Source organism: Rana temporaria, chromosome 4, assembly GCF_905171775.1.
Source record: "Rana temporaria chromosome 4, aRanTem1.1, whole genome shotgun sequence".
NCBI lineage: Eukaryota > Metazoa > Chordata > Amphibia > Anura > Ranidae > Rana > Rana temporaria.
In genome coordinates, this window is record NC_053492.1 from 148,006,303 (window position 1) to 148,267,900 (window position 261,598).

Here is a 261,598-nt window from a genome sequence, read left to right on the forward strand (position 1 = left end):
ACCAACGGCCACCACCAGATGGCGCCAGCTTACACATCTGGTGGTAATAACTTGTAATACCAACGGCTCACCACCAGATGGTGCCAGCTTTTTTTGCCCCCCTTCCAAGCCAAGTCGACAGGACCCTATTTCTAGTCGCCATGGCGACCTGGCGCCCGGGATTTGTCGAGCCCTGTATATATATATATATATATATATATAGCCCAAACTCTTTTTTTATTTTTAGATGTTAAAACAAGGGGTTAGAACCTCTTTTAGGAGTTTATTACTGTCTGCATTCCCTGTAGGTAGAATTACCCTGTTTTTGCTCCGGTGACCATTTTGACTGGAAGAGAAAGAGATGGGAAATCCCATATTTTAGAGCTTTTACCAAAACAAGAGGTTGGGGATAAATCTTTCAATGGGAATATCTAAGAAGGGAATTCCTATTACTTTGTAGAAATTTCACAAATTTCTTGTTTCCGCTCTTTGACTGCAAGTATAGGGATACAGGGCATAAAAAAGAAATTGACAGGGGTTTTATTAAAAAAATGTTTTACCCAGTCCAAAAAAAAACATTTTTGGATCTATGAATAGAAGGTACAGCTTTGATACTGTTGGAATATTCATTATACGGTACATACAGTTGCCACAAAAAGTATGTGAACCCTTTTGGAATTATATGGATTTCTGCACAAATTGGTCATGAAATGTGATCTGATCTTCATCTAAGTCACAACAATAGACAACCACAGTCTGCTTTAACTAATAACATACAAAGAATTAAATGTTACCATGTTTTTATCGAACACACCATGTAAACATTTACAGTGCACATGGAAAAAGTATGTGAACCCCTAGACTAATGACATCTCCAAGAGCTAATTGGGGTGAGGTGTCGGCCAACTGGAGTCTAATCAATGAGATGAGATTGGAGGTTACAGCTGCCCTGCCCTATAAAAAACACACACCAGTTCTGGGTTTGCTTTTCACAAGAAGCATTGCCTGATGTGAATGATGCCTCGCACAAAAGAGCTCTCAGAAGACCTACAATTAAGAATTGTTGACTTGCATAAAGCTGGAAAGGGTTATAAAAGTATCTCCAAAAGCCTTGCTGTTCATCAGTCCACGGTAAGACAAATTGTCTATAAATGGAGAAAGTTCAGCACTGCTGCTACTCTCCCTAGGAGCGGCTATCCTTTAAAGATGACTGCAAGAGCACAGCATAGACTGCTCAATGAGGTGAAGAAGAATCCTAGAGTGTCAGCTAAAGACTTACAAAAGTCTCTGGCATATGCTAACATCCCTGTTAGCGAATCTACGATGTGTAAAACACTAAACAAGAATGGATTTCATGGGAGGATACCACAGAGGAAGCCACTGCTGTCCAAAAAAAAACATTGCTGCACGTTTACAGTTTGTACAAGAGCACCTGGATGTTCCACAGCAGTACTAACAAAATGTTCTGTGGACAGATGAAACCAAAATTGAGTTGTTTGGAAGAAACCCACAACACTATGTGTGGAGAAAAAGAGGCACAACACACCAACATCAAAACCTCATCCCAACTGTGAGGTATGGTGGTGGGGGCATCATGGTTTGGGGCTGCTTTGCTGCGTCAGGGCCTGGACGGATTGCTATCATCGAAGGAAAAATTAATTCCCAAGTTTATAAAGACATTTTACAGGAGAACTTAAGACCATCTGTCCACCAGCTGAAATTCAACAGAAGATGGGTGTTGCAACAGGACAACGACCCAAAGCATAGAAGTGAATCAACAACTGAATGGCTTAAACAGAAGAAAATATGCCATCTGGAGTGGCCTAGTCCTGACCTCAACCTGATTGAGATGCTGTGGCATGACCTCAAGAAAGCGATTCACCAGACATCCCAAGAATATTGCTGAACTGAAAAAGAGGAATGGTCAAGAATTACTCCTGACCGTTGTGCACGTCTGATCTGCAACTACAGGAAACGTTTGGTTGAAGTTATTGCTGCCAAAAGAGGGTTAAACCAGTTATTAAATCCAAGGGTTCACATACTTTTTCCACCTGCACTGTGAATGTTTACATGTGTGTTCAATAAAAGCATGGTAACATTTAATTCTTTGTGTGTTATTAGTTTAAGCAGACTGTGATTGTCTATTGTTGTGACTTAGATGAAGATCAGATCACATTTTATGACCAATTTGTGCAGAAATCCATATCATTCCAAAAGGGTTCACATACTTTTTATTGCAACTGTACATGAATTGATGAGTTCTGAGAGAGTAGGGAGTGCAGTGGCTGACAAACACTACTCATCAGTGTTTCTACAGAATTTACTGAAATAACACCCAAACCCAACTGTTTACAGGCCATGCTACAGTAACAATTTTGTAGCTATGACTTGCAGCAGCTACAGAATTTTTCTCAGGGTATGTCTTCTATGAGAACAAAAATTGCACTGAGGGCCGTTTCACATGAATACCCTCCATTCCATCTCAGCAGGGTATCCTTGACCAGTGGTTCTCAAACCTGTCCTCATTTACCCCCAAGAGGCCCTGTTTGCAGGTTTTCCTTCATCTTGCATAGGTGCTTTAAATCAGAGTCAATGGCTTGAGAAATTCCCAAACATGGCCTGTTGAGGGTACTTGAGGACAGGGCTGAGAACCACTGTTCTAGAAAGATTTTCAGCTGAGTCAGATCAGGTCAGATTCAATAAACAAGAAAAATATACTGAGCTAAGAAGAAAAACTTGATAAATAAAAATAGAATTTTAAACAGAAAGATGCACCCCTAAAAAACATGTGATATTCATGTAAACAAATTCTAGAAAAAACAGGGGGGGGGGGGTTTAGGTAACGCTAAAAATCCACACCACTTGGGTTTAGTATAGAAATAAGTGTAAGTTAAACACAACATAGTGCAAATAAATATGAATTAATGTGTAAACTCAATACCCCTCTCAAGGGATAAGGTCAGAAACAGATGTCACATACTCCATATTTTATATAATTTTGTGATGTTGGGATACAGCCCCAATTAAATCCGATGGCCAACTAGACAGGTGTCCATCTATTTCTGCCCACATATGGTGAGGTCTGAAAACTTCTTGCGTTCAGTCTGATGAACCTAGCCGTACCCAAATGAAAATGACGCACATCTCTCTACATACGGCTGCCTTTAGGGATATGTTGCAGCCTGTTTTCATTCATTAATCAGAGGTCAGAAATGGGCTGACAGAACACCGGTGTGTTAGGCTCCGTACACATGACCGGATCTGTCCGCTGATATTTGTCAGACGGACAGTTTCAGCGGTCAGATCCGGTCGTTTGTAGGCCCGACCGGACAATTGTCCGGCGGATCGGACAGTTTCCAGGGGACAAAAATTTCTTAGCATGCTAAGAAATCTGTCCACTGGAAACCTGTCCGTCGGACGTGTTCGGTCGTCTGTACAGACTCACCGGACACGTCCGATCCGCCGCCATCCCTCGCATGCGTCGTACTGATTCGACGCATGCGTGGAAGCTTTGAACTTCAAGGCCGCCCACGTCGCCGCGTCATCGTCACGGCTACGGCGTGGCCACGTCCCCGCGTATTGTTTACGCGCGGATTTCTGTCTGATGGTGTGTACAACCATCAGACAGAAATCTCCGGGCGGACATGTCCGCTGAAAAAGGTCCGGCGGACCGTTTTCAGCGGACTGTCCATCCGTGTGTACGGGGCCTAAGGAATCTAAATGAAATGGCTGTGTTACAACAATTCCAGCAATTTGTAGCTTAGCCACTTAACAATTGACTTGCAGCAATGTAGAATGCAGAATTTTCAACTTCTGTAGCTACTCATGTCATTATTAAGTATGGCTGATTCTTATGGCGTACCAGCAATTTGAAGCAATTTCATTTATCGAGAAAGCACCGAGTATTGTGGGCTTTATAATATGCATTATATGCATGTAGTAACTTGACAGCCAACAGTCAAAGGGCTGTTAATTATAGAGTTTAGCATTAAACCTTTCAGGTCTTACACATATGGGTGTTTATAAGTTTTACTTAACTATACAAATGTAATATGATTTTTAGTTATTCAGCTGCGTGACTAGAATCTCATACATCTGATAGGTTTATTTGCAACATATTAGCTATAATCAGACCTGTTACACAAGGTGTTTGCAGTCACATGGTTGAGTGATGAATCTCCCATGACTGCACAAAGAAACAATTTATTTTATATTGTAGAAAGCATTAGTGAATAGTCTCTTCTCCTACATTAACTTGAAAAGAGAGATTATTACTCATTAATTGCCCAACTATGAAAATCATTCTTCATTTTATGTATACCGCTGACAGATAAATTTCACAACACTAATCTCTACCCAAAAACTTGTAATAGTGTTACACAGCAACCTTTTTTCTGGAATGTATTCACACATTATACAGAAGAGCAACCATACATTAACAGTACAGTAATGATTCTGAATGGGAGCTGCTGTATTTTTAAACCGGGTTTGGCAAGCATTGTAATTGACAGGGTTGAAGTTCAATGGAACGCTGAGGCTGGGTTCACACCTGAGGCCCCGTACACACGACCGAGAAACTCGACGGGCGAAACACATCGAGTTCCTCGTCGAGTTCCTTGTGAAGCCGCCGAGGATCTCGCCGAGCCAACTTTTCCCATTGACTAACGAGGAAATAGAGAACATGTTCTCCTTTTGGCCCGACGAGATCCTCGTCGGTTTCCTCGGCGAAAAGTGTACACACGATCGGTTTTCTCGGCAGAATACGTCTGCCATCGAGTTTCTGGCTGAATTCTGCTGAGAAACTCGGTCGTGTGTACGGGGCCTTAGACGAATCCATCGCACAGCAGGGGTCTGGTGCGTCCTGGTTCACCATTTCAGGTCTGATTTCAGCCAGAATTTTGGGCTGAATTTGGACCTGAAATGGACCAAAAAAGGCACACGTTTTGCCTGCAAAATGCACCAGACCTGCTGCGGAGATATGTGAACCAGCTCCATAGAGAGACAGTCACATTCTCCTGCTATGCGAATTGGATGCAGGGAAAGCCACATCCAATTCGCATAGGTGTGAACCCAGCCTGAATAGCATGCAGTGTCATTGTTCTGTACAGTATTCCATAGTACAGTATTTCTGATTGGTTGTACATTATTGCTTCTTATAAATTACCTTTGTCATAATAAATGCAGCCATGGCAGTGTCATACGTTGCCCCAGTGAACCATGTTCATGAGTACTAAAGCACAATTCAGTTCCATAACTTTCCACGTATGAATTGTGGACTGTGTTCATACTCCATTTTCCCCTCTGTGGAATAAAATCGAATTCCCCGCACAATAAATTGCAATAATTATCTCAGTTATTATATGCTATACTGAAAGAGTTCCAATTGTTATCATGTATAAGTTTGGTGTAGTTTTGTGTTTTAGGTATAATTTTATAAGCTGAGAGATGCTGTTTGAATTTGAGAGTCCGCATGTGAGAACTTAGGGAGGCAGCTTGTTTCCTAAGGAGGGAAAATACTGGCTTGGGTTGTGTCTAAGATTAGATCCAGAAGGCAGGAAGGCAGAGGAGAAATCACTGCTCCAGGTGAGCCGAGGAGATCCCACAGTAGGTAACCCCACAGGTGCTGGCCTGGCTCATCACCACGACTAACAAGGATGCTTGGAAAAGGCAGATGCACACCGCAGCAGGATACCAATAAAACTTTTGTAATGCAGACAGATGCAGGTACAGGAATGAATGGAAGGTTAACATGTTTCACACATCTTGTGTTAGTCATATCCAAAATCAGGTTATGACTAAGCACAAGATTTGTGAAACATGTTAACCTTCTGTTCATTCCTGTACCTGTACCTGTATTATTTTAATACAGACTGCATCTGTCTGTATTAAAATAAAGAAGTTTTATTGGTATCCTATTGCGGTGTGCGACTGCCTTTTCTAAGATTATATCCAGTAAAAGAAATAAAGAATATTGGATTAAAAAAAAAAAAAAAAGATTAGATCCAGGTACTTTATACAGTGTGAGGGCTAAAGGGCAGACTTTAAAAAGTTGATGATCTAGCCAAAAGTTTTAAGAAACAGATTATTGTCCTATAGATGTTGGCAGACACGGCTGTGGCTGGGGATTCCTTCGAGCAAGAGGTCTTCCAAGTAACCTGTGACATGAATGCTCTGGATCCATGGAAAATCCAGAAGCAGGGCAAACACTTTTGTAAACATTTGAGGTGCAGATGAGAGCCCAAATGATAGTGCTTTAGAACACAGAAAAACAAATACTCCTGCGCACGAGTGGATTGTCCAACAGCCAGTGTTCCATAGAAAAAATTCCAAAAATGGTAACAAAGGCCTTGCTGCCCTTCATGGATGGGGAATATCCTGGTAGTAAGAGAGAGAGAAGAAAAGAAGAAAAGAAAAAGGCGTACCAGCCTAGTGTGTTACCGTTATAACAATTTAATAGAATAAAAATGTAATAAAAAACTACTCACAAAGAAAGCAGCATAATAGGCTTGTCAACAACGCTGTAGTAGATACCCCTCAAACCACACTCCAAATGGCAGGATGAAGGTGTGTCACTGCCGGCTGATGCGTTTTGAGGCTCAAAGGACCTCTTCATCAGAGCCCAGACTGCTGGGCTCTGATGAAGAGGTCCTTTGAGCCTCAAAACGCGTCAGCCGGCACCCCTCCCACTTCACATTCCTCACCAGTCAGCTGACGTCTAGTCTCTGCCCCCAGCTATGCCATGAACTTTATGTGCAGTTTCGAAGAGGCAGGGAGAGTGGGCTTCAGCCCAGGATTCGGTGACCCCTGGAAAATCATCATTCGACCCCCAAGTTGAGAACCACTGCTCTAGAGCATCAACACAAAACAATAAGGCAGGGTGCATCAGCTATACTTTTTCTAAGAGAGTAGGGTCATCAAAGACAGGTTCCTGTTCATTGTTCTTGTCCAGTTGGCAATAGCCTGGCAAATAGACATGATAGCAATTGCTAACTGCAGGGCTGGAGCTGCAAGGGCAAAGTCAGCCTTCCAAATGCCTATCAACAGAATCCTTAAAAGAGGAAACATCCTCAATAGGCACTGTAAGGTGTTTATTGAGAATTAAAATAGCAGAAAACACTACAGAAATAGTCAATTTCTTCCTATAACCCCCTTCATTTGCAAAATCTTAGCAAACGTTTAGGATAAGTGGACACCCTATCCAAATTGCTCCAGTCGATATATAGTGCACAATAAAACTGTGCGTGTATGGAATCAAAGTATTTTTTGACTTAGCCAGCCTCTTAGTGCCCATTTTGGATGTGAAGAGGCAGTGCTGCTAGGCAATGCATCATATCAATTAGTATACACACAGTAGAGAGCATTTGCTTTAAAGCAAATCTGTAAATGCAGGGGAAGGTAAATCCTTTGCAGTCTCCGCTACAAATTCAGGATCATCAATACTTTCCTCCATAATATCCTCAAGTAAAGGGGGTTTGGCACTGATTTCTTATCAGAGCCAGGGATAATAGAGGATGTCTGCAAAGTGCATATTTGTTTTAATGTCCTCCATTGCTATATGAGGGGATCCTCAATGGGGTACTCACAGACCTGTATAACACCTTGCAGTTTACTTCCCATGTCTGTGCCAAGGAGAGCCCCTAATGCATTATTCAGTTCCAGAACTGGGGCACAGATTAGGAAACTGCTAGATGGCCCAGGTCAATAAGCAAGGTTTAAAAAAAAAAATGCTTCTACATAGGAGGACGGGTTCATCAGCTAAGGACACTAGCATAAAACTGGAGTCTCACAGAGTGGGTGGGAGGTGACCATAGTACGTTTACACTGGTGGCCACTATATTTAAACATTTACGAGTTGTAGCCAGGCAGTTTGAACTGGGTGATGGCACGGCTGTTTTCAAGCTCAGTTTCCCCTTTATGAGTTTCTGCAGTGTTAAACTTTTGTTGTGTACCAAAGGAAAGAAAGACCTTTGCAGTGAGCTGAAACTGATCAGGTGGATCTATGTGTGACTGATAGGAAGAAAAGACTATACAATCACCCTTCGGACATGGGGCTTTTCACAGCAGTTACATGCCCTTGGCCTTGATTTCCAATAAAGTGCTACCATTCTATTTCTCTCCACCTGCTGCATCTATAAATTATATTATTGTGTGATCCTAGAGTGATCAAAGATAGGAAGGTGCCAGATGGCAAATTCCAATAACCTTTCAGCTCTGCAAATCACAAGAGCTACCATCATAGATGTAACATTATATAAATTTATGTAAGTAGTTTCTGCATAGTTAAGGTGACTGAAGAACTTCTCAGCTCTTTTTAATCTACACATGTTAATAAACGAGGCAGTTATGACATTATTCAAAGAAGTGCAATAATCATGAGTAACCAATCTGATTACAGATTACTAAAGCTAGAACATTTAAAGTTGAATTGTGATTGGTTACCATAATCTACTGCATAGAAGTACTGTCCTATGTTTAATTTCATATTTACAGATTTAGCACTGTGTTTAGAATTTTCAGATTATTTTCATATTACAATCCTTAATACTGGTGTGTCAAAGTCAGTTAAACAAATTATAATTTAGGATGCCATTACATGACAAAAATTTAGAGTCACTGCTTTAGAAAGATGACATCAGTACATGAAGTCAATTGCTCCTGGACCAGAATCCATCTCTTTTGATTTTGAGAATGGGAAATCATAACCTGCTAGTCGAATGAGAAACATATTAAAAAAATGTATGAGTGTGCAGATCAGGACAATCCAAAATGACTTTCCAAAATATTCAGTCTGAGTTTTAAATAGAAAGCCTCCTTCTTTGTAATTTGCTATCTTCTCTGACAGATTGTGCAATTTGACTTCTGAAGAGAAGAGAATCAGTACGAGACAGCCACAGGAACCTACAGAGAAAAACGATATACACATATAAGCACCATAAATGACATCATACAGTGAGCTAACTTTGGCATGTTAATTACTTGCAAGTTTTGTTCATCTAAGTGTACGCTTGGGTTTTTGTCATGCCATGTCAATTTCTACTCAGTTTTTCTTTCTCTTTAGTATTATTAGAAACAATAAGAAAAATTGAAAGTTACTTAGCATTTATGAGCAGAGCAAAGTCAATACCCATAATAGTCTCTAAAGCTCTCAAGGAGCTTGGCTGGAATATGGATAGACATCTAGCTTCAGTTCTAGGTTATGTCTGACTGTGATCTGAACTTTATGGATAGTCTTTCTGGAATGCATTCTTTATAAAATCCTTCCGGAGAATATACTAGATATTTTTTTCCTCTGACAAGGTCCCAGCTGCCTCCTCTGTGCTGCAGCTCCATTTGTTCCTTTGGATAAGCTGTATTCATAGTCTCCAGCCATCCCTTTGAGTAATGCCGCGTACACACGATCGGTTAAACCGTTGAGAATGGTTTGATGGACCGTTTTCATTGGTCAAAACCGATCGTGTGTGGGCGCCATCGATTATCGGTTAAAAATCCACGCATGCTCAGAATCAAGTCGACGCATGCTTGGAAGCATTGAACTTCATTTTTTCCAGCACGTCGTTGTGTTTTACGTCACCGCGTTCTGACATGATCGTTTTTTTAACCAATGGTGTGTAGGCGCGATGGACCATCAGTCAGCTTCATCGGTTAACCGATGAAAATGGTCCATCGGTCCGTTCTCATCGGATGGACTGATCGTGTGTACGCGGCATATGTCTTACCCATAGGAATAGTGTAAAAAATAGTGCAGCGCAAATAAAATCTAAGACAATATAATAATAATTTAAATATTGAAGAAAGTCCATATAGTGCACAAGTGAAAAATCCAAATAGTGCTCCAATGTAAAGTGATTGAGTGCAGTAAATCAGAAATTCTGTGATCCACAGGTAAAGAATCCTCCACCGATTAACTAAATAGATAGTTGGCCTCTCACCTCAGCCATTCGACCATGGCTAGGTCACAAAGCGTTTTACACCTCCCAGGTGTGAGCAAGAAACCTTTAAATATATCGGTGTGTGAACAGATCATAGAATAGGGTGTGTGAACAGATCATAGAATCGGAAGCCTGCAGCTCTGATACACGCTTCACACTCGGCTTTGAGTGCCACTAATTGTAAGTTGTTACCTGTTTTTCAATAAATATCTAGTTATATCAGACAGAGAGCACTAGTCTGTTTCCTCTCTCATTCACATATACCCTCCTGCTGACCTGGATATTGGCTGAGCTGAGTTGCTGGTAGCTGTCTGCCTATTGGGATTTAAAGGTTTCTTGCTCACACCTGGGAGGTGTAAAACGCTTTGTGACCTAGCCATGGTCGAATGGCTGAGGTGAGAGGCCAACTATCTATTTAGTTAATCGGTGGAGGATTCTTTACCTGTGGATCACAGAATTTCTGATTTACTGCACTCAATCACTTTACATTGGAGCACTATTTGGATTTTTCACTTGTGCACTATATGGACTTTCTTCAATATTTAAATTATTATTATATTGTCTTAGATTTTATTTGCGCTGCACTATTTTTTACACTATTTGACTCTGGGACTTTTTATTTGAATTTATCCTGAGTGCTGGCTTGCAATCTTTTGTTTTTTGTGTTTATTATTCCAGCGCTGAATTTTTCTTTATATCACAGTATCTTTCATTACCCATAGGAATGAATGGATCTGTGGCACAGGTGCACAGTATGAAGAAGAGACAGATAGAACCTTGTTGGAGGAAAGATCACTGAGCGGAGGAAGGGAAAGTATTATCCCAGTTTTACTGCAACTAGTAAGTTAGGAGGATTGATTACTGGGCAACTTAAATAAAGGTGGAGTTGCCCTTTGTTGTAAACCTGTCACAATTCTGGCCAATTCAAAATGAGCATGTGATGACAAAATGGAAAAACAGAGGTTACATTTAATGAAAAAAACACATAATATAAAATGATCAGTTGATCAAGAGATTTAGACAGATGAACTCAAATGAAATCTCAACTCCCAAGGCTCCTGATCAATCAGTGAGGTAGCCCATCACATTAAGGGAGCATTAAGACTCAAACTCAACCTGTCAACCTGTCAAAAACCAAGCTCATAACATTTCCTCCCCCACGTGCCTCTTCCCCTGACTTCTCTGTCAAGAGCAGTGGCACAACCATCAACCCACCCCGCATGCCAGGGTGCTAGGTGTTATCCTGGACTATGAACTCTCCTTTCGGCCCCACATCCAATCACTTTCCAAAGCTTGCTGCCTCAACCTCTGCAACATCTCCAAAATACGTCCCTTCCTAACCAATGAAATCACAAAGCTCCTGATTCGCTCCCTGGTTATCTCTCCCCTCCTGCAACTCCCTCCTCATTGGTTATCCCCCCTTCAGTCCATCATGAATGCTGCTGCCAGACTCATTCACCTTACAAACCGCTCCGTGTCTGCTTCCCCTTTCTGCCAATTCTTCCAATGGCTGCACTCCTCCACAAGCCACCCACAACTCTGCCTCCAGCTACATCACTAGTCTAGTCTCAAAATACCAACCAAATTGTCCTCTTCGTTCATACCAAGACCTCCTGCTCTCTAGCTCCCTCATCACCTCCTCCCATACTCGCCTCCAGGACTTGTCCCGAGACTTTCCCATCCTTTGCAATTCCCTACCGCAATCTGTCCAACTCTATCCACTTTTAGGCAAGACAACTTTTTTCTCTTCAGAGAAGCCTATCCTGCCTCCACCCAACAACTGTATTTTAATTTTCTTCATCGGCTCATCCCCCACAGTTATTACCCTTTCTATCACTTGACCCTCTCTTCTAGATTGTAAGTTCTAAGGAGCAGGGCCCTCTGACTCCTCCTGTCTTGAATTGTATTGTAACTGTACTGTTTGCCCTAACATTATAAAGTGCTGTGCAAACTTTTGGCACTATATAAATCTTATATACAGTGCCTTGCGAAAGTATTCGGCCCCCTTGAACTTTGCGACCTTTTGCCACATTTCAGGCTTCAAACATAAAGATATAAAACAATTTTTTTTTGAAGAATCAACAACAAGTGGGACACAATCATGAAGTGGAACGAAATTTATTGGATATTTAAAACTTTTTTAACAAATAAAAAACTGAAAAATTGGGCGTGCAAAAATTATTCAGCCCCTTTACTTTCAGTGCAGCAAACTCTCTCCTGAAGTTCAGTGAGGATCTCTGAATGATCCAATGTTGACCTAAATGACTAATGATGATAAATAGAATCCACCTGTGTGTAATCAAGTCTCCGTATAAATGCACCTGCACTGTGATAGTCTCAGAGGTCCATTTAAAGCGCAGAGAGCATCATGAAGAACAAGGAACACACCAGGCAGGTCCGAGATACTGTTGTGGAGAAGTTTAAAGCCAGATTTGGATACAAAAAGATTTCCCAAGCTTTAAACATCCCAAGAAGCACTGTGCAAGCGATTAATATTGAAATGGAGGGAGTATCAGACCACTGCAAATCTACGAAGACCTGGCCGTCCCTCTAAACTTTCAGCTCATACAGCGGAGTGGCTATGGGAGCTAGATACGCTCCCAGTGTAGCCAATGTAGTTCTCAATAAATGGGAACACGAAAGTATTTTTTCCAACCGCAATCAGTCTCTGTATTTCTACCGGAGATATATAGACGACGTGATCCTGTTTTGGGAAGGTTCAGAAAGTAGTCTAAAAGTTTTTCTTGCCCAGATGAATGCTAACAAGTATAGCCTCAAATTTACAGCTGAGACAAGTATGGAGACAGTGAACTACCTAGATCTTACCATCACAAAAAATGCAACCTTATTCGAAACAAAAACATACTTCAAAGCAACCGATAGGAATGGCTTCGTGCCAACTACCAGTTGCCACCACCCCCAGTGGGTAGGAGCCATTCCAAAAGGCCAATACATGCGCCTAAGACGCAATTGTGCTACACAAAGGGATTTTGAAGCACAAGCAAAAGTATTGACCAATACATTTCTAGAAAAAGGCTACTCGGAAGTAAATCTAAATAAAGTATTGACCCAAGTGTCTGCAATGGAAAGAGAATCTTTACTTACCACCAAACCGAAAAAGATATTTGAGAGGCAAGTTCCTTTCATCTCAGGATTTCATCGACAATATCGTCAGGTGGAGACTATATTTAAGAGGCACTGGCCATTACTTCTAAAAGATCCTGATTTGATGAAATCAATCACATCAAAACCAAAATTCATATACAGAAGAGCACCGGGGCTTAGAAATCGGATAGCCCAGAATGTACCAGATCCCCCCAAAAAATTGAGTACCTTCTTAGATGGCTCTGGTTTCCACCATTGTACACGCTGTAAGGCCTGCCAGATTACAAGAAAACCTGGAGCCACAAAGAAACGAACACATTTCCAGTCTAATGTAACCAAAGACAAGTTCAAAATCAAACCATTGATCACTTGCAATTCTGATCATGTTACCTACGTCCTGGAGTGCCCCTGCTCGCTCCAGTACGTAGGCCGTACCACTCGTAAACTCAGAGTGAGGATAAATGAACATTTAGCAAATATTAAAAAGAAATTTCCGAACCACAGTGTTTCCAGACACTTTGAAAAATATCATCAAAGTGATCCATCTCTTTGCCAGTTCTACGGAATTGACAAGATATCGAACCACTGGCGGGGCACCAATATGAGAAGAGCCATCTCTCAGAATGAGACCATGTGGATACACAAGCTCAGAAGTATGCAGCCCCTGGGCCTGAACATCGAACTTGATCTTAACTGTTTTTTATCCAACGACTGAGCTTTGTGTATGCCCCTTCCCTGACATATATACAGTCCATTAGGTCCGTCTTTTTTCATTTAACCTTTTGATTTGTGCCACCAGATTTACCACATATCATTTGTGAGTTAGTCTATAGGCCATAATTAGCCTTGGGTGGGTCCCCTTAATATATTTCTATATATATATAATATATTCATATAGGCACTATCACTTATATATCATATTTTTTTCCTTTTTGGATCAAATTAGCCACTATATATAATTCTTCTGTCTGACATTAAAATCTATTGAGATTTGGTTGTCCCCTTTTTTTTTAAATTTAATACTAATTTTCCCGTCTATTTGATGCTTTTCTTCTAATTAATTATAGGGTGCCATCTTGTGGTTTTTTATTAGAAGACAGCTTTATAACATTCATATATATCTCACTATTTATATTATTTTAATTTATTGCTTTTTATATTTAAAGCTGCATTTCTTTCTTAAGAAGTTATTTAGAAATTAATGTAGTCACCATCAGGAACCTATATTTTTTTTTGATGATTAGAGAATGATGCTACAAATAACTAATTCCTATATGTAAGTGCCGAAGCCAACACTGGGACTGCGCTGTGATTGGCTAGAACCTGTGTCTATCACTCTTTCTCTCTTTCCGGCCCCCAGTGTCCTGATGCCGCGCTGTAACTGGCTGCAGCATCTGTCAATTAGCTTTGGCCACTTCCGGGTCTCTTCTAGACCGCAACTGGGCTGTAATTGGCCAGATCGTTTGTCAATCAAGCGGAGCATTTCCGATTGCTCCCAAATAAATAAACGTGACCCCAGTGACCAGGCACGCCCCCCTGAAGACGTTTACACGAAACGATCGTCGGCAGCGTAGCCTGGTCACGTTTTTTATCTTCCCCCATCATCCGACTCATGTGAGCTGGCGAGGCGAGAGGAGACACACACCGCACGCAAATTGAGGTTCCACCTCCTCATTTAAAGGCCCGCAGACCCAGTGTCGGGATGGGCACCTTTTAATGTAAGTGGCCACTTGGCCCATGCTTTGTTTTATTATTTTATATTAAAAACCGGTTGCACTATGGAGTTTTTCTGTTTTTCATTCCATTTCTGAGAATATTGGGAGAAGATTTGCCTGTGTCAACTACTGGAGAACGCACTATATGTTTGCAGACATTCAGAACTGCACAAGCGTGTTTGACTTTCTTTTTAGTTAAAGAAGTCAAAGCGCTGTGGTAAGCGCATATATTTATTCACTTTTGGGTGTCGTCTTTGCGGAATTGGTGGAAGGATTTTGAAGCACTGCAGTATATGAGAAGATTGCATGTTTTTCTTCTGGTCCATTGCAAGATTCACTCCGTTATTTTTTAAGTGGCTCACTACCACTACAGAAATTTATGGACATTATTATTATCACTTAAGAATTCTTTTCTTATTCTAAGGTTTTTGGGAGCACATCACTTTTTTAAGTAGAGGTTCCCTTGTGAATCTAATTCCTTCACTATTGATTCAACTGGATCTTTGCTATTTAGCTCTGATTAATTAGTTGTTGTATTTATAATTGATATCACATGTATTTTGTAATTGCTCATACCTTTAATTAAATTTATTACTAGCGCCCCCTACCTATTACACATTCACTAAATTTATTGAGGTTTTGTCCTCTTATATTTTTAGGGGAGCAGCTTTTCAATATATATCTTTATATATTTATTTATATAATTTTTATTTTATTTAATAATTTTATATGTTCCACACACATTTTATTGGCGCGAAAATCTACTCTCAAACATACAAGGAGAAGACTGATCAGAGATGCAGCCAAGAGGCCCATGATCACTCTGGATGAACTGCAGAGTTCTACAGCTGAGGTGGGAGACTCTGTCCATAGGACAACAATCCGTCGTATACTGCACAAATCTGCCCTTTATGGAAGAGTGGCAAGAAGAAAGCCATTTCTTAAAGATATCCATAAAAAGTGTTGTTTAAAGTTTGCCACAAGCCACCTGGGAGACACACCAAACATGTGGAAGAAGGTGCTCTGGTCAGATGAAACCAAAATCAAACTTTTTGGCAACAATGCAAAATGTTATGTTTGGCATAAAAGCAACACAGCTCATCACCCTGAACACACTTATCCCCACTGTCAAACATGGTGGTGGCAGCATCATGGTTTGGGCCTGCTTTTCTTCAGCAGGGACAGGGAAGATGGTTAAAATTGATGGGAAGATGGATGGAGCCAAATCCTGGAAGAAAACCTGATGGAGTCTGCAAAAGACCTGAGACTGGGACGGAGATTTGTCTTCCAACAAGACAATGATCCAAAACATAAAGCAAAATCTACAATGGAATGGTTCACAAATAAACATATCCAGGTGTTAGAATGGCCAAGTCAAAGTCCAGACCTGAATCCAATCGAGAATCTGTGGAAAGAACTAAAAACTGCTGTTCACAAACGCTCTCCATCCAACCTCACTGAGCTTGAGCTGTTTTTCAAGGAGGAATGGGCAACAAATTCAGTCTCTCGATGTGTAAAACTGATAAAGACATACCCCAAGCGACTTACAGCTGTAATTGCAGCAAAAGGTGGCACTATAAAGTATTAACTTAAGGGGGCTGAATAATTTTGCACGCCAAATTTTTCAGTTTTTTATTTGTTAACCACTTAAGGACCAGCCCATGTACATATACGTCCACAATATGGCACGTACAGGCACATGGGCGTATGGGTACGTCCTCGCCTATTAGCGGGTGGGGGGTCCGATCGGGACCCCCCCCGCTACATGCGGCGGTCGGGTCCGCTCGGGGAGCGATCCGGGACCACGGCGCGGCTATTTGTTTATAGCCGCTCCGTCGCGATCGCTCCCCGGAGCTGAAGAACGAGGAGAGCCGTGTGTAAACACGGCTTCCCCGTCCTTCACTATGGCGGCGCATCGATCGCGTCATTCCCTTTATAGGGAAGACACGATCGATGACGTCATTCCTACAGCCACACCCCCAAACAGTTGTAAACACATACTAGGTGCACCCTAACTCCTACAGCGCCACCTGTGGTTAACTCCCAAACTGCAACTGTCATTTTCACAATAAAGAATGCAATTTAAATGCATTTTTTGCTGTGAAAATGACAATGGTCCCAAAAATGTGTCAAAATTGTCCGAAGTGTCCGCCATAATGTCGCAGTCACGAAAAAAATTGCTGATCGCCGCCATTAGTAGTAAAAAAAAAATAAAAAATAAAAATGCAATAAAACTATCCCCTATTTTGTAAACACTATAAATTTTGCGCAAACCAATCGATAAACGCTTATTGCGATTTTTTTTACTAAAAATAGGTAGAAGAATACGTATCGGCCTAAACTGAGGAAAAAAAATGTTTTTATATATGTTTTTGGGGGATATTTATTACAGCAAAAAGTAAAAAATATTGCTTTTTTTTCAAAATTGTCGCTCTATTTTTGTTTATAGCGCAAAAACTAAAAACCGCAGATGTGATCAAATACCACCAAAAGAAAGCTCTATTTGTGGGGAAAAAAGGACGCCAATTTTGTTTGGGAGCCACGTCGCACGACCGCGCAATTGTCTGTTAAAGCGACGCAGTCCCGAACTGTAAAAACACCTTGGGTCTTTAGGCTGCATATTGGTCCGGGGCTTAAGTGGTTAAAAAAGTTTGAAATATCCAATAAACTTCGTTCCACTTCATGATTGTGTCCCACTTGTTGATTCTTAAAAAAAAATTACAGTTTTAAATCTTTATGTTTGAAGCCTGAAATGTGGCAAAAGGTCACAAAGTTCAAGGGGGCCAAATACTTTCTCAAGGCACTGTAATATAATAATAAATAATAATAATTAAAAGGCTCAAAAGGCTGTTGGAGTTGAGCCAAGCTTTCACTTTTCATCATATAATCGGGTTTTCTTGCTTTTAGACAGGTTTTCTAAATAGAGCTTTAATTACCACAATCCTAGTCTTAAATTTAGTTTTTGTACATTCTGCTCACCCAATACCCTTGGTATGCTTATCTAGACAAATGACCTGATATGCAGATCCCAACTCCCAAGCACCCTGATTATTCATTGAATAAACCTATCACATTAAGGCCTGAATCGCATCTATGCGGGTTGCGGTTGATACGCTTTTCAGGCGTTCGCTGATCCCCTCCCTTTTCTGACCTGCTGGGCTGCATGCTCGCATAGGGGTCTGGTATGGATTTTGGGGGGGATAACACACCATTTTTTTTTAATTTTTCCGTGGGTGTTCCCTCCAAATCCATACTGGACACAAAGTACCTGGTATAGATTTGGGAGGAGACCCCACGTTGTTTTTTCACGTTTTTTTTTTTCGTCTGGCATTTTTTTTTTTACATTCAGCTGTCAACGGGGAATCCCACTGACAGCTGATGACTCATCAGTTGCTAAGAAAACGGTGACTGGCTTTCTGGTCAGCTTCTTAGCAACCAGCTATACAAAGTGTGTTAAAGAGAAATATAAAACACATCAAAAAAAGTATCAAAAACGCAAAATCTGCTGCTGCGGGAAAAAAAGTCCATGACCCTTTCCAAAAAATGCAGTGCCGCAAAACACACATATGGGAACTACATCCATAAGAAACCATGTTAAATGGACTGCAGTGCGATTCTGAAAAACGCACCAAAAAATGCATAGGTGTGAACATGGAGTAAAGGAGCCTTAAAAGGCTAGATGGGCCGAAGGAGCAGAGCCAAGCATCACTTTTTTTCCCGCTCAAATATTTTATTGAAGATTGTACAATATAATACATATTGGTTATACAAATTTTAAATTAAGTTAGTTGTATATATATAACTTTTATCTACTCTACAATTGTGTAGAAGTAAATATAAAACAAGTATAAGACAAGAACTTTTTGCCAAAGATAATTAAATATAATATATAAAATAGAGTAACAATAAAATAAGATAAAATGAGCATCACTTTTTTCATATGCTCAGGCTTTCCTCCTATTTGACATAATTTTTAAAAACACATTCTTTACTACATTATTAAATTCTTTTTTTTTTTTTATTAAATTCATGTTTTGTACACTCTGCTTATCCAACACTTGTCTAGCATGCTTATCTCTGACTATTCAGATGAGCATAATACTATCAGTCAAGTACTTACATGAAATGAAGCACCACAGGTATAATCCCACTGGACCATGTAGCGTTTCAAATGGATTACCAAATGCATTGAACATAAAGAAGCCAGTTCCTACCAGGGCAAATGCGACGAGGGTTGTCGTAAATATAACCACACTGACATGCATGCTGGCTGGAATCACGTTCAGCAAATCTGGAAAGACTATTAGAAAAAGAATATTTAATTTTACTAGATAACTTTTTCTGGAACTCCTAATACAGTTTGACTGAGGGGCACGTGTGGGGGATAAAGTTACAAAAAAGTGAACCTAATGCCGCGTACACACGATCATTTTTCGGCATGAAAAAAACCCGACATTTTTCGGCATTTAGAAAAAACTATGTTTTTCCAACTTCATCATTAAAACGACGTTGCCCACACACCATCGTTTTAAAAAAATGCTCTATCAAAGCGCGGTGACGTACAACACGTACGACAGCACTATAAAGGGGAAGTTCCATGCGGATGACGCCAACCTTGGGGCTGCTTTAGCTGATTCCGTGTTAGTAAAAGATGATTCGCGCTTTTCTGTCTGTTACAGCGTGATGAGTGTGCTTACTCCTTTACAAATGGTAGTTTTACCAGAACGAGCGCTCCCGTCTCATAACTTGCTTCTGAGCATGCGTGGGTTTTTAACGTCGTTTTAGCCCACACATGATCATTTTTTACAACCCGAATAAAGACATAGTTTAAAACGTTGTTAAAAAATGCAGCGTGTTCGAAAAAAAAATTGCTGTTTTTCAGCCCCCGAAAAATTATGTGAAGCCCACACACGATCATTTTAAATTACATTTTTTAACCACTTCCCGACCGCCGCATGTAGATATACATCGGCAGAATGGCACGGACAGGCACATCAACGTACCTGTATGTGCCTGCCTAGACGTGGGTCGGGGGTCCAATCGGGACCCCCCCCGCTACACGCGGCGGTCGGGTTCCCTCGGGGAGCGATCCGGGACGACGGCGCGGCTATTTGTTTATAGCCGCTCCGTCGCGATCGCTCCCCGGGGCTGAAGAACGGGGAGAGCCGTATGTAAACACGGCTTCCCCGTGCTTCACTATGGCGCTGCATCGATCGAGTGATCCCCTTTATAGGGGAGACTCGATCGATGACGTCATTCCTACAGCCACACCCCCCTACAGTTGTAAACACACACTAAGTGTACACTAAATCCTACAGCGCCACCTGTGGTTAACTCCCAAACTGCAACTGTCATTTTCACAATAAAGAATGCAATTTAAATGCATTTTTTGCTGTGAAAATGACAATGGTCCCAAAAATGTGTCCGCCATAATGTCGCAGTCACGAAAAAAATCGCTGATCGCCGCCATTAGTAGTAAAAAAAAAAAAATTAATAAAAATGCAATAAAACTATCCCCTATTTTGTAAACGCTATAAATTTTGCGCAAACCAACCGATAAACGCTTATTGCGATTTTTTTTACCAAAAATAGGTAGAAGAATACGTATCGGCCTAAACTGAGGAAAAAACATTTTTTATATGTTTTTGGGGGATATTTATTATAGCAAAAAGTAAAAAATATTGCATTTTTTTCAAAATTGTCGCTCTATTTTTGTTTATAGCGCAAAAAATAAAAACCGCAGAGGTGATCAAATACCACCAAAAGAAAGCTCTATTTGTGGGGAAAAAAGGACGCCAATTTTGTTTGGGAGCCACGTCGCACGACCGCGCAATTGTCTGTTAAAGCGACGCAGTCCCGAACTGTAAAAACACCTTGGGTCTTTAGGAAGCATATTGGTCCGGGGCTTAAGTGGTTAAAAACAATGTTTTTTTCATGCCGAAAAATTATCGTGTGTACGCGGCATTAGATTTGCAAATGCAAAGCAACACTTAGCATTTTTTACTGATCTAAAATGCAGCCGATTTCATTTTTTTTTTACAAAAAGGTTAATTAACAAGTTTCACATCATACAAAGATACAAACACACGCCATTCCAGTAGAAACAATTTACATAGTGAATAATGAATGTAATAAAGGCAAAGTACAGGTGGATACACTAATGGTAGTGTCGCATTTATCTGAAGTGTACACATATTCGCCAGCACACCAAGGATCATTGAAAAAACGTCCAAAAATGTAATGCATAATAGCGATCCAAAAAGCAACGTTTCGAGGTCACGCAGGACCTCTTCGTCTTTTGCCTGACGAAGAGGTCCTGCGTGACCTCGAAACGTTGCTTTTTGGATCGCTATTATGCATTAAATTTTTGGACGTTTTTTCAATGATCCTTGGTGTGCTGGCGAATATATGTATACATGATTTGCTTTCCGGTTCCCAGCTGGTGATCGTTTCAGCACCCTTTTACTTATTGGCCATTTTCCTGGAAGGTGTGCAGTTGGAATATTTTATGACTGCATTTATCTGAAGGACACAAAGTACAGTGGAACCTCAGATTGCGACTAATGCAGTTAACGAGCGTTTCGCAATACAAGCTATTTTTTTTTTTTTAATCCTGACTCGGTTTGCGAGTGTTGTCTCGCAAAACGAGCAGGATTCAAGCCTCTGCAGTGTGCAGTACCGGATTTGGCCAGAGGTGCGGGGGTGCCGTTGACACTCGTTTGGAGCTGTTCGGAATTACTCGAAAATACTCGTAAACACTCAGAAATACTCCGCTCCTGATATGCGAGTGCTTTGGATTACAAGCATTCTCCTGGAACGAATTATGCTCATAATCCAAGGTTCTACGGTACTGTTTACCAAGAGTAAAAAGCCTCAGCAGAGTTTAGATAAAAAAAGGGAGTAGTTAATGTATAGATTAAGTAATTATTCACTATGCCCTGTCTGCTGTGTCACACATCTTACAGAGCTTGTCTTCTGAACAATAGTGGTACTGAGAGGAAGAGTTTCAGACTCTTACCTGTCCAGGGCGCCCGCGATGTTCGGCACCCAAAGCCTATTTGTCCCTCGAGTCTCGGGTGCTGTCGCTGCCATCTTCGATTAGGAAATCAGAAAGTGAAGCCTTGTGGTTTCACTTCCTGGTTCACTACTGCGCATGCGCGAGTGGCGCTGCGCTATCTCACTGGTCCCTGCTGTCTTCTGGGACATTTGTGTCTCCCAGGAGGGGGCAGAGGAGGGGCCTGGCATGGCGTAGATTGTCGCGGATACTGCTGCGATCTATGCCCGGAAGTGGGAGCAAATACCTGTATTACACAGGTATCTACTCCCTCCTCCTCCCTGAAAGGTGCCACTGGAGGGGGATTCCATTTTCGGGTGAAACTCTGCTTTAATTATTGTTTGTATTGATATTGCAATGTTGAGGTTATACAATAAAAAAATGTATGTTAATGGCAGACCTACCAGCTGGTTATACTTACTTTCACTTTCTGCTGCCACTCCCTCCAGCTGTGAAGACCAAAGGGTAGGAGAAGCATGTAACTCCCCTTTCCTGCCATGTGACTGTGATCATACTATTTCATTGCTCATGCACGTAGAATTGTTTTTTTTTTAATAACAAACATGTTATACTTAACGGCTCTGTGCAATGATTTTGCACAAAGCAGCCTCAATCCTCCTCTTCTCAGGTCTGCTGCCAGCACTCCTGGTTCCTCCCCCCTGCCAACTGCCCACCTTAGCAAGCTGCTTGCTATGGGGGCACTTGTGCAGGCTCTGTGTCCATTGACAGAACGTAGCTCCTCCTTGTCCCTCGCTCCTTCCTCACTAACTGTAATTGACAACAATGGGAGCCAATGGCTCCCACTGCTATCTATCTGCCCTGTGAAGAGGGAGTAAGCGAAGAGAACCACTGCTCTTGTACACAGCATTCAATCAAGATCAGGCTCAAGAAAGTATAAGTGGGGGGGGCTGAAGTTTTTTTCTGAAATTTCAGAATGTGTTAAGGTAAAACACCTTCAGATCCTTGTTAACATGGGGCTGTGCAAGCACACATTATTGTACCCCACGCAAGACTAACAGGGTTAAAGTGTTACTAAACCCACAACAGTAAAATCAGTCTGTATATGTAGAATAGCATGCTTGTTATACTCATTGTAGAACTTAAGGGGTTAATCCTCTGCATTGTGTAAAAAGTTTTATCATGTATGCACAGATCCTCCCCCTCATGCACTGTCTATCTGTGGAAGGCCAGCTAACACAGGCAGAGTAGCCAACCTGCACATGCTCAGATGTGTCTTTTATGCTGGAGAGAATAATTACTTGTTGATCAGAGCTAGCCAGGTCACATGTGGGTGTGTATACAGGCTGCAGTGGAAATCTCCACCTTCTTGAACTCTCAGCAATGGAGAAACTCTGCAGTTTATCACTGACTGTGGTATACAGATCAGCCAAAATAGTGGCAGTATTTTAATTTAAAAAGAAGATTTATAATCTGTGGGCACTGTGGGGGGGGGGGGTACAATTTTCATATTATTGGGTTTAGTAGCACTTTAACTCTCTTTCCTCAAGCTAAATGAAGCAGTGGAGGAGCAAAGGAAATGTATGGCTAAAGCTGTTGCTAGAGCTGCAATTGAAGTGAGATTGCAAAGCATGGGTTCACTTTAATAGAATCTTTCAAGTAGACACAAAGACAATGTGCATCATCATGGTATGTGCTAAAACACATTAGCACTCAAGCATGTGAGAAAAAAAATGCAGTCATTTACTAATGCATTCACTTAGTTATCTTAAAGAGAATCTGTCAGGATAGAAATACTGTATGCAAACTGTTTTTGATGGATTGCTTTAACATATGCGTACTCTAAAGTTGTCATATTTATTCCTGCCTTACTGCTGAATAAGTTACAGACCTGACACAAGGATGTCATATTGAGTACTGGCACCTGAAATACTTGTTCCTGATCAGTAGTGACATTAATCCCTAAAGCTTCCATGGCCCAGCCATTGTAAGAGCTCCATCCTCTCCCCTGCAGCAGCGTGCAATGACACAGGGGAGTCAGAGCTGCAGGATCACAATAATGACCCATTGCTTTCACAGGTGCATAAACAAGTGCTGTGAAATAGGAGTGGTATAAAAATAGGTAAGTAGGTAAGCACACAGATCTTTTTTTTTTACTGGGTAGGCATGATAGGCAGGAGAGGGAGGGAGGTAGGGGGGATTTAAGAATAGGTATAGTTAGGCTATTATTCCACTTTAATACTTACCTGCCATGCTGCTTGTGCCACTGGCCTTCACTCTTTACAAGTGCCGAAGAATCTTCTACATCCAAGACACCTTTGGGTGTGTCTGTTGCCTGGTTCCATCCGCTGGATCCTATATCACTACTATACCCTTTAGAAATGTAGGGGCCTTCTGAAAAAGCAACAGCACATAGCCGGTATAGCGCTACCCCCTCAGGAGCCGCTGGTAAATAAGGGATCCCCCACTCTGCACAGCCAGGCACACAGAATTTTCCACAGCTCTCTGGAGTCAAGAAACAGTCATTGCAGCTTTGTTTTTTGTATTTTATTAGGGATATTGAACTTGGATGGGTTTAAGGGTATTATGGGATGCCCACTTGACTTTAGCAGAATATTTCCAGGGACAACTTCTTCTGTACAGACTCCCCAGCTCCTCCAGCACGACACTTGCTTGAAGCACTACAATTCCCAGGACAAGCTGGCACACTGTTAGGTGATCTCACAATAAGATCAGTAGCAAATGCCCTTTACAGGCAGGGACCATGGGCCTCTTAATTGTGTAGCAAAGTCCTTGTGCCCAGCTGTCTTCCTCTGGCTACTGATCCCAACACCACCTCTTCAGGCACTGCCATCCCATCTGGCTGCAGCTGCCCCTTTCTCTAGCCCTCTTGGCTAAGCTTCCACAGTCACCAGTTCTCCACAGCCTGAAGACTGTTAGGTGATCACTGTTAGGTGATCTCACAATATGATCAGTAGCAAATGCCCTTTACAGGCAGGGACCATGGGCCTCTTAATTGTGTAGCAAAGTCCTTGTGCCCAGCTGTCTTCCTCTGGCTACTGATTTGTGAAACCTATACTTCTCTTTTAACAGAGTTTCTAACCCTTACCCCCTCTATAAACAAAAATGTGTTGGCTGAATTTTCACTTTAAAGTAAACCCACAAATACTTAAAGCGGAGTTCCGGCCACAATTTCACTTTTTAAATATAAATACCCCTGTAATACACAAGCTTAATGTATTCTAGTAAAGTTATTCTGTAAACTAAGGTCCGTTTTGTTAGGTTGTTACAGCATTTAGACACGTTATAAAATAGAAATTGACTGGGGCCATCTTAAGTGTGGGCATCATGAAGCCAGACTGTATGACTTCCTGGATTTCATCCTTGCAGATCTCGCACATGCTCAATGCTGCACAAGCAGTGTAAGATCAGGTTTCAGCACCTGTGCTGTCCAAGTCACATGATTCTTTGAGACTGGGGAGTGCACAGACTCCTGGAAAGTTACACCCACTACATTCCCAGGAGTCTGTGCGGTGTAGGTTAGGAAGCATTAAGCACCTAGGTGCAGGAAGTGGGAAGATTAACTATTCTGCCTAGCAACAACACTTTGAAGGCATCTAAACATTTTTTTTTTTTCCGTAAAGGACTAATGACATTTTTTTAAAACTACTGATGTAATGTTATATTTATGGGTGGAACTCCACTTTAAATAGTTTGCTCGTAGCTTCATATTGTATCAATGTGTTAGTAATACCTAGTACAATAGGGATAGGTATGAAAAGGCTTAATAGCTGGCTGCTCTTACTCAGAGCAAGTTGTAAATTCAATCCCTTTTATGTAAGTGGCCTGACGTGACATTTTATTGGCAAAGCAGCACAGACATCATTAAAATTTTACATGTGATTCAAACAGCTCACTTCCCTGTAATGCTTGAATGAAAATGAAAAAGTGCCACGCAAAATAATGAACACTTGTGCTTTGTGTATAGATGTTGGTGACCTTTGTGAAAATAAGCTGATGACCCAGAAATTGATGGGAATTAGCCGTGGTAGCTGAATCAGATGGGTTTACCCATAACAAGCACATTTACAGGCCAAGCAAATTCCTGTATAATTAAATGTGATATACTGGCCAGCGGAGGACAACTCTGATCTTTCCCTGTACTATAAATAATGTATGATATGTAATTTTAATACAAGTGAATGCCTTGACATGTTTATCTGTATTATTAACCTACTTTGGATTTCCATAGCAATGCCGGAAAGGGCTTAGTATTGACTGTTTACAATGACTAAAGCTAGCCATACAATGTTACAATTCCTTTATTTATCCTGCAGGATTCCTTCACCCACATTAAACAGGGCAAATTGACAAATCCTCCTGCTAGGCTATTGTATTCGGACCATTGGCAGCAGCTGCCAGAATACCTGTACATTTTCTACTGGGCGCCTCGCTAAACGTTGAACGAATTATCGTCTTTTGTTTAACCACTTCAGCTTCAGAGGGTTTACCCTCCCTTCATGACCAGGCTATTTTTTGCGATACGGCCCTGCGTTACTTTAACTGACAAGGCGTTAGATGCTGTACCCAAATTCAACTAATGTCCTTTTTTACCCACAAACAGAGGTTTCTTTTGGTGGTATTTGATCACCTCTGCAGTTTTTATTTTTTGCGCCTACAGTATATACAGTACAAAAAAAGACCGACAATTTTGAAAAGAAAAAAAATATTTTTTTTTACTTTCTGCTATAAAACACACACACACATCTAATTTCTTCATCAATTTAGGCTGCTACATATTTTCGGTAAAAAAAAAAAAAAAATCCCCCAAAAAAATCCCAATATGTGTAGTTACAGCGTCTACAAACTATGGAATAGATTTATTTATTTATTTTTTTATTGGATTTTTTACTAGTAATGGTGGCAATCAGCAACATCGTGGCGGGCAAATCTTGCACCTAACTCACACTTTTTGGGGACCAGTGACACGAATACAGTGATCAGTGCTAAAAAATATGTACTGTTACTGTACGAAGGGCACTGGCAGGGAAGGGGTTAACATCAGGGACCATCAAAGGGATAAATGTGTTCCCTGGGAGTGATTTCTAACTGTGGGGGGGGGGGGTGCTTTGACTGGGGGAATGTAAAGATCCGTGTTCCTGCTTAGCAGGAACACAAGATCAGCACATTGCCCTCCACAGAACAGTGACCTGCCTTGTTTATATAGGCAGACCACCATTCTGCCTTTTTCCTGAACGATCGGCGGGTCCTGGCAGACGTTTCGTCTGCCGGACCCGCTGATTGGCTCCCGCTGTGTCCAATCACACTGTCAGATACGAGGTACATGATCTTCCATGGTAAATCTAAAGTGGGCGGTCGCTAAGTGGTTAAAAGAGAAGTATGTATGTAAGTATGTCCTCTGGTGTAAAGGGGAACTCTGATGTAAGAGGTGCTCTGAGAACCCTGATTTGCCTTAGTGTACTTACTCAGAGGCAGGAGAGATAAGGGGGAGACTTCAGTCACAGGCAGGGATGGGTGGTGAGCTCACTCACCCCTTGGCAGTCAGCACCTTTCATCCAGATCTATCTAAGGCTGCCGGACTTCAAATTTCCAGCCCCAACTTTCCTTTTCTGAGGCATAGCACCGGGCATTGGAGTGCGGGCAGACACAGAGGGGTTAGGGGTGAGGGGAAGAGGTGCAGATTGAGCCCTCTCTCCTCTCCCGTCTGTGTGTGTGTTGGGGGGGGGGGGTTTGTTAGTACTGGCTTTGGGCACTGTGAAACAGTAACAGACACTCTCAGCTTAGACAACTTCAGCCAGCAACCCTGCTGGGAAGCCATAGTCCAGTCTAAATAATGTGTCCGGGTTTCAGGCAGTCTGAAACCCGGACACATGATTCCAAACCCAAATTGTCCGGGTGAATCCTGGACAGCAACCCTACTTGCATGGGGAATGTGTAATAATTGACAGCCTTGATTTTATGTGTAATATTTATTTTTACATTTTTTTATTTTTCAATATAATAAACAATTTGTGTCAAGCCTCGTACACACACTCGGTTTACTCGGCAAGAACCAGCAAGAAAACTGCTGGCAGAGCTTTCTTGCGCGTAAACCGTGCGTGTGTACGAGGCTTTCAGGTTTCTCGACAAGAAAACTGCCCAGAATCTAGACGATAAAAATAGAGAACATGTTCTCTATTTTCTCGTCGTAAGATTCTCGACAGTTTTCTTGTCGAGAAACCTGAGAGTGTGTATACTTACCTGGTCGCCGTGGAAACTGGCACATGCTCAAAATGACTTTGACGCATGCGCGGTAGCTTCCTAGGCATAGGTAGGGTGCAGCAAGATGGCGGCGACGGCGTGGGATGTGACGAGCGCATGCTCGTCCTACGCTATGACGTCACCGCGTTCTTTCCTTTTGAAAGGAAAGTCTGTACACTCGGGTGGCAAGAGATTCTTGCCAAGAATCTCGTCTCATCGGGAAAAACAACATGTGCAGGGCTTCAGACGTTTTGGCATACATTGGTGCCTAAAAAGTCCCACCACAAAAATGTAGTTCCTAAAAAAAAAAGTCTGAGCCTTACAAGGAAAATTGTGATCTGGCAGATTATTTTTGCTCTGTTATTCACATCATACACATGTGCAGAAAATTGCAGCTCAACAGGCATGTCGTGAACAAGCCCTTAAAAGCCACTAGAGGTCTTCAATGCACCTCTCCTGCTGTGTTTTACAAGTTAAATACAGACAGTGGGGTAGATTCAGGTACATTTGCGCTTTTTTTGCGGAGGCGCAGGGCAACGTTTTTGCCCTGCGCCCCCGCAAATTTTCTGCGCTACCCGCGATTCACGGAGCAGTAGCTCCGTAAATTGCGTGTGCGCTCCGGCAAAATGCCCGGCGTAAGCGCGCGCAATTTAAATGATCCCGTAGGGGGCGGGAATCATTTAAATTAGGCGCGTTCCCGTGCCGATCGTAGAGCGCATGCTCCGTCGGGAAACTTTCCCGACGTGCATTGCGGCAAATGACGTCGCAAGGACGTCATTTGCTTCAAAGTGAACGTGAATGGCGTCCAGCGCCATTCACGAATCACTCACGCAAACTACGTAAATTTTACATTTCGCGACGTGGGAACGACGGGTATACGTAACATTGGCTGCCCCTGCTAATAGCAGGGGCAGCCTTACGCGAAAACCGCCGTACGCAAACGCCGTAAACTGCGTACGCAGGGCTCGCGTAACGTTGTAAATCGGCGTTACTATGCAATTTGCATACTATACGCAGAGCACAACGGGAACGCCACCTAGCGGCCATCGCAAGAATGCAGCCTAAGATATGCGGGCATAAGAGCCTTATGCCACGCATATCTTAGGCTGCAGTCGGCGTAACGAGGTTCCTGAATCAGGAGCATTCATTACGCCGGTGCAAGTAAGCAATTGCGCTGCGTAACTATGGTTACTCTTACACATTGCTGTCTTTATTACCTTTATTTTTTGTTAATTTGGCATTTATAGGTTCTACAATTCACTGCCATCACTAAACTGGACATAAACATTTGTTGGCTTTTATTTGGACAACAGTACAACCTTTGAATGCTCCTCTGTACACCTAAACACATGTAACTTTTCAGTTCATGCTGCATGATCAAAACTTTGGCAATGAATATCTTTCTCTAAGGCCCCGTACACACGGTCGGCTTGGTCCGATGAGAATGAACCGAAGTTCAATTTCATCGGACCAAACCGACCGTGTGTATAGGCTATCGGTCTGGTTTCCTTCGGTCCAAAATGTCTAAACGTGCTTCAAAACCGAACCGATGGACCGCTTCCCCATCGGACCAAACCGATGGTTAGTACAGAAAAGCATCGGTTCAAAACCCGCGCATGCTCAGGATAAAGTCGACGCATGCTTGGAAGCATTGAACTTCATTTTATTCAGCACGTCGTGTGTTTTACGTCACCGCGTTCTGACCCGATCGGATTTTGAACTGATGGTGTGTACGCACATCAGACCATCAGGCCACTTCAGCGGTGAACCGATGAAAACGGTCCGTCGGACCATTCTCATCGGTTTTGTCCGACCGTGTGTACGGGGCCTTAGGGTGATACAATATTTGCAATTACTCAAGTTTCTCAAGCTGCCTAATTTCAATGGATTGCTTAGATATTTCTAAAGCTGTCTATACATTGTAAATTGTGGCTTGTACCTGATGGACTGAACAGAATTTACCTCATGGGTAGAACTGTCACCGTCTTCTCATCCAACATCCTTTGATTGATAAATCAATCAAAAGAGCCAAACAGAATTTTTTTGGCCATACAGTGGCTGCATCTAATCAGATAAAGGCACAGTTTTGGTTTTCTGACAGATGCCAGTACTGTCAGAATACACTTCACTTGATGTAAGCTTGGTTTGTTGGCCGGTAGGCTGTCTATCAGGTCCGGCAGATAGGTAGCCCCAGGGCCAACTGAAGGAACTCATGTGGCAGGGTCACAATGAAGCTGCTAGTTGTAAAACAGTGGCTGCAAAAGGAAGGTTCTCCATGTAAAAAAAACTTTGCACCAGATTCACCAAAAAAAATGTAAAATTTGCTTACAAAAACTGTATACAGTGAGGTATGATGTCAAACATACTGAAAAACGATTGTTTTACAGCTAAATACACAGCTACATTTAGGGGGTGTTGGAGGGGTGTTATTTTGGTATTACATATAGATTTTTTCTGTTATGCCGCGTACACACGATCGGTCAAACCGTTGAGAACGGTCTGATGGACTGTTTTCATCGGACCAAACCGATCGTGTGTAGGCCCCATCGGTTATTTATCCATAGGTTAAAAAAAAGCAATCTTGTTTTAAATTTAACCGATGGATACCTAACCGATAGAAAAAAAACGATTGTTTTTTAGGCACGTCCATCGGTTAAAAATCCACGCATGCTCAGAATCAAGTCGACGCATGCTTGGAAGCATTGAACTTAGTTTTTTTCAGCACGTCGTTGTGTTTTACGTCACCGCGTTCTGACACGATCGTTTTTTTAGGCACGACTGACCATCAGTCAGCTTCATCGGTTAACCGATGAAAATGGTCATCAGACCGTTCTCATCGGATGGACCGATCGTGTGTACAGGGCTTCTGGGTTAGAACAGGTCTTTTGTTTCTTATTAACTGTATCTCTGATAGTATCTATCTTACATATCCCCTGAGACAGCTGCCTTTGTTCTGACTGTCTTTTTATTAATGAAGGACATGAAACTGTTCCCTTGTTTTACTTAATGTAATAGATTGTAGAGATGTATGCTTTATTATACTGTGCTTACAAACTCAATCAAAAGCAAACAAAAAAATAAATAAAGAATTACCGCATAGGGCCAGCGTAGCCCAAGTCAAACAATTGTTTTTTTTACTTTTTTATGTGTGTAAATTTGAGCTGCTGATTGAGGTAAGTGGCCGTCATACTAACCTGCGGGATGGAACTCTCATAGATAACATAATACAGTGTGTATTGCAGGCTGCAGAATGTCCATGTACTGATCTTATGATTAGGCTTGCAGAACAGTATATAATTACATTAAGTGTTGCATAAGAGAAGGAAGGTTGTCAATAAATAATGAAGTAAGAACTAGTGCCAAGGAAGGAGAATCTGATCTTTATTATATGTTGTGAATGGGCATAACATATTGTTTTGTGATGACCACAGATCACAAATACAGTGAGCATGCAATAAAGAAAGAACAAATATATGATAATCGAATTTGTCTCTGATGTTTTAAAATCTGCTGGGCATTGAATTTATCAGTTTAAAAGGGGTTCAGTTGGAGGTTTATGTTTAGACTGGACACAGTGAATAATGGCAGAAATAGACCTTTCTATACCTTAAAGAAACCTTGTTGCCAATTTTAAGATACATTAAAAACACAAACAAATCAAGTATTTGCAGTTGCAGAATTTTTATATATACACAGTTGTTCTCATAAGTTTACATACCCTGGCAGAATTTATGATTTCTTGCCCATTTTTCAGGGACTATGAATGATAACACAAAAATATAATGGCAACAGAAACTACCCAAAAGACCCTGATCAAAAGTTTACATACCCCAGTTCTTACATACCCCAGTTCTTCAGCTATGACTAAGCACTAGTTTCAGTGCGAAACGCGTCAGGGGTTGGGTTTTATTTTACTTTGCTGTGACTTGTTGTGCTGTCCTTCTTTTAATAAAGGCTACAATTTGTTCAGAGTGTGGCTGTCCAGAGACAAATTTTGTTCCTGCTTCCTGAGTTGTCTGCAGCGGTGGATGTTCGTTTGGGTTCCCACCTGGAGCGGCTATTCCCTTTCCCCCAGTTCTTAATACCGTGTATTTCCCCATTTAACATTAATGACAGCTTAAAGTCTTTTGTGGTATTTGTGGATGAGGCTCTTTATCTTCTCAGATGGTAAAGTCATTCCTCTTGGCAAAAAGCCTCCAAGTTCCTGTAAATTCTTGGGCTGTCTTGTATGAACTGCACATTTGAGATCTCCCCAGAGTGACTCAATGATATTGACATCAGGAGACTAGGGATGAGCCGAACACCCCCCCATTCAGTTCGCACCAGAACCTGCGAACAGACCAAAAGTTTGTGTGAACTTTAGAACCCCGTTAAAGCCTATGGGACTTAAACGTTTGAAATCTAAAGTGCTAATTTTAAAGGCTAATATGCAAGTAATTGTCCTAAAAAGTGTTTGGGGACCTGGGTCCTGCCCCAGGGGACATGTATTAATGCAATTTTTTTTTAAAAACTGAAGTTTTTTCGTGAGCAGTGAATTTAATAATGCTTAAAGTGAAACAATAAAAGTTTTTTTCTTTTTTAATAAAGCACTTTTTCCACGGTGTGTGTGTTTTTTTACTATTATTTACACTTCCTTAGTGAATTGGTAGAGGTACAATGTACCCCATTACCAATTCACATAGGGGGGGCGGGATCTGGGGGTCCCCTTTGTTAAAGGAGTCTTCCAGATTCTGATAAGCCCCCCGCCTGCAGACCCCCACAACCACCGGGCAAGGGTTGTGGAGATGAGGCCCTTGTCCCCATCAACATGGGGACATGGGGACAACCTGAGGGTTCAGGAGGGGGGTGTCGCTCTCTCTCGTCCCCCCCTCTTTTCCTGCGGACGGCCAGGTTGCGTGCTCGGATAAGGGGTCTGGTGTGGATTTTTGGGGGAACTCCACGCCATTTTTTTTTAAAGTGCATTTTGTGCGTGTGCTCGAGAGAGGAGCCAGACTGCAGGAGTTGGGAGTAGGCAGGCCTCCCCCAGAGGCAATCTGCCACCATTCTCCATGCCCCGGGTGGCAATGGCGGGTGTGTGAGGAGGTCCTCCCACACAGCACGCCCTACCTGCTCCGCTTTGAAGCCCAACGGGGCAGAGGGACTCCCTACAAGGGAGTGAGAGGATCTAGCCCGCTCAACCAGCCACGTTAGTCCTTCGCCTCTCTTTTTAGAGACCGCGTGGTCAAAGAGCGTGGATGTTAACTCAATTTTGAGTGCGTGTAAGTGTGGTGGTTTTTGTGGGAGGGGGGTGGGCGTACTAAGCGCAGGCTTACCTTGCATAGCACACCCACCGGGAGCCGGGCTGAGACCACCAAACTCAATTCACATGTAGCCGAGACCGGGATCCGAACCCCTGGCTGCAGAGGTGAATGGCTTGTCAGCGCAGTGCCAATCGCGTTGAGCCACCACAGCTCCCCATTTTTTTTTATTTGAGGTGGAGTTCCCCTTAAAATCAAAGGTCTGGAATGGTTATTTGGGGGGAACCCCACGTCATTTTTTTTTAAATCGACGGCGGGGTTCCCCTTAATATCCATACCAGACCTGAAGGGCCTGGTTATTGAATTTGGGGAGACCCCCACGCTTTTTTTTTTTTTAATGAATGAATTTTCTCTGAATTGCCGGGAGCCGACAATTCATTATAGCCATGAGTGATTTTTAAATTACTTTTTTTCCTTTAGAAATGACACTTTGTGCAGAGACAGTTCTAAGCACAGGAAACAAGCGTTATTTCACAGGCATACTATACACCCCCCCTAGGTACCACATTTAAAGGAATATTTCACTTTTATTGTTTCACTTTAAGCATTATTAAATTCACTGCTCCCGAAAAAACTTCAGTTTTTAAAACTTTTGCATTGATACATGTCCCCTGGGGCAGGACCCAGGTCCCCAAACACTTTTTAGGACAATAACTTGCATATTAGCCTTTAAAATTAGCACTTTCGATTTCTCCCATAGACTTTAACAGGGTGTTCCACAGCTTTTCGACTTTGCCGCGAACACCCCAAACTGTTCGCTGTTCGCCAAACAGGCAATGTTCGAGTAGAACATGAGTTTGACTCGAACTCGAAGCTCATCCCCACAGGAGACTGAGATGGCCACTCCAGGACCTTCACTCTATTCTGTAGCGAATGACAGGTCGACTTGGCCTTGTGTTTTGGATCATTGTCATGTTGGAATGTCCAAGTATGTCCCATGCGCAACTTCCTGGATGATGAATGCAAATGTTTCTCCAGTATTTTTTGATAACATACTGCATGTATCTTGCCAACAATTTTGACCAAATTTCCTGTACCTTTGTAGCTCACACATCCCCAAAACATCAGAGATCCACCTCCGTGTTTTACAGTAGGAATGGTGTACCTTTCATCATAGGCATTGTTTACTCCTCCAGATGTAGCGTTTATGGTTGTGGCCAAAAAGCTACATTTTGGTCTCATCACTCCAAATGAGTTTGTGGCACAAGGTTGAGGCTTGTTTGGTGTATTGTAAGAGGGATACTTTGTAGCATTTGCGTAGTAATGGCTTTCTTCTGGCGACTCAACCATGCAGCCCATCTTTCTTCAAGTGCCTCCTTATTGTGCATCTTCAAACAGCCACATCACATTTTCAGAAAGTCCTGTATTTCACCTGAAGTTATTTGTGGGTTATTCTTAGCATCCTGAACAATTTTCATGGCTGTTGTGAAACTTAAGTTGGTCTACCTGACCGTGGTTTGGGTTTAACAGAACTGCTCATTTTCCACTTCTTAATTAGAGTTTGAACACTGCTGATTGGCATTTTCAATTCCTTGGATATCTTTTTATATCCCTTTTCTGTTTTATACAGTTCAACTAACTTTTCCCACTGATCCTTTGACAATTATTTTGCTTTCCCCATGACTCAGAAACCAGAAACGTCAGTGCAGCACTGGATGAAAGATGCAAGGGTCTGTCAGGGGTCTAGAAACTCATTGACCTTTATACACACACTAATTACAAGCAAACAGATCACAGGTGAGGTTGGTTACCTTTAATAGCCATTCAAACCCCTTTGTGCCAACTTTTGTGCATGTTAGCAGGCCAAAATCACCAGGGTATGTAAACTTTTGATCAGGGTCATTTGGGTAGTTTCTGTTGCCATTATGATTTAAAAACAGTAAACACAGTTGATTGATAATAAATGGCTTCAGCCAAACACTAACCGTAAGTGAAATAAATGATTTTATATTACCATTCCTATTCTCTGAAAAATGGGCAAGAAATCATAAATTCTGCCAGGGTATGTAAACTTATGAGCACAACTGTGTGTGTGTATATATATATATATATATATATATATATATATATATATATATATACTCACTTACAAAGTGCTTTTAAACTTTCTAGGGAATGTTATCACTCTGGGAAGAGTTGATTCACTAAAAAGGCCACAGTCCCCCCCTTCTCCCTGTCACACCATAGCTCTCTCCTCTCCTCTTCTGGAAGTGTCTTCTTACTGTCTGTGCTGGCCCAGTTGCTCCAATCCTCTCCTTACCTTCTATGTAACATTTTATGTAGCTGTGGGGGCATGAATGAACTCATGAAGTTCATTTATGCACAAAACTATCAAAAACAATTAGCAAATATACTTTCTCCTGGCTTGCACCTAGAGGTTGATGACATAATCCTGGCGAAATCTCTGGAAATGCACTGTGCTGGAATGTCTCCTTGTGGGATTTGGGGCATTAAGCATTTCCTGGCATCTTACTGTGGGAAGGTCAAACATAACTAGTTATTAAAAATACTCCCACTCTTGATTCTTAATCATTTTATAGTACCTATAGCTGAAGGGGGGGGGGGGCTCTGTTGGGAGTATTATTATCTTTTCTAACAGGAAAAGTCCCCCATGGCGGACAGCTAATTTTGTACCTATTCACAAGAAGGGCAGCAAGGTAGAAGCTGGCAATTACAGGCCAACGCAGCATGGCTTTACTGAGGGCAGATCACGTCAGACTAATCAGATTACATTTTTTGACTATATTACCAATGTGGACATAGCATATCTTGATTTCAGCAAGGCATTTGATACAATTCCACATAGTAATCGAATACAAAAGTTTTACCCTTCAGTGGGCTAAAGCAGTGGTCATCAACCCTATCCTCAGGGCCCACTAACAGGCCAGGTTTTATGCATTACCTTGGGGAGATGCAAACTAGAATACTGCAATCACTGAGCAGCAAATTATATGATGTATTTCAGTTATCTTGCAAACCTGACCTGTAAGTGGGCCCTGAGGACAGGGTTGATGACCACTGGGCTAAAGGATAGATACCAAAGTGTGGTTGTAAATGGGGTTCACTCAGAACAGATGCAGTCACTAGTGGAGCACCACAAGACTCTGTACTGGGTCCTGTTCTATTTAATCTATATGTAAGTCTTTTTGTTAATGATACAAAGGTGTGTAATAGGGTTGACATCCCTGGAGGTGTCTGTAACATGGAACATGATTTGGTATTGCTGGAAGATTGATCAAAGCAGTGAAAACAGCTGTTCAATATTTCTAAATCTAAAATAATGCACCTATGGGAAAAAAAACCCCAGAGGAAGTACAAGATTTGGGATACAGTGTTAGCCAGCACTACAGAAAAAAATTAGGGGTGCTTATTTCATATGATTGCAAAATGAGCCAACAGTGTGACCAGGCAGTGGGAAAAGCGAATATAATTCTAGGATGCATCACTTGAGGGACCACCAGCAGGAGAAAGGAGGTCCTGATTCCCCTATACAGTGGAACCTTTGATTACAAGCATATTCCATTCCAGGAAAATGCTTCTAATCCAAAGCACTCGCCTATCAAAGCGAGATTCCCCATAGAAGTCAATGGAAACTAAGATAATTTGTTTCGGGTTGACTTCTATGGCATGCAATACCGCATGTGGTCAGAGGTGGGGGGCACCAGAGAGCCTCGGAAATACTCGTGGACAGCTCAGCTGATCTCAGAAACCCTCAGAAAGGCTCGGAAACACTAGGGAACGAAGTATTTCTGCTTGTTTTTCTGAGTATTTCCAAGCGGCTCTGAACCTTTAAGGCCCGGTACACACGGGCAAACATGTACGATGAGACCGGTCCGTCGGACCGTTTTCACCGTACATGCATGCCAGAGGGCTTCTGTACGATGGCTGTACTAACCATCGTACAGAAGTCCGCGCGTAAACAATACGCGGGGCGTGTCCGCGTCGTCGCCTCGAGGATGACGCGGCGATGACACGGAGACGTGGGCGGGCCTGCCATTTAAAGGCTTCCACGCATGCGTCAAAGTCATTCGACGCATGCGAGGGACGGCGGGCGCTCGGACATGTACGGTAGGTCTGTACTGACGACCGTACATGTTCGAGCGGGCAGGATTCCAGCGGATGGTTTTAAAACACGTCCAGGAATATTTGTCTGCTGGGAAAAGGCCCGGCGGGCAAATGTTTGCTGGAATTCGGCCCGCTCGCGCCTACACACGACCGAACATGTATGCTGAAACTGGTCCGCGGCTAAATGCGGTAATGCACACCCCATGAGCTTGAATTCTGCTTGTTTTGCGAGACAACACTGGCAAACCCCAGGCAAATTCCACGCATGCGTCGAATCATTACGACGCATGCGAGAGATGGGAGCGAACGGATTGATCCGGTGAGTCTGTACAGACGACCGGACCAATCCGCTGGACACGATTCAAGCGGATAGATTTCTTAGCATGCTAAGAAATTTCTATCCGCTTGAAATCGATCGGCTGGACGAATCTCCGCGGATAAATATCCGCTAGGCCGTACAGACGACCGGATTTGTCCGCTGGAACTGATCCGCGGATCAATCCCAGCGGATAGATCCGGTCGTCTGTACGAGGCCTAGGAGATCTGGAAGGACTATTTACAGGTTGTTGATTCTGAACTCAACAGGTTAATTGAAAGAGTGACTTATTCAATGTGGGAACACATACTGTTAGGTGTTAATGTCATCTGCTTCTGTGATGTAAATTAATCTAGGATGGCTTCTAAGACCCTTTCATTGTGTGGTGCTAATTGACCCTGTATTGTGTGAAGGGCTATTGATGATAAATGTGTATTGTGAGTTAGCAAACAGCCTGAAGGTCAGATGTCTGACTTATCAGCTGTAGTTAATTAGCTCATGTAAATTATGTCTACTAAAAGAATGTGTATTGTATAGCAGGTGAGAGGATCCGGGATGTCTACCTTGGAAAGGTCATATCTCGGAGTCACCTTGTCTGGGTAAATTATTAGTTAATTAGCTCATGTTAATTTATGTTTTGGTTACCTCCTCTAACTGTATATAAGAGCCTGATTTTCTCATTAAAGGTCTATTCATTTTGAACCTTAAACAGAGCGGTGTCTCGTTATTGGGGTTCGTTTGCCTGACTGTGGAGTGTCGATAGCTGTCTTGGGTTCGGAATGGAATATCTTAAACGGCTTTAACCCCTGTCCCATTTGGGGTTTCGTTACAATTGTTGGCAAGCAGTGCTATGATTCCCACCGCCAGAAGAACATCTACAAGAGGACAACAGCCAGAAACACAGGCAGACTGTCTGGGTCAATGGAAAGGTAGCCAATGGCCTACGTGATACTGGTGCCACCATGACCCTGCTACAGAAGAACCTCATCCCAGAGAGCCAGCACACCAGAGACACTGTAGCCGTAAGAGTAGCGGGAGGCACCGTCTTCTGGCTACCCGTTGCCTGTCTTCACCTGGATTGGGGGGTTGGTTCGGGACACGTGAATGTGGGGGTGATGAAGGATTTGCCAGCGGATGTACTACTGGGGAATGATTTGGCCCCCCTCGTTTCTGCTTACGCCCGATGTGCACCGCTGAAGCCAACCCAGTGACTACCTGTGCCCAGACCTGTGTTGCTGGAACCAACCCGCTTGCTGCTGAGACCCGGGTAAGACTATCTTCCTCGACATGTACCTTAGATCAGGCACAATATCACAGTCTAAAATTGGAATGTGACAAGTTGGCCAGTGAGAAATCGGAGATGCAACGACACTACATCATGTATTATGAGATGTCCCGTGGCTTGAACATTGAAATGCACAAACAGGCTGAAATTGTCAAAAGTTTAAATGGGATTTGCATCCAGGTTGTGCCTTATCTCTCCCAAGAGCATCAGCAACAAGTTTTGTGAGCCATTGAGAGAGCAAAGCAAGTGACTGTTTCCAGAACTGAATTCCATTATTCACCCTGCAACCTTACAACTTCACCATCAGCTACCGACCCGGTAAGCAAAATGGCAATGCTGATGGGTTGTCCAGGCATTAGAGGAATGGAACTATGGACTAACTTTGGAGTCAACCCGTCTGGGGTCTCCTCCTGTGTTAGTCTCCTGCCAAAAGGGGAGACATGTAACGGGAGGGCCCGTGGAATCCAGAAGCTCTTACAAAGTATGAGCCAGGAAATAATGGACATATCTTGGATTACTTTAACATGGGTCTGTAATTCACAATATATTCTAGGAGATCTGGAAGAACTATTTACAGGTTGTTGATTCTGAACTCAACAGGTTAATTGAAAGAGTGACTTATTCAATGTGGGAACACATAATGTTAGGTGTTAATGTCGTCTGCTACTGTGATGTAAATTAATCTATGATGGCTCCTAAGACCTTTTCATTGTGTGGTGCTAATTGACCCTGTATTGTGTGAAGGGCTATTGCTGATAAATGTGTATTGTGAGTTAGCAGACAGCCTGAAGGTCAGATGTCTGACTTATCAGCTGTAGTTAATTAGCTCATGTAAATTATGTCTACTAAAAGAATGTGTATTGTATAGCAGGTGAGAGGAGTCGGGATATCTACCTTGGAAAGGTCATATCTCGATCCTATACCTGAAAAATTATTTTCTGCACATCCATATTGTATTAATATCACTTTATTCTATACAGGATGAGGCTATTTACTATATTTCACCTTCAGACAGTCTGGCAAGAAATATGGGCCAGTTAACACCAGAGCGCCTGCTTAAATGGACGGTCATAAGTAATCATAAGATAATTAACCTACCTACAATGTAACCCCCATATTAAAGTGTTTCTAAAGTCTCCCGGATTTTTACCTTTGTGCATACTTTACATCAAGGTAAAAAACATTCTCCCTCCTCATCAGCTGAGACAGCAGCGGGAGCCAATCACAGCCAGTGAGCCAATGAGGAGAGAGAGGGGGCGGGGCCAATCCATGGCTTTATGTGTGAATGGATATAGGGGCAGGAGGGAGGGGCCAGGAGCGGGTAAGTAGAACATGTTTTTTAAACCACTTCCCACCCGGTCAATAGTAAATTGACGTCCAGGAAGTGGTTTCGTTATCCTGACTGGACGTCCTGCAGGATAACAGCCGCCAAAGTTCTAACCTTCCCATGCTCCACATGTTTTTTTGCAGAAAAAATACCTGATGCTTGTACATGCTTTTAGGGGCTTTTACATGCTTCAAGCTCTGGGGCACTAATTCATTTCATTGGCTAGAATAAATAATTTATTCTGGCCATTGAAATGAATTAATGTTTAACCACTTCCTTACTAAGTCATAGTAATATAACGTCGGCAGGAACCCTCCCTCCCTCCGGGTGGACGTCATATGACGTCCTGAGCTTCTTGGGCCGCTAGGGGGTGCGCATGCAGGTGCCCGGAAGCTGTGATGTCCTCCGGGCACCCGCGATTGCCCGCAGGATCTGTGTGTGCAAACACACAGATCCATGTCCTTTCAGAGGAGAGAAGACTGATGTGTGTTCCCAGTACAGAGGAACACACATCGGTCTCCTCCCCTTGTGAGTCCCCTACAGTAAGAATCACTCCCAGGGAACATATTTAACCCCTTGTTCGCCCCCTAGTGTTAACTCCTTCCCTGCCAGTCACATTTACACAGTAAAAGCAGTTTTATAGCACTAATCACTGTATAAATGTGAATGGTCCCAAAAATGTGTCAAAAGTGTCCGATCTGACCGTCGCAATGTCATGGTCACAATAAAAATCACAGATCGCCACCATTACTAGTAAAAAATAAAAATGCCATTAGGCCCTTTCACACGGGGCGGATCAGTAATGCTCAGCGGGGATCGCTCCATTGATCCCCGCTGAGCCGGCGGATGACAGGGCGCTCCCCACACACTGTGCAGGGACCGCCCTGTCTTTTCTCCGCTCTCCCCTATGGGGAGATCGGATGAACACGGACTGTCTGTCCGTGTTCACCCGATCCGATCCGCCAGATGGACGGAAAAGTAGGTTTTACCTCCGTCACACTTTGGCAGATCGGAGCGGGTCGGATGTCACCGGGCATGTCACTGCTGACATCTGCGGCTCCATAGAGGAGCACAGAGCGCCAGTTCAGGTCCGCCTAAAAAACTGGCATGCGGACCTGAACGGGCCGCCCGTGTGAAAGAGCCCTAAGTCTATCCCCTATTTTGTAGATGCTAGAACTTTTGCGCAAACCGATCAATAAACGCTTATTGTGATTTTTGTTTAACAAAAATATGTAGAAGAACACGTATCGGTCTAAACTGAGGAAACATTTTTTTTTTTTTTAAGTTGTGATATTTATTAAATCAAAAAGTAAAAAATATTGTGATTTTTTCATAATTGACCCTCTTCTTTTGTTTATAGCACAAAAAATAAAAACCGCAGAGGTGATCAAATACCACCAAAAGAAAGCTCTATTTGTGGGGAAAAAAAACATAAAGATTTCATTTGGGTACAGTGTTGTGTGACCGCACAATTGTCATTCAAATTGCGACAGCGCTGAAAACAAAAAATTAGTCTGGGCAGAAAGGGGGTGAAAATGCCCGGTATTAAAGTGGTTAAGCACTAAATGCACCTAGTGTTTAGGCACATTTAGCAGCTTTTAGAAGCATCATGCTATTTATTTATTTTTTTTGCTCAAACTGTGCTACTCCTGGACGCACTGGCGGTGTTTTTTTTTCCCCCCTGCCTCTAAACTCTCCTGCCACTAAACGCTGCTTAACCACTTAACGTCCGCCGCATGTACATATACGTCCACAGAATGGCACGTACAGGCAGATGGGCGTACATGTACGTCCCTGCCTAGACGTGGGTCGGGGGTCCGATTGGGACCCCCCCTCCCCGGTACATGCGGCGGTCGGAAATCGGCTAGGAGCGATCCGGGATGAGGGGGCGGCTGTTCGTTTCTAGCCACCCCCTCGGATCTCCCCTGGAGCTGAAGAACGGGGAGAGCCGTATGTAAACACGGCTTCTCCGTGCTTCACTGTGGCGGCTGCATCGATCGTGTGATCCCTTTTATAGGGAAACACAATCGATGACGTCAGACCTACAGCCACACCCCCCTACAGTTATAAACACACACTAGGTGAAACATAACTCCTTCAGCGCCCCCTGTGGTTAACTCCCAAACTGCAACTGTCATTTTCACAATAAACAATGCAATATAAATGCATTTTTTGCTGTGAAAATTACAATGGTCCCAAAAATGTGTCAAAATTGTCCGAAGTGTCCGCCATAATGTCACAGTCACGAAAAAATCGCTGATCGCCACCATTAGTAGTAAAAAAAATTTTTTTTATAAAAATGCAATAAAACTATCCCCTAACGCTATACATTTTGTGCAAACCAACCGATAAACGCTTATTGTGTTTTTTTTAACCAAAAATATGTAGAAGAATATTTACCGGCCTAAACTGAGGAAAAAAATTTTTTTTTATATATTTTTGGGGGATATTTATTATAGAAAAAAGTAAAAAATATTGAATTTTTTTCAAAACTGTCGCTCTATTTTTGTTTATAGCGCAAAAAATAAAAACCGCAGAGGTGATCAAATACCACCAAAAGAAAGCTCTATTTGTGGGAAAAAAAGGACGTCAATTTTGTTTGGGAGCCACGTCGCACGACCGCGCAATTGTCTGTTAAAGCGACGCAGTGCCGAATCGCAAAACCTAGCCTGGGCCTTTAGCTGCATTTTGGTCCGGGGCTTAAGTGGTTAAAGCCTAATGCCGCGTACACACGATCAAGTTTTTGCCCAGCCAAATCTCATCGGAATTCCATCGGAGAAAAATAGAACATGTTCTATATCTAAACTCAGACAGACTTTTTCGATCGGATATTTCATTTGTGCGTAGCCCCGTCTGTGTTTTTATCAGAAATTCTGTGTACGCCGAATAAGTGTTTGCTTATTGAAGGTGATCAGTTTCACTGAAACTATTTAATAACTTGTTTGCAGTATTGTCATATTGGGCTTTCTATAAAAAAAACACAAATGATGGCTGTTGTTTGTAATCACGAGACAAAACTTTATCTTTTATGCCTCGTACACACGACGGGACATGTCCGATGAAAGCGGTCCGCGGACCGTTTTTATCGGACATGTCCGCTGGCGGATTTTGGTCTGATGGCTGTACACACCATCAGACCAAATTTCCTGCGGACAGCGAACGCGGTGACGTGGCCGCGCCATCGATGCGGCGACGTGCGCGACCCTGGAATGTCAATGCTTCCACGCATGCGGTGAATCACTTTGACGCATGCGAGGGCTTTCGGCCGAGCGGACATGTCCGGTGAGTCGTACAGACGACCGAACATGTCCGACGGACAGGCTTCCAGCGGACATGTTTCTTAGCATGCTAAGAAACATTTGTCCGCTGTAAACCTGTCCGATCCGCCGGAAAATTGTCCGGTCGGCCGTACAGACGACCGAACATGTCCGCGGAAACTGGTCCGCGGACCAGTTTCAGCAGACATGTTCGGTCGTGTGTACGAGGCCTTAGACCTAGAACCTTAAATAACTTGTCTCATCCTATGTTCAAATATTACCTTTGAATCTTGTATTGTTTTTGTATTTTATTATATTCACATGATACACAAGCTAATTTTCTGTAATTAAAAACTGTTGATGTAATGGATGTTTTAGCAAGGTAAGATAAACTGAAGTAAGCTATGAAACGTATGCTCATACATAATGTATTTATCGGACATTATAGCAGTCGGTGACAATGTTCTAGATAGTAAACTGATCTGTTGCTTATGTGTTTCAGTAAATGAATGCAGTAAGAACCAGGCCTGATGCAGGCCAACATTGTATTTGTAAAAGTCAATAGTTATTTATTTTGGTGTAAAATTTGTGTCAATTTTAAATCACGCTACTTTTGTAACAGGGTTTATGTGTATACGGCTGGACTCACACCTATGCATTTTTTGTGCGGTTTGCAGATTTGCAATACAGAAAGTGTTCCATAACCATATTAAATGGACTGTAGTGCAAATCTGCAAAATGCAAGAGTGTCCGTTTTTGGATTTGGCGCCTTTGCCGAGCCAAGAGGAGCCGGATTTCCTGTGTGTTCGGCTTCTCTCGCGTGGCTGCGGGCGGAGCCGAGCGTGACCGAGCCTAGTGCGCAGTACACTAAGGCTCGGCTCAGCTTGGCTCTAGGCTGCGACACTCGGCTCCTCTCGGCTTGTCTCGGCTCCTGTCACGTGTCTGGGGGCGGAGCCAAGCGTGGCTGAGCCTAGCCAAGTGCGCAGTACACTCGGCTCGGTCTATTTCGGCGGCGCTTCGGGAACAACAGTATCGGCGTATATCGCGCACCCATAATTTTACCCTGATTTTATGGGGGAAAAAGTGCGTGGTATACGCCGATAAATACGGTACATAAAAAATTACCCAGGGATTACAGTCTTATTTTACGCAAGCTTGAAGAAATGGAACCTGTCTAAATTAGCCCCAGTATATGAATGTGAGTTAGAGATCTTAGATTGTAAGCTCCTTGAGGGTAGGGACTGATGTGAATGTACAATGTATACGTAAAAGCGCTGCGTAAATAAGTACCTTAAATAATAATACTAATATAATAAGAACGATCAAAGTGGCAGTTCACGGAAGTAAACAAAGCCGCGATTGCGGCTAGTAAGCATGAGATTGGTGATTTATTTTTCCCGATCTCATGCTTTCCAGCCTGGAGGAGAGATGTGGGGTCTTATTGACCCAGAATTTCTCCATAAAGAGGACCTGTCACACACCATTCCTATTACATGGGATGTTTACATTCCTTGTAATAGGAATAAAAGTGATCAAAAAAATTAAAATGTAAAAAAAAAAGTGTAAAAATAATAATATAAACATATAGGGGCAGATCCACAAAGATCTGCCCTGGCGCAGCGTATCAAAGATACGCTACACCGCCGTAACTTACTTGTGTTATCTTCGAATCCTTAAAGATTTTGCGCTGTAAGTTACGGCGGCGTAGTCTATCTCTGGCGGCGGAATTCAAATCGATGATTAGGGGGCGTGTTTCACTTAAATGAAGCGCGTCCCAGCGCCGAATGAACTGCCCATGCGCCGTCCCTAAATTTCCCGCCATGCATTGCGCTAAATGATGTAGTTTTTTTTAACATAGACGTGAATTACGTCCGTCCTGATTCACGGACGACTTACGCAAAAAAAAAAAAAAATCAAATTAAACACGGGAACGACGGCCATACTTAACATGGCAAGTCTAACTATACACCGCAAAACACCAGCTTTAACTATACGCCGGAAAAAGCCGACTAGAGACGATGTAAAAGAATGCGACGGCCGCGCGTACGTTCGTGGATCGTCGGAAATAGCTAATTTGCATACCCGACGCGGAAAACGACGCAAACTCCACCCAGCGGACGCCGAAGTATTGCATCTAAGATCCGAAGGCGTACGAAGCCGTACGCCTGTCGGATCTAACCCAGATGCCGTCGTATCTTGGTTTGAGGATTCAAACTAAAGATACGACGCGGGAAATTTGAAAGTACGCCGGCGTATCGATACGCCGGCGTACTCTCTCTGTGGATCTGCCCCATAGAATGTCCGAGTTCAAAATAAAATGTTGGTGCATATTTCTGCATTTGGTTTGTTTCCTCCCATACATGTATGTGGACATACATGGTCCATCTCTTGCATAATATGAAAATAATTGACAATCAATGGCTTATAATTTTACAGTAAATAATTTAAATATTTAGACTTTGGACTTATTTCCCTTAACGCCTTAACTCTGTTGCTAGGGGCTTTTACTGTTCAAACAAATAGATAGAATCATTTAGGCATTAAAATAATTGTGAAAAACAAGCGTTTGGTTCTGGATGTTAAGTGATGTAAAATATAATCTCATAATAAAAACATTCATTTACTTACATGAAAATTCAGTAGGTCTTCCTCCGAGCCCACAGTGCTTCACCCTCTGCCCATAGAAAAGACCATACTGGATCTCTCCAATGAATTTCTGCAGCTCATCTCCTGTAGCATTAACTAGTAGGGCTCCAGTCTTGCACAGGACTGTTCCTTGGACCCACAGCTGAATTCCTAAAGCTGCAGCAATTGCCAGAGCACAGGAGAAGCTCAATACTCCAGCTAGGCAAAACAGAACTTTTTGTTGCAATTTAGGCATGACAGATCCTTTAGAACAAAGGCAGACTGACTATAATATTCCCACTGTCATATCATACAGCAGATCCCAAGCTGAATCTTTCAGGGGCATTACGCTTGCCATTTGCTTTATCTTGCATACAAAAATCCCATTTGATAATTGTAGCAGTTTGCATAATTAAGCTGTACAAACGAGTATATCAGCAGAAAAGAGGCGGATGAGATGCTTCTATTCCTTGTTCCTTTGTGAGGACTTGAGACAAAACCTCAGGACAGCAGATGGGAGCTTTCTGTAACCTAATAGATGCTTCCTCTAGAACACGAACTACATTCTGTCTGATTGGCTGAGATGAAATTCCAGAAATGGGCAATGTTCCCAATTTAATTGGATGTCTATTGGAAAATGCACAAAGCGTTCTTGGGATCTCTCAGGAGATCCATAAATCCCAATGTGCATTGCTCCGTGTCCATTTTCCGTTTTACAGCAGGTTATATTGATCCTTTATGTAGGCACTTACAGAGTACACGACACCTTGTTATTTGCGTTTCAACGCCAACCTCCATTATATATTATTTATTTTGTGTATGTAATTTAGAACGTCAGGTGGTTATAATACAAACTTGGGCGAAACTTGCACAATTTAAAAATTTCAGTTCAACGAGTAATCTTAACGATTGGCAAATATTTGGTCGCCTTTTGCTGTAAGTAAGATTTTGTATAAGAATTTCCATCCAGCCCAATAATGAGTTGATAGGTGCTAACAAGGTTAATTACCATGTTTAGAATTTGTACATTTTAAATGACAGTGATTTTACAAATATTTTACTGAAAAGTATGTTAATTAGAATTTTTTTTTATGAAGTGGGGTTGTAGTGTAATGTAATGTAAAGGTACATTATTAAAGTGATTGTAAAGTCTAGTTTAAAAATAAATAAAAAATAACAAAGATGTCATATTTACCTGGTCTGTGCAGTGGATTTGCACAGAGCAGCCTGGATCCTCCTCTTCTCAGAACCCTCTTCGCTGCTCTTGGCCCCTCCCTCCTGTCAAGTGCCCCCACATAAAGCTATGGGGGCACCTGAGCTGAACTGCAACTCTGTGTCTCCATTCAGACACGGATCTTTGGTCGAGCCCCGCCCACCTCTCTCCTGATTGGCTAACTGAGGGATAGTCCCGGACGGCCGAGGGACTTGTGGACATATCTGGATACGGATGGGCTCAGGTAAGTATGAGGGGGGGGGGGGGCAGCTGCACACAGAAGGCTTTTTATCTTTATCTTTTTATCCTCTGGAACGCACTACCCCAATCTGTCCGCCTATCTCCTACTTTGTACACTTTTAGGCGATCCTTTAAAACTCATCTCTTCAGCGTGGCCTATCCTGCCTTCAACTAACAACCAAATCTTCTACTCCCCTCATCAGTTCATCCCCCACAGTCCCTACCTTTTGTTTCACCAGCCCCTCCTTTTTAGATTGTAAGCTCATAGGAGCAGAACTTCTCTAACCCTCTTGTTTTGAATTGTACTGTTGGTGTAGTGTCTCCCTGCATTGTAAAGCGCTGCGCAAACTGTAGGCGCTATATAAATCCTGTATAATAATAATGTATAATAATGATCTTAATGCATAGAATGCAATAGACCCCTTTCACACTGAGCTGCCCATAGCGTCAGCGGTAAAACTCTGCTATTTTTACTGCCGACGCTATGGGTGGATTTGCAGTGCATTTCGCCCGCAAGCAGGGGGGGGGGGGGGGCGCAAGCAAGCAGCACATTGCGGGCGTTATAGCTGTGCTGTCCCATTGATTTCAATGGGCAGCAGCGGTGGAGGAGCGATAAACACACCGATCCTTCACCGCTACAAAGATGTGGCTAGCAGGACTTTTTTACCGTCCTGCTAGTGCAACGCTCCAGTGTGAAAGCCCCTGGGGCTTTCACACTGGAGACAATGGAGCAGCTGTTTGAGGGCGGATTGCAGGCGCTATTTTTAACGCTATAGCGCCTTCAATACGCCCTCAGTGTGAAAGGGGTCTTAAGATAAAATAACTTCTGCCTTAACAACCCCTTTAAAGCTCAACCCAAAAGGCTAAATACACACATAAAATACATACATAAAATATAATAATTCTGACAAAGTACTTGTATCTTTGTGCATCTAGTCCTGAGAGTTGCACAGCACTGCTACACTGCACAGCCCCCCCCCAGGTAGGCAAGGTGATCTGCATTTTTTCTGCTGCAGTTTAAGCTTAACCACTTCTGGACCGCCACACGACTATATACATCTGCACTTTGAAGCGGGATATCTCTGTTATGGCAGCAGCTAGGTGCCATAACCCAGATATCTTCGTCTTCAGGAGGCGGTCCTGTTTCCAATAATGGTGGTCTCTGCATTGAATTCGCTGCAAGATCACCGTTATCAAGGGCCCCCCTCTTTTCCCAGGCCCTCTGCTGCTTACCGGAGCCTTTGGTAGCGGCGGAGGTGATCGTGTCCTCTCTGTGGCTGGCTATGGAGACGAGTGAAGGTAAGATGGCCCCTTAATTTTTTTTTTTAAAGCGCCCTGCCCTGATGAGCTCACGCGCAGAAGTGAATGCATACGTGAGCAGCGCCAGCATATTAAAAGGGTATTCAAACCACACATGTGAGGTGTCGCTGCGATCGTTAGAGCAAGAGCAAGAGCAATAATTCTAGCCCTTTACCTCCTCTGTAACTCAAAACATACAACCTGTAGAATTTTTTAAATGTCAACTATGGAGATTTTTAAGGGTAAAAGTTTGTCGCCATTCCACGAGTGGGTGCAATTTTGAAGTGTGACATGTTGGGTATCACTTTACTCGGTGTAACATTATTTTGAAAAAAATTGTGCTAACTTTACTGTTCAAAAAAGTGTATTTTTTTCCAAAAAAAAGTGCGCTTGTAAGACCGCTGCATAAATATGGTATGACAAAAAGTATTTCAATGACCGCCATTTTATTCTCTATGTTGTTAGAATTTTTTTTATAATGTTTGGGGGTTCTAAGTAATTTTCTAGCAAAAAAAATTGTTTTTAACTTAACACCACATTTAAAAAAGAGGCTCGGTCCTTAAGTAGTTAATTGAATCCTCTTGATTTATTATTAGATATGTGCAGTTCATTTCCTTCCGAATCGAAATTCGGACACATTTCTTGGGATAGATTTATGGCATTTTTATGATTATTTTTTTTTTACCAGTAATGGCGGTGATCAGCGATTTTTAGTGGGACTGCAACATTCCGGTGGACAGATCGGACACTTTTGACACTTTTTTGGGACCATTGACATTTATACAGCGACCAGTGCTAAAAATAGCCACTGATTACTGTATAAATGTCACTGGCAGGGAAGGGGTTAACACTAGGGGCGATCAAGGGGTTAAGTGTCCCCAGTTTTTAACTGTGGGGGCAGTGTAGTGACTGAAGGAGGAAACAGATTGCTGTTCCTTATCACTAGGAACAGCAGATCTGTCTATCCTCCTCTGACAGAACGGGGATCTGTCTGTTTACATTGAAAATAATTGATGCTGTTTTGAAGCCAAAGGATATTCAAATATTCTCAATTTTAAAAAAAATTGTGTTCACTCACATGCATTTTTTAAATTGATAAAAATAAAAAAGTACATTTATATTTTTGAGAATTCTTACTTTACATTATATCTTCATGCCTGTCTAAAACAGACACAGACAGCATAACATTGAAGTCAGATATTTATTTTATAACTTATATTCTAAAAAAATCGTATTAATACAAAGAAGATTAACGTGTCAAAAATCAAACTGTCAATATTTCTGGTAAATGAGGTAATTTTTTCATAATTTGCATCATTTGCATCATTTGTATCAACATACTGTATATCCCTTTTATAACCTAGGACCCTTGCATTTTATTTAGTTTCAATCCTTTTATTACAGGTTTAAGCCGGCCATAGATTGCCTGCCATGGGTTGCAGGTTGCAGTTTTGATGGAGGAATCCCTCCCATTAAGCTATTGTGTTCTCCCAGGGTGTGGGGGGACAATACATACCAAAAAAAACTCACAGTGATTATTGCTAGCAACTATTAGCGCTGACAATAATCACATGAAAAATCTGTCATGCTGGTTGTACCAAAGTCGAAGAATGGATCAACTTGGGTGCAATCATCCTGTCCATAGATGGTTTGAATCTCGGCTGGTCCCGGCTGAACAGGACAAGATTCAAGGCTGAACAGGACAAGATTCAAACAACATGCTTGTAATGACTATAATCAACTTAACCACTTCTGCCCCAGAAGATTTGGCTACTCAATGACCAGGCCATTTCAAGGGGTTAACTGTGTTCCCTAGGTGTGTTCTAACTGTGGGGGGGATGGGACTGACTAGTGGTCAAAAGGCAAACCGACATACAGTTAAGTCGGTTTGCTCAGGGGATTCAACCTGCCACAGTACAACTGTGGCGGCTGGTCAGGAAGGGGTTAGATGTTATGCATTTGTGTCTTACGGAAAAAAAAAAATCTTCGATCATGTGAGTTTCATGTTATAGTAATTATAATTTCATGTTACATATACTGTTGGTCCCATAATGGAGGCTTTATGTTGTAAAAATTTACCTTTATCTGATAAAATCACAAATATTTAAACAGTCTATAAACAAGTAGTACCTAACAAATTTTTGGATATTCGATTCGGACCGATTTCAATTTTAATTCAATTTGAAAACAGATGAATTTTTTTTATCGAAAATGAAAGGAAAAATAAATCATTCTAACATAAAAAATGTTACTAAACTAAATTTTTAACTTAATAAATTCATCCTAAATGAAAAAAAAAACAACAATTCCGTTATGCACATGTCTACTTATTGTAATGCAAACAGGTTGCGTATAAGGTAATACATTTGCTTTTCTTTTACTTTTTTTACATTGATAAGCACTGCAGCAAGAGTTAAAGCGGAGGTTCTGCGGCGATTCATTTTTTTTTGGATCATTATGCCGCATACACACGATCATTTTTCGGGTTCTGAAAAACGGGCAAAACAAAATTCGAACATGCTCTATTTTTTTATGGACATTTTTAACATTGTCGTTTTTCAGGTTGTAAAAAATTGTCGTGTGTGGGCTTTAACAACGTGAAAAATCCACGCATGCTCAGGAGCAAGTTATGAGACGGGAGCGCTCGTTCTGGTATAACTACCGTTCGTAATGGAGTAAGCAAATTCATCACACTGTAACAGACTTAAAAGCGCGAATCGTCTTTTACTAACACTAAATCAGCTAAAGCAGCCCAAAGGGTGGCGCCATCCGAATGGAACTTCCCCTTTATAGTGCCGTCGTACGTGTTGTACCTCACCGCGCTTTGCTAGAGCATTTTTTTTTTCACGATCGTGTGTAGGCAAGGCTGTTTTAATGATCGGGTTGAAAAAAACGTATTTTTTTCTAGGGCCTGAAAAACTTTGTTTTTTACAACCCGAAAAAATTATCGTGTGTGCGCGGCATTAGGCCCTTTTCACACTGGGGCAGTATGTGCGGTGGCGGTATAGCGCTGCTATTTTTAGCAGTGCTATACCGTAATTGCGGTGGAATTGTGGCCGTAGTCGGCCGCTAGCGATGCGGTATTAACCCCCGCTATTGGCCCGAAAATGCAGAGGCGCATTGCCGGCGGTATTACCGAGGTGTCCTATTGTTTTCAATGTGAAGGAGTGGTAAAGGAGCGGTATACACACCGCTCCTCTTACCGCTCCTAAGATGCTGCTTGCAGGAGATTTTTTTTTCTCCCACCAGCGCATCGCCTCAGTGTGAAAGCCCTCTGGCTTTCACATTGAAAATGCTGGGGCAGGAGTATTTCAGGCGCTATTTTTAGCGCTAAAACGCCTGAAATACTCCTCAGTGTGAAAGGGGCCTTAGATTAAGCACCCCATTAGAAATCGTTACTCACTTTTTCTGTTTTGTTCAACCTCCGCAGTCCGGTATCGTTCTAAACGATCAGTTATAAAAATTCCTGCGGGACTTTTCCATTTTGCTTGTGGGCACTAGAGGCCACAAGCACCTATTTCCTGTATGCGGTAAATGCTTCTTTCCCAGCATTCACCGCTTGATCCCACACATGCTCATTGTGCCATCACAACGGGCGGCGTCGTTGAAAGTTTCCGCCCCCGTTGTGATGGCAACGCTAGTACATCTCACGGGATTTCGAAGGACGGCGTTCCGCATTGTCTCTTGGGAAGCATGACACTGTGCTCCCTGGAGACATTGCGGAGAGATCCCAGACAACACTGCGGCGCCGGAGAAAAGGAGTAGAGACACCTACTCCTTGCGGGAGGCAAAAACCGGAAGTCGGAATTCTTATGGCAATTGTATATGTATGTTGTGGGATGATGTGGATAGAATAGTTTTGTTATTGTGGGTGAACCTCCGCTTTAAGAAAACTCATTGAGCCCTGGTTCACACTGGGTACGATTTGGAACGATTTGATCAGTGCGACGCCGTGCGACGCCGCATCTGCGATTTCAAAAAGTAGTTCCTGTACTACTTTTTGCGATTTGGCCACTCACACGCCTCCCTAAAGGTATGGCATGATGCATAAGTATCTCTGCCTGCATTTTCTCAGCATTGAGGATACCATTGATCCTGACCAAATCTTCAACTCAATTTGCAGAAGTGCAACATCAAACTTAGGGCTCATGCACACAGGATGTTTTTACAGCTGCTGCTAGGGGCGTCTGAGTTTTTTTTAACTGCCTCTAAACGCCCCTCCATGTTAGCCTATGTGTCCAGGCACACATAAACTGTCAGAGGCGTTTAGAGGCATAAGCGTTTAGGGACAGTAGAAAAAATCGACAGCCTGTGCTTCCAGGAGCAGTAAAAATGAGCTGTAAAAATGCCCAAAAACACCCCTAAACGCTGTAATAAGCTGCGTTTGGCGTTTTTAGCATTTTTTCATTATAGGGAGTGTTTTACTGACAAAAGGCCAATAATCACTAATGCAAAAAAGCCCATAAACGTTATTTAAACAACGCGTTTTTAATGTTGTTTTTCCTGGCAGCAGCGCTGGCACGTGCATGAGCCCTCCACCATGCTTCACTGTTGCCTGCAGACACTCATTATTGTAATGCTCTCTAGCTCTTCAGCAAACAAACTACCTCCTACTACAGCAAAATATTTCAAATATTGACTCATCAGTCCAGACCACCTACTGCCCTTTTTCTGGGCCCTAGAGCCTATGTTTTCATGCATAGTTGAGTCACTTAGCCTTGTTTTCACTTCAGAGGTATGGCTTTTTCTTCTATTCTTCCATTAAGACCACTTCTGGCCAGCCTTTTTAGACAATAGATGGGTATACATGGGTCCCACTGTTTTTTGACGATTCTGTGCTGATGGCACTGCTGGATATCTTCCGATGTTGAAGGGATATGAGTATGATGGGCCAGATCCACAGACATTTACACTTGCGCCACGTATCAGCGATACGCTATGCCGCCGTACCATACCTGGCGTACTTTCAAATCCTCAAAGATTTTGCGCCGTAAGTTACGGCGGCATAGTGTATTTCTGGCGGCGGAATTCAAATCGGCGGGTAGGGGGCGTGATTCATTTAAATGAAGCGCGTCCCCACGCCGATTGAACTGCGCATGCTCCGTTTTGAAATTTCCCGCCGTGCTTTGTGCGAAATGACGTGGCTACTACGTCATTTTTTGAACTTAGACGTGACTTACGTCCATCCCTATTCACGGACGACTTACGCAAAAAAAAAAAAAAAATCAAATTTTGACGCGGGAACGAAGGCCAGACTTAACATGGCAAGTCTATCTATACGCCGAAAAATACCAGCTTTAACTATACGCCGGAAAAAGCCGACTACAGACGACGTTAGAAAATGCGACGGCCGCGCGTACGTTCGTGGATCGTCGTAAATCGCTAATTTGCATATCCGAAAACGACGCAAACTCCACCCAGCGGGCGCCGAAGTATGCACCTACGATCCGAAGGCGTACGAAGCCGTACGCCTGTCGGATCGAACCCAGAAGCCGTTGTATCTTGGTTTGAGGATTCAAACTAAAGATACGACGTGGGTAATTTGAAAGTAAGCCGGCGTATCAGTAGATATGCCGGCGTACTACCTATGTGGATCTGGCCCTATGGGACTCGAACGGTCGAAATCAAAGCTCATTTTGAAGGCTAATATGCAAGTTATTTGTCCTAAAAAGGGTCTGGGGACCCGTGTCCTGCCCCTGGGGTCCCTTTCGGGAGCAGTGATTTTAATAATGCTTAAAGTGAAAAAAAGTAAAATATTCCTTTAAATATCGTACCTGCTGGGTGTCTATAGTATGCCTGTGAAGTGGCACGTGTTTCCCGTGCTTAGAACTGTTCCTGCACAAAATGACATTTCTATAGGAAATATGTAGGAACCAAAATTGTTCTTACAAGCTATCAGCATGATCATTGAGGAGGAAGAGGATACTCACTCAGCATAATTGCGCGTACACACGGTCCTTTTTATGTCTTGTAAAAAAACGTTGTTTTTTCTCATGAAAAAAACTAAGTTTTTCAAACTTCATTTTAAAAAACGACGTTGCCTACACGCCATCGTTTTTTTCAAAATGCTCTAGCAAAGCGCGGTTACGTTCAGCATGTACGGCGGCACTCTGTTCCATTCAAGCTTGCGTCATAACTTGCTTCTGAGCATGCGCGGGTTTAAAAACGTTGTTTTAAATGTCGTTTTAGCCCACACACGATCATTTTTTATGACACAAAAAACAACGTTTTGAAAAACGACATATTTTTTTTTAGCATGTTCAAATTTTTTTTGGTCATTTTTCAGAAGACATAAAACAACTTTTTCCCCACACACGGTCATTTTAAATGACGTTTTTAAAAATGTAATTTTTTTTCATCACAAAAAACGACCGTGTGTACGCGGCATAACAGGATAGTCACTCAGCATCAGCATAGGCAGTCTTGAAGGGATCTGACATTTTTAAAAAAAAATATTCGGTTACATCAGCATCAGGTGCTTGGTAGCTGGTGGTGATCCAAGACTGATTCATTTTTATGAAGGTCAGTCGATCAACCAGGTCGGTGGACAGGCACACCCTGTGATCGGTTACAAAGCCTCCAGCAGCACTGAATGTGCGTTGCGAAAGAACGCTGGATGCAGGACAGGCCAGTAGCTCAATTGCATACTGTGTAAGCTCTGGCCAGTGATCCATCCTCAAGATCCAGTAACCCAGAGGATTTTCGGTGGGAAAGGTGTCCAAGTCTGATCTTGCCCCTAGGTATTCCTGCACCATGTAAAACAGACGCTGGCGATGGTTGCTGGAACTGATCATACCTTGGGGCTGCGGACTAAAAAATTGTCTGAACGCTTCGGTCAGACGGCCACCTTCTCCACCGCTCCTTCTTTGACTGACCGAAGCCTCAGCAACACATTGTCCAGGACAGGGGTCAAGTCCTGGGGAAAACAATGTGGGAACTCCCACCCAAAATCCACTCCCCCACAAAAAAAAAAAAAAATGATACGCTCATATGCATAATTACTAAACCGCACGTTTTTTTTTCGTTTTTTTTTTGTAATCCTTTATGTTAGCAAGTTCTTTCTAAATCCCGCGATAACTTGTGGCAGACCTCCGCAATGTCTCCTGGGAACAATGACAAAAGCTCCCAAGAGACATTGCAGCATCGAGGAAGTGACGGAATACTCGCACACTACCCGATGAATCAATATACAGGAAGCGGCCAGTAACATAAAGGATTACTAAGGTTCACCTGCCCCTGACAGTGACTCGAGCTCTGGCATCGCCGCTTAGCAGCTCGGCTGCTCTCGGCTGCTCTAGCCCTGCAAAGGGAACCGAGTTCCTGCTGTGATTAAAAAAGGGCAGGAACTCCGTACCTACGCATTCCCGCAGGACTTGAGCCCTGGTCCAGGACCAGGATTTTGTAACCTCCCAGTCTCTGGAAACGCATTGAACAGACCTTTCTGCAAGGCCTCCCGAAGATGTTTCACCCTCTGCGACGGCAAGATAAGGTCCGCAACCTTACCCTTGTAACGTGGATCAAGGAGGGTTGCCAGCCAGTAATGATCCCTCTCCTTGATATCACGAATACGAGGATCCTTCTGCAGGCTTTGCAGGATCGGGGAGGCCATGCAGCGTAGGTTTGCTGAGGCATTTGGTTCGGAGTCCTCTGGGTCACTCAGGACGACATGATCCACAGCCACCTCCTCCCAGCCAAGTACAAGTCCATGGGTTTCTTGGGACTGTAATTGATCCCTTGAAGACTGCTGCTGATGCTGAGTGCTAGGCGCCACCTCCATGCTGACACAATCCTCCTCCTCCTCCTCCTCCTCCTCTTCCTCTGTGATAGGCGGGCCAGCAGGAACACTGTCTGGATAAAGGGGGCCTTGAGAGGTAAAGAAGTCCTCCTCTTCTTCCCTCTGTTCTGCCTCAAGTGCACTGTCCATTATTTCATGCAGCATGTGCTCCAATAGGTAGATAAGAGGGACAGTGTCATTGATGCATGCACTGTCACTGCTCACCATTCCCGTGGACTCCTCAAATGGTGACAGGACAGTGCATGCATCCCTGATCATGGCCCACTGGCGTGGGGAAAAAAAACAAGCTCCCCTGACCCTGTCCTGGTGCCATATTGGCACAGATACTCATTGATGGCCCTCTGCTGCATGTGCAGCCGCTGCAGCATGGTCAACGTAAAGTTCCACCTGGTGGGCATGTCACAGATTAGGCGGTTCTTGGGCAGGTTGCATTCCTTTTGGAGGTCAGCCAGCCGAGCACCATTGGAAATGCACACAGAGTTTCCTATCCTGCTTCAGGACATCCTGTAAGCCTGGGTACCTGCCCAAGAACCGCTGCACCACCAAGTTAAGGATGTGAGCTAAACAGGGCACATGGGTCAGTTGTCCCTGTTGGATGGCGGAGAGGAGGTTGGTGCCATTGTCGCAAACCACCATTCCTGGCTTAAGCTGGCGTGGTGTCAACCACCTCTGAGCCTGCCCCTGCAGAGTTGACAGAACCTCTGCCCCAGTGTGGCTCCTGTCTCCCAAGCACACCTGCTCAAGCACCGCATGGCATCTTTTTGCCTGCGTACTTGCGTAGCCCCTTGAACGCCTATGGAGCACTGCTGGTTCCCAGGACAAAGCACAAGAAGAGGCAATGGAGGAAGAAGAAGAAAAGGGGGTGGAGGAGAGATGTGTGTCACATTCACCAGTAGTAGCATTTTGGAGGCGTGGTGGCGGAACTACCTCCAACACTACTGTACCTTGTCCTGCATCCTTCCCAGCTGCCAGCCGAGTCACCCAATGTGCCGTGAAAGATAGGTAACGTCCCTGTCCATGCCTTCTGGACCATGAGTCAGCGGTAATATGCACCTTGCCGCTGACCACTGACCGCCCTGTCCAGCGAGGCATGGACATTGCCTTCCACATGCCCTCCACATGCCGGTAGAGAGCCGGAAGGGGGCAGAGTCTATCAACTGAAAAGGCATCAGTTGAAGTGTTAGCAATTTAGCTGAACTAGTATTCAACCGCTGGGCATGTGGATGGCTGGGAGTGAACTTCTTTCGGCGCTGCAACAGCTGGGGCAGGGAAATTTGCCTGGTACAATCTGACGTCTGTGTACCGATAGCAGATTGTCCGCAAGTACTTGGCTGTGACACACCTAATTATACACCTTCATTCCTCTCAGTAGAGGTTTCAGAGAGGACTGAAGGTATAGTGGGGTTGGAGATCCCAGCTGATGAGGAGCAAGGAGAGGTCCGCTTTGTTCTTTGGTGTGAGTCTTTTAGGTACGCTTGCCAACGAACTGCATGGCAGGTCGACATATGTCTGGTCAAGCATGTGGTGCCCAAGCGGGTGATGTTTTAGCCACACGAGATACGCTTGAGACATATGTTGCAAATAGCAGCGGTGCAATCTGATGCACTCGTCTCAAAAAATGCCCACACCAAAGAACTTTTGGAATAACGCGAAAAGACAGCAGCGCCCTGCACTTGCGGAGCTCTGCGGTGTGATGCAGTCAGTGTGCTGCCCTTAAGCTGGCCCCTGGAGGGCATCCTGCCTGTTGGAGATGTGCCTCCTCCTCCTCTCTCCTATCAGGCACCCACGTGGAGTCAGTAACCTCATCATCCCCTCCCTCCTCATCACTGTAGCAAACCTGGCAGTATGCTGCAGCTGGGGGAACATGACTGCCATATTGCTGTCCTTCTTGGGCACCCCCTCTCTCTGGGCTCACATTACTGCCTTCCTCTAGCTGGGTACCATCATTGGAGCCTTCAAAACGCTGCGCATCCTCCTGCAGCATGTACCCAACACTGTGGTCAAACAGTTCTGGGGACTCCTCAGGACATGGTGGGGCTAGGGAAGGAGTGACTGATGCCATTGAACCGAGGGAAGAGGCCGCGTTGGCAGACAAAGTATCCTGAGCCTGGGTGAGAGGATGAGGAGGATGAAGACGGCTTGGTCATCAACTCTACCAAGTCTTCGGGATTTTTTGCGGCTCAACATGGCCAGCTGCCGGAAAAAAGGACAAGCGTGTCCCACGGCCATGTTCTGATGAGGATACACCGTGTCCACGACCAGCACTGTTGCCTCTAGACGCAGAGCCTGCTTGCTCTCTTTTACCGGCTTGTGACTAGTGTTGCTCACGAATATTCGCATTGCGAATATTCGTTACGAATATGGCATATTCGAATATTCGCGAATAACTCGAATTTCGCAGCCAATATTCAATATTTATATTTTTTCAATTTTATTTTTAAAACAGATCACATCCTAGTGATCTCCATCGATGTCTAAAAGCATTGCTGGTATGATTAGAGACCCTGGGCCTAGTAGCTAAGCTGAGGCGATCCTTTTATGTTGCCGAATATTCGCAATCGCGAATATTCGATTTGCGAATATTCGCGAATACTTTCTCCGCCCTTCTTTTGCATCAGAGCAAACCAGAGTTCTCCTACCACAGTTGTCATAGGAGAGAGTGGAGTGTTTCTGTGCGTTTTTCCAGTGTATCACATCTTCAAAGAATTTTCCATCTTTTGTCCCGTGTCATCATCATTTGCATTTCACCTCTTTAATGAGAATAATAACTGTTTAACATAAAGACATTTACGAGATGTCAACGTAAACGGTTTACTTGGCTTTTCCAAATCTATGGTTATTCAATATTTATTAAACTAATCAATATACAAATTGGTCAAAGTAGCCCACTCAGCATCAGCATAGGCAGTCTTGAAGGGATCTGACATTTTTAAAAAAAAATATTCGGTTACATCAGCATCAGGTGCTTGGTAGCTGGTGGTGATCCAAGACTGATTCATTTTTATGAAGGTCAGTCGATCAACCAGGTCGGTGGACAGGCACACCCTGTGATCGGTTACAAAGCCTCCAGCAGCACTGAATGTGCGTTGCGAAAGAACGCTGGATGCAGGACAGGCCAGTAGCTCAATTGCATACTGTGTAAGCTCTGGCCAGTGATCCATCCTCAAGATCCAGTAACCCAGAGGATTTTCGGTGGGAAAGGTGTCCAAGTCTGATCTTGCCCCTAGGTATTCCTGCACCATGTAAAACAGACGCTGGCGATGGTTGCTGGAACTGATCATACCTTGGGGCTGCGGACTAAAAAATTGTCTGAACGCTTCGGTCAGACGGCCACCTTCTCCACCGCTCCTTCTTTGACTGACCGAAGCCTCAGCAACACATTGTCCAGGACAGGGGTCAAGTCCTGGGGAAAACAATGTGGGAACTCCCACCCAAAATCCACTCCCCCACAAAAAAAAAAAAAAATGATACGCTCATATGCATAATTACTAAACCGCACGTTTTTTTTTCGTTTTTTTTTTGTAATCCTTTATGTTAGCAAGTTCTTTCTAAATCCCGCGATAACTTGTGGCAGACCTCCGCAATGTCTCCTGGGAACAATGACAAAAGCTCCCAAGAGACATTGCAGCATCGAGGAAGTGACGGAATACTCGCACACTACCCGATGAATCAATATACAGGAAGCGGCCAGTAACATAAAGGATTACTAAGGTTCACCTGCCCCTGACAGTGACTCGAGCTCTGGCATCGCCGCTTAGCAGCTCGGCTGCTCTCGGCTGCTCTAGCCCTGCAAAGGGAACCGAGTTCCTGCTGTGATTAAAAAAGGGCAGGAACTCCGTACCTACGCATTCCCGCAGGACTTGAGCCCTGGTCCAGGACCAGGATTTTGTAACCTCCCAGTCTCTGGAAACGCATTGAACAGACCTTTCTGCAAGGCCTCCCGAAGATGTTTCACCCTCTGCGACGGCAAGATAAGGTCCGCAACCTTACCCTTGTAACGTGGATCAAGGAGGGTTGCCAGCCAGTAATGATCCCTCTCCTTGATATCACGAATACGAGGATCCTTCTGCAGGCTTTGCAGGATCGGGGAGGCCATGCAGCGTAGGTTTGCTGAGGCATTTGGTTCGGAGTCCTCTGGGTCACTCAGGACGACATGATCCACAGCCACCTCCTCCCAGCCAAGTACAAGTCCATGGGTTTCTTGGGACTGTAATTGATCCCTTGAAGACTGCTGCTGATGCTGAGTGCTAGGCGCCACCTCCATGCTGACACAATCCTCCTCCTCCTCCTCCTCCTCCTCTTCCTCTGTGATAGGCGGGCCAGCAGGAACACTGTCTGGATAAAGGGGGCCTTGAGAGGTAAAGAAGTCCTCCTCTTCTTCCCTCTGTTCTGCCTCAAGTGCACTGTCCATTATTTCATGCAGCATGTGCTCCAATAGGTAGATAAGAGGGACAGTGTCATTGATGCATGCACTGTCACTGCTCACCATTCCCGTGGACTCCTCAAATGGTGACAGGACAGTGCATGCATCCCTGATCATGGCCCACTGGCGTGGGGAAAAAAAACAAGCTCCCCTGACCCTGTCCTGGTGCCATATTGGCACAGATACTCATTGATGGCCCTCTGCTGCATGTGCAGCCGCTGCAGCATGGTCAACGTAAAGTTCCACCTGGTGGGCATGTCACAGATTAGGCGGTTCTTGGGCAGGTTGCATTCCTTTTGGAGGTCAGCCAGCCGAGCACCATTGGAAATGCACACAGAGTTTCCTATCCTGCTTCAGGACATCCTGTAAGCCTGGGTACCTGCCCAAGAACCGCTGCACCACCAAGTTAAGGATGTGAGCTAAACAGGGCACATGGGTCAGTTGTCCCTGTTGGATGGCGGAGAGGAGGTTGGTGCCATTGTCGCAAACCACCATTCCTGGCTTAAGCTGGCGTGGTGTCAACCACCTCTGAGCCTGCCCCTGCAGAGTTGACAGAACCTCTGCCCCAGTGTGGCTCCTGTCTCCCAAGCACACCTGCTCAAGCACCGCATGGCATCTTTTTGCCTGCGTACTTGCGTAGCCCCTTGAACGCCTATGGAGCACTGCTGGTTCCCAGGACAAAGCACAAGAAGAGGCAATGGAGGAAGAAGAAGAAAAGGGGGTGGAGGAGAGATGTGTGTCACATTCACCAGTAGTAGCATTTTGGAGGCGTGGTGGCGGAACTACCTCCAACACTACTGTACCTTGTCCTGCATCCTTCCCAGCTGCCAGCCGAGTCACCCAATGTGCCGTGAAAGATAGGTAACGTCCCTGTCCATGCCTTCTGGACCATGAGTCAGCGGTAATATGCACCTTGCCGCTGACCACTGACCGCCCTGTCCAGCGAGGCATGGACATTGCCTTCCACATGCCCTCCACATGCCGGTAGAGAGCCGGAAGGGGGCAGAGTCTATCAACTGAAAAGGCATCAGTTGAAGTGTTAGCAATTTAGCTGAACTAGTATTCAACCGCTGGGCATGTGGATGGCTGGGAGTGAACTTCTTTCGGCGCTGCAACAGCTGGGGCAGGGAAATTTGCCTGGTACAATCTGACGTCTGTGTACCGATAGCAGATTGTCCGCAAGTACTTGGCTGTGACACACCTAATTATACACCTTCATTCCTCTCAGTAGAGGTTTCAGAGAGGACTGAAGGTATAGTGGGGTTGGAGATCCCAGCTGATGAGGAGCAAGGAGAGGTCCGCTTTGTTCTTTGGTGTGAGTCTTTTAGGTACGCTTGCCAACGAACTGCATGGCAGGTCGACATATGTCTGGTCAAGCATGTGGTGCCCAAGCGGGTGATGTTTTAGCCACACGAGATACGCTTGAGACATATGTTGCAAATAGCAGCGGTGCAATCTGATGCACTCGTCTCAAAAAATGCCCACACCAAAGAACTTTTGGAATAACGCGAAAAGACAGCAGCGCCCTGCACTTGCGGAGCTCTGCGGTGTGATGCAGTCAGTGTGCTGCCCTTAAGCTGGCCCCTGGAGGGCATCCTGCCTGTTGGAGATGTGCCTCCTCCTCCTCTCTCCTATCAGGCACCCACGTGGAGTCAGTAACCTCATCATCCCCTCCCTCCTCATCACTGTAGCAAACCTGGCAGTATGCTGCAGCTGGGGGAACATGACTGCCATATTGCTGTCCTTCTTGGGCACCCCCTCTCTCTGGGCTCACATTACTGCCTTCCTCTAGCTGGGTACCATCATTGGAGCCTTCAAAACGCTGCGCATCCTCCTGCAGCATGTACCCAACACTGTGGTCAAACAGTTCTGGGGACTCCTCAGGACATGGTGGGGCTAGGGAAGGAGTGACTGATGCCATTGAACCGAGGGAAGAGGCCGCGTTGGCAGACAAAGTATCCTGAGCCTGGGTGAGAGGATGAGGAGGATGAAGACGGCTTGGTCATCAACTCTACCAAGTCTTCGGGATTTTTTGCGGCTCAACATGGCCAGCTGCCGGAAAAAAGGACAAGCGTGTCCCACGGCCATGTTCTGATGAGGATACACCGTGTCCACGACCAGCACTGTTGCCTCTAGACGCAGAGCCTGCTTGCTCTCTTTTACCGGCTTGTGACTAGTGTTGCTCACGAATATTCGCATTGCGAATATTCGTTACGAATATGGCATATTCGAATATTCGCGAATAACTCGAATTTCGCAGCCAATATTCAATATTTATATTTTTTCAATTTTATTTTTAAAACAGATCACATCCTAGTGATCTCCATCGATGTCTAAAAGCATTGCTGGTATGATTAGAGACCCTGGGCCTAGTAGCTAAGCTGAGGCGATCCTTTTATGTTGCCGAATATTCGCAATCGCGAATATTCGATTTGCGAATATTCGCGAATACTTTCTCCGCCCTTCTTTTGCATCAGAGCAAACCAGAGTTCTCCTACCACAGTTGTCATAGGAGAGAGTGGAGTGTTTCTGTGCGTTTTTCCAGTGTATCACATCTTCAAAGAATTTTCCATCTTTTGTCCCGTGTCATCATCATTTGCATTTCACCTCTTTAATGAGAATAATAACTGTTTAACATAAAGACATTTACGAGATGTCAACGTAAACGGTTTACTTGGCTTTTCCAAATCTATGGTTATTCAATATTTATTAAACTAATCAATATACAAATTGGTCAAAGTAAACCCTCAAATCTATATAATAATGTATTTATTTTATTAATACCTTGTTAGTTGCAGGGTCCATTACGTAAAACCACACTTTTTCCAAAGGGCAGGTGAAATTGAATGTTTCAAAATTTCGCAATCAATTTCGCATTCGCATTAGCGAAATTTCGCAATCAGTTTCGCATTCGCATTAGCGAAATTTCGCAAAAATTTTTTTTTGATAAAATATCACGAATATTCGATTTTAGCGAATATTTCACGAATATTCGGCTATATATTCGTGATATATCGCAAAATCGAATATGGCGTATTCCGCTACTTGTGACTGTCTGCCTCTTCTTGTTGTCCTTCCAGACATACTAATGGCCTGCAGGGATATGTAGCTGCACACAGCTGGGATGTATATATATACTGATTATACTGCAGATAGCAGACTCAACTGCCTGCCTGTAGTATTATTAGTAAGAGAACACCAGCAATTGTCTTCAGTTAGCTTTAGTTGAACACTATGCAAAGGACACAGTACACTAACTAAAATACTTGCAGATTCCTGCCTGTGGTATTAGTATGAGAACACCAGCCATTGTATTCAGGTAGCTTAAGGTGCATACTGTGCAAAGGACACAGTACACTAAGTGAATATACTTGCAGATCCCTGCCTGTGGTATTAGTATGAGAACACCAGCAATTGTATTCAGGTAGCTTTAGGTGCACACTATGCAAAGGACACAGTACACTAACTGACAATACTAACAGATGCCTGCCTGTGGTATTAGTATGAGAACACCAGCAATTGTATTCAGGTAGCTTTTAGGTTCACACTGTGCAAAGGACACAGTACACTAAGTAAAAACACTTGCAGATCCCTGCCTGTTGTATTAGTATGAGAACACCAGCAATTGTATTTAGGTAGCTTTTAGGTGCACACTGTGCAAAGGACACAGTACACTAAGTGAAAATACTTGCAGATCCCTGCCTGTGGTATTAGTCTGAGAACACCAGCAATTGTATTCAGATAGCTTTAGGTGCACACTGTGCAAAGGACACAGTACACTAAGTGAAAATACTGCAGCTAGCACAATCACCTGCCTGCCTGTCAGTATATTAGGAAGAGAATACTGGTACGGATCTAACTAAACTGAATACAGTGTATAAATATATATACAACACCTGGGATGCATATATATATATCCTCTACACACTGTAACTGCAGCTAACTGACTCGCCTGCCTGCTCTATCTAACTAAATTGAAATGACACTGTCTCTCTCTCTCTCTCTCTCTGTCTGTCTTTCACCACCACCGTAACACACTACACAAGGCCGCCACGCAGGCGGCCTTATATAATGTGGGGCATGTACTAAACCCCCTGAGACATAATTGGCCAAAGCCACCCTGGCTTTGGCCAATTATGGCTCTCTTTGCTTACGGCACTGTGATTGGCCAAGCCATAGTGCATAATGTTCTGCGAACGGCCGAACAGACGATGTTTGAGTCGAACATGGGTTGGACTCGAAACTCGAAGCTTATCCCTAGAGGGGACTAACTATAGGAGATAAGAGATCGTGGTTCCTAGCCATTAGGAACTCACAATCTCTCTCTCCTCACAGAACAGAACAGGGATTTGTGTGTTTACACACACATGTCCCTGTTCTGCCTCTCATGCCCACGATCACTCGTGGCCTGCGGTCATCACGACCACCGGTAAATGCGCATCGGCACCCCCTGCAGAGCAGCGGGCACACGTGTGCCTGCTATCCTGCTTAAAGGGACCAACGTACAGCTACGACGGTTCGTGTGATCATGCCGACCTACCACAGTATAAAGACGGCTTCTGGTCAGCAAGCAGTTAAAGATGTTGTAACCCTAAAAAAAAAAAAATATATATATATATATATATATATATATATATATATATATATATATATCCTGATCCTTTAAGCATGATAGACAGCACAGTGCTTGTGCTATGTCATTTACCTCTCTCTATGTTCTACAAAACCTGGCATAGAACAATAAAATGTTTTTATGTCTTGACATTCTGTAATCCCAAAAATAAACCTTGGCTAAAGGCATTGTATAATTATGTAATTCGTTTTGTAAAAATATTATATAATGTGCAGTGTGTCTCCTTTTGTAACTTTATTGTGAAAAATACCTTATATACAGTGCCGCTGGGTGCTCACATGACTCGCCGCAGATCTTCTTCCCTGCTCTGAGCACTGCAGAGGGAGGGGTCGCTGACGTTAGACGGGAGGAGAGGAGAAGATCTCCGGCAGGTCACGTGAGCTGCCAGCAGCACTGTTAATAAGAAGTTACAAAATGAGACACACTGCACATTATATAATCTTTTTACAAAATGGATTACATGTTTTTACAACAACTTTAACTAGGGCTTATTTTTGGGGTAGGGCTTACATTGCAGCCATCCCTGAAAATAAGGCTAGGCCTTATTTTTAGGGTAGAGCTTATTCTCTGGAAAACTTCAGTCCATTTTCATCGGTTTGGACTGATCGTGTGTACGAGGCCTAACTGTACTAATGACACTGACAGGAAAGGGGTTAACATCTAGGGCTATCATGGGGTTAAATGTGTGCCCAAGATGTTTTACTTTGTACTGTGTGAGGTGTTTTTACTAAGCAATATGCTGTTTTTACTGCAAATATGGCTACCTGGAGTTGTTCTGTACACAGAGTGTGCACTGACCACTCCCCAGAAATATAATTTCCTGCTTGTTTGAATGGCTCACTAATTTTCCCAGAAGTCTGCCTAAGATACAAGTCAGATTTCAGGTATCCCCTGAAACAAAAATGTAATTTTTGGAGAGATACTTTCAATAAGAGCATGTCTAAAGGGATGCAGGCCCAGCAGATTTCCTCATTAGTGCCCTGCAGCTGCACACCTGACAGGTAATTATGAAATCACTCCCATTAGACCCACTTAGTACAGAGGCACAGACAATCACACATGGATTTCTTCATAACAAAAGTTAGGAATCTGCAACAAAGGTTGTTATAATCCCTGCAATGTACATAGATCACCCAGGGGGGAATGTTTTTGTTTTTTGGAGTTAAGCTTTAAGGCCGCGTACACACGATCGGTCAAAACCGATGAAAACGGACTCAAGGACCGTTTCATCGGTCCAAACTGATCGTGTGGGGGCCCCATCGGTCAGTTATCCTTCGGTCAAAAAAAAGAGAACTTGCTTTAAAATTGAACCGATGGATGCCTAACCGATATGTCAAAACCAATCGTTAGTTACATAGTTAGTCAGGTTGAAAAAAGACACAAGTCCATCCAGTTCAACCACAAAAAACAAAATAAAAAAACACAGTAAAATCCTATACACCCAACTCCATACCCACAGTTGATCCAGAGGAAGGCAAAAAAACCCCAGCGGAGCATGATCCAATTTGCTACAGCAGGGGAAAAAAATTCCTTCCTGATCCCCCGAGAGGCAATCGGATTTACCCTGGATCAACTATACCTACAAATCTTAGTACTCAGTTATATTCTGTACATTTAGGAAAGAATCCAGACCTTTCTTAAAGCAATCTACTGAGCTGGCCAGAACCACCTCTGGAGGGAGTCTGTTCCACATTTTCACAGCTCTTACTGTGAAAAAACCTTTCCGTATTTGGAGGTGAAATCTCTTTTCCTCTAGACGTAAAGAGTGCCCCCTTGTCCTCAGTGATGACCGTAAAGTGAATAACTCAACACCAAGTTCACTGTATGGACCTCTTATATATTTGTACATGTTGATCATATCCCCCCTTATTCTCCTCTTCTCAAGAGTGAATAAATTTAGTTCCTCTAATCTTTCCTCATAGCTGAGCTCCTCCATGCCTCTTATCAGTTTGGTTGCTCTTCTCTGCACTTTCTCCAGTTCTCCTATATCCTTTTTGAGAACTGGTGCCCAAAACTGAACTGCATATTCCAGATGAGGTCTTACTAATGATTTGTACAGGGGCAAAATTATATCTCTGTCTCTGGAGTCCATACCTCTCTTAATACAAGAAAGGACTTTGCTCGCTTTGGAAACCGCAGCTTGGCATTGCATGCCATTATTGAGCTTATGATCAACTAAAACCCCCAGATCCTTCTCCACTACAGACCCCCCCAGTTGTACTCCCCCTAGTATGTATGATGCATGCATATTCTTAGCCCCCAAGTGCATAACTTTACATTTATCTACATTAAACCTCATCTGCCACTTAGTCGCCCAATCAGACAGAGCATTGAGGTCGGCTTGTAAATTGGAGACATCCTGTAAGGACGTTATTCCACTGCATAGCTTGGTGTCATCTGCAAAGACAGAAATGTTACTTTTGATCTCAGACCCAATATCATTTATAAATATATTGAAAAGTAAGGGTCCCAGCACTGAACCTTGGGGTACACCACTGATAACATTGGACCATTCAGAGTAAGAATCATTAACCACGACTCTCTGAATTCTGTCTTTCAGCCAGTTTTCTATCCATTTACAAACTGATATATCCAATCCTGTAGACCTTACCTTACACATGAGCCGTGTGTGCGGAACTGTATCGAACGCTTTTGCAAAATCCAAATATATCACGTCCACAGCCACGCCTCTGTCCAGGGTTTTACTTACCTCTTCATAAAAGGAAATCAGGTTTGTCTGACAACTTCTGTCTTTCATGAATCCATGTTGTCTGCTGCTTAAATAGTTTTTTTCCAGCAAGAACTCATCCATGTGGTCTTTTATTAAACGTTCCAGTATCTTCCCAACTATAGAAGTTAGTCTAACAGGTCTATAGTTACTTGGTAAAGACTTTGTTCCCTTTTTAAATATGGGCACCACATTGGCCCTGCGCCAATCCAGTGGTACTATTCCTGTCTTTAATGAGTCCCTAAATATTAGATACAGTGGCTTTGAAATGACAGAGCTCAACTCACCTAGGATCCGTGGATGGATGCCATCAGGTCCAGGTGCTTTATCCACCTTTATTCTGTCTAAATATTTCTGGACCATATCACTTTTGAGCCATTGTGGATTTGGGGCTGTGTCACTCCCACCCCCATTTTGGACATGAGCTCCCCCATGCTCCATTGTAAACACAGAGCTGAAGAAAACATTTAGTAAATTTGCCTTCTCTTTGTCCCCAGTCACCCACTCTAGATTATTTTGTAAGGGGCCTACATGCTCAGACTTCACCTTTTTACTATTAATATATTTAAAGAATTTTTTGGGGTTTGTCCTACTATCTTTTGCAATCTGTCGTTCGTTTTGAATTTTTGCATCCTTGATTTCCTTTTTGCATATCCTGTTATATTCTTTGTAACATTTAACCACTTCCCGACGGCCGTACGACTATATACGGCCGCCGGGTGGCTCTACTTCTCTGGGAGGCCGTGTTTTTACGGCCGCCCCTTTTCGCGTTCCCCGCGCGCGCTCCCGAGCGCGCAGCGGGGAACTGCTGTGCTGGCCGTCCCTTGGACACAGCCAGTCACAGATCGCCGTGAACGGCCAATCGGAGCGGCCGTTTCCTAGGCGATCTGTGCGGCCAATGAGAGATGATCTCATATGTTTACATATGAGATCATCTCTCATTCCCGGCTCTCGCAGACAGCGGTGCTGTCAGGGGAGAGAGGAGACGGATCTGTGTCTCTTGTACATAGAGACACAGATCGGTCACCCCCCCAGTCACCCCCCCTCCCCCACAGTTAGAACACTAATTAGGATACACATTTAACCCCTTCCTCACCCCCTAGTGTTAACCCCTTCCCTGCCAGTCACATTTATACAGTAATTAGTGCATATTTATAGCACTGATTGCAGTATAAATGTGAATGGCGCCAAAAATGTGTCAAAAGTGTCCGATGTGTCCGCCATAACGTCGCAGTCCCAATAAAAATCGCAGATCGCCGCCATTTCTAGTAAAAAAAAATTTTTATACAGTAATTAGTGCATATTTATAGCACTGATTGCAGTATAAATGTGAATGGCGCCAAAAATGTGTCAAAAGTGTCCGATGTGTCCGCCATAACGTTGCAGTCCCAATAAAAATCGCAGATCGCCGCCATTTCTAGTAAAAAAAAAAATTATACAGTAATTAGTGCATATTTATAGCACTGATTGCAGTATAAATGTGAATGGCGCCAAAAACGTGTCAAAAGTGTCCGATGTGTCCGCCATAACGTCGCAGTCCCAATAAAAATTGCAGATCGCCGCCATTTCTAGTAAAAAAAAAAAAATAATAATAATAATTCTGTCCCTTATTTTGTAGGCGCTATAACTTTTGCGCAAACCAGTCGCTTATTGCGATTTTTTTTTTTTTTTTTACTAAAAATATGTAGAATACGTATCGGCCTAGACTGAGGATAAAAAAAAACGTAAAAAAAAAAAATTGAGCTATTTATTATAGCAACAAGTAAAAATATTTTTTTTTTTTTCAAAATTGTCGCTCTATTTTTGTTTATAGCGCAAAAAATAAAAACCGCAGAGGTGATCAAATACCACCAAAAGAAAGCTCTATTTGTGGGGAAAAAAGGACGTTAATTTTGTTTTCGAGCCACGTCGCACGACCGCGCAATTGTCAGTTAAAGCGACGCAGTGCCGAATCGCAAAAAGTCCTCTGGTCAGGAAGGGGTTTAAGTGCCCAGTAAGGAAGTGGTTAAACAACACTAGTGTTCCTTCATTTTTATATTTTTTAAAAGCTACTTTCTTATTGTTTATAGCTTTTTTAACTTTGACCATGAGCCACATAGGTTTTATTTTTAGCCTTTTAAACTTATTGCCCATGGGAACATACTTTGCAGTGAGGTTCCACACAGTCTTTTTGAAGAATTCCCATTTCTGTTCTGTGTTCATCTGTGCCAATAGTCCCTCCCAGTCCAAGTCCTGGAGAGCAGCCCTCATCCTTGGAAAATTTGCTCTCTTAAAATTTAGTGTTTTAATATTTCCTGTATGTATTTCTTGCTTATAGTTAACATTAAATGAAATCATGTTATGATCACTGCTACCCAGGTGTTCCTTTATCTGAACATTAGTATGCAAAAGCATCGGTCAAAAAGCCGCGCATGCTCAGAATCAAGTCGACGCATGCTTGGAAGCATTGAACTTCGTTTTTTCGGCACGTTGTGTGTTTTACGTCACCGCGTTTTGACACGATCGTTTTTTTAACCGATGGTGTATAGGCACATCAGACCATCAGTCAGCTTCATCGGTTAACCGATAAAACGGTCCTTCAGTCCGTTTTCATCGGTTTTGACCGATCGTGTGTACGCGGCCTAAGAATCTGTCCAAAAGTATCCACCCTCTATCGCGCTGCGGGCTTGGTTGTGTGGGGGTGCCATTCAAAATGAACAGCAGCTCTGTGCGTCTCGCAGGAGCTGTGCGATTTGGCTGCGGGTGAGGGAATCAACGCAATTCCCGAATCCGCAACTGGAACGCACAGTGCAGGCTAGTGTAAACCTAGCCTCAGAAAGGGTTTAGGAGCAGCAGAGTTTAGAGGCAATCAAAGCTCCTTCTTCTGCACGCAAAAAAAAGAATAATCACATTGAGGAGAGAAGCTTTTGGGCAGAAAAGCAGCAAATGCGGTTAAACGTTCCCAAGCGCTAGACGTGTTTCGCCATTTCAACGGCCAGAATAAATTAAAATCCTGGCCAATGAAATAAATAAATAAACGCCCAAACACAAATTGCTGCTAAACTCGTCTAAACTGGTTGGCAGCTTGGGTGAGTTTTTAATGCTGATTTTCTGTTGTCAGGAGACGCAGCGTTTACAATAAACCAGCGTGCGTGAGGCCTTCAAAGAAAGGTAAGCACCGTGTTCCATCGAAGATTTGCTTCTTTTGTTTTTACTGTTCATTCAGGCGTATGTTTATGTGCATGCTTTGAAATTGATATTCCCATAAGGCTTATTGAGAGAGAGAATGCGAGAGCGTGAGCGAGCGAGCATATTAGCTGACAAAAAATAAATGTGCCTGTCCCCTTTAACCTCCCTGTGACGTGGCCAGCTGTGAAGTGGGTTGGAAGCCGGCAGCTTGACAGACGTCAGCCTGTGCAGCTGGAAGAGCAAGTGCATGGTGGTGCCTTGATTGTGAGAGCCACTGCAGCACTCAATGGATCCCTCCCAGAGCCTGCAGCACTAAACTGATCTGTTCATTGACCTGTTCTGAATATCAGCTGCAAGCCTTGTCATCACTTCCCCAGCCAACCTGTCTGTGCTGATGCACTAAATAAGGGATGAAAGCAATAGCAGCCCTGGAGTGCCAGCATCCTTGGAGTATACCATTGCACTGGTGATACCAACAAGCAACCTGGCCAGATCTTCACATCTCCAAGCATCCAGGATAGGCCGGATCCCAGTTCTGCATAGCTTGAGGCCAAGGCAAGTGAAAGTTAATACCATATCCGGCAGCCTTCTGATTAAATAGTTCACCGCTGTTGTGTAGGAGTTAAATTTCTGCCTAGCAACCACAGACAGAAAACTACTATGGTGGAATCACTGAAGGGTAAAATCATGCATGATCTCTATGGTATTAACCCGTCCACTGCTAGGGAAATATATGCCGCACAGTAAGGGTTAATAGATGAACGATTCAGAAAGCAGAAGGCATTTAATTGCAGCACTTAACAGCGTATATAAATAGCAAGCAGGGATAAACCGCTTCACTCACCGCTTAACACTTTGTTAATATTCTGAGTATTGCATTGAAAATGTAACTGTCTGTATCTGCATGGCTCAGCTGGAGTGTGTAATGTACTTAGTCTGCAAGTACCAAACATGTTAGACACATTTGTAATTGACCTCAGAAAACCTGAACAAATTTACACTGGCTTGTATCTTCTTACTGTATAATTTGAAAGTTTATTGATGGTATACATAACTGTATTTGTTGAAATGAAAAGGGACCGATTTATAGGGACTGGCAAAAGAATTGCTATTTATTTTGCCACACTTTGCCAAAATGCAATGCAATCTCTGCTTGATTTTTTTTTCAGCTTATAAAAATTGGATATGGGTCTGCTGCAGTATGGAAGTGCAAGGAAAAAATGATGAAAAGTGTTTTTAACATCATGTGTAAAGTGAGGACCGTTCTTTCTTTCTGCAGATTGTGACAGCTGGCGGGGGGAAGAAGAGCCCCCTCTAATTGTCAGAATGGGGGATCAGGTGCCGATGCATCTGTAACATGTTACACCCTGATTATAGGTGTAACATGTTACATGAGGTGAACTTATGCTTTAAATCCTGTTGTTTATAGATCTCAGTTGCTCAAGCTGAGATTTACATATACAAGTGAGTGGCTTAAACCTTATTGGATAAGGGATGTTTATGCCAGATAAAGCAGACAGTCTCTATAACCGCTATGGTGACGCTGCACTGCTCTGGTGAGAGCGTGTAAAAAAAAAAATGTATATACTGTGATCAGAGCAAGCGCAATTGTCAGTATGTTGACATTGTTCCGCTGTGACGGTGACCATGTACACTAGTTGGGCTGCTCTGACATCACTGTAAGTGATGCTAACCATTGTCTCTGATCAGTGCCACAGCAGTATAATTTCACCAGACCGATGTTACCATTCAGTGTCCCTAATCACTGCCGCCCACTCACAGTCTCCCAGACCACCGCCACAGTGTCCCTGTTCACCAGTCACTGTGTCCCTGATCACCGCCACACCAGTCCGAGTGTCCCTCATCACTGTCACACCAGGCAGTGTCACCATAAGGACTTGTTCACAAGTGCAATGCTCTTTGAAGAGTGACCTGTGTTCGAATCACTTTTCAGAGAGCATTTGAGAGGCAGTGAGGAGGCGTTGTATTGCCTTTTCAAAAAGGGGTAATTTGGGGGGCATTCGTACTGTCCTAGCATTTTAGCGCCTCGATAAAGGCAATCAGTACATCAGGATTGATCAATTTTCAAATATATATGCCATAGCTTGTAGACTCCGGCTAAGTAATATACTCATTTGGGTAATTTTTGCAAGGAAAATTTTGCAGAATACATTTTGGCCTAAACTTACAAAGAAAGATTGTTTAGTTGATTGTGCAACATTGTTGGTAAAGCATCACAACTTTTCAGTGTGGTGGCTGGGCTTAGGTAGGTAGAAATACTGCTCACTGGTAGTTGTGATTCCAACAGCTCCCATATAGTTTGAAATAAACTGTATTTAAAAAAAATAAAAATAAAACAAGGTGACAGGTCCCTTGAAACCCCCAACTCTAGACCACTTCACGGTATACGCATATTCAAAATGTCCTCATGCCGCTCCTTCCTCCATTACATCTGTCCCAAAATATTGTGTTGGATTGTGTCAAAACATATATAGATTTATGATCTCACAGCCTCCATCATCTGACAATGTTCAAGCCCAGCGATTGGCCACAAGGCCCGGACAGTGCATCATGGGAGGAGGTTCTAAGCAGGTGCTTACAGGGGTGTTATGTCAAAATAAACTTCACTTTATTTTTATACCGGTGTTCACTGCTGATATGTGAATCCTGATAAAGTTCTATTTTTCTCTGCTTTGTAATGCAATGTTTGGTGAGTCAGCAGGCTGCCCAAGCATTAAGTCTGCCCACTCCCAGATGTTCATGGCTTTACCCCCACTTGGTGAACCATAAATACAAGAGAATGGCTCAGTGCCTCTCTTTCTTCCACATGGGATTACAGAGGAAGGACTGCAGCACCATGTAGTCCTGCTGAAGCATATAGACTCCCTGGTGGGCCACCCTACTGGGCCACTCTGCTGGCATTCTCCCAGGTGGGCCCCCTCCTTGCTGGCATTCTCCCAGGTGGGCCCCCTCCCTGCTGGGATTCTCCCAGGTGGGCCCCCTCCCTGCTGGAATTCTCCCTGATGGGCCACCCTGCTGGGATTCTCCCGGGTGGGCCACCCTGCTGGGATTCTCCCTGATGGGTCACCATGCTGGGATTCTCCCTGGTGGGCCACCCTGCTGGGATTCTCCCTGATGGGCCACCCTGCTGGAATTCTCCCTGATGGGCCACCCTGCTGGAATTCTCCCTGGTGGGCCACCCTGCTGGGATTCTCCCTGGTGGGCCACCCTGCTGGGATTCTCCCTGATGGGCCACCCTGCTGGAATTCTCCCTGATGGGCCACCCTGCTGGAATTCTCCCTGATGGGCCACCCTGCTGGAATTCTCCCTGATGGGCCACCCTGCTGGAATTCTCCCTGGTGGGCCACCCTGCTGGGATTCTCCCTGGTGGGCCACCCTGCTGGGATTCTCCCTGGTGGGCCACCCTGCTGGAATTCTCCCTGGTGGGCCACCCTGCTGGAATTCTCCCTGGTGGGCCACCCTGCTGGGATTCTCCCTGGTGGGCCACCCTGCTGGGATTCTCCCTGATGGGCCACCCTGCTGGAATTCTCCCTGGTGGGCCACCCTGCTGGGATTCTCCCTGGTGGGCCACCCTGCTGGGATTCTCCCTGATGGGCCACCCTGCTGGGATTCTCCCAGGTGGGCCCCCCCCTTCCGAGATTCTCCCTGATGGGCCACCCTGCTGGGATTCTCCCTGGTGGGCCACCCCGCTGGGATTCTCCCTGATGGGCCACCCTGCTGGGATTCTCCCAGGTGGGCCCCCCCCTTCTGAGATTCTCCCTGATGGGCCACCCTGCTGGGATTCTCCCTGGTGGGCCACCCCGCTGGGATTCTCCCTGATGGGCCACCCTGCTGGGATTCTCCCTGAAACTAGGATTCTACCAATAATGGACTTTCTTTTAAGCAAGTTATGTATCTGGGCAGCCTGAGTCAGTTATTGTTAGGACTGTGCATGAAGCTCTGTTAAGGAGACTGTGCCTTATTGAACTGTACTTGTTCAAAGCCTCCAGTAAGGTTTTAATAACTTATAAATGCCTGGTCAGAAGCCTGTTCAAAGGGGTGCATTAAGGTACATAGTGTATCAAAACAACAGGGCCTGTACTAGAAAGGGGGCTGAAGATGCTCACCATGAAGGGGGTTACTCATGCTGTGCAGTTGGTGGTAGATGCAGCCAAGCGCCATTGGTGTGGAATGTTATAGCATCCAGCCAATGGGAAGTAGTACCTTGGCATGGGAGATGGTAACCCTGGTAGCGAGGATGTTGGTGACCTTGACCTCCTTCCTAGAAATCAGTACCCTACATATTTGTGACTGAACTAGCAGCACAGGGAACCTATGAACCTAACCTGGAATGTACAGGGAACAGAGAGGAAGTAAGAAGTGGATCCAAGTATTCAAGCTTGTTAGCAATAGGGAGCTGCGCTGTGTTCTCACATTGTCACTGGGAGTGAGGTGGCAATAATACTGCTGGTAGAGAAGCACACAGGCTTTGTGGTGTCCCCTTAGAAATACTGCATTCCTTAGAACGGAGAAGATGTACTGTGAGGCCCCATACTCACGACCAAACATGTCTGCTGAAACTGGCCTGCGGGCCAGTTTCAGCAGACATGTTTGGTCGTGTGTGGGCGCGAGCGGGCCGAATTCCAGCAAACATTTGCCCGCGGGCCTTTTCCCAGCAGACAAATATTCCTGGACTTGTTTTAAAACAGCCCGCTGGAATTCAGCCCGCTCGGACATGTACGGTCGTCAGTACAGACCTACCGTACATGTCCAGGCGCCCGCCGTCCCTCGCATGCGTCGAATGACTTCGACGCATGCGTGGAAGCATTTTAAAGGCGGGCCGCCCACGTCGCCGCGTCATTGTCGCGGCGACACCGCGTCATCGACGCGGCGACACCGCGGACACGCCCCGCGTATTGTTTACGCGCGGACTTCTGTACGATGGTGTGTACAACCATCGTACAGAAGCCCTCTGGCAGACATGTATGGTGAAAACGGTCCGACGGACCGCTTTCACCATACATGTTTGTCCGTGTGTACCCGGCCTGACACTTGAGTGCTTACAGTGAAGTGGATGGTGTACAAAGAGTTGACAGTGCAAGGCGAATGGCTCGTGGCCCCCACAAGCCTCTGTCCCCTAGCATTAGCTAGAGCAGTCAGGAGGTTCTCCACATAGAGGTCCGCCCACAAAGTCGCATGCTCCCCATACCTGTAAGCATAGTTTTTCTTTTTGCAATAGCAGCAGCAGAAGAAGGATGGGCTAGGAAGCTCTGTGAAGGTGAATATAAATGGATCAGGAGATGATGGCATGGAGAGAGCGGAGACCCTTTCACTTTGTTCTGACAGTCTCCTTAAGACCCGGTTCACACTGGGGCAACCTGTCAGGCGACTCAGCCGCCTGACAAGTCGCGGTCCACAGTAGTCAATGGAACCGTTCTAATAGGAGCGACGCAAGTCGCTCCGACTTAGAAAAAGGTTCCTGTACGACTTTGGGGGTGACTCGGGGCGACTTGCATTGACTTCAATACTGAAGTCATTTTGCAAGTTGCCTCTCAAGTCGCCTTAAGATCGCCTTGCCGAGTCGCCCCCAAAGTCGCGTCGCCTGTGTGTGAACCGGCTCTAAGAGTATGGAACATTGTAGAGCAAGACAAATGTTAACCTTTGCTGATAGATATAATAGTTATTTGACATAATCAAACAGAAAGAAGTCCATGTTAAAAATGTAACAATATATATATATCCTGCTAAAATAACACACACAGCTGGCTACTGCTTAGCTAGTCCTGGGAAGGGGCTTATATGCAGTGGCGGACTGACAACTCATTGGGCAATAGGAGATTATGGGGCCCTTGGGCGATAGGAGATTATAGGGCCCCTGGGCAATAGAAGATTATGGGGCCCCCGGGCAATAGGAGATTATGGGGCCCCCAAGCAATAGATTATGGGGCCACACAGTATACACGCACACAGTATACATACACACAGAATACACATACACACACTGAAAAGGTACTGGAGAGGCGGGGCAGCTATAATCTTGGGATTTTTAGACCAAAAGGATGTCGGTAAGGGACATTTCAGGGACAAATGTAAAAAAACACAGATTTTTACATACTGTCCCTGGTTTTACAGAGGCCTGCAACCCTGATGGGGCATGAGTGGCATGGGGCCCTCAGGCAGTGCCCGAGTGCCCGAATGGTCAGTCCGCCCCTGCTTAGATGTCATATTTAGTACAGCTATTGTTATGCAGCTCATTTACTGCAGGCCTAAAAACAGGCTGTTTTGCTGCATGTTTATGCCTAATTTGTCTCAGGATTTGTTAATCATTCGTGTCTGTTGTTAACCACATTTATCCTTCTGTTTAGATTTGCTGAAACATATACCTCTGTAGTAAAAGTGACTCTGTGCCACATTCCATTCTAGAAGAAGGTATCATGAAAAATCATGGCTACGCTGGGAATTCTTAGTTATGAAGAAAGACCTCTCAAAAGACCCAGACTTGGACCCCCCGATGTCTATCCACAAGACCCTAAGCAGAAAGAGGTTTGTTTATATCTGTTTATAACAATATAATTTTGCAGAGCATGGACATCTTCAATCTAAACTGACACTTGTTTTATGATGGTCACCAATTATTTCAATCATTTGTTTCACTGTATTTGTGACCTAAGTCATAGGGAAACTGCTACTCTGACAGCTAGATTGAATAGTATTTGTTTACTCTAATAAGAATCCATCATGTGAGGTGACACCATCATTTGGTTTTGTGATAGCCTGAGCAGTTGGTACAGACATGGATTTCTAGTGGAGGTGTCTTACCATTTGAGGCTCAGCAAAAGTATGGATAACATCACAGTTTTGGGTAATGATTGCAAAAAAGTGACTTTTACGATGGCTGCTTCTATTTTTTAAATAGGGGGACTGATATATACCATTGGTGATACTTCAACTTTCTGGCGCATTATTTTTTATTATTATTATTATTCAATATTTATATACTGCCAACAGTTTGCACAGCACTTCACAATATAAAGGGAGACAATACAGCTCCAATACAATAAAATACAAGAGGGTTAAGAGGGCCCTGCTCATAAGAGCTTACAATCTAATATGGGGCAAGTGGTACAAAAGGTTATACTGTGACTGTGGGGAATAAGTTGATGGAAGTGATAAAAGTTTAGTTAGTTGGAGGTGTGATAGGCTTCTCTGAAGAGATGCGTTTTTCAGAGATTGCCTAAAGGCATTTAGAGAGTTCCAGAGGAAGGGAGAAGCTCCGGGGGAAGTCCTGGAGATGAGCATGAAGAATGCCTGCCACAAAATGGCAGAAGGTGATTGTTGTGGTAAAGAGGCAACTCTGAGTATGTGCAAGACATTTTATGTTTACAACAGTTACAATAATCATAAGGAATTCGACAGGAAAAAATATTGTACTATATATATATATATATATATATATATATATATATATATATGTTATATTGTAAAAAAAAAAAAAAAAAAACTTCTAATGTATGCAGATTTGTGTTGGTACAAAATGTTGTGTTGGTATAAAATATATCTCTTGGATGTAGTCAGAATTACACAGACGTTTTTTGGTGACATAGGTTGGACATGTGGGATGCCTACATGGACATCCATATTTCTGCAATAGATCAGTAGCATCCTCCTATGTATGTAAACTTTGGGTCAAATATATATCAGTGCAAATATATATCAGTGCAGCTGAATAAAGCGGAAGAGATGGGGGTAGGAAGACAGGTAGAGAAAGGGCAAAGAGAAGGAAAATAGGAGAAAAGGAAAAGGGAAGGGGGGGGGGGGGGTAAGGTTGGGAGACAATAAAGATCCCTTGCACAGGGGAAGATGGGAACAACTTGGCTCCCAACTTTGTTCACACCTTCTAGACTCATATCTGGATGTCCGATTTCAGCATAGGTTGGTATACCTGCCTCAAGTAAATAATATTGCACCCTCGCCAGCAGGTAGCCAGAGTATAGAGTTTTTCATAAAGGATAGGAATATTTGAACTATTGTAGTTGGGTCATGTGTGATATTGCCTTTCAGATTGTTTATCATAGGGATGATCACAACGCTGTTATTGGAGTGGAGGGCCCCAGCTAGCAGTTTATTGCCGGGGAGTGTGGTCCCTAAGCTATACATTTCTTTTTGATTGATAACCTGTAGAAAGGATCATTTAGCATTGATCAGGTGTATTGGCTAGTAGGAAAAAGGTAAATTCTATTATATGAATAATGTGCCAGAGAATAAAATGTAATATGCGATATCTGCCATAAGTCCACCAGGTGATGTTTCGTCAAGAATCATTAAAATCTGTTAAGCTGGGAGTAAGAGATGGAATGCTTTTCTCAAGAAGGGTCTAGGACTGGGTGTAATATGCAATTAAAATCCCCCACTATAATTACCATCCCTTCAGCGAATTCCATAAGGCCCCATACACATGATAGAATCCATCCGCTGAAAAATCCCAGCGAATGGGTTTCAGCGGATAGATCCTATGGTGTGTACACGCCAGCGGATCTGTTTCCGCGGATATTTATCCCCTGGGATGGATTCCAGCAGATCGAATATTCGCTGACATGCAGAACATATCCATCTGCTGGAATCCATCCCAACGGATGGATCCGCTGGTCTGTATAGACTCACCGGATCCATCCGTCCGAAGGGATCCCCGCATGCGTCGTAATGATTCGACGCATGCGTGGAATTCCTTATATGACAGCGTCGCGCACGTCGCCGCGTCATAATCGTGGCGACGGCGCGACACGTCATCGCCAGAGGATTTCGGCGCGGATTTCAATGCGATGGTGAGTACACTCCATCGCAGAGAAATCCGCTGAAATCCTCGTGAGGATTTATCCGCGGAAATGGTCCGCTGTACCGTATTCGCGGATAAATCCTCTCGTGTGTATGGGGCCTAAGATCTTTAATATATTGTCTGCTGGAGGCAATTTGGTCTCTGTTTGGGATATATAGATGTGCAAAAGTATATTTTCTGCCAGCAAAGAGAATTGTAATTTTGATAATGTGAATTACACTTCTGTGTTAGCAAGCTGGAGGTGGGGTAATTGTGTTTTTTTTTTTTTTTATGAGAATTTTAAGAAACAAACCCTTACTTTGCACTATTTGGTGGGACCATACGATTTCTAAATGGCAATAGAAACCCCCCTAGATTTAGAGTGAGAAAATGTATTGTTGAACCACATAGGAAAATACCTATAGGTGAGGCCAGGCATGTAACCGTTATGGAAATGCATCTCTTGAAAGAAAGTGTCATTAACATATGTTATACAAATTCTAGATTGTATATGACCTAATATTTGGAATGTGGGATAGTGATTAATGCCATTAAGTAATGCAAAATCTGGTGGCTCTAAAGAAAGGTACAGGAAGGATGAGTGGAAGAAGGAGAAAGAAAGTCAGGGGGAGACAGAACAGGAAAGGAAGAGACAGAAAAAGAACAGGCACAGATAGAGCGGATAAGATATTGAAGTAGTACTATATATGGGCCGAAATCACTGGGTGGATCACACTTATTCAATCCTATTCAGAAAGGGTCAGTGGGAGAGGAATAAGGATCTCAACAGAGGATACTATGCAGGAAACGGGAAAGACAACAGAAAGGTGCGAAGCACTAGAGCCTCATCTACCCCACGTGTTAGTCAATAAGATCATAGAAATAGGAGCGTCTGGGGGGGGGGGGTAGGAACATACAGAGCCTCATAAAATAACTTATATAGCCTTTATAGCATAATGGACAGGCCACCAAAATACAATGATACAGGACCTGTATAATTACAAGACTCTACAGACTAAAACCTGTCCTGTTAAACTGCTGTACGGTCTTGGCCACCGTGCTGCAGCTCAGTTTCAGGGTCTTGGAAATCTTCTTATAGCCTAGGCCATCTTTATGTAGAGCAATGATTGTTTTTTTCAGATCCTCAGAAAGTTCTTTGCCATGAGGTGCCATGTTGAACTTCCAGGGACCAGGATGAGAGAGTGAGAGCGATAACAGCAAATTTAACACACCTGCTCCCGATACATGAGGCCTTGTAACACTAACGGGTCACATGATACCAAGGAGGGAAAATGGCTAATTGGGCCCAATTTAGACATTTTCACTTAGGGGTGTACTCACGTTTGTTGCCAGCGGTTTAGACACTAATGGCTGTGTGCTGAGTTACTTTGAGGGGACAGCAAATGTACACTGTTATACACGCTGCACACTCACTACTTTACATCGTAGCAAAGTGTCATTTATTCAGTGTTGTCACATGAAAAGACATAATAAAATATTTACAAAATGTGAAGGGTGTACTCACTTTTGTGAGATACTGTAGTTACATAGTTGGTAAGGTTGAGACACCAGTCCATCCTGTTCAGCCTGGGAGTGTGTGTATGCGTGCATGTCGCCACCACTTTCAATATCCCTGTACATTTTGTTTACTGAGAAACGCATCTAGAAGTGTTTTTTTTTTTTTAAATCTATCTACATTCTTCGCGGACAGCACCAACTGTGGAAGGGAGTTCCACATCTGTACTGCTCTAACATTAAAAAACACCTTATACAGTTTAGGATTGAACTTTTTTTCGTCCAAATTTGTTGTGAGATCAGGTATCTTTTTTACAAACTAAATTGTTTCCTCCCAATGCTAGAGCCAACATTTTAAAGACTTTTATATTGGGATTATATCCCTACTTGGTATCTCTTCCCCGGAGAGAATAATTGTTATGTTTGTAGTCATTCCTCGTGACTGAGGTCCTTTAGCCCCGTTATTAGCTTTATTGACCTTCTCTTGGCATTCTCCAGTTCAACACATCTTTCTAATCGGTGACCAGAACTGGACTGCGTACACAAGATATGGTTAACCACTTGCCGCCCGCCAATGACAGATTGACGGCGGCAAAGTGGTTATAGAACCCTGACTGGACGTCATATGACGTCCTCAGGATTCTGAGCCGATGCGCGCCCCCAGGGGCGCGCATCGCGGCGATCGTTGTTGCAGGGTGTCAGTCTGACACCCCGCAACACGGATCTAGGTAAAGTGTCTCTCACGGAGACACTTTACCACGTGATCAGCCGTGTCCAATCACGGCTGATCACGATGTAAACAGCAAAAGCTGGTAATCGGCTTTTCCTCACTTGCGTCTGTCAGACGTGAGTAGAGGAGAGCCGATCGGCTGCTCCTCTGACAGGGGGGGTTTGTGCTGATCGATTACCATGCCGCCTATCAGTGCCCATCCATGCCACCTATCAGTGCCCATACATGTCGCCTATCCCTGCCCATCCATGCCGCCTATCCCTGCCCATCTGTGCCACCTATCCCTGCCCATCCGTGCCGCCTATCCCTGCCCATCCGTGCCACCTATCCCTGCCCATCCGTGCCGCCTATCTGTGCCCATCTGTGCCACCTATCCGTGCCGCCCATCAGTGCCCATCCGTGCCGCCCATCCGTGCCGCATATTGGTGCCCATCATCAATGCCACCACATCAGTGCCACCTCATCGGTGCCCATCAGTGCCACCTTATCAGTGCCAGTCAGTGCAGTACCATCAGTGCCCATTAGTGAAGGAGAAAACGTACTTATTTACAATGTTTTATAACGGAAACAAAAACAATTTTTTTTTTTCTAAATTTTCGGTAATTTATTTTTTTATTTTTGCAGAAAATAAAAATGCCAGAGGTGATCAAATACCACCAAGAGAAAGCTCTATTTGTGGGTACAAAATGATAAAAATTTAGTTTGGGTACAGTGTAGCATGACCGCGCAATTGTAAATTGGTAATTGTAAAAATTGGTCTGGGCGGGAAGGTGTATAAGTGCCCTGTATGGAAGTGGTTAAACCAGAGTTTTGTAAAGTGGTAGAATGCTAGTTTTATCTCTTGAGTTAGTACCCTTTTTGATGTATTCTAGTACTCTGATGGTCTTGCTTTCTGCAGCTTGGCATTGCACGCTATTGTTAAGTCGGTGATCTACAAGGACCCCCAGATCCTTTTCCATCCTCAAAATGTTCTCCCCCTAGCATGTACCATGTATTCATATTTGTAACTTCTAAGTGCATTACTTTACATTTTTCTACATTGAACCTCATCTACCATTAAGCTGCCTAACCCTCTATTTTCGTGAGGTCCTCTCGTAAAGTTGCTTTATGCTGTTGTGAAGTTTTTGCTCTTCCTAGCATTGTATCTTTAGCACACACTAAAAATAGAAGTAGAAAGCTATTTATTCCAACCTCTATATCGTTTATGAACAAGGTCAACAGAATTGGTCCCAGGACAGAGCCCTGGGGCACCCTGCTGACAGCTCTAGACCTCGAAAAAAATTAATGCAGGAGGATTTGTTTAATCTCTGTGTATTATAGTCACTTCACTGGGTATATGTACGGTTTTACAACCACCTTAACCTAAAATACGCCAGTAGGTTAGCTTTCACTCTGAATTTGCCCTGCTGTGCCTGACTGTGTGTGAGCTTGTATGATTGTAGTAAACACATTGATATATAAGCCCCATCAGGAGCATTCGCTAATGTAAATGGTTCTATATACTTTCTAAAGCACTGCAAAATATGTAAGTGCTATATAAATAAGCAAAATAAATATTAGGTTTCTGTGGATAACCACATCACATACTGTATGTAATCTTGGTTTTGATTTTTTTTTTTATAGATATATAAATAAAAATAAAGAAAAAAGTAGAGTTGCAGTCTGCAGCTACCAAATGGATCTCATGGGGCAGAAACACAGGGCCAGATTCACAAAAGAGATACGACGGCGTATCTCCTGATACGCCGCCGTATCTCTGTGATCCGGCCGTCCTAACTATGCGACTGATTCATCGAATCAGTTACGCATAGATAGCCCTAAGATCCGACAGGTGTAATTGAATTACACTGTCGGATCTTAAGGATGCAATTCTAGGCCGGCCGCTAGGTGGCGAGGCCATTGCGGTCGACGTAGAATATGCAAATGACTAGTTACGGCGATTCCCGAACTTCCGCGCTGCCCTTAGATCTAACTTTGCGTCGTTTCGGTCGAGATACGCCGCGTAAAATTAGGGCTGAGCCCTAGGTGTTCTAAGCCATGTTAAGTATGGCCGTCGTTCCCGCGTCAAAATTTAAAAAACAACGTTGTTTGCGTAAGTCGTCCGTGAATGGTGCTGGACGACATTTACGTTAACGTCTAAACAAATGACGTCCGTGCGACGTCATTTAGAGCAATGCACGTTGGGTAATTTTCCCGACGGAGCATGTGTAGTACGTTCGGCGCGGGAACGCGCCTAATTTAAATGGTGCCCGCCCCATTTGAATTAGGCGGACTTGCGCCAAACGGATTTATGTTACACCATCGCAAGTTTACAGGTAAGAGCTTTGTGAATCAGGCACTTACACCGCCGCAGGTTTACAGCGTAACGTAAATGGGATACGTTACGCTGCCGTGGAGCAACGTAAATGTATCAGAATCTGGCCCACAATCAGGAAATAAGACTGGTGATGTTGTAAATAACAAATCCTTGTTTCTTTCAACTGAAAACAGAATCGAGTTGCTATGCCCGTTTTCTTATCCCCAGTCCTAATGTTTGGTATCTTTTCTGGCATAAGCCTTTAGTCATTGCATTTAGAACCCTGAAAGCCTTCTGGGGCTTTCAGGGTTCAACCTGTAAGGCCCCGTACACACGATAGAATCCATCCGCAGATAAATCCCAGCAAATGGGTTTCTGCGGATAGATCCTATGGTGTGTACACGCCAGCGGATCTGTTTCCGCGGAGAAATCTCCTCTGGGATGGATTCCAGCAGATCGGATATTTGCTGTGCTGCACAACATATCCATCTGCTGGAATCCATTCCAACGGATGGATCCGCTCGTCTGTACAGACTTACCGGATCCATTCGTCCAAAGGGATTCCCCGCACGCGTCGTAATGATTTGACGCATGCGTGGAATTCCTTATATGACAGCGTCGCGCCCGACGCCGCGTCATAATCGCGGCGACGGCGCGACACGTCATCGGCAGAGGATTTCCGCGCGGATTTCAATGCGATGGTGTGTACACTCCATCCCATCGAAATCAGCGGAAATCTTTGAGAGGATTTATCCGTGGAAACGGTCCGCTGGACCGTATCTGCGGATAAATCCTCTCGTGTGTATGGGGCCTAAGTCTCACACATTACAACAAACAGGGGATCTTTTTATATCACCATCTGCTCCCAATGTTAGAGCCCCTGTTAGTTTATTATAGCTTCTTTTGTAATATTACTCCAGCAAACGAGACAGGATAAGTAAGTGTAGTAGGCTAAATTGTCTCCCTCGATGCTGTCTCTAATTATATTCACCTGAGGACTCTTAGATGCCTTAGGTAGCAACATCGTATATATCAGTATCACCATCTCTGCCAGATCCCATGGTGCCATATAAACAGCTGTGCGTTACCTTAGCTGTGTGAATTCCCTTCTGCATGGTGAGTCTCATCAGACATTCTCTCTAGGCTCACGCTTCACATAAACATTGTTTGTCTGTGGGAGACCTATAGGTTTTGCTCTATACAACAAAAATTGTCTTACATATTAAAAATATTTCATGCACAGTTTGGCTGGAATGTAAGAGATGCACTGCTAAATTGACAATGACTTATCCTGGGCTAGCATAATACAGAATTGCTGGGAATAACAGCTACTTTGAACCATTCGGAACTGTGTGGAGTATTTAGCCTTAACCCCCTTTTGCATAAGTCCCCTTTCACATAGGTGGGTCGATCAGGTCCGCCTGTCAATTTTTTCGGTGGACCCGGTTGAGACCATCCATTGCTCTCTATTGAGTGGCAGATGTCAATGGCACCCGCCGACATCTGATCCTATCCGCTAAAAACAGACAGATGGGGGATTCGTTTCCCTTTCCGTCTTGCGGATTGGATCAGATGACGGTTGGACGGAAACTGGCAGGCGGTCTGTTTCCATCCGGTCACCCATAGAGGAAAACGGGCTGTGTGCTTATGCAAAGAGGACACTTACCTGTCATCTGCCTGCTCAGCGGGGATCAGTGGACAGATTCCGTGCTGAGTAGGCAGATCTCTTAGCGGAGTCCGTCTGTCTGAAAGGGGCCTAAAAGTAGCTATGCAAATAGGGGGCCACAGTAGGTTAAAAGAAATCTGATTAATATACAATAAGCGCCAAGCCTGGCCAAAAATTACCCATATCCATTCCCCTGTCCTGTCTTGTTAGGATGCTCCATACATTGGACACTTGCTCCCAGCATCAGAGGAGCAGGAGCTTTCACTAGTTTAACCTTTTTGCTGCCAGGTTCGTACATTGTACATGCCTGACGGGGGGGGGGGGGGGGGGTTTACACACATGCTGCAGTCACCAGGCTTTGGTTGATGTGAACTGCCTCAGCATGTCCAGTAAGCTTATAAAAAGCCACAGCAACTGCATTTGGGGCACACATGTACATCCCCTGCTGACCTGTGCTGTGGTTGGACACAGCACAAATTTGTCAGCAGATTTCAGCCAATGATTTCAGCTGAAACCTGCTGATTGGCTGTGTTCAATCACACACAAAGTTCTGTGTTTACAAACACTGTTTGCAGTGAACAGCGATCTGACTTTTTCTGAAAGGCAGTGAGAAAAAACAGCTGGATAGTAAAGTAAAAGGAGCACATATTACAAACACTATAGCTTGTTGGACACACAGTTAACCCCTCGATTGCCCCTAAATGTTACTCACTGATCACTGTATTAGTGTCACTAGGGACATTAGTGTCAGTGATTCTCCCAGCCAGTGTCTGTTAGCGCCAGATTGCCCACCACCCTATCACAGTCACACTAAGCCCGCATTCACACCTAGGCGTTTTTACGCCTGTAGCGCTACGCCGCTGCCGCCAGAGGGCTGAAAAAAGATGTCCCTCTATGGAGATGGTTCACATCTCCACGCCGAACGCCGGACGCCTGTCACCTGCCGCGTGAAAAAAGGTCCCGGACCTTTTTTTCAGGCGTCTTCGAGCGTTCGGCTAGGAGATGGGAATCATCTCCATAGAGGGGGTCATCTTGGGGCACATCTAGGCGGACAATACTGGCGTTTTTTCGCCGCAAATCGCGGTACAAAACGCCGCTATTTTTACCGCGATTTGCGGCGACAAAACGCCGCGATTTCGTCCGCCTAGATGTGAATGGAGCCTTCGTCACACACAGTCACACTGCCATTGCAGTATAGCGTCTATAGCTGCGTAAATTCCAGTATATATACCACCATTTGTAGATGCTATAACTTTCACACAAACCAATTAATATACACTCATTGGATTTTTTTTGCTTAACCAAAAACATGTAGCAGATTACATATTGGCTTCAATTTTTTAAAGACATGTTTTTTATTTATTTTTTTATTATTATTATTATTATTATTATTATTATTATTATTATTATTATTATTATTATTATTGGATATGTTTTATAACAGAAGATGGAAAATATATATTTTTTTCTCTTTTTTTTTTTCATCAATATAATAAAAAAAAAACAGTGGAGATTAAATACCACTAGCACCACAAGCTATATATCTGTGTAAAATAAATATATATATATATATATATATATATATATATATATATATATATATATATAATATATATAATTTGCGTACAGTGTTGCATGACCGCAGAGTCATTGCCAGCTAAAGTAGCACAGTGCTAAATAGCAACAAATGCTTTGGTCATGAAGGGGGAAAACATTATGGAGGTCAGGTGGTTAAATGCAACCTGACAAAGGTTCTAACTTTTCTGTTTTACTGCATATGTTTTATTGCATGTTAGGGAGTGGATATAAATCTCTCCAGTAGCAATGCCGACAGCAATAGAAACCCGACAGAGGTTGTAACCCTTTCTCTCTCTGTCATAGGCTAAAAAATGTCATTGAGAGCTGTCATATTAGGAGCTTTAATGTAGTAAAACAGATTGCATTTATCAGGTGAAAAGTAAAACTGAGGCTTCACTTTCAATAAATCCTGCTGTGTGTGTGCTAGTAAAGTATTACTCGTACAAATACAATATTATCCTGTATGTTGTACATTCTAATATACATCAAAGTTAACCTCAGCAAAAAACTGATTTATTCAGTCTTTTTAAGTTTGGCCACAGATTTGCCTCTAGTAAACTCGGAACTGAAACCAAGGGAATTGTTCTGATTTAGTTTCTGTGCAGGCAGATGATAATGGGTTTATAGAAAAGCAATACAAGCTACCACAGAAGGCAGTTAGGTTTTGGGTGGGTGGCTAGCTTCTTGTTTCATTATTTTTAACAATTTACACCTTTTTATATGCTGTCACTGGGGTAGATTTACGTAGCTGCGCGCCTAGTTACGGCGGCGCAGCGTATTGTATTTACGCTACGCTGACGCAACTTACAGGAGCAAGTGCAGTATTCACAAAGCACTTGCTTCGTAAGTTGCGGGGGCGTAGCGTAAATGGGGCCGGCGTAAGCGCGCGTAATTCAAATGTGGAAGGGGGGCGTGTTTTATGTAAATGTATGATGACCTGACGTGATTGACGTTTTTTACGGATGGCGCATGCGCCGTCCGTGTACATATCCCAGTGTGCATTGCTTCCAAGTATGGCGCAACGACGTATTGGTTTTGACGTGAATGTAAATTACGTCCAGCCCTATTCGCGAACGACTTACGCAAACAACGTAAAAAATTCAAATTTCGAAGCGGGAACGACGTCCATACTTAACATTGGCTGAACGACTTACGCAAACAACGTAAAAAACTACCGCCGGGTGCACGTACGTTTGTGAATCGGCGTAACTAGGTCATTTGCATACTCTACGCTGAAAACGACGGGAGCGCCACCTAGCGGCCAGCGTGAGAATGCACCCTAAGATACGACGGCGTAAGAGACTTATGCCAGTCGTATCTTAGGCTAATGTCGGCGTATCTTGCTTTCTGAATACAGCAAGAAGATACGCCAGCGCAGATTTGAATTTACGCTGCGTATCTATGGATACGCCAGGGTAAGTTCTCTCTGAATCCGGCCCACTATTAGGAAAATGTATATTCCTTTCTCATTTTGTACACTGCACAGATTTCTGTGTTTAAAGCCCAAGTCAAGGAAAAATCACCCTTGTAGTGACCCCCGCACTGCAAGGGTTAAATGTGCATTGTGTCTAGTGGTGCATAGTACAGAATCTATCACTTACCCTATGACCGGCTCTGTCACCCTCCTCCTCTGCCCAAAGCCTGGTCTGTTTGTTGGCAGGTGTAGTTCCAAAATCCATCCAGCAGGTGGCATCTTGCTGCTGTGTCGATGGAGTGGAGACTCGGAGCAATGTTTTCCCTCTGGGGGCCCCCATAGGTGTCATGGAGAGAACAGCTGTCTGATTGGACACTTAGATCCCAGGTGACCTTCCACTACCATCTTGGTTGGAGCAGCCCTTTAAAATAGGGGACCCTGCTGGGGTTTGGGGCACATTTTGCTAGAGGTTAGTGTATGAACAGGAATCTGCTCTATCAGGGAGAAAGATCGAGTATTGGGTATCAGTGCGAGGAGGGCAAGCGTAGGGATACTGCTATATACCTTCAAGACACTAGTCTCTGGATTTGCCACTGCAGACCTTCCCTTACAGTAGGTGAAGCCGATTTTGTGTCAATCTCGCTCTCTTTCTCAGCGAGATTGAGCACCTACGAGCCCCATCGCGGGAGCCAGCGCCGAGCTGGCTTGCCGCGATGGAGACAGAGCCGTCATAGAAGCGACGGGAGATCCGACTTGGATTCCCGCCAATTCTACACGTGTGCGGCGTTTGTTATGAATCCTGAGGGGGAAGTCCCCGCCGGATTTTAAATAAAAATCCGGCATGGGTCCCCCCCCTCAGGAGCATACCGGGCCCTTAGGTCTGTTATGGGTTGTAAGGAGAGCCCCCCTACGCCGAAAAAAACGGCGTAGGGGGTCCCCCTACAATCCATACCAGACCCGTATCCAAAGCACGCTACCCGGCCAGCCAGGAAGGGAGTGGGGACGAGCGAGCGCCCCCCCCCCCCTCCTGAGCCGTACCAGGCTGCATGCCCTCAACATGGGGGGGTTGGGTGCTCTGGGGCAGGGGGGCGCACTGCGGCCCCCCCACCTCAGAGCACCCTGTCCCCATGTTGATGAGGACAGGGCCCCTTCCCGACAACCCTGGCCGTTGGTTGTCGGGGTATGCGGGCGGGAGGCTTATCGGAATCTGGGAGCCCCCTTTAATAAGGGGGCCCCCAGATACCGGCCCCCCACCCTAAGTGAATGAGTATGGGGTACATCGTACCCCTACCCATTCACCTGCAAGAAAAGTGGTAAAAACACAAATAAACCACACAGTGTATTAAAATATTTTATTTTTCTGCTCCGGAGGCCGCCCCCTGTCTTCTTTATTAGCTCTTTTACCAGGGGGGGCTTCTTCTTTGACGTCTTCGGGTGGGTGGGGGCCGCCGTCTGGTTCTCTTCCACCGCCGGGGGGGGTGGCTTTTAAAAAAGCCCCCACCCCCCCGGCGGGTTAACTCCGGCGTCTTCGGCGGGGCTCTTCTTTTTCCGCTATCCCGACGGGTCTTCTCCGCTATCCGGGGGGTCTCGCCGCTCTCCGCTGTTGACTCGTCGCACCCCGGTTCTTCGTCTCGCAGTCCGGTCCCTTCTTCCGTGCTGTACGTCTTCTTCTGTGCTGTGAGTTCTTCTTCCGCGCTGTGACGTCATGTTCTTCACTTCTCTTCTTCTCCCCATGTTGACTCGCCGGTCCTCCTCGCTGAAATGACGGATGCGCGCCTTGCATCGGACCTATATAGGCCTCACAATCCCATCATGCTCTGGTACCTACCCATGTGATACCTACCCACGTGGGTAGGTATCACATGGGTAGGTACAGAGCATGATGGGACTGCGAGGCCTATATAGGTCCGATGCAAGGCGCGCATCCGTCATTTCAGCGAGGAGGACCGGCGAGTCAACATGGGGAGAAGAAGAGAAGTGAAGAACATGACGTCACAGCGCGGAAGAAGAACTCACAGCACAGAAGAAGACGTACAGCACGGAAGAAGGGACCGGACTGCGAGACGAAGAACCGGGGTGCGACGAGTCAACAACGGAGAGCGGCGAAGACAGAAGGAGAACCCCGGAGAGTTGAGAAGACCCGTCGGGATAGCGGAAGAAGAAGAGCCCCGCCGAAGACGCCGGAGGAAACCCGCCGGGGGGGTGGGGGCTTTTTTAAAAGCCATCCCCCCCCCGGCGGTGGAAGAGAACCAGACGGCGGCCCCCACCCACCCGAAGACGTCAAAGAAGAAGCCCCCCCTGGTAAAAGAGCTAATAAAGAAGACAGGGGGCGGCCTCCGGAGCAGAAAAATAAAATATTTTAATACACTGTGTGGTTTATTTGTGTTTTTACCACTTTTCTTGCAGGTGAATGGGTAGGGGTACGATGTACCCCATACTCATTCACTTAGGGTGGGGGGCCGGTATCTGGGGGCCCCCTTATTAAAGGGGGCTCCCAGATTCCGATAAGCCTCCCGCCCGCATACCCCGACAACCAACGGCCAGGGTTGTCGGGAAGGGGCCCTGTCCTCATCAACATGGGGACAGGGTGCTCTGAGGTGGGGGGGCCGCAGTGCGCCCCCCTGCCCCAGAGCACCCAACCCCCCCATGTTGAGGGCATGCAGCCTGGTACGGCTCAGGAGGGGGGGGGCGCTCGCTCGTCCCCACTCCCTTCCTGGCTGGCCGGGTAGCGTGCTTTGGATACGGGTCTGGTATGGATTGTAGGGGGACCCCCTACGCCGTTTTTTTCGGCGTAGGGGGGCTCTCCTTACAACCCATAACAGACCTAAGGGTCCGGTATGCTCCTGAGGGGGGGACCCATGCCGGATTTTTATTTAAAATCCGGCGGGGACTTCCCCCTCAGGATTCATAACAAACGCCGCACACGTGTAGAATTGGCGGGAATCCAAGTCGGATCTCCCGTCGCTTCTATGACGCGCTTGCTGGGATGTGCTGTCACTATTCCAGTGAGTGTGAGATGCCGGCGAGATCTCGGCACCCTGTCGCCGAGAATCAGCGCGACGCTGTCGTGCTAAAAGCACAATATCACAAACACCTACTGTACTTTCTGTGTGCCACCAATTCCTTCTTGTCTGCCAGTCAGCCAGCCACTCCTCCAGCAGATGCTGTCTTGGTAAATAAAGTAGGCCTTGCCTGTGCTGTGACTTATTAAGCTTGAAGATATATCACTGCCTAGATGTGCTATGGTGTTGTGAGATTTCAGTTGAAGCCAGCTTATCTGCACTGCCTATCTTCACTTGTGCCATTAAGGATTGTACTGGCACTCCAATAGGTACTGTTATAATGCCTGGTACTGAACGTGAATTGCACTTCTTATCTCAAGAGTTACTGTGCCTATTGCTGGGAGTGTTATTGTGCCTGTTATCACAAATGTAACTATACCTGTAATGCACCTGTTGCCATCAGTGATTTTACTAATGCCAACTACTGTGTTCTACAAGCATCCTTGTTATTCTTTAACTTGCATACTTCTAAATACAAAAACTGGCGACGCTTTGTGGACTCTGGTGTGCTTCTTCCTTACACTGAGCACCCTACTCCTGACCCTGCTCACACCTTGGCATAGTCATCAGAATATGCACAGCTCATCTGCATTCTTGATGGATTGGAGGGCCTCTTTGGAGAGAATATATCGGTGACTGAATTGCGATTCCGATACTTAATGTATAGGCAGTAATAGAGAGGGACCCTGTCCCACCTTGCTGTGATTCTGCAGAAGGTATGTAAGCGATTGCAAAAGAAGGACAATCTTGGGTGTGCTGACATTGGCACTCCAGACAGAATGCTGAGGGACCTGTTCGTTGCAGGGTGGCTGCTGGGCCTGTACACCGAGTTCTACAAGAACAGGTGAGGCCCCATGCCACAATGACTTTAAATGACATCATGCTAGAAGCTGTGGCACAGAAACAAGTGTAGCGCCCCCTTACTTTCAGTATGGGCACTACGCTAAAGTTAATGGGGAATGGGAGAGTTATTTTGCTCCCATTCACAATTTGCTAAATTCTGGGCTGCTGTCATTCCTGAACTGTCCTGTAGGTCAGTCTGCGCTCCAGGGGTGCTGATTCCACCCCTGGGCGACAGGTGGCGCTAGAGGGGTTCTGGCAGTGCCACTTTTCCCCAGCAGCCAATTAGAGGAGTTTTCCCTCGCGGGGCATGCTGGTGGAGAGTTTATCTGTGGCAGACGCCATTTTGTGTGGTTCTTCGTGGGTTCCAGGTGCGGCACCCACCTATAGGTTGTGCGCATCCAATGGACCCCGGCGATGTCCCAGGCTGGATGCCATTCAATGGGGGGGTCGGCTTGGGGAGAACCCGGAGGCAGGTTGTCCAACAGGGCTTGAACGAACCATCTGGGATCTGGTGACCGGGACATTGACAGGTACATTTCAACTGTCACCCGGTGACCCCTTACTTAGTCTGGGTGATCAGGCACAAAAAGGTGACTCGAGTATAAGCCGAGGGGGGCATTTTCAGCACAAAAAAATGTGCTGAAAAACTCGGCTTATACTCGAGTATATACGATATTCATTGTCTATTTATTTAGTCTATATGTTTTTTTATTGCCTGAGATAGATAGACTTGTATCATTTTTCAACCTATGAAACTTATTTGTAATTTTTAGTTTAAAGGCTTTGTTTTGTAACACAAGATTGTGAGGTGGATCGGTTAGTGACACTTTAAATCATTGTGTTTGTCCTAACATTTTCTGATTTTTCAATTCTATGGCAATGAAAAGATAGGCAGGGTGGTGGAGGAAGATGAGTTATTGCCAGGGCCGGCCCTACCATGGGACCCGGTGGTACCATTGTACCAGGCAGCACTTTCAGGGGGGCAGCAAATTTCCTGCCTGCATGCCATCCCATTCCGCCAGCTCCACTCTCCACTCCACTGTGGGGCTAATTGCCGCCCGACCGCTCCTCCCGTTCCGCTCTCCGCTCCACTGTGGGGTTAATTGCATGAATAGAGCCATAACAGGTCCTTTTTATACTCCTATATACATGTATAGAGCCATGATAGGTCCACTTTAGTTATCATGATATAAAATAATGGATGTGGGGGCATTTTGGTGGGCGTAATTTTTTTTTGATACCAGGCAGCACAATGTCTTGGGCCGGCACTGGTTATTGCTTTGACTTGTCAGTTTTGTGTGTTAGTTTTAGCTTGTGCTATTGAGCTCTATGATTTATTAATTTTTCTAGCAAAGCAGATATGATTTTACAGATAAATATGTTGACCGTAGTATCGAGCTCTACTTGTTGGCTGTAATGCATATACAGTACAATGTTTAATATTTACCAAATTGAAGTGAATGAAAAATATTTAAAAACAATATATTTATAGTTCTGAACATATTAACAAAAATATATACACACAGCTCACTCTCCAGTGTCCATGTGACCAGTGAACTCTACATATGTGACCAGTGAAAGTGCACCTGTCCCCAGACTATTGACAAAAAACTATTTTCATTATTCAAAAGAAGTTTATAACAAACCTTTAGGGCTTAGGCCTCGTACACACGACCGAGTTTCTCGGCAAAAACCAACAAGAAACTTGCTGGGATTTTTTTTTTGCAGAGGAAACCGGTCGTGTGTAAATTTTTCGACGAGGAAACTGTTGAGGATCCCGTCGAGCCAAAAAGAGAGCATGTTTTCTTTTTCCTCGACGGGAATGCAGAAACTTGCCTTGTCGAGTTCCACGACAGCCTAAAAAGGAACTCGATGAGGAAAACGATGTTCCTCGGTCGTGTGTACGAGGCTTTATTCATACCTTTTTGGGATTGCTCTGGACAACCTTTTCCTGGCAAATCCGAAAAAAAGGGCAATTTGCCTTGTGTAAAATCGGCTCCATTCACACCACTGCAATGTGCTGATGTTGGCTGCAAAAAAAGTAGGACACCGTACTTTTCTTCAGTGCAGTGTAGTGTGTAATTCATTACATCACATGGCAATGTGGCTGATAAAACTGAGCCTAACATTTTTTTAAAGTTTGGAAAAAAAAGGTCACCAAGCAATGGGCTGGTGCACATCAGCACCACATGCTTCTTACCCCACGCCAGCAGTTGCTGGTATGAAAGAGCCCCACTTACCTCTTTCGCTGCTGATAACGTGACATTCTACATTCTCAAAATGTGAACATTTCTCTACAATGCTTAGAGATACAGTATCTCACAAAAGTGAGTACACCCCTCCACATTTTTGTAAATATTTTATTATATCTTTTCATGTGACAACACTGAAGAAATGACACTTTGCTACAATATAAAGTAGTGAGTGTACAGCTTGTTTAACAGTGTACATTTGTAGCAAAGTGTCATTTCTTCAGTTCAAGATATATTAAAATATTTACAAAAATATGAGGGGTGCACTCACTTTTGTGAGATATTGTATATAGATGACTCGGTGCTTGTTTTAAAGTATAGTGCATCATACCTCTATATTAAATTAATTTTTTCCTGCTTTTTTATTACATGTGGTATCTAATATCTCTCAATTCACAAAAGTTTAACATAATGATAAATTTTTTTTTCAGCAACGTGGCTGTAATATTCTAAATCTTTTTGGTGTGTTCGCTTAGTAAATTGGGCTCATGGTGTTATACTATACCTCTGTACACACAGGCCTGGATTCAGATAGGAGATATGACGGCGTATCTCCTGATACGCCGTCGTATCTCTGAGTCCGGCCTTGATATCTATGCGCCTGATTCATGATTCATACGCATAGATATCCCTAAGATCCGACAGGTGTAAGTGTCTTACACCGTCGTATCTTAGGCTGCAATTTCACGCTGGCCACTAGGTGGCGCTTCCGTTTGTTTAGGCGAGGAATATGCAAATTACAATTTACGTCGATTCAGAAACGAACGACTGCCCGGCGCATTTTTTTTACGTCGTTTACGTTCGGCTTTTTCCGGCGTATAGTTACCCTTGCTATATGAGGCGTAGCTAATGTTAAGTATGGTCATCGTTCCCGTGACAAAATTTGAAATTTTTACGTTGTTTGCGTAAGTCGTTCGTGAATACGGCTGGACGTAATTTACGTTCACGTCGAAAGCATGATGATTTGCCGACGTCATTTGGAGCATGCGTACTGGGATTCAGTCGCGGCCGGCGCATGCGCAGTTCGTTCGGCGCGGGGACGCGCTTGATTTAAATGTTACACGCCCCCTACCCGCCAAATTTGAATTCCGCCGGGTGATTTACGCTACGGCGGCTCAACTTTACAGGCAAGTGCTTTGTGAATAAAGCACTTGCCTGAAAAACGTGCGGCGGCGTAACGTAAATGACATACGTTACGCCAGCAGAAAGATCCGCTGATCTTTCTGAATCCGGGCCACAGTGACTATTGCCTCGTACACACGACCGTTTTTTCAAATGGGAAAACTGCTATGAGAGCTCCGTGTGTATGCTCCATCTCAGTTTTTCCAACGGGAAAACTGCCGGACAAAAAAAACAGAGCAGGATCTCTTTTTTCCCATCAGGAAACAATCCTGACGGGAAAACCGTTCGTCTGTATGGTTTTCCGAAGGGGAAAAAAACATGCATGCTCAGAAGCATAGAACTTAATTTTCTCGGCTCATCGTAGTCTTTTACGTCACCGCATTTTTGGCAGTCAAAAGTTCACCAGACTTTTGTGTGACTATGTGTATGCAAGGCAGGCTTGACATGAATTCCATCGGGAAAAAACGGTCGTGTGTACGGGGCGTTATACCTGCATTTGACCATGTATCTTGCAGTTCCTGTCCAGCAGGAACTGGAGTGTGAGAGGAGGAAGCAGAAGAAGAAGCCAATCAGCTAATGTGCTATTAACCACTTGCCGACCGCCGCACGCCGCACGCCGATATACGTTGGCAGAAGTGGGCAAATGGGCGTACCTGTACGTCCCCTTTAATTTGCGGGCTAGTGGGCGTGCGTACGATGCGTACTGTGTGACCATGCCCGTGGGTCCCATGGACTCAACACGGAGAGGCAGAACGAGAAGATGCGTATGTAAACAAGGAATTTCCCTGTTCTGCCTAGCAACATGACAGGGATCTACTGCTCCCTGTCATCGGGAGCAGTGATCCCTTTCATGTTGTTGTGAGACCATCCCCCCTACAGTTAGAATCACTCCCTAGGACACACTTAACCCCTTGATCGCCTCCTAGTGTTTAACCCCTTCCTCGTCAGTGTCATTTACACAGTAATCAGTGCATTTTTATAGCACTGATCACTATATAAATGACAATGATCCCAAAATAGTGAGAAAAAAGTGTCCGATGTGTCCGCCGCAATATCGCAGTCACAATAAAAATTGCAGATCGCCGCCATTACTAATAAAAAAATAATAATAATAATGCCATAAATCTATCCCCTATTTTGTAGACGCTATAACTTTTGCGCAAACCAATCAATATACGCTTATTGTGATTTATTTTTTTAACCAAAAATGTGTAGAATACATAGTGGCCTAAACTGAGGAAAAAAATATTTTTTTATATTTTTTTGGGATGTTTATTATAACAAAAAGTTAAAAATATAGGCCCAGATTCTCGTATCTCGGCGTAACTCTCCGCGGGCGTAATGTATCTCGTTTACATTACGCTGCCGCAAGTTTTACGGGCAAGTGCTTTATTCACACACACTTGCCTGTAAAGTTGCGGCGGCGTAGCGTAAATCCACTGGCGCAAGCTCGCCAAATTCAAATGATCCGGGTAGGGGGCGTGGATCATTTAAATTAGGCGCGTTCCCGCACCGAACGTACTGCGCATGCGCCGTCCCTAAAATTTCCCGACGTGCATTGCGCGAAATGACGTCATTGGTTTCATTGTGAACGTAAATGGCGTCCAGCTCCATTCACGGATGACTTACGCAAACAGCGTAAATTTTTTAATTTCGACGCGGGAATGATGGCCATACTTAACATTGGTTGCCCCTCATATAGCAGGGGCAACTTTACGTGCCGCAAATCTAACGTAAACGGTGTATCTTCACTGTGTTGACCGCGCGTACGTACGGGAATTCGCGTATTTTGCATACTCGATCGGGAAAACGACGGAGGCGACACCTAGCGGCGGGAAAAAAAATTGCATTTAAGAGCCTTATGCCTGTCGGATCTAATGGTTATCTATGCGTAACTGATTCTAAGGCCCTGTACACACGCTCGAACATGTCCGATAAAAACGGTCCGCTGACCGAAATCCCCGCGGACAGACAGCTCGGTGACATGGTGGTGACGTTGACGCCACCACGTCCGCAACCAGGAAGTAAAATGCTTCCACGCATGCGTCGAATCCATTCGGCGCATGCGGGAGATTTCGGTCCGCTGGTTAAGCGTACTAACCAGCGGACATGTCGGACGGATGGGTTTCCAGCAGATAAGTTTTAAAGCATGCTTTAAAACTTTTGTCTGCTGGAAACCTGTCTGCTAGATTGTAAACACGGTCGGATCTGTCCGCTCAAACTGGTCTGCTGACCAGTTTCAGCAGACATGTTCAGTCGTGTGTACAGGGCCTAAGAATCAGTCGCATAGATACGACGGCCCAGATTAGGACTTACGACGGCGCACATGGCGTTGCGCCGTCGTAAGCCTTTTCAGAATCTGGGCCATATATTTTTTTTCAAAATCGGCACTCTTTTTTTTGTTTATAGCGCAAAAATAAAACCGGCAGAGGTGATCAAATACCACCAAAAGAAAGCTCTATTTGTGGGGAAAAAAGGACATCAATTTTGTTTGGGTGCAACGTAGCACGTGCCATTGTCAGTTAAATTGACGCAGTGCCGTATCGCGAAAAGTTCTCTGGCCATGAAGGAGGTAAATCCTTCCGGGGGTAAAGTGGTTAAATAACATGTTAACAGGAGGATAAAACAGAGTGACAGAGGGATAAGCTTATCTTTGTGCTGTTTCTGCTTTCACTGTCCAGTTACAGGCTGAGTGTCCAGGACAGTCTGTGCTCAAGGGAAGAAGGTCGGCTGATAGCCATCAGACTGGATTGAAAGTAAATTATGCAACAGAAGCTGCTTTTTTTTTTTTTTTTTTTTTTTTTTTTTTTATCTTTTCATTGACTATTTTTTTTTTTTATCTTATTATTTTTGACTGCTCTGTACAATAAGATCATAACGTGTTTACTGTTGTTTGGAATTTGGATGGCAATTACTAAACTCACAAAATTCACATTTTGCTTTTATGAGAGATGCTTTTTTAAAATGAGTTCTGCCTCCTCGATCTGTGTCCTTCTCAAGTACCCTCTTAGTTTTTCCTATTACTCGGTTTCCCTGAACCTGACGTTGTATTTGTACTGAACATATGCTAAGCTGAAAATATCTTTTAGTAAATCAATTATTCTACGATTAAATACCAGTATATGTGAATAAATTGGGCTAGACGAAGATATTTTGAAATGTCACAAGTACTAACAGAAAGGTTTTTAACAGTGTACAAGTTGCTGGCAGATTTATATTGACTGTTTTATTTTTCCTTCAGGATGAATTAACTGCAGTCAATGTAAAACAAGGATTTACTAACCAACCGGCATTTTCTGGAGATGAGCATGGATCAGCTAGGAACATTGTTATAAACCCATCTAAGGTAGAATCACTTCTATTGCTTTCATCCTGTTTATTGCTTTAATAACTATGATTTACTAATTTTGCATACAACGTAATATAGAGTAGACCGATGTTCTCTGAAGCCTGGAACACTTACCAAGAGTGCTACGCTTACTCAATTCTGAGTGGTTAATTCAGATCTTATTGGTACTCAGTCTCAATAGCTTGTCATGAGCGGTTTGGTATACACCAAGAGAAAATGGTGCAGGCCAGTTGAAATATCTAATACAGAAGAGACTTAAAAAGTCTATTCTATCATAAAAACTATACACGACCCGGATAAGAAAAAATAGACGCAGGGTCGGCATGACTAAGGGAGGAACGGGTCTGAGAAGGGTTAAAAGTAAGAAGTAGAGGTGGGGTAGGGGCGTAGCTTACCTGATTGGTGTATTAGGATGGTCAGGGTGGAGCCAAAAGGGTTTGGTCTGGTGCAAGGGCTGATGGGTAATCACTCCGGAAAGTTCTGTTGATTGAAGAGTCCCTCCCTCCCACCCTGTATTCTGTTTTTTAAGGGGTAGTCTGGGTGGGGGACTATTCTGATGTTTCATGTTTTTTATACATAAAAAAAAACTAAACTAAACTAAAAAAAATGTTATATTTTGTGCTTTTGTCGCAGCAGCTGGAGGGTCAGGGGGTCTTTGGGGGGGGGGGGGTCAAGGATTAATCAGATTGTAGAAGAATTGGGGGCCATCTAGGATATGGTGCTCCCACCTGGTTGGCTGTTGGTGGTTCTCCCAGGAGTTAGGTCCCCTGGGGGAAAGTAACAATTTGGAGATTGCAACGTCTTCGAGCCGGATGGGGCAAGACTGAGGAAATGGTTGGTAATGTGATTTAAGGACAACCAAAGACCCCCTCCTGGACTAAAATTGTTTGGTTTTGTTATCATTAATTTTTTTAAATAAAAGGGCTGCTGTGGCTGTTTTAAACCCATGTCACGCAGTGTTGTGTTTTTATTATATGTTCAAGGACCGTAAGTTGACGAATCTTATAGTCATGTAACTACATTTACCCCTTCGTGATTTATGTGTGTAGATTTGATCATTTCATGTTTTGCATGCATTCACAGTTCACAGGAGTGCATAGCCTAAGTGTGTCATGTTGAAGAATGTGATGTCATAGCTGAAATCACCTTTGCACTGAGGCTTGATTACAGGGGTGTTGATAAAGGGGACTGTAGGGGAAAGCTGCTGGGGGACCGTAGAGAGAGAAATGACAGCCTAAAAGGATAAATTATTCAGGAGGCAGTAAGACTCTCCTTGGACTCTTTGGTGCTGCAGGGCCACTGCTCCTGTCCTATTGTGTATTTTTAATGCTCATACAAACTATTACACTATTTGGTTACAATAATTTTGGCATATTTTACTCTGTACACCATGAGCCAAGGGCGAACTTCCGGTTGAATCACCTTTTTTAAAGATTTGATGAAGTGAACATGTGTGAGGGCTGCCAGTTTTGCTTGACGTTCTTTGAACCATTAAAATTTGGTCTAGGTGTGTTCGTCCGAGCACTAATAATGCCCAACAAGAATTCCCTGCCTTTGTGGCTGTGTGTGGTGAAGAGATGAGCTTGGGCGTGTTATTTTGATATATATATATATTGTGGCCCCCAACGAATCCCTGAACGCAGCTCAGGTCTAAGGATGAGCTTGGGCGTGTTATGCCGTATTTATCGGTGTATACCACGCACCTTCAATTTAACCACTTGACCACTGGGTACTTAAACCCCCTTCCTAACCAAATCAATTTTCAGCTTTCGGTGCTCTCACAATTTGAATGACAATTACTCAGTCATACAACATTGTACCCATAAGAAATGTTTGTCCTTTTTTTTCACACAAATAGAACTTTCTTTTGGTGGTATTTAATCACCATTGGCGGAGCGATCACGTGGTCATTTGACGGAGCGATCACGTGGTAAACGGCCGCTATCAGCGGCAATTTACCGCGATCCGTGATGCGCCAGGGGGCGCGCAGGAGCAAGATTCTGGGAGGATGTCCATAGACGTCCTCCCAGAATAACTCAACCGCGCTGTAGACTGTAGCGCGGTCGGCAAGTGGCAGCACCATTGCCATGAATGCAGCCTCAAATTTAGCCTCACCACTGGCATGAATGCAGCCTTACCATTGCCATCAGTCCAGCCTGGTTGATTCCCATCTGCAGCCTCAGAGGGAACAGGAGGGAGGGGGGCGGAACGAGCGCCAACAGATTACATACATCAGAATCTCCGGTTTTCTCAGTGGCCTCTTTAATACAAAGTCCCATCTCCTATGATAAACAGAACAGTAGTCCACTGGCAGCCCAGGAGACGGGACTTCCTATTACAGAGGCCACCGTGTAAACAGGAAATTCTCACTGTATGCAGTCTGTCAGCACTCATCCTGTCTCCATGTCTCCTCCGAGGCACATATATATATAAATACAGGTATATACCTTTTGTGGCCCTCACAGTGCTCAGGGATTCATTGGAGGCCACAAAAAAAAAATATATATATATATATATATATATAGCCAAATTACCAGTGGGGTCATTTGAAACCGGAACGTGAGCCGCAATTGGCACACGGGAAGGACTTTGGCCTGACCTAGGTGATTGACTGGTAGTAGGAGGGGGGTAGCTGCCACAACTATGCATTCGCTCTCCCCCAAAAAATGTCCAAAAGTGTTAAAGGAAGGGGGGAGGGGCACACAAAGCATAACTGCCCTTTTTATGGGTTAATTGCACTTTAATTTGATTCCATTATTTTACAAATGGGAGAAACTGCCAGTAAAACAGAATAGACCGCTAAAAAGGATAAATTTTAACAGCATCATAGTTATTCTTCAGTTAAGCCTAACTGTTTTTTAATTGGAAATGTACTGCTTTGTATTAAATGTATGCTTTGGATCCCAGTTATTAGATATTAGATATTAGATATTAGATAAGGTAATATTACATATTACTGCATGTAAATTCTACTATATGAACATAACAGTGTTGTCCACATTTCATGTGTTTGCAGATTGGAGCATACTTCAGTAGCATTCTAGCTGAAAAGCTGAAACTGAACACCTTTCAGGACACAGGGAGGAAAAAGACACAGATTAACGCCAAAGACAATTACTGGCTTGTGACTGCTCGTTCTCAGGGTGCAATCCATAGCTGGTTTACCGATCTAGCTGGAAACAAGCATCTCACTGTGCTAGCTAAAAAGGTAAAAATGTATTTACTAGTGTTACACTGTATGTACAGTATAGGCAAAGCTTCTCTACTTTGAGCTTTGGGTAGAGTGGGCAAGCATTAGAACCCCTGTTTAGTTTTTATCACCATCAAGCTAATTGGCTTGTTGGCTATTTTTACTGAAATAGAAGACGATAATGAAGCCAAAATTCTACAATTGTCCCCAGAACAATAATAGAAGTGAAATCTTCCCATGAAGAAAATGTCTAAGATGTATTTTCCCTTGACAGCAAAACCTCCCCAATGGGACACATACATGAAAAAATTATTTAACTGATGGGTTTTAACCTCCTCTATTCAAAAAATGAAAATAAAACATACAAAGCTTAAAAATATACTTTTAACTTTGGTATTTTATGTCTACTTTCATTAATGTTATATTTCTAAATTAGGATTTATTCAAAGAGGAGTGCAGAGAATAGTAATGTTGTGTAGTAAACTTTAAAGTTTGGTTTGCTGCAGCCAGGTTTAAAGTGGTCGTAAAGTCACAAATCCTGGAAGCCCCTCTGTTACAGAAAGATATTGTGTAGTGTTTGTGTGTTTTTTTTTTTATTAATTATGCAGTAAAATTCCTTATTTCAGAGCACCCCTGTGTGCAGTGTCATCTTAAGAGCATTATAGGCCCCCGGGCAATACAGTGCACTGGGGCCCTGTCTACACAATTACGCATGAGAATTACTGACAAAAATCATAACATTTACTGGCAGAACCACATTTTTTACTGCCACTGCAAAAAAAGTACCTAAAATTACAGTTTTCAGTGCCCAACAATGCAAATGTCAGTATCTAAACTATAAACATATAGCTAGTGCTATTAGAAATGTGTTTAAGTTAAACAAAAGTAAAAAAAAAAAAAAATGTCTTCATTGACATGAAGGTCAGGTTACTATAACCCAGCCAGCACAGAGTTTCCTCTTACATCAGAGTCTGCAGGATTCCCCCTTACAGTGAAAGGGAACTCTTATGTAAAGGGGAACGCTGCAGATCTTGATCTAAGGGGGGAACTCCGATGTGGAGGGGGGCTATGGTGACCAGAGACAACCTTATATCAGAGTCCACTGCTTTCTCTTTGCCACTTACATCAGGGTCCGCAGACTGAGTTCCCCCTTGCATTGTAAGGGGGAATCCTGCAGACTCTGATGTGGGGGGTACTCTGGTGACCAGAGACCACCTTCCTTAGATTAAATACATTAAGGTAAGGGGGGTCACTAATATATTAGGGGGAACCTTTATATCAGTGCCCCCTTACATTTTTGCATTCACTCCCCCCTTACATCAGCAACCCCCCGCACTCGTGGAGGACCGGATCTTCTCTGTGATTTCCGCGAACTGGGCATGGGCAGTTCTAACCCGTCACTCTCCATAATTTTTTACTGGGGTTGCTGGGCAGCCGGTGGGGCCCCCCAGGCAAGTGGGGCCCCCGGGCAACTGCCCAGCGTGCCCAATGGAAAAGATGGCCCTGCCTGTGTGCTTATGTAACCTCCCGGCAGTTAGCTTCCGCAGGTCATGTGAGTGCACAGCGGTGATCTAAAATAAGGTACGGTATTTCACTGCATCATTTTTAAAACACAGATAATGCACAGTATATCATTCTGTAACAGAGGGGCTTCCAGGATTTGGGTTCCGTGATTTTACAGCTATGGGGGGGAGGGACGAGGAGGAGATGGCCTACACACAGACTCCCGAGCTGACAGGCAGGGAGGGAGAGGGAGAAACTGCAGGATTACACACGTGAACTGACCATGGTATCATGGTTTTTCAGCCATGATTACTGTGGTCAGTACACTTATGCCGCGTACACACAACCGTTTTTCATGACGAGAAAAATGCAATTTTTTTAACTGGTCGTGTGTATGCTCCAGAGCATTTTTCTCGACGAGAAAAATGGGCTAAATTCTTTTAGAACCTGCTCTATTTTTTCTCGTTGTTTTTCACGTCGTTCTTTTTCTTGTCATGAAAACCGGTCGTGTGTACGCGGGGGAACAAAACACGCATGCTCAGAAACAAGTTATGAGATAGGGAAATTAGCAAAACATGTTGTACGTCACCGCGCTTTGCTCGAGCATTTTTTTCACAACCGTCTGTATGCAAGGCAAGCTTGAGAGGAATCACGACAAATCACGTCGAGAAAAACGTTGTTTTTTTGCATGACATGAATAACGGTCGTGTGTACGCGGCATAAGGGGGACACAGGAACAGGCAGGATCAACCAGGTATCTTACAGCATAGAGAGGGACACAAAATCACTTTGCTATACATCTATACACCCTGCTTTAAAGGATTTAAAGATTTTTTTTTTTTTTAGGGTTACAACCACTTTAAAGCTGACAACACAACTAATGATACAGCTGTGTTCAATATAGCTACTGATAAAAAAAAAACTATCTTTCAGAAACTAAAACACTATGGACAGTTAGATCAATAATCATTTTCATTGAAAATAAACAATCGGTCTTAGCAGAAAATCCATTCAATTGTCGCTAAACTGATCTATTACTTTGTTGCCGGCGCTTTTAATCCTTTTTCCCTGAATCCATTCACATGGATTACTATAGGCATTTTCCAGGCTAGTTTAAATTTCCTGGCGCTTTCCCATGTCCAGGGAGCTGCACATGCCGTGTTCAGCCATCATCTGCGTTTACTAATGCATGCATATCCAATATCTTTTCTGAATGCGAAAACCTTTTCTTTCAAGAAATACATCAGACATGCATGCGTGGAAAAGCAACAGGATTTTTACGCTAGGCATACAAAAATGCCTATAATAGTACATGTGCATGAAACCCTTATTGAGAATGAGCATTTTTCAGATTTTGTGCTGCAAATCAGGGGTGTCAAACCCGCGGGTCGCATGCAGCCCAAGAGAGTTAAACATGCTGCCCAGGCATGTCTGAAGGGATGCCGAGGATGTTGTGCGCAGCATAGCAGCTACGGTGTGGCAGGGGCAGATCCGGAGTCTAGTCTCGGGAGGGAAACTGGTAGAAAATTAGTTTTTTTGGGGGAAATTTATTGGGGAAATGGCTGGTGTTGGCGCTTCAATGGTGTCAAAATGATTGAAGCGCATTATTACTATTATTACATTGTTATAAAAAATGAAATATTTAAACTTGCCATAATGCAGAATCAGTGGGGGCCCCGAGTGTGTCACTTGCCACTGTCGCCTGCCACCAAATGCGGATTGTCACTTGCCATGTCACCTGTCACCAGATGCAGATTGTCACTTGCCACATCTCCTGCCACATGTTGCGGATTGTCACTTGCCACGTCGCCTGACGCATGTTGCGGATTGTCACTTGCCACATCGCCTGTCACCAGATGCAGCTTGTCACTTGCCACGTTGCCTGTCACCAGATGCAGATTGTCACTTGCCACATTGCCTGTCACCAGATGCAGATTGTCACTTGCCACGTTGCCTGTCACCAGATGCAGATTGTCACTTGCCACGTCGCCTGTCATCAGATGCAGATTGTCACTTGCCATGTCGCCAGGCAGGTCTAGAGACCAGTGGCCAGAGTCTCAGGTGTAGCTGGAGGCAGAGTGAGTGCCAGCGCTATGGCGGGGTTTTCTCGCTCTGTCAATTCCATTCCGGGACACTGTATTGTCCAGGAATGAAGGTGCCCGGGACCCTGGACAGACCTGCTAATTGCAAGATTGTCCCAGGCAATCAGGAACACGTGGGCACCCTAATGTGGATGCAAACCCAAAATGAACACAAGCCTGCCAACACATACCCTAAAGATGTGTGTGTATATAATTTGACCAAGAAGGCCAGTATTCACATTTAACACCTGATCTTATGCAGGAGTGGGTTCGCAGCCCTGAACGTACCTGTGTGAATGAGGACTTACCCAGCTGGTTCCATACAAGCAAAAAGAGAAGACAGGCTATAATGTGTTGTAGGGATGCACCGAAATGGAAATTTCAGAACCGAAACTAAACCGAAATAAAAAAAAAAAATCAGTCCGAAACTGAAACCGGAAATTACTTTTCTTTGTTTTCCCCCTATTTAAATTTTTTGGCGGCAATCGATGTGGCAATAATAATTGATGGTTACAGTGGCTGCGTTTGATGGCACAGTGTCTGCGTTTGATGGGCACAGTGGCGTAGTGTGTTGGCAGTGGCATAGTGGCTGCGTGTGATGGCACAGTGGCTGCGTTTGATGGGCACAGTGGTGGCAATTGATGGGGCAAACTGGCAGTGGCAATAATAATTGATGGTTACAGTGGCTGCGTTTGATGGCACAGTGGCGGCGTGTGATGGCACAGTGGCTGCATGTGATGGCACAGTGGCTGCGTTTGATGGGCACAGTGGTGACGTGTGATGGCACAGTGAGGCTGCAATTAATGTTTTTTATGGTAGTCGGATAAGGGAAGCATGGCTCAATAACACACAAACGTGTACAAGGCGATTTAAACAGGTTTGTGACACACTCCTCTGCGGCCTTCCACAGCCAGGAACGATCCAAGATGGCGGTGGCTCCTCCATCCCCGGCCCGCTCTGAGCCAGCAGACGCTGTACATATACACTCCAGAGGCTGCTCTGCCTCCCTCAACAAAAAAGTTTTTAAAACGGACGTTTTTTTCAGGAGCAGTGGTTTTAATGATGCTTAAAGTGAAACAATAAAAGTCCCCGTATGCTGCATGTAAAGTAGCGCATCTTTCCCATATTTATAACAGTGCACCAAAAAAAAAAAAAATTCTAAAAGAAAAAATTTCATTTAAAATTGCTTGCGGCTGTAATGTATTTTACATAAAAAATCATATACATAAAAAATCATTGAAAAAAACAGCGTGGGTTCCCTCCCAGTCCGGGTGTGGTATGAATATAAATGGGAACTCCGTGCCAAAATGTAAAATAAAACGGCGTGGGGTCCCCAAAATCCATACCAGACCCTTATCTGAGCATGCAACCTGGCAGGCTGCAGGAAAAGGGGGGAGGGACAAGAGCCCCCATCCTGACTCGTACCAGGCCACATGCCCTCAACATGGGGAGAGTGCTTTTGGGTCTCATCCCCACAACTATTGCCCGGTTATTGTGAGGATCTGCATGAAACAACATTTGCAAACTTGCTTATTTACAAGAGCTGAGATATTTTAAAAGTACAATTTTACTTGTATCATCAGTTAATGTCATATCATGTTTTGTAGGTACCTATACTTAGCAAGAAAGAAGATGTTTTTGGATACCTGGCCAAATATTCAGTGCCACTGTTGCGAGCAGCCTGGCTATTGAAAATGACTTGCGCATACTATGCTGCTATTTCAGAAGCCAAAATAAAGAAGCGACAATCAACTGATCCAAACACAGGTATTTCCAGTTTTATTACAGTCTCTGTTTTTATCTCAAAACATAGACCCTTTTTTACTAAAGGAGTAGAGCATTTTCACTTTCAAAGTAAATCGTTAACTTTGACAAGTGAATTGTCGCTTAATTGAAATGGGTGTATCCATTGCTCTGTGTGAATGATGGCACTGTAATTATTTTAATAATAATATATTTTTTTTATTTAAAAACCTTTTTTCCTAATCGATATACAGCTGTCACCTGACCCAGATATTTCCCAGCCTGTTTGCAGTGAAACATAAGCAGGAGAAGCCTCTAGTAAAAATAAATAATTACGATCAATACACTGTTTTAAATTGTCATACAATCATATATTTGAAATCAAATCTTTATTTTTTTTGCAACAGCGTGGTTTGGGCGGATTTCTGTCAGTCACAGGCTGTGTCATGCCCCTCTAGCTATGTTTTAGAATAAAAGGAAGGTGAAGCCTCCATCAAGCTACATATCCTGCCCAATTGTGTTTAGTTGGTTAGTGGGCATGGAGGAGGAAGGAGGGAGTGGGCTGTCACTTACCACTATGTATACACTCACATATGTGACTCTATAGTCACATGGGCTTCTCAGATGTGATAGGGAAGAAATGCTCACAATAGTAACTCCCTGTAAACTGAGAAGGGGGAGATAGAGAACAGTGGGATCAACCAGATTTTTTGCAGAATACAGAAAACAAATCTCCTAGTGACTGAGTATGAACAGCATGCAAAACATTTTATTTATATTTCTTTATGATGTGGGTTTAATGACACTTTCATTTTGCTGAGAATTTTCATTGAAAACTTGGAAAGACACATGAAAGTATATGACACGTGGTTTTGAGTAAGCACAATGTAGTTGTGTGAAACGCGTCAGCCTCTGCATCTTCGGTGTGTGTCATGTACTTTCTTCTATCTTTCCAAGTTTTCAATAAAATGACTTTTGCTACGTCGGTGTGCATGCACCAGCAAGTGGAGTACCACCCACCTTACCTCACCTGGATTGGCTCACCTGAAGCTGTGATTTCTGCTGTTGTTCACTTCATTAGTACAGAGTATATTTTTAGCACTGATCACTGTATTGGTGTCATTGGTTCCCACAAAGTGTCAGTTAGTGTCAGACTGCCCGCCATACTATCAGAGTCCAGCTATAAGTCGCTAATCACCACTATTACTAGCATAAAAAAAATTCCAGTATATATACCATAGTTTGTAGGCACGTTAATGTTCACGCAAACTAATCAATATGTAGCAGAATACATATTGGCCTAAATTTATGAAGAAATTAGATTAAAAAAAGTTTTATAGCAGGAAGTAAAAAATATATATATTTTAATTTTCAAAAGTTTTTATTTTTATTTTCGTTGATAGCACAAAAAAACTAAACAAACACAGTGGTGATCAAATACCACCAAAAGAAAGATCTATTTGTGTGAAAACAATGATATACATTTTTTTTGAAGGGGGGTAAATCTTCCAGAGGTCAAGTGGTTAATTGAAGCCGGGAATCATTTAAACCACTTCCTTTAATGTGTTTGTTACCCCAGCATGTAGGATTGCACTTATACTGATGCTTGATCTGATACCTCCCGGCAGGGCCGCTGATAGGCCAGTACAACTGGCCCTGATGTACCAGGCCCGGCGTCCTCAGCATAGCAGGGGGGGGGGCAGCCTCACAGATCATGGTGTGGCAGTGGGGGGAGTTACAAGCACCAATCTCCCTGTATAGCTTTCAATAAAGCAGCTGACAGACACTTCTCCTTCTCCTCTTCTTCCCATGGCTGTCAGCTGCTTTACTGAAAGCTATACAGAGAGATTGGTGCGTTTAACTGCCCCCACCACTGCACTGATCACCCCCTATTGTCCTCCTCCGCTCTAAATCTAAACCTATCAGAGAAGCCTATCCTACCTACACCCAACAACTGTATTTTCATCTTGTCCATCGGATTCCTCACAGCTACTACCCTTTGTTCCACTTGACCCTCCCTTCTAGATTGTAAGCTCTAACGAGCAAGGACCTCTGATTCCTTCTGTATTGAAACTGTTGGCGCTATGTAAATCCTGTACAATAATAATAATAATAATAATAATAATTTACTGACCATCTTTCGCTCTTGGTATTCTTGGTATCATTATTGTAATAGGGAGTTAACTAAATATGTCATCTAGGAAAAGGAAAAATGTTTTCGTAGCATAAGCAAATGTGATAATGGTGTTGTTTGCAAGGTAAGAGAATAGTGGTCATTTAATATGCACCAAAATAGCTCTGTGTTTCAGAAACATAAATGGGCGTTATTGACCTTTTGATTTTGAATTTGTTGTTTTATGACTGTTAGTTCTTCATCTGAAGCTTGTATAATATATTACTTTTGCAGAACTACACCTGCATATGAAATATGACAGAATAAGCCATCGGATGGATTTGATTGATAGATTTAATTAAAGAAACAACAGACACATAAAATAGCCAGAACATAATGGGGTTGTAGAGGAAAATGAGCTTGTCCAAGGAACATAAAAACACAGGTGCTTACTGAAAATTTGCTATAGAGGGCAACTGTAAATTATTTAATTTGGTATACTATGCTGCAGATGGGCAGCACAAATGTTTGAGGCTAGCAGACCTTAAAGGGGTTGTAAAGGTTTTTTTTTTTTTTTTTCTAAAAAGGGGTCCTTTAAGCTAGTGCATTGCTGGTTCACTTACCTTTTCCTTTTGATTTCCCTTCTAAGGGGCAGATCCACAAAAGGATTACGCCGGCGTATCTATTGATACGCCGGCGTAATTTTAAATTTCCCGCGTCGTACCTTTGTTTTGTATCCACAAAACAAGATACGACGGCATCTGGGATCAATCCGACAGGCATACGTCTTAGTACGCCGTCGGATCTTAGATGCAATTTTTCGGTGGCCGCTAGGTGGCGTTTCCGTCGAAATCCGCGTTGAGTATGCAAATTAGCTATTTACGGCGATCCACGAACGTACGTCCGGCCGGCGCATTTTTTACGTCGTTTTCGTTCGGATTTTTCCGGCGTATAGTTAAAGGTGCTGTTATGAGGCGTACTCAATGTTAAGTATGGCCGTCGTTCCCGTGTACAATTTTGAAATGTTTACGTCGTTTGCGTAAGTCGTTTGCGAATAGGGATTTGCGTAGAATGACGTCACCGTTGGAAGCATTGGCTTTTTCTGGGTTAATTTCGAGCATGCGCACTGGATTACCCCCACGGACGGCGCATGCGCAGTTAAAAAAAAAACGTTGTTTACGTCGGGTCACGACTTATTAACATAAAACACGCCCCCATTACATCCATTTGAATTCCGCGCCCTTACGCCGCCAGAGATACACTACGCCGCCTTAACTTACGGCGCACATTTTTTGTGGATTTGAAAAAATAAATAAATAAGTTGCAGCGGCGTAGGGTATCTTATATACACTGCACCCAGCGTATCAATGCGCCCAGGTACGTGGATCTACCCCGTAATGGTTTTTTTTCTTTGTTTTCTTTGTCTGAATTTCTCACTTCCTGTTCCTCCTCAGTAAGCTGTTCTGGCTGACTAACCCCCAGCCAGAACGGCTCGGATGATGGGGGCAAGCTTACTGAGGAGAAACAGAAAGTGAGAAATTCAGACAAAGAAAAAAAAAATTGGAAGGGAAATCGAAGGAAAAGGTTAGTGAACCAACAATGCACTAGCTTAAAGGAATCTATTTAGAAAATAAAAAATGAACTTTTACAACCCCTTTAAGCTGGCCATACATGGCTCAGTTTTTTTAGTTTAGCCAACCAGGCGAATGAAAAAACTGAGGCAATTTCCCCACATTAAGGCTTGGTTCACACTGGATGCTGATGCGGCTTCCAGCAGGGGTCCTGTGCAACCTGGTTCACCGTTTCAGGTCCGATTTCAGCCTGAATTTTGGGCTGAATTTGGACCTGAAATGGACAAAAAGATGCACAGGGCTCCTGTGCAAATTTTCACCAGAGCCGCATCGGAGATATGTGAACTGGTTGTTTAGAGAGCTGGGGATCCTGCATCCAATTTGCAATAGTGTGAACCCGGCCTCAAGGTGGATAGAAAAATCCTTCCCGTTGTGTCATTGTACCAACAATGCTGTTCATAAAAAGTTGATCCATTAGATTGAAACAAGAAATTAAATTGGTGCTGCTCCTATCAATTGCAATATATATATATATATATATATATATATATATATATATATATATATATATATATATATATAAAAACATGCTTAAAGCGGTAGTTCACCCCCCCCCCGACACATTTTACCATCGAGACAGGCATTGTAGCGCGAGCTACAGTATGCCTGTCCCGATTTTTTTAACCCCGGACTCACCTTGTAATCGGACATTGTAGATTTCGGCTCCCGCGGGGAATGGGCGTGCCTATGGAGAGGGAGGATGATTGACGGCCGGCCCTGGCACGTCACTCTCCCCGAAGACAGCCGGAGTAGGTCTCGGCTCTTCACGGCGCCTGCGCACAGGCTATGCGCACGCGTCGTGAAGACCAAGCCTATTTCGGCTATTTCCGGAGAAGCGTGACGCGCCAGAGCCGGCCGTCAATCATCCTCCGTCTCCATAGGCACGCCCATTCCCCGGTATCTTCGATGTACGACTACAAGGTGAGTACGGGGGTAAAAAATTCGGGACAGGCATACTGTAGCTCGCGCTACAATGCCTGATTTTAAGGTAAAGAGTCTGGTTAGAGTCTGAAATGAACGAGGGATGGGGGGAGAAAGGAAAGAGAGAAAGAAAGAAATAGGGAGGAAAGGAGAGAGAAGGAAGAAAAACAAAAGGGATGGAGGGACAGCAGGCCCAAATCCAATACCACAATAGAAATGTGTGTATTCCAGAAAGTACCCCTACCATTTTACGAAGGAAGTGTAAATAGTTGTAAAACACACACACACACACACACACCATAGAAAAAAAAGTCCTTTATTGATAAAAAAATTAAAAATAAATCCTGCGGTGGTAATCCACTTGGTCCCGGCTCCCTGCTCCAACGTTGTCGGTCTCCAGCGACGGGTGATCTCCTCTATGGTCCAGCGATGAGAAGATCATCCGGGATCCAGAGTGAAGCATCGCCCGCCTCCTCTCTCCACCGGACACAGCCCGGCGAATGACGCGGTTGAAGCTGTGACATTTCTTTTATTGGTGAGGCGGGGCCACCCGTCATGTGACCCCGCCCCCTCTGATGCAAGTGGGCGGGGGCTGGCTCCGCCTCTTGTTTGCTCCCCCCGGCGAGTGACCAGACTCCACAGGATCTGGTCTTCTGTAAAATCGTCGGTGCTGGCCCCCGGAATGCCTATTTCCTGTGATTTTTCCCAGGACTGTTGGCATGTACGATATAGCATAATCTTTTCTTGAATGTCATAATTCAATTCTTTCAATTCTTTCTTTCAAGCCTACAATATGATTCTTTTTTGTGTTCAGATACTGTGAAAGAAATTTGTACATTCTGTATATGATACAAGAAAAAAATTCCCACTACTAGCGCTACACCATAAGGACAATAAAACACAGTGTTTTGTGTAGTAAAAAAAGATAAAGAAACCCTTTCCGTGCAGCTGTTAATCACCTGAGAACATGGGCAAAGAACTGAAACAAAAAATACAGCGCTCGAGGATGGAGTACGAATCACTTTATAGTCTTAAAGTATTGCAAAAAAATACACATGAACTAAAAAATATAAATAAAAACTGCACACTAGGCAGAAAGTTTACACAAGCGAATCTATTGCAAAGTCCCCAAACACTTGAACAGTAACCATAAGGTGATGGTGGGATAGCAACCTGAAATCACTGCTGGGAGAAAGCTTCCAACCAAAGTACACTTCTGTAGTATATGAAGGTGGTACGGCCGTTAATAAACCTCTAAGCAGGGAGAAGAAAAACACACAGCGGGGAGACAGCATCCACGCTGGGAGTGATCAGAGATGTTATTCACCTGCCGAGGGAGAAATGGCTGTAGTTCTAATCCAACAGGGAGGCCGATGGAGGCGGGATCACTCCTCGCAACGGAGGATGTAGGGCAGTGAGGGAGATCCTGGATGGGAACCACCGTGCCAATACGAGGACGCCGCCGCGTCAATCAGAAGCGAGGAGGGAGGGGTGGAATCACCGCTGCGTCACATGAAGGGGAAGGGAATGAAGTCCGGACTCTATCCCTCAAGGGTCATGTGACTCCAGGGGCCAATCAGTGGAAGAGATAGACGAGCAGTAAAATCAACAAGCTGAACGTCACTGAAGGAATTCCCAGACTGTCAGTATCTCAGCATTGGCTTCTTGTAAACAAGTGGGGGCATAAAACGAGATGGGGGTGAGCCGTGACTGACATGTTTCGCGTGCCAGACGCTTTGTCAAAGTCACGGACAGGCAACACCACCAGATTGAAATAGGAACATGTAACAATCCCATTGGATAATGGCAGGCGGGGGGACGGATTTAAAGTGTTAACCCCACCATCACCATTCGGTTCTTTATTTAAAAAAGCAACATATTGAGTTTGCAATTGTTTGTTGATATTAAACTAGAAACACCCAATAGTGACACATATACAAAAAATAATAATAGCACATAAACAAAAATACATAATGCATACATTGAAAATAAATGAAAATAAAAAATAAAAAAAATAAATAAATACAAAATATATACATAAAAAATAAAAAATAAAAAGTGTATAAAAAAATATAATAAAAAATCATGATACAAAACACAATATCCTCAACTCATAACATAAATATTAGTGACATGAACACATTTATCTATAAAAACTATCATTTTTTAAAAAATGTTGAATAAAAAGAGCCATAAGCTCTGTATGCTAAAATTTAAAATTTAATATTTAATTCAAGTTTCGTTCGTAATACTGAGGATATCTAGCTCCTCGTTAAGGCCACCTGGTGACAAAGAACCCATCCGAAAGATCCAATAAGTTTCCCTCTTGCAGAGGAGGGAAAATCTTTCATTAGCCGTAAGTGACCCTATTGGAATGGACTCAATCGCCATGACCTCCAGGCACTTAAAATCTTTATTATGGGCCTGCAGGAAGTGTCTAGGTACACTGTGTTTGTCACAGCCCTTTGTGATAAGGCGTCTATGCTCGCCTATTCGTATCCGTAAAGTACGGATTGTCCTTCCTACGTAAAGCAACTTACAAGGACAACGCAACACGTAAACAACGAATTCCGTTGAACAGGTAATGAATTGATTAATCGGAAAACTGCAGTCTTTGGTTTTAATAACATCAGTCCCTCCTTTAGAGATAGACTGACAAGTAAGACATCCTCTTTTACCACATCTGAAGATACCGGTTTTATTATTGAAGTAGGCCCGAATATCTAAAGGACGAGTGGGGTTATTCTTAGTGACTTTACTTGGTGCAATGATATTCCGGATGGTCCGTGCCCTTCTAAAGGTAATCTGGGGTTTAGGGGGAAGGGAAGAAGACAGATATTGGTCTAGTTGAAGAATGTTGAAATGTTTGTTAATAATGCTGCTTATATTTTTATGTTCAGTGTTGAAAGTGGAAATAAACCTTATATTATTTACGACCCTGTCCTTAATGACCTTCTTCTTTTTGTTCATAATCATATTGGAATTGAAAGCATCATCTAGTAATTCTTGTGGATACCCCTTCTCTCTAAATTTCGTCTTCATAGTAAGGCCCTGGGTCATGTAGTCCTGTATCTTTGAACAGTTTCTCCGTAGCCTATTGAATTGTCCATATGGGATATTTGATTTCCACGACGAGTGATGGCAACTATTAAAATGTAAATATGAATTACCACTAGTAGGTTTAATATGATTACTAGTGGTAATGACCTCCTGATCATGTGAAAGTACCAAATCCAAAAAAATTAAATTGTCCTTATCGAAGACATGCGTAAACGAAAGGCCTAGCTCATTATTGTTACAGTGGTCTACAAATAATGAAAAAAGATCAGCACCACCACTCCAAATGAGGACTACGTCGTCTATATAACGCCCATAGAAGACGACGTGTTCCAAAAATGGATTGTTATTCCAAATTTGCAAAGTTTCCCAGTAGCCCATAGTCAAATTGGCATAAACCGGTGCAAAATTGGCCCCCATTGCAGTACCTTTCCTTTGTAAAAAGAACTGGTCACAGAAAGAAAAATAATTGTGTTTAAGGCAGAATTCAATACCTCTACTGATAAATTCAGATTGTAAAGAGTTAATATCATTGTTCTTACTTAAGAAGTATTGTACTGCCGCTAAACCAATGTTGTGGGGTATTGACGTGTACAAAGAGGCCACGTCTAGTGACGCCCAAGCATAACCCTCTTCCCAGGAATAATTTTCAAGGGTCTTAATAATGTCATTGGAATCTTTAATATACGATGGCAATTCACAAACAATAGGCTGTAGGGCATGGTCTATATACATAGATAGGCCACTAGTAAGGCTATTAGTACTAGCAACAATCGGGCGACCCGGTGGGTCCACTAAAGATTTATGTACTTTCGGGAGGTGGTAAAAATGTGGAGTACTAGAAATTTTGGGCAATAAGAAGGACTTTTCACTCTTGTTGATAACGCCTTTACTATAGGCCGTCTCAACAAGAGTAGTAAGTTCTATTTGGTAGGCGGAGAAAGGGTCTGTATTGAGTTTTTGGTAAGTCTCGCCATCCGACAGCAAACGATATGCTTCTCGGAGGTATTCAACCTTATCCTGTACAACTAGGCTCCCGCCTTTGTCGGCTTGTTTGACTATAATATTTTTATTTGCCGTGAGATCTTTAAGTGCCTGACGTTCTACAAAATTTAGATTGAGGGTCCCTGACTTCGAAGGGTTATCACATAAACTGGAAAAATCCTTATACACAGCTTGATAGAAGGTCTCAATATAGGGCCCTTTAGAGCGGGTAGGGTTAAAAACGGACTGAGGCCTAAATTTTGTGTGCACTATGTCTGGTTCCATAAAAGGACAAAAAGTTTGACTCTCTATATTGCCCTCAGACCATAGTTCTTCAAGGATTAGTAACAAACCATCTGGATCTTGATCAATGTCTGGGTCCTCACGAGTGATAGTTGCAACACTGTCAGAATCCAGAACATTGTCAGTATTGGACGCATCACGTTTAGCAAAAAATCTTTTGAGGGTGAGGAGTCGAACAAATTTATTTAGATCCTTAAAAAGTCCAAATTTATTTGGTCCAGTAGAAGGACAAAAACTTAGCCCTTTGCGTAAAAGGGTAAGCTCAACTGGGGTAAGGGTATGGCTAGAAAGATTGAATATTTTAATGGTACTATCTTTTAGTCCCTGTCTGTCTTTTCTTTTTTGTTCAGTCTTGGATCGGAGTCCTCCTCTTCTACCTCTTCGAGTTTTCTTTTTTCTTTTTGTAATGAGGTTCCCTTTAGGGGTAAGTCTAAAAAACCTTCATCGATATTGCCTATTATAGTGTCACACATAGAAGTTGGAGGCCCATTGACTCTTGGACGAGTCCCTTCCTTCATGTAGACTTCTAAGTCTTTAGATAGAGGGCTATATTTATTACTAGTGGTGACTGAGAAGCATATGGGTAATTGTGAAAATGACGTATTGCACTCATGATCACTATTGGGGTCTGCTATACTTGGACTGGGGTTGAGATCTACCAGAATGGGAGGGGGATTGGGTATTAGAATAGGTACGTTGGAAAGCTGGTTAATTGGCCCCTCTGATATTGGTGGCTTGGGTTCAGAAACATAACCATGAGGGCAGAGTGGCGTTTGAAGTCTATCTTGTTTATTTCTAATATTGTTAGAATGTTCACCACCATTGTTAATCCTTCTATTACCTCTATTTCTATTTCTATTTTTGTTCTGACGTGGTCCTTTATCTACAGTGTTAGAGTTGGGGCGGGTCGAATAGGAGTTAGTTCCCTGACTAAGTTGAGTATTGGGCTGTCTGACTTCTAAGACTGGGCGTTTCCATTCAAAGACATTTCCGCTTTTATAGTCGGCAACATCTCTCTCAAGTTTATGTGTCTTTTTCTTAATAATCTCATCTTCATCTTTTGTCACATTGGAATTCTGTATAGAAAGCCATTTATCGAAGAGACAGGAGGAGCTGAAAGCTTCAGCAGCCTGGCCCTTCTCCGCAACCTGTGACTCTGCAATTTTGAGTTTCCTTTCACGCTGCTGGACTAATATTTTAATCCACTTGGTGGTACAAAACTCGGATATAAATCGCCATTCTTTTGCAAGATCCTCATCAAGGAAACTACACTGTTTTTTAATGCGAAGCCCCCGAGGTGTAATACCTAAATCCAGATATTTTTGTAAGAACGCTAAGTCCCACCATTGAGCATTCTCATACTGTTTAGCGTCTTGTAGTTTTAAAAAAGCTTTCCTCATCTGAATTTCATATGCCTCTGAATGAGGCGGAGGCGCAGAAGCATTTGGAACAGAGTTCACAGGATCGGTATTAGAAATCCCATAGAAGTCTATCTTTTCAAAGATGGATAATAGTCTACTCGATCTGTCAGAAGCCATTGAAACACTAGAAACCATACACACACACACACACACACACTCTCACAAAAACACGTATATCCGTATAAAAACAAACACGCATAAAAAACACAAAAAATACACACTTGGGTGTAACCAATAATGTCTAAAAACAACATATACAAATAAAAAAATATATAGAGAAGGAACAACCGGTGCAAATATATAACACTGTTGAATCCAACATATATCTAAAACTAATACTGTTCATGCATAAACATAGTAATCGCCATTGGAATGTGAGCTGCTATGTGGGAAACCATACAGGAACAAAATGATACAAGAAAAAAATTCCCACTACTAGCGCTACACCATAAGGACAATAAAACACAGTGTTTTGTGTAGTAAAAAAAGATAAAGAAACCCTTTCCGTGCAGCTGTTAATCACCTGAGAACATGGGCAAAGAACTGAAACAAAAAATACAGCGCTCGAGGATGGAGTACGAATCACTTTATAGTCTTAAAGTATTGCAAAAAAATACACATGAACTAAAAAATATAAATAAAAACTGCACACTAGGCAGAAAGTTTACACAAGCGAATCTATTGCAAAGTCCCCAAACACTTGAACAGTAACCATAAGGTGATGGTGGGATAGCAACCTGAAATCACTGCTGGGAGAAAGCTTCCAACCAAAGTACACTTCTGTAGTATATGAAGGTGGTACGGCCGTTAATAAACCTCTAAGCAGGGAGAAGAAAAACACACAGCGGGGAGACAGCATCCACGCTGGGAGTGATCAGAGATGTTATTCACCTGCCGAGGGAGAAATGGCTGTAGTTCTAATCCAACAGGGAGGCCGATGGAGGCGGGATCACTCCTCGCAACGGAGGATGTAGGGCAGTGAGGGAGATCCTGGATGGGAACCACCGTGCCAATACGAGGACGCCGCCGCGTCAATCAGAAGCGAGGAGGGAGGGGTGGAATCACCGCTGCGTCACATGAAGGGGAAGGGAATGAAGTCCGGACTCTATCCCTCAAGGGTCATGTGACTCCAGGGGCCAATCAGTGGAAGAGATAGACGAGCAGTAAAATCAACAAGCTGAACGTCACTGAAGGAATTCCCAGACTGTCAGTATCTCAGCATTGGCTTCTTGTAAACAAGTGGGGGCATAAAACGAGATGGGGGTGAGCCGTGACTGACATGTTTCGCGTGCCAGACGCTTTGTCAAAGTCACGGACAGGCAACACCACCAGATTGAAATAGGAACATGTAACAATCCCATTGGATAATGGCAGGCGGGGGGACGGATTTAAAGTGTTAACCCCACCATCACCATTCGGTTCTTTATTTAAAAAAGCAACATATTGAGTTTGCAATTGTTTGTTGATATTAAACTAGAAACACCCAATAGTGACACATATACAAAAAATAATAATAGCACATAAACAAAAATACATAATGCATACATTGAAAATAAATGAAAATAAAAAATAAAAAAAATAAATAAATACAAAATATATACATAAAAAATAAAAAATAAAAAGTGTATAAAAAAATATAATAAAAAATCATGATACAAAACACAATATCCTCAACTCATAACATAAATATTAGTGACATGAACACATTTATCTATAAAAACTATCATTTTTTAAAAAATGTTGAATAAAAAGAGCCATAAGCTCTGTATGCTAAAATTTAAAATTTAATATTTAATTCAAGTTTCGTTCGTAATACTGAGGATATCTAGCTCCTCGTTAAGGCCACCTGGTGACAAAGAACCCATCCGAAAGATCCAATAAGTTTCCCTCTTGCAGAGGAGGGAAAATCTTTCATTAGCCGTAAGTGACCCTATTGGAATGGACTCAATCGCCATGACCTCCAGGCACTTAAAATCTTTATTATGGGCCTGCAGGAAGTGTCTAGGTACACTGTGTTTGTCACAGCCCTTTGTGATAAGGCGTCTATGCTCGCCTATTCGTATCCGTAAAGTACGGATTGTCCTTCCTACGTAAAGCAACTTACAAGGACAACGCAACACGTAAACAACGAATTCCGTTGAACAGGTAATGAATTGATTAATCGGAAAACTGCAGTCTTTGGTTTTAATAACATCAGTCCCTCCTTTAGAGATAGACTGACAAGTAAGACATCCTCTTTTACCACATCTGAAGATACCGGTTTTATTATTGAAGTAGGCCCGAATATCTAAAGGACGAGTGGGGTTATTCTTAGTGACTTTACTTGGTGCAATGATATTCCGGATGGTCCGTGCCCTTCTAAAGGTAATCTGGGGTTTAGGGGGAAGGGAAGAAGACAGATATTGGTCTAGTTGAAGAATGTTGAAATGTTTGTTAATAATGCTGCTTATATTTTTATGTTCAGTGTTGAAAGTGGAAATAAACCTTATATTATTTACGACCCTGTCCTTAATGACCTTCTTCTTTTTGTTCATAATCATATTGGAATTGAAAGCATCATCTAGTAATTCTTGTGGATACCCCTTCTCTCTAAATTTCGTCTTCATAGTAAGGCCCTGGGTCATGTAGTCCTGTATCTTTGAACAGTTTCTCCGTAGCCTATTGAATTGTCCATATGGGATATTTGATTTCCACGACGAGTGATGGCAACTATTAAAATGTAAATATGAATTACCACTAGTAGGTTTAATATGATTACTAGTGGTAATGACCTCCTGATCATGTGAAAGTACCAAATCCAAAAAAATTAAATTGTCCTTATCGAAGACATGCGTAAACGAAAGGCCTAGCTCATTATTGTTACAGTGGTCTACAAATAATGAAAAAAGATCAGCACCACCACTCCAAATGAGGACTACGTCGTCTATATAACGCCCATAGAAGACGACGTGTTCCAAAAATGGATTGTTATTCCAAATTTGCAAAGTTTCCCAGTAGCCCATAGTCAAATTGGCATAAACCGGTGCAAAATTGGCCCCCATTGCAGTACCTTTCCTTTGTAAAAAGAACTGGTCACAGAAAGAAAAATATTCTGTTTAAGGCAGAATTCAATACCTCTACTGATAAATTCAGATTGTAAAGAGTCAGTCACGGCTCACCCCCATCTCGTTTTATGCCCCCACTTGTTTACAAGAAGCCAATGCTGAGATACTGACAGTCTGGGAATTCCTTCAGTGACGTTCAGCTTGTTGATTTTACTGCTCGTCTATCTCTTCCACTGATTGGCCCCTGGAGTCACATGACCCTTGAGGGATAGAGTCCGGACTTCATTCCCTTCCCCTTCATGTGACGCAGCGGTGATTCCACCCCTCCCTCCTCGCTTCTGATTGACGCGGCGGCGTCCTCGTATTGGCACGGTGGTTCCCATCCAGGATCTCCCTCACTGCCCTACATCCTCCGTTGCGAGGAGTGATCCCGCCTCCATCGGCCTCCCTGTTGGATTAGAACTACAGCCATTTCTCCCTCGGCAGGTGAATAACATCTCTGATCACTCCCAGCGTGGATGCTGTCTCCCCGCTGTGTGTTTTTCTTCTCCCTGCTTAGAGGTTTATTAACGGCCGTACCACCTTCATATACTACAGAAGTGTACTTTGGTTGGAAGCTTTCTCCCAGCAGTGATTTCAGGTTGCTATCCCACCATCACCTTATGGTTACTGTTCAAGTGTTTGGGGACTTTGCAATAGATTCGCTTGTGTAAACTTTCTGCCTAGTGTGCAGTTTTTATTTATATTTTTTAGTTCATGTGTATTTTTTTGCAATACTTTAAGACTATAAAGTGATTCGTACTCCATCCTCGAGCGCTGTATTTTTTGTTTCAGTTCTTTGCCCATGTTCTCAGGTGATTAACAGCTGCACGGAAAGGGTTTCTTTATCTTTTTTTACTACACAAAACACTGTGTTTTATTGTCCTTATGGTGTAGCGCTAGTAGTGGGAATTTTTTTCTTGTATCATTTTGTTCCTGTATGGTTTCCCACATAGCAGCTCACATTCCAATGGCGATTACTATGTTTATGCATGAACAGTATTAGTTTTAGATATATGTTGGATTCAACAGTGTTATATATTTGCACCGGTTGTTCCTTCTCTATATATTTTTTTATTTGTATATGTTGTTTTTAGACATTATTGGTTACACCCAAGTGTGTATTTTTTGTGTTTTTTATGCGTGTTTGTTTTTATACGGATATACGTGTTTTTGTGAGAGTGTGTGTGTGTGTGTGTGTGTATGGTTTCTAGTGTTTCAATGGCTTCTGACAGATCGAGTAGACTATTATCCATCTTTGAAAAGATAGACTTCTATGGGATTTCTAATACCGATCCTGTGAACTCTGTTCCAAATGCTTCTGCGCCTCCGCCTCATTCAGAGGCATATGAAATTCAGATGAGGAAAGCTTTTTTAAAACTACAAGACGCTAAACAGTATGAGAATGCTCAATGGTGGGACTTAGCGTTCTTACAAAAATATCTGGATTTAGGTATTACACCTCGGGGGCTTCGCATTAAAAAACAGTGTAGTTTCCTTGATGAGGATCTTGCAAAAGAATGGCGATTTATATCCGAGTTTTGTACCACCAAGTGGATTAAAATATTAGTCCAGCAGCGTGAAAGGAAACTCAAAATTGCAGAGTCACAGGTTGCGGAGAAGGGCCAGGCTGCTGAAGCTTTCAGCTCCTCCTGTCTCTTCGATAAATGGCTTTCTATACAGAATTCCAATGTGACAAAAGATGAAGATGAGATTATTAAGAAAAAGACACATAAACTTGAGAGAGATGTTGCCGACTATAAAAGCGGAAATGTCTTTGAATGGAAACGCCCAGTCTTAGAAGTCAGACAGCCCAATACTCAACTTAGTCAGGGAACTAACTCCTATTCGACCCGCCCCAACTCTAACACTGTAGATAAAGGACCACGTCAGAACAAAAATAGAAATAGAAATAGAGGTAATAGAAGGATTAACAATGGTGGTGAACATTCTAACAATATTAGAAATAAACAAGATAGACTTCAAACGCCACTCTGCCCTCATGGTTATGTTTCTGAACCCAAGCCACCAATATCAGAGGGGCCAATTAACCAGCTTTCCAACGTACCTATTCTAATACCCAATCCCCCTCCCATTCTGGTAGATCTCAACCCCAGTCCAAGTATAGCAGACCCCAATAGTGATCATGAGTGCAATACGTCATTTTCACAATTACCCATATGCTTCTCAGTCACCACTAGTAATAAATATAGCCCTCTATCTAAAGACTTAGAAGTCTACATGAAGGAAGGGGCTCGTCCAAGAGTCAATGGGCCTCCAACTTCTATGTGTGACACTATAATAGGCAATATCGATGAAGGTTTTTTAGACTTACCCCTAAAGGGAACCTCATTACAAAAAGAAAAAAGAAAACTCGAAGAGGTAGAAGAGGAGGACTCCGATCCAAGACTGAACAAAAAAGAAAAGACAGACAGGGACTAAAAGATAGTACCATTAAAATATTCAATCTTTCTAGCCATACCCTTACCCCAGTTGAGCTTACCCTTTTACGCAAAGGGCTAAGTTTTTGTCCTTCTACTGGACCAAATAAATTTGGACTTTTTAAGGATCTAAATAAATTTGTTCGACTCCTCACCCTCAAAAGATTTTTTGCTAAACGTGATGCGTCCAATACTGACAATGTTCTGGATTCTGACAGTGTTGCAACTATCACTCGTGAGGACCCAGACATTGATCAAGATCCAGATGGTTTGTTACTAATCCTTGAAGAACTATGGTCTGAGGGCAATATAGAGAGTCAAACTTTTTGTCCTTTTATGGAACCAGACATAGTGCACACAAAATTTAGGCCTCAGTCCGTTTTTAACCCTACCCGCTCTAAAGGGCCCTATATTGAGACCTTCTATCAAGCTGTGTATAAGGATTTTTCCAGTTTATGTGATAACCCTTCGAAGTCAGGGACCCTCAATCTAAATTTTGTAGAACGTCAGGCACTTAAAGATCTCACGGCAAATAAAAATATTATAGTCAAACAAGCCGACAAAGGCGGGAGCCTAGTTGTACAGGATAAGGTTGAATACCTCCGAGAAGCATATCGTTTGCTGTCGGATGGCGAGACTTACCAAAAACTCAATACAGACCCTTTCTCCGCCTACCAAATAGAACTTACTACTCTTGTTGAGACGGCCTATAGTAAAGGCGTTATCAACAAGAGTGAAAAGTCCTTCTTATTGCCCAAAATTTCTAGTACTCCACATTTTTACCACCTCCCGAAAGTACATAAATCTTTAGTGGACCCACCGGGTCGCCCGATTGTTGCTAGTACTAATAGCCTTACTAGTGGCCTATCTATGTATATAGACCATGCCCTACAGCCTATTGTTTGTGAATTGCCATCGTATATTAAAGATTCCAATGACATTATTAAGACCCTTGAAAATTATTCCTGGGAAGAGGGTTATGCTTGGGCGTCACTAGACGTGGCCTCTTTGTACACGTCAATACCCCACAACATTGGTTTAGCGGCAGTACAATACTTCTTAAGTAAGAACAATGATATTAACTCTTTACAATCTGAATTTATCAGTAGAGGTATTGAATTCTGCCTTAAACACAATTATTTTTCTTTCTGTGACCAGTTCTTTTTACAAAGGAAAGGTACTGCAATGGGGGCCAATTTTGCACCGGTTTATGCCAATTTGACTATGGGCTACTGGGAAACTTTGCAAATTTGGAATAACAATCCATTTTTGGAACACGTCGTCTTCTATGGGCGTTATATAGACGACGTAGTCCTCATTTGGAGTGGTGGTGCTGATCTTTTTTCATTATTTGTAGACCACTGTAACAATAATGAGCTAGGCCTTTCGTTTACGCATGTCTTCGATAAGGACAATTTAATTTTTTTGGATTTGGTACTTTCACATGATCAGGAGGTCATTACCACTAGTAATCATATTAAACCTACTAGTGGTAATTCATATTTACATTTTAATAGTTGCCATCACTCGTCGTGGAAATCAAATATCCCATATGGACAATTCAATAGGCTACGGAGAAACTGTTCAAAGATACAGGACTACATGACCCAGGGCCTTACTATGAAGACGAAATTTAGAGAGAAGGGGTATCCACAAGAATTACTAGATGATGCTTTCAATTCCAATATGATTATGAACAAAAAGAAGAAGGTCATTAAGGACAGGGTCGTAAATAATATAAGGTTTATTTCCACTTTCAACACTGAACATAAAAATATAAGCAGCATTATTAACAAACATTTCAACATTCTTCAACTAGACCAATATCTGTCTTCTTCCCTTCCCCCTAAACCCCAGATTACCTTTAGAAGGGCACGGACCATCCGGAATATCATTGCACCAAGTAAAGTCACTAAGAATAACCCCACTCGTCCTTTAGATATTCGGGCCTACTTCAATAATAAAACCGGTATCTTCAGATGTGGTAAAAGAGGATGTCTTACTTGTCAGTCTATCTCTAAAGGAGGGACTGATGTTATTAAAACCAAAGACTGCAGTTTTCCGATTAATCAATTCATTACCTGTTCAACGGAATTCGTTGTTTACGTGTTGCGTTGTCCTTGTAAGTTGCTTTACGTAGGAAGGACAATCCGTACTTTACGGATACGAATAGGCGAGCATAGACGCCTTATCACAAAGGGCTGTGACAAACACAGTGTACCTAGACACTTCCTGCAGGCCCATAATAAAGATTTTAAGTGCCTGGAGGTCATGGCGATTGAGTCCATTCCAATAGGGTCACTTACGGCTAATGAAAGATTTTCCCTCCTCTGCAAGAGGGAAACTTATTGGATCTTTCGGATGGGTTCTTTGTCACCAGGTGGCCTTAACGAGGAGCTAGATATCCTCAGTATTACGAACGAAACTTGAATTAAATATTAAATTTTAAATTTTAGCATACAGAGCTTATGGCTCTTTTTATTCAACATTTTTTAAAAAATGATAGTTTTTATAGATAAATGTGTTCATGTCACTAATATTTATGTTATGAGTTGAGGATATTGTGTTTTGTATCATGATTTTTTATTATATTTTTTTATACACTTTTTATTTTTTATTTTTTATGTATATATTTTGTATTTATTTATTTTTTTTATTTTTTATTTTCATTTATTTTCAATGTATGCATTATGTATTTTTGTTTATGTGCTATTATTATTTTTTGTATATGTGTCACTATTGGGTGTTTCTAGTTTAATATCAACAAACAATTGCAAACTCAATATGTTGCTTTTTTAAATAAAGAACCGAATGGTGATGGTGGGGTTAACACTTTAAATCCGTCCCCCCGCCTGCCATTATCCAATGGGATTGTTACATGTTCCTATTTCAATCTGGTGGTGTTGCCTGTCCGTGACTTTGACAAAGCGTCTGGCACGCGAAACATGTCAGTCACGGCTCACCCCCATCTCGTTTTATGCCCCCACTTGTTTACAAGAAGCCAATGCTGAGATACTGACAGTCTGGGAATTCCTTCAGTGACGTTCAGCTTGTTGATTTTACTGCTCGTCTATCTCTTCCACTGATTGGCCCCTGGAGTCACATGACCCTTGAGGGATAGAGTCCGGACTTCATTCCCTTCCCCTTCATGTGACGCAGCGGTGATTCCACCCCTCCCTCCTCGCTTCTGATTGACGCGGCGGCGTCCTCGTATTGGCACGGTGGTTCCCATCCAGGATCTCCCTCACTGCCCTACATCCTCCGTTGCGAGGAGTGATCCCGCCTCCATCGGCCTCCCTGTTGGATTAGAACTACAGCCATTTCTCCCTCGGCAGGTGAATAACATCTCTGATCACTCCCAGCGTGGATGCTGTCTCCCCGCTGTGTGTTTTTCTTCTCCCTGCTTAGAGGTTTATTAACGGCCGTACCACCTTCATATACTACAGAAGTGTACTTTGGTTGGAAGCTTTCTCCCAGCAGTGATTTCAGGTTGCTATCCCACCATCACCTTATGGTTACTGTTCAAGTGTTTGGGGACTTTGCAATAGATTCGCTTGTGTAAACTTTCTGCCTAGTGTGCAGTTTTTATTTATATTTTTTAGTTCATGTGTATTTTTTTGCAATACTTTAAGACTATAAAGTGATTCGTACTCCATCCTCGAGCGCTGTATTTTTTGTTTCAGTACATTCTGTATATAACTGTATTCCATTTTGTATGATTTAGTTTTGTATTGCACACTGTGCACACTGTTTTGCATACATGTTTGCATTCTTTCTAATTCTGATAAGATTATATAGGCAGGTATGTATAGGCACTTCTAGGACAGTAAATACCTCAAATATGTGCTTACTGAAAACATACCAATGCGTTCCCTTTAACTATTTAAATTGGCTCACATGCTTTCCTAATTCATTTTTCAGAATGGACTCAGATATTAACAAGGTATCTTCGCGAACAGTTGGTGAAGATAGCGGATTTTTACCACAAAAATTCCAGTCAGTGCAGTAGCTCAGTGGTTGTGACACAAGATGTGGAACAGGCATTGAGGCAGTGGGAGTACAATGAGAAGCTAGCATTTTACATGTTTCAGGTGAGTGCTCATAGCTTTTACTCCTCAGCTTTTACTTATTTTGATGTCAAACAGTATTAATGGTACAGTACTTTCCAACCTGTTGTAATGTGCATTGGTAGCAACACAGATCTGTACACATACCAGACTTGGTATCTCCCTTGTGTAGAACCTGACCTCCATCTAACAGCCTTGCGCTGCAGCTTGTCTCACTGAGCTCCCAGTATTCTCACCAAACCTTTAGATCCCAGCTGCCCACTGGATCCCCTGAGCTCTTCCACAGCTAGCCCGTTGTACACTCACCCACGCTACCTGCTTGGCCCCTGGCTTGGCTCTCAGCTAACCCACTGAATCCTCTTCAAGTGTCACCCACGCTCACCCGCTGGCTCCCTGACTTGAACGCTGAAGCTTTCCCAACTTGTTCATCGTCCCCGGCTAATGAAAAGGCTGCTCTGGTACTTCTTCAGACTTCCCAAACCTGTCCTCTGATAACAGGAGTAGTTGTCCCTTACTGGCGTCGATGTCACCTTTATCTCTGACCTCTAGTTCTCACTTGCCGCTGGTAGCAGGAGTGGTCATCCCATGTGGCAACTGCTTCTCCTTCACCTCTCTGGCAACACTCGGTTCACCATCCGGCTGAACCTCTGCAATGATCAGATGCCCCTTGGGCTAAGCCTTTACACATGTGGCTAGGCCTTAGGCATAGGCCCAATCTTCAGCTGCTAAAAGAACACTGATTACCTGACCCATTCCCCCAGTATTCTTAGCCACAAATATAATTAGCTGTGAAAGTATGTCCATTCACAACCTGAACTCACTGTGGTCTTGTCATTCTAATGCCAAAGCTAGCAGTGCCACCTATTGACAGAAGAGAGAAATGCACCATTATCAGGCTTAGGGCAGAAAGTCAGTGGATACAACTACTAATTAGCCAGGTTAATTACCACCTAGCATAACTAAATTTGTTAGCAACCCTGCCTAATACCAGGGTGCTACAAGTGTCATATCAATCACTGTTACTATAATCCCTAATGGCATTAACAGAAATAATTATCAGAGCCAACCAAAGTGTATTTCAAAGCCAGCTAAAACTTGTAAGTGGCCAAAAATATCTATCATACAGACAAGAAGGAAATGCGCCAAACTAAGTGCAGTATGTAAGGATTTAATTAAAAATGATGTCATAAACAATAAATTGATTACTCACAAACAGAGTGATAACACAGGCAAGATAGGGCAAAAAGCTGGTCCAGTGTCACAGTGTGTCATCAGCAGCTCCAGGGGTTCAAGCTGGCGTTTCTTAGGACCACGGAACCGGAGGAGATCAAAATCCAATGTCTTGGGAGCCTTAGGGAACCGCAGGAGAACCAGGAACCGTGAGCGCTGCTTCAGAGCGGCGTGCGTTCCAGCACGGAGCGCAACGTACCGTACGTTGCGCTTTAAAACCTTTCAAATTTTCATTAAATATCTTAATTTAGACTCCATGATGTCATCACTGGGTCTCTGAGCTTCTCTATGCAATGCAGGCAAATCATGGTAGGTGGGAGGGGCCAGTAGGGTGCTGTAATAGCATCCTGAAAACATTAGACCATGCCAGGTATAACCAGTGTGGTGGCCACATCTCTGGGTTAGATAGAAAAAGAAAACACCCCCTTAATGGGACTTTTAAGGCCAAAAACACTGGTATGTATCGAAGATAATTTTAATGTTACATATAAAAGATGGCAGATCAAGAGAAGTGATCTATGTTAAAAAACATCAAACGTCTAGTAGGGTATACATACAACATAAAACATAATATAACAATTCATGTGAAATGACAATATTTCTCGCCGATAGACGGTAATGCCCCAATACCCAATGCGTTTTCCAGTTTCACACCTTTGTCAGGGGTATAGGTTTTATTCAGCTAGAGTGATTCCATAAAATAAGTGAATGGGACAACTGTCAGGACGGCGGTGCAAATAAACGCCAGCCCAATATCAATCTGGGTTTCAAGAATAGCAATTCCCAGATATGTTTAAACCCGTGGATAGCAGCAACTGAATTCCATTGGTTGAATGTAAACAGTGTTTCTGCAGAAGATCTGAACGGGAGTTAGCCGGAGCCTTTAATAAAGCTCCAAATCGGTGGGTAACACGCGGCAGTCCTTATCCTCATATCATGTGGACCAGGATTATGTGGATTTATTTCGTATGTGGCGTCTCCCCTCCTTGCGGTGCCTTCGCAGGCACCTTAAAAGTCCCATTGTAAGGGCAGTGTTTTATTTTTGTTCTATCCTGAAAACATTATTGCACCTTACTTCAGTACTCCTCTTAGGAGCCCTTAGCTTTGATGCAAGCCCTGTATGTGTTGGTTCTTGGGGAGGAGTTGCAAATATCAAAATGCCTTGGTAGGTGTATAAGAATCTAAAGAGTGGGCATTCCTAGGCACACCTTATTTGCATGCAGACAGCCCTGGGTATCCCCGCATGAGAGGCTGAGCCTCCATGTTTAAAAGAAATGAAATCCAATAAATGAAAGGAAAGGGGTAAGGACAGTATGGCTGAAAAAAAAAAGGCTAGATGATGCTGGGCATGAATATTTCCACTATACAGGAGGATCAGTGGGTAGATATCATTTGACATGATTGTAGCAGCTACTGTTTCTGTTTTGTATGTGAGTTTGGTATGTTAAAGAGGGTCTGAACTCTGGAAACTGAGCATAAAAAGGGCAAGTAGGGGGGCAAAAGCCTAGTCACATGCAGTGCAGAGACAGGGTCGTCTGGTGCCCAAACATTCACATAGACACACTCCTAAACCTTGTGGACAACCTTCCCAGAAGAATGTAAGCTGTTATAGCTGCAAAGGGTGGGCCAACTCAATATTGAACCCTACAGACTAAGACTGGGATGCCATTAAAGTTCATGTGCGTGTGAAGGCAGGTGTCCCAATACTTTTGGTAAAATAGTGCATTTTATCAAAGCCATTTTCAGAAAAGAAAAATAAATGTTTGATAAGGGCTGTCGTTACTGTCTGAAAAGGTACAGACATCTTGGGAGGAGATTTCTTTTGAAAAGAGCAAGTCTGCCAAACAATGTGTGATGAAAGGGAGTTACCGCTCCAGGTGGGTATGCTAGGCAATCAATGTCTTCTCAGGAGATCAAGGGTGTCGGCAATTCACAAAGCAAGTGGTAGAGAAATTAAATGGACAGCCTAACTCCAAAAAACATTGATGGTTTTCTTTATTGTAAAACAGATAAAAAATAGCACTACAAATCACAGCAAAAGATGGGGATAGCAGCCTACGCGTTTCACACTATCAGTTAGTACTTAATCATGTTGGCCCATCCAGGATTGCATTTTTGTACATAAGTCATCTAGCTTGTAGTTAGGCTTGTATAAATTAGATAAAGTGGAGGAGATTCTTACATCTAAATATGTTATATAGTCTATTTTCCATTTGAAAGGGAAAAGACTTCATCGTCATCTCTTAACATAATGGATGTTTGTGCTTGTAAGGATCTCTTTTTTAAGGACTTTTGTTGACTCATCTTGCAACCTGCTGTCTTATTCATGTTAGTTTTGTACACCTTGGCTGTCAAGACCACTCGCATTTCCCATGACCCTGGATCCATTTTAATAGATCACTCTTTCCACCACCACGTAGAACTTTTGCCTGTGGCCTTACTAATGCTTAGATTGATATGCTTCAGCAGCTCCTCCACAGGGGGTTATTGCCTCTAATCTAAACAAGGAATGTTTTCATTCTGGATCTCAAGACCCTCAACCTGTTCCTAAGAGTACAGAAGTTCTTAATGGAATCTGACAGTTCGGTCGTTAACCCCCTTCTGCTGGAGGATTTGCTGGCCACTGTGGACGTCAGGATTGCTTGCCTACACATTCCCATTTTTTCACATCATCAATGCTAGCCCTGTCTTCACCAAGGTGCTTGCCCCAGTCTTTGCTCTGATTCATGTACAGGGTATTAACAATGATGATCTCCGGTTAAAGTACCAGTCCACCCAGGCTTTGTCAGCCACTGTCTAAAAGGCAGTGCAGACTCTGCAGAACTTTAGACGGATCCTACATTTCCAGAAATCATCATTGGAACTGACTCCTTGATTGGAGAACCTGGGCCTGATCTTGAAAATTACCCTCTTCAGGTCCTCCTGGTCCCAGAGCCATACCTCAATTCACTCACTTCATGATTGTACTGGATGTGATGGTGGCCTCCTTTGAGGTAGTGTCATATGCCTAATTTTACTCCATAACATTACAACAAATATATTGGCTGCGTGGAACAAACAAACTCATGCCGCGTACACACGACCGTTTTTAGAGTTCTAAAAAATGACGTTTTTAAAAAGTTTTTTTTCAACCCGATCATTAAAACGGCCTTGCCTACACACGATCGTGAAAAAAAAATGCTCTAGCAAAGCGTGGTGACGTACAACACGTACGACGGCACTATAAAGTGGAAGTTCCATTTGGATGACACCACCCTTTGGGCTGCTTTAGCTGATTTTGTGTTTTACCAGAACGAGCGCTCCTGTCTCATAACTTGCTTCTGAGCACACACGACCATTTTTTACAACCTTAAAAACGAGAACGTTAAAAACGTAGTGAAAAAATAGAGCATGTTCGAAAAAAAAAAATTCCCCATTTTTTAGAACCCGAAAAATGCTCTGAAGCCCACACACGATAGTTTTTAATGACATACAAAAAAAAATTAATTTTTTAGAACCCGAAAAACAGTTGTGTGTACGCGGCATTAGTCTCTGGAAGTCCCTTTGCATTTGACCTGCAAGGCCAGACTCGCCCTATCTTGGTGGATTTCTAGTCCAGCGCTGGAGTCCAAAGACATGGACAGTTCTCACAGGGAGTGTCAGCCTGTCAAGCTCGAGTGAAGCCCTGGATGCTCTCTCCGTGTCAGAGACTCAACTGCACCATCTTTGGAACTGTGGACAATTCAGTTATCCTTCCAATTCTGGACCTATAAATCCAGTCAAATAAGGCCATGGAAGTGACCTACATCTACCAAAGAGGCCCCAAAAGTCACACCACTTAACGACAAATGGATCAATTCAGTCTTGGGCAGATCTGAATATTCCTGATCTATCAGCCCTGCACATTCCAGGCATAGAAGAGACACAAAGAGAGGCAGACCTCTTCAGTAGCCAGCGTCTAGCTCTAAGAATATGGTTGCTCCATACTGAGGTGTTCCAAGTTATTTGCCACAAGTGGGGGACACTGGAAGTAGATCTTTATCCAGGTTCATTAACAAACTGGAAAAGTTTATCGCCAGGTCCAGGGACCCTTGGGCACTTTCATGTCTCATCTTCCGTTTGTCAGCTACACATCCAGTTCCAGCCCAGCCTGGCCATCTTCTTTTCTATTTAAACTGGACTCATTCCCATATGTGTAGCCTGAGAAATCTATGGCATGCGTTTTTGCAGGCCTTTTTTCTAGTTCGAATAGCTTTTCCTAGTTCCAAGAGTTTCAAGCCTGTGGTCTAAAGCATAAGGTTCCACCTTTTCCTGTTAAGGCAAACTTTGCCAGACTTGTTAGTGCTTCAGGGTCTTTTTATCATTAGGTATTTGTTTGTCTGATTCGCAAGGATGCCACCTGGTCTTCTATTCACACATATGTTAAGTTTTACCAAGTGGAAGTTTCAAATGCAGTACAGCTGTTCTCTGAGGTCTTTGAGTATAGCACAGAACATAAGTATTATTTATGATTTCCTTATTGCTTGCTACAATACTGAGGCTGGTGTAGCGGTACCCCGTAAGGGCTGTTGAGTGTTGTGGTCCGTCTGTCATCATGCCCAGCCAGGCACACAATTCCCAGTCACTCTTTAGATATAAATCAGTCCTTGCACTTGTTTTTTGTATTTCATTGGGTAATTTACCTTGGATTGGGATAGGGTAGTTATGAGATGCCCAACTCATTGCAGAACATGTTCGGGACTGAGGAACTATATACACCTCCTGTACACATCGCTTGCTCCAATACAAACTTCAATCTTGATTCTCACTTTCCAGCAATTTGACTCTTGAACTTACTCTCCAGGACCAGCTAGCACTGATATACAGACCTGAAACAAACTCAGTCAGGCCCAAAGCAAATGCGGCAAAATGTAGGTAGTCCCAGTGCTAGCTGTCCACATGGCTACTGAGCCCAGTACCACATCTTCAGGATCTGCCAGCCCTCCTGCCTGTAGCTGCCTCTCTCCACTGCCTGTGCCACCACAGTCCACGCCACTGCGCTCTGCCCATACAGAAATCTCCAAGTGCTCTCAGGCATGCCTCCCCAGTCAACTCTGTGCCACTCACCAGCCCTTCTGGCTGCAACTTGTTGTTCCTCCCTCTCCCCACTCCATCTCCAGCTTCCTCCCGAACAACTCCTCCCTCGCTGGGCTGACCCCTGAGTATTTAAGGAGGCCTGCTTCTGCCAATCCAGATTTGGGATTGGTCAGGGCCCCTCAGAACACCCCAGGCAGCACCTCCTTCTTTTTCAGAAGGCTCCAGAATGTTCTGGAAAGAGGTGGGAGGTCTTAGTGTTGCTGCCTATGAAACACCCAGCTCTGCCTGAGTCACTCAACCCTGACCCAGAAGAAAAATACACACAGACTTGGCTGCCAGCCAAGCCTGACAATTGACCTATCCTACACAAAAACCTATTCTCACATCTAGCAACTTAGAGGGTACTACACTAGCTTACAGTAGGAGGGATTACAGAGGGGATGTTTTTTTTGTCCAAAAACCAACTACCTGAAGGTAGCTGCATATAACACATGGTGATGACTAGAGATCTGTAAGCGACGTCTGTCGCTTTCTTCGCCGTTGCGTTTCACGTTGGAATGCATCCGGCACTCGCGCAGTGACGTCACTGTTTGGCGGAAGTCCCCACTGCAACGTGCAGCTCCTCTCTTCCTTATTTCGCACCCTATAAAATCACTGCTGGGACATATACACAGTGTTGTTTTATTGTCGGCTGTAGCCTAGTGAACACCGGTTCCACGCTACCATTAAACTACCGGTACTGGATGCTGGGCCCATGCTACGATCATTGTATTAGAATACCGGGATCCATACTACCATCAATATATTACTTGCTGTGAGGACATTCTGCCTTATTACCAGGAGTGGACTCAGGACCCTCTAAGCCATATCCAGACTACTAAACAAGTCTACTAGTGGAAGCACCTATGCTCTGGGAAACGATAAGTACCCCCTGAAAATATAAGTTCCATGCATGTGCCTTGTTTTCATACTGCATATGATTATTTTCCCTGTACATATTGAAATCAGGCTTGTTTAAATTACCTTCATACTTGGAGATAGTTAATGTTGCATGAGTACTCTTGAAGCATATATGTATACCAGATACCTTACGTTATACTGTATCTTAACTGGACATAAATTCTTAGGATTCATACAACTACCAAGTGACTTTCTCTAAAAGTATTATCATAAAAACCCCATTTCCTTAAGCTACGTGTATGACATTTGTTAAACCTTTAATAGGTCATATTGCCCTGTATATGAAACATGTTTGCATATGCATTTTAGTGCTTGTAGATATGCAATCATGCCTCCTGGCCTTCCTTCTAAAAAGATTCCCCTCTGCAGTGACAGATGATGTAATGAACCCCAAACACTTTGCTTAAGATTAAGGCCCCATACACACGATAGAATCCATCCGCAGATAAATCCCAGCAAATGGGTTTCTGCGGATAGATCCTATGGTGTGTACACGCCAGCGGATCTGTTTCCGCGGAGAAATCTCCTCTGGGATGGATTCCAGCAGATCGGATATTTGCTGACATGCACAACAAATCCATCTGCTGGAATCCATCCCAACAGATGGATCCGCTCGTCTGTACAGACTCACCGGATCCATCTGTCCAAAGGGATTCCCCGCACGCGTCGTAATGATTTGACGCATGCGTGGAATTCCTTATATGACAGCGTCGCGCCCGTCGCCGCGTCATAATCGCGGCGACGGCGCGACACGTCATCGCCAGAGGATTTCCGCGCGGATTTCAATGCGATGGTGTGTACACTCCATCGCATAGAAATCTGCGGAAATCTTTGAGAGGATTTATCCGTGGAAACGGTCCGCTGGACCGTATCCGCGGATAAATTCTCTCGTGTGTATGGGGCCTAAGAGTGACGCCTTAGGTCCAATACTGAATGTCATACTGCACAGAGGAATGCACTGTTTCCCTTAATGTAATTCAAATCTCCGCAGTTGTGGTTTACTTTCGTTCTCCATAGTTTGTGACAAGATCCTGGGTCCTGTGCCCTAAAATTCAGTTTTTCTCCAAAAGTGTCAATCGCATGAAACGGAGTGTCAAATATTTACTGGCTCGTACTGGCTTTTAAGACTTCTGACTATGCCTTACAATTGGAGAACAACTGCCCTAGTCCTATCAGTAGTGTCTGTTTTGTGGATCTTCTCTGTACAGCCCAATAAATTTAGCCACTTGGTCCCATCCAACTGCAATGTGTACATTCCTGAAAAGACATCTAGAAATTTGCTCTGTTGGTGAGACCACTTGCCAACTTCCTAACGTACATTTACGTCAGCAGGATGGGACTGGCAGGCAAAGCAAATTACCTGTACGTTGCTTTGAACCTGCCATCTAGCGCACAGACGCGCCGCAAGCTCCGTGACCATGCCCACGGGACCCACAGACTCGATGTCCGCCGGTGTCCCATGATCGTGTCACGGAGCGGCAGAATGGGGAGACAAGGCATTTCCCTGTCATCGGGAGCAGTGATCACTGTCGTGTCACTTGTAGCCCAGCCCCCACACAGTTAGAATTACTCCCTAGGACACTCCAAGTCGTGTTGGTTATTCTTTCTGATATTTTATAACTGCTATTTATTGATCTTAGAATTATTACCTTTTATATGTGTACCTGTCACGCAGCACTTTTTCACTTTATTTCATATTGATGTACAGCGCAGCACTATTTTTATACTTTAGGACACACTTAACCCCTGCCTCGCCCCCTAGTGTTTAACCCCTTCCCTGCCAGTGTCATTTATATAGTAATCAGTGCATTTTTATAGCACTGATCGCTGTATAAATGACAATGGTCCCAAAATAGTGTCAAAAGTGTCCGATTTGTCCGCCGCAAAATCGCTGATCGCCGCCATTACTAGTAAAAAAATAAATAATAAAAATGCCATAAAACTATCCCCTATTTTGTAGATGCTATAATTTTTGCGCAAACCAATCAATATACTCTTATTGCGATTTAAAATTATTATTTTTTTTACCAAAAATATGCAGAAGAATACATATCAGCCTAAACTGAGGAAAAAAATAGTTTTTTTATTGGTATATTTTTTGGGGATATTTATTATAGTAAAAAATATAGCTTTTTTTCCCAAATTGTTGCTCTTTTTTGTTTATAGCGCAACAAATAAAAACCGCATAGGTGATCAAATACCATCAAAAGTAAGTTCTATTTGTGGGAAAAAAAAGGACGTCTATTTTGTTTGGGTGCAACATTGTGCGACCACGCAATTGTCAGTTAAAGCGACGCAGTGCCGAATTGCAAAAACTGGCCCGGTCATTGGGCAGCCACCCAGGGACCGCCTCAGCGACTTCTCTTCTCGCCTTAGGCGGCCCCTCTTCTGGGGCCGAAGTGGTTAAAGGATAGATTTAAAAGCCAATGCCATAAAGTACACTCAGGCTTTCTTTCAACTATTCTTCATGGCAGGACAGTTGTGAATACTTTGATTATTAAGAGTGATGTGGTGAAGGAAGTAAGGACAACCACTCATCCAGTCGTGTGCCAGTCCCACTCATAGTTGCCACAACGCAGAATGTTTACATCTCAAAATGCTTGTATTACTTTATGAATTATGGTAGCAGTGTAAAATACATTAATTCACAAACGTTTAACATAATAAGTATCTTTGTTTTAGCTGTTTGACTGTCATTTCCAAATTTCATTGGATTCAGCTGAATTTAACTGTTTGAAAATAAGGATCATTATGCAACATGTTGGGCTAGATTCAGGTAGGGGCGCGCATAGTTATGGCGGCGCAGCGGATCGTATTTGCGCTACGCTGCTGTAAGTTAGAGAGGCAAGTGCTGTATTCACAAAGCACTTGCCTTCTAATTTACAGCGGCGTAGCGTAAATGGGGCCGGCGTAAGCGCGCGTAATTCAAATGTGGTTGAGGGGGCGTGTTTTATGTTAATGTATGATGACCTGACGTGATTGACGTTTTTTACGAACGGCGCATGCGCCGTCCGTGTACATATCCCAGTGTGCATTGCTCCCTAGTACGCCGCAATGACGTATTGGTTTCGACGTGAACGTAAATTACGTCCAGCCCTATTCGCAAACGACTTACGCAAAAGACGTATAAAAATTCAAAATTCGAAGCCGGAACGACGTCCATACTTAACATTGGCTGCGCCTCCTAATAGCAGGAGTAACCTTACGCCGAAAAAGCCTAACGTAAACGACGTCACTAAATTGCGCCGGGTGTACGTACGTTTGTGAATCGCCGTATCTAGGTCATTTGCATATTCTACGCCGAAAACAACGGAAGAGCCCTTAGCAGCCAGCGTAAAATTGCACACAATTATACGTCGCCGTATTCAAGTTACGTCGGCGGAGGAAGCCTATTTTTTGAACGTATCTGCCTTTGAGAATCGGCGTAAAGATACGACGGCGCAGATTTGAAATTACGGCGGCGTATCTGGAGATACGCCACCGTATCTGCTTGCTGAATCTAGCCCGTTGGCTTTAAGAATTGAGCCTAATGACTGTAGAACTTAAAAGAGCCACATGGTGGCAGTGAAGATTGCTTTGTTATTGTTTTGCTAATACTACATTATCAATGCTGGATTTAAAAAAAAAAATGTTCTGTACTTTTATTGCAGGAAGGTTTACTGGAGCGACATGAATATTTGACCTGGATGTTAGAGGTTTTAGAAAAAGTTTGCCCACTCGATGATGAACTTCTAAAAATCCTGCTTCCTCTTGTATTACAGGTTATTATTGACATTTTACTTATGGAAATTTGGACTTCTGAGTATGCATTTATCACTGAATCAAAATGTATACTTTTTATTAATGTGTATCGCAATTTAGTTCATTGCTTATGTTAATATATCAGGGGTCTGACAAAATAAATAGCTTGCAAATGGAATACAGATATGGTATTGATGGCTTACTTGAATTAATTTCATGATTCTTCTAGCAGACCTGGCCTGATGTTCCACCTTGTGTATAAATTTGATAATGCTATCACTATAGGTAGACATGCTTGCGCAAAAAAAGGTTTGTATATGGCCCCAGAAGATTACCTCTCCTAGTCCGTTTTTGTCTTCTTGGCTTTTTATAGAAGAAATTTGTCATGTCTTTGGAGCTGTTGAGGTTTTCCTAGAGAACTCCGTGATTGGTGGAGAGGTTAGTTACATGAATTTGACAAGTCACGTGACCAGGCTGTCCTCCCTGATTTTTTTAGTGCTCTCGGCTTTGGATATTTGAAAAGCACATGGCTAAGTTCTATATTGTGCAGAGATTTATTTTATTTTATTTTTTAAAGCAGTGGTAAGGACATATTGCTGCTTCATGCACAGATCCTTTTAGTTTTTTAAATTGTTGTACTGCTCTGGGGACCTTAGATAACATCTGTAGGTTTGCTTAAGAATGCCTTACCATATACTTACATCAATGGCGGCTGGTGCTCAATATTTGGGGGGGGGGGCAAACAGACCTGGCCCCTCACTCGCACTTCCACCCCCCCTGATGAATTGGAGAGGAAGGAGGCGATCCATGGCCTTACCTTAGGAGGAAGCTAGCGAGGTGGTGCTAGATCTGGGGTAGGGCTCCTGGAATCTAGAAGAGGCCGTTTCTACCCCTCCACCTGCTGCAGCTGGCCGAGGGAAGAGCCAAGGCCATTGCTTCTCCTCCGGGCTGAACAGGAAGCTGGTCCTGAGACCCGATTGGCCAGGAATCCTAAGATTGGCCACCAAGAGAAGCAAGAAGATGATAGAAAATATTAATTGTAAAACAGGGAGTGTAATGGCGCTTGCCAAAGGGAAACTATAATAAGATAAAATATATTACAACAGGCTCTGTGAAAGAGAAAAGGTAATCCAAGTATAAATGAAAGACAAAGAGATTTTTAATAAATCATCCTTGCAAACTGTACTCGATTACCATGAAACAGAAGAGAACATTTTCAGGTATTTGTTTGTTGCAAGTTACATAATTCTATAATATTGGCGTACTGGAGTTATTTTAATATTTAATATAAATTATGAAAAGGCTGATATATATGTTATATTGGTTCTCAACAAAACGGTTACTTTCACCGTCTTTAGGTAACTGAAAACAGAGCAGTATTGTAATATTTTTTAAGTGCACAGAGTTCTTTCCCAATCCACTAAGACCCCATCTGTAACATTTCACAATATTTTTTTTTTACAAGCGGAAGTATCTTTACAAGCACATATTGCCCAATTAAAGCGGAGTTCCGCCCAAAAGTGGAACTTCCGTTTTAAGCGCTCCTCGCTCCCTTACATACCACATTTGGCATGTAATTTTTTTTGGGGGGGGAATGGGGGCTTCGGTAGGAGTGGGACTTCCACCCAGGGACCGCCTCATCGACTTTTCTTCTCGCCTTAGGCGGCCCCTTCCTTTAGGCAATCTCCAGGGTCCCAGGAGATCACCTGTCCACTCATAGAGCGCAGCGCGACTCACGCATGCACAGTGAGTGCCCAGCCGTGAAGCCGAAAGCTATCATGGCCAGGTGCCCACACTATGAATGGAGGCACCGGCCTGAGAGGGGGGAGAGGAGCGGAGCTCCGGGCGGCTGCGTCGCTGGACCGTGGAGCAGATAAATATTTGTTTATTAAAAGTCAGCAGCTACACTTTTTGTAGCTGCTGACTTTTAATAAACACTAAGGCCCGGATTCACATACAGCGGCGCATATATATGCCGCCGTAGCATATCTCCTTTGTGCTACGCCGACGCCGCGCAGAGAGGCAAGCACTGGATTCACAAAGCCAGTGCTGCCAAAACTGCGCTGGGTTTCCTAGGCGTAAGCCGGCGTATGTGGAAGTGGGCGTGAGCCATGCAAATGAGGCGTGACCCCATGCAAATGATGGGCCGAGCGCCAGACAGATACGTATAACGAACGGCGCATGCGCCATCCCGTGGACGCATCCCAGTGCGCATGCTCAGGATCACGTCAGAACTACTCCCTAAGATACGCTGGATCACTGTCTACGGCGTGAACATAACCTACGCCTAGTCATATTCACGTCCTACGTAAACATCGTAAAATACTTCGGCTTGTGTTCCCTTTGTACGGATGCTGCTGAGTTAAACCTCCTTTATGGGACATAACTTTGTGCCGGACGTATGACTTTACGCGCACTGCGTCGGACGGATGTACGTTCGTGAATCGGCGTATCTCCCTCATTTGCATATGTGAATAGAAAATCAATGGGAGCGCCAAATACGACCAGCGTAAATATGCGCCCACGATACGCCGGCGTAGGCAAGTTACGTCGGTCGGATGAAGCCTATTTTCAGGCGTATCTTAGTTTCTGAGTCAGGCGCACAGATACGACGCCGCATATTTGCACTTACGCTGCGTATCTCGAGATACGTCGGCGCAAGTGCTTTGTGAATCCGGGCCTAAAAGGCTGGAACTCCAACTTTAAGCTAGTCGAATCTATAACCCATTTGACAATTATTTTTACTTGTACATTTGTGTGCACTTGTGTAGGAATTGGAAAGCATCGGTCTAAGTCATAACAACATATACTAATGAAAATGTCCCTCATCATTATTATCATCATCTTTTTCAATCTATATATACATAAATGTACTGAAAGAAATGTGGCCACTGACATAACTGACTAAGTGCTAGATTTTTGCAGGTTCTTGGCAGTCTCTGGCTTTAGTACTTTGGGTCTCTGGGGTTGATTTACTAAAAGCACAAATATTGTGGACTTTGCAAATTGCAGTTGCCCTCTGCAAATGCAGTTGCTAAAGAGCTTAGTAAATGAGGTAAGGCTTCGCTTTGCAAAGAGTACCCAATCACGTGCAAGGAAAAAAAAAAACAGCATTTTGGCTTGGACATGATTGGGTGATGGAAGTCAGCAGAGCTTCTGTTCATTTACTAAGCTCTGGAGCAACTGCACAGTCTTTTTGCCTTTAGTAAATCAACCCCTTTTTGTCACTTACTCAGAACAAATATTCAGCAAGAAGAGTGAAAGAAAAAGCCCAGCCCCCTGATCAGAACATTTGCTTTGGGATTAGAACCCAGAAAGTACTAAAGCCACTGTTTTGGACAGGTTTCATTGAATGTGCCGAGTGCCTGTGAAGGCTGATGTTTAAAGAGGCAAGCCTGTTCTTCACTTTGCCTGGAGAGGGTTCCAGATACAGGTCAACCCACTTGCCAGTTAAGCAGGTTGTTGGCAGTTTGTCTTCCATAGGTCAGGATAATGATGTAGATTAATTGCTGAGGAAACCCTGCTATGAGCTTTACATGAAAATGTAACTCCTGCCTGCTATCATAATAACAATGGTAAGGTCTGTTTATAGCCTTGAATCTGTCCTGACGAAAATACAGATGCCACATAAGTCAGAGAAAGAAAGTCATACAGGTGCATACAAGTGCTGGCAGCAATTCTGCAAAATGTGCTGCCAAATATAATAGTGCATTATCCTCTTTTATTCTCACATGTATCATTATAAAGGCACAGTCTATTCCTTAGAATTCAAAAATTCTTAAAACTGTCAGTGCTTTACTATTGACCCTTTAGAATAAATTATTGACCTAATGCCCCTTTGTGCTCAATTCACAAAGCTTTAACACCAGTCTAAGGCACTCTGACCCTTTCCTAACTGTGTGTCTATCGAGAGTGAAAATCTCTCTTAATGTACTGTTACGATCTTAGAAGCCGCTAGCTTTTGAGACCCCCTTTCCTCTGCACAGCCAGGCAAAGAACACTTTCAGCAGGTAGTCGGAAAATCAGTCCAAGGGCTTTTAGTTTTGTAGTTTATTAGAGGAAACCCAGAACTGAGTCATAGTAGAAATTTGAGGACAATTGTAACTTGCCTTGTCTTCTAAGCACAAAACTCCAGACTGTGTTCCAGTGGGAAACTACCTCCAGCAGTCCGGCAAAACATCTCGAGTACAGCTCCCAGTACTTGGACTTTAACACAGAATTTTTCCAAGCAGAGTTGAAGTTTCGGTAAATAAAAGAATATTCAGCGCAAAAACACACTTAAAAATCTTACTAAATAGATTTGCAAGCTGAACACCAAAGGTTAACACACAACACCTTTATAAAACATAAAACTCAGAACAGTGCAGCACAAAATGACCAATCAATATGAAACATCCTTAAAGCATTTGTTAACCCCCCCCAAAAAAAGATTCCTGCTCCTTTAAAGCATGTTATATGACACAGTGCTTGTCCTATGTCATTCGGCCCCCTGTAACACCTAAAAAACCTGTCTGATCCTACCAGTTTCTCCCCACCCCTCTGTACACTGACCACGATGTACCATGTCTGCTGAGATCAGACACCGAAGTCAGTTTACGTACCTTTGTCATCAGCAACCTGCTATCTGCTCTCCTCTCTGCTCCTGTATCCTCCTCCCCTCTCTTCCCTCTCTGTCTGTGTGTGAGCCGCCCCTCCCCCATTCCTGCTGCTCTCATACCACACACCTGTATACACCATCAGCACTGCCCCCTATTGGAGTTTCCCCCTCTGTGAATGATTTATAATTATAAATACTGCAAATACCCCATTTAAGAGCTGAGATTGCGATCACATGACCAGCCAGCTCCCTCCTCCTCTACTCCTCCCCTCCGCCACTCCTCCTCCTCCCCTCCAGACTGACATCAGCAAGGGAATCTCAGCCCCGCCCGCTATATCTCTCAGAGGAGGAAAGGAGAAAGCTGGCCAGTCATGTGATTGCAATCTCGACAGTGAAATTAGGTATTTACAGCATTTATTTTTAAAAATCATACACAGAGGGAGATACTACAATAGGAGGCAGTGCTGATGATGCATACAGGTTAGAGTGGCTAACAACCACTTTAATAAGTCCAAAAATAAGCATATCCAGATGGACATAAGTTATGCCACTGTGATGAGAAGGTGAATGCAAATGAGAAACATGCAAGTGTCGGAGTGAGTCCAGCCCAAAGACATCTGCAGACTCTCACCTCATATCTTTGACCCACAAGTCTGCACACACCTTTCCATATGGGAAATAATCCAGCGATCAATCAGTGGTCAGCGGAGATGGTCCCTTTGCAATTGATGGAAAAGATAATCTCCCGCAGTATGCAATGAAATAAAAGAGAATCTAGTGCTCTCTGTAAACATACGTCTTATTAATAAAAAGATAGTAAACAACTTACAAATAAAACACTTTAGCCAAGTGCATGCCTTGAGTGTTCAGGTTACAAGTGAAACCAAAAATATGGCCACGGGTGCTGTCGATACGTAGCTCCTCCCCTGCAGGGTGTTGAAGGTTGGCTGTAGCTGTCCCTCCTAGATGGCTAGCTGGATATTGCACCTGGCTGTCTCTCTCCTATAAGGTTTTGGGAGTGGATAGGTAGAGGTTACTCACTCAGTGCCTTGAAATTTCTGTAGCATAGGTGGCACTTATGCCCATGCCTCCTGCTGACCATGTCCTACTTGCTTCCAGGTTGTCTCAGCCAGCCTGGCTGAGGCTAATTTGGAAAGAGGATTCCTCTCTCCACTTCCTCTCCTATCTCTCCCAGCACACACACCCTTAGGCACCTTCTGCCTGGAGGCAGAACCCCCTATCACAGAGGTCCCCTCCAGGCCTCTAGTTCCTGGACTCTCTCCCCACATGGCTAGGCTTGCGACAATTTAAGGGCCATCTCCCCACCTTCTGGGCCATCCTCACCCAGGGATTGCTAGAGAACCCCTAAATATTTAGGCCTCGATCTCTGTCTCTCCATCCTCTAAGTTCTAGAACCTTTAGGAACCTACACTATATACACAACGGGGTACTACATAATAGAAATGTGCACACTGAAATATTTTGTTTCGTAATTTCGTTTTCGTCCAAAAAATAAATTTATTTAGTTACTCCCGAAATTCGTTTTTATTTATTTTGTTTTTCGTAAAAAAAATGTATTCGTCCGAAAATCCAAATTAAGGTAGAATCTGTCATTTAAGGCTTATGGTGTCTGTCAAATGTTCTAAAAATAAAATAAAAAAAAGATTCGATAGAATCTTAAAAAAAAAAAAAAATGTCGACTCTTCATGTCTCTCTATGTCGAATCTTTTCTCTCTATGTCGAATCTGTCATTGAAGGCTTTTGGTGTCTGTCGAATAGGGTTTTTTCGGGAGCAGTAAATTTAATAATGCTAAAAGTGAAACAATAAAAGTGAAATATTACTTTAAATTTCGTACCTAGGGGGGGGGGGGGTGTAAAGTTAGCATGTGAAATAGCGCATGTTTCCAGTACTTAGAACTGTCCCTGCACAAAGTGTAATTTCTGAAAGGAAAAAAAGTCTTTCAAAACCGGCTTTGCGGCTATAATGAATTGTCAGCTCTGGCAATTCAGAGCGAATCCATTCATAAAAAAAAAAAAAAAAATAGCGTGGGGGTACCCCCAAATTCCATTACCAGGCCCTTCAGGTCTGGAATGGATATTAAGGGGAACGCCGCCGTCAATTTAAAAAAAAATGACGTGGGGTCCCCCCCAAATATCCATTCCAGACCCTTCAGGTCTGGTGTGGATTTTAAGGGGAACTCCACCCCAAATTTTAAATTCACACCAGACCCCTTATCCAAACACGTTAACCTGGCCGGCCGCAGAAAAGAGGGGGGGACAGAGTGCGGCCCCCCCTCTCCTGAACCGTACAAGGCAACATGCCCTCAACATGGGGAAGATGTCCCCATGTTGATGGGGACAAGGGCCTCATCCCCACAACCCTTGCCCGGTGGTTATGGGGGTCTGCGGGCGGGGGGGCTTATCAGAATCTGGAAGATCCTTTTAACAAAGGGGACCCCCAGATCCTGCCACCCCTATGTGAATTGGTACCCCTACCATTTCACGAAGCAAGTGTAAATAGTTAAAAAAACACACACACACACACCGTAGAAAAAAGTCCTTTATTAATTAAAAAAAAGAAAAAAAAATTAATAAAAAAAAAGAAAAAAAAATCTGTGGGCCAGATTCAGAAAGGAGATACGACGGCGTATCTCCAGGTACGCCGGCGTATCTCTGAGTGTGCGGGGTCGTAACTATGCAACTGATTCATAGAATCAGTTACGCATAGATTTCCCTAAGATCCGACCGGCGTAAGTGTCTTACACCATCGTATCTTAGGCTGCATATTTACGCTGGCCGCTAGGTGGCGCTTCCGTATAGTTACGCGATTAATATGCTAATTAGGTAGATACGCAGATTCAGAAACGTACGTCCGGCCGGCGCATTTTTTTTACGTCGTTTACGTTAGGCTTTTTCCGGCGTAAAGTTACCCCTGCTATATGAGGCGTAGCTAATGTTAAGTATGGACGTCGTTTCCGCGTCGAGTTATTAAAATTTTACGTCGTTTGCGTAAGTTGTTCGCGAATAGGGCTGTACGTAAGCTACGTTCACGTCTAATGCATTGACGATTTGTGGTGTAATTTCGAGCATGCGCACTGGGATTTTTACACGAATGGCGCATGCGGCGTTCGTAAAAAACGTAAAATATGCGGGGTCACAGTTAATATACATAAAACAAGCCCACATCACCCACATTTGAATTAGGCGGGCTTACGCCGACACACATACGTTACGCCGCCGTAACTAAAGGCGCAAGTGGTTTCTGAATACGGAACTTGTGCCCTAATTTACGGTGGCATAACGTATCTGAGATACGTTACGCCCCACCTAAAGATACTCCAAAGTATCTGAATCCGGCCCTGTAACTTTAACTGACTAGCCTGCCTGCCTGCCTGCTCTACCTACCTACTAAAAATGACACTCTCTCTCTGTCTTCTCTCTGCCTGCCTGCTCTACCTACCTACTAAAAATGACACTCTCTCTCTCTCTGTCTTCTCTCTTTTAACCACCGCAACACACTATACAAGGCCGACCTGCAGGCGGCCTTTTATAGTGTGGGGCGTGTACTAAACCCCCTGAGCCATAATTGGCCAAAGCCACCCTGGCTTTGGCCAATTATTGCTCTCCGTTTATTGCAAGCTGCAATTGGCCATACATGCAGGTCATAATGCATGAGCCAGCAATGCACTGCGATGCCGCAGTGAATTATGGGTTGTGAAACGTAACTCGAATTTGGCGCGAACGGCCCAAAACGTTCTTAATTCGATGAACGATTGAACATACGATGTTCGAGTCGAACATGAGTTTGACTCGAATACGAAGCTCATCCCTAATCACTAGACCTAAATACCCCACTGCAGAGGATTATTACTTTCCTCAAGAACAGGTTTTAACTATGTTTCATTTTTAAACTTTTTATTTTACTGTTGCTTTTGTCTATTTTTGTATACCTTTTCTGTAAATATTTATTTTGCAGTTTTTTATTTCTACTATATTGTAAACTGTTACATTTTTGTCTAAAAATTGAGTTGGCAGTCTTATTACCATACTTACCAGTAATGGGGAAGTTTGTAGCATATTGTAAATGTTGCAGAAGTTAATAAATGGAAGAAAACATGTCTTTGTGTGGATTTTTCACTAGTGCCAGAAAGTCTTCTATGTAAAGATGGAGGGTCATAATTGTGGCAGTCTCCACTGATGAAGGAAGCAACATCTGTTCACAGTAAAAGATTTTGAACATTTCATTACATGAAAAAAGTCACAAAGATTAAAAAGTAAAGAGATTAACTAATGTGTGCAGAGATCCTCAGACACAAGTGTACTGGGGACTTGTCTTTGTCAAAACTAGAGGCGTTTAAGTTCCAATCCTGAACAGTTGCCATGTAGGACCTCTGAAACATATAAACAATTTACTGTATATATTAACTTATTCATTTAAGAATTGCACAAGGTAATGATTAACCACTTTGCGCCCACACTATAGACAAAAGATATCTACAGCGTGGCGCTCAATTGCCAGGAGGGCGTCCCTGGACGTCCTCCTGCTTACTAGTTCCCTGCGCGCCGCTGCGGGCGTTCATCGGGGGAAAAGCTGTGCCCGCCGCGTCACGTGGGTGCCAATGTGCATGCCTGGTGACCGCGATGTCCGCCAGGTACCCGCGATCAGCATATACAGAGCCAGGGACTTGGATCTCTGTGTGTAAACACAGAGATCCATGTCCTGTCAGGGAGAGGAGACCGATGATGTGTCCCTTGTACATAGGGACACCGATCAGTCACCTCCCCCAGTCAGTCCCCTCCCCCCACAGTAAGAATCACTCCCAGGGAACACATTTAACCCCTTGATCGCCCCCTAGTGTTAACTCCTTCCCTGCCAGTTACATTTATACAGTACTCAGTGCATATTTATAGCACTGTTCGCTGTATAAATGTGAATGGTCTATCCCCTATTTTGTATGCGCTATAACTTTTGCGCAAAGCAATCACTATATGCTTATTGTGATTTTTTTTTACCAAAAATATGTAGAAGAATATATATCGGCCTAAGCTGAGAATTTTTTTTTTTTTAAACTGATATTTATTATAGCAAAAAGTACAAAATATTGTGTTTTTTTTTCAAAATTGTTAGTCTTATTTTGTTTATAGTGCAAAAAATAAAAATCGCAGAGGTAATCAAATACCATCAAAAGAAAGCTCTATTTGTGGGGAAAAAAGGACATCAATTTTGTTTGGGAGCCATGTCGCACGACCGCGCAATTGTCATTCAAATCGTGACAGTGCTGAAAGCTGAAAATTGGCCTGGGCAGGAAGGGGGTGAAAATGCCCGGTATTGAAGTGGTTAAAAGATACATTCATTACTGTTATTTTGGAATACCTTATAAGGATGATTGTGACCCAGACTGAGATGTCTCACTGTAGAATATTAGTGAATTGTCTCCTTTCACAGTTTGTTCCAATAGAATATTTATACAAAGTCATTCTAGCAAGCGATAACTTCCAGAGTAGTTGCAGCATGGCCCTGTTCACCTAAATGGGTCATGTTTAGAGGCAGTACTTACAAATGCGAACTGTGGTATAAGTCTTTTCACACCGCAACCGCGGCATTGTGTATTGGCCACTCACAATGTTAACTTGCAGCTCGGCGGTTGGAAGGGCAGTAAAACCACAGCTCAACCACCTGTATGTACTGACCCACCTACCAGCCTGTGTAAATGAGGCCTCACTGATTTCAAATGCAAGTAAAGTACATCTGAAAGCAAGCTGCATTAGCCCATCGATCCTAACCCATACTGCTACAGCTACCCTCTTGTCTTCTGAATTTTTATTTTTAATAGGCAGTGTGACGGGAGGCACTATGGGCGGGAGGTCAGTGGAACCCAGAATCCCTTGGAGAGGCTGGGAAAACCTTTTTCCAGCGACCTATGCACCTCCTATGTCTAAGTTACCATGTGTCTATTATGGGCATAGGGTGACTGAGAAAATTATGGACATTGAGAATGTGATCTGGATTACTTAAAATTGAACAGTAATATTTATCAACAACATCCCTTATGAAATCTATGATACATTAATTCCACTGTATCAGAATGATGGGACATTATAAGAGTTTTGTAGACTGTTGCCATGCCGTCTGCAATCCCTGATTAATCAATTGCTTGGATGTGGAATCCATGGTCTGTAATGTAGGAGACAGATCGTCTGCTAATTCTGGGAGCTTCTGCTATTGTGTAAAGTTGTCCTGTGTTTTATATTTGTGTTGTGTCTTCTGAAATAAAAGATGGCAAGTCTGCCCTGAAAGGCCAGGCCTCTGAGTCACCTAGGCTGGTTAAATGATTAGTTAATTAGCTCATGTTAATTTATGTTTCGGGTTACAGTTGTATTGTTATGGTAATATGATCAGGAGGGAGGAATGTTCTTCTCAAATGTATAAAAGCCCGTATTTCTTGTCCAATAAAGAGAACCATATTGCAGTTCTGTAACTGAGTTAGTCTCATCTGGTTTTTAGTTACAATATGTGGCTGTAATTTTTGATATCTGATGTTCAGACTGGAGAAGGCTGTATACTGACGGAAGCACTCAAGCAGAGTGCGATGGGGTTCCATGACAGACAGATCATATTGATCACATCCAGTGCTATTCATACTAATCAGTGCTGTCAAAAATCCATATAAAGACTGAGGCCCCGTACACACGACCAGTTTCCTCGGCAGAATTCAGCTTCCGACCGAGTTTCTGGCTAAATTCTGCCGAGAAACCCGGCCGTGTGTACACTTTCGGCCGAGGAAGCCGACGAGGACCTCGGCGAGGAAATAGAGAACATGTTCTCTATTTCCTCGTTGTTCTATGGGAGCTCTCGTCCCGCCGAGCTCCTCGGCGGCTTCAGGGCTGAACTGGCCGAGGAACTCGATGTGTTTGGCACGTCAAGTTCCTCGGCCGTGTGTACGAGGCCTATTGGACACTATATAAGGTGAATGAAAAGCTGGATTCAGCTCAAATCCCACCCCATCACTCACGCCCCTCTGACATGTTTCACCTACAGTACATTGGGCTAAATAGTAGAAGTCTATGATTAAAGGGGTTGTATGGGTTCAGTTTTTTATTTATTTTTAAAACAAACATGTAACACTTACTTCCACTGTGCAGTTCGTTTTGCACAGAGTGGCCCCGATTATCCTCTTCTGGGGTCCCCCGGTGGCTCTTGCAGCTCCTCCCCACAAGAGCTAACCCCGTCTGGGATGCGTTCTCCTGAGGGTGTTACTTTGCGGGCGCGCTCCTGTGTGATACACTCGACAGCCATAGCCGCCAAGTGTATGATTCGGCTCTGCCCCCCGGTGCGCTGTGTCATTGATTTGATTGACAGCCGCGGGAGCCAATGGCTGCGCTGCTGTCAATCTAACCAATAAACAGCCAACAAGCTGCTTGGAAAGCGACGCAAGAACAAGCAAACGGAAGTTCGGGGCTCAGGTAAGTAAAACGGGGGCACTGGGGGGCGGAGAGTACAGGGTGTTTCTTCACCTTAATGCATAGGATGCATTAAGGTGAAAAAACACAAAGGTTTACAAACACTTTAAGCCCAATGTGGTTGAAACATGTGAGAGGGGTGTGCCCGATGGGCTGGGATTTAACCTGAAGTCAGTATTTCATTCACCTTACACTGGATTTGAATACAGTATGTTGCAAAATCTGCATGAGATGTTAGATTTTAAATTGAAATGTGCTATGTTTCTGCCAGCACCTGGATACAGACTAAACCTGGAAGACTAGGTGCTATTAACATGGAATTTTCTTTGAAATGATTGTACCATCTAGGTCTTTCTGAAGCTCTCCACAAGTGGTCCTTTGCTCTTGGATAACTTTTCTGATAATTCTTTTCACTCCTCTGTCAGAAATCTTGTTAGGAGCACCTGCTCGTGGTCAGTTTATGTTGAAATTATGTTCTTTACACTTCTGGATTATGGCCCCAACAGTGCTCACTGGAACATTTAGACGTGTAGAAATCCTTCTGTAACCAATGCCATCAGTAGGTTTTGCAACAATAAGATTGCAAAGGTCTTGAGAGAGCTCTTTGTTTTACCCATCATGAGATGTTTTTTGTGTGACACATTGGTAATGAGACACCCTTTTATAGGCCATCAGTTGAGACTGAACCAGCTGATATTAATTTGCACTGACAAGGGGCATGGTTGCTTTCTAATTACTGATAGATTTCAGCTGGTGTCTAGGCTTTCTATGCCCTTTTGCACTTTCCTTTCTTCATGTGTTCCATACTTTTTCCCTGTGTTATTCTATTTTATTACACATAACTTTGTTTCTAAATGTATTTGTTTTGGTTTCTTTGTACAGTGCCTTGAAAAAAGATTCATACCCCTTGAAATTTTCCACATTTTGGCATGTTACAAGCAACAATTTAAATGCATTTTATGTGATAGACCAACACAAAGTAACACATACTTGTGAAGTGGAGGGGAAATTCTTGAATACATTTCTAAACAATTTACAAATAAATATCTGAAAAGTGTGGCGTGCATTTATACTCAGCCCCCTTTACTCTGATACCCCTAACTAAAATCTAGTGTAACCAATTGCCTTCAGAAGTCACCTAATTAATAAATAGAGTCCACCTGTGTGTAATTTAATTTCAGTATAAATACAGCTGTTCTGTGAAGCCCTCAGAGTTTTTTTTTTAAAAAGAACTTTAGTGAACAAACAGCATCGTGAAGGCCAAGGAACACACCAGACAGGTCGGGGATAAAGTTGTGGAGAAGTTTAAAGCAGGGTTAGGTTATAAAAAAATCCCAAGCTTTGAACATCTCACGGAACACTGTTCAATCCACCATTCGAAAATGGAAAGAGTATGGCACAACTGCAAACCTACCAAGACATGGCCGTCTACCTAAACTGAGGAGGTAAGGAGAGCATTAATCAGAGAAGCCGCATAGTGGTCCATGGTAACTCTGGAAGAGCTGCAGAGACCCACAGCTCAGGTGGAAGAATCTGTCCACAGGACAACTATTAATTGTGCACCCCCCAAAATCTGGCCTTTATGGAAGAAGAAAGCCATTGTTGAAAGAAAGCCATAAAAAGTCCTGTTTGCAGTTTACAAGAAACAATGTGGGGAACACAGCAAACATGTGGAAGAAGGTGCTCTGGTCAGAGGAGACCAAAATCAAGGCACTGTATGTATGAATTGTAAGGGTTGTTACCGACGTGGTCAGGGCCGTTTGAAGACATTTGGGGGCCCCAGCACGGAGGGCTCTTGCCGCATCGCTGCGTCCTCCTGCAGTCCGGTCGGCCGTGTACCATAACCGCGCTGTACAGGGGATTCAGTTTGCTGTTCCCGGGCCGGATTGAAAGGAAGTGTGTGCACTTCCTGTCAGTCCGGCCTGGAACAGGAACCTGAATCTCCTAATCTCCTGTACCACGTGGTTATGGTACACGGCCGACCGGACTGCAAGAGGACGCAGCGGTGCAGCAAGGGCCCTCCGTGCTGGGGCCCCTGGCCAGCTCGGGGGCCCCAGGCAATTGCTTGCTTTGCCTGTCGGGTTCCGACGGGCCTGGACGTGGTGAACATTTCATGTCAATAGCAACTTTAGAAATATACAGTATTTACCTAGAAAAATGGTGATGTGTTCAACACTTATTTTACACGTTGTAATATATGAAATATATATACACTGCTTAGTGCTGTTTTGCTCTGTGTGAAAAAAGACCAAAGTACATATATATAGAAACTGTGAATACGAAATTCTGAAGAAACTGGAAGAATTGTTTTCTTCAGAAATGTTTTGTTTTTCCCATGTACTTCTAACTTGTGTTGTTTAGCAAGAATGTTACCACATTTCTTGGTAGCGTATCATATTTAAAAAAAAATAAATAAATGTGACCTAATGTCATGCTTTTATGTATGTCCAACTCGATTGTAATTAACTGGTTGAAGAGAGATTGAAATGTTTGTACCTTTGACCATTTTGAGAAAACTACCACCGTACCAGCATAGCTTTAACGTTAGTAATTTAAAGCTAAACTCTGCAGATAAAATTCAAGGTAATGCAGTTGTAATGGTGTAATCCTCTGTACAGCATTAAACAGCTTAGAAGTGCAAGGGCCAGAACTAGGGGCCAGTTAGTTATCTTGGACCCATGTGCTGACAATACATTGACAGAAGGAGATCGCAAAATGACAGATTAATGAGTTGCTCACTTTAAGATTCTTCAGCAAGTTGAAAAAATTGCATGTTATTGAGCATTTCAGTGGCTAAAAATTGCTCACCAAGGGATTCCTATACAAACCATTTCTCTTCCAAGCATCTCAAATGCTACTCAAATTAGGTGCATTCAAAACCATGCCACCTTCCAGCATTTAGTTGCTCACAGTATATTTATATACTGAAGCTTTTTGCTTTGTGTGCACTCCTGTGTATTAAAACTTGAGGTGTTAGGACCTCCCTACAATGGCAAAAAGCTAGTCCAGATTAAAAGATACATTTGCCTTTAAAAAAAAAAACACAAATTTTTTGCAGGTAAAAAATGTATGTTTATTATTTTTTACAATGTAGCCTGTAAAACATTGCTCCTGTGATCAACAGATCGTGGGTACAATGCCAGGATCCTGTAAACCCCAAATCAGCTGTCTGCCCAGACTTTCCATACAGGCAGGCAGGTGATGAAGTCCAGGAAGAATCAATGAACTACGAGAGCGTTCATCAGTGCCCTTGCAGTTCATTGAGAACTACATTCTGTCCACTGCAGTTGTAGATGGTACTTGTAGTTTATTCATCCACAGATCTCTTTGAATGAAAAATGTGGCTGTGCGGGTTGCTGTTTTACAAATAGCGGCAGTGGGTGTGAGGAGAGGATTCACTGTCTGCTCTCACAATGAGAGATCAGAGGGTTTGGTCAGGTACATTTTTAGAACATGTTACACCTTAAATACAAGTGTAACATGTTACAAAGGCGAACTTATTCTTTAAAGATACTGGGCCGGATTCATAAAGAAGATACGACGGTGTATCTCCTGATACGCCGTTGTATCTCTGAGTCCGGCCGGTCGTATCTATGCGGCTGATTCATAGAATCAGGTTACGCATAGATCTCCCTAAGATCCGACAGGTGTAAGTGACTTACACCGTCGGATCTTAGGCTGCAATTCCAGGCCGGCTGCTAGGTGGCGATTCCATTGCGGTCGGCGTAGAATATGCAAATGAGTCGTTACGCCGATTCACGAACGTACGCTTGCCCGTCGCAGTAAATTTACGCTGTTTCCGTAAGAGATACGCGGCGTAAAGATAAAGCTGCCCCCTAGGTGGTGTAGCCAATGTTAAGTATGGCCGTCGTTCCCGCTTCGAAATTTGAAAATTTACCGTCGTTTGCGTAAGTCGTCCGTGAATGGCGCTGGACGCCATTTACGTTAACGTCGAAACCAATGACGTCCTAGGGACGGCGCATGCGCAGTACGATCGACGCGGGAACGCGCCTAATTTAAATGATCCACGCCCCCTACCCGGATCATTTGAATTAGGCGGGCTTGCGCCGGGCGGATTTACGCCGCCGCAACTTTACAGGCAAGTGCTTTGTAAATCAAGCACTTGCCCGTAAAACTTGCGGCGGTGTAACGTAAATGTGATACGTTACGCCGCCGCAGATTTGCGCGATTATAAGTGAATCTGGCCCACTTATTCTTGTTGGTCAAAAAAGTAAAAAACAAAAAATTTGTGTGGTGGTTTCTGTATCATAAATCTAAAGGATTGTGGGCTCAATTCACTATGGAATATCTCATGAGATAATTGAATCATGTGACACATTTTCTCCAATTATCTCATGAGATGATGAAAATCGCAAGAGTTTTTTACCTCATAAACCAAAAACATGAAGTAAATAAATAAATGCATGAGGCAAATCAATCAATATACGCTTATTGCGATTTTTTTTAACAAAAATATGTAAAAGAATACGTATCGGCCTAAACTGAGGACATTTTTTTTTTTTTAATTGGGATATTATTATAACAAAAAGTAAAAAATATTGTGTTTTTTTTGTCTTTTTTTGTTTACAGCGCAAAAAATTAAAATCGCAGGGATGATCAAATACCACCAAAAGAAAGCTCTATTTGTGGGAAAAAAATGATAAAAATATAATTTGGGTACAGTGTTGTATGACCACGCAATTGTCATTCAAAATGCGTCAGCGCTGAAAGCTGAAAATTGGTCTGGGCAGGAAGGGGGTTTAAGTGCCCAGTAATGAAGTGGTTAAGGAATGGAAAAATATAATAGCCATTGCCAATTTGGAGTAGTCTCATCCTTTTTTGGATCAGTCCCTCAACAGTATCACATAGAAACCTAAATATGGAAAACCACAGAATCATGGGGCTGATTTACTTAAAGTATAACTAAAGGCAAAACTTTATTTTTATTTCTTTTCTTGGATTAAATGGAGATGGATAGCACCCCTGTCAGGTTTTTTATTTCTGTTTGTGCCCCCATTAGGGAGATTCTCCCTCTCTATTTGTCCTGTTTACCATTTTATTGAAAGTGAAAGAAAATCCCATATTTTGGGTTGTCCCCAGAAAAGTAATAGAAGGGAAATCTTCCAATTGGAACACTAGTTCTGGTTACGTGGGGGTCCCCAAAGGATTTGTTTAATTTCTAGGGATTTCCTCTCACTTCCTGTTTTGTCTTTGGGAAAGAAGTGAAGGCAAATCTCTCCAATGACACAGCTGTCTTTTTTTTATTGGTGGAAAAACAATATTTATATGTGTGTGTGATTTTTAAAACAATTTCCATTCAATATTTCGACATTTATAGAGATATTTTGTATTTAATTGATTTAACTTGTTGTTTTTGATACGCCCTTGTGAAAGCAGCTTCGCCTGACTGGTATTCTAGTCATCTTTGTTGTTTTATATTAATACATATGCTGCAGGGACAGCTTGTGAGTTGGCATATTTCTACTAATTAAACAATTCTACCTCTTTATTAGCACTAAAACCTGAAGGGGTTCTAATCCTTCTTCACTGTATCCATCCCGCTGGATATCATGTTATGAAATAAAATACCACATGGTTTCATGAGTAAAATACCTCACATTTTGATGAAAGAACTCCTTATTTCAATAGTGTTTTTTTGGGAATTGCAAAAAAAGTGTGAGTTATTTTATCTCAGATTTTAAGAGTAAACAAACTGTGAATTGCGCCCTCTGTCATTTATAAAAGACCAAGCACTGTTATATGAAAATAAACTCTGGCTTTTCATTTCCAGCATTCTGAGGAATTTGTACAATCAGCGTATCTGTCACGACGCCTTGCCTACTTCTGCTCCAGACGTCTGTCTGCTTTACTGAGCGATTGTGCCAGCCAACTTGCTGTACATACACCACTTATCGTGATGGCACAAGGCAATCCTCCCATAGCTGCTCCAAGTGCCAGTTCTTCAGGACCTGGGGTGCCCTCCATTCATTTGTCTTGTGCTGATTTCCAGTTATGCCCGCAGCACCGCCCATTGGTATATGGTCTTAGCTGCATATTGCAGGTAGGAATATTTCAAAGCTTTACAATGACCGCAACAGACTAAGCACCTATGATCTTCTCAATATAATTCTTTAATGCGTAATAAGAAGGTAATGATTGGCTCATCCTTTCAACATTATTGAAAACTTCGTTTTAGGGGGATTTGTTTTTTAACCCCCCTGGCGGTATTCCCGAGTCTGACTCAGGGTTACATTTTTGTGCTGCGATCGGTAACCCCGAGTCAGACTCGGGCTCGCCTCGCAGAATCCACAGGCTTGGTTTACTTACCTTGTCCCTGGATCCTGCGATGCCACCGCGCTGTGTGAGCGAGCGGGTGCTCGCTTGATTCACACAGTGCCTCTGTGTGCCGCCGATCTCCATTCCCTGCGACGTTACGACGCACGGGAGCGGAGAACGGCGCCAAATTCAAAAAGGTAAACAAACACCTTACATACAGTATACTGTAATCTTATAGATTACAGTACTGTATGTAAAAAATACACACCCCCTTGTCCCTAGTGGTCTGTCCAGTGCCCTACATGTACTTTTATATAATAAAAACAGTTCTTTCTGCCTGAAAACTGTAGATTGTCCATAGCAACCAAAAGTTTCCTTTTATGTCAAAAATGGTTTTAGAGTAGCTAGAAAACAGCGATAATAAATTATAATCACTTGCAGAATTGTGCGATAGCGATTTGTGGGGAAATTCGTCAAAAGTAATGACAGCGACAATTCTGCAACTGCGCAAATTTTAGTGTTTTTGAGTTGATTACATTATTGAATAATTGTTATTATAATTATATTATTATTTGTTATAATTATTTATAACTATTTATTATATTATAATTTATAATTTTGTTTTTAAAAACATGTCATACCTGGGATGCCTACTAGACTCTTGTTTGGTCAGATTTAAGTGAGTTATTCCTAAGAATTACAGGCCTACAGTATAAAACGCCAAATTTCCTTGCAAATAATGGTACCGCTTTCAGCACCTTTTTTCTGAAATAATCATACCGCCAGGGAGGTTAAAGCAGATCTTCACTGCATCTGAGCACCACAAACTAAAAAACACTATTTAGTTCATTTTTATTATTCAAAGCAAGCTCCCCCTATCCATTCATGTCTCTATGCTTTATTAAGTTAAGAAATCACTTTGAAAAACAAATCTCTAGCATTTCTGACCGTGGCAATCGTGAGTAAGGGCAAATGATTCATGCGGCATTTACTTCCTGGAATCCATCTACCTTTAGCTCAAGCATGCATGCAGGAGAATGTGCTTAGCTGAGAAAACCCCTCCTCCTCTCCTCCCCTCCTGAAGACTCCTGGGATGTATGACTTTGTCTAGGCAAGAAACCAGGAAGTAAAAAAAAGTAAATATGATATATTTTCCTATCTATTTACTAATGCTAGCAGAATGAGGAATACAAATAATCAATGTTGATTGAGTGTGTGAAGCTCTACTTTAAAGTGTATATAAAGCCTAAACATTTTTATTTAAGTTTTTTCTAAAGAGTGGCATGGAGGTTAGAATCCCTTTTAGTTGTTTTTCTATGTCTGTGTCCCTTTTAGCAAGATTTAAAGGAATTGTAAAGGTGGAAGTTTTTTTTATCTTAAAATTATAGTAAAGGTCCACGTTAAAAAAATAAAATAAAATAACAAACATGTCTTACATACCTCCACTGTGCAGTTCGTTTTGCACAGAGTGGCCCCGATCGTCCTCTTCTGGGGTCCCACAGCGGCTCTCGCAGCTCCTCTCTGCAATAGCTAACCCCCTCTGGGAAGCATTCATAGCCGCCAATTGTATGACTCGGCCCCGCCCCCTGGTGGCCATATCATTGGATTTGATTGACAGAAACGTGAGCCAATGGCTGCGCAGCTATCAATCTATCCAATGAAGAGCTGAGAAGCTGTGGTGAAAACAATGCGGGATTGTGCCCATGGAAGTTCAGGTCTTAAGTAAGTAAAATAGGGGCTCGGGGGGCCGGAGAGTGCAAGGTGTTTGCACAGGATGCATTAAGGTGAAAAAACACAAGGTTTTACAACCCCTTTAATGCATTCTATGCATTAAGATAAAAAGCCTTCAGTGTGCAGCAGCCTCCCCAGCACCCCCTAATACTTACCTGAGCTCCATCTCTGTCCAGAAATGTCCACAAGTCCCTTGGCCGACACGAGGGAGATGCCAGGAGCAGTGAAGAGGGACCAAAGAAGAGGAAGATCGGGGCAGCTCTGTGCAATGTTCACGAGTCCCTTGGCCATCTGGAACTCTCCCTCCTGATTGGCTGAGACACAGCAGCGGGGCTGTTGGCTCCTGCAGCTGTCAAACAAAGTTAGTTAGCCAATCAGGAGAGAGAGGGGACGGGGACTGCCCCCATATGCGTCATCTAACTGCATTCACCACACCACATAGACTCACCTGACCCTTTAGTTGATCGCTCTCCAAGCGTAACCAGGATGGCTCTGCCACCCATATGCATTATGCCCATGCTCTGGGCTTCTTCAATAGGATTTAGACTGCATTTTTTATTTAGCAGCATACAGCAATGCATAGTATTACTTTATTGTGCACTGTGGTGCTGTGCAAAAGAGGTGTGTTTCAAAGGTGTATGTAATCAAGGAGATTCTACAGTTTTAACCATACTCCTTTGTATCCATAATTTAAAAAAGTTTAGATATACAGTGAATTAACAAATTCACACTGTCTGTACTTTTTTTTTTTTTTTTTTTTTGGCTGTCTAAGTATTGAAAGCAAAGATAGTCAGGCAACAGAGGCAGCTCAACAATAGCAGCCTCCATATGTCTCTCGCTGTAGGTTTCCGTTAATATGTTAAATGTGCAAATAAAACTAAGGGAATTGTGTTTTTTAATTTCTGCAGACTATCACCCTCTGCTGTCCAAGTGCCTTGGTGTGGAACTATTCCACTAATGAAAGTAAAAACACAAATCCAGGTTCTCCTCTGGATCTTCTTCAGATTCCCCCATCAAGTCTGCCTATGCCTGGTGGCAGCTCACCTTTTAATCAACAGGTATGTAAAGCTGTACAAAGTCAAATGGAACACCAATTGCAACTGAAACCTGAGGGCACATGAATTATTTTCCAGTCTCCTTTGTTTTATTCTTTATTTAAAGTAATTATAAAGCCTAAACTTTTTTTACCGTAATGTACTGTATTCAATGCAGTAAAGTAAAAACAGTAAACTAGTCCCGCTAGTAGACATACAGCAAGACTCCGGAGGGAGCCCACATGAGTTCCCCCACAGAAGGTGGCTTTCTTTGGGGATACAGTACTTGTTGGAGGGGGGGGGAGCCAGGAGCGCCGGCAGGGAACCTGAAAAGAGGCGGTTCCAGGCCGCTCTGTGCAATTGCAGGTGCCAGAAACCAGTTAAGTATAAACCTGCTTGTTCTTTTTCCTTGTTTTTTTGCAAAATTTTATTTTTATTGGATTATAGAAAGGCAAATAAAACAGAATTGTATCATATGGTACAACAAATTGAAAACATCAACATAATGACATCGCAAAAATTGTTCAAAAGAGGACATAAGAATAAGTAACAGGTACACAGTGTCCAGAGACGCAAGATCACAGAAGTGATCCGCGTAGTTTTACAGGATATATATAAAATAAACAACTCTTAGGTAGACATTAGAGATATAAAACAGGGAATAATAATATAGACTAAGGTGAGGGCAATGGCACAGGGGTACCGTATCTCGAGTGATCCCAAGGTTCCCAAACTTTTTCAAATAGCGGTATGGAATCGTGGACAGAGGCTGTTAAATACTCCATCCTCTGAATCTCCAACTAAGTGAAAGAGTCTGGGCCACGGAGGAGAGGCACCAGACAACCAACACAAGGGTATGAGCCTTTTGGCAGCTAGTAAAATTAAGGCGGCTAAACGGTTAACATTTTTTGATAGGCCTGGGAATGGAAGGCCCAAGAGAAAATTCAAGGGATCAAACGGAAGGGACACATCCAACACCTCCTGTATCAACCGCCTCACCTCTTGCCAAAAGGGTTGAATCAAGGAACATTTCCAGAAGATGTGAAACAAAGAACCAGTATCATTTCCACAACGCCAGCAGTGCGGCCAAACTGACGAAACATATGTATGAATGACATCAGGGGTTTTATACCAAAACATGAGAATCTTTATGGCCGTTTCCCGCTGGGTCACACATTTGGAGGACTTAAAGATAGAAGACCAAACTTTATCCCAAGTTAGGACCGTTAGAGGCTTACCTAATAGATGAGACCACTTTCTCATGTAAAGGTGTGTGGTTTCAGACAGAGGGATCGACTCATGGAGGATACAGTGAATAGAGGATATTAGGTGTAGTTGGTGAGGGCCTTGTGCACACAAAAGTTCAAAAGCTGTCGGCTTATCAAGAGTCAGGGTAGAGGATTTGGAATCAAAAAAAGGGCTGACCTGTAGGTAAAAATAAAAAAGATGGGTGGGTATATAAATTTTTTTGCATAAGGTATCGAAGTTATATAACCTCCGCGTGACAGGATTAACTAAGTTTCAGAGTTGAAATAGAGGCGCATCGAGCCATGAAAATATCCTACCCAGGGACATACTATCTGGTATAGTTGGGTTAAACAGCACGTTCACGAGTGGAGGGCAAGGCGAAACATAGGGAAAGCTTTTGAGACATTTACGCCAGATGGTTAAAGTAAAGGTCATTGGGGCAGTACATTGACGCTTGAAAATAGGATCCAGGGATGGAAGGGAACCCCAAACCAAAGAGCAAGGATGGACCGGATACAACACCCCATTTTCAATGGTAGCCCATTGATTCTGAGCATGTAGAGAAGACCAGGAAATAACAGCTCTCAAATGGGAGGCATAATAATATTTAACAATATCAGGAGCTCCCAAACCACCCCTGGATCTGGGGGCAAACACCACTGAGCCTGCTATACGATGAGCCCCGCCGCCCCATATGAACTTCAAAAAACTCCTACGAAGTGCTTTCAGTTTCCTTTTTTTTTAAAGCATTTAAAATCACTTTGAAATTGGGGGAGAGAACATGAGACATCGCTGTTCATTATTCCTTTCCCCTTAGAGCAGTGGTTCTCAACTCCTGTCCTCAGGACCCACGAACAAGTCAGGTTTGCAAGATGAATAAAATACATCTCAGTTGATATAATTTGCTGCTCAGTTATTGCAGTATTCTAGTCTGCATTTCCCCATGGTAATACTTAAAATCTTGCCTGCTAGTGGGTCCTGAGGACAGAAGTAGAGGACCACTGCATTAGAGCATGTCCAAAAAGTATGCCTTAGGGAGAGACCACACACACAGTCCGAAGCAAGACTCAAAATAAATCCGACTCTATATGTGCTTCTAAAGAATTATTTTGTATATTTTATATAGGTTAGTGGTAACAAATACAGGCAATATAGCAGCTGGTATTTCCACAGTGTCACTAGTCTTTGGTTTGTATTACTGGAGGACAGCTTACACTGGAGGGGTGGTGGTTTGCAGTGTACTAGGATGGAACTTTGATTCTGCTGAGAATAGCCCCACTTTACTGGTCCAAATACCGGAATGTTTCTTCTGCACAGAGGTTGTCCCTGAGATGACCCTACTCACCAGGAATCCATCCCTGCTCTATTCAGCGGGGTCTCTGTCACTGACCTAACACCCATTCCAGGTGCACCGAGATGATATGGGTACCCTTATTTATAATGTCCCACACCAAGATGGCTGACAAAGGTCATCTGAGATTGCAGCATCCAATGAGACACAGGTTTCTCTGAGACACCAATGGGTTCATTTCCCATAACGGACACCAATCAATTTTTAGAATAGCACAGTGCCACCTATTTGATGGAGGAAAAACTGTACCTACCTACAAACAGAAAGGCAATTACCAAGAATGCTATGTCTATTATCTGTGTTGATCTTTCCTTTAGATAAAATTGAGTTAGGAGTTAAAGCGGAGCTCCACCCAAAAGGGGAAGTTCTGCTTTAAGCACTCCTACCAAATTTTCACATGTACCTGTTTCCACTTCCGCTTGGGCCGCCTAAGCAGCTTGAGCGGAAGTTCTCCTCTCCCCCTTCCTCCTTGCAATCTTCTGGGACATGTCCCAGGTCCCAGAAGACTGCCTGATGAATGGGGAGGTGCTGCGGAGAGGGGAGGGAGAGAAGCGAGGGTTCGGGAGGCTGCATCGCTGGACTGTGGGACAGTGTTTGTTTATTAAAAGTCAGCAGCTACAAAAAGTGTAGCTGCTGACTTTTATTAAACACAAAAATGAGTGGAACACCGCTTTAGTTTAAAGAGTTTTAAGCTAAAGTGCACAGTGACCGTTCGGGGTCCTGTTTTTTATTTTTTGTGTGTGTTGACCCATAACTAAGTAAATTAAAGTATTGCTGTTTCTGCTTGTTTTGTTCAGGTTCGGGCCAAAATCTATGATGTAGAGCAGCAAATCAAGCAACGGGGTCGAGCTGTAGAAGTCCGGTGGTCATTTGATAAGTGCCAAGAGTCAGCTGCAGGTGAAATATACTGTCATGAGTGTGTCCTCTGCTCTTGTTTTTAGGAATATCATATTTGCTGTCATGTGAAGTGAGGAGTTCAGGGCCTCTTAGGCCTCATGCACACTGGGGGCCAGATCCACAAAGAACTTACGGTGGCGTACCTATTGATACGCCGCGTAAGTTCTACGATGCGCCGTCGCATCTTTGTTTTGTATCCACAAAACAAGATACACCTGAATGTGGGCTAGATCCGACTGACGTACGTCTTAGTACGCCGTTGAATCTTAGGTGCATATTTACGCTGGCCGCTAGGTGGCGCTTCCGTTGATTTCCGCGTAGAGTATGCAAATTAGCTAGATACGCCGATTCTCAAATGTACGTCCGCCCGGCGCTTTTTTTTACGTCGTTTACGTAAGGCTTTTTTCGGCATAACGTTACCCCTGCCTCTATGAGGTGTACGCAATGTTAGGTATGGACGTCGGTACAGCGTCAAATTTTCCGTCGTTTGCGTAAAACATTCGCGAATAGGGCTTTGCGTAAATTACGTTCACGTCGAATGCATTGACTATTTGCAACGTGATTTCGAGCATGCGCACTGGGATACCCCCACGGACGGCGCATGCGCCGTTAAAAAAAAACTTAATTTACGTGGGGTCAAGATGAATTAACATAAAACACGCCCACATCTTAGTCATTTGAATTTCGCGCGCCCTTACGCCGACACATTTACACTACGCCGCCATAGTTTACGGTGCAAATTCTTTCTGGATAAGGAACCTCCGCTCTAAGTTATGGCATCATAGTGTATCTGAGATACGCTACGCCTGCCTAAAGATAGGCAGTTCTTTGTGGATCTAGCCCTTGATGGTTTTGGACGTTTTTACAGTTGCTGTTTTTGGCTTCAGACATTTTTTTCTACAGTCAATAAACTCACCAGTATGTTATGCTATGTGTCAATGCACACATAGGTTGTTATCAACTGTTTTTGCCTGGGGCTTTTATTGCTGTAAAAAAAAAGAAAAAGAAAAATGGTTCTGAGAGGAGTTTTTCAGCTGTAACAACGCTCTAATGTCAAAAAACGCTGATAAACGCTCAAAAATCATGGCTAACAGGCGTGGTTAATGTTTTTGATCCCAATGATGTAAAAAAAAAAAAAAGTTTCAAAACGCTTACGCTAAAAAAATGCTGAGAAACGCTATTGCAAAAACTTTGAAAAACCTTGAAAAACTCACTGCAAAGCTACTGGAGCTTTCAAATGTTATAACGTCCAGTGTGCATGAGGGCTTAAAGTTAGCACTGTTGCAAGAAGACACTGCTGCACAGTCTAGGCAGCTAACAATCTTATATATGTATATTGGGCCAGATTCACAGAATAGATACGACGGCGTATCTCCTGATACACCGTCGTATCTCTTGTCCTATCTATGCGGCTGATTCATAGAATCAGTTCCGCATAGATTGCCCTAAGATCCGACAGGTGTAATTGACTTACACCGTCGGATCTTAGGACACAATACTTCGGCCGCCGCTGGGGGGATTTTGCGTCGTATTCCAGCGTCGGGTATGCAAATGAGGATTTACGGCGATCCACAAAGGTTTTCGCGTTCGTTACGTCGTTGCTAGTAATTTTTTCCCTTTGCAAAGTTACACCTGCTTTAACATGGCTTAACTTTAGTCGAGCCATGTTAAAGTATGGCCGTCGTTCCCGGGTCGAATTTCAATTTCTTTTTGTTTTGGCGTAAGACATCCGGGAATTCGAATGGACGCTACGCACGTCGCCGTTCTAAAAAATGACGTCACATCGCGCAAAGCATGGCGGGATTTTCTAAACTGATCATGCGCAGTACGTCCGGCGCGGGAGCGCGCCTAATTTAAATGGTACACGCCCCATTTGAATTGGGCGGGCTTGCGCCAGACGTGTTTACGATACACCACCGCAAGTTTACAGGTAAGTGCTTTGTGGATCAGGCACTTACACTGAAAACTTGCGGCGGTGTAACGTAAACGGGTTACGTTGTGCCGCCGCAATTGTACAAGAATCTGGCCCATTGTACTTGCATGACTTTATTCAGTATATAGTGCTGTCTTTTTTTTGGGCTCTATCCTAGTGAATGGAGCAGTGAATGGAGCAGTGATTGACTGTGTTGGTCTGCTCAGGGTTTCCTTGGCTGAGAATTTAGTTGCTCTCACCTGCTTCTGAAAGAAGTTTCCAGAGCATAGGGGGAGATTCAAATAATCAGTTGAAAATGTATCCCCAAATGGAGAACAGGGATGCACCGGACCCCCTGCTACGACCCGCAAACAGTGTGAACTCGACCTTATACTGCCTCATTCCTTGTACCAAAAGCAGCACAAACAGTAAAGCTTAGGTTTGAAATCTTTACATAAGATGGACTGAACATTTCAGTTTTCCTCATGACAGGTGTTCTCTATATTCTGATTATAGGTGTCACTATTAGCAGAGTTTTGCACACATTAGAAGTTTTGGATCGGCATTGCTTTGACAGACTGGATTCCAGCAACTCTTTGGAAACCTTGTATCATAAGATATTTTGCACAAACCAAAATAAGGACAGTCAGGAGGTAATTGTATAATCTGTTATTAGAATGTATAAAATTAATGAATTTGTATTGTTATCTTCCTTTTGAGGTGGACTAGTTCGTGTCTCCAACCTTATCAACAACTAAAAAAAAACTCTGCATAAAATAAATCTGTAAGTCTAGTACACACTAGTAGTTTTTTGTCAATCAACCTAACAGGGCTGAGGAGCCGCTGTAATAAAGCCTACTGGGCTACATATGGCAGTGCAATATAAAACGGATGGCATTTGGCCTGTGTGTGTGTGACAGCCGGTCTGACAGAAGCCAGCCGGCCATTTGGCGTTCTGTTGAATGAGTATGCTGGAAAACCAGCAGCTGACCATCCCCTGATCATTGCTCTCAGCCAATGGAGCATGCTGGAAAACCTGCAGCCTACTGTCCCCCGATCATCGCTCTTAGCCAATGGAGTATGCTGGAAAACCTGCAGCCTACTGTCCCCTGATCATCGCTCTCAATGGCTGAGAGCACTGACCGGAGTGTTCTGGTGCAGGGCTGTCCCCCTGTCAGAACACAATAGCTCAGAGGGGGAGATCGCTGTACCAACTCCATCTGACATTCGTCCCGCGTTTACTAGGCTTAAGTGATTAATATCTGTAGTTACATACCAATGCTCCCAGTTTATTATTGTACTTTCACCTCTACGCCCTTTTCTCTGAATAGTTTATTAACTATCATTCGTAGATACAGACACTGTTCTATTTTTTTTTACTTTAATGGTGCCAAAAATTGTACCAAAATATTCTTTACTGTTAAAACAAGTGTAATTTGAACTTAGTAAAATATATTTTACAGGTATATTACATAATGTGAACACATGAAACTTATTTCCATGTGTTTCAAAGTAAGTTGCTATGTATTCCCCTCCATTCACAGCAAGTCTGCCAGATGGATATTAGAGTCCGCTCAGGGGAAACAATGCAATAAGTACAACGTGTTTCATGGGTACCCAACCCTACTTCCTCAGGTTCTGTGAAACTTAATCTGAAATAGGGTAATCCCAGACTGGGGTCATGGTTTCGGGGGCCACCATCCACACCAAATTCCCCCCCTGGAAGGAGGCTAGGCAAGTCTGTTCTATGTGTAGAGGCCTGCTGATAACTTCTTACAGCCAAGGTATCTTTTTAGTCTCTTCTATTTCTGTTATCCCAAAGGAAAAAGAAAAACAAGGAGGGGGAGGGTGAAAAGCAAGAAGGGTTGAGGGTTTTAGCCTGCAACTGAAGCTTGTGGTGAGAAACGAGGAGTCCGCCTGTTTTGAGCAAATCATACATTAATTGGATAAATAAATCAAAGTGTGTTTGGCCACCATTAGTTAGCTGTAGAGCACTTTCCAGTTCCATGGCACAGTGTCCTGGTGTAACCCAGTCTCTGAAGGCTCACTTTGTGAGTATGCCCACAGATAGGCAAAGTTAACCAGCAATGTGACCCTTGCGCAGTGAATTTTGCTCATGGTGAATTGGCGACTCTTGTGTACTGTGTTAATTAGCCCCAAAGTATTGTCCAGGTCCAAGACAGTGGAAAGTCTCCGAGGAATCCTTCATCATCTATCTGAACACTGGAAATGACTGCATTACTTACTGGCACTCTAAAGCACTATCATTACCCCTAGTTCTTTTAGCTTCCATGGAAAGGGTTAACACACAGGGGAATTAAGTGCTGCTCCACTAACAGCAGTGATGCACTTACATGCACTGCACACTGTTCTGTCTTTTTTCAGCATGAGGTAGTTTTTTCTGCCTATGCTCCCGTATGCAAGGGACGTGTTTTTTTTCTCCTTGGTTAGTCACTGCTGCCGCCCATAGTGACACAGTCACCTTCACCTATTTAACCACTCCAGCTTTCAGCAGTTCGTTTGTGAGTAGCCAAGGTTTTTTTCTTGGTACCTTAAATTAAGTTACCTCAGTTCTAGCAGTGCCACATATCGGACTCCAAGAGCAACGTCCCTCCAGCTCACAATCCACTAACTGCTCTGGGAGAGTCTGCATTTTCCTGCTTCAAACATGACAGTCTGGAAAATTGTCCCTTTCGTGAGTCCACACACTTCTCTGAGTCCCCCATAACGCTATCAGGTGTGGCCCCCTCCTTTACCTTATCCTGGGAGGAGCTCTCTACAGCTATACTACATTACAAAAAAATCATTTTTCCTGAACGAGTCTTCTGTCTGTAAATATGCGCATAAATCTTTGGCTGCAATGATGATCTGTGGAACAGCAATGTAAAAATATTGTGGTGTGCTTTCCTTATGATGGTGAAGGGCTCTTTGGTGCATCTTAAAACAACTATATTTAAGATGTTACTGCTGGTAAAAGTACTTATTTGGCCCAGCAGGAGATGCCTAGGCCTCAAACTGGGAAGGTTCCTCCTGTCTCTAAAGCCAAGAAGACTTCCTCCCAGGCTTCATACTCCAAAGTCAGACCCAAGCCAGGGGCCCAGTTTAATGGGAAACACTGATCCTCCAACCCCCTGTAGCGCCCTGCTCCAGGTGACAGGTGCTATGTCAAATTTAGAGAGTGTCTGAGCCAATAGTTTGGCTCAGACTTTGTTAATTAAGGCTAAATTACCCTCTTTTCCGGCTATGGCGGTGCTGGAGGGATTTCCCTTTGTTTGCCTGTAGGTGGCGATATCACCACAGGCCGATGTTGGAAATAAGGCAAGCCATTGCATATTTTACAGGTTTTTTTTTCACCTCGTGGCACTCCTGGCGCGAGGTATGTGTCGTGTGACTGGGGTCTACTCTTTGGAGGTGATCCTGTGCTGTCTGTCCTGCGGGAGGAAGCCACTCAATGGAGGAAGCCAGGGAAGGACCTGTCCCAGAAAGGACTGAGCGGAAGGTTGGTACTTTGGGAGAGGCCTGGTAACTTATTGAAGGATGCACCGTAGCCTACAATACCTTACAGTGTGCCGGGATGGCTAAAGGCTCTAGAACTGTAAGGCTGGATCTCAGGGTACCAAATCCTGTGGCAGAGGATTCCGGAATCCCTCATCTGAACTTGCAACCAGTCTGTGGCAGAGACTGAGATTATTCTTGTCCGTGCATCATCCTGGCTGCTAGGCTAGGTGAGAGGGGCCTATCCGGGTGAGCAATACCCACTCGAGAGAAAGTGGTGAGTGTGACTTTGCAGTTTAACAATTCCCCAGTGATCTGCCTTGTGCGCCTGAACCTTCCCCTGATCCTTCATCCCTCTACTTCTACAAGTTGGTTGAAAATAAAGTGAAAGAAAAGGAGCTATAACTTGTGGATATTGAACTTTTTACAGACCCTCAACCCCTAGACAATGAGGTATGATGTAACGTGCAAGGCCAAAATTTAAACCAGCAGCTCCTACGGGGGGTAGCATCATCATAAAGGGACCCCCCACTTTACAAAGTGAAGGGACGTTTGTTAGCCTTTGTTAATATCTGATCCAAAAACATCTTAAATGCCTGAATACGTGATGTGGTGTCCAGGGGCTACAAACTAGACCATTCCCAGCCTTTGCCCTGCTTTATGTTGTCCAATTTGTCTGTGTTCATTTGCCAGCAGACCGTTCTGCTACTCTAGCAGGTCTATTGAGCCAAATAGTCATTGTTATTGTTCCAAGAACAGAAAGGTTCCAGGGTTCTACTGAAACCTTTTCTTTATTATAAAACCAAAACGGGGCATCTTTTTGGATCTGAAGACCTTAACCACTTAGGACATTTACAAACTGCCTGAGGTTTAAATAAGGATACAACCATGATTCTGGTGTGGTTCCATACATGACAAAAGTGATCTGAGTGGTGATTGAGAAAGGGTTCCACCTCCCTGCTGTCACCTGTGCCGCCTTTAGTGGGCTCTCCCATCTGATCGGGGAGCCTGGTAAGGATGCGACTGGTGGCATTTGCTTCCTGGAACCCAGTGAGGGGAACTAATGTTATTCTTCCTACTGTGTTAGCTTAGAAACCAACAGTGATTAGTATTTTCTCATTTTCAGGTTTAGTGTCATGTAAACAAGCCATTACCGACTTGTAAAGGCATCTGATGAAGCCAACCTCTGTTTGATCAGGTGTTTTGGAGGCCAGAGGAGAGGTCTATTAGACCCCAGATCTCTTCAAAAGGAGGACCTGACCCATGCTATCACACGTGATTTTGTTCATCCCCTGAATAATATCTCTCTCTGGAGTCTATACTTCTCTTAATAAAATAAATAATTTTGCTTGCTTTGGAAACCACATCACCGCGGCCACGTCACCGCGTATCCTGTATGTGGGGATTTTGGTTTGATGGTGTGTACAACCATCAGACCAAAATCCGGCAGCGGACATGTCCGATGAAAACGGTCCGGCGGACCGTTTTCATCGGACAGTCCGTCCGTGTGTACGAGGCCTTAGAGTTTTTTCAATTCACCTATATCAGGTTCAATGCCAGCAGTCCCATGTCATGTGGACAGTTTTTTTATGGATCTATGTGGAAGAACTTATATGATATGCTTTTACCAAGTCTATGTTTGTAAGTATAATACTTACCATTGTATCTAATAAATACCAGCTTTTTGAGGATAATGCGCTAGGTCTACGTGCCTTCTGTTTCTTTTCATGTTCCAGAACTTTGGATTCGCCAGTCTGTGAAGGGGAAACAAGAAGTACATTATCCATTTATTGGCATCAAAGTAGAGAGTGCATGGTCATGTAGAGGCACATTACACAGCACAGGAGATTTATTTGTGTGGGTTCCTAGTTTCTCCTGTAGCCTGCAGTACAACCCAGTTGTCTCTGAATTATTAATTACCATGTCCCTTAATGAAAGGATTTTACTGAAAGTACAAAAATCTTGTTTTTTTCTGGAATATTACTGGTGCAGTGTACAATTTTTGATGTACACAGCTGTCAGCTGCCTTTATTTGTAAAAGCTGCGGGATTGCAACATTTTCCCCCTGCAATGTCTTTGGCTTTTACTATAAATAACCCGTGGTGCACTTTTTCACAACACTAGATTTAATTGTTAGATCCGTTCTTTACAATGGAAACAGCTCTCTCACGTTCTATTAAAATATTATTTACAAAGACGCATATACGCCTAGACGTCTTGCGATGTGGATTAAAGTAACGCACATTTCTTGCTCTTAATGTGCCAGTTATTTTTCCTGTGCCAAGTTTGTTCAATCTAACGGATACAGTTGTGCTTTAAACGCCAGGACTGCTCTATTCTGTCATGACATATAAGATATATTTACATCCTGGGGAAGTTTCTGAAGGTTATTCTCTATCATCCCCTATGCTGGTTTCTCTCAGAATACGTTAAACTTTAGGGGAAGTGGTCAATTTCATAATAGAAGTTGTCCACTGGGCTTTCTATATACATCTGCTGTGTATTTGTATCAGTATCTAACAGTAAGAAACCAGTAACGTGACACAAGCAAAATGTTTGGCTTTGTCAGCAGAGCTGTTTTTTATTTCATTTCTTATGGGACAAGAGATTTCAGATTTAAAAAGATACTCAGCGTTTGTTTTTCTTGAATATGTTTTTATTTGTTCTTCAGGAACACAGATTTATTAAGTAATCATAGATAACAATTCAATGGTTATAGTCATTTGTATACAACAAACAACCAAATCGGCTAACATGAGCTTGTAATGGTGGTTCTTGTTTTAGTGGTGTCATAACTGTCAATGATAAACCCTTTTATAGTAATTGTTTCCTAAAGGATTATATAGTGATATATGGGTCCTTTATGATGCCCATATAAATAAGAAGGTTAGTATGTCTGCTGGGCAGGGCTGGCGCAAGGATTTTTGTCTACTTGGGCAAAGGTGCATTTTGGTGCCCCCACCAACCTCAAAAAAGTACATAAAATGGCCAATTTCAGTGCAAATATCAATATTTATGCTGTATATTGTTCTAATTGTACATGTAAACACCGCTTTGATGATGGTGGAAAGCTTATTGAGGAGAAACAGAAAGTTTGAAATTCAGACAAAGAAAAAAAACATTTAGAAGGGAAATCGAAGAAAAAGGTAAGTGAACCAACAATGCACTAGCTTAAAGGAACCTATTTAGAAAATAAAAACTGAACCTTTACAACCCCTTTAAGTTAAAACAATAGGCAAAAAAACGATTTTTCCATTTATATGAAGGTCAGGTTAAAGTGGAGGTTCACCCAAAAAATAAATTTTTAACATTAGATTGAGGCTAATTACCGGAAGCAGAATCGGGTGTTTTTTTTAAATCAATGCAGTACTTACCGTTTTTAGAGATAGATGTTCTCCCGCCGCTTCTGGGTATGGGCTGTGGGACTGGGCGCTCCTATCTGATTGACAGCCTTCCGACCGTCGCATACAGCGCGTCGCGAGTTTCCGAAAGTAGCCGAACGTCGGTGCGCAGGTGCAGTATAGAGCCGCACCGACGTTCGGCAACTCGTGACGCGCTGTATGCGACCGTCGGAAGGCTGTCAATCAAATGGGAACGCCCAGTCCCGAAGACCATACCCGGAAGCGGCGGAGAACATCTATCTCTAAAACGGTAAGTACTGCATTGATTTAAAAAAAAAAACACCGAATCTGCTTCCCGTAATTAGCCTGAATCTAATGTTAAAAATTTTTTTTCGGGTGAACCCCTGCTTTAATATAACCCAACATAAGGTTTTCCTTTTACAGTGTAAGTGGCAACTCTATGGACCCCTGACGTAAAAAGGAACATTCTGGACCTAATGTAAAGGAGAACTCTGAGGACTCTGATGTAATGGGTGATGCTGCAGACTCTGGTGTAAAGAGAAAATTTGATGTAAGGGTCTCTGGTAACCATAGCCCCCTCCTTACACAACAGTCGAAGCTCCCCCTTACATTACAGTCAACAGACTGCAGACTTGGCAAAAGAGATGGTCAGAGACCACACACATGGCAGGGCTGATACAATAACATACACAGCTTGCTTGTCCTACTTTTCACATAGCTGGGAGTGGGAGAGAGAAATCTTCATCTGTGCTGTATTCGTTTGTGCTCCTCTTTGGCCTTCTGCTGGTCTTGGCCCCTCCCCCTGGTCTCACTCGGCTCCAGGCTCCTCCCCAGACTTCTTCTCTCCGCCTCTCCTGTGTGTGCTGCTTTAATAGAGCTGTTGGTTACCATCTAAGCTGCACTCCAGGGTTGAAGGGCGAAGCAGAGAGGCAGCAGGATGGGGCTGGTCACGGTGTCTTTGAGTGTTTAACTCAGTCTCTCTCTGCACTTCAGCTGGCAGAAAATGAGGAGTGCAGTAGGCAGGGCAGCCTAGGATTCTAGTAAGCAGAGGCGAGCAGTGCAGGCAAAGTTAATAGCGCCTGTACTGCCTGCGCTTCCTGTTGGTGTGCTGTACTGGGTTCGGTACAGTTGCGAGGCACCAGCATTAGTACCTCTTGGGGAATCCCTGGTTTTGGCGCCCCCCTCCTAGCTCCCTCAGGGGGCCGCCTTGGCACGGCCCTGCTGCTGGGCCTCCTAGCCCCCATTCAGCCCCCGTGGGATTTGTCATGCAATTTTACAGTTCCAATTCGCACCTCATTGTTGGCAATAGAACTGCTCAAATTGCCACGACTCATGTTGCAGCGACTTTGAAAAAGGTTCCTGCACTACTTTATTGCTGATTTCATTGCATTGAAATCCATGGACAAAGGGCACTGATCTTGCTGAAGTAGCGTGATTTCAAAGACGTACCAATGTGAGCCAGGGCTTAAAGTGGAACTATAGGCAATTTTTTTTCTTTATTATTATTTTGGAAAAACCCCTGTCAGATTTTTTTTTTGCCATCTGTGTCCCATTGCAGGGATGTCCATTCACTTCCTGTCCCATAGCCAAAAAGGAAGTGAGGGGAAATACCTGCAAATAAAGGGGATTCCTTGGGGACCCCCAGTTCACCATAATTTCTGGGGACAACTCAAAATTTGAGATTTTCTTGAATACGAAAATGGTGAAATGTGTGATTAGCTTAACCATTTTTGTTTTTATCAAATTAATCTGATATTTTTATTGGTTCACTGCATTGTTATTGGCTAAAACACAATCACGATCATTTTTCGGTATGAAAAAACTATGTTTTTTGGCATGTAGAAAAAACAAAGTTTTTCCAACTTCATCATTAAAACTACGTTGCCCACACACCATTGTTTTTAAAAGATGCTCTATCAAAGCGCGGTGACGTACAACACGTAAAACAGCACTATAAAGGGCAAGTTCCATGCGGATGACGCCACCCTTGGGGCTGCTTTAGCTGATTCCGTGTTAGTAAAAGATGATTCACGCTTTTCTGTCTGTTACAGCGTGATGAATGTGCTTACTCCATTATGAATGGTAGTTTTACCAGAACGAGCGCTCCCATCTCATAACTTGCTTCTGAGCATGCACAGGTTTTTAACGTCGTTTTAGCCCACACGCGATCATTTTTTACAACCCGAAAAACGACATAGTTTAAAACGTTGTTAAAAAATGCAGCATGTTCACAAAAAAAATGTGTCTTTTTTCAGGACCCGAAAAATGATGTGAAGCCCACACACAATAATTTTAAATGACATTTTTTAAAAACAACGTTTTTTTCATGCCGAAAAATGATCGTGTGTACACGGCATCAGAAGTGAATGATTAAACACCGCTGATCACTCAGTTCTCCCCTCTGCTCTGAGCAGAGAGCAGTGACTATCAGTTGCTGGCTCTCTTCTCTTTCCCTCCAGCGCATGGTCTCCCAGCTGCCAGTCTAGGCATCTGGGTGAATCCTGATGCCTGGACTGGCTGAATGACGGCAACCAACAGCAGACTATAGCCCACTGTTGACTGAAAATGGGTCATAGAAGTGCAAAACTAACTGCACTCCTCCATAGGATAAGTAGGGCCAAAAAATCTTTAATCATACTTCTCCTTTTAAAGCGGGAGTTCACCCATAAAACAATTTTTCCCCTTAGATGGATGCTCGTTTTGTCTAGGGGAATCGGCTAGTTGTTTTAAAATATGATCCGTACTTACCCGTTTTCGAGATGCATCTTCTCTGTCGCTTCCGGGTATGGGTCTTTGGGAGCAGGCGTTCCTTCTTGATTGACAGTCTTCCGAGAGGCTTCCGACGGTCGCATCCATCGCGTCACTCGTAGCCGAAAGAAGCCGAACGTCGGTGCGGCTCTATACTGCGCCTGCGCACCGACGTTCGGCTTCTCGGAAGACTGTCAATCAAAATAGGAACGCCCAGTCCCGCAGCCCATACCCGGAAGCAGCGGAGAAGATGCATCTCGTAAACGGTAAGTACAGCTCATATTTTAAAACAACTAGCCGATTCCCCTAGACAAAACGAGCATCCATCTAAGGGTAAAAAGTGTTATGTACGGGTGAACCCCCTCTTTAAGAATAGAAGTGTTAATAGTTTATTTTTGTCAATTAACAAAAAGAAAAGTAAATGAACAGAAGAGAAATCCAAATCCATATTTGGTGTGAACACCCTTTGCCTTCAAAACAGCATCAATTCTTCTAGGTACACCTGCACACAGTTTTTGAAAGAACTTGGCTGGTAAGTTGTTCCAAAGACTTGGAGAACTAACCACAGATCACCTCTGGATGTAGGCTGCCTTACATCCTTCTGTCTCCTTATGAAATCCCAGACAGACTGGGTGATGTTGAGATCAGGGCTCTGTGGGGTCCAAACCATCACTTTTAGGGTTCCTTGTTTTTATTTACACTGAAGATAGTTTGTAATGACATTCGCTGTATGTTTTGGGTTATTGTCCTGCTGCAGAACACATTTGGGTCCAATCACATGCCTCCCTGATGGTTTGACATGATAGACAAATATCTGCCTGTATTTCTCAGCATTTCCATCCAGCCACCTGTATATACTAGTCTACTAACCATACTTCTGTCTTTCGTTTCTATTAAAAATGTGTTTGTTGCCTATTTCATGTACAGTGTATGCTGAATATATCTTGTGTTATATATATTTTTGCATGATAAACATTTTCTTATCATCATGAGCTGCTGATTTTATCTCTGGCTTATGTATTTAGTCATCACAGTGTACACTCTTCTATATTATATACAGGGGAGTGAAATGTCACTAACAGGGAATTTCCTTAATGTAGTTTCAATGTATATTTCAGAGAAAACTCTGAGATCTGGAGCTTGCTGGAAAACAACTCCATTGCGTAACATATTTCTCCAACATTGCAGTGTGGTTTGCATATGACCGTATTTACTGAGTATTTCCTGTTAGCTGTAAATCAGCAGTACACATTTTGTTTTGTGAGCACTGTTTCATCCTGATTAAAGAAAGAAAGTTTGGACAGAGATCTGAGTAAAGCCGGGACATTAAAGCAGGTTTTAAAAAAGAAATTTGTCATGAAGGAAACATAGAACTGCCATTGCTGATCTCTCCCTAATTGCTTAGGTCAGTGTCCCAGCTAGTAGTAAAGGTAGTTAGTTGGAATAACAGCCAGACTAGCATTTTGAAAAGGAGGTCAGATGTATGCAAATTCAGTAGTAATAGCTACAATGTAAGTTAACAAGATTCATTTTTGTTACAGAGGGAGTGCTTAAAGTGGTTGTAAAGGTTGAAGGTTTTTTACCTTTGTACATTCTATGCATGAAGGTAAAAAACCTTCAGTGTGCATCTCCCCCCTCAGCCCCCCTAATGCTTACCCAAGCCCGATCCCAATCCAGTTATGTGCACTAGAACCGAGGCTCTCCCAGGCCTCTCCCTCCCCATTGGCTGAGACACAGCAGCAGGAACCAATAGACAGTCATAGCCAGGGAAGAGGGTGTGGGACTGAGCCATGCTCTGTGTGTTCTGGACACACAGCGACAGCTCAGGAGCAAGCACACATAAGTGCCCCCAGAGTAAGCAGCTTGCTCTGGGGGCATTCAGCAGGAGGGAGGAGCCAGGAGCTCCAGTGGGGGACCCAATAAAGGGGAAGATCGGGGCTGCTCTGTGTAAAACCACTGCACATTGCAGGTAAGTATAAAATGCTATTTATTTATTTTTAAGCAGAACTTTTATTATCACCTTAAGGTTGGCCCTAAATCAAGCCCTTAAAGTGGTTGTAAACATCAGACATTAAATATGAACAGAGCATATCCCTCTATAGTGTCTACTTGTCTTAGTTAAGAGCACTAAGTGTTGTTTTGTGTGCTGCTTCATTCCTGTGCTATCAGCATGAATCACTTCTGATACAAAAAAAAAAAAAATTGACAGGGGAGGGACCTCTAGCAGATTGCCAGCCTCAGCTCTTTTCCTGTTCTGTATGGAAGGGGTGTGTCCATTCCCTCCAATCATCTCTCACAGCTCTTCTCACTGAGCTCTGTAGATTGAAAACATAGCTCCCCCTCCTTTTTTTTCCTGACAGCTCAGACAAGCTTTAAACATTCAATACTTTGAACAAATGTAGAGAAGAGAAGACTTCAGATAAACATGTACAACTTATGTAGGATAATTTGTTTAATTTCTGTTTTATCATCTGAGGTCATTCACTTCACTGGTATAAGTAAGGGTTTGCAACCAGTTATTACTAACCTATTTGGTTAATTGTTGGGTGTCTTTTTTGACGCTTTTAATAACTTATAGCACCTTATAAATGCTAGGGATACTATTATCTCTAGCAATGTTGTTGTTTTGTACTGTCAAGAATACTTTTTAAATTTAAATTACCATTAAAAGCTTTTAAGGTATATCCACTATATTTAGGTCCAGTCAGTACTGTTTACATCTCCTTCTCAAACTACCATAAATCTACCTGTGCTATGCTACTACCAGTAAAAAATATTAGCTTCAAAAGATCCCTATAACATAAATGTTTCTTTCACACTGGGGCATTGTGGGTGTCGGTGGTAAAGTGACTCTATTTTTAGCGGCGCTTTACCGTTGTTTTTGCATAGCTTTTCGGCCGCTAGCAGGGCGCTTTTATGCTCCGCTAACAGCCGAAAAAAGGTTAAAAGCGACTGCAAAGCCCCGCAAAGTGGCGCTTTGCCAGTTCTTCGGCAGTGCTGCCCATTGATTTCAATAGGCAGAGGTGCTGTAGGAGTGGTGCATACACCGCTCTTTTGCCGCATACACGAGGTCAGAATTTCCAACAACAAATGTTCAATGGGAGCTTTTTGTCGGAAATTCCAACCGTGTGTATACTCCATTGGACATGTGTACAGTGTGTGTACAAAATTCGGATGCACAAAATTCCACGCATGCTCGGAATCAAGCAGAAAAGCCACACTGGCTATTGAACTTAATTTTTCTTGGCTCGTCGCACGTGTTGTACGTCACCCCGTTTTTGACGTTCGCAATTTCCGACAACATTTGTGTGACCGTGTGTATGCAAAACAAGTTTGAGCCAACATCTGTCAGAAAAAAATAGACAGTTTTGTTGTCGGAATGTCCGATCGTCTGTACGCGGCATTAGAGTGCTTCAAAGATGCTGCTTTCAGGACTTTTTTTGGCATCCTGCCCTCGGGCTTTCACACTGGAGTGAGAGGAGAGGCTCTTTACAGGCACTTTGCAGGCACTATTCTTTAGTTTCCGAGCATGCATAGTCTTGCTCTTCCGATTTTTTGGTGGTGAAAACTGAACTAATTAAATGAAAATCAGATGTTGTGTTCACGTACAAATACATTTTATAGTCCGCGCATCTGCTTTTGATGTACGAAAAATCGGAATCGGCTGTCGAAAGCACTATACTAACAATCCGAAAATCAACAGATCGTTCGTTGGACGAAATTTAAGTTCCGGTTTTCTTATGTGTACGGCCTTCAGTCATTTTTTATTTTATCCTTTATCATACGATTACCCCCCATGCCCGTCTTTGTTGGGCTACACAAAACTTGGTTGTATGTTGTCCACAACATCTACACATGTAATTTTTGACTTGCCGTCAATGTATACCACTTCTGTGACTCAACTGTTCTCTTCTTTATCCAATACTAGCTGAATACCCGGCGTTGCCCGGTCTTCCTATCTTAACCTTTTGGGGAGGAAAATCATAGTAATATAAATATACCCATCTTTTATATAAGGGTGTAGGTAAGGGTTAATTTAACTGTCATATATTTTTATTTGGCATATAAGTAATATGTGTACCAGGTATTATTGAAATATCTCCAGGCGTACAGAAGTTATGTGGGAACATACATTTCCCATTGATTTGCATGGGACTTTAAACAAAAACCCAGACCCTCACAAATGGGGGTAGTTAAGGGATGAATTAACTATCCTATAGTTTAAGTGGACATATAAGTAACATGTGACCAAGTGTTATCGAAATATGTACAGCCGTTTGGAAGTTATGAAGTAACATGTATTTCCCATAGAGTTGAATGGGACTTTAAAGGAAAACCCTGACCATGGCAAATGGGGGTGGGTAAGGGTTAAACCACCTATCCTATGTTTGTTGCTGACATAAAAGTAACATGTGTGCCAAGTTTCATGTTAATATCTTTAGCTGTTTGGACGTGATGCTGGAACATGAAGTAACATGTATTTCCCATAGAGTTGAATGGGACTTTAAAGAAAAACCCTGATCATGGCAAATGGGGGTGGGTAAGGGTTAAACCACCTATCCTATGTTTGTTGCTGACATATAAGTAACATGTGTGCCAAGTTTCATGTTAATATCTTTAGCCGTTTGGACGTGATGCTGGAACATACATACACACACACACACACACACACGTTGAGTTTTATATATATAGATGTGCATTCTGTATTTGTCATCTTGAGTTACTAATCCCTTTAATGTCTATGTATAGTTCCTTTCAATATTCTGAACAATGTAAAACCTTTTCTAAATACGGAAGAAATCGAGTAATTTAACAATGATTTCTTATAACTTCGGTATGGTATTTGTATTGGATTAGGTGCCTCCCAGTGATGAAGCTGTGGTCACATTACTCTGTGAATGGGCTGTTAGCAGCAAGCGTTCTGGAAAACATCGGGCCATGGTGGTGGCCAAACTTCTGGAGAAAAGACAGTTGGAAATAGAGGCAGAGGTAAGTTTCTAAATGTAGTCAGTGCTTTAGCCTTTTATTTTTTTACATAATCCTTTCAAAGGGGCCAGCATATATCTAATCTTTTGCGCCTTCAAAAATGAATTAGAAAGTGTTGTCAGTTTGTAGTGCAAAATGTCTACAAAGTGCAAAAGATTATCTGCCTTATCAGCTTTATTTTAGATGTTCCCTTCAATAATACATCTACACCTTCACTGCATACACATAATCAGATCCTATTTGCCAGTCTATGTCAAGAAGTATGTTGGCATTTATATTCAATTACCTGCCTGCTCCAATGAATATATTGCTTTTCAAAAAAGAGCTACGCCCAACAATTAGAATGTTCACACAATAATTGGATGAAAGTTCACTTCAATTATCCATATATGTGAAAAGAAAATCCCTGTTTATTTTATCTGTAGATGATTGAATACTTGAAGTGAATCTCCAAACAATTTATTTTTATTCATGTATTTTTACAAACTACCATACCTCTACCCTGTATCCCCTGGAAACTGCAATACTTCTACCTCCAAACCTCTGCAAACTTCAATATCTTTCCCTCTGATCCCTGCAAACTCCCGTACCTCTATCTCTGATATTCTGCAAGCTTGCATACTTCTAACACTGATCCTCAGAAAACCTATATTTCTGCCTCAGGTCCTCTTCAAACTCCCATACCCCTACATCTAATCCTCTGTAAGCTGCGCTGCTTCTACATTTGATCCTCAGTAAACTCCACTACCTATATCTACCTCTGATTCTTTGCAAGCTCCCATTCTACAAAACCTGATCCTATGCAATCTACCATATCAATACCTGTTATTCCCTGCGAACTACCATACTTCTTACTCTGATCCTCTGCAAAGTCTTTTACCCCAATGAAAGTTACCATACTTTTGCCCCTGCACCTCTGCATATGTCTATGCTTCTACTTCTTCTCCTTTTCAAACTCCCATACATCTACCTCCAGGGGCGGACTGACCATTGAGTCACTCGGGCACTGCCCGAGGGCCCCATGTCACTAGGGGGCCCCATTAGGGTTGCTAGGCTCAGTAAAACCAGGGACAGTATGTAAAAATCGATGTTTTTTTTTACATCTGTCCCTGATATGTCTGAAATCAACATGCTTCTGATGTGAAAATCCCAAGATTTTAGCTGCCCCGCCTCTGCACTGCCTCCTGGCGTGGTGGCCATCTGAAAGCCCAGGGGCCCCATAATCTTCTATTGCCCGGGGGCCCCATGAGTTGTCAGTCCGCCCCTGTCAACCTCACATCCTTTGCAAACACCCACATCTCTTCCTCTGATTCTCTGCAAACTCCAATACCTCTACGTATGCTATTCTAGTGCAAACTACCAAATCTTTACTTGTGTTCTTCTAAAAAATTCCCATAGCTCTGTCTGTGCTCATCTGTAAACTTTCACATCTCGGTTTCCTTTCCTTCACAGACTACTATACCTCAGCTTCTGCTTTTCTGCAAATTCCCTTACCTATAACTGTGCTCTTCTGCATACTTCAAATACCTCTTCCTCTGCAAACTTCAAAAACTTTTCTCCGCCTCAAACTTACAAATAGGCTCGAGCAGAATGTACCTGGGTTCGGTTAAAGGCAGGTTCACCCAACACCTATGCAAAAATCAAGAACAAAAGGGCAAGGGGTGCCCCAAAAAATCCACACCAGCTTTTTAGCTGAGTGTCCAGCCTGGCTGGCCAGGCCAGCAGAAGAATGAGTGTGCAGCTACCCCATAAGTGATACTAAACACACACTGTTTTATATAAATTGTCCCTTTTATTTCTGTATATAGATGATGGCACTGTAATTATTTAAAACACAAAAATCGAAGTATTTTTTCCTAATCGATATACAGCTTGCACGTGACCCAGATCTTTCACAGGCTCTCTGAAGGGAAACATAAGCAGGAGGATCTTTTAGAACATAGCTCTGTTCTGTTACTTTGCATTTTGTAAATTGATAAAAATAATCACAAAGACATATTTTTGAAAGCATTCTTACTTTACAGCATTTCTTCACACCTGCCTAAAACTTTTGCACAGTAGTGTGTGTGTTTCCCATAGTGAAACTCAACATGCTTTTCCTGGAAGGATAAAAACGTTTCTTTATTATAGAAAGTCAATCTTTTAGGAATTTGAGAATGTTGTATTTCCTTTAATTTGTCTTTCTGTAAGAAAAGCTATATAAACAAATATAGACTGTTCTCAGTAACTCCCTCCTAACTTCCCATAACTGTCGTTGGACATATCTTGGTGTAGAAGATATTTATTTTATCAGTTATTCAGTAGCGCTCTTGGTGGGAGTTTGTTTTTAGAAATGTTTTATAAAACGGCACTTGGTAACTTTATTCCCAAGCGTCACTATGTCAAAGGTTTCTGTGTAATTTGGAAAGTGACGAGAGGGCTGCTTGGGACTTGACTTGTGACCACATTGAAGGCATGGTCATGCAGTTGCCTAAAATGTAATATAAACACTGTTCAATCTCCTTCATGTTTTAACTGCATGCGCCTCTGTAAATATTTGTATTCCAGTGTTATGGTTGAGTATTTTTGGATTGTAAGAAGAATGACTCATCTTTGGGATTCTATTAATCTGATTTCCACTGTAACACTATAACAATATACTATGTGTACTAACAAAAGTCGCCCATTTAATTCTGTTTCATGTATGAAAAACGTTACTCTTTTTGTGCAACTGGTAAACTGTGCTGAAGTGGAGAAGTGAAGAAGCATACATTGTAAGACCAGAGAGTGAAGACTTTCTAATTGGGTCTTGGATAGGAAATACCTAAAATTACCCATTAGTTTGATTTGTTTGGTGTTATAAAGACTAAGAAACTTTTAATATAACTGTTACTGAAATGTTTAAAGAAAACCAGTCATGACTGGACTGCAAGAATTGTGTATATTTGGCCTTAAAATATTATACTTATGCTGGCTTATATATGAAATATTTATATTTGTCCTCGTTTATTGTTACTTAATTTATCTGAGCCAGACTCATTAGTCAGGAGGTGAAATATGACCTTACGGTTAATTCTGACTTCTTTTTTTAAACAGAAATTGTCATAAATAATTCACTGGTATCAAACCCTTACATTATGTACTATAATCTATTCTATGCATAATGTTTTATATAAACATATTCTTTCTATTTCCATACCTAGTTTTAGTTAAAACCATAATAAAAGGCTGCGTTCACACAGAGCAGATGCACTGAATGAACTCCGCTCGCTCAACGGGGGATCGCTCCGTTGATCTCCACTGAGCCGGTGGATGACAGGTCCGTCTCTGCTCACTGTGCAGAGACAGACCTGTCAGAGCTCCACTGTCCTCTATGGGAGAACAGATGAAAACTGATCTGCCTGTCTGTTTTCACCCAATCCCACCCGATCCAATCCGCTGAACATGTGGCAAACGTATAGCCATATGGCTGTTTTGAGCAGATCTTGCCGGATCGGGTGGCAGGCGGGTGTCAGCGGACACATCTCCACTGACATCCGCCTGCCCATACAAGTCAATAGGTAGCCCTCTTGGGTTCCACCTGAAAAATGGACAGGCAGATCTGAGCGGGCCTATCGTGTGAAAGGGGCCTTAGTCTACCTTTTTACTCAGTGGAGCTCAAAGTTGTATTCCGAATTTATTGCCATTGTCAGTAAATACAAACAGGAAATTTTGGAAACTGGAAATTTATAGAACATTTAGACCAAGGGGGATTTGCTAAAACTGGAGCACTCTGGTACAGCTGTGCATAGTAGCCAATTAGCTTCTACCTTCAGCTTGTTCAAAGAAGCTTTGACAATAAAACCTGGAAGCTGATGGTTTATACTGTATGCAAAGCTGGACCAGATTTTGCACTTTCCAGCTTTAATAAATCTCCCCCATTAAATTCTCTCCTAAGGCGAAACAGAATTATCATGTTCTTTTTAATATATGAACAATTAATATGCAAGATAGTATAACTGTACCGGTTATATGCTTATATAATGCCATAAACCCACAGCTACCATGAGAAGTTTTTATAATTTTCCTTCATTTGATAACCTGCTCAGTTGCTGTAGATAAATGCACATAACTCTACTTCTAGACACATTAATGTAAAGTTAGAACTACGTTTTGGGCCATGATTATGCTATACGTTTGGTATCTGGTACAGCGTAATGCTATATTTTATACATGTATTTAGTAATGTTGAAGAATTACCGTTGGCTAATGTGGTTTAAACAAGATGTGTCACTGGTTCTAAACCTTCACAGAGATGTAGTGAGTCGGAGGTTCTGGATGAGAAGGAATCAATCTCCTCAGCTTCTCTTACAGGATCCAGCCTACCTGTTTTTCAGAATGTACTGCTTCGATTTTTAGATTCTCAAGCTCCATCGCTCCGTAAGTTGTGTGATACCATGTTCTGTTTTGTTTTTTAATTCATAGCCTAATAACAAGTATACAGTATAGATACAGAGCTACCCTGGGTAACAAGTAAAGGTGGTTGTGAACTGTTAATATGAAACTGGATGATCCATTTAAAGCATAGGTCCAGACAAACAGCTAAAGTATCCAACAAAGGGAAAAACAGTACCCGGTGAAGCTATGAGTAGGGCCATATCAGCTGAAACATGTTAGCACCTCTGCTATGCATTGTATGTGAGCCAGAGAGGAAATAACGTCATATAGAAGAATAGCAACCAGATGCCATTTTTTCTTTTGTTTGGATGGCTGAGAGGCTGACATGAGCCTAAATGGGCACCAGTATCCCCTGCAGGTGAAACATGATATATAGGTGGAGGAGGTAAAATATTTTTTTCCAATTTGTTTGAAAATACACAGTAGAAATACTTAACTGTAAACCCTTTTACCTTCTAAATAATGTGTAGTTTGGTTCATTTAAACATTTTTCAAATTGCATTGCCATTTATTTCCTTATTTCTAAAGTACTGATCCAGGAATTAAATTAGCTGAGTGAGCTTCCTCACTGTGCACTGTTGTAAAAGTGTGTAAGTTTCACAATTTTAAAAAACTATAGCAGTTAAAACCATACACAAATTATATATGTAGTTCTTGTTTGCATTTACCTGTTTTCCCATAGCCCCATTGTAATGTACCAGGTGCTGGCACTTTAATAAGAACAACATGCATTTTCATAGTCCCGGACTGAGGACCAACTGGAATAAAAGGATACTGGCAATTGTAAAGAATGGCAGAATAAAAAGTATGAGGCATTCAGCAAGTTGACTACGTTCCCTATGTCCATTCTAAAACAGCCTTTACATATTGCCTTTAGTGTACATTATATTGCCTATTCCACTTTCAAAAAAAAAAACGATAAGCTATTTTCTTTGGAGAAATCTATTTGTTTGCAAAAGACACTTAAAACAGCTATAATGCCTTGTACACACAATCAGTTTTCCCGGCGGGAATGTGAGGAGAGCTTTTGGATGGGAATCCCGACTGTGTGTATGCTCCTCGCAATTTTTCAGGCGGGAAAACTGCCCAAAAGACGCCGGACAAACCCGGGATAACCGGCAGACTTTTCCTTGCCGGTTTTTGGCAGTTTTCCTATGGGAAAAACTGCGATGGAGCATACACACGGCCAGGATTCCCCTCGGGATTTCTGACAGGAACTTTTCCTGTTGGAAATCATGCACGTGTATACGGGGCATAAGACTGCCATACGTATTATAATCTAAAGATAGACTGCTTGGATAGTGCTTGAGGGGTGGTTATGGGACGCCTTCATTCAGTTTAATGGGTCGCTTCGACTGGCATAATTTTCAGTGGGGATAATTTTCACTGAGCATAATTCTAGCAGGCATAATGAATAGAAAAAAATGGTCATCACAAAGAACTATTTCAACCTATTCATGATTTCTGCAGTATATAAAAAGGAAAGTGCATTAAACCTGGTCTGTTGGGTTTGGTTTTGCTAATACTGTAGAACTTGGTGTTTGAGGCATAGTATTGAGATCACAGCTTTACTAGACCACTCTATTTTCTCCCTTAGGTGATCCAAACAACGAACACGAAAAAGTAGAGTTTGTTAACTTGGTGTTATTATTTTGTGAGTTCATCCGACATGATATATTTTCCCATGACGCTTATATGTGCACTCTGATATCGCGTGGTGACTTGTCTGCTAGTAACAGATCTCACTCACTCATTGGAGAACTTATAGATGACCATTATGCTAAAGATCTCAGTGCCAAGTTAGAGGTAAGAAGAACTTCTTTCATATGCAGATATTTTCTCTTTATAAGCATAAAAAACAGGACACATACAGTGCATTTACAGTTTTTTTAAGTTTTCACTTTCTATAAACAATGGAGCATCTCTAACTGTGATGCATGTGATTAGGAGATCTTAAGTACCCCTACACTTCTGTTACAAAAAAAAATAACTTTCCTCTGGGTGACCAATTGTTAGACTGATATTGATTTACATTGTTGACTGATTCTAAATCTGAGGGTCTGGTACATAATTATCACCTGGTGTTCTGATGAGAAAATTTGCAGGATCTGCATCTCTTTAGAAGTAATTAAAGGATAAGTTCCCTTTTACAAAACAAATAAATAAATGCAATTTTTTTTTGCAGGTATTTTTTTAGTTAGGGGCCTGTAAAGTATTGAACCCATGATCAGCAGATCGTGGTAGTAATGCCACGGTCCTGCAGACTGTCTATGTAGCATGCCTGGAATATGGGCAGGCAGTAAGGCTTGGTTCACACTAGTCCGATGCGAATTCCAGCTCTGGTTTTTCTGCGAAGAGAAAAAGCAGCTGTTTAGCGGTTCCCCTCCATTGTAGCTAAGAATCAGCTACAATGAGGAGGATGTGTAGTGAGGAGGGGGATAGAATTTGTGTTCAGAACAGAATGCATTTGCGAATCAGATGCATTCCCATAAAAGATTATGTGCCTGCAATTCGCATCGCAATGCCTAGGAAACACACACGTTTTTTGGACAAGGTGAAATGCGAATGCAACGCACATATGTGAACCAGATTCATTCAAACAAATATATTTTAAAATGTTGGAAATTAATTGGATGCAGTGTTTCCGCATCCAATTCGCATGGGTGTGAACCAAGCCTTACACTCTGACAGGAAACTCGGTAAACTACCTAGAGAGCTCAACAGTGCCCTGGTAGTTCATTGAAAACTACAAGCCGTCAGTTGCAAAGACTGTCAGTGCTTGTAGTTTTCCCATTCATAGAACACTGTGAATAAATGACACAGACGGACAATTTTTTTTTTTAAATTATGATAGTGAGTAGGAGGAGAAGATCACCTGCTCAATGTCAAAATGTAATTTTAATTTTTTTTTTTGCTTTATTTTTTTCAGTGAAAGTTGAGATACAGGATAAATTCATGCTCTTGCAGATTTCCTGCTTGTTGTATTTAGTACTACCAACATACTGTTCAAAGTAAAAAAAATATAAGGCCTATAATAGAAATCATTATAAGCTCTATGTTAACCTGTAAGTCATCTAATGTATATACGATGTATGTTTTAAATTATTTTCTAGATTTGACTTTCCTAAAGGATCATTGCCCTTAGTGAGTAAAAAGGCTGATAAGACTTACATACTGCTCAGAGCTAATATTTTTAGTAGTTAAACCCCAAAATGAAATATTTAAGCAGCATTAGTACCCCGCTAACAGGAATACGTCTCCACCTTTGGTGAAAACTTTACTTTAATTTTTTATTTATTTTCACCCACATAAATAAGGACATGATTTATTTATTCTGAGACAACTCCTATGTGTTGGTTAACGTGGGGAAGTAATCAGCTAAAGCTCTTGCTACTGATAACAGCTGGGCTAGCATGTAATGTACACAAGATCTTATTAGTCTGTAGGCTGCAGTCAGGTTTTTATTTGTTTTGAACAGTAAAGCCCCATACACACTATAAGTTTTCCTGCAGGTTTTTCTCTTCAGGTTTACCAAAACCATCTAATATGAGGTCAAACCTTAAGGCCGCGTACACACGGTCGGTCCAAACCGATGAAAACGGCCTGAAGTCCAGTTTCATTGGTCCAAACCGACCGTGTGTACGGCCCATCGGTCTGTTGTCCTTCGGAAAAAAATTATAGAACTTGCTTTAAAATCGAACCGATGGACGGCTGACCATCGGTTCAAACCGATGGTTAGTACACAAAAGCATCGGTTCAAAACCCACACATGCTCAGAATCAAGTCGACGCATGCTTGGAAGCATTGAACTTCATTTTTTTCAGCATGTCGTGTGTTTTACGTCACCGTGTTCTGACCCGATCGGGCTTTGAACTGATGGTGTGTACGCACATCAGACCATCAGACCATCAGTCCGCTTCAGCGGTGAACCGATGAAAACGGTCCGTCGGACCATTCTCATCGGATGGACCGACCGTGTGTACGCGGCTTAAGAGTTTCAATTTGTATGAAATCAGGCAGGCCCTTGCACTACATGGTTTTAAGTAAACCTGAAGAGAAAAACCTGCAGGAAAACTGATAGTGTATACAAGAATTGAGGCTGGATTCACACCTATGCATTTTTTAATGCTTTTTGCATTTTGCAGATTTGAACTACAGTTCATTTAACATGGTTTCCTATGGAACACGTTCTGTAGTGCAAATCAGCAAAATGCAAAAAGCATTAAAATTGCATAGGTTTGAATCCAGCCTAACATCTAAGATACTGACAGTTTCTTTATAGTCAGTCTAGTCTTGCTTACAATTTATTATTTAAATAGCAAAAGTTTGCCTGGTCATGAAGCAAGATAAAATTGTTCATTCCTAAAAAAAAATCTAGTTGTACACAACTTAGTTCAGTAGTCAGTCTGCTGGATGAATGAACAAACAAGCAATCCAAGTTTAGCCAGCCTTAAGCCTCGTACACATGGGCGAAACACATCGTTTTCCTCGTCGAGTTCCTTGTTAGGCTGTCGAGGAACTCGACAAGGCAAGTTTCTCTATTGCCGTCGAGGAAATAGAGAACTTGCTCTCTTTTTGGCTTGTCGAGTTTCTCAACAGTTTCCTCAACGAAAATGTACACACGACCGGTTTCCTCGGCAAAAAAATATCTCCCAGCAAGTTTTTTTGCTGTTTTTTGCCGAGAAACTTGGTCGTGTGTACGAGGCTTTAGCCTTTTGTGCTTTAACTTAAAAAGTGTTTTATTGCTGTTTGTATTCCTGTTGCTGTTCATTCTGACACCCCTTAGATATACACACAATCTAGCTGTAGTTGGGCATTGAGCTTTGATGTAACTTTGATGTAACTGACGCGAATATGTGGTTTGATTTTGATGAAAACTGATAAGTATATACTGTGTATATTTGAATTAAGTAACCCTCAATACTGGATTTACCATTATAGCCAGAGTTTACTGATAGTTCCCTCTATTTTTTGCTTTCTTAGGAACATGGCATTGACCAAATGGAGATTGACTCAGGAACAGCCCTCCTCTTTGATGATATAGAGAAAAATGAATTCAAGACAGATTTTGGATCAGAATTTCCGGTATGATTGCCAAAACAACAAGATCGTGGAATATATGTTTTCTTTGTATACAATATATGATTAATTAGCCGTAGATACTATCTATTTATGTCATCAGCCTATATTACAGTATTATATTACAGTATATTTCTAAATTTAAACAAAAATCACATTAGAAAAAACAAACAATTCAGAGCCACTGCATTCATCATATTTCTCTCTATGTATAGTGAAATATCTGTACTAGACTCCTAGCCCCTGTAATATATCTAAGGATAGATTGGATCATAAATGTTAGTTTCAAAGATGTGTATTGAAATTATAGGACGTTTTTGCAAAGACAAGTGATATACAGAAAATATCAAATCTAGAAAGAAAAATGTATTGCCCCTATCTTATAGTTGAGGGTTCAATGCTTTCAACGGAATCACAAGTTGGATGAAAACATTGAAACAGAAAAATGTTTTACAAGATGAATAGTTAATAACTAGACTGTATAATAATAATAAGCCACAAAGAAAACTGGCCAACCTTTATTACCCATCGAAGTACTGGATTAAAATACATAACTGTCATGATCAAGGGGTCAGGCTTGAAGACCAGCCGCTATAACAGTGGAAGCTCCCTCACCCTGGCAGATGACACAGGCTCACCTGAGGTGCAGAATCTATGTACTAACCAATGTTAACCAGAGCTTCTGATGGTGGAGATGGATTTTGCTGCCTGTTAGCACCATATGAGATGCGCTACGCCCGCCTAAAGATAGGCACGTCTACCTATATATTGATATGCAGAAGTGCCATTGCTGCCAAAGGGGTTATCTGTGTAGGAGTAAGTCCTGAAATTAAGTGTAGCATTACCCCCAGTGGAGCTGCTGGATTTTTGGGTGGCGTGTTACCTCGTGGCTCCTCCAAATTTTCTAGGGGTGAATGATGCGTATTGCATGTAGTAGAAGTAAATGAATGTCCAGACAGGTGCTCTTTGCTGTGCTCTTTATTACCCAGCCGGGTAAAAACAGTAAACTTGTGGTGAGGAAAGTAAAGCTGAAGAAGATAGGAGAATAGCAGATTCAGGGGTAATGATAGGAAACAGTCCTACTCCCAAACGTAACACTTCTCTTCACCACTCCCGCCGGAATGGGTTTAGTGTACCCGGACAGGCCTCTCTCAATGACCCGGCAGCCGGAGTATCACTCGGACAATTATTGGATTAAGTCTCTGCCACAGACCCTCCTTGGTGAAATTGAACTTGGGAGAAAGTCTCTGCCACAGACCCCTCTCAATGAGCCTCAGAAGATACCTCTGCACCAGGCCCCCTCTGGGTTGAAGTATTGGAGATATGCCTCCTTAATTGAGTTACGTCTGGATCTCCTTCAACTTGCTGCCCAGGTACCGACCGACAGGTGATCAATCCCTCGGTGTCCGGCTACCTTGATCCCCGGTGGTTTATCCAGGCCCTTTTGGACCGCCAGCCTCTCAATGGCGCTCCTCAGACTGACTCCCCACCGAACAGTAGTAGCTTGGGATCTTCAAGAATGGGAACCCAGTCACTCACTGGATCCCCGTCGCTGTTCAGATGCTCTAGGTCAGCATGGCCCCAGAACCAGGAACACCGCGTGGCATGCACGCCCCGGCCAGGTAGGCCATAACGCCGGGGTTGCTGTGATGTGGCCACGGTAAAGGTGGGTGCCACACTGGACGAAGAAGACCCAGAACCAATGGCGTCTGCCCCATAAATACCCCTCCCAGCATGCACAGCGCGGAAAACCCCCCGTGATTGGCTGCTGGGAAGAGCACCCAAACCTTGACTCCACTGCTGCTACCTGCAGCACCGGGGCTGGAAGAACACCCGAGTACAGCAGAATGGACTCAAAGCACAGCCAAGCTGAGACAGAGACCGCATTTTGCTACTAACAATCTGGATCAGAGTTTAAATAGCAACAGTACTGTAAGGTACATAGGCGCTACATAAGTTAAAGACCTGGTTCCAGTATGATCTGATTGGGGGCAATACCACAGAATGTGGATTAGAGAGCCAGTCTTTCCAAAGTTACATAACACTCTAATGGAGTACCCGGGTGCATCTTGGAGAGCTTATAGGGGGTGAAATACCATGTAGAGGTTTTTTTTTTTATTGTGCCCAGTGGTCAGTGCATAAAGCGAATTTGTAAGTTGACCAAATGGATGCTTCCCAAGAGGAATCCAGAAAGATTAGGCCCAGGTCTCGTTCTGGATCAAAAATGTTATTTCTATGGCTTATTTTGAAAATGTGGCAAGTCAGGTTAAAAAAGACTCAAACAATAGAAAAAATAAATTAATTAATCGAAAACTTCCTTATACAGAACCCTACCATCAGTGTTACATAGTTTATCTGCTTGAAAAAAGACACTAGTCCATCCAGTTTAACCAATATGAAAAAATAAATAAAAATAACAACCACAAACAATTAGAAAACCTCCATATACACTAAACTACAGTGAATCCAGAAAGTATTCACAGTGCTTCACTTTTTCCACATTTTGTTATGTTACAGCCTTATTCCAAAATTGATTAATTTCATTATTTTCCTCAAAATTCAACAAACAATACCCCATAATGACAACATGAAATTAGTTTGTTTGAAATCTTTGCTAATTTATTAAAAATAAACAAGGAAAAAAGTCACATGTACGTAAGTATTCACAGCCTTTGCACAATACTTTGGTGAAAAATTGCAACGAAGGGAATTTGGGACTTTAAATGAAACAGTGTGCTAAATGGGGACAAAGTAATGAAACAAACCATGGATAAATAAAATGTTCACGTATTAAGAAAATAGGTCTTAATTGTATTTACATTACCACTTTGGCATACTATGTAAGTAACCAGAATTGACTTACTACCTCTTTTTTGGTGGATCCAATTTTAATACCTTGATCACTAATCAAATCTGTATTCCAGATATCCCACTACATCCGCCCCTGATGAGTGTTTTTCATATACACGAAACGCCGCGTCGGGCTTACAAAGATGTAGCTATACGCGTTTATGGGACCCATTCTGATCAACCAGTACTTTTATGATCTATTTACATTTTATACTTCACCTATTGCGTGGTTATGCTCAACCTTTATGTGGTTATATATGTTGTCATCGACTGTTATTTATTCAATGTATTTTTATATCAACTATTGTATTATGTATGAAATGTATGTTCTGTACTTTTGTACAAGCTATTTGTTTCTACCAAATATTCTATTTTCTTAATACATGAACATTTTATTTATCTATGGTTTGTTTCATTACTTTGTCCCCATTTAGCCCACTGTTTCATTTAAAGTCCCAAATTCCCTTCGTTGCAATTTTCCGCATATGGGATGGAGATATAGTATGGATGTAATCTCATATAAAGTCCAGACACAAGGATGGAGATACATCACAGAGGTATTCTCATTTAAAGTCCCAAACACCTTCGGGTGGTCCTCCCCTTTTTTCTTATAATACTTTGGTGAAGCACCTTTGGCATCAATTACAGCCTCAAGTCTTTTTGAGTATGATGCTACAAGCTTGGCATAACTATTTTTAGGTAGTTTCTCCTATTCTGCTTTGCAGGACCTCTCAAGCTTCATCGGGTTAGATGGGGAACGTTGGCGCACAGCCATTTTCAGATCTCTCCAGAGATGTTCAATCTGGTTCAGGTCTGGGCTCTGGCTGGGCCACTCAAAGACATTCACAGAGTTGTCCCGTAGCCACTCCTTTGTTATCTTGGCTGTGTACTTAAGGTTTTTGTCATTTTGGAAGATGAACCTTTGCCCCAGTCTGAGGTCCAGAGCTCTCTGGAGCAGGTTTTCATCAAGTATGTCTCTGTACCCTGCTGCATTAATCTTTACCTTGATCCCGACTGGTCTCCCAGCTCCTGCCTCTGAAAAACATCCCCACAGCATGATGCTGCCACCACCACACTTCACTGTAGGGATGGTATTGGCCAAGTGGTGAGCAATGCCTCGTTTCCTCCAGACATGACGCTTGCCATTCAGGTCAAAGAGTTCAATCTTTGTTTCATCAGACCAGAGAATTTTGTTTCTGATGGTCTGAGAGTCATTCAGGCACCTTTTGGCAAACTCCAGGCTGCTGTCATTTGCCTTATACTGAGGAGTGGCTTCCATCTGGTCACTCTACCATACAGGCCTGATTAGTGGAGCGCTGCAGAGATGGTTGTTCTTTTGGAAGGTTCTCCTCTCTCCACAGAGAAATGCCGAAACTCTGTTGGTATGACCATTGGGTTCTTGGTCACCACCCCGACTAATGCCCTTCTCCCCAGATAACTAATTTTTGCTGGTCAGCCTGCTCAAGGAAAAGTCCTGGTGGTTCCAAACGTCTTCTATTCACAGATGATGGAGGCCACTGTGTTTATTGGGCTGCAGAAATATTCTGTAGCCTTCTCCAGATCTGTGCGCTGATACAATCCTGTCTGGGAGGTCTAAAGACAATTACCTGGATTTAATGGCTTGGTTTGTGCGCTGACCTGCACTGTTAACTGTGGGACCTTATATAGACAGATGTGTGCAATTAACTGACTTTACCACAGGTGGACTCCAATCAAGTTGTAGAAACCTCTCAAGGATGATCAGTGGAAACAGGATGCTCAATTGTGAGTGTCATGGCAAAGTCTGTGATTAGTTCATTTTTTATTTTTAATACATTTGCAAAGATTTCAAACTTCTTTCATGTTATCATTATGGGGTATTGTATGTAGAATAGTGAGGAAAATAATAGATTTATTCCATTTTGGAATAAGGCTGTAAAATAACAAAATGTGGAAATAGTGAAGCGCTGTGAATACTTTCCGGATGCACTGTAAACCCACAGTTCATCCAGAGGAAGGCTACCCCCCCCCCCCCCCCAATAAAGCATTATCCAATTTGCTCCAGCAGAGGGGGGGATCCTACTAGATATTTCCTGGATCAACTTTTACTTATAAATATTAGTATCCAGTTATATTATTTGTATCTAGGAACTAATTCAGGCCTTTTTTAAAACAATCTCACTCTAGTGTGCGAGCAAGGCAAAAATCTCTTTAAAAAAATTGTCTGATTTGCTATAACAGGGGAAACATAATCCTTTAATCCTTCCTGATCCAATTGTATACAGTAGTCTTTGGATCAACAATCTCGGGTGTTAATACCTATTAAAAAACAGGTATTTGCTCTGCATTTAGGAATATATCCAACTTTTCTTTATCGTACATCACGGGACACAGAGCGGCATATTCATTACTATATGGGTTATATGGAGTACCTTCAGGTGATGGACACTGGCAATCTCAAAAACAGGAAGTGCCCCTCCCTATATAACCCCCTCCCATAGGAGGAGTACCTCAGTTTTTACGCCAGTGTCTTAGGTGTTGGTCATGGTTTAGCTTGCCTCCACATCCTTGGGATTAAGGTGGGCTAACCGGTTCTGTCCAAAGGCCTCAGTGCTAAAGTGGTCAGCAACCGGACCCCAAACCATTGGGGTATAGCCCATAATGCTTTCTGTCACAGAGAGCTGGACTCTGGGCCCAGAACTTAGAAACCTTTGGGGGCCTAATGTTTCTGTTGCCAGGGTGCTATATGGGCCCAGGACAGTGGATCCTTCATAGGAACCCAGGGCCTGAAGGTCTAGACGCCCCACGGAGATGGGGGAAGATTGGACCTCTTGCTGTGCAAAGTCCTGCGGCATGGAGCAGGTAAGTGAAGGGGAAACTTGCGGAACTTGGTTCGCAGCAGGTTTTGTCTGGGGGAAGGTCACAGCGGGACATGCCTATGGTTTATGCGCTGCATCTGGCAAGGTGAGTCACATATCTTAGGATAGGATGACTCTATATGTGTATATTCCCCATAATTGTGACCTCCCTGGTAGTATTGCAACTGGTGCTAGTAGCATTGAAAAGGGCCTGTGTGTATAGTGACAATTCTCTCTGAGAGAAGCCCCTGGGAATCTATTGAGGTTTCTTACGTAGAGGGAGTGAATGCTCTTACCTGCAAGCCTGCTCAGAGAGGTCCAGGCGGTTGCTGCAGAAAAATAATGCCACTCTGTGGATCCTGGCCTGGACGGCAGGATCAGCCTCTGACCTCCTCGTGTGTGGCCTCCCCCCCCCCCCCGCCGGCGGGCGCGCGCGCGTCCCCGTGATATGGGCGCAATTTCGCGCCGTTTTTCTGAAGGGGAAGGGCGGGCCGTAGGTAAAAGGAAGGGGCGGCCCTTCCAAAAAAGTTCCCAGCTCAGTGATGTGTTGGAACTGAGAGAGGAAGGACCAGAGCGGCAGAGTGGGGCGCCGAGGACACACAGTGGCCAAAGAAGAGTATTACAGTCTTCAAAAAGACTGTTTTTCACCCTAAAGATAGGATTTCTTTTTCTTTTCAGCAGTTTTTTTTGGCAAATACTACTAAAGGGGGACAGAATGGTTTTTCTTTCTTTGGTTTAAAAAAAAAAAAAAAAAAAGAAACAAACCAAGATTAATAAGGAAAAGCATTTTTTTCCCCAGAAAGGGTTTTTGGGCAACAACTATTTATTTTCCCAAACACCATTAAGTAGCGGGCGTACCTCGGTATTGTACCATGGCATCTGGTTCGGAGGGTACAAAAGGTGGGGATTCCCCCAGAGGGTCCGGGGTCTCGGACAAAGTCTTACCGCTACTTTCCCCAGAAGGAGCCTTGGTGAGACCATCGGGATCTGGGGCTGGAGCTGGCACGGGTCAGTCCAACCCTAGGGTGGTCACGGACGAGGTACTGTCCACCTCTCTAAAGGAGATGGAAAAAAGAATGGAAAAAATGATAGCCAAGGCTATGCGGGGCAGAAAACGGAATAGATCTCCGTCGCCCGAGCGTGAACCCTCAGATGAGGAGGTCCCTTCCGCAGGGGAATGGGAAGACCTTTTGGACAAGGACCAAGTAGGTTCAGGGATCGAGGATCCGGGTACGGAGGAGTCTGGCGCAGCCTCCCAAGGGGAGAGCTGGTGGGTTCAAGTTTTAACAGACTTGGTCCATAGGACGTTCAACTTGCCAGTACCAGATCTCCAAGTATCAACGGTCTCAGCTTTGGGCTCACTAAGAGCGCCTCAAACCAATGCGTTTTTTCCGATCCATCCTCTACTAGAGGAAGTTATGTTCCAAGATTGGGCCAAGCCAGATAGAATCTTTGTACCACCAAAGAGATTCTCTGCCTTATATCCTATGGAAGAGAAATTTTCCAAGAGATGGGCAGCCCCGGCTGTAGACGCAGCCATCTCATGTGTTAACAAATCTTTAACATGCCCTGTAGAAAACATACAGGTGTTTAAGGATCCGGTTGATAAACGCTTGGAAACGCTACTTAAAACCTCCTTCACTACTGCAAGGGCAGTAGTGCAGCCAGCTGTGGCTGCAATTGGGGTTGCGCAAGCATTATCGGATCAAGCTAAGCAGATGCTTAAATTTATTCCTGCCCAGCAGGCAGAAGAATTTTCGGACGTCCCTAGGGCCATACGCTTTACGGTAGATGCGATTAAGGATTCGATCCAGCAAGCGTCACGTTTATCGTTATCCCTTATCCATATGAGAAGACTCTTATGGTTAAAGAGCTGGGAGGCAGAGCCCCCATGCAAGAAGCTCCTGGTAGGGTTCCCCTTCCATGGAGGACGACTCTTCGGAGAAGACCTGGACAAATACATCCAGACCATTTCAAGCGGAAAAAGTACTCTTTTGCCCACCAAGAAGAAGTTTCGGGGGCCTGCGTTTAAACGACAGTACTCCCCTGGGCAGGGGCCCTCCAATACCAAACAGTATCGACGGCCTCCTGCAAGATCAAATTTTAACAAATCGCAGGGACAGGCCGGCGCAGGCAAGAAGCAGTGGTTTCGCAAGCCAGCAAAGCCAGCCCCCAAGCCGGCCTTATGAAGGGGCGCCCCCACCCTCGAAGGTGGGGGGAAGACTGCGTCTCTTTACAGAGGTTTGGGAGGCCAGCATTCCCGACAAATGGGTACGGTCCTCCGTGGCTACAGGCTACAAACTAGACTTCCTAAAGTTTCCTCCTCCTCATTTTCAGGAGTCAAGAGTACCAAACGATCCGAAGAAGGGAGCCGCATTAATAGCGGCATTGAATCATCTACTCTCTCAGGAGGTAATAGTAGAGGTACCAGTCCAAGAACAGGGGCTATGTTTCTACTCCAACCTATTCATTATCCCAAAGCCCAACGGCGATGTCAGGCCAATTTTGGACTTAAAAATGGTAAATGCATACCTAAAGGTCCGCTCATTTCGGATGGAATCCGTGCGGTCAGCAGTTGCCGCACTTCAGAAGGACGATTTTATGGCATCCATAGACATAAAGGATGCTTACCTTCATGTTCCAGTTTACCAGCCACATCAAAGATTTCTACGCTTCTCGGTGGCTCTACGTCATTTCCAATTCATGGCACTTCCCTTCGGGTTGGCTACGGCCCCCCGGGTGTTCACGAAGGTCCTAGCTCCAATCCTAGCCAATCTAAGGATTCAAGGGGTCACGATCCTAGCATACCTGGACGACCTCCTAGTCATAGATCACTCGTCTCCTGGCTTGGAACGAGCAGTGGCCCTCACAGTTCAGTACCTCGAGAGGTTCGGCTGGGTCCTAAATCGAGAAAAATCAGCATTCCAGCCCACAAGGCAGTTGGAATATCTCGGCATGAGATTAGACACAGAACAACAGAGGGTGTTTCTGCCTCTGATAAAAGTCAAAGCCATCAAGGAATTAATTCTACTGGTTCTAAGCAAGAAGGAACCAACTGTTCGCCTATGTATGCGGTTACTAGGCAAGATGGTGGCCACATTCGAGGCGGTACCGTACGCCCAGAGCCACACTCGCATCCTGCAGGCAGCCATCCTGTCAGCCTGGAGCAGGAGGCCACAGGCCTTAGACATCCCTTTGCCGCTCTCATCAAGAGTCCGACAAAGTCTGTGTTGGTGGTTAGACCCTCAGAATCTACTGAAGGGGAAGTCTTTCAGCCCAGTGGCTTGGAAGATAGTAACCACAGACGCCAGCCTAACAGGCTGGGGAGCAATTTTGGATGGTTGCACTCGCCAAGGCACTTGGGCAAAGCCAGAGAAGCAGTTGCCCATCAACATCTTGGAGCTCAGAGCTGCTCGACTAGCCCTCAGGGCTTGGACGTCCAAGTTGCAGGGGTTCCCGGTGAGAATTCAATCGGACAATGCCACGGCAGTGGCATACATAAATCACCAAGGGGGAACCAAGAGTCAAGCCGCTCAGAGAGAGGTGAGCTTGATTCTCCTATGGGCAGAAGCTCATGTACCCTGCATATCGGCAATATTTATTCCAGGAGTGGACAACCTTCAGGCGGACTTTTTAAGTCGCCAGACTCTGTTGCCGGGGGAATGGTCTCTACATCCACAGGTCTTTCAGACACTCTGCCAGAGATGGGGAGTGCCGGACGTGGACGTCATGGCATCAAGACTCAACAAGAAGCTAGACAGGTTCATATCCCGCTCAAGGGATCCGATGGCCTGCGGAACCGATGCGCTGGTTTGCCCTTGGCATCAGTTCAAACTACTTTATGTATTTCCCCCGCTCCAGTTACTACCCCGCCTGCTGTGCAGGATCAGGGTGGAGCACATACCAGTCATCCTGGTAGCTCCAGCATGGCCCAGAAGGGCATGGTATTCACTAATCCTAAAGATGGTAGTGGGAGACCCTTGGACTCTTCCTCTACGGCCAGACCTGCTATCGCAAGGTCCGATCCTCCACCCTGCCCTACGGCATCTAAATTTGACGGCCTGGAAGCTGAATCCCTGATTCTCAGGGGTAGAGGTCTGTCTCAGAAAGTAATCTCTACCCTAATCAGAGCCAGGAAACCGGTCTCTAGGGTGATTTATTACAGGGTCTGGAAGGCCTATGTAGGCTGGTGTGAGTCCAAGCGATGGCTTTCTCGCAAGTTTACCATCGATAGAGTATTAAGTTTTCTCCAGCTAGGAGTGGATAAAGGACTGGCATTAAGCACAATCAAAGGACAGATTTCAGCTTTGTCAGTGTGGTTTCAGCGGCCGCTCGCTAGTTAAGACCTTCCTTCAAGGGGTCTTACGTATTAATCCTCCAGTTAAATCCCCGCTTTGTCCGTGGGATCTAAATCTTGTTCTGTCAAGTTTACAGAAACAACCTTTTGAGCCGTTGGCTGAAATTCCTTTGGTTTTACTGACAAGGAAGTTAGTATTTTTGGTCGCCATAGTTTCCGCCAGAAGAGTATCGGAACTGGCAGCCTTATCCTGTAAGGAACCATATCTTATTTTGCATAAGGACAGGGTCGTTCTCCGCCCTCATCCTTCCTTCCTACCAAAGGTTATATCCAGTTTTCATCTAAACCAGGATTTGGTATTACCATCCTTCTTTCCTAAACCTACTTCCAGAAAGGAAGGGTTGCTGCATACCTTGGATATTGTCAGGGCCATGAAGGCCTATCTTAAAGCTACAGAGAAGATCCGGAAAACAGATGTGTTGTTCATTTTACCGGATGGGCCCAAGAAGGGGCAGGCAGCTGCAAAATCCACCATCTCAAGGTGGATTAAACAGTTAATCACTCAGGCCTACGGCTTGAAAGGGTTGCCTCCTCCGTTATCATTAAAGGCTCATTCTACTAGGGCCATGGGCGCCTCCTGGGCAGCACACCACCAGATCTCTATGGCTCAAGTTTGCAAGGCGGCAACCTGGTCTTCTGTCCACACGTTTACAAAATTCTACCAGTTGGACGTAAGAAGGAATACGGATACAGCCTTTGGGCAGGCAGTGCTGCAGGCTGCAGTTTGAGACCCTCGGATTCCGGGGGGCTCCCTTTTGAGTTAAATTTAAAAATGTATTTTTTCTCAACTAAGTTGGATTTATTATGATTTGAGTATATCTCTAAATTAAATCCTTTTGTCTTAGGAAGATGTTCTCCCTCCCCTCATTGTAAGCATTGCTTTGGGACATCCCATATAGTAATGAATATGCCGCTCTGTGTCCCATGATGTACGATAAAGAAAAAGAGATTTTTAATACAGCTTACCTGTAAAATCTTTTTCTTGGAGTACATCACGGGACACAGAGCTCCCACCCCTCTTTTGGGGACCATTTTGGGAGGCATACTGCTTGCTACAAAACTGAGGTACTCCTCCTATGGGAGGGGGTTATATAGGGAGGGGCACTTCCTGTTTTTGAGATTGCCAGTGTCCATCACCTGAAGGTACTCCATATAACCCATATAGTAATGAATATGCCGCTCTGTGTCCCGTGATGTACTCCAAGAAAAAGATTTTACAGGTAAGCTGTATTAAAAATCTCTTTTTTTTTAGCAATCAATTGAGCTGACTAGAACTAGTTTTTCAGGGACTGTGTTTTCAATAACCATAGCTGTTACTGTGAAGAAGCCTTTCCATATGCAGAGTCACCCGTGCCAAACAAGCAACTCCCGTGGTTACTGTGCAGCAGGGCAGCCACTTGACATGGGATCTGGAAGACAGCAGCAACCACTGTAGCAGTGGTGACTACTGCAGTTATTCTCTCCTTCTACAGCAGTCCCACATGCATGTAAATATTCAATAAAACCCATACCTGGAGTTTAGCTTTGATTCTATGAACTGCAGCTAGTTGAAATGCTGGATGGTATTTATAATTGAGTTTTGTTTAAAATTACAGGTTTTTTTCTTGTTTTATGTGACTTTTAGATATTTTCTCCAGTTACTGGAGACTGCCACAATTATGATCCTCCATCTTTACATCGAAGAGTTTCTGCCTCTAGTGAAAAGTCAGTCAAGAGAGACATCATTTTCCCCTCCAATTATGAACTTCGGAGGCATTTACAATATGCTACACACTTTCCCATTCCTCTGGTAAGTGCAGTGATATGCTACTGTATTTTCATGGGAGAGAATCATTGATTGTAATTGTAAAGTCTTCACATAGTGTTCAGTAGATTGCATGAAATGTCTCAGTAATATACTAACCCATATTACAATATATGCAAGGCAGGTAAGCTCACTGCTAACTGTTATTCCAGCTGTGCTATAAGATACTATACAGTATGTAAACTTTTGTATTTATTTGCTGGTAAAGCCTCTAACAATAAGCATTTTCTGTAGTTGCTGATCAGACATGCGAAGCTGATATTTTTGAGGTTCCAGTCATGCCAAGGCTTCTCTTCTGGGTTAAGGTCTGGAGTCCAGAATACAAATGTTCTTCTGTTCGGGTCATTTGTTGCTGGCTAATTCGTGTGTTTTAATGTCTAGTTTTGTCTTGTCAACTTTTTTTATGCTTCAGGTGATAGACCACTATTCTATCCTGCAAAACCTTGTTTTAGTTTTGGATGTTGCATTTGGTTTTAATTTTGGTAACATATTTCATAAAATATTGTTTTACTTTACAAGTACATTTTACATTATTAGCTCAACCCAAAATTATTTTGTGTAATTCTTTCTTGAGTATAAAATAAAATTATGCTGCGCTGCTGTAGTATAACTTAAATACAGTTTCTATCCCAATTGTAACACAAAATTAGAGATATAACCGTATATATATACAAACAATGAAAATAAAGTGACTTAGTGCACACAATAAAGTGCAATCAGTATTGAACAAAAGTCCCAAAGAAATTTCAACAAAACTCCAAATTCTGTGCGGACATGAATGCCAGAAAGAAAGGTGCTGAAAGTAGTGTCCAAGTAGCAGGATAGATGAGAAAGCCACCACCTCCTATCTATATCCTGCTTACCGGATGGGATGGATCCCTATAATGAGGAATCAAATGCGCTTGTGGCTTTACAGCCCAGATGGCAATCAATCGATCCAGCAAGCAAAAGGTCCTCACTTCTTAGTTAGCAATCTAGCTTTCCCCTTATGTTCACATTACCGCTCTCCAGTAAGTCACCATGTAGATCAGTGCCCCTGGAAGAAGTCCACGATAGGACGAAACGGCGTAGGGAGGAGCGGCGTGCTGACGCCACTATTGTGTGTACCTCATCGCCATCCGGAAGGAGCGAGCGATACGAGAAAGCCGGCCGGCTAGAGACATTTAAACGCTTACTGTTATTCTACTAAATGTGAGTGAAACTGACATTTTCTTATTAAATCAGCTTTGTTTGCAATACTGCTCTATGTCGATTCTTTTTTCCTTTTGGATATCTACATGGTGACTTACTGGAGAGCGGTAATGTGAACATAAGGGGAAAGCTAGATTGCTAACTAAGAAGTGAGGACCTTTTGCTTGCTGGATCGATTGATTGCCATCTGGGCTGTAAAGCCACAAGCGCATTTGATTCCTCATTATAGGGATCCATCCCATCCGGTAAGCAGGATATAGATAGGAGGTGGTGGCTTTCTCATCTATCCTGCTACTTGGACACTACTTTCAGCACCTTTCTTTCTGGCATTCATGTCCGCACAGAATTTGGAGTTTTGTTGAAATTTCTTTGGGACTTTAGTTCAATACTGATTGCACTTTATTGTGTGCACTAAGTCACTTTATTTTCATTGTTTGTATATATATACGGTTATATCTCTAATTTTGTGTTACAATTGGGATAGAAACTGTATTTAAGTTATACTACAGCAGCGCAGCATAATTTTATTTTATTTGCACTTGATGTTTATCCAACATTTTTTTGCTGCAGCAGCAATTATATATATTCGTTTATTTACATTGTGTTACTATTTAAATCAATTTAATTTCCACAAAATTTTATAGACCAGCGCAGTATCACTCGAACACAAACTTTCTTGAGTATGGTAAGACTTTTATTTCACATACTGAAGTATTAGAACCTTGTGGTGAAGGATCCCTCTTTTAGTTAAAGAGGCTCTCCAGCCCCCCCCCTTTTCCCCCAATTCCTGCCTACCTTGATGCTGGTTTGGAATATCTTGGATACTCACCAGCCCAGTGGATTCAGAGGCATCTTGCAAAATCCTCTCAGAATTCTGCCATGCTTGGTCCCGCATCGCCATCTTCTTATATTTTGTCATCACAAGGCCTGTCGGCTCTTCCAGGTTCTGCTGCAGGGCCTTGTGATGACGAGCCACTAGCCCTGCCCCGGCCTTCTTTCCAATGGAGCACTATGCCTGCTGGGATATATGATGTGCATATTCCAGGAGGCAAAGGGAGGATATTTCATTTATCTATGCAAAATAAATAGTGCACTCCCCCTGTAAAGGAGGGGTGGAGAGGAGAGAACTTGAAGAAAAGGTTAAAGATCCGCTTTAAAGGCAACAGACTGCTTTGTAAGGAGGGGTGGAAGAAGGAAGAGGATATAATTCCCCAAAATAGGCTCCTATTACAATAGAAAAACAGGTCCTAGGATTCGGAAAGCTGAAACAATCCAAAAGTATGCACACTAGGGTACAGCTAAAGGACAACTGAAAAGGATGCCAGATCATAGAGTCCACAGTGGAAGCTACAGAGGGAAGACTAAGCATTTAACATCCCACCCGGTCACTGCATATATACGGCCGAGTGGGCACTTTCTCCTTCTGAATGGACGTTCAGGAACGTCCCTTTAGAAGGAGGGGGATCTCGTGCGTGCGTGCTCACGCAGTGGCACGATCCAGATGCACTCGTGTCACCCGGACACATTGCATCTCCGATCGGCAGGAGGGCTCTGTGACTGGCCCTCCTGATCACATGACAGCCGTGTCCAATCACAGCCATCATGTGATGTAAATAGAGCAGCGGTTGCTAGGCGATCTGCTCTCCTCTTCTCACACAGAAGTTAGTGAGGAGAGGAGAGCGGATCGCTGCAGCCGGCTGGTGATCGGTGAGTATGAGCTGTTTTTTACAGCTTTTAACACACTGATCACCAGCCTAGTGCCAAACACAATGTATACACTCTGGGCCAGATTCACAAAGGACTTACGACGGCATATCTCCATGTACGCCGTTGTAAGTCTGAATGTGAGGCGTCGTATCTCGGCGCCTGATTCAAAGAATCAGATACGCCAGAATTTGTCTAAGATACGACTGACGTAAGTCTCTTACACCATCGTATCTTAGGTGCATATTTACGCTGGCCACTAGGGGCGCTTCCGTATATTTCCGCATCGAATATGCAAATGAGCTAGATACGCCGATTCACGAACGTACTTGCGCCTGGTGTATTAATATACGCTGTTTACGTAAGGCGTACGACCAGCGTAACTTTACCCCTCATAAAGCAGGGGTAAGTCATGTTAAGGTATGGACGTCGGAAACGTCGGAACAGCATCGTATTTTACGTCGTTTGTGTAAGTCGTACGTGAATGGGGATGGGTGTAGGTTACGTTCACGTCGACTAAGCATTGAGCTGGCGTAATTTAGGGAGAAAATTTGACGTGATACTGAACATGCGTGCGCATGCGCCGTTCGTTAGGCGCGCCATTTAGGTGGGGTCACGAATCATTTTAATACAACGCGCCCACCTCTTCCTGAGAGGTCCGTTTTCATCAGTCCAAACCGATCATGTGTGGGCCCCATCGGTCAGTTGTCCTTCGGTCAAAAAAATGAGAACTTGCTTTAAAATTGAACCGATAGACGCCTAACCGATAGGTCAAAACCGATCGTTAGTATGCAAAAGCATTGGTTAAAAACCCACGCATGTGCAGAATCAAGTCGACGCATGCTTGGAAGCATTGAACTTCGTTTTTTTTCAGCACGTCGCTGTGTTTTACATCACCGCGTTCTGACACGATCAGTTCATTAACTGATGGTGTGTAGGCACATCAGACCATCAGTCAGCTTCATCGGATGGACTGATCGTGTGTACGCGGCCTCACTCACAGAATTCGTTTTTAAAAACTGTGTTTCACCAGAGGCTGTGCCACAGCTCTGGACTTGAAGATTGTTCTGTGGCTAACACAGTTCACCAAGGTCTGGAAAAGGGCTGAAATGCTGAAGTCCAGTGCCCAATCCAGCTTACTACAGTTGGTCTGGGTTCAGCCTCCAAAGTGTTTTCCGAGGTGGTGATTAAATCCCACTAATGCACATAGCTGCTGTAAAGAGATTAGCTCAAGCAGCAATTAGAAGTTTTGATTGAAGATAAACAAAATTATTTATGAAGTTTCCTCTTTGGTAGATGTAAATATTGAGAATAAAAATATATTTTGAGTTTTTCTAAGCAGAGCTGATGAAAATACATCCAACCTGATAGGATACTAACAAAAACCTGACAGGTGGAGGTGGGGTTATACAAGAGGCTAGCTTAACTTCTTATGTTTGCCAGTGTCACAACCTCCTAAGGGCAGCGGTATAACCAAAATGTCTAAGATTATCCCACATTCCTGTGTCCCTCAATTGATAATAAATAAAATAAAAGATTTATGCCATAAGATTGATAGGAAAAAACTGTTTAATTTGGCTTATTCATAGTGTCTAGATGTTATTGTCTCTGGATTCCTTCACTTGATTATATAACTCTAATCAGTAGGGGCTCTACAAACCTGGCCTCCTTTACTTACAGGAAATTACACCTTTACGTTGTGTTCTTTATTGAAATTGAACATGCAAGTCAAATTGCTATCTTGCTATGACTCTTCCTATGTAATTGTGTCATTTTAAAGGCTCTTGTGGGTCTTCCAGTCAGTTGAAGAACTCAGATCCCACCATCTGTGTTATAGGCCCTTTTGTATTGCTTGTTCATAAAACTGAGGCCTGATTGTCGGAGGTAGGGCCATACAGGGGGCTGGCCTAACTTTTTGTGTTTTTGATACTTTGCAATTCATTTTTTTTAGTTTGTATTTCCAGTATAAATCCCATCAATAGAGCACATGAAATTTCATCATAGTTTACTGGTAAACTACAGTAATAGAGTGGATAGCCTCACAGACCATCATAACAGCTCTCTGTACACCATTTTTTGCTTGTTTTTACAGTATCTGTAGTATTTGTAATACAGTGGTGGGGTTAGCCAACAAATGGTGGAGTTGTTCAAAATACGGGATACTTTACATTTCTCAGTAAAGGCTGTGTTAACAAAAGTCCTTTCCTATTCCTTTGTTTTATTGTTGTTTTTGGCAGAACCTCCGTCTATACATACCACAGTTTTGGGACAGGAGTGTCAGTGTCACATATCCTATTCCCTAGTCTTTTTTGGAGGGATACTCAAGTTTTCCATCATATCGATATGTACAAATAAACACATACAATAATCCTACCCTTTATCAAAATCCAAATAAAGATTAGGTTTTTGGTCCTCCCATTGGCGTTTTGGTTCATGGGAATACACAGCCCTGTTTCTTGTTTAAAGTATATGTACATGCCATGTTTAAGGAGTTTTGCGTTTGAAAAATATATATAATGCATTAGTTCAATTAAACTACAGTCTTTACGAATCTTATAGTATATAGTGTTTTTTTTATATTTAGGATTCAATCACTGCAATACATATTCCTTTGCCCCAGCCCTCTCACCAGGACACTTATGCCCCATACACACGATCCGAATATCGTACGAAAAATGTCGTCTGAGGAAGAATCGTACGATAATCGGATCGTTAGTACAGAGCTTTCGTGAGCGGAGCATGACAGTTCATCCGATATTATTTTATCAGACATACACGAAAATGTTCCTCGTACAATACCTAATCGTGCGATTTTCGTTTAGTCAGTACAGTTGTCATCCGAAAATACAACACAAATACATTACACATGACATCACTTCGTACAAGAATTTTCCTATTCAATTTCTACTTACGACTAGTAAGTAAAGGTAGTAAAAGTAGTAAACGAAAAAAGTCGGACGATCTGTAATCCGATTTTCAGATTGTGTGTACGGGGGGGTTGATTTACTAAAACTGGAGAGTTCAAAATCTAGTGCAACTGTGCATTGTAGCCCATCAGCTTCTAACTTCAGCTTGTTCAATTAAGCTTTAACAAAAAAACTGGAAGCTGATTGGTTTATATGCAGAGCTGCTCCAGATTTTGCACTCTTGAGTTATAGTAAATCAACACCATAATTTAAAAGAGGTAGATGTAGGAGCATACAGTATTTATTATATGGCAAATGTTCATCCTAGGGATGGAATCCCTACACTATAAGCACTAGTTGAAAAGCACATTTCCTGCATACACATACTGTATACTAGATAAAGATAAGTTTGCCACTGTTTTGCCTTTAAATTGGTTTTCTTATTCTTAAAAGGTAAGACCAGGTTCAATTAACATTCACTGTATTTAGAATATGGCAAATGTTACAGCTGCTGGGTTCAATTTACTTTTGGCAATACAACATTTGGAGTGGCAAATTATCAGTTTTCTTTACTGACTCCACTATTTCGAAGTAGATCCCAGTGCATGTAATTCCACTCACTACTATAATCCCGCGACACACCAACCATCTGATACTTTGTGAATGAGGGTTTTGGGTCTAAAATCTTTATTTGGCTTCTACCTTCTGTTCCCACCACTCAGCAAGGATTAAATCTTCCCTGAATGTTCAAGATAAGTGCCACAGAAAGCCCAATAAATGCATCAGAATTTACCTATGTTAACAAATCTATACCATTGTTACACCATATCAAATATGAACGTTTTAATGGTCCATAGCAACCAGATAGTCATTTTATGTACACAACAGTTACAATATAAAAATATGTCTGGAAAGTAAATGATTGCTATGAATAATATTTAAGATTGCACCTAAAAACATTTTTTTGTGAATGTAGGCTTTTGGTTTTGTACAATGCATCCTGGAAGCATCTTCTAACCTCCATGTTTGAAGTATGGATACCCTGATGGATGTTTTCCTAGACTGCTGTTTCTATGGCTGTGTCTTCCGCAGCCACAACTTTCGCCTCTTTCTTTACAGAAAATGTTTTGGTTACTTTAGTTCTAAAGGATTTGGAGAAATAAAAATATACAATAGGATCAAAGCAAAGATTTGAAATGGACAGCAACAGTGTAGATTCTTTTGCGTGGAAAAGGACTTGTTTCAGGCTGCAGTCTGTGATGACATCATTTTGACTTAGCGTGTATGGAATTCGGACTATGTGGTAGGGAAGGAAGCATATGATGTACCCAGCTGTTATAAGAAAAATTTTCACAAAGGCTGTCTTGATGTTGTTAAATTCCTCACAGTCCTTATTTTTATAAAGTCTATTAATGGTAATACAATTAGAGATCAAGATTATACAGGAACAGTTCAAAAATATAGCAATGCTGATAAAATTGGAGAGCACATGCCAGTCTTTTCCGATCTTCTGTTTAAAGTCAATACATCCAACACCCTCCTGTTCAGGAATGTCTCTTATAGGGATCAGCATGTTTGGTAGCATAATGGCTAGCACCAAAGCCCAAACAACTACTGATAGCATTGTAGCAAATCCTCTTTTTTGTATTTGGTACAGTTTTGCACTCTGTATAGTCTGTAGACACCGATCCATGCTGACAAATCCCAGGAATATTATTGATATATACATGTTGATGTAAATCATACATGCTGTTACCTGGCAGTGAAAGATCCTTAACTTCCAGGAAGCTAAACCCAAGTCAACAACAATCTTAAATGGCAAAGCCAAAGTCAGTAGCAAATCAGCCACCAGCAGGTTTATGAGGTATACACTTGTACATTTCTGGCTGTTGTCTTTCCGGTTGAAAGCCCACAAAGCAAAACAACTCCCAAAAAAGCCTACCAAAAATATTATCCAATAGAAATATGTGAATGGTTCCAAATCTCTGTTGACGGTACAGGCAATGTAAGAATTGTTGGTATTGTCCATTGTAAGATAGCCCTGCAGTCAGCTCCCAGCAAAGACCTGAAACGGTGCATAAAAAAATAATAAATGTGGTTTATTCTTTAGCTATATGGGAAACTTCTGCTCATACATTAGATTGCTGTAAACAGCAATTTATAGATGTCTTGATTGCAGTGCACTTTTTCAAATTGAGTAGGAAATTAATGTAAAAATAATAGGAAAACAGAACAGTGGTTGACATCCTATGTTTCTGTGCACATCAGACAATGGGGTTGATTAACTAAAATTGGAGAATGCATAATCTGGTGCAGTTGTGCATGGTAGCCAATCAACTTCTAACTTTGGCTTGTTCAATTAAGCTTTGACAAAAATAGAAACCTGGAAGCTGATTGGTTTCTATACAGAGCTGCACCAGTTTTTGCACTTTCCAGTTTTAGTAAATCAACCCCAATATGCACTTCCCACTGAATATGTCCAGAATAAAGTTAGCTGTTTTAAACTAGGTCTAAATTGTAACTGGATGGCATTTAGTTTGCCAGAACACTGTGTATCGTAAACAATTGTCATGTTTTTTTTTTCCACATAAAATATTGTTTTCACCTTTTCTTTTATCATTTTTTTTAACTCTCAGTGCTGCTGATCTCAATTGGTCGTATTCAGTTATTTCCTGTTTACATGCACTCACTTCAGTGTTGGTTGCACATCATTGCTCTGCACCAGTTTTTAAATGGTACTGACAGTGGATCCTGCCTGCACAATGTGTGTGTGTGTGTGTCAGCACTGTTGCTTGTTGTTTCTCTTAGGAGTGCATGCAATAGGGTGAGTGCACAGAAACGCAATTGTGGAACAGCTGTCACCACATAACAGGAATTGCCTGAAAAACGATATTCATGGAAGTATCATTAAGGGTTCTTTTAATAAGCGCTGGATATTTAATTTGTTTCCATTTCTGAATGAAAGGCTATTCAATGCAATTCACTGTGGAAATATATTAAGCCATAGGCCCCGTACACACGACCGAGGAACTCGACGTGCCAAACACATCGAGTTCCTCGTCGAGTTCAGTGTGGAAGCCGACTTTTGCCATTGAACAACGAGGAAATAGAGAACATGTTCTCTATTTCCTTGCCGAGGTCCTCGTCGGCTTCCTCGGCCGAAAGTGTACACACGGCCGGGTTTCTCGGCAGAATTCAGCTCTGAACCGAGTTTCTGGCTGAATTCTGCCGAGAAACTCGATCGTGTGTACGGGGCCTTACTCCTATTGTTGGAAAATACTAATGGTACTGACACCCCTATGAAAGAAAGAACAAGTATACTAATATATCACCAACCTAACTGGCATTTGATGTTTGCTCTGAAAATTACTGCAAGTAAAATAATGCAAAATTGAAGATGATGTTCTTTTACAAGCATGACAAGGGAGTTATGGCTTAGTATTATGCCATATATGGAATTAATGTCTGTAATAAGCCAAAGGATTTGTAATGTTCAGCACGAAAATGTAACAACTGTGCAATATAGCATGAAAGACAAAGCACTTTTTGTTAACCAGTCCTTGCTTATATCTGAGTGGCAGAATCAAGTTAAAGAAGAAACCCATGGAATGGATATTTTTACATAATTACATTAGGTTGGACCAATGTTACTATGTAACTATGCATAGACCATACTTGTGGAATCCCCCTGGAAGCTACAAATCACTGTAGCAGGCACCGCTATTACAGTGATCTCTGCTTGCTTCCAAGTCCTGAGCGACTGCATTGCAGCATCATGAAAACAGGTCGCCTACACCTGGATTTCATTCTTGTTCAATAGTTTTTATTGAGTTTTCATAAAGAATAGTATGCAACATTACATCTTGACAGACAATTAAACATTTGTTGTGTTCACAGCAAAAGTGGTATCAAAGGATAAATAAGTTACGAACAATAAGTTTCAACAGTATGAGTCAGGCCACTAATGCATTGCCACATCGCGTAAGGTTTCTGAAGATGGTAAGGAAGAAGAAAGAAAGAGAAGACATAAAAAAAAGGATGGACCAGGGCAGAGGGGGGAGGATTCTGGGGAATTTATATTTTTAGAGTGTGGATTGGGCTTGTCTCAGGTTCAGTAGTGTACAGTCAAAGTGTCTCGAAAGGAATGTTGTAACCCAGGGATCCCAGATTTTGCAAAATTTGGGCATGGTGTTTTGTAAGGGTTCTGTCAACTTTTCGTTTATCAAGGTCCAATGTATTCACGATGCACTTCTGAGAAGGATATGCTTGGTGATAGCAAGGCTTTAGCTATAAATAGCTTAGCTGCATTTAGTTTGTTGGTTGTAAGAGGGAACTGGGAATTGGATAGTCCTACTGGCATATAATTTAGTAAGGTCTCGGTTGGATCCAAAGTCAGGTTGGCTTGAAAAATGTTGTTTAGGAGTTGATGCACTTTTTGCCAGAATCATTGAGCCATCAGGCAAGACCACCAAATGTGATAAAAAGTCCCAGGTTCTGGGCAACCTCAAGCAGGTGATGGAGGAGGCAGAGGAGATATGGGCCTGCCTACTGGGAACCATATACCATCTGAATAGTACTTTCTGGGTTTCATCTTTATATTGATCTTGCCACTCAGATATAAGCAAGGGCTGGTTGATAAAAAGTGTTTTTATCTTAACCTTCATTCTCCATGTTCTACAGATAAACTAATTTGCTTTGCATTCACTGAAAAACACAATGATATCTCTGAATGGCATCCATGCCGAAGGGACGTCCACTTGTATTCACAATGCAGCAGAGCAGCTACTCAGCACGGGACCTAGAAGCTAGTGGAGATCACTAGAGTAGCTTTGTCTACTACAGTGATTTACAACTTCTAGAGGAGCCCCACGGGTATGGTATATGCATAGTTGACATTGTTCAAAGTTGTACCAATGTAACTAAGAAAAAATCTACATACCTGGAATTCTTCTTCAAGGGGACCCTGGCCAGCTCTGGAATATACTATATTTTAGATTGTGATTAGCCTGAATAGAACAGAATTGTAAAATTACTGTTCCCTGTAATTTAGAAGCAGTTGCAAATTATAGTTAAATCTGTCTTTCATGAGCTGCTGTTTGTTTATGTTTATTACACAATGATATCACTTAAAAATATTCATAGTAAAGCAAATAAAACACTATATTTGTATATATTGTTATGAAATGTGTTCTAAAAGAGACAATACCTGTGCCGACTGTCCTGGGCTGCTGGCAGCTTTACACTGTTGCTGTCATCTTTTCATATCTAATATACAATCCTCTTTCCTGGTAAACAAGTAGCACTGTGGTTATTGTGGTTTCACTCTTATACGTCAATTGACGTAGTTGAAACTAAAGTTTTTGTTCATATAAAAAGATCTAAAATTTCCCTTTTAGCAACTGTGAATGTCAAAAAATACCCACACTGAAAGTGTTTTCTTCCATATATCCCATATGCGTGTGCGCTAAACTTTGGCCACAACGTAGGAGCAGGTCAAACACTTTTTCACGAATATCATGTTCTCCCTGTGAAAGTTTATATTGACTCTTAGACATGGAAACATGGATAATTTGTTGGTGTATACAGCAAATTAAATCCTTTTTTTTTTAACAAACAAGGTTGGTCTTTATTGAGTCAACGAAGGTACAAGACACAGTACAAGCAGTAAAACAAAAAAAGCAGGGTACATCATATACAGTGTACATGAGATATGGGAGAACTCTCAAGGCATATCAAACAAGGTACACACAGCCAGAAACAACTGCAATTCGAAATCAGGAAATCAATAATAAATGAATAAACAACCAGTGGGGGGAGGGAGGGGGAGGGCTGAAGGGGGGGGGAGGAAGCCCAGACCAATAACCACACAATAGATTAAGCACATCCGAGTCCAAATCACATGGGGTTAATCCAAGGTCCCCATACCCGTTCGTATTTCAACGGGCACCCCCTATTGATGTACGTCAGTTTGTATAAAGGTAAAGCAGCATTAACCGTGTCCATCCACATTCCCACCGTAGGCGGGGCCCTAGAATTCCATTTAAACATAATCACCTTTTTGGCATAAAAGAGCAACATTGACAACAGACTTTTAGTATACCGGGGCCTTTGGTCATCATCCTGTATCCCCAATAGGCCCAATGCAGGGTCAATCGGGATATCCAACTGCAGACGAACATTAATAAAATCAAAGATGGCAGACCAGTAGTCCGAGAGCCTATGACAGGCCCCTAAAAAAAGAGGGGAGATCCATACAGGGCAGTTTCTAAAAAAGTACGTAAATTTAATGCAGATATATCATTTTTAAGACGTTAATACGTCCCAAAAGATTGAGCGGAAGAGTGGACCAACGGGAACAATGATCTTTAAGGTGTTCAAAAACCGGTTTCAAGTTAAGGCGATGAAAGGACTGAAGATCCCGGGAGATCCTAATTCCCAAATAGGTGAACTACTCGACCCATTGCAACTGGGTCTGGGGAACCAGGTTCCCAGCTCCAGCGTCCAGGGGAAACAGGGAAGACTTTGTCCAGTTTATGCATATCCCAGAGAACTTACCGAATACATCAAATATTTCAAGGGCAGCTGTCAGTGAACCCCCCGCATCATGCAAGTACAATAGGGTGTCATCCGCGTATAAGGAAATGTTCTCCTCCAGAGGGCCGACAAGGAGTCACACAATCCGACTCAAGTCCCTGACCAGGACTGCAAGGGGCTCCAGGGCTAGAGCAAACAAACAAGGCGACAGGGGGCAGCCCTGTCCGGTCCCCCTCCGGAGGAGAAAATAATCAGAAAGAAAATTATTTACCCGGATCCTGGCTCTAGGGGCCCTATAAAGCATACTCAGCCATCTGAGGAATTTGGGTCCCACCCCGAACCGTCTCAACACCTCCCAGAGATACTCCCACTCAACAGAGTCAAACGCCTTCTCTGCATTGAGCGAGGCTATGACTCTAGTACCCCCATTGTCATGGGAAGTAGCCAGGTTCAGGAAAAGACGGCGGATGTTTATGTCAGTGCCCTTACGCGGCATAAACCCAGTCTGGTCCACTTGAACTAAATTCTCAATCACTGCACCAAGTCTGAGAGCTAAAATTTTTGCGAGGATCTTGGCATCCGCATTAATTAGAGAGATGGGCCTGTAGGAGGCACATTCCTCAGGGTCCTTACCGGGCTTGGGCACCACTACGGCCTCAGACATAGAATCAGGGAGGGAGTCTAAATCATAAAAATGCTGTAGCATCGAGATCAGCCTAGGAGCCAGAAGTTCCTGGTATGTTGAATAGAAATCAATGGGTATCCCATCCGGCCCAGGGGTTTTCCCGGACTGCATGGAAGCCATGGCTACCTGCACCTCCTCCAGGGTAATATCAACATCTAGCCCAGCACATTGTTCCCCGTCTAAGGAGGGGAGGGAAACCCGATCCAGGTATCTAAGCAGCTCAGTACTGTCATAGCGCGCCCTAGAAAAGTAGAGAGCCTGATAGTATTCTAGAAATCTAGCACCAATGTCCGGGGTCGATGTCAAAAGCCCTCCATCCCTATCTCTAAGGCCCCGTACACACGACCGGTTTTCTCGGCATAATTCAGCCAGAAACTCGATGGGAGATATATTCTGCCGAGAAACCCGGTCGTGTGTACACTTTTCGCCGAGGAAACCGACGAGGATCTCGTCGGGCCAAAAAGAGAACATGTTCTCTATTTCCTCGTTAGTCAATGGGAAAAGTTGGCTCGCCGAGATCCTCGGCGGCTTCACAAGGAACTTGACGAGCAAAACGATGTGTTTTGCCCGCCGAGTTTCTCGGACGTGTGTACGGGGCTTCAGTCTTCCAACATGAGTCATGGGCAACTGTCCTCTAGCGAGCCACGCTAGCAACCTGCCATTTTTATCGCCATATTCAAAAACCCTCTGAGCACTCTCCAGCATAGATTTCTTAGTTAGGTCTACCCTGAGTAGGGACAAGTCCCTCAGAGTATCCTGCCAGGGCACATAGTGGGCCGATTTGGGACACCGCACGTACTCCGCTTCACGCAATCTCGCAGGCTCTTCAAGATCTCTCAGGGACTGCATGGACTCCCGCTTGCGCACCGCTATTCGAGCCATGTATTCTCCCCTGAGCCACGCCTTAAAAGCATCCCACCCAGTCAGGGGGGAGGTTGTGTGTTCATTCTGCACCCAATAAGTACACAGGGCCTCCGGCATTTCAGCCTGTATCTCAGGGTCCATGATCCAGTACCTGGACAGGCTCCACAGCCGAACACCCACCACCTGGGAGAGCTGAAAAGTAACAGAAATTGGAGCATGATCCAAGATCCCCCTAGAGAGGATCTCAGCAACGACCACCCTTCGCAGCAGAGCAGGGGAGACAAATGCCAGGTCGATGCAGGACATAGTCCGATATGTGCTAGATAGGCAGGTGTATTCTCTGTTAGAGGGATGGAAATGGCGCCAGACATCCGTCATTGCAAAGGCAGTCGCCCAGTTGGCAAGGCCATGCTGCAGGGGACCGGATGCATGGAGTCTGTCCAGGCCCCTAGACGGCACCAAGTTAAAATCCCCAATAACCAGAACATTGTCAACATTGTACATTGTGACCTGCTGCATAAGCGAGTGTAGGGTATCTACATCAGCAGGGGGAGGTAAGTATACCCCCACCACCACAAATGGGACCTCCGAGATCAGGGCATGCAATAGCACGTATCTGCCCCCGGGGTCGAGTTTCACATCCAAAAGCCGAAAGGGCAGGGATCTGTGCACCAGAATACTAACCCCTCTGGCATAGTTAGAGTAGGGAGCATGGTAGTGCGCACCAACCCACGCCCTCCTCAGACTCAGGACTCGTGATCCCACCAGGTGTGTCTCCTGCAGGACACACACCTGAGGACGCAGCCTCTTCAAATTGTTCAGCACCAAAGAGCGCTTGATCGCTGAGTTTAAACCCCTAACATTCCACGAAACCACCAAGCATTCAGCCATGAGGGGATTTCAGGAATAACAGAAAGGAGCGATTCCAACAGCAGCGGCAGGGGCTGATGCACCAGGGGGAAGAAATTCTCAGCCCCAGGCCCACCAGAGCTAAACAGCACCCCCGCCAAAGCTGTGTGTCGTACCAAGTAAGCAGCCAGGAAGTAGGAAAAAAAGTAAAATTAAGACCAACTGTAACCAAGTATACAAAAAACAATAAAGCCAACCGAACAGAACTAGCAACCATCCCCATCCCCTCCCCCCACCCCATGCACCTCAAAACAGCGAGGAGCACTTAAGTCCCAAAACTCCCATAGTTCAGTAACCAATAACTAAGGTTGGGGGCATGCAACCAGATTAGAGCAACAAAGCACTTCACCCCAGCACCAGCCTATATGCGTAAATACCACCAGCTTAAGTCCCGTGCTGCTGGAGTGATGTTGAATAGGCAAACAGAGCATTGTTCTCCTGACCAGGCAGGGGTACATTCTTGAGAGTCAGTTGCAGGAAATAAAAAACTGAGGTGTTGTACCAAAAACTAAGGAACAGGGCAAAAGCAAAAAGGTCAAAAATGGGGAATGGTGGATCCACAAGAACAACAGGCGCGAAGCGTCTGCAGACGGGCAGGATAAGTCACCGGGGGAAATTAAAGGGGCAGCGGACACGTGGCATCAGGGGCAGTAAGGTACTAACGGCTCCAGCGTCCCACCATACCAGCCAGGATCCAGTGGAGGAGCGTCCAGGGCCCAAGTAACAGGGGAAAAAGGCCAACTGCCGAAACCCAGCAGCAGCAGGGTAACTGTCATGTCCCACCCGCACAGTAACCGCACAGTCATGTCCCGGTGGGGCTCCTCAGGGGAATATAAAAAACAATCTTACCCAGTAGTGAAGACCCAAACTAGTCCATTCCACCATCCCAACAAAGCAGGTAAATAAATCCACAGCGGGGTCATCCATCTAGGGCAGCGTCTCCACCCAGGCCGAGGCGTCCTTCGGGTTGGTAAAGAAGCGAACCGTCTCTCCATCCACCACACGCAACTTAGCCGGGAAGAGAACACTATACTTGATTCCCTTGCGTCGGAGGGCCACCTTGACACCATCGAAGGATCGACGTAAAAGCTGGGTCTCCATGGTGTAGTCAGGGAACAGTAGGAGCCTGACATTCCGGTATGGCAGCTCCCCCGCCGCACGGGAGGCCCGGAGCAGCTCATTCCGATACCTGAAATGAAGCAGGCGGAGGATGAAAGTACGAGGAGGCGCTCTCTCAGGTCCGGGCCTAGGTGGAACTCGATGGGCACGCTCCACCGCAAAGTACTGGGAGAGCTGAGCTGTCAGCATCAAGGAGCGGAGGAGCTCCTCCGCAAACTGAGCCGAAATAGAGGAGTCGTGGTCAGCAAAAGTATCCTCCGCCTCACCAAGCCGCCGCTCAGCCTCCGAGACCCTCGAGCGGATTTTATCAAAGTCCTGGCGGATAAGGCTGACATCCAGCTGGACCTCCTCAATCTTGGTAGTCAAGGCCGCCTGGCATGATGAGATAGCCACCATGACCTCAGGTATTCCCGGGGGAGCCACAGCCAGCTCCTCCTCGTGGTCAGTCTGCAACGCCATATTGCAAAGGCGCGCAGTGGAAGGCAGGGGGTCAGCAGACGTTACCTCGTCCTCCGGGATATACTGTGGAAATTTCAATTTCTTGCCCTTCCTCTGACTCCCCCTGGTTTTAGATGACATCCAAGGAATTTAGGGACCCCCGGTTAGGTCCGGTCAGGAGATACAGGATAGATAGCGGATCACACTCCAGGAGAGCACAGGGAACACGTCTGCTCAGTCCGCCATCCCGGCCACGCCCCCGCAAATTAAATCCTTAGTAAACTCAAGTAAAGTATTACAGCAATAACTGTTGGCTAAGCTTGGATAGACCATTAAAAAAAAAAAAAAAAAAACTATACTGCAAGCAAACAGCTACTGTAAGGGCACTTGAACAATATACTGTAAATGGGAATTGTATTTTTGCTTTTCTGTGCACGCATCCTAACAGTAAAGCCCCGTACACACGGGCTAAATGCCGAGCGTCATCAACCCGTGTGTATGGTAGCTGGTCCGACAGAAGCCAGCCATTTGGCCAGCTTCTGTCAGATGAGCATACTGGAACACCAGCAGCCGACCAGCTCCCAATCAGCACTCTCAGTAAATTGCTGACAGCAAAGACCACTGTGTTCTGGCGTGGGGGCTTCCCCCTGTCCGAACACAACAGCTCAGCAGGGGAGATCGCTGTACTAGCGTTGGATCGTTAGTAAAGCGGCTCCGACGGGAGCTGACATTTTTTTTTGTTTAACCCGCTGGGTTAAATGGAAAAAACTTATAGTGTGTACCAGGTTTTAGAGCGCTCAGAAGAAATTACTATATTCTCTGTTGCAATTAAGCAAGCTACCCAGGTCTCATTCCTTTCCCTGACCTGTGACTGAAAATCAGCAACAGACTGATAGATCAGCCTACATAAGCAAGACTCCCAGCTGGTCCTAAGTGCTGTCACTAGCTCTCAAATGCTGCTGTACATGGGTTTGCAAAAGGCTAAAATAAAGTCAAATTTAGTATTTATACTAGTTTTGTTTACATTTATTGTTATGTGTTTTTTTAAATAAATACATAACTGCATTTATTGTTTTTACATTATCTATCTATCTATCTATCTATCTATCTATCTATCTATCTATCTATCTATCTATCTATCTATCTATCTATCTATCTATCTATCTATCTATCTATCACGTAACCATTTAATTTCATGAAAAGAGCAAACAAAAATTAAATAGGTTTTTAATAAGCAGCTAAAATCCAGTTTCTAGTGTACAGTACATCTACACATGCCCATGGCCGTCACATGCATCCTCTTCCACAAAACACTGCCTAGCAAGTCTGAGAGTCTGCTTATGTTAAGCATCTAGCTTTGAGAAAGAACACCTCCCTATGTTTCACAGGCCCAAGGCATCCTCTCTATTTAGCTACCGTAATTTAGGTCAAGTACACCCAGCTCTGAACTTAAGAGGTGGACTCTGTGAAACCTGTCAAGGACATGCTAGTAGATACATTTTCTCCTGACTAATATGGTTCTAGTATGTGTATGTATGCAATGCATGTGAGATAAGGATTTCGATTGTAAGCTCCCTGAGCACAGGGACTGATGTGCGTGTAAAGTGCTACATGAATCTTCAGTACTAAATAACTATCTGTGATAAATAAATAAGTGGCATACTAACTCCAGTCCAACTCTCTCCATGTAGTGACTAGACATGTGCACACTGAAATATTTTGTTTCGGAATTTCGTTTTCATCTGAAAAATTAAATTATTTAGTTACTTCCAAAATTTGTTTTTATTTATTTTGTTTTGTTATAAAATGCATTTGTTCGAAAATCCGTATTAATTAAGGTTGAATCTTTCATTGAAGGCTTATGGTGTCTGTCGAATGTTTAAAGGAGATTTGACGAAGCAGCTAAACTGTACGACGCCGCAATCGTACATTTCCGGTCGAATGCTCCGTCCACAAGCTATAGTTGAATTCTAATGTTGTATGACTAGTAATAATCATATTAATTATTATTACTAGTCAACCAACATTAGAATTCTTCTATAGCTTATGGGCGGAGCATTTGACCATAAACGTATGTTTTTAGCTGCTTTGTCGAATTTTCATGTCTCTATAATGTCGAATTTTTTCTCTCTTTGTTGAATAATTTTGGACTAGTAGATTTAGGTTAGGCACAATCGACCGCAGGTTCGATAGATACAGATCGCTATTGTCACCGTCATGTCGAGTCTTCTATCTATATGTCGAACTATTGCAACAAAATGAAAATAAAGCATTTTTTATGTCAGATCTTTTGGATTTCGGAATCTGCACATTCGTTAACGTTTTTTAAAACAAACGTAAAAATCCCCAAAATTCGGACGAAAATGCATGCGGACGAAAACGAATGCCCTTGTCTAGTAGTGACTGTGTTTACGCCTAATGGCACACAAAGACATGTACAGTATATTGTAGTAACACTTGTTTTATTGTCCAATACTGCAACACAGCAATGCCTATACTACAAAGTTTTGAATAGTGCCACAATGCACTATGCAGTAGCATGGCAAAACATAAATCCTTTTGTAATGACCACTTTAGTGTGAATGGGACTAATTTAGTATTGGCTTTTTAATACCAATTTTTTCTACCATCAGAGGAAAGAGTTCTTAAACCCCCTTGAATGCACATTCATATTTTCCCATCACAGTAGCTCTGAACTTAGAAATGCTGCAACAAAGGTGATAGTGAACTCTCCAAACATGCCGAGGATGAGCAGTAAGCACCTGGGGGTACCTTTGCAACATCCTAGAAACAAGGCTGGATTGGGGGCACAATCTCTGGGAGTTCCTCAGCCAGGCTTTAAGAGGTACTGTACACCTCTGGCTTAAAGATTAGTTGGAGACATGATAGGTTTCCCTGAAGATATGAGTTTTCAGGGATTACCTGAAGGCAGCAAGAGTAGGAGATGGCCGGACAGACTGAGGTAGAGATTCCATTGGTCTGGAGAAATCCTGGAGACGAGCAAGGGAGAAGGAGAACAAGGGAGCTTGAGAGTAGGAGGTCTTGAGAGGAGCGCATACAATACAGTTCAACTTTACAGGTAAATTAGAACCTAAGTACACATTGTGTAGTGAGTGCTTATGAAAAAATAGGTTATGGGGGACTGGGGGACCCAGTCCCCCAGTTAGAGCCAAAAGATTTCATGCACCTATTTTAAACCAATTCCTTCCAAATGTTCTTATTTACCTTAAATGTGTCATGTGGATAAAGGGGGAAGAAAACAAGGAACAAAAAATACATGGTGGAAAAGGGGGGGTTAAGCCAATAAAAACCTAGAAAGTGATGACATGGAATAGGATAAGGATCTGGTATGGATCTTGGGGGGACCCCCACATAATTTTTTTGGTGTGGGGGTTCCCCTTGTGATCCATATCAGAATGTAGGATCTGGTATCGTCTTGGGGGTGAACCTCACACCATTTTTTTTTTTTTTGCCGGGTTTCCCCCTTAAGATTCTCAGCAGACAAGTCACACCGCAAGTCGGATCCTCTTGATCTGACTTCTGGTGTGACCTCTATCAAAATCAATAGGCTCCCATAGGGAACCATTGATTTTGAATAGAGACAGAGAAATGCATCTGAAAGCCAGTGTGGCTTAACGTGCATTGAATTCAATGCAAAACGCAGATAAAATCGCATTTTTAACACCTCTTTTTTCCTAGCGTCTGTACTGTTATATATATATAGTCAAATGTATTGGGACGCCTGCCTTTACACCCACATGCACTTTAACCACCTCAATACAGGGCACTTGAACCCCCCTCCTTGCCCAAGCCATTTTTCCGCTTTCAGCGCTGTCACACTTTGAATGACAAACTGCATGGCGTTGCAACATTGTACCCAAATATTTTTTCTCCACAAATAGAGCTGTCTTTTGGTGGTATTTGATCGCCTCTACAGTTTTTATTTGACAAGTTTGAAAAAAACACAATATATTTAACTTTTTGCTATAATAAATTTCTCAATTTTTAAAAAAAAATGTTTTCCCTCAGTTTAGACCGATATGTATTCTTCTACACATTTTTGGTAAAAAAAATCACAATAAGGGTATATTGATGGGTTTGCGAAAAAGTTATAGCGTCTACAAAAAAGGGGATAGATTTATGGCATTTTTATTATTTCTTTTTTTTTTTATTAGTAATGGCGGCAATCTTCGATTTTTATTGAGACTGCGATATTGTGGCAGACATATCGGACACTTTTGACACTATTTTGGGACCATTCACATTTATACAGCGAACAGTGCTATAAAAATGCACTGCTTATTGTATAAATGCCACTAGCAGGGAAAGGGTTAACACTAGGGGGCGATCAAGGGGTTAAATGTGTTACCTAGGGAGTGATTCTAACTGTAGGGGGAGGGGACTCACAAGGGGGAGACCGATCGGTGTTCCTCTGTGCTGGGTCTCCTCTCACCTGACAGGACGTGGATCTGTGTGTTTACAGACACAGATACACGGTAGTGCTCTGTTACCGGGCAATTGCGGGTGCCCGTGGACATTGCGGCCGCTGGGCACGCGCACCGACTCCCGAGTGACGTGGCAGGCGCGTGCACGCCCCCTAGAGGTCTGGGAAGGAGAAGACGTCATATGACGCCCTCCCAGAATGAGAGCCGCACTGCCCAGCTGTCATTTGACGGTGGGTGGGCGGGCGGGAAAATGGTTAATGGCCATCTTAGTCCGTAAGGTTCAATATTGAGTTGGCCTGCCCTTCGCTCTAATTTATCCCAAAGGTGTTCTATCGGGTTGAGGTCAGGACTCTGTGCAGGCCAGTCAAGTTCCTCCACCCCAAACTCACTCATTCATGTATTTGTGGAACTTTGCTTTGTGCACTGGTACGCAGTAATGTTGGAACAGGAAGGGTCCATCTCCAAACTGTTCCCACAAAGCATGAAATTGGCCAAAATGTCTTGGTATGCTGACACCATAAGAGTTCCCTTAACTGGAACTAAGGGGCCAAGGCCAACCACTGAAAAACAACTCCACACCATAATCCCCCCTTCACCAAATGATATGGAGGGGTGGCCCAATACTTTTGGCAATATAGTTTGGATGAGCAAGTTTGAGGTGGAGGATCTTAACTGGCCTGCACAGAGTTCTCACCTCAATCCAAACACCTTTGGGATTAATTAGAGCGGAGACTGAAAACCAGGCCTTCTCACCCAACATCAGTGCCTGACCTCACAAATGTGCTTATGGAAGAATGGTCAAACAGTCCCATAGACACACTCCTAAACCTTGTGGACAGCCTTCCCATAAGAGTTGAAGCTGTTATAGCTGCAAAGGGTGGGCCAACTTAATATTGAACCCTATGGACTAAGACTGGGATGTTATTAAAGTTCATGTGCGTGTAAAGTTAGGCATCACAATCATTTTGACAATATAGTGTGTATATATAGTTATATATCCATATTTAGAAATAGATATATATCTATATATATAGATATATAATAAACACTGGTTGTAACTTTTATCTTTTAATGTTAGTAGGTCACACAGTCATCAAACAAGTTGTAGTATTTTAATTGCTCAGGTGCTGCGTTATATAGACTTGTGGAAATATTTGACTCAAAAGGGCATATTATGCAGCTTCAAGGTTTATAATGTATTTTATTGAATAGGTACATGACTCACAGTTCTCGAAATATAGTCACCATGATTACTGTCTTGTCTGATTATACTGTATTTTACTTATGAAAACCCTCCCCTGGTGAAATTTATGGGATGCAAGTGACTTTTACCGTGTTTCTGCAATAACTAGAGTAAGTTCTTTGACTATGAGTCAAAGAGCAGTACAGAAAAAGGTAGGCTTGTTTGGTTTTGACTCATTGTCTACCTTATATTCTCTGCTGAGTCAGCATTCCCATTCTGTTTGCCATCTGGGGTAAGATTTAAAATAAATAATTCAAGTTTTTTAGAAACTGTCTAAAAGTATTCAGCAGAGTTACTGCAGTTTGTCCAAATGCCAATTCTTAGGACCACCAAACCTTTGAGACCGGGTTCAGACATACGCGCGACTGCGGGTTCGTGCCTGGGGTCCGGTGCGTGTCTGTTCACCAGTGCAGGTGCCATTCAGGTCCGAATATCTGAACTGGATTCAAACACCCTTCTGCAATCCATTCCGAGGCCACCCAGGTCCTGTGTGAACTGGCTCCATTGAGAGCCGGGTCACACTCTCCTATAATGCCGGAAAACCTGCATCCAATTTGCATATATGTGAACTTGGCCTTAATCAGTTTTTAAATTCATACTAGTTTCTTTAGCACATTACTAAATGTCTTCACTCAAAACTCTAAAAAAATAGCTTTCTTCAGTAACAGGAAAATATAAAACTTATTTTTTTATTTTTTTTAATGGACAAGCAGGGGTCTGCACATTCAGAATCAGATCATTCTTACATTTTAAAGGATCAATAACTTTCCTTAGCTTTTTTTTTTTTTAACCTTAGTGTACCAAACTTTGAAGACTGTTGAAAGTAGTGTATTTACAACCTAAAGTTGATTTGCTCTTCAGAAAACCAAGCAGGTAATTTTGACATTCCTCACATAACATGTTAAAATCAGCATTTAATTAATTTATTTATTTTATTTACGTAGAATTTCCAAATATATATTTTTTGAAAGCCAGGGCCATGGAGCATAAGATGGTGGTTGTTGCATTTTTTTTTGTCAGGCGATATTTACACAGCTGTTTATCAAATGTTCAGTAAAAATACACTTGAATGCATTTTTGTTCACACAAACGTCTGCATCTGCTAAATATGACAATAATGTATAAGTGGGGCTTCCTCTGCATCAAGGAGCCACATTACTATATTTACCTTCAAATACTGATAGATATGATTTTTCAAATACCGTACAGACATATTCATACATAAATATAATGAATAGGGATATATGAAGTCAATATAATAGACATGGTAAAGTCATGATGCCTCCTCACACTTAAAAATTCTTCTTTAGCATTGACTACTGTTTTATACGGCACAGCAGTGTTTTGGAAACGTTTGCACATATCAAATGGCGACAGTGGCGTTGATATGGGGGTGCGGGGGGTGCGGCCCGCACCCGGGTGACACCTGTCAGAGGGGCAGCTCTCCCCCTGTGGGGCGTTGTGGGGGGGTGTGGTTGAGCCTTGGGTGACACCATCAAGTGCATTGTGGCAGGCTAGACAGGAGAGAGTCTTATGCACTAGCTTGCCAAGTGTCTACTGCTCTGTCCTGCTTCTGCTGTCACTCCACAGCAACAGTACAGAGCCCTATGGCAGGTTAGGAAGTGAGAGCCACAGCGGTATGGAAGGGGCGGTCGACACCATGTTTTACCGCACAGGTGACACCAACCCTAGTGACGCTATTGAATGGGGATCTTTTAGACAAAGGCATTTGTCATTGGTTTGGGGGTTTCTTTCCACTAAATAATATAACCCAGGGTTGTCCCAACCATGCGACAAGATGGGTATTTTCAAAATGTGTTACCTTCTAGGAATGGCGGAATCTTCTTGGTACACAAAGCTAAGAAAGAACTTCTGTCAGACTTTATTATTGTATGTGTCCCTGTTGGGTAGGTTTTTTCTGATTTCTGTCCCAGTACTACTGGGACAGGAGATAAGGGGTTGGTTCTCACTGCAACAAGAAGACATTGATAAAAACAAAAAGCCGGGAAAGGTTCTAACCCTTCCTCACTCTGCTAAAGTATATATATATTTTTTTTCAAGTAACAGTTTTTATTTATATAAGGTTGTTCACAGTTTGTAGTAAAATACAGACAGTACAAAACACAAAGAACGGGATCAATGCAGACATGTAGCCAGGGGTATAAGTGCAAGTCCCGCCTGCAGTAACCGCAGAACAGGAGGAACCATTGGCCAAAGGGGCTAAACTACCAAGACTTGCTCCCTTGGTGTCTATGTCAGTAAACGTAGCGTAACCTGCTGCATTCTACAATTTAATATCGCATGTGACCACATAACAATAATCTACTAGGGAAAAAGAGGGGAGGAAACTAAGAAGCTGCTTAGCTATGAGCTTGACACCATTTCTAAGAGCTAGCGAAGGCTGCCCATTCACTTATGGGGCACTTAATGTTTTCCCTGTCCTCCAGTGCACTTATTTCAGCACAATCTGTGCAATGGAGGGCAGGGGAGTCATCAGGGGCCTAATAGACCACCAATGTCTCAGTAAAGAGTACTTGTCATCTGCCCATGCTATCACTTAGGGGGCTTTTTAGCCCTCTTGTGATAGCAATAAGGGAAAAAAAATTAAAATATAATTGTATAAAATCTATTTAGAATAAATGTAAAGCACCCCCATTACCCCTGCTACATACACGTGTATGCCCTTACGGAGTAGGGTGTGCACGTGTATGTAAACATTTATTGCGGCACACACACTGTAAACTGATAACCTGTAAAAGCATTTAAAGCATCACTTATGGAGAATTTAGGGTATCGTAGTTTTTTTGTGATTCCATGGGTGTGCGCAGTTTGAAGACTTGTCATGTTTGATATTTATTTACTCAATACAAACCCGTCTTTTATATTTTATCAAAAAAAAAATGGAGATAATATTATGTTTGTTGCACTAAAATCCATTTTAGAGTATTTGTTCCTGAAAATATGCATTTGATAAATGCCTGTGCAAATATCGTGCTACATAAAAAAATTGCAACTACCACCATTTTATTCTCCAAAAAGAACATACTCAAGAAGACTCGAGACAGTAATTGCTGCCAAAGGTGCTTCAACAAAGTACTGAGTAAGGCCTGATTCACACCAATGCATTTTAAGCGCTTTTTGCATTTGCAAATTTGCACTACAGAACGTGTTCCATAGGAAACCATGTTAAATGAACTGTAGTTCAAATCTGCAAAATGCAAAAAGCACAAAAAAAGCATAGGTGTGAATCAGGCCTAATGGGTCTGAATACTTAAGTACACGTGATATTTTAAAATTCTGGTTTCACTGTGTCGTTATGGGATACTGAGTGAAGATAAATGAGAAAAAAAATATTTAAACAATTGAAGTATCAGGCTGCAACATAACAAAATTGAAAAATATGAAGGGGGTCTGAATACTTTATTAAGGCACTACATGTCTCCTACATGTGTCTCTCATATAAGCTAGACTAGAGATAACTTTAGAAGCTCAGTCACACTACTAATATGGCTAGTGAATAATCACTAAGAAGAGAGAACATAGGCTACTCATTTAGCATGTAATAGTGACCAATTGCATCCAATCCCAGAATTATAAGCGCTACAGTGTGCTCTTTAGCAAAGGTTATTTTTTTGTATTTGTTAAGTGAGCACTTACTACTCCTAGCAATTAATTGTTAGCATTTATAGTAATATTACTGAGCTACTAACTCTTTAGATCTGTAGGGCTTAAAACTCTCAGAAGCAAAAGATTAAAATTGCATTTGTAGCTAGGCATTAGGGTAGGGTGACCAGACATCCCCAGTTTCAGGGGACAGTCCCCTGATTGAGGACACTGTCCCCAGACCAAGTCTGTCCCTGGTTTTGTCCCCAGATTGGATTTAATAGGGGGCAGGGGCAATTTCAAAGACAATCAGTGCAGAATTAAAATAAAAAAATTAGAATTACATACCCCTGCTCCGCCGTGCCTACTACCATAGGGGGGGTTATATTTTCCCATTATCTGTGCCCCTTTCTGATGATCATGTGCTGGTCGGAGCGGAGGGAATATTTCTTCAGTTTCGGGCGCATGCCCATTCAGCTTCGCTCGCACGTTTTTCTGCCTTGGCTCAAATCCTGGCCAGCCACCTGCCTATCTCCTTGCCTTCCCTGGCAGAGTGATCTTCCTCAGCTCCCCATCCAGTAGTAGCCGGGGCCCGAAGAGTGAGACTTGAGAGGCTGTGAGGTAGGCGGCGACGGGCAGAGAGTCGCTAATTGTTGCCATTACTAGTAAAGAAAAAATATGTCCCCGGATTTCATTTTAAAAATCTGGTCACCTTACATTAGGGCCCATTCTCATTGTTGCATTGTGGTAATGTGTGTTGTTGCAATGCATGTACCATTGTGTGTTGAAGTGCCACCTTTTTTGAATGGCATGTAAATGCGATAATACAGCCCCCACACACCTGAATTTTAGATTTTACATGCTTACAGATTTCACAATTACAAATTTAGTGTAGACAAAGTATGTTCCTCCTGCCTGATAGTGGTACCTGGCATGCATTAAAATGGAGATTGTCTACCAATCGATTTAGGCCCTTGTGGTATATTGCAGAATGATCTAATATCTTAATTACTGATCGTAAAGATAATCTATTTATTTTATTTAATTACACAGTGCAAAGGACAGATGTGTGTCATCACCTACAATAGACAATCACTGACAAGTTATAAACCATTCACTGCCTAAACTAAAAGCTGTCTATTGTTGGTTGCTTGTATTATTAAATATATTAAAACAATAAATGACACATTTATAAAGTTACAGCAAGCTAAAAAAGAGGACATGTCTTAACTTTATGATATAGTTTTACTAATTCCTTACCCAACAAAACAGGTAACGTACAGTTATAAATGTTATAAATGTTGTACTTCTGCAGAATTGTGCACGCTGTGTAAAAATATGCAAAAAATAAATAAAAACTGATAGTTTTCAGCCTGTGCTAGATTAATAAATTGCCCCTTTGCACTGGTATTACTGAGACAAGGAGGAAAGAGTTTACTGTTTACTGAGAAATCAGTGACTTGCCTCTTACAAAAAGACTGTTCACAGCTAGTTGTTTCCCAGTGGTAGAGAACACAGTCAAATACTGCAAGGAATCTGCATCAAACATAGAGGGTTGATTTACTAATGTCAAAAAGTCTGTGCACTTTGCCAGGGCATTTGCTCCAGAACATAGTAAACAAGGGGAAGCTCTGCTTACTTCCATCATTCAATCATATGTAAGCAAAAATGCTGAATGTGGTTGGGTATTCTTTGCAAAGTGAAGCTTCACCTCATTTACTAAGCTCTGGAGCAGATGCCCTTGCAGAGTGTGACTTCACCTGCAAAGTGCACAGTCTATTTGCCTTTGGTAAATCAACCCCATAGACATGTTCTACAAATTCATCAAGCCTGCCCTCTGTGCACACAGTGGTGTTGATTTACTAAAACTGGAAAGTGCAACATCTGATGCAGCAGAGCATGGTAGCCAATCAGCTTTTAAGCTTTGACAAAAACCCAGGAAGCTGATTGGTTTCTATGCAGAGCTTCACCAGTATTTGCACTCTCCAGATTTATTAAATCAACCTCCGAAAGTTATAGAAATGTAGCCTGCATGAATTTTACTGCATCAACAAATTTTGTGGCCTACAGAAATGTATTAATTTTAGGCAAATTCATAAAAAATGTATGCAGGGAAACACCACAAAACGCACATGAAAACACATTAAAAACATGTCAACACATGAAAATGTGTGCCCTTATGGGCAACAAAAACACACAAATCTGCAGCCTAATAAGTTAACATTGTGAACTGTTATGATTTCTTTGGTCTTACATATGTGTTGAATAAGTGTATAGAGATTTACCTTTTATTCTTGCTTGATAGTTAGCTCTTTGGTCTTGTACAATGTAAGGAAGATGCAAGACACATCATAAGAACTGCATTCTGTAATGAGCACTGCTGCTCTGTGGACTGTATAGGATGAGAATGTGGACAGGCTGTGAGAAAATTTGCTTTGAGACAAGAGGAACTGAGATAAAAACTTCTGAATCACTAGAAAACCACATATGCTTGTTAGAGCCAGTACTAGGGCGGCTGCTCACACCTGTTTGCATATCGGTATTCATGTTTTGTGCATATTAAGCTCAGAGTTAAGAAGTCTTACAACCTCTGTCTGGCTTAGGGTTACATTTAGGACATTTTTCTATAGAAGTTTTAAATGCTGTATGGGTTGAGGATATATACCCTCACTTCACTATCCATCAATTGGACAGGACAATCTTTGTAACTGGAACCAGACAGCAATGAAATCCCAATAGACCTTCTAAACCTTCCCACTCTAATAGAAAATAACTTTAAAGGGTTTGTAAAGGTTTGTTTTTTATTTTCTAAATAGGTTCCTTTAGGCTAGTGCATTGTTGGTTCACTTACCTTTTCCTTTACGGTCACCTCTGCTTAGAACCCCTAAAAGGTACTCAGTCACTTCCTCCCACCCCTTTGCCATAAAGATGCGTTACAAGGTGGTACACAGCTGGGTAGCCGCATACTCCTTCCATATATAAAAAACAATTCCGCGCCCAAATTTTTTTTTATATATATTAATAAACAATAATTTGGATGCCCATGTAAAGGTCCCAAACACACAATGTGTGCGAAGCTGCTCCCCTAGAAAGTGATGAAGTGTATGTGACTTCTATCTGATGCGTGCTAAAAAGTGTACTGGGGGCGCTATAGAGTAATATGTAATTACACAACTTATCCTATAATATGCAACAACAAGTAAATTTATAAAAATGTGTCCTGTTGTACATGATAAATCAATCAATTTAATAGTAAATAATAATGTCCCATTGGTCCAAACAAAGATACAACATCAATGCTCGAATATCCTCTAGATATACAGTATTTCTTGCTGTGATACAAAAACCGTCTCCGGTCGTGCAAACTTAATTGATCTTCCACCACCTGGATAATTAGTACGATACCCAATGTGCACAGGTAGTAAAATGTGCTTACCAGACCTGGTTGACCTCTTTAATGAAAAAGACGGTCAGATGCGCTTGAGCAGGATAATGCCTGCAGACATATAAATGGACTGGAGCATGTAAGATACCTCACCCTCGGAATGTTGAGATTTTAGAACATGGAATACAAACAGAGAGCTTCCATAGTGCAACGCTATTTTATTAAACTGGAATAAAAACACCAGCCAATTGGCTACTCACATAAAAAGTGCCCTTCTCCCGGCACTGGGTCTGCAAGCTTTGATAAAAAAAACACTGGATCCCCCACCTCCGTGGCGGCATGTGTTCCATCAGCTGCAGACACTATCCAGACAATCGGGAAGTGACGTAGGACATAGTACACGTGACCAGGTTCCGCCGACGACATACGTTTCGTATAGTTACGTTTTCAAGGCCCTTTGAAAACGTAACTATACGAAATGTACGTCGGCGGCGGAACCTGGTCACGTGTACTATGTCCACTTCTTCTCTCATATCAACCAAAAGCTGCCCTGAACTATTTCTTGCCCCAGAGGTAGTTGTACCAGTACCTACAGAAGACATGTTTCAAAGTTTCTACCCAAACCTTTTCATTTTACCAAAGCCCAACAGGGGTATTCTTCCTATTCTGGACTTAAAATTCATCAACAAATACCTTCAAAATCCCAAATTTTACATGAAATCTGCAAGATCAGTAACCACCTCCTTCAAACAGGGGGAATACCTCACATTTGTAGACATCCAAGCTGCCTATCTGCATAGTCATTTTTATCCACCCACTTTTTATCAGCCCTTTCTACACTTTGCAGTGACAGACAACCATTTACAATTTTCCACACTGCCCTTTGCCCTTTTCTCCACGCCCAGAGTATTCACAATAGTCCTAGGTCTTCTTGCCATTCTCAGAACTCAGGGCATACATGTCCCAGTTTATCTAAATCAGTGGTTCTCAACCCTGTCCTCAAGTACCCCCAACAGGCCATGTTTTCGGAATTTCTCTTGGATAGCTGCCCAAAATACCAAGCCATTGACTCTGGATTAAAGCACCTGTGCAAGATAAAGGAAAACCTGCAAACATGGCCTGTTGGGGGTACTTGAGGACAGGGTCGAGAACCACTGATCTAAATGATCTTCTCTTGAAGGACTCCTCTCCCTTACATTTGTCTGGTTCAGGGCATTCAGTGCACACAATTGCTGCATCTGTTATTAGAGTAAAGTTATTTTGGCCAGCTTGACTTTAAATGCTCACTTAGTCCAGTGAATAATCCCCAAATGTTTGGATAGGATTCACCCTAGTTACTGATAACATCCACTCCATTATTAAAGCAGCTAATGAGCAAATCTTGTTAAACTGAATTCTGCTTTGGGTGAATCGTGTTAAATAACGGGAGTCCTATACCCTCTCCATGGGACACTGAAGCAGCTACTCAGACTCTTCAGGAGGACCTTCACTACAGAGTCTGCTACCAATGTGAAAGCATATGCTAGCTCTCCCATTCTGGATGCTATCTTGTCCTCTGGGTGCTATTCTCCACTGGCTTATACCCACCTGGAGATGGCGGTATCACACCCACTCCACAGTGTCAGAGTAATCCTTCTGACACAATGTTTTGCCAATACTTTACAAGTTGTTTTATAGGCTTGTAAGGCTGTCATCTAGTGGACAAAAATCAAAAGGGCTGCTTTCTTCACCCAGCAATGTGCATATCTCCTTTGAAAATGAAAAAAAAAAACACAGTGATACATACTGTAGAATGAATGCGTATTGATTTCAAATAAAAAAAAGGTTGGGCAAAAAAACTGCGAACAGTATTATAACCCTTATCAAAATGAGATAGTGAAAAGTAATGGCGCTTATAACACAATATTAGAGTGAAAAATACATACCCGTATTTTTCGGACCATAAAACGCACTTCCCCCCCCCCAAAAATATGGGACAGGGCTTATGGAGCAAATGTACATCAGGCACCGCCCCCACCACTGCTGTCAACGCCCCCCGCCACTACCGGCAATGCCCCCCGCTCAGTGCTGTGTTTTGGCATAGTCATGAGAAAAAGCCAAGCCCCCCACCCGTCTTCCCGCAGCTGCTTCCCGCACAAATGCAGCTCCCGGTGACTTGATGTAGCGGCACTTGCAGAGGCGGACTGACGGGAATCGACAGAACACCTGTGCTGTTTTAAACGTTTCACACACAGTGATCGCTGCGAGCCCAGCTTAGCGATGGGCAACAAGCATCCTGTGATTGGCCGAATGGGGTTGTGTGGGCGGCCGACATGGGCGTCTGCAATTGGCCCCGGCAGAGCTTGTCACATGTGGAGGCGGAGCTCGCCTGAGGTCTCCCTATGATCACTCTGTCAGCCACCCCTCCCCTTCTGTCAGTCAGCCCCCCCTCTCTATCAGCCCACCCCTCTGTCAGCCCCCTCCCCCTCTGTCAGTTAGCCCCCCTCTCTATCAGCCTCCCCCTCTGTCAGCGCCCCCTCCCCCTCTGTCAGTCAGCCCACCTCTGTCAGCCCCCCTCTCTATCAGCGCCCCTCCCCGTCTGTCAGCCCCCATCCCCCTCTGTCAGTCAGCCCACCTTTCTCTATCAGCCCCCTCTCTGTCAGCCCCCCCTCCCCCTCTGTCAGTCAGCCCACCTCTCTCTATCAGCCCACCCCTCTTTGTCAGCACCCCTCCCTCTCTGTCAGCTCACCCTGCTCTGTCAGCGCCCCCTCACCCTCTGTCAGCTCACCCCCCTCTGTCAGCGCCCCCTCCCCCTCTGTCAGCCCAGCCCCCTTTGTCAGCGTCCCCTCCCTCTCTGTCAGCCCACCCCCTCTGTCAGCACCCCCTTTCTCTCTGCCTGCCCCCTCCCCTTATGTCAGTGCCCCCTCTCCCTCTGCTAGTGCCCCCTCTCCCTCTGTCAGCTCCCCCTCTGTCAGCCAGCCCACCTCTCTGTCAGCTACCCCCTCTCTGTCAGCTTCCCCATTCTCTGTCAGCTACCCCACACCCCACTGTCAGCCAGCCCACACCCCACTGTCAGCCAGCCCACCTGTCAGCCCCCTCCCCCCTCTGTCAGTCAGCCCACCTCTCTCTATCAGCCCACCTCTCTCTGTCAGCCACAGCAGGGTGCATCGTGCCAGCCACCCACTCGCTGACTCACAGTAGGGAGCCAGGCCAGCCACCCGCAGCAGGGTGCACCGTGCCACCCACCCACTGACTCACAGCATGGAGCCAGGCCAGCCAGCCAGCCACCCACAGCAGGTTGCACCATGCCAGCCACCCACTGACCCATAGCAGGGAGCCAGGCCAGCCACCCGCAGCAGGGTGCACCTTGCCAGCCACCCTTTCTAATGAACACTGTTAGAGAGAGACCCCCCTTAAGGTCCCATTAGAATCTGTTGTAGTCTGCACTGATAGGGCTGCGCTGATAGGGCTGCACTGACAGGAAAGGATGGGTCATATTTAAATTGGGGGTGCACAAGTTTAGTCAGGCCTAGGGCAGCACAAAATCTAAATACACCACTGCCCCCGCTGTCGTCGCCACGTTAGTACCGAAAGTTAGTACCGGAAGATAGCAGAGGAAAGACATCCCAAGCCCTCATGAGTGCCTGCGATCTCCCGACAAGTCCTGACACTTGCTGAGAAGACAGAGCAGCCCGAGCAATGGCACAGGTAGAGCTGCAATAATAATAATGGGAAGTACCGTGCTTAGGATAAAACTGAGTGGAATTAGGTAATAGTAGAGGGAGGATTAGTTTCAAAAGTCAAATCAAAATAAATTGAATAAAATAGAATAGAAGACTGCAGCCCCCCCGATGAGTGATCCCCTAAGGGACACAAAGGCGAGATAGAGAGAAATGGGGGTGGTGGCGCTGTCTCAGCTGGAGGTTAGGTGTACCGGAAGTGTGGTACCATGAAACTTTATATACGATCCAAATTTAATGGTAGTGACTAGTGGATCTAATGAGATAAAAGTGCCTCAATATATTAAATGTATAGGTAGAAAAATTATTTTCTATAGAAAACTCAGACAATGCTAAAATAAATAGTAATGTTCACCATTGGACTAATAGTAGTGCAAAATGTAGTGTGACTGACGGTCACAGATAAGGTATGAGGCTAAGTGTACTTGGTGGGTGGTCAGTAAAAATAATAAATAATGAATAAACAAGCAGTGAATATTTAACAGTGGCCGCCTGACAGCAATGCAAATGCTGAAGCTTAGACGGCAGTGCAAGGTGTGTAACCCCAAAAAAATGGTGTACAAGAATGTATACAGCAATGAGAATAAAAAATAATAAATAAATAGTCCAATAAGTTTTCAATCCAACAATATATCAACAGTCCACATGTGGTTAATCAATGATTGAAAATTTGTGAAAATGTTCGTGAATAGGTGCACCCAATCTGGGTGAGTGATCAAGGTATGCAATAGTGAAAGTTCACGCGGTGATTCCGGTGCTCCCCCTCCTGGGTCCCCACTCACCAGAGACACTCACCCCTGCAGGGGTAAAGTGCATGTATATGTATAGTCTCCGGAAGCTCGGCTTTCACCTCCTTGGGTCCTCTGGGTGAGTATTCTGGTCCAGGTGGTTCGGGTCCTTTAAATATCCAGATTCCAGAGACAGTCACCCCTGCAGGGGTAAAGTTCATGTATATGTATAGTCTCCGGCAGCTCGGCTTTCACCTCCTTGGGTCCTCTGGGTGAGTATTCTGGTCCAGGTGGTTCGGGTCCTTTAAATATCCAGATTCCTCCAGGAGAAAAAAAATAATCTCTCATAGCGTAGTAAGTTCAAAAATGGGGGTATTTTATTTGCACTGCCACTGATATTGGCATGCACAAGGAGCAGGTGAATACAAAAATATATACGAATAAAAAAGCAAATAAAAATAAATATAAATAAAAATAAATAAAAGCTGGGACCAAAGTTCCAGTAAAGTTAAAAATAATGCAGGTAAAAAACAAGTGGACGGCTATCTGAACGATAGCAGACCTCCCAGCACAGCACTCGTAGCCTGAGAGGATGTCAGAGCCAGCCTAGGAACGGTGTGCGTTCCACTGACAATCAGCTGGTTAACCCGGTTGTGCGTGTGGGTGTGCGTGTATCCGCTTTACGCATGTTTCGTTAAGATTACGTCTTCTGAAGCGGGTACGCGCATCCCTCAGTTGGTAATTTAAATAGCAAGCGTCATCATGGAAACGACCCTCCCACTCTACACTGACGGCCAATACAGGAATTTGGAGCTGCAATAATGACACAGGTCGGGCGGCAATAATGGCACAGGTCAGGCTGCAATAATGGCACAGGTCGGGCTGCAATAATGGCACAGGTCAAGCTGCAATAATGGCATAGGTCAGGCTGCATTATTGGCACAAGTTAGGCTGCAATAATGGCACAGTTCAGGCTGCATTATTGGCAATGGTCAGGCTGCATTATTGGCAATGGTCGGGCTGCATTGTGCCACTATTTTTCACAAATCCCAAATTTTGATAGGGGTTATAATACTGTTCACATTATCTTATTATTTAAAGTGGCAGCTATAGTGTTAAATTACATTCATTCTAGAGGCGCAGTGGTGGGACTTCAAGTGTGGGCACACGTAACTTGCTGACCATCAGCTTTATAAAATTACACATTTTAACTTTATTTACATAGCTAGGTCAACATATATTTTTTCAGAGTGAACAGTCTAAATTTGATTAACCTTCCTAGCGGTAATCTTGAGTGTGACTTGGGGTTAATTTTCAGTACCAAAAGCGATAACCCCGAGCCACGGGATTACACCGCAGTATCCAGGTACAGGTACTTACCTTGTCCCTAGGATCATGCAATGTCCTCCGGCCAGATTCTCTGCCCGATTTATCACTGTTCCTGGCTCAGTTCCCTGTGAGCGTCGCAATGCATGGGGGCGGAGCCCAGCATCAAATTAAGAAAAATATAAAAAACATATACTGTATCAAATAATTTCACCTCGGTTTTGTCCCTAGTGCTTTGTCCAGTGCCCTACCTGCACTTTTAACATTCTTTCTGCCATTCTTTCTGCCTGAAAACTTGAGAACGTCCATGGCATCCAAAAAGTGTTCAAAGCGGTTTTAGCTGATTTTTTTTATAATAATTTATAGTTATTTATTATATTATAATTTATGGTTTCATGTTTTAAACTTTATCATACCCGGGATGTCTACTAGACTCTTGTTTGGACAGATTTAAGTTATTTCTAAGGCCCCATACACACGAGAGGATTTATCCGCAGATACGGTCCAGCGGACCGTTTCCACGGATAAATCCTCTCAAAGATTTCCGCAGATTTCTATGCGATGGAGTGTGTGACGGTATCGGTATGATATCCCCGTCAAGCATTCCCTCCTCTCCATACAAGAACATCACAGGATCCCCCACACATGAGTCAAGACTGGATGCTGGAACCAAGACTGATTTATTGGCAGCTTGCTGTTGGTTATATATACAGTTTTACAAGCTAAATCCTTAATCAAGGAACAATGGGAGCTCCACCCCCTTTTCACCCACTCTGGAGTTCTCATACAGAATATAGCCAGACAATTCGGAGCCGACCTGAAAACACATTTTCTTTAGATAAGGACATCAGCGGAGTTAATTACTAGGTGTAACAGCCTGACCACAATGAAGCAATCAGAATAATTAACATGAGCCACTTATCTAATCATTGTAAACAGTAAGGCCGGTCTCCTTCCCACACACAATAAATCAATTACCATTTGAACTAGGGAGCTGGCTGAGGAAGGGTCATTAACATATCAATCAGCCTGTAACACATGAACCCTTTTTACCTCTAACACACACAATATCTCTAAAACAAGCAGGGAGAATTACATGCTTCACAATGGCCCCCCTTTTTCTCCCTGCTCCGGCAAACCCGGTTGGACCTTCCCTGGTCCAGTAGGGTTGACGGGTTCAGAGCTTTTAGTCCAAGGTTAACTCCGTTTGGCGTGACTGACCTCCCTTGGCAACTGCTTCCGACTCAGGTATGTCACCGGGTCGTCGGATCACACGCCGGTCAGTCCCCAAGTCTTTGTGCGATCTGCAGAGTCACCAGAAGTCAGTGTGAAGATGGCGAATGGGTCTGTGCGCCGCCATCTAGGTGTCCCGCTATGGGAGGGGCAGGTTATGGCTCTGAAGTGACAATCCACAGGAGATTCATAAAAAGAAAAAGTTATATTTGTTGAAATGCTGTAGCACTGGTGCTCAGAGTCCGGGGGGGGGGGGGAGGGGACTCAGAGCCCCATAAGGTCAGCCACCCCCTGCTCCCTCCGCAGCCGCCGGTTCTCCTCTTTGAGCTTCTCCAGCTCCATCTCCAGTTCATGGAGCCTGGGGGGGTCAGCCCGCTGTGACCTCAGGTGGTTGTTCTCCTCCTCCATGCGGCTTATGCACTCCTCCAGCTCTATGTACTCATGGATCAGATCCTGCTTGCTCATGTCCTGCAGGCTCTCCACGTGGTCCTTCATCATCAGGAACTGGGTGGTGGTGTAAGGGGCCACCGGTGGGCCCTTGGCGAACATCTCGGCCCGCACCTGGGGCGCCCGCTGCGATTCCATCTCCTCCAGTCGCTTCTTCTCCTCCCAGGTCCGCTGGTTATATGACTTCCAGGACCTCTTCTTCTTGGAGGGTAGCTGGCGGTGCCTCTTTCTGCCCAGCTCCCTCCAAGGCCCCTCCGGCTCATGGCTGTCGCCCATGACCAGCTGACAATGGTGTTCCCTGTTGTCCGTAATAACAGATTGTACCATGAGGGCTTCGAAAGGGGTGCCCAATGGTTCTTCCTGACCCAGCTCCTGGGCATCCCAAGCCAAGTCTACACAATGGGCTGCTGCTGGTGGGCGGTACCCAGGTTGAGACCAATTTGACCTGGTGTTGTCATTCATGGGGCAATTCTGCTTGAAGTGACCCAACTGTTTGCACCGGAAGCAGCGTTGTTCGTTGTCCTCCTGGCGTGGGTAGCGAGGGCTAGATGTCATCGGTCTGTTAGGCGGTTGGTATCTAGCGGCTGGTGGGTGTGAGGGCGCCGTTGGTCGTGGAGGTTGTACCCGTGGTGTGACCTGGTTTGTCTTGCGAGTATCCGCATATTCATCCGCCAACTTCGCAGCCTCTGGTAGAGTCATGGGCCTGCGATCTCTCACCCAATCTTTAACGTCCGTCTGGATGTGATTGTAAAATTGCTCCAGGAGCATTAGTTGCAAAATGTCCTCTGCGGTGGTGGCCTGGCTGCTGTTAACCCAGTTAGAGGCCGACAGGGACAACTGGCATGCCCACTCCGCGTAAGAGTCTTTCGTGGTTTTGCGTGAGTCCCTGAACTTCTGTCGGTGGGACTCTGGGGTTACTGCATAACGAGCCAGGAGCACTTCTTTAACCCTGGCGTAGCTATGGATATCCTGATCTGGCACGGTCCGGAAAGCATCAGAAGCTTTGCCTGACAGTTTGCCTGACAATATTGCAACCCACTCTCTTCTAGCTATTCGGTGCAGGTTACATTGTCGCTCAAAATCCGCCAGGTAGTTATCAATTTCACAGTCCTTTTCATCAAAAGCTTTAAAAGCGCTAAACGGAATCTTCCTTGTGTCTGCTGTGCTGTACTCACTGTTCGGAGAAGGTGCGGCTGCTTGTTGGACTGCTGCCAGTTTTAACTGTAGCTCTGCGTCCCTTATTTGTTTATCCTTCTGTAGTTCTGCGTCCCTTATTTCTTTAGCCTCCTTCGCTAACAGGTCCATCACTCTCAGCACCACATCTGCCGTTGGGTTCGGGCCGAACCACGCTAGCTTCTCTCTCATTAGCTTGTTGGCTGGCGATTCCTCCTCCTGAATCACTGGTGTCTCCATCTCTTGTACTGCTGGCGTTGCTGCAATCCCGTCCTCCTGGTCTATCTCCATTGATTCTGCTATGATGACCCGCTCGGTTTTGTTGCTAGCAATCCTTCCACGAACTTCCAGTAGTTCTTCCAGTGTCTGCTTGGAATCCGGGTGTAAAGGAGAGTAGAAGGGAAAATCCCACTGCTACCAACCAATTGTGACGGTATCGGTATGATATCCCCGTCAAGCATTCCCTCCTCTCCATACAAGAACATCACAGGATCCCCCACACATGAGTCAAGACTGGATGCTGGAACCAAGACTGATTTATTGGCAGCTTGCTGTTGGTTATATATACAGTTTTACAAGCTAAATCCTTAATCAAGGAACAATGGGAGCTCCACCCCCTTTTCACCCACTCTGGAGTTCTCATACAGAATATAGCCAGACAATTCGGAGCCGACCTGAAAACACATTTTCTTTAGATAAGGACATCAGCGGAGTTAATTACTAGGTGTAACAGCCTGACCACAATGAAGCAATCAGAATAATTAACATGAGCCACTTATCTAATCATTGTAAACAGTAAGGCCGGTCTCCTTCCCACACACAATAAATCAATTACCATTTGAACTAGGGAGCTGGCTGAGGAAGGGTCATTAACATATCAATCAGCCTGTAACACATGAACCCTTTTTACCTCTAACACACACAATATCTCTAAAACAAGCAGGGAGAATTACATGCTTCACAGAGTGTACACACCATCGCATTGAAATCCGCGCGGAAATCCTCTGGCGATGACGTGTCGCGCCGTCGCCGCGATTATGACGCGGCGACGGGCGCGACGCTGTCATATAAGGAATTCCACTCATGCGTCACATCATTACGACGCGTGCGGGGAATCCCTTTGGACGAATGGATCCGGTAAGTCTGTACAGACGAGCGGATCCATCCGTTGGAATGGATTCCAGCAGATGGATTTGTTGTGCATCACAGCAAATATCCGATCTGCTGGAATCCATCCCAGAGGAGATTTCTCCGCGGAAACAGATCCGCTGGCATGTACACACCATAGGATCTATCCGCAGAAACCCATTTGCTGGGATTTATCTGCGGATGGATTCTATCGTGTGTACGGGGCCTAAGACTTACAGGCCTACAATATAAAACAACAAATTTCCATGCAAAACAAGGTACCGCTTTGACATTCAAAAATCAGACATACCGTAATCATACCGCCAGGGAGGTAAATTGACCCCACCATGAGAAAGGAACAAGGCAACTAACATTTTCGGAAAGAGGTCAGCAGTGGCAACCTATTTGTATTTTCATTTGGTAAAGTGAATGTAAGTAAATATAGTAAACCTTTGTTCACTTTGAATACCCAATCATGTGAAAGGTAAAACAAATGGATTTTTGCTAGCACCCGATTGGGTTTTTGTAAGGGGAACCTTATTTACTAACATTCACAGTCTGCAGTTCTAAATCACCCCCAATTCCTCTAATTAAAATCTCCAATGGAGCCATATAACATAAAGGTATAAGAGGAGGTTTCACTAATCTGACTTTCACTAATCTGTAAATTCAGCAAATTTTAAAAATAATTTTAAAATACTTTTTTTTTTTTAATCCTGACCACAAAACCACTATACATTCCCACTAATTCAGTCCTTAGGGGATGCATGAGCCCTAGAACAAATATAATTCCTAGTAGTAAAAGCATAGCTAATGTTTATACATGTTCCCCAGACATGCAATGTATAGAAGTTCTCATAAGCTGATTTTAGTGACCTGTAATGTTCAGTGGAAAGTTTCATTTCCTTGTCTCACACGAGTCCTTTACCCTTCAGTACTACTGTGGAAACATTGGCTAATAAAAAACAGATGTAGCTTTTTTAATTTTGGATAAAGTGGAGAGAGTTAAGAACTCCTGTCCGTTTTTATTGTTGTTTGTGCTCCAATTAAGGAGATTCCGCCATTTCTATTTGTCCTGTTTACCATTATTATTAAAAGTGAAAGTAAATGAAAATCCCAAATTTTAGGTTGCCCTAGAAAAGTAATAGAGGGAAATTCTCCCAATGGAGACATTCGTTCTGGTGATCTGGGGGTTCCCAAGGGATTCCTTTAATTTGCAGGGATTTACTCTTGCTTTCTGTTTGGTAATGGGACAGGAAGTGAAGGGAAATCTCTGCAAGTGGATACAGATGGCGATCCCTTGATCTATCCAAAATGAAAGAAAAAGTACCTATTGTTATAGTTTAATTCCTATTTCACAGCTGTTTTTTTTGCAAATATTTATGATGAATCTAGCATAACTTGATGGATTCTGATTTTTTTTTTTTTTACAGTGAATCAGCATTGAGAAATATAGTATGTAGCAATCACTTTCTAGGGAGAAACAGGATTGTTTCTGTTCCCTTCTGGGTCTTGCACTCAATGGGTATTACTGTCCACTGAACGCAACCCATTCAAGTGGATGGGGCCTCATAACTGCATTGTAGCCACACACTTTGCATGTGGTTGTGATGTGGTTGTCAACCATTTAAGGAGTTAAAACTAATAAATGCTCTCTGACGAGTGATCCACATTAAGAAAACCCCAAATGTGAATGAACTCATTATTTATTATTTTTTTTACATTTTTGTTATACATTACAAAAAATAAAATAACTGTCACTAGAACAATGCAGTGTCACTATAGTGACATAGTACTGCTCTGATCAATGATCAGAGACCCTGTATGCTACAATGGCATACAGTGTTACTGATCGCTAACCAGTGTAGTAGAATGTCACCATAGTGACAATGCGCTGCTCTAATGACTGTGATCAGTTGTAAATCTTTGCTGTTTTATTATTTTTTCACTTTTTCAGTGTGAAGTACAGTGCCTAGCACTGTACCACACGTTGTCTCTCCTCCCACAACCTAATCACTGTGAGAGGAGAGACCTGACAGGCTGCAGCGCTGCAGATTCCAAGAGGTCCTTTGTGACACCCTTTTAGCAAGAAGATTGTTTATTAAGCCCAGATCACTTCAGTTTTATACTCCAGCTTCAATTTAGTCCTCTGGTTCATTAGCAGGGCCGTCTTTAAGACAGGGCAAAAGGGGAAGCTGCCCTGGGCCCTGTCATTGTTGTGGGGCCCAAAACAGCTGCCTTATACTTGCCAATTATCCCAGTTTAAATTCCCTTGTCCCTTGAAGTTTTAGTCCTTTGCCGTGTCCTGATATCTCAGTGTGAAGTGCTGCTAGTAATGCTGCCCAGCTCTGCCCTATTGTTGTGTACAGATGACTCACCTACAGACCCTGTGTTTACATGCAAATAACAATCATTCATATGTAAATAACGGGAGCATTCATATGTAGATAGCGGCAGAATTAGTATGTGAATAGCTTAGGTCGGCCGCATTCATATGTAAATAATGGCGGCATTCATATGTATATCATTCCTATCATTCCCCTCTGCAGTGAAGAGATGTCGTGTTGTAACCTCTAGCAACCAATTAGTGAGCAGTTTTACTGTACAGTAATCTCTAGCAATCAGCAAGAAGAAATCATGTGATCTAACCTCTAGCAACTAATCAGTGAGCCGTAATGTGTGATGTAACCTCTAGCAACCAGTCAGTAAGTGATAATGATATGCTGTAACCTCTGGCAACCAATCGCAATCATTGTCTGATTTGGTACATAAACTGATTTTAAGTCTAGCTGATATTTATTTTATGTCCCAGAGCAGGTGGAGAGCAAAATTGCATGGGGGGCCCAAGAATTATTTTGCCCAGGGTCCAATCAACATTAAAGACGGCCCTGTTCATCAGCACATGGCTCATGCTGAGTCCAGTTCTAGACAGAAACCCTTCACAAAGGCCTCCTCCCATGGAGAAGCCCAAGGGGAGAGAGAGTTCTGAAGAGGTGCTCCCAGACATTTCTTATCTCCCCAATTCATACTTTTGATTACAGTGACATCAAGGATTAGCTGGGTCAGATAATTATTCATAACCTTCCCACACACACTGCTTTCTGCAGCCTCCTCCTAGAAACACGTGGAAGCAATCAACCTGCCAAGGCAACAAAGAAGTGGCTCAAGAAGAAGCACATTAAGGTCATAGAGTGGCCTAGTCAGTCTCCACTCTCCAGACCTTAATCCTATAGAAAATTTATAGGGGAAGCTAAAACTTCATATTTCCAAGAGACAGTCAGGTAACTTTAATGCCGCGTACACACCATCACTTTATGTGATGAAAAAAAATGACATTTTTAAAAACGTCACTTTAATTGACTGTGTGTAGGGGAAAACATCGTTTTATGTCTTGTAAAAAACGACCAAAAAAAATTGAAGCATGCTTCAATTTTATGTGTCGTTTTTCAAAAGTGCACTTTTTACTTCACAGAAATTGACCGTGTGTAGCAAAAAACTTCGTTTTCTAAGACGTTTTTTCATCCACGCATGCCCAGAAGCTACTTATGAAGCAAGCTTCAATGGTAAAACGTGGTGGAATGTAACCTCACTTTGCAAGATCATTGTGAGAAAACGATGGTGTGTAGGCAACTTCGTCTTTGAAAATTGAAGTTTCAAAAACGTCATTTTTTACTTCACAGAAAGTGTCGTTTTTTTTCATCACATAAAGTGATGGTGTGTACGCGGCATTAGGATTTAGAGAAGATCTGTATGAAGAGTGGACCAAAATCCCTCCTGAGATGTGTGAAAACCTGGTAACCAACTACGAGAAACGTCTTACTTCTGTGCTTGCCAACAAGGGTTTCTCCACCAAGTACTAAGTCATGTTTTGCTTTGGGATCAAATATTTATTTTACTCACTGAACTGCAACTTAATTTATAGCATTTGTTTTATGTGTTTTTTTTGTTTGTTTTTTTTAGGATTTTTGGCTGATATTCTGTATCTATCATTTAAAATACACCTATGATAACAAATTAAAGACCCTTATATTCTTTGTAAGTGGGCAAACTTACAAAATCTGCAGGGGTTCAAATAATTATTTCCCCCACTGTATAAGGGCCCTTTCACACGGGTGGACGAACGGTCCGTTTTTTACAAGTCCGTTTACGGACTCACAATGCATCCCTATGGGATTGTGGACGTTAGCGGATGAGTATCCGCTAACGTCCGTAAAGATCCGCCTCCGCAAAGATCCGCTTTTTCAGACGGAAGAAAACCCTATTTTTCTTCTGTCTGGCGGAACGGGTCGGATGAATACGGACACATGGTCCGTATTCATCCGATTCCCCATAGGGGAGAGCGGAGCAAAGACAGGGCGGTCTCTGCACAGTGTGTGGGGACCGCCCTGTCCGCCGACAGCTCAGCGGGGATTTACGGATGATCCCCGCTGAGCAGACGGACACACACGGGGCGGATCAATACGGATCCGCTTCGTGTGAAAGAGCCCTAAGACTAAAATACTTTCTGATAAGCAGACTTTCAAAGTCAAAAACTATACCTTTCTTTGTATCTCAGACCCTTCTCCTAGGATCTTACATACAGTATAAACCTGATGTCCTGCAAAGAACAGTAACACATAACTGTCACAGGAAAGGTGCCACTGATTTTGATGTGTAGACCGTCAGCTGACAGCATGGCTTTACCTTCATGAAGTTGTGCAAGAGGCAAGATGGCACTAAAATGAGAGAAGAAGCCGAGTCTGGGCGAACAGATGGGAGTAACATTTTTTTTTACTGATTACACACTAGGGAATTGTTTATAAACGGAATACTTTCTATTTGGCAGTAGTGGTCTTCCCAGCATTGAAACAACATAATATGACATAAAGATTCTTTCTGTTTGTATAAATAAGCACTTGCTAAAAAGTTGAATGCTATAACTCGATATGCAGCTTAAACTAAATCATGAGGTAAAGAAACTGCAATTTAGTATTCTTATTAGTATTAATATTCTTTTACTACTTTAGTATTTTGTTATTGTTGTGTTGCACCATCTAGTGGCATATTTCAGCTACTACAGTGCCAAATTCTCCAAACTTAGCAATTTGTGACATTGATATAACTACGCCTCAACAAAAGAACAAATGTGTAAATGCCATTTGTACCTTACAGGTAAATGCCCAACCCACTCGCTATGAAATAAATGGGCTTCTTCTGGAAATGTAAAAGAAGATGTTTGGCTGTCATTTTGATGTTTGGGCTTTAATACATTATAGTCACTGACAAGGCAGAACAAAACTTCTGCGTACCGGGAATTCCAGCTTCTTTTGTTGTATAGAAAAAACGTCCAATTTTCTGAGATGGAAAACAGGGTCTCATTTTACACAAACTCTTTAAAGGAGAAACAATTTGCAATTGTGTGGATCATGGCGAAGTAAAGAAAAACATTTTCAGCGGAAACCTAATAGTGCAGTTTTTTTTTTTTTAGTCTCAACTCATGAAACTGGATGAAAAGTTAGTGGAATAAAATCACTTAAAATAGTACATTTATTTATACAAGTCTTTACTTGTGGTCCCAAAAAAGGGAAATCTGATGAGGAAAGAGGGAAGGAAGAATTTGGGGACATTTACTGCAAATAGCTGACAGTTGGTAGTCTAGTGTTAAATAAATTGGCTTTAAAATCGGATGAATCTTCAAATCAGCGCATTGCATTTTTTATCTATTCTGAAGAGAACCATATAGTTCATAAAGCATGAGTGTCTGGAATTCTAAATCACTTGACCCTGCAGTTTAGACATGGAATCTTCAATTCTTGACAAAGTCATTCCTGTTGGGAGCTATAGCAATCTTGTGCAAGGTCACTGACTACAAAAGGAACAATTTGATAAGGCTATAAAGTCCTGAAGCCTAATAAGGTCAAGCGAATAGCATTTTTATAACATCGTTTTTCCCAGGGATCATTAAAAGCTCCACATAGCTTTTGCTTAATCATAAACACTTTCTGGATGTGTATGGGTGCTGATTAAGCTGCATTGCTGTAAACACCCAGTGGGTGGGACATTCACTTACAGGTTTTCCGCATTCAGCCAGATCTCCCTAAAAGCCCATACACACGATCGGATATTCCGACAACAATTGTCCGACGGACATTTTTTGTCGGACAACCTGACCGTCTGTATGCTCCATCGGACAATTGTTGTCGGAATTTCTGACAACAAATGTTGGCTGTGCATGCTCTCAAATTGTCCGACAAAACATGTGTTGCGTCGGATTATTCAATTGTGTGTACACAAATACATCGGACTAAAATCCAAAGTACAAACACGCATGCTCCTGACCAATGCTAAACATCAGATAACAATAGCAGAAGTTGCCCAAAGGGTGGCGGTAAAGAGCTGAAAAGCCATGTGTTTTGGTGTATGTTGATGAAAAAAGCACTTATGAGTTTAGCCAATCATTTTCTTCCTATTAATTCACTATGTGCCACATAACTTGGGGAGTAGCAGGAGGTGTGCCTATAGACACACAGAGCATGGTTTAAGAGCGAGCCTGCAAAGGTGCTCCCATAGCAAGCGACTTGCTTTGGGGGAACATAGCAGGGGGAGGATCCAGAGCCCTCAGGGGACCCAAGAAGAGAAGGACCGGGGCTGCTCTGTGCAAAATCATTGCACAGAGAAGGTAATGTTTTGCCTGAAAATGTTTTGCCGTGTGTATGCATACCAAGTTCACGGCCAACGCCCCTTCACACAAAATTTTTTGAATTTGTCCGATGGAAGTCCGTTTGTGTGCCACATTACTTGGGGAGTAGCAGGAGGTGTCCCTTTAGACACACAGAGCATGGCTCAAGAGCGAGCCGGCTAAGGTGCTCCCATAGTAAGCGGCTTGCTTTGGGGCCACACTAGAAACTCACCAGAAGAAATAATTAAAGTGATTGTAAAAGTATTTTAAAAATAAATAACAAACATGTTATACTTACCTTCTCTGTGAAATGATTTTGCACAGAGCAGCCCCGGTCCTTCTCTTCTTGGGTCCCCTGAGGGCTCTGGATCCTCTCCCTGCTATGTGGCCCCAAAGCAAGCCGCTTGCTATAGGAGCACCTTTGCAGGCTCGCTCTTGAGCCATGCTCTGTGTGTCTATAGGCACACCTCCTGCTACTCCCCAAGTAATGTGGCACATAAAGAATTAATGGGAAGAAAATGATTGGCTAAACTCAGTTTTTAGAGACTGCATACCTGATACAGGAGATGTTCAGAGAGTGTGCGGACATGATACTGGAGATGGTCAGAGACTGCAGACATAGTACAGGAGATGGTCAGAGACTGCAGACATAGCACAGGAAATGGTCAGAGACTACAGACATACTACAGGAGATGGTCAGAGACTGCAGACATACCACAATAGATGGTCAGAGACTGCATATATGATACAAGAGATGGTCAGGAACTGCAGACATAATTGGGCTGAAATTGCACCTGAATCACATGTGCATTGCACAGCGCGTTCCTGTGTTTTCCATAGTGTGAACCCACCCTGTGACCTGGAACCCACACTTCGCGGCACTAACTTGCCTTGAAGGGGGGCACTAGTATGGGCACCTGAAGCAATTTTGTACACCTCTTGTGGGGTGCCAAGGGCCACCCCCTCTGTGGCAGACATCTCTTTGATTTAGGGGGGGCCCTTGTAGCACAAGTCCTAAATTGCCCACTAAAACATATCCTCTCCCCCCAAATCACTCAAAGTGAACTGTAGGCTTGCTCCCCCTCCTCTGGAAGACTCACTTTGCATTAGTTCAGGCAGTTAACCTCAGACGAGCAGCATTGTCTTGGCAGCATGGTAAGCCTCCTCCTGTACACAGGAAAACATCACAGCAGGAGAAGGAGGGGGCGGGTTCAGTTCACTCCAGGGCACTTTGCAATGTGTATGTGTCAGGCAGCCGGGGACTGCAGGAAGAGAAGTCGGCTCACTCTGCCATAAAAAGTGGAGCTTGTGGGCGGCGTGCGGGATGAAAATAGCCCACACAAGCTGCGGGCAATCTCTGGCTCCGATTTGCCGGGAAAGGGTGAGGTATGGGCAAATTAGGCGGCCGCGGGGCCCCTGGGAGTGCAAGGCCTAAGGTGGCCACCTAATTTGCCTAATTAGAGAGCTGCCTCTGTTATAGAGGCCTACACTTCTTTCCATAATGAAGGACAACTGAGAAAGAAAGTGAGATAGACAGACAGAGGGATGTGCTTCACAACTAGGGACAGTCCCTCCAAATGATGGGCAGTTGGGAGGTCTACCTGTGTATTCAGTAAACTGTTAAAAGGAATTCCTGGTGTGAACTCCTCCTTACACCACTATATAGGGATGTCTCCTGGAAATAAAACATGTTCCCAAGGAAGGTGTAAGACCAGCATCACGCGTGCAGAGGATTGTCAGCCAGTACCAGTTAAGCCAGGACAGGTAGCACTACGGCCGTCCCCACATAAAAGGTAGAGTAAGATTGTTACCCTGGGGGCTCATGCTCATGGTACACTGGTAAGACAAGGCCACTAACCCTAAGTCGGGACAGCAACAGGTTAAAGAGCACACAAGCTTACCTGCGACACAGCATAGCGTGAAGTCTCCCTACTGGTGAAGTCACAAAGTGCTATAAAAATCGCCCTCCACTAAACATCTCATGCAGATTAGGTCTGGTGCTAAAATATGTATGATAGATATTGTGCTTTTAGTCTGTCAAACATATGTTTTGTGGCGGGATATAAACATGAGTTTATTCTTGTTAATGCCTGCTGACATTAAGTTAGCTTTCTCCATTGAGTGGACATTTCCCTGTCTCTAGCTAAAGCTAACACTCTTTCTTTTTCTTCACTTTTTTTTAAATGAAAACCATTATGTATAAGAGACCTATAAGCATGAGGATTACTCAAAAAGTTCTATATTCTGTGCTATCGGGCTGAAATAATGGCTACTGAAATCATGCTAACCTGCAATGATGAAGATCAGTCCACATACTGATAGAAGGGCTCCCACTTATTTGGGTCCTACTGGGAATGCATGCACTTGTGTGCATGTTTTGATGGGTTTCAGAGTGTGTCATTGAAAAATCACTTATGGAGCTGCAGCGGAACTTCTTTTTGTGTACTGCATTGTATATATTACTTGTGAACGCATCTCAATTTATCTCCATAAACATTCCTGTATTGGAGCATTACTAGATCCTGGCACCCAGGACACATACCCCTAAACTTATACTAAATGCCCCAGGTCTTCGTAGTAATGTTGCTGTCACCCCAAGAACGATACTCTGCGTGAACACATCAGTGTTTGCTAATTGTTGTTTACTTATTTTAAGCAATAATAATGCACTTGATATTTTATATAAAGCCATGTTATGTTTCAGACCAATTATGTTTTTTTAGTAAAATAGATTATAGTGGACCAGATCTGATCCAAAGACAGTGTTTTAATGCCAATAAAAGAAAGACCCAAGTATGAGCTTACATCTAGGTCCACAATATCAATTCTAGGGAAAACAGTGCAATAAAGAAGTTCTCGTGAAAGATAAAGTCCAATGGTTGTAAACACAAAGTCCATATATCTGTAGACACCACGTGCAAAATGAGGGAACTTGATTAGAATCCCATCGAGACAAATTGTGTAGTAAGTGATCACCGCCACCAGTGGTAGTAAATGGAGGCTTACCGAAGATGGTGGACCTGAAATGACGTACGTCAATCAAGTCATAACAAGCTTCAAGTACCAGACAGGGTACACAAAGTAGCAATCACCAAGAAACTTGCTAGAAGTAATCAATCAGTGTATGATCATAAATGGATAACCTTGAATCTTTGCAGCTCAGCAAGGGGTTAAATAGTTGAAAGAAAAATGGAAAGAGAAGGACCACATAGTGTAAACCGGTATAAAACTGGGTATTTATTGTAAAAAGATAGCAAGTGCACTCACATGTATCTGGATAAAAACTCGCATATTCTATAGTATGAGGCGGCAGTGGAGGTCTGTTCCAGCTAATGTGTCTTTGTTAGCAGTGTGAGCAGCTGGTCTTATTAATTAGTGGGTTTTAAGCAGCGCAGTATAATCACCCTTTTTAGGGAAAACGGTGGCATTGCGAGGAACTTTTGTAGGGATCTTTTGTGCATCTAGGTTCCTTGGTTTTAGATGTCTGTCAGCAAAGGGCCAGATAACTAATAGCAAGAAAGAGAGGAAAGAAAGGGAAATGTAATAAAAACAACAGGTCAATATCCGCGCTACCTAATGGTTTCAGCCCTGGACCATTTTGGTGGTCAAAGACCAGGCCACTTTTTGCGATTCTGCACTGCGTCGCTTTAACTGACAATTGCGTGCCCGTGCCACTTGGCTCCCAAACAAAATGTACGTCTCCCCCCCCCCCCCCCCCACAAATAGAGCTTTCTTTTAGTGGTATTTGATCACCTCTGCAATTATTTTTTGCGCTATAAACAAAGAAAGAGCGACAATTTTGAATAAAACTCAATACTTTTTGCTATAATAAATATCCCCAAAAAATATTTAAAAAAAAACATTTTTTTTTCACGGTTTAGGCCGATACGTATTCTTCTACATATTTTTGGTAAAAAAAACACACAATAAGCATTTATTGATTGGTTTGTGCAAAAGTTATAGCTTCTACAAAATATGGGACTGTTTTATAAAAAATTGTATTATTTTTTTTTTTTTACTAGTTATGACGGCAAAAAGGCGATTTTTATCGTGACTGCGACATTATGGCGGACCCATCAGACACTTTTGACACCATTTTGGGACCATTGGGCCAGATTCACAAACGAGATACGACGGCGTATCTACTGATACGCCGTTGTATCTCTGTTTCTAACTATGCGACTGATTCATAGAATCAGTTACGCATAGCTAGCCCTAAGATCCGACAGGTGTAATTGAATTACACTGTCGGATCTTAAGGATGCAATTCTAGGCTGGCTGCTAGGTGGCGAGGCCATTGCGGCCGGCGTAGAATATGCAAATGAAGACTTACGGCGATCCCCGAACGGCCCGTCAATCTAAATCTACGTCGTTTTCGTCGAGTTACGCCGCGTAAAACTAGGGCTGAGCCCTAGTTCTCTTAAGCCATGGTAAGTATGGCCGTCGTTCCCGCGTCGAAATTTAAACATCAACGTCGTTTGCGTAAGACGTCCGTGAATGGCGCTGGACGCCATTTACGTTAACGTCTATGCAAATGACGTCAGTGCGACGTCAGTTAGCGCAATGCACGTCGAGTAATTTACCCGACGGAGCATGCGCATTCGATTGGGCCCGCCTTGCGCCGGACGGATTTAAGTTACACTGCTGCAAATTTCCAGGTAAGTGCTTTGTGGATCGGGCACTTAGGCAGAAAATTTGCGGCGGTGTAACTTAAATCGGAAAAGTTAAGTTGCGCCCGCTGGTTGTGAATCTGGCCCATTGTCATTTTTACAGCGATCAGTGCTATAAAAATGCACTGATTACTGTAAAAATTACACTGGCAGTGAAGGGGTTAACCACTAGGTGGCGCTGCAGGGGTTAAGTCAGTACTAGTGAGTGATTCTTACTGTTAGGGGGCGTGGCTACACGTGACATGTCACTGATGATCGTTCCCCGTGATCGCTAGGCAGAATAGGGAAATGCCTTGTTTACAAAGGCTTTCCCCTGTTCTGCCCTTCACGACCGCAATCACGGGCCTCCCGGGAACATCGAGTTCCCAGGACCCGCGGTCGCACTCGCAAGGCACACGACGGGTGCGCGCACGCCCGCTGGGCGGAAAATTTAAAGGGACGTACCTGTACACCAATATGCCTGCCCGTGCCATGTTGTCGACGTATATAGTCGTGCGGCCGTCAGAAAAGTGGTTAATAATGTTAAAAGTAGTGTTATTACTAGCAGCCAGCACAATTTGTTGAACAGCAAAAATTTTATTATAAAAGTCCACATGCAGTGCTAAATGAAAAGTAGATCCAAGGAGCGAGAGTTGATAAACCCATCACCAGCTTCAATGTGTATGGGAAATCACACCACACCTCGTGGAAATCCTATCTGCTTACCAGACAGCTGTAAAAAGCAGGCATATAAGACAGACCACGACCACAGCTCCGTTTTCCAGCTTTGAGTAGTAGGTGTGTAAAATCCAAGCCAAGAATACAGCCACATTTTTTCATCAGCCAATCATATCTCCCTGAGGAAGTCACGAGGAGTGACAAAACTAGTAGGAGGAATCTGAGAGGCTGACGAATGAGGAACACAGAAGTATAGGCTGTGGTATACACAGGGCTGGTGCAAGGATTTTTGACACCCTAGGCGAAAACCTCATTTTGCCGCCCCCCCCTGGATCCACCCCTGACCCCACCCCCTTTGCCCTGCCCATGTAGACCCCACCTTTTTAATGACTGCTACTATTTTGCATGCAACACTTTGCTGGACCAGCTAATTGTGGAAAGTCTCACCTGTGCCCATCAAATAGTCTCACCTGTGCCCATTAAAAGTCTGACCTGTGCCCATCAAATAGTCTGACCTGTGCCCATCAAATAGTCTGACCTGTGCCCATCAAATAGTCTGACCTGTGCCCATAAATTAAAGTCTGACCTGTGCCCATCAAATAGCCTGACCTGTGCCCATCAAATACAGTCTGACCTGTGCCCATCAAAAAGTCTGACCTGTGCCCATCAAATACAGTCTGACCTGTGCCCATCAAAAAGTCTGACCTGTGCCCATCAAATAGTCTGACCTGTGCCCATCAAATAGTCTGACCTGTGCCCATCAAATAGTCTGACCTGTGCCCATCAAATACAGTCTCACCTGTGCCCATCCAAAAGTCTGACCTGTGCCCATCCAAATATCTGAACTGTTCCCATCAAATAGTCTCACCTGTGCCCATCAAATACAGTCTTACCTGTGCCCATCATATACAGCCTCACCTGTGCCCATCAAATACAGCCTCACCAGTGCCCATCAAATACAGCCTCACCAGTGCACATTAATGCTGCTTCACCTGTGCCCATCAAATAGTCTCACCTGTGCCCATTAATGCCGCTTCACCTGTGCCCATCAAATAGTCTCACCTGTGCCCATTAATGCCGCTTCACCTGTGCCCATCAAATAGTCTCACATGTGCCTATCAAATAGTCCCACCTGTGCCCATCAAATAGTCTCACCTGTGCCCATTAAATACAGTCTCAGCTGTGCCTATCAATGCCGCTTCACTGCCAATCAATGCAGGCTCACGGGGTGGGGGGGGGGGGTTGGTACATACTGTATTTATTGGCGTATAACGCTCACTTTTTTTACCCTGAAAATGGAGGGTAAACTGTGCCTGCGTGTTATACGCAGGGGGCTTTGGAAAGTTTTTTCCCTGAAACTTCCCTCTTAAAGTTAGGGTGCGTGTTATACGCCTGTGCGTGTTATACGCCGATAAATACGTTACTTGGCACTTTGGCAGATCAGTCATCAGTGAATATAAATACATATAATACACACATAAGATTTGCAAATTGCATGCCATTGTCAATATATACACAATCTGGTGATTATACATCAGGTGATGGTCTTGGGCTCAGCAAACTTGTATCCAACGTGAGTGACCCTGGCCTGTGCTTGTTATCTGCCTGTTCCTCGCTCACACCAATCTAAAATTCTGCTGTATATGCCTGTACCTGCCTCTGTCCGTGCCTCTTCCAGGCTCCACCTGTCCCCAAGCTTGGAGAGCTGCCACCAAGCGCCATGCTACAAGACAGTTGACTGACCCTGATTTACTCCCCTCCACTCCAGTGTGACACGGCCAGCCCAGGAGAGCATCCTCGGGACGGACGGAGGGGGGAGGGGGGGGGAGACACTGGACACACACGTCAGAGCGGAGAGGGGGGGGGGCTAGCTGAGGTGCTGGACACATGTCACTGTGTCAGAATGATCTCCGTTCCGAGTCAGAGGCTCAGAGTGCAGAGCAGGGAGCCGGCTCGGGGGGAGGAGGGGGGGGGGTGAATCTGCTGCAAAATTGTCAGAGGCGGAGAGCGCCAGGGGAGGTGTTCTACACAATGTGGACACACATGATGTCAGAGCGGAGACTGGGAGTGGGGGGTGGGGGCGCTGCCCTGCTTCACACATGTCAGAGGCTCAGATGAGTCAGAGCGGCTACCTGGTGTATAGTATAATCGGAACTGCAAGCTCTGTCTACAGTGGCCGGGCGCTCTAGGCAGCTGCCTTATCTGCCTAGTGGTAGTGCCGGCCCTGGGTATACAAACGGAGGTTCCACCACTGACCAGAGCTGCAGAACCGTGGCACAGGTAAAACACTCGTCCCTGTACGAGCGCTATACGGGATATATGAATGCCTGATTCAAGGTTTAAAATGTCAGTGCATATATGTCGTGTGGTGAAATAAAACTTTTAAAAAGGATAAAACACTATTGTACGGCTTTGATTGCTTTACATGGTATAACCTGGATCGGAGCTTGTCTTTTAATGAAGAATTAAATAGACTGAGCTCTTCAGGACACCAGAGAAAATGTCCCCTTTAAACATTCTGACTCTAGCACAAGAGGAATGGCAACTGCTGAAGTCTTTAGGACCTCTCTCATCTGTCCTTAAAGCGGTCCTCCACCCTAAAGTGGAGTCCCGCTGATCGGAACCCTCCCCCCCTCCGGTGTCACATTTGACACCTTTCAGGGGGGAGGGGGGTGCAGACACCTGTCTAAAGACAGGTATTTGCACCCACTTCCGGCCACACGCTACGGGCGAAAGACGGGCATTCCGTCACATCCCGTCTGTCGCCCGTTGTGTGCTGGGAACACTCGGCTCCCAGCACACAGCGTGTGAGCCAATCGGCGGGCGCAGCGCGACTCGCGCATGCGCCGTAGGGAACCGGGCAGTGAAGCCGCAGCGCTTCACTTCCTGGTTCCCTCACCGTGGATGGAGGGGGGAGCAGCAGGGTGACGAGCGATCGGCTCATCCTCTGCTGCGATCACCGCTGGACTCCAGGACAGGTAAGTGTCCTTATATTAAAAGTCAGCAGCTGCAGTATTTGTAGCTGCTAGCTTTTAATATATTGTTTTAGTGGCACATCCGCTTTAAGCCTCGTACACACGACCGAGAAACTTGATGGGTCGAAACACATCGAGTTCCTCGTCGAGTTTCTTGTTAGGCTTGTCAAGGAACTCGACAAGCTTGCTTTGCATACACACAGTCAAGCCAAAATCTCTTCGTTCTCAAACGCGGTGACATACAACACATACAACGGCAGGGGAAGTTCGATTCCACTGGCTAAACTCTTGGGGCTGCTTTTGCTAATTTCATGTGTTTGCGTGTTAAATAAAAGTTTGGTAAGAGACGATTTGCACTTTTTAGTCTGTTACAGCTTTAAAAATGTGTTACCTCCATTACAAATGCTACTTTTATTCCCGTCTCATACTTTATTATGAGCAAGCGCGGGTTTCTTAGCATACAGACGTCCGAGTTTCTCGTTGAAAACCAGCCCGTCGAGGATCTCGACGAGCCAAATCAGACTCCCGTCGAGGAAATAGAGAACTTGCTTTTTTTTTTTTTTTTACAATCTGAGAACTTGCTCTCTTTTTGGCTCGTCGAGGTTCTCGACAGTTTCCTCGACGAAAATGTACACACGACCGGTTTCCTCGGCAAAAAAATATCTCCCAGCAAGGTTCTTGCTGGTTTTTGCCTAGAAACTCGGTCGTGTGTACGAGGCCTCACTCACAAACATCCTTGTAAAAATAGGTTGCCTTCTTCCAATCTTCTACAGACATTTTCACCTTGTGATACCAGGCAAGATCCTCAGACGGCAGTCCCTCAGCTTTCAGCCACTTTCAACAGCGGGCCCCCAGGTAACCCAACTGAGGCACATCCTGCAGGCACATCTCTCCCTCAGCGAAACAGACCAGGCTCTCAGTCTCAGAGTATTTATACAGACTCCCAGTGCCATCTGGGCACTTCTCCCCAGGGATCGGCCAGGGCTGTATGAATATTCAGCTGCTGATTAGACTTTTCTTTCCCACTAACTTCCAGATAATTTCTGGACCAACAAAGAGGAAACAGTCAGGCCCCGTACACACGTCCGAGGAACTTGACGTGCCAAACACATCGAGTTCCTCGTTGAGTTCTGTGTTGAAGCCGCAGAGGATCTCGGCGGGCCAACTTTCCTCATTGAACAACGAGGAAATAGAGAACATGTTCTCTATTTGGCCCGACGAGTTCCTCGTCGGCTTCCTCGGTGAAAAGTGTACACACGACCAAGTTTCTCGGCAGAATCCAGCTCCGATCGAGTTTCTGGCTGAATTCTGCCAAGAAACTCGGTCGTGTGTACGGGGCCTCAGTCCTGCAGCCACTGAAACACAAAACAGGACATAACAATCAAACACAATCACACTGATTGCAGCAAGTCAAAACTAAATTTGCCTTACAATAAAATACAGGCTGGTACTACACTGCCTTTATGACCCTAAATAAAACTTCAGGTAGAAACTGCTACAATGTGACTCCTGGGCTGCATACTAGTTTAAGAGGTAGAGACGTCATTAACATGGGATGAATAGGTTCAGCTTTGCTGTGCTAAAGTAGAATAGAAGAAAGCAGAAGATGGCAGCTTCCATTTGATGATTTTATCGTGGGCTGGTTTGTTTTTAAAACAGTGTGTCAGCTCTTCTCCCATGAACGGATGCACTGATAAACCTGTACAGTAGTTCAAATAGAACATTTTATTATTTTGCTTACTTTAAATTCTTCTTCTTATAGATGCATTTACATATTGTTATTTACATTGACAAACATTTCTGTACAACATGTTTTTAAATACGTTACTGTGCAGAATAATATAAGCTTTGGTGGATTTTCACATTTCCTTATATATTATTTTCATTGGCGTTTGCTCAAATAGCATAATATATAATATTTAAGTACACAATGCAGTTCAGGTAATAAGAAAACAGAGTTAACACTATAGTGGTACAAACTTGAAGATGGTTCACATATTTAAAAGCTAATTGAAAAGACAATGACATGGAACATTTAAGCTGCCATAGTCCATAAAGCAGCCAGGTCCTAAGTCCATCTTCAGATTATTTTCACAGCGTCCCAGAATCTCAGAAACCTGGTGTGTTTTAGTATTCAGTACATAAGGGCCCGGATTCAGGTAGATTTGCCCCTTATTTACGGAGGCGCAGGGCAGCGTTTTTGCCCAGCGCCCCCGCAAATTTCCTGCGCTACCCGCGATTCACGGAGCAATAGTAATTGCGTGTGCGCTGTGTAAACTTGCCCTGTGTAAGGGCGCCTAATGTAAATGATCCCGTAGGGGGCGGGAATCATTTAAATTAGGCGCGCTCCTGCGCCGAGCGTAGAGCGCATGCTCCGTCGGTAAACTTTCCCAACGTGCATTGTGGCAAATGACGTCGCAAGGACGTCATTTGCTTCAAAGTGAACGTGAATGGCGTCCAGCGCCATTCACGAATCACTTACGCAAATTACGTAAAATTCGAACGTCGCGACGCGGGAACGACGGGTATACTTTAGCATTGGCTGCCCCTGCTATTAGAAGGGGCAGCCTTACGCTAAACACGCCGTACGGAAACGACGTAAATTGCGTACGCAGGGCTCGCGCAACATTGTGAATCGGTGTTAGTATGCAATTTGCATACTATACACTGAGCACAATGGGAGCGCCCCCTAGCGGCCATCGCAAGAATGCAGCCTAAGATATGCTTGGCATAAGAGCCTTATGCCACGCAGATTTTAGGCTGCAGTCGGCGTTACGATGTTCCTGAATCAGGAGCATTCGTAACGCCGGGGCAAGTAAGCAATTGCGCTGTGTAACCTATGGTTACACAGGCGCAATTGCTTCTTGAATCCGGGCCAATGTGATCAGAGATTCGTTATTTATCCTGGTCATATTCTGGCTCATATCGTGATCAGAGGTCACCCTCCCAATGGCTACCAAATGCAATAGATGGTCTCAATGGACTTTGGGAATGCTTGGGACAAGGTGAGCCAGAACATTACCATGCAAGCTCTGTTTGAAAACTTCATCATAAAGCACACCAGGTTTTGGGGATCCCACGGCCCACTGGAAATAATCTGGGGATGCATGTTCTACTGAGTCCAGGCTCCACTTATTATGCAAGCAGAGCCCATTGGTTCACTTTTATATTAAAGGGCGTTTTTATAAAACCGTGAATGTGACTATCAACATCCATTCACTAATGGTGAATCAATCACTGCCATTTAAAACACATGCACCTGAAGGATTCACCTGCAGTGAATGTTTGGTGAATGTCAGATGTACTGCTTTATAAATATACTCCTAAGCATGTATTAAATATAGAACACATGTATAATAAAGCAAAGAAAAAGTCACAGCATTAAAATCTATCAATACAAAAATAATAATAAAAAATGTTTTTTTAGCAGACTACTCTTTTGAAACATTTCTGGAGGACTGCCACACTCTTTGAATGTGTGTTCACACTTTAGCGTACAGACTGGAATTTTTGGCATTTTGCCCTGCAGGGGCACACAGAAAACAATTGTTTTGCACTGTACGCATTCGTACACAGGCAGCAGGAGATTACAGTGTGCAAATGAAGACAGTGGCCCGGATTCAGATAGAATTGTCTATCTATCGGCGGGCGTAACGTATCGCAGATACGTTACGCCGCCGTAAATTAGGGCGCAAGTTCCGTATTCAGAAAGGACTTGCTCCCTATGTTACGGTGGCGTAACGTATGTGTGTCGGCGTAAGCCCGCCTAATTCAAATGTGGATGATGTGGGCGTGTTTTATTTAAATTACATGTGACCCCGCGTATTTGACGTTTTTTTACGAACGGCGCATGCAAATCGTCAATGCTTTAGACGTGAACGTAACTTACGTACAGCCCTATTCGCGAACGACTTACGCAAACGACGTTAAATTTTCAAAATTCAACGCGGGAACGACATCCATACTTAACATAGGTTACCCCTCATATAGCAGGGGTAACTTTACGCCGGAAAAAGCTGAACGCAAACCACATAAAAAAATGCGCCGGGCGGACGTACGCTTCTGAATCGGCGTATCTACCTAATTAGCATATTCCTCGCGTAAATATACGGAAGCGCCACCTAGCGGCCAGCGTAAATATGCAGCCTAAGATACGACGGTCTAAGACACTTACGCCGGTCGGATCTTAGGGAAATCTATGCGTAACTGATTCTATGAATCAGTCGCATAGTTACGACCCCGCACACTCAGAGATACGACGGCGTATCCGGAGATACGTCGTCGTATCTCCTTTCTGAATCCGGGCCAATGTCTCAATTTTTTCCAAACTTTGTGTCACTTTGGAGTTGATTTACTAAAACTGGAGCATGCAAAATTTGGTGTAGCTCTGCATAGATACCAATCAACTTTCATTATTTTTTTTGGAAAAGCTTAATTAAACAAGCTGAAGTTAGAAGCTGATTGGCTACCATGCACAGCTGCACCAGATTCGGAGTGATTCAGTTTGAGGCTGGGTTCACACTACTACACTACTTTGATCCTACTTTGCTCTGCTACATTGGTCCTACATTTATCCTACATTGGTCCTACATCCATCCTACTTTCATGAACAGGATACTACTTTGGTCCGACTTCAATGATATTCAATGGGCCTGAAGTAGGATCAATGTAGGACCAAAAGTAGTACAGGGAGCATTTTCAAAGTCGGACCGACTTGTGTAGGACGCTACAAGACGCTCTCATAGGGAAACATTGAACACAGAGCAAAGTAGGATGAAAGTAGTGTAGTAGTGTGAACCCAGCCTTAGTAAATCATTGTAACATTTCAGTGAAGGTAAGAAAATAAAGATCTTGCATTGAAAAAACTGACATCAACTTGCACAGAATACAGATCAGTTTACTGTGTGGGTAGTATGAATGGGTTCTGATTGTCAAACTTCAAAACTGTATTCCCTAAGGTGACTTTATCCCAGAATATAATTGCTAGCGTATGAAATGTATTTAGCTATAGCAGTCACATTTCATCTTTTCCCATGTGCACTAGGGAAGCTAAGGGCTAGGCTGCAGAATCTAGTTTTGAGTTACTGGTTGACTGAATGTTGGTTTTCACCTACCGCATACCAAAAGTATGAAGTTTATCCTGCTTACATTTTGCATTCCTTAGTTCCTATGGTAAAAGATTAGATGATGTGCTAGCTTCCAGCCAGAAAATGAGACCGACTCTATCTGACTTTTTGCAGCTTCTAGTGCACACTATGAGAAGCGTACAGTATGCAGTGAAATCAGTGTAAGCTATTTCAGTAGAGGAGAGGAGACTGTACAGCTGCACAAGACTAAAGTTAAAGTGTTTGTTGAAGAATATATATAAGTCTATGCCAGCCCCTCTATTAGAGGCTGATATAGCACACTGTGTATGTTTTATTTTAAAACGAGGAATGTAAATATTAAATATCAGCTGTCTCATCACTCACGGCCGCTTTCCAGCTCTGATAGATGTCTTCTATGGGAAGGCCGTGATCTCCCTCTCAGGGGCGGACTGACAACTCATGGGGCCCCCGGGCAATAGAAGATTATGGGGCCCC

The 261,598-nt window shown here is 43.3% G+C and overlaps 3 protein-coding genes across 7 annotated transcripts; 1 reads left to right on the plus strand and 2 right to left on the minus strand.

The window, feature by feature from the left end:
* Window positions 1–7,650: 7,650 nt before the first annotated feature.
* CLRN1 (clarin 1) lies at window positions 7,651–46,930 on the minus strand. The gene is made up of 3 exons (XM_040349162.1): window positions 46,177–46,930; window positions 18,849–19,028; window positions 7,651–8,877 (listed from the first exon to the last, which is right to left on the minus strand). The coding sequence occupies exons 1-3, from the start codon at window positions 46,427–46,429 to the stop codon at window positions 8,612–8,614; spliced, it is 699 nt and encodes a 232-aa protein (XP_040205096.1). The 5' UTR covers window positions 46,430–46,930; the 3' UTR covers window positions 7,651–8,611.
* A 31,111-nt stretch (window positions 46,931–78,041) lies between these two features.
* Window positions 78,042–206,279, plus strand: LOC120935654 (mediator of RNA polymerase II transcription subunit 12-like protein). Its single transcript, XM_040347708.1, has 16 exons — window positions 78,042–78,215; window positions 100,204–100,308; window positions 103,328–103,519; window positions 108,693–108,852; window positions 128,704–128,873; window positions 139,745–139,855; window positions 157,685–157,954; window positions 160,809–160,958; window positions 164,331–164,430; window positions 166,859–166,995; window positions 180,805–180,936; window positions 185,205–185,331; window positions 186,947–187,155; window positions 190,333–190,434; window positions 202,097–202,261; window positions 206,205–206,279. The coding sequence occupies exons 1-16, from the start codon at window positions 78,117–78,119 to the stop codon at window positions 206,277–206,279; spliced, it is 2,304 nt and encodes a 767-aa protein (XP_040203642.1). The 5' UTR covers window positions 78,042–78,116.
* A 2,621-nt stretch (window positions 206,280–208,900) lies between these two features.
* Window positions 208,901–230,421, minus strand: GPR171 (G protein-coupled receptor 171). 5 transcript variants are annotated; one of them, XM_040349178.1, is made up of 4 exons: window positions 230,203–230,421; window positions 213,284–213,362; window positions 213,017–213,083; window positions 208,901–210,142 (listed from the first exon to the last, which is right to left on the minus strand). In XM_040349178.1, exon 4 carries the CDS (start codon window positions 210,104–210,106, stop codon window positions 209,135–209,137), a length of 972 nt encoding a protein of 323 aa, XP_040205112.1. In that variant the 5' UTR covers window positions 210,107–210,142; window positions 213,017–213,083; window positions 213,284–213,362; window positions 230,203–230,421; the 3' UTR covers window positions 208,901–209,134. The 5 variants fall into 5 exon arrangements, with proteins under 5 accessions (XP_040205112.1, XP_040205113.1, XP_040205114.1 ...); XM_040349179.1 differs by having other exon boundaries at window positions 213,017–213,116; XM_040349180.1 differs by lacking the exon at window positions 213,284–213,362.
* Window positions 230,422–261,598: the final 31,177 nt, after the last annotated feature.

What these genes read in the sequence shown, in the direction of transcription:
- CLRN1 (XM_040349162.1), bottom strand. Translation starts at nt 46,429, where the DNA reads ATGCCTAAATTGCAACAAAAAGTTCTGTTTTGCCTAGCTGGAGTATTG. An exon ending in AAGACCTACTGAATTTTCAT is followed by an intron (nt 19,029 to 46,176) that starts GTAAGTAAATGA and finishes TTTTTCTAATAG; the next exon opens with TCTTTCCAGATTTGCTGAAC. An exon ending in CCTGTGGTGCTTCATTTCAT is followed by an intron (nt 8,878 to 18,848) that starts GTAAGTACTTGA and finishes TTTTCTCTGTAG; the next exon opens with GTTCCTGTGGCTGTCTCGTA.
- LOC120935654 (XM_040347708.1), top strand. Translation starts at nt 78,117, where the DNA reads ATGGCTACGCTGGGAATTCTTAGTTATGAAGAAAGACCTCTCAAAAGA. An exon ending in GCTCACCTTTTAATCAACAG is followed by an intron (nt 160,959 to 164,330) that starts GTATGTAAAGCT and finishes TGTTTTGTTCAG; the next exon opens with GTTCGGGCCAAAATCTATGA. An exon ending in AGTTGGAAATAGAGGCAGAG is followed by an intron (nt 180,937 to 185,204) that starts GTAAGTTTCTAA and finishes AAACCTTCACAG; the next exon opens with AGATGTAGTGAGTCGGAGGT.
- GPR171 (XM_040349183.1), bottom strand. Translation starts at nt 210,106, where the DNA reads ATGGACAATACCAACAATTCTTACATTGCCTGTACCGTCAACAGAGAT.